General features: G+C 40.5%; 4 protein-coding genes and 2 long non-coding RNA genes across 22 annotated transcripts in view; 4 read left to right on the forward strand and 2 right to left on the reverse strand.

Moving 5' to 3' along the window:
• Window positions 1-668: 668 nt before the first annotated feature.
• Window positions 669-24,634, forward strand: RAB12 (RAB12, member RAS oncogene family). Its single transcript, XM_086892666.1, has 6 exons — window positions 669-1,057; window positions 12,564-12,624; window positions 20,331-20,469; window positions 20,993-21,082; window positions 22,018-22,122; window positions 22,403-24,634. Exons 1-6 carry the CDS (start codon window positions 814-816, stop codon window positions 22,514-22,516), a joined length of 753 nt encoding a protein of 250 aa, XP_086748792.1. The 5' UTR covers window positions 669-813; the 3' UTR covers window positions 22,517-24,634.
• Window positions 24,635-53,151: 28,517 nt separating this feature from the next.
• On the forward strand, window positions 53,152-156,864 carry MTCL1 (microtubule crosslinking factor 1). 13 transcript variants are annotated; one of them, XM_086892606.1, is made up of 17 exons: window positions 53,152-54,135; window positions 65,453-65,677; window positions 67,241-67,399; window positions 108,018-108,077; window positions 110,121-110,198; window positions 114,016-115,341; window positions 116,301-116,456; window positions 124,007-124,099; window positions 126,952-127,182; window positions 128,751-128,939; window positions 134,999-135,166; window positions 138,959-139,213; window positions 143,330-143,635; window positions 145,893-145,924; window positions 147,516-149,070; window positions 152,612-152,669; window positions 155,605-156,026. In XM_086892606.1, the coding sequence occupies exons 1-16, from the start codon at window positions 53,167-53,169 to the stop codon at window positions 152,648-152,650; spliced, it is 5,841 nt and encodes a 1,946-aa protein (XP_086748732.1). In that variant the 5' UTR covers window positions 53,152-53,166; the 3' UTR covers window positions 152,651-152,669; window positions 155,605-156,026. The 13 variants fall into 13 exon arrangements, with proteins under 13 accessions (XP_086748732.1, XP_086748700.1, XP_086748709.1 ...); XM_086892574.1 differs by lacking the exon at window positions 152,612-152,669 and having other exon boundaries at window positions 155,605-156,864; XM_086892583.1 differs by lacking the exon at window positions 152,612-152,669 and having other exon boundaries at window positions 110,124-110,198; window positions 155,605-156,864.
• On the reverse strand, window positions 152,581-205,188 carry LOC147655501 (uncharacterized). The gene is made up of 5 exons (XR_015287904.1): window positions 204,910-205,188; window positions 158,373-158,480; window positions 157,748-157,881; window positions 153,477-155,946; window positions 152,581-152,866 (listed from the first exon to the last, which is right to left on the reverse strand). It is a non-coding gene; the product is annotated as an uncharacterized LOC147655501 (long non-coding RNA).
• A 30,465-nt stretch (window positions 205,189-235,653) lies between these two features.
• Window positions 235,654-264,473, reverse strand: LOC111924969 (uncharacterized). Of its 4 annotated transcripts, XR_015287705.1 has the most exons (10): window positions 247,437-247,639; window positions 244,237-244,282; window positions 243,227-243,326; window positions 242,859-242,951; window positions 240,688-240,812; window positions 240,433-240,490; window positions 238,660-238,832; window positions 238,221-238,307; window positions 237,587-237,709; window positions 235,654-237,159 (listed from the first exon to the last, which is right to left on the reverse strand). It is a non-coding gene; the product is annotated as an uncharacterized LOC111924969 (long non-coding RNA). The 4 variants fall into 4 exon arrangements; XR_015287703.1 differs by lacking the exon at window positions 240,433-240,490; XR_015287704.1 differs by lacking the exon at window positions 240,433-240,490 and having other exon boundaries at window positions 238,660-238,848; window positions 247,437-247,601.
• On the forward strand, window positions 247,621-259,395 carry NDUFV2 (NADH:ubiquinone oxidoreductase core subunit V2). The gene is made up of 8 exons (XM_023921321.2): window positions 247,621-247,819; window positions 248,872-248,934; window positions 254,124-254,186; window positions 254,273-254,389; window positions 255,975-256,143; window positions 257,355-257,464; window positions 258,189-258,265; window positions 259,190-259,395. The coding sequence occupies exons 1-8, from the start codon at window positions 247,778-247,780 to the stop codon at window positions 259,281-259,283; spliced, it is 735 nt and encodes a 244-aa protein (XP_023777089.1). The 5' UTR covers window positions 247,621-247,777; the 3' UTR covers window positions 259,284-259,395.
• A 532-nt stretch (window positions 264,474-265,005) lies between the features above and the next one.
• ANKRD12 (ankyrin repeat domain 12) overlaps window positions 265,006-288,358 on the forward strand; it is a 59,376-nt gene continuing 36,023 nt past the window's right edge. The window contains exons 1-2 of one of the 2 annotated variants that reach the window (XM_086892033.1): window positions 265,006-265,385; window positions 284,700-284,837. In XM_086892033.1, coding sequence (XP_086748159.1) covers window positions 284,751-284,837 — 87 coding nt within the window. In that variant the 5' untranslated portion in view covers window positions 265,006-265,385; window positions 284,700-284,750. The remainder of the gene's footprint in view (window positions 265,386-284,699; window positions 284,838-288,358) is intronic. The other variant, XM_086892042.1, reaches the window with a different exon arrangement.

Here is a 288,358-nt window from a genome sequence, read left to right on the forward strand (position 1 = left end):
CTAAAGCACAGTGCACAGAATTTTGTCCAGAGGACTCTTGATTATCTCTGGTGAGGGAGGCTCCACATCCCTCTGGGACACCTGTTCCAGTGCACTGGACTGCACAGTGAAAAAGTTCTTCCTCATGTTCCGATGGAACTTTCTGTGCACTCTCTTCCCCCGCTGCCTCTTGTCCTATTTTTCGGCACCACGGAGAAACGCCGGATCTTCTTGGGACCCCTTCCTAGATATTTATATACACACTCTTAGTTGTCTCTTCTCGGGGCTAAACAAGCGCAACTCCCTCAACCTTTCCTCGTAGGAGTAACGCTCCAATCCCTCAAACGAGGATGGAGACCCGGCTAGAGGTAGAGGCGGCTCTCACTGGGAGCTCGAAGCAAGATGAGACTCTGCAGCGCCGGACCGCACCACAGGTCACTCCGGCAGGCTGCCGGGGCAAGGCTGATCCCCCGGGCCACACTGTCGGGGCGTCCAGCGGCAAGGCCAGGCCAGGCCGGGCCGGGCCGGGGCGGGGCGGGGCAGGGCAGGCCGGGCGGGCCAGGCGGGCGCTCCCGCCCCCAGCACTGCGGCGCGGCCCGGCCGCGGCTCCGGCGCAGCAGAGGGCGCTGCGCGGGCGGGCGCGGGCCTGGGCGCGCCGCTCCCGGCGGCGGCGGCGCAGTTCCCGTTCCTGTGGCTGTTCCCGTTCCCCTCGGGCAGGGCCGGGCGGCGGCCGCGTCTTGTCCTCGCTGCCCCCTCCTCCCCGTGCCTCGCAGTGGTCGGCGCCGGTGGCGGGGAGGGCGGGGAGGGAGCGCGGCGCCGCCGCATGCATCGCTGATGGAGCCGGGCTCGGGGCTGCCGCAGCGCAGGGCGGGGGGCGGCGGGCTGGACCTCGGGGCGGGCTCGGCGGCGGGGTCGCCGGCGCTCTCGGGGGGACAGTCCCGCCGCAGGAAGCAGCCGCCGCGCCCGGCCGACTTCAAGCTGCAGGTGATCATCATCGGGTCGCGGGGGGTGGGCAAGACCAGCCTCATGGAGCGATTCACCGACGACACCTTCTGCGAGGCCTGCAAGTCCACCGTGGGTAAGGGACCGCGTCCCGTCCCGTCCCGGGGGAGGGGGCGCTTCTCGTAGGGCCCGGCCGTGGGAACGCGGGGCTCGGTGCGGCGGCCGCCCTTCCCCGGCCCCTGTGCCGCTTCTCCCCGAGTGCGGGCCTGCTCTCCCCCTGCTAGGCATTCCCTCCCAGACCTTTCCCGCTCCGGGGCGCGCCGTGGTCCCCGTCCCCTTCCCGCCCAGGACTGCGGGGTTGGGTCTCCCCGGGTGGGTTCCTCGGCCGTGGGAAGCTCAGGGGGATTGATTGGTGCCGGACTTCAGCAGCGCTTCTTGGAAAGATTGTGGATGTCCTAGTTACCTTTGCGAGTACTGTGAAGCTGCTGGCTGTCCTGTTCCAGCCTTGCTAACGTTTAGCAAACAGTTAAAAGAAAAAATTAGGCATGGTGTAAAGCAGGTTTTTTGTACATAAGTCTTAGATGTTGCGTGTAAGGAGACAGAAATATTTCAGTAGTTGAAAAGTTGCAGTGTGCATTTTGTGTACTCTTCCAATGTATTATTCAACTACTCTTCCAGACCGCAGTCAGATTAACTCCAGATGGCTGCTATGGCTTCGTGAAGAACACCCCGGTGATGTTAGATCCGAGGTTAATGTTTTGTTTCTTGAGAACGCTGCGTGTTTGGCTCTTTATACCACTAACTAGCGAGCAAGCTCCTAGTTCTGTAGTGTGCTGCCTTATTCATGGTTTAGTCATCTGTGCGAGTCTCAGAGGTAATTTAACGCCTGCTGTCTTTTAATACACAAGTGTGTAAAGGGAGGAAAACAAGCTAGTTAGTCTGTGTTGTTATTAGAGTCCTATCCTTGAGTTGAACTCTTGAGTATTGCAGCAAGGTGGTTGTTAAAGTCTGTGTCACTGGAAAATATGTATGCTTAGCTTAATTGTAGCTTGGAATGCAGGGGAATTTATAGCATCTGATGAAAAGTGGTTGTATTGCCTTTTAGAAGCTGAGTTATTACTATCCAAAATTATCTTCCTATAACAAAATGATGCACAGTTACTCATACTTTTGTTTTAATGTGTGTTTTGCCAATTGCTTAATTCTTTCCTAGGCTGAGAATCCAGATCTGGTAGTACAGATTAGCACTGTTATGTTGATAAATTTTTTGAAGTTGGCAACTTAACCTTGTAGAAGTTAGACAGTTTCAGAGGCATTAATCCTCAAGGGATGTGTTGTAATGAAGAAATGTAGATGGCTTGCCTAGATAAACAGATTAATTGAATTTCTGTACAACTGAAGTATAGTTAATAGAGGAACGTATTTTTCATAAATTTTCCAAGTCTGGACATTGATTATAATTCTCCTGCATCTTCCTTAGGCTGACCCACATTAAGGGTGCTGTCAAGCCTGGGCTGCTCTCTGTAACTGGGGGTAGTTTCCTGCTGTGAATCTTGGGAAGTGAGGGGAGTTGGTCTAGACACCGGTCCAGACTTCCAGGCTGGTGCCTTTTGAACAAAACTGATTTCCTAAATAACTGAGACAGTGATTTAAGCAGAGAAGCTTCGTTATTTTAGGGAAGAAACAGGAAATAAGTAGTGATATGCTGCTAGACAGAAGGTTACGTAATGTTTGTTGTACAAAATGTGCCAACATAAAGCAGCATAGGGAAATCAACTTGTGCCAGAATGTAGAAGGACTTGATAGTAATGCCATTCTTTCAAGGTCCTCAGACTAAACTTGAGAGCTGTTGAGATTCCCCCAGATCTTTTGACTGCTGTATGAAAGAGCTTTTCACAGTCAGCTTGTTCTCTAGATTTTTTTTTGCACTATAAAGAAAAAGTAACCTCTGCTATTTATATTTCATATAGATTGAAAATAACCAACACTCCAAAACAACCTGAGTTCAGCGTCTCATACACAGTTGAAATCACAAAGCTCTTCTTTTGCCATCACTTAGCTGCAGTGGTTTTCAAGAATTTGCAAGTGGAGAATGTTTTGAAATATCAGTGAAAATGCTGTAACTGATCCAGTTACGTAAACTAAATATACCTTGAGATTAAATTTGAAAAGGCCATGTAACCAACCAAAAAACTGCATGTTGTTGTATGTACCTTATATTAGCAAAGCTGTATTTAAAATGGAATGCTAGAATATGTATTTACTTCCTTACCTTGACATTAATAGTCTCAACCTTACTTTCATGTTTTTATACTAAAACCTGTGGCTGTATAAGACAAAAAGAATATTTACTACCTTAAGCTTTTGTATGAAAGCAGAGGCTACTCAGAGGACTTCCTTCAGCAGTGTCAGAATTGCAAGTGTCCAAAGACATTTTCTGTCTCTGGTCCCCATGTGCTGATAGTAGTGCTGTGTTATTGAAAAGTGGAGCATTTCTGCAGAAAGGGGAAGGTGTGGATTCAATTAAGAAAGATACAGTATTTAAACGCTAATTTAAGAAGACATTGCCAGATAGGTAAAAAAAAGTTCTGTAATGAAAACACATCAACATGTCTTCAGTCTCAGCTCAGATACAGAACTTCTTTGAAAGTGTTCAAAAATAGCTTGGCAGAATTCAGCACATTATTCATAACAGCACACAGTGTGCTGTTGATCTAAAATTCTTTTGATGTATTTATTTTGGGTATAAAATTAGTTGCACGGAATATTGTGTCTCTTTAAATCTGCTATTTACATAGCACTGAGACTACTCAATATGCTCAAATATTTACTGATTTTTGAAAAATGTAAAATTTCTCCATGCCAGTGTTAAATCCACTGTCTTTCCATAATGGAATAATAGCTTGCTCAGGGCTAATACTGGGATCATATTAGCTTTGTCAACAAGCGTAAATGTATACTTTTTCTTTAAAGTAAAATTTGGTCTCCATTTATTATTTGTCGCCTGCATTATTCACTCAGAAGCAGATTCCAAAGCTATCACATGTAGGTTTTCCAGACTTGACAATTAAAAAAAATGTGCACCAAATATGGTGTGAAGAAGAGTGATCTTTCCAAGGATAGTGGATAAATACTCATTGCCACGTTTGTAAAAAGATTCAAGCATGGGAATGAAGAAACAGTGTTTCCCTCTGATTCATCCACCCCCTTATCACACCTCAACTAGTTCTTATCCTGAAAGAGATACATCCTAATTCAGATCTCCATAGTTGGGGTGTTAAATTTATTTTTTTTAAATGGTATTATCTCAACATCTTTTTCACCAGAGTCCCTTTATTAAATATTCAGTGGCCTCTGTTCTCCTCCCAGTGTCCGTCCAGCTACTGCTCAGTCTCGAGGTTATATGTCCTAGCTAATCCACCAATTTTTAGTTCACTCCGTCTCCCTGCTGTTTTTCTTCCATGACAGATCTACAGAATTCCTGTACTCAGCAGTACTTCCTGTTGATCTATTTTTTCTGCAGACATTACACTTCTCTCTGGGTTTTATTCTCTGAACCTGAGGTTCCTGCTCTCCCAAACATGACGCCCTGCACTGACTCACCTCTTAGGATGCTGAGTGTCCTGGTTCCTCAAATCAAGTTGAGCTCCTCAGTTTTTCTTTTACATGCTGCCTCAGTATGTAAAGTCTCTTGATACCTCATCTTATCTTTCAGCTCTTTTCTACCAGGTCCAGGAAAATCATCCCAGGAAAGAGGCCTTGGCCTTGATAATGCCAGTGCAGTTTATGTGCCTTATGAATTGCTGGCTGTTTTAGCAGCTGTTCATAGGAAAACAAAGTGTCACTCGTAGTAAACAGTAAAGCTTCCTTCCATCCTCGTTTACAAGCAGAATGATAGTGGAGTTTGTAATGGGGAAGGTTTGTTGTGGATCAAGATGGGAATTTAGTGACCTATGATCTCTTCTGGGCTAATTGTAGCCTGAGGGATCCAGATCAGTGGCATGTAAATGCAAGATTCCTTTGACTACAAAGAAATGCTCTTTGACCTTGTTTCACCTTCATGTGAAATGGTGTGGAAGCCAGAAACTCCTGAGATTTATGGAGGTCCATAGATTTTCGCTACAAGTGTTACTTTTCTTATTATTTATTTTTGAAATGCATATGTCCGTGCAAAATTCCTAGAGTCCATCAAATAAACAATAACTTTAGCTTTATCTTGCATCAGAATGCTCTTAGATAAGGCAACTTCTGTCTTTAATATATAGACATTTGTGTATGGTATACAAGTATATACATATATACCTTTTTATACGTTACCTATACATATGTTTGGGGTTTCTGTCACAATTCAAACCTGTCTTCATTCTCTTTATCCTTAAAAAATGTGGCCTAGCAACATATGTTTGGTTTCATTCCTATAAGCCTGTCATATAACATAATGATTTTCACTTAAAAGTATCAGACTACTCACTTTTAAAGTATAATTTTTCAGAACTGCCCTTCAAGTTACTACTCTTCAATCTTTTTAGTTATCTAATCAGTATTCTCACAGGCACTGTAAATATAGTACATGGCTTACTAATAATTTTATTTTTGTTTCCAGTAAATCAAAACTATGGCTTAAAAATAAATTCAGTAATTTGATGCAATCTGAGATGAAGAACAATCTGTATAAAATTTTCAGAAATTTGTGAGTCAACTAAACATTCCTTTCTTTGATACACTTGTATCTATTGTGTTTATGTATTTCTTTGATACACTATGGGCTCTCTGACAAGTATAATTCATTTTAATTTTTCTTTAAAGCTCTTCCACCCCTCTTCAGTAAGATTGCACTGAAAGCTTACTTGGTGTGAGGAAAGGGAGAAAGAGTAGAAATAGATCTTTCTTACTTTACCATATCGTGACATAGTAACAGTAAGATGTTCTTGCTTTAATCAAGAAATAGCTTTTAATGTGAGAAATTTCTTCTGCTGTTAAAAGGAAAGAAGTTTTGATGAGGGATAAGTAATTCTGAGAGAATTAACTATTCTTACTTTTGCATATCCCGGGTGTTAATACATCTGGTTTTATGTGTTGGCTTTTTGACTAGTGCAGAATAGTGTAAATAAGCCATACCGGTACATTATTAATGGTGTGCTGCAGTTTCTTGCCAAACTATAAACAGAGAGGAGCAGGAGGCTGGAAACTTGCAGAGAAAAACAGTTTTGTCTTACACAAAACCTTAAGATAATTAGGGAGCATGTATGAACCTTGTTGTTTGTCTTTGGAGGTGCAAATTATGACAGAAGCCTGTGCCCTGGGAGCTGCCTCTTACCTTTTGAAGCAGTGTAGTCACTTGTAATGGACAACATAGAGACTCCAGCAAGTGAAAACACCTGGCCAGTCATTGTTTGCCCCAGATATGTCAACTAAGTGTATTTTACAGTGTTTGGTATAGCCAGCAATGGTTTGCTATGCATAATCATTTGAATCCTCTTAAGTGAGAAAAATTGTAATTTCAAACAGGAAAAAGTAGATAATATAAATTATTAGGGTTTAGGAATAGGGTTTTGTGGAGGTATTGGGATTTTAATTAACAAGAACTTACAAGGAAGAGTAAATTTCAACTTGGTTTTTTTTCATTTGTTAACTTCAGCTGATTGAAATATTCAGGCACTGGGTTATATCAACACTAGAGGACTGTCAGAGAGCCTTGTAGTCCCTAGTCAGGACATATATGAGAATGCGCAAATAAAACAACAGGCAGAGTGAAGAGGCCACTTGAATGGTGTCAAATGGGAAGTTAGGTTTGCAGGAGAGTGGAATGCAGCTGTCAGACTCAGTCTCTGCTGTGAACAGCTGAGCGTGTCATAGCAAAGAAAAAAAAAAATGAAAATAGGGCCATATGATTCTCAAGGGCTTCTGCAAGTTGGTTAGCAACACTTTTACTACTTATTTCTGCTGATATCCTAAGGAGTGGGAAACTTGATACCCCAAACAAAATGCTTGTGGGTACTGCCTTCTAAAAATCAATGTTGTTGCTCATGAAATAACCTTTCTTTCTCCATTCAGTTTTCCCTTCAGGTCAAGTAGTTGTTGGCCAGTAGCTTAGTGTGTTTTTCTGGTTTATAATCAGAAATTTGAAAAGAAGTCTTGTTCATGAAGCCACAGAGAGACTTACTCCTTCCAATTTCCTCTTCTACCTCATTCTGTTTGACAGCATTTTGGTACAAGCTTTGAACTTAGTGTCTTAAATAGTGTCAAAAACCTAGGTTTTCTGGAGGGTCTTAGGATTTTACTGTCCACAAGAATGTAAAGAAATGTTAATTTCCTCATTTCTCACTGAATTGGGAAGCACCAAGTGTCTGAAATGTTTAGAAGCTGTATATTGGATGCTCAAAAAAACCCATAAAATAATTTGGCTACACCTTCAACATTTACTCACTTGTGAATATCACACAAAAAAAAAGAAAATTGGTATCTGTTTCGTTCTAGTCTGTAGCCCAGTTGCCAGTTGAGGTATGGGTACACTTCTATTTTAGGCAAGCAGTCTCAAATGTCTGCATGCTAATCGTTCTAGAATTACAAACTTGGAGCTCTATGGACAACGTATTTTACCTGCCTCTAAAATAATCCCCAGACATACTTATATCTGATTTAGGACTAAATGATTCCAAATCTCTTCAATTTTTTCTTAATTTGTAATGTGCAGTTTGAAAGAGGCATTTTCACTTCAGTGTGTTTTAAAAACAACCAAAATTAGATTAAAGGAAGACAAAATGGTTTAGGGTATTGTTTCCTGGTAACAGTTTCTGTAACCTTTTCCTGTCCTCCCTATGTACCTTTTGTTGTTGATTGCTTTCTCCCCTCAAGCAAGACATAGATATCAGAAGGCATGCTCTTTTCATTGACTTTGGCAGTTTGGGGATAGGTGTAAGTATTGTTTGAATTACAAACCAGGACTAATAAAGATGGTTGTTAGTTCAAAAGTCATGTGACCTCAGTTATCAAATGCAGGATAAGTAAGAAAATTTTTTTGCATAATGCTGTCAGATGTCCAAATTCAATAACCTGTCATAGCCTTCAAATTATATATCTGTTTTAAGGGTTAATTGGTATATAACTTCTGAATTTTTAAACTGATTGTGTTTCTTTAAGCACGGTCTGATTATCTTTCACTGATTGAATTACTTTGATGCAAATCACTAACAGGCCTCTGAAAATTGAATCCATTGGAATTGATTTTAGTTAGAGGGGTTTTTTTGTGCTCTATTTGCATCTGTTTTCCCAGCTCTTCCATTAACTTTGTTACCATGAAATCTTGTCCACTGAAAGGTCACTGTGTTTGCATTAAGCAAAACTGTTTCCACTTTCTTTTTCTGTCCCTTATGAGAGGAAATTAAAGAGTGCAAATTTAAACATAAAATGCATTGTAAGAAGTTTCTTTACTATTTTATTTCTAAACAAATATTTTAAGCTTTAAAAAGAAAGGCTGCACCCAGTTGTGTGTATCCCAGTTTGTGCTTTAGCAGATAACCTCTAGTTCCTGTTTGGGGTGAGAAATTAATGTACTGTAGTCAGTTCTGGGCTAGGCTTCATTTTTGTAGGATTTCAGTCTCAACTTTGAAACAGTCTCAAGTTTGGTTCATTGACAAGAGATGTCATCCTCAGTGACTTACCCTTATCTAGAACTTCATTAATGCACTTCTGTTTTGAGTCTCTGTTCTCTTTCTTTTAAGGCTGTTTAGTTTTAAACAGAGTGCAGACAGGTTGTTTGGCTGTGTGTTTAATATACTTTAAACCCTTGTATCTTGGTAGCCCTTAGTTTTTCCTGGAGGAGGTATAGGTTCAGTTGAGCCCATGTTGTGATAGATGTTCTTTGCATGAAGTATGTTTTTCATCCAAAGTTCATGTGCTACTAACAACAACTGTGCACATTAAATAAAATGTTCCAATTCCTTACGTTAAACACACCAGGTTAGTGTTGCTGTCCTTAATGCCTTATTTGACATATATCTAGCCTGTGGGGAGAGGTGATGCTTCTTTGCAGATTTAAGTCGTAGTGCAAACTCAATCAGTATACTTTCAAATGCTTCAATAAATGCAAAAATCAGAGACCCAAACAAGAGGCTGAGATCTGTGATTTTGTGCCTTTTTCATTAGTTTTTGGAGGATGTTTGTTTGGACTCCTGAAAAAGGCCTTTCCAGCAAAAAACGAAGGTCAAAATGTGACATCCAAGACACATAACATTTTAATCCATAAAATTAAAAAGAAAAAAAAAAGAGAGATGGTGATTTGGATTTACTTGTTGTCTGAGTGTAATAATTTTGGAAAATTATTGATTGCCTGTTGTCCATGCAAGCCTGATACGTAGAGACAAGGCTGACTTTTTAATGGGAGATTGTAACAAGCCTTTTGGTTCCCCTTACATCAGTGTGACCTGTCAAATGGCATACTTCAGTATGGTCATAAGCACATGTACTTGTCAGATTTCCTGGCATGTGTATATTCTGTTATTCACTGACAATAAATTGGCCAGCAGACCTTTAAATCCAATCTAGGTAGCATGCAAACCACTGATAGTTTGCTGGTATTGTAGCAGCTAAAGTGAGCTTTTTTAAATCCTTTCTTTGTATAGGACATGTTATTCAGATTTAATGTAGTTGTCAACAGTAATTGTTGATTCTTCTGTTTTATTGAACTATATATAAAACCATGCCATAGTAATTGTATGGTTAGCAAAACTTTCCACTTAGGTATTTCCATTAACATATGTCAAGCTAAATAATTTCTTTCATTAACCTTTTTCTTAACTCAATGCAATATTTGAAATTGAAGTGGAAAACAAATTATTGTATAGTTGTTTTAATTTAATTACTAATTTGTATGTAAACTCAAAGCACTGTCTTTGGCAGTCTATGGTGAAACACGCTAATGAAACCTGACAGGCTTAGGAATTTGTTTCTTTGTGTGCAAAAGGAAAGCTGCCAGATTTTTTCCTTCGGTATTGGCAGACATGCAGCTTCTGGTATTGTGTTGATGCTTGCAGAGCATTACTAATTATAAAAAGTAGTTGAGCAACCTTTGCAGAGTTCTGGCACTCTGTCTGACTTAAGTGTTAAATGATTCAAACAATTCTGTAGAAGATTGTGTCTGCTTCTCCAAAACTGTTACTTGCTTGTATTATTCCTTCCAAAATTTCACACTAGGGAAATATTTCATGGTATGACTTTCAGATGATCAGTAGAAAGATCTGCCTTTAAAGTAAGACTGCTGTTGATATATTATTTATTTTGAACCCATCTCTTTAATGTGTAGCCTTTTTTCTGCTTCATTTTATTCATATATTGTGCCTTCTAGTCCCAGGAGGTCCCACGTTGAAAACGTGGTTTATTACAACATTTGGATTTTCTCTCCATAGTTAATTATTTTAATTTTTTTAAATATAGCAAAAGCTTTTTATGTGTGGGGTTTTTTTTTGTTTTTTTGTTTTTATAAGAGAGCAGCAGTTTGTATAAACCACTTCCATAAAAATAAAAATATTTTCTTTTTGTAGTTATTGAAACCTACGTGAAATCCCTGTTGTGGTTTTAATACTCAGCTTGGGATCAGAGATAATTTAGACTTTTTTAACATCAGATGAATGGCAGATCATAGAGTATGTTGTATACGACAGAATGGCAGGATTGGGAATTGGGATTGAGATGTCTGGGCAGTTATATTCTAACTTCTTTGATGACAGGAGAGCTTTGAGGCAAGCAATTATGGTTAATTAAGTAAAGTTCTGTCTCGTAGACAAAGTTGTGACCATTAAGACAATTGCATTTTATAGTTTAAATGCATTTATATAGAGAAAAGTCTTAGAACAGTCAAAATGGATATGTATTTCTTTAAAAAATATTATTAGAATACAATTACAAAAATTCTCATTTCACACACTTTGGATACTAGAACATAGCTGGATCATTTCTCTTCTGCTTTTGCACTAAGACAGTTGCTTTTCAGAAGTGTGCAAAAAGATTTCTTGAAGTTAGGATTAATAAATTCTTTGAAATTTTAATCATTTGAATATCTTTGTCAATATGCGTATGAATACTTGAAAATTGCCAATAAAGTTTTAGACTTTTTAGTACAAATCAGTTTAACACATTACCTCCTGAGGCTTGAAAGAGATACATGTTTGTAAGTACAGGCATCATATGTCCTGAATATCTCTCCAAGAATTGGTGATTAAGTGTGCTAGACACTATTAAGGACATGGAGAACGAGGAAAAATGTCATGGCGTGATGACCATTACTTTTATCATATGCAATATGCAAGCTGTTAGCGGGGATATTTGTTCAGGAGAATGAAGGTCAGTGATACTTCCATTTATTTATTCTGGCTGAACAATGCCCACCTGCTTTGCAAACTAAAAATATGGACACAGTGGTCAAGTTCAGTCCCTTCTGTCAAAGTTTAAATTCAGTCTCAATTCTTAATATCAGCAGGGACACTCAGCTTTTACCATGGGTAGTCTTTGGGAAAATGTGTCGTTTTTGTTAGAGAAAATAAAAACCATTTTTCCTCTTCAGTTTCATCCTTGTTCTTAGTTTACAATTGCATGTGAAATAGCAGAAGTGTTTCCAACACATTATGCTTCTACACTTCTGTGTGAGTTTTAAGTGTATAGGTCTGAAGCATGTTCTCATGTCTTTCTATTTCTCCCTTTTTAATTTAGCTCTGTTAGGAGAGATGATGTGTAGAAGGAAGAACTGAAGCAAAAATCTTCAAACAAATGTATCCTAAAATGAACAGGTTCACAATCTGCAAATCTATGATATTCCAAGACATTTATTCCTGACACATTTTTGTAGTTAAGGTGGTAATCTGTTGTGTCTAGGTATTGTCAACCTTATTATTGACCACAATATGTCTTATGTGTTGCTGGCCAGCATTATTTTTTTAATAGAAGTTAAATCTTTCTGTATAACAAAGTCTTCATGTTTCTATCTTTGATATTTAGCATGCATTCAAAATTTGACTGGGGTTTTGAGACAATGAATAAAAGTACCATACAGGTATAAAACAAAATTTTAAAAATCCAATAACCTCTTTGAATATAAGAAGTTTACTAATAAATATTTGCAGGACTTAACAATGACAGTCTTGACAAACTTCTTCATAAACCAACCTCAATTCCAGCACTTTACTACAGCACTTTACAGATGCTAAGCATCCATCCTGGGAGCCAGACCTGTATAGTTCCTGCTTCACAAACAGCAAAATTGATGCGGAGGGATTGTTCTGCTCCATGCCTCTGGGGCATCTGTGCCAGTTGGAAGTAGAGCAGGCTTGTCCTTGACAGTTGAGGTGAATAGGAGAGAATCATACTGTGCCTGTTGTTTTACTGTTGTGTTGGGTTTACCTGCTGCTGGAAATTTTGCACAAAGTGGAAGGTTTATGTTGTGATGCTGCCAAATTGGATGGCTCACAGGCTGTATAGTGGTTGTCAAGTCCCCATGATGTTCCTGAGTTGACCATAGTGGTGCAAACCCTTCTGCTTTTTCAGACTGTTACAAGTTGATCTAAAAAAAAAAGTATCAAAAATTAATAATTACACCCTCATTACTTTTGCTTCTTATTCCTCCTTTTCTGTTTACTGTATTTTATTTATAGGTGTTGATTTTAAAATCAAAACAGTAGAGCTAAGAGGAAAGAAAATTAGATTACAAATCTGGTAAGTAAAACAAACATGCAACCAGCAGTATGTTTTAATTTTTATGTTCTAGCATGAATTAATATGCTTGTCTAATACTACTATTAACTGTTATAAGCTGGTTTAGCTCTTACCCTATTACTTCTCTCCTCCATTCCCACAAGACTTAAACAAAACCAAATAGCTCTTTGATTTTTGTGAGGGTAAAGGAGGAGAAGGAGAGATAAAGTTAGAAGTAGGGCATGAATGTAATTACTGAAATATTAATGCATCACAGAGGCCTTGAGCCCCTTTTCCTGGAAGAATGACATCACCTACACAAGAAATAGGAGTTCTACAAACAACAAAAGTTGACTGTGTTAAATAGACACTAGGGAAAGTATATTTTGTTTTCTTTATTTTTCTGGACTGATTAAAACTGACCTTCATTGTAGCAGCAATTATAAAGCAACTGTAAAGTATTTTCTAAACTGTTTTTTCTAAAATTTGGTATAGGCAGTGCTGTTTCTTTAACATTGTTTTTAAATAACTTCAAAGTGGAGGGCATTCAAGACTTAAGTAAATCATATCCACTCTAAACAGCATGGAAAAATAAAGCAATCCCATGCAAATAAGATTATACCTTAACTGGTACTGATGTCCTACTACAGAAAGCTCAGTGTCTGAGAGCTAAACTCTTCCTTTCTGAAGTAGGCTACTTGATTTCTGGTAATGGTTCTCCATGTTGATGATTGATACAGTTTTTATTGTTTAGAAATTATTGAGCTAAACACTCCTTTCTTTTGCAGAGTAGTACAATACATAAACATAATTATGAGAGAATAAACCAGCTATGTTCTATACATTAATCTTACATACTACTATGTAGAAGCTTAGCTTTGGTTTATTAACAGTGTGTGATGCATAATTGGCATTGTAGTTAAACTGTTAAAGCTTCTTAACAATCCATAGCGGGGGGAAAGCTCTAAATATACTTTTTATTACACTTTTGGGATATTCTGGTAGTTTTTCATTCTTAACTACATGGATGCAGTGAATTCAGTTTACTAACTCCTCTTGGCAGGTCACCATCAATTCTGTCTGTCACACCATGTGTCTGTCTTGCTTCCCTCTGAGTTAACTGCTGCTTCATCTTTGGTCTCATCCATCACCTAATACTTGAATGTTAGTGGCATGTCTTCATTCATCTGTCCATGTTTGGAAACCTATGACCACAAGACTGGCAGTTGAGCCAGCAATTGTTAGCCAGGGTCTGCTGGAGCTGACAGAGGTAACAAAAAATTCTGATGTGGAGATGCTAATGTATGCCTAATATGCATTCTTACTGTGAAATGTGCTAAGCCTATAACAAAAAATTCTCATGTTGAATAAATATTTTACAGGAGTGAAGTTTTTTGGAAAAGAGATGTTTAAACCATTATTTTCCACATATTGAGAATATGCTAATAGGATATAGGAAATGTTAAAAATTGAATTCAAAGCTGATAGGCTGCTAAGATGTGATAATTACCCCTATGGGAAGGGGTATATTTAGTAACATACCATTACTAAAATGGCAAGGAAAACACAATATTAAGAGCTAATACTTCAAAATATGATAAAATCCATAAGCATGACATCCTGCTCCTAAGTATCACTTTCTCTCCAACAGTGGCTGTTAAAATGTTGTTCTTATACTTAATCTTTAAAACTGCCTTGGCATGCTTCCATTTTTTTTAGAAAAGCAGTTAGATAAGCACAACTTTTGCTAATTAATTCTGAGTTCTGTTGTGCTTGTTATTTGGCCTACATATATAAACTCTTACTACCACAGAATAATTTAGGTTTAAAAAGACCCTTAAAATCAGTGAGTCCAACCATTAACCCAGTGCTGCTAAGTCCACCACTAAACCCTGGCCCCAAGGGTCATGTCTGCGTATCTGTTCAGGTTGCCCTGGGCAGCCTGTTCCAGTGCTTGGCAATCCTTTTGGTAAAGAGATTTTTTTTTCCTAGTAGCCAATCTAAATCTCCCCTAGTGGAACTTGAGGCTGTTTTCTCTTGTTCTGTCCCCTGTTACTTGGGAGAAGAGGCCGACCCCCACCTGGCTACAGCCACCTTCCAGGGAGTTGCAGAGAGTGACAAGGTCTCCCCTTGGGCCTCCTCCAGGCTAAACATCCCCAGCTGCCTCAGCTCCTTATTGTACCTCCAGCTGTTGGATTCAAGAGGAAAGAAATTTACCAAGTCAAACACTTGGAAGTTTAGAAATGCAGACTTCAATTGCATGGCTGATCATAAGTCAGCCTCCTTTCATACCTACACAGTGACAGAATTTAGGCTGCCTCATACTTCCTTGGTAGTGTTATATACATTGATTGTGGTAACTTTACTACAAAAAAGACCTGTTTTGTTCAGTGAACAGACAATTTCTGAAGTTTACACTTACCTGTTTTCTTAAAATTACTAAAGTTACATTTCAAAGCATGAAATTTTGCTTATTTTTTTTTAGTAATCTGAAGATTCTACTTCTAGAGTCAAACAATAATGGTTTTTAAAAAGTTTACTTTGGTATTTTTATGGGCACTTGACCTGTCTCTCCCCTGACCACTATCAGTAGAGTGTTTTCCACAAAACTCTACCACTTGAGTTTATCAAAAGATACATTAGAACATTTCAGTGTTGAATATTTCAAGCAATCAGGTGTGCAAGACATCCTTTTGAAAGCAGCTTTCACACCTGCTGCTGTTAGGAGAGTAGAATACAAAAGGACTTATCTCCTGTGTTCCTTCAATAATGGGGATCTGTGCCCTGAGGATCACAGAGGTGTCTGCTCTTGCCTCTAGCTTCCTATCTTGTCCCTGCTTTCCCTATTTCCCTGACTTCCAGTCAGGAAACAACCTTCTGCTCCTTAGATTATGCAATGATAGAGCTTCACTGAAGACACAGAGTAGTATCCACCTTTTCTGTGACACCTGGAACACGTAATAGTGCCCCTTGGGTTGCCAAAAGTTGTAGGATGCGGTAAATCAGCTTCTGCCATGCGGTCCTGGGCTGACAAAAGCTCCTGTGTCCTGTAAGAAGTAATCCCTGCATGCAGCTCAAGTCATGAGGTAGAGTAACCAGAACTGCTGGATATTGCAAGTGTCCAGGTAAATCAAAGTATCTGTGAATCAGTGCTTCTTCAAAGCTGGAAAACTGGATGAAATAATAGGAAGCCCTCTCTGATGCTTTGAAGCAGGACAGGAGCTGTGCCCTCTCACCTGAGTAATCTGGGCAGTCACTGACACAGCAGTCAGCAACTTCCCCTCTGAAGGGCAGGACCTGGCTGTGGGACACAGTGCTGCCCTGCTGCCCTGCCACTGTGCCCAGTTTGTCACTGTGTCTCCAAGGGAGCTCTCCAGTACCTCAGGGGGTGTAATGCTCAAGGTAGCCAGCAACCTGGGAACAAAACAAGCTTGGTTTTTTTCTGAAGGTGTTTTAAACCGGTGCATTCTCATAAAAAATTCACATTCTGCCTGCTCTGTTTTCTGAGAGACAGTTGTCTTGGAAAGTCCCAGTTCTAGAATATATAAGAATGTAGTTTCTTTGGTTCAGTACCTCTGAAATAAATTATTTATATAATAAAGAATCTTAAATATATTTGTGGTTTATGGGAGGAAAAAAATCTGTCTGACAGGTAGAACTAGCCTCTAAAAATACTTTAAAGCATTTTTGAAAATATTGCCTGTAGGTTCCATAGAATTATATAGAGCATGTGAAAGTGTTAAATTAGTGTTAAGTTTTTATGTAATTTCAAAATATTTTCACTCCTATTACCACTTTACACCACCACTCATAAAAAGTTAATTTAACTAGAGAGCCAGAGACAGTTTTGAGTCTGTCCATGTGTTTGTTTCAGCTGGTTTAGATAGACACAGAGAACATTTATTTAAAAGAGAAATTATCCGAAGATATTTTAATTAACTGTATTTGTATTGTGTTTTATGCAGTCTGCCATAGAACATGACAAGTCAACACTTGAAAATGGCCTTTGTGTGATTTTTTAATTTGCTTTTGTTTGTTGTAATGTGTGTTTGTATTTTTGGAGCAATGTCTACTTTCTGTTTGGGAAGTAAAAACAAGCAGTTGGATTCTCTAATTGCAGATTATAGCTGGTTGAGGAGTCATACACTGTATGTTTCTGATTACAAATTAGAAAGACCAATGTTTTTCATTTAGAAAACTGCTTTTAGCATTAAAAAAAGTAATCTGATGGGGTTTTTCAGTTATGCCATGACATTATTTAAGTTGTAGTAACTTCTTATTTGAACTTCTCGAGTTTAATTTAATTGGAATTAAATTGAACTGACTTTTGCTATTGTGTTGATTCTGACCAGAGCAAATAAAGAACTAGTAGCACTTAGTATCACTTCTGAAAGTCATGAAGCTATGTACTGTTAGCCCAGTTAAACAGTGGTCATCTCTTCTTCCAGCTTTCCACTAGTGCTTCAATAGCTATCCTTACTAAAATACTCCAGCTGCAGGAGTGCAGCAAGAAAATAGTATAGCAAGAATAATTGCTCCAGCCCTGCACATTAGAAGAAAGCATTTGAAGTAGGATGTGCTTTTAATGTTAGCTCTGCATTATGGGTTGTAATTTTTTTCCTCAACATTGGATAAATTTGCTGCACATTTTCATGAAAAATATGACAGCACCTGGTAGAAGACAAGATTTTCCATGCTGAAGATCAACTTGATACTCAAACTGCAGTTTACTTAGGTAGCCTGGGGTTGCATTTTAAACTTACTTATTGCAGAAATAGTTTTCCAGCTTTCACCTTACAGTTTGAAGACTAGTACAACATAAGGGTAAGGTTAGAGACAACAAATTGAGCTATTTTTCTTCCACTTCTCAAATGAAAAAAGGGTTAGAATATCATGCTCACAATCAGAAACCTGCTGACTGCTTTCATTTCCACCTGCTGCAGGAAAGGTGAAGTGTGGGAGAGTCAAGGCAAAGAAAGTCAGCCATGATCCACTGTAATTGGCATGACTCAGGTGTCAGTCAGTGGTCATCTGGCCATTTATTATAAGTAGTCAGCAGCCAGACTGTCCATGGGTGTTCTAAACTGGCCACAGCATGTGGTGTTTCCCAAACAGTCAGCAAGCCAGACTACAGGTTGTGTGACATTTGGGTGAAGGACCTACACAAACAGGAGCGCAGGGTGCAGCTGCCTAGGAATGCTATAAACTTTTAAAGAGCCTGAGAGTGTTGTGGAGAGAGGAGAAGTTGATAGTACCAGGTGGACTTGGAGACAGTACTCAGCAGAGCTGGGGAAATGGGGGGCTGGAGATAGCTGGAGTGGGAGAGTTGTGTGCTGTTGCATAGTTCTCTTCATGGCCTACTTATCCACTGATGACTGCCTTCAGGGAGGGTGGTTGAACATTAGTGAACATTTGTTTCTCCTCTGTTTTTATAATTTATGTACTCAGTGATCTGGTACCCTGTGATGGAGTTACTAAAGGTCCTTAGCACTCATCTGAAGACACAGACAGGTGACTCTGAAATACCCTCTTTATTTCTGTGTAACACTAAGGGCACAGAAAAGAGGGAAAAGACTGGCCAGCAAAACAAACTGACAGACAAACAAAACCAAAAAGCAACTTTTCCTATTACTCTGAACAAAGATAGAATTGGTATATTCTCCCACATGAGATATGCCCTTCCACCTGCCATGTAGTTATTTGTGCTCAGAATGATGGAACTCCCATCCCTAGTAGACCTCATCAGTAGGCTGGATTAGCAGCACATGACAGGGGCTGGTCTGCAAGGTCATAATTCTGAGAGTTCTGTTCATAAGCACTAGAGCAGTGTTATCCATATGTGGAAAATCAACGGTTCATACTAAAATTATTAAATTTTTTAACAGACTGAACATCGAAAGGACCTTCCAAAGAATGAATCTGACCATAAGAAGTAATGTAGAGTTACTTGCTCTGAATAATATTATATATATATATAATATCAGCTGCCAGAACTTGTATTGCCTTACAAAAAATGCCTCATTAGTGTTAAGAAAACAACCAATTAACTATCTAAAACTGGTCTGCAATACTACTGGTGCTTGACTTTATTGAAACAGGCTACCTATTTTCATTTTCTGTAGGGTGCCAGAGGTTTATATGAATATAATTCTGAAGTTCTGAGAGTGGGGTTTGAATAAAAATAAAACAAAAATGGATGTAGTAGGAATTGGCTCTTTTCTGACCCTTGTTGCTGCGTCATTGGCTTGTAGTGAAGTATAAGTCATTATCTTCCCACAAGCTATGAAGCAGAAGTTCCACATCTTTTTCTAGTGGACACTGCTTTACTTTTTAAAATCACTAGCAAATATTTGTTGCTATCAAGTACACTTGTGGCAATTTCAGGGGCAAGTTAAATACTTCACTTTGAAACTTGCTTGAAATTCCTAAAGATTTTATGCAGAGTAAGATAGGCTTGTGGTAGTCTATTCTACTGCTTGTTGTGGATAGAACCTTAAAAGGATTAAAACTTTAGGACAATCAATGTGGCATTTTGTGGACATGACCTTTTTTTTTTTTTTTGGTAACAAGTGTTTCAGGTCTCCATTGTTAATCTCATTCCCAAGTTCATTCTCCTCCTTTTGTCTAAAATGTGACTGTTGAAGAGGATTAATTTTGAAGTTTTGAGTCCCAATGTACGTGCACACAATTTTCCTCGCTCCACTCTTAATTTTGATCCATCTTTTGATCTGTTCTAACAGTGAAATTTCAAAATTATCAATTGACTTTGGGGGCTGAACTCAAGCAGCAAATGCTTGATCACTTTGGAACACCATATAACTTACTTTCCAGTTGAGATGCCAGTCACATTTTAAGACTTAGGATATGCACCAGCTATTTTTTTAGTATAACTGCCAAAAAATCTTCCCTAGGCAGGCTTGATGATGTGATTAAAAGCAGTTCAAAAGTTTTCATGGTTCAGTAAAAAATAGCTCCTCTGTCTCATCTACTTTGGAACAGAAGCCATAGCTATTATGGATGACTTAGTGTCATTGCTGGAAATCTGTCTCCAGTGTGAATGCAACCTGTCTGAAATGCCTACAGTGCTGACAGTGAGCACAAAAATGTTACTTGCACACCTCAGATAAGTAGATGCAAGCTGGAAAGCCACATACCTAGTGCAAAAGTTGTATCACTTAGTGCCTTCTCACTCTTTTCGTTCATTTCTGTTCTAGTAGGTTTTGTAGTAGTTCTAGAACTGTGGCTGAAGTGCTATGGTTAATCAAAAAAGAATCTGAAAGCTCAAATTATAATGATTAGTACTTTGCTTATTTTATAGTTGGATGTGTTTAATAAGCATGTATCCATTTATTTTTTCAATTTTTCAGAGCTTTTTATTTTTAAAGAACCCAACCAAAAGTCCACAAAACAGACAACAAACCCCAATAACACAAAACTGGCTTTATCTCCTGGTACATTTTCATTGGATAGCTTCACTCAGACACATGTAGAAATGTTTGGTGGCCTTTCTTGGTGAAGTTAGTATGGGATAAATAGTTTTAATATGAAAACTTTTTATGATTGAATGTACTGTTCCTCCTATTTTTTTTCCTTAAATTCACACATATGGAAGGAAATGTAGTGTCTCTAATGAATGTGGGAGTGTTATTATTAAAATGTAAACAAAGTTATTCTGTACTTTGCAAATTGGTGAAATATTTGTGCCACTGTTTGCTGCTGCTTCTTAGGGACACAGCAGGTCAGGAGAGATTCAACAGCATTACCTCAGCTTATTACAGAAGTGCCAAGGGAATTATTTTGGTGTATGATATCACCAAGAAGGAAACATTTGATGATTTACCAAAATGGATGAAAATGATTGATAAGGTATGCCTTAAGTATTTTCTTTTCATGTGCTTTTTTTTTTTTAACAAGGTTTTTTTTTTCCCCTCAAAGAAATTTATAGCATCAGTTCAGGATTAATAAACTACTGTCAGCTAATTTTCACTGATTACTTTTAGCCAGAATTTAATATTGATGTGTTTTTGTTGCAAAATGGTTGTCCATTCCTGCTTTCTTGAACTAGAATTGTCCCAGTTAGAAGTGTCAGTGAAAATCTCTAATGTTGCTCACTTACCTTTGTGGGTGGTAGGGGGGGTGGGGGTGGTGTTTGTTTCCTGTCTGTGAAATAAGGTCATTGTGTTCATTCTTAGATAAACTAGAGCAGCTAGTTCTCAAGTCATGTTTTAAAAATGGAATTTAAAAATTGGGATTTTTGAAATAATGTTTGGGAAGAACATTGACCTATAAACTGTGTCAGTATGGTTCATTATTTAGTAGTGGAACTGCCCTTTTTTGTGTTGTGTTTGCATTACAAAATCTTAGTTAATTAGAAATGTTCTAATTGCAGTATGCTTCAGAAGATGCAGAGCTTCTATTAGTTGGAAATAAACTGGACTGTGAAGTTGATCGAGAGATTACTCGGCAGCAGGGAGAGAAGGTAAGGACAGGTTTAGAGGCAAAGCTGTTGTGACATTGCTGCTGGTGGTCCATGGCTACTCTTGTTTGGACTGTTGGACATAAGGGAGCATATTGAGAGTGGTGGTGGTCTCTCAAAATCCATGTGGTGTTTATTTGTATATATTATGCAGTTTTAAGTGTTCCTGTTGGAGTAGTGCATCTTAGGTCTGAAGAAAGAGTAAGCTACAAGTTGGCTTACACTGTACCAGTAGTGTAGGGGATACTCCTTTTTGGGGGACATAGTGAAGACTTGAAGAACAAGTGGAGATCTCTCCTCATGAAATCTTTGTGGGCCTTCTTTCAGATGTTTGCTTCTCAGTTTGCTTCTTCTATTTTTGGACAGGCAACAGCCCTGGTTGATGACTTGGCTCACCTCTGTTTTCATGTTCTCTTTTCTCTTGCAACCCCAAAAGTGTTAAGGAAACTGCCAAGAGAGTATGTTTGTTTAGTGTGATATTCAGCACCATCTTGACCAGAATGATGTCAGTATGGGCCTACACAAACATTTGGAAGTGAAGGCTTATTACAAACTTTTCGAGTAATTTTGGAGCTGATTCTTGCATCTGTACTTCCCTTTTCTACATTTTGAATAATAAAGTTGAGATTAGCTGTTCTGAGAAGTTCTTCCTTTTTGGCAGTCTGCAGCAATACGTGTCAACTGAATACATGAATTAAGTCTGGAAAAATGTAGAGCACTTTTCCAATAAATGTATTTTAAGCAGAAATTAGGTATATGTTGCAATATTTCCTGTACCATGCAGATTCTGGATTATTTATTGAATTAGACCTCTGTCACAGATTTGGGGAAAGTTGTGTGTTTGGGGTTTTTTTAAGGTTTTATGAGGCAAATATACTTGCTGTCTGTGGCTGTTTGCACATACCTTCATGGAGTTATTTTATTTTCTCTCCCATCAGTTTGCACAGCAAATAACTGGGATGCGGTTCTGTGAAGCAAGTGCCAAGGATAATTTTAATGTGGATGAAATATTTCTAAAACTTGTTGATGACATTCTGAAAAAGGTAAAATACTCAGGTGGTAGTATTCCTCTGGTCACACAATTGGTCAATGTTTAAATAATGACTGCACATGCTTGGGAGGACAGAGAGCAAGTACAGATTGTCAGGTGAAATTTTTAAATAATGCGTAGTGGCCATGATGCAGTTCACAGGCTGCTGACTACTGCATTTCATTAATAAGACCCAAAAGACCCCAAAATTGAGGCTTTAGCTGTCAGTGAACTCTTGAAATGAGTTCTTTCTATGCAGATGACTGTTACAAGTGATTTTTCTTTTCTTTAAGATGCCACTGGATGTTATAAGAAATGAGTTGTCCAACAGTATCCTGTCCCTGCAACCAGAGCCAGAAATCCCACCAGAACTGCCTCCTCCAAGGCCACATGTCCGTTGCTGTTGACTTGTTCCTTCCTCCAGAATGAAAAATATGAGCAGGAGGGTAAAGAAAGTATCTGTACTACTCTGCACTACAATCATTTGGCAGTTTCTCGTTGCACTTTGTTATTCGAGTCAGAGCTACACACTAACTTGTAAATATGCAAATATGCGATCCTATGTAGGATTCAACTATAACATTTAATTATTACCCCTCTCCCTCACAATGATGTTTCATTCATTGCCCCAGTGTTATAAATACTGTACAGTTGGTGGGGGTTTGCCACACATCCAGTTGAGGAGGAGGAGAAGTTAAATCTATACCTATTCTTGACATAAATGTTGTAATAGTTCTTTGTTATTATAAACAGGCAGGCAGAAGCTCTTCTGGTATGAAGATAAGTATATGGTGCTTTGCTAACTATTTTAAAGACAAATTTTTTAAAAACAGAGGACTTTATGTACAAAGCTTCCATAATCAGCACTATGTTTCCTTTTAATGTAGTGAAAACATTTTTGGCTGTAGCATCCTCTGCTGACTGGATTTATTGAAAAGCTAAGTTTAATTTTTGGCAGTCTTTTATTTATTTTGTTTAATGCTGCACCCTTTCTTTGTGTACTAAGACATCACACCTGGTGCAGATCTAAGATTGCACTTTGAAAAAGCATATATAATTTTTTGCATAAACATAAATTTGGTTACAAGAATCATTAAGTTTCAATAAAGGAATGGAGATATATCAAGTTCTAAAAGAAGGTATAAAAAAGCAATGCTGCTGTCCTAGACAAATTCTTGATTAAAAAAAAAAAAATAAGATGATACATTTTCCTGTGTTAAGGAATATATATGTGTATTTTTGTCTGGACATCTGTAGGGATGGGGGAAGGGAACCTAAGGTAAAATTATTTTCTTTCCTAATGGTGGAAATTATTCCCATCAAGCAAATACTGTGTTAGGATTTTGTCTGATAATGAACTTGTGAATTATATCTTTGGTATATCTTTTATTAAATGCACTGTTTAGTTTAGCTGTGGTAAATCAGTAGATGCATATTTGAATAACTTGGTGTGTCCTGAATGTTGTGGTATTGAAAAACATTGTGGTCTTTCTAAACTAATGAAGTGCAAATAAAATTTTGTATTTATGAATGACAGTGGAACTGCACCTGTTATTAGAATGGCAAGTATCAAGTGATGGGTAAGAGGTAGAATCTGGAATATGGAACAACACTTGTGTTAATTTTGTTATGATTTAACTTTTGTTTGACAGTTCCTTTAGGTGTAGTTGGAAGAGCAGCAGACGTTAGTTGTTCACCTTGGTCACTGCTCTGTTGGGAGAGCAGCTGATGACCTGGCCCAGCTGATATCTTCAAATAGCATGTGACTGCTTGTCATGCTGTCTTAGCAGGTGGTCGCCAGACTATTAATTACACTGACAACACAAGTATGAACCAGTCTTTTTCACACTACAGCTTCTCTACTTTGCATTCTCTGGTGCTGGAACCTATTTTGTCACTTTTGCCACTCTTCTTTCTGGCCAGAGCACTGGCACTGAACAGTAAAGTATACCACTGACTTAAACAGATTCTCTCTGTTTTATGGGAGAAAAAAAAGACACAACAAACTGTTAACACACACAGGGGAAAAATAAAAAAAAGCCCTTATTTCACTGAATAAGCTCTGACATTCTGAATTCAATGCCATGCAGGCCTGTAGCACACCTGGCTTTCTACTGAAAAATTAAGGAAAGCATGGTTGATATTTGTGCTTATGTCTTCTGCCACCTTGTGCCTAAGCAGTTTGCTTTTTTAAATAGTAAACTTACAGTTTACTATCCTATTGGTAAGATAAAGTGAATTTCTAAAGCACTTCTAGGAGTTCAGATACTGTGGGCAATAGCAAGGAAGGGAAAATTATGGAAAGTGGGTTTTAACTTGACAACCATTTTATTTTAGCTGATTTGTTTTTATTTGTATTTAGAAACTTGTGATTTTTTCCTGCAGTTTATGAATTTAATAAAAATTAAGAAATTTGACTTAGATAAACTTTCTTTTTGTAATTCTGTGCTGTTTGTATATAGGCAGATTGGGATCTCAGTCTCTTGTACCAAAAATTAAAAACTATTGCATTTAAGAAAGACATATTTATTTGAGTGCTTGAATGTTTTATTATTCATTATAAATCATAAAATTTTCAGGAAACCTGTTTGCTTTACATCCATTATACTGTGATGAGGGTTTTGTCTCCTGATTTTATCTCTACAACTGTTACATGAATCAAAACCAGTTTATTTATGCCCTTGCTCCACCCAGAGCAGGCATTAGTGGTGTGATGAGGGGAGGGGGAAAAAAGTTAATCATGCTGCTCCTTTGTCTCATGGAAGCTTAGCAGTCAGCCCAGCCTATGTTAGCATCTAATGATGGACTATTTGAATGGTCTGCACAATCATTGGGGATCATAGGATGGGAGAAAAAAGGAAGATGGGCACAGAGACATCTGTGTTAGCAGCTCCCTGTTCTTTAGAAGCCCTGGTTAGAAGAGGCAGCATTCCCACTCTTCAGGGAGTGTGTGGGGATTGTTTCCTTCTAACACTGAGCCCAAAATGCTTTTTACCACTGAACTCACCAGGTGCTGCTGAGGTCCTTTAGTCCCTGGCAGGTTCTTCATGACAGACAAAATAAACGTGAGAGCACTTTGATGAGCAAGCATGGCAAGCAGAAATCTCAGGAGTGTCAGAAATTGGTTAGTATCATCTGCTCTGAAATATTGGGGTTTTTTTTACTTTCTTGAATCAGAGAAATAATGAAATACTGAAATTATTAGATAGATTGTGGTCATTGAAGGGTGGTTTGCCACTGATTTCAATGTAGTGAGGATTTAATATAGTAAATTCCTGATATTGTATTGCATCCAGTTAGCACTGTGTCTTTTACCAAAGCTAAAATTCATATCTGTCAGGAGACTAAAACAATATTTGATTGTGTCCCTAAACTTTTTAACCTGACTGTAATGGATATTCAACCAGTGGGTTAACATCATTTCTTCACAAGTGAATAGAAAATAGGAACACTGGAAATTCACCTTGTTTCTATTAGTCACGGCACAGAAAAAACTGAAACCACTGGCTTACCAGGACATCTTGAATTATGCACTGTTGTGGTGTGTGCTAGAGAAATAGTGACTGATCTTCCTTTCACTAGATTTTGAGATACACAACCAATGTCAAGATTCTTTGAAGAAAGATGAGAAGGTGAGTGGTCCCTCAGCCACTCCTCATAAGCCTTGTGCTCCAGACCCTTCACCAGCTACATTGCCCTTTCCTGGACACGCCAGCACCTCAATGTCTATTTTGTTGTGAAATCAAACACAGGATTCAAAATGACAGAAAGTGGCCTACTGAACACTATCAGCAGCTACCTCAGGACCCTTGGATCCCATCCAGCCCCATAGACTTGCATGTGTCTTTACTGGTGTAGCAGTACACTATTTCCCTTTGGACTATGAGGGCTTTATTCTGCTCCCCATCCCTGTCTTCCATCTTAGAGGCTGGGTACCCAAAGGACAGCTGGCTTTACTATTAATGACCAAGGCAATGAGGGCATTAAGTCCCTCAGCCTTTTTGTCACTATGTTTACCCCTGCCTCTTATAAAGCATGGTAATTCTCCTTAGCCCTCCTTTTGTTGCTGATGTACTTACGGAAACATTTTTTATTGTCTTGTATGGCAATAGCCAGATTAAGTTCTAGCTGGGCCCTGTTGCTTCTAATTTTATCTCTATATAACCTCAACACATCCATGTAGTCCTCCTTAGTTGCCTGCCCATTCTTCCAAAGATCATAAACCTTTTTTTTCTGAGTTTCAGCCAAAACTGTTCAGCCAAAACTGTTCAGCCAGGCCAATTTTCCTGCCAGCTCATCTTTCAGTATAAGGGGATGGCCTGCTACTGCAGCTTCAGGATTTCCTTCTGGAAGCATGTCCAGCCTTCTTGGAGTCCTTTACCCTTCAAGACTGTCTCCCAAGGCACTCTGTTAACCAGAAATTAATGTAATTTAATTTAATCTGTTATTTATGTCACCACACTGAAGGGGCAGGAGTTTCTGGCAGCAAAGAGTTTGCCTGAACTGGTTTGCCTTTTATCATTGTTTGTGAAAGTGATACCATAAAATGATCATTAATTTGAGTGCTAGATTTAAGCAGGATTTGAAATCTGGTGGATCTTTTTGACTTGGGCAAGGATTTTTAGTTAATCCAATAAACTTTGTAAGCCAGCAGTTTTCTTACAGACTAGTGCTGTTTGTCTAAATGGGGCTGTTCTCCTGGCTGTCAGCGTGGGCATTAGCTCTGGGATCCTTTTCCTTCCATGCCATTACTTCCTCACGTCAAAATCTCTCTAGTTTGGAAGATTTATAGCAGCTACATTTCTGGAGTAGGAAAGGTGCATAGGAAAAGTGGAGTAGAGCACCCAAACTAGTAAAAAAATAACAAAACCCTTTTCTAGACAGGGAATGGGAAATGCAACCTGTTTCCAGCTTGGTCACTTTTCTGTATTGGGAGTTCATTCCCATGAGTTCATCTCTGCAGTCTGTGAAAAACAAAAAGAACCTGCCCCAACCAGCATGGGTGCATTCTCCCTTCCAGAGCCATGGTGGTGGTGGGTTCTCACTCAGTGGAAGCAGCAGGGGTTTTGCTCAAGCAGAGTCCTTTTCCTCTAATGGAAACATCTCATTTATCTCCTGATGGCAGGTATAGGCATTCCTTGGGGAGAAAAGGCACAAATACTTGGGCTTTGCCTTTAACATTGCTACCATCATTTATACAGATTCTTGACTGTGCTGATGGCACATCTTCCTTTTTAAAGTAGTTTAAATGGGTCAGCTAGAGATGCTAGTCCTTAACGTTTTATATTTCTTGTTGAAAGATGTAAAACCGGTTTGCTTTAGTTTTTAAAGATCTGAATTTGCTCTGTCCTAGCTAGGTGTCAAAATGGCTGCGTTAAACACTCTTCACCCTCCTCTTCTTTCTGGCTTCTTAGAACCCCTCAGACAGTCAGATACGAAGGTGGAATAACTATGTTCACAGTAAATAATGAAAAGCTGAGGTGTCAGAGTTGGTAATGGGCTGAAAGGAGGAGTGCTGATGCATGTGGGGTTTCCTGGGCGGGTTGGGAATGCCTGCCAGGGCAGCGCACTGCTGGGGATTGTCCATTAGGGGTCAGTGGAGCTCCGCCAGTGGAGGAGTCTGTTCCCTGCCCTGCTGGGTGAGCAATTCCTCCTCGCTGCTTCCCCCTGAGTGAACGCCTCTTCCCTCAAAACTCCTGCTTTTTCCAAAGCAGCAGCTTGAATGGGGCTTAGCTGTGGGCACTGAAAATGCAGCCGAAGAAATGCACGAGTGTGTTGTTTTGGTACAAGGAAGGAAGTACTGAAGTATTAGAAAGACGCTTTATTTTCTGTTTGCAAAACTGTTTTCCTAAGTATCTTTTCTGACAGAAAAGCTATTCTTAGCTAGCTTCCAGTTAGCTGAGTGCATGACAGATACAAGCTGTTTATTTGTACTTCTTGGTGACCTCCTTCAATGACTTATTCAAAAATCGGTAAATATCCAGATGGGCTTTCTTAATTTCCTAATAAAAATGAATCAAAATATTAAAAAAAAAAAAAACCAAAAAAAAAAAAAACCAAAAAACCCAAACCCATCCTCAGTGTGATTTATTACCTTGCTTTTTCTCGTAATTTTTATTATTCTTAGAATTTCCTGTGGAATCTGTTCTCTGTACTTGATTAGATGGTCTGGAGTGAAACTATTTTTCCTTCCAACTCTGGCCAAAATAGAGGTAAACCGTCTCTTGTCAAGGGTGTTTTCCATTCAAATTGTAAAGGTAAACTTTTTATTTTAATGCTAGGTATTTCAGAGTTCTGCTTCAATTAGTTATTCCTGGAGTATACTGTTGTGTCACAGAGGATTACAGGGTCAATATTATTAAAACAAAATTTTATGTCAGTCTGGCCATGTGCCAGCCCTTACAAAAGAATCCAGCTTCCTGTAGATCCTAACAGATATTTCTGAAATATTTAGTTTTATTTTAGTTGAAAGTTTTCATTTTTATTTCCTGAAGATGATTTTAGCTCTTAGAAAAGAGGAGTCCTGGTCGGCATTGGCTACGATTTTTGTTGTGATGAAGGAATTAAGATGCTTGTTTAGATTAAAGTTGTTATGCTTTCTTCTAACCCAGAGTTGCTTATCATGTTCTCTAAAGCTGCCTTATGTTGTATTTAGGGATTATAAAATCTACCATGTGTATCTCAGTGTGTTAATACAAACAATCCCACAGACACCTTCCCTAGGTGGCGTAACAGTTTGGGTCCCTAAAAGCTGGCCAGCCCTGAAGAAAGAAGTCAGGTTTTTTCCTCAGGGATTGTGATGCAGATTCACTGTAGCCATGTAAACACAGTCTTTATGGAATTGTCCAAGCTTGCCTGGAAAGAGGGAAGGCGGTAGAGGGAAGGAAGCCAAAACGTGTTGACTGCCAAATTATAAAATTGCTTTATGCTCTAGGCTTCTTACTGTAGTCCTTCTTGCAGGATACTGCAGCTGCTCCTAATGGGGTTTTAGTGGCATGTTGGAGGGGAAGGACAAAATCCAAGGAGCTCCAATAACCACTGGAAGGACGAGGAGACCAGAACATCCATTTGCAGCCAGAGATAACCTCTGGATAAGGGCATTGCTTTCTTTGCTCCAGTGCAGTTTTGATTTTTAAGAACAGATAAATGGAAGGGGTTCAAGCCTCATTAACTTAATCCCCTGTGTTATAGACAGACATAAAATGAAGGCTTTTTCCCCTCTGCAATCCTAAAATAGACAAGGATTTACAGAAAATTAAGTTTTTCCCCTGCTGGGCAGGAAGTCTTGATGGTAAACTTCTGCTGTCCCTGAGCTGATGAATCATAATAGCAAAATGGATTTTTTTTTCTCAAGGATTTGTCCAATGGTTTGCATTTTTTTAGACCCATGTGAGTTATCGGCATCTTCAATATACTGTGGTGGTAAGTGCTACATCATAAAAATAGACTATGGGAAAAAAAGAGCTTTTTTGATTTTGAATTTATTATCTGCTAATTTGTTTCATCCCCCAGCATTATTTTACAGGAAGAAACAGTTGAACAATTGTTTCCTTTCTACCATTTCTATGGTAAAATAACTTCCCATAATTTTAAGGTCCTATATCAAGTGTTTCCATCAGTCATATCCTTTGCAGTCTTGCCAAGTCCTGTTATCTTCAGTTGTTCCTGTTATTGAAGGCATTTCATACCTTTAAACATCCTTACACCCCTCCTCTGTACATCTTTTCTTTTATCATCTCTTTCCAAGAGGGCCAGAACTGCGTTCAAAAATGTGGTTTCAGCATCAGTTTACACAATAACTTTTTATCATTTAATCTGCAATTTATCCAGAAGAGGACTTTTGTTCCATGGCAACTTAGGATCTCTAAGAGCCTTCAGTGAGAGATGTGTCAAATGGCTTTTATAAATCCAGGTAAATTAAATCCCTTTTCATGCAGTCTATGAATGCTGGATATAACAGATATTCTTAGATGCCCAATATTATTTTTCTACATGACTTATATTCTTTGATTACAGTATCTATCAACTATCCTAAATCAATGTCACTCCAACGTCCCTTAGAGAATTCTCCTTAGTGGAACGTCTGTGGGAGGGAAGAAAAAATGGCTGGTTTTTGTACAAGACATGTATAGTCACCACTCCAAAGAAAGCACAGACAAGTTACACTATTTCTGTCACCTTATGTGCAGATGAAAAGCCGTCCAAGAGCTTTGAAAATCTCCACATTGACACACTTAAAAGTTTAAGCTTGGTTACATTTAACATCTATATCAAAATAACTACCTTTTGCAGGTTTGTTGGTTTGGTTTTTTTTAATTCTGTGCATCCAGGCAAGAATTACTTAAACTGGCAACAAAATACATCTTAATTGAAATCAGTTTGTTATTCTCAAAGTCTTATTATAAGCAAAAATGGGGACATGCCTTATTTGAGAAGTCAAGAGTTTAATGTTCATGGAACTGATGTTTTAGTAGACTTAATAAAATGCAATAAACAGTTTCTAAGATTTTACTGCAGTTAGTTACTAAATTTCACACTCCCTATTATCCAACTAAATTTACACTTCTGGCTGTATGAAAAATAATCAATTTAAACTGTTGCAGAGAAATGCACGTGAGCACGTGCCCTCACACTGAGAGGGGTGTGGTGATAAATGGGTATCCTCTTCTTCCTTGCCAAGAGGAATGCGATGTTGGCAACTTCTTCCTCACTTCAGGTTCCACTTGGGGCTATTTTCATGTTTGCTGATACTTCTGTGGACCTTTCTTCTTTTCACTGGTCTGCAAGTGCATCTCATCTTCATTTACAATATACAGTGCATTTTACATGTGTTGGATAATGCTTTCTTCTCTCTTTTGCTCCTAACACTAGTTCTGCCCATCTCCAAGTTGTGAGTATCTTTAATTTACCATTTATGAGTATTTTGCATCCTTAGTGTGATTCCAAGCTCCCTCTTATCAACCCAGGCCTATATTTGTCTAGACCACATCCACTATTCCCACTTTGAAGGCCTTGCTGTTATTCCTGTATAACTGCACTAGCTGCTGTATGTGTGAGTCCTAAATACATCTTTCTATGTAGAATAACCAGCTGCCACCATTGTCTCTATAAAAACTACATGCAAAAGTACATAGAATGGGGAGTAGGTATCTGATCACTAGGAAAAAAAAAAAAAAATGTTACAACTAAGCAAGCTAAACCAAGGTTACCAGTCAGGCTGAGACAAGTTTAGCCAAAGGGGAGAACCAGGTAACTACTGTAATAAACATCAGATTAAAGAGGCATCACTTACAACAAAAAGATTAGCAAAATAACTTACTCTTTTCTATACATAGCTATAGATCCTCTATAGGTGCCTTCTTGCAAAGCACCACCAACATAAAACAGGAGAAGGTTGTGTTTGCTTATGGTATGGATGGTATGTCAATCTTAACAAGTGATGTGATAACAAAATGAGCAGTTCTGCTGAAATGAATTGGTGTTGGACCCTGCTAGGGAGGGGATTGCTCTGGGCTTGTTGTAATCTGGCCTTGGGCAGTGGCTGCCAATAGCAGTTGGGATTTGCTACCTGTGCTCCTAAAGAACGGCTTCTGCTTTGGACTCCTTGAGTAGATACCCTCTTCATGTTCTCCAGCATGGTTTTGTGACATGAGCCAAAGTGCAGCAAAAGGGAATGGTCCTGATCTGAATGAAAATACTAATGTAAGTATGCCTTGTATGGGTTCAGAACCATTAACCATTCAAGCTTTTTAAGTGACATTTTTGACTTACTGAAACATTTCCCAGTAGCGAAGGAAGAAATTAAGAAATTAGGACTGGAGCCAGGAAGCCAAGGAAAACATGTGAAATATGAGAGGGATATGAGGTTTCATGATAAATGCACTCAGGCAACCGGCGAGATACTTCTGCAAGTGCCATGACAAGATATGAAATGTAGCTGCAAGAGACCAGGGTCATCTACACATAGATCAAGCTGAAAAATGGAAAAACACTGTCTGCAAGCCTGGGTAAGCATACACTCATGCTTCAGTGGGAGGAAAAAAAATTGAAAGTAGCAATGTTGAAAGACAAGCACATTTCAAGTTGAATCTCATTCTCTTAGGCCAGTCCTTATTTGTAATGTCTTGATCTCTTTCATGATGGCTGGGGCAGGAGATACTAGGCTATATGAAATCCTAGCCAACATCTTGAATTACAAAAGGCAGGGAGAAAAGATCTGATTCTGTGGAGAAACCATCCACTCAGAAAATGCTTTTCAATGCAGAAGTAATGACTGCATGCTATTAGCTGTAATCGTAAACCTAAGCTAATATAATGATGTGTTTATTCCCACTGAGTGGTTTCCTGTGAGTCTGGTCTTTTGCATCTCCTTAATCCCTGCACATGCTACTTCGTGCATTTTCCTTTCCAATGCTCTGCTTTTCTACCTGCTGTCTGTGTGCCACATGCAATTTTAGTGAGCATGCAGGATTATCTGTTTAGCAGTAGCTAGTGCTGGCTGACATTTGCATGCTACCCCTTTTCAATTCAATTACTGACTGTGCACAGGGCAGTAATTGCAGTTTCAGAAAGCTAAGGTTAATGAATAAATTGAGTCTTATGTCTTCCTGGGTCATAAGATAAAAATTATGGATAAAATGTATAGAAGGGATTTAAAGAGTAGCAGTTGTGCCAGGCTGTGCTGGAAGCTCATAAGGAAAGTTTAGGTGTCTGCTGAAATAAAAAATGTCATTGATAATGAAACTCAAAGGAGGTTGGAAGAGAGGTATTCTGAACAGTTCAGCTTCTCTTTTCCCCCTTATGGACACAGCATGCAATTTGCCCAGTGATAAAAAATGAACTTCAGTTTTTCTGCAATAAGACCAACTTTTGCTATGCACTGCACAGCTCTAAGTAGGCATCATAAGTATCAGTATTTGAAAGACAAAAACAACAAAAAAGAGGGTTTTTCTGATTAAGGGGTCTAAACTAAAATTAGACATTTGCCTTCAGGTGCCTGGCCGTCTCTGGATACATCAAAAAGCAGTTTTTGCAGTACATCAATTATCAGTTTGATCAATTGATGCATCAGGGTTCTTCAATTGAATCAGTCATCCAGTTCTAATCAGCTGCCATCTAGAAACAGAATTCCTATTGAATTAATGTGGAGCTGTTTTGTATGCTTCAGATTTTAAAAAAAACTTTAATCAGTGGTTTCAGAGAAAGTCTAACTTGTCCAAGCTCTGCCATGAGATGAGGAGGAGATTATGCTGCTTTCTGAAAGCTGTGTGCCTTTTAAGGTCCACATCTCCCTCTTACAGCAAAACAAAAGAGTAATTAACATTAATAAGAGGTAGAATGCAAATGTGGGTAGGTGTGTGGGACAGCCAAACCTCGTGTCTCAAATGCTGCACACCAGGTAGTAACTGGGCTGGGAGTCAGATCTGTCCTGCCTTGCTTGGGCCCATTCAGTGCTTTATGCTTTCCTTCTTTCCTTCGATACCCTCACTCTCCTGTGAGGAGCTTCAGCAAAAATCGGCCCATGTCCTTCCTCTTCTGGCACACTGCAACCATATCACATCTGGACAGCCTCATCTTTGATCTCCCGTAAAAGCTCCTCACTAGAAAGTGTCTCAGCCATGGCTGGCACCTTGACCTCTCTCCTCAGTGCATGACCCATCGTGTCCCCTTCTGTCTCATTTTACCCCAGACAAAGCTGTGTTGCTGGGGGCTCAGGGGCTCAGTAACCACTTAGGGCTTCAACCACTCTGTGTGCCTGGCCACTGCTACTTTAGAGAAGAGAATTGCAGGACTGTTTGTGGAGAAAACAGAGAAAATGGAAAATGGATGGGAGTATGTCACAAGTAGATTGGATTTACATGGGAGAGTGAAAGTGGAAGAGAAAAGGAAGACACGAGACTAGTCAAGCAGATATTAATGAGGAAATTGTCCTCCTTAGTATTAAGAAAACTATTGTCAGGCTGTCAGATTTAGTGGGGAAGTGCCTGCCTTGTCAGCGCTAGCTGAGCTCCTGGTGTGCCCAGATGAGCCATCAAAGCAGCCTCTTGCCAGTCAGAAGGGAGCTGGCTGAGCACTGTGCAAGCAGCACAGCAGCACCCCTCTGGCAGCCTCAGCAAGCAGGGCTCAGAGCCTTGGATCAGGATGCAAGGAGCTGTCACATGAAAATCTCATGCACACATGGACCTACGGGACAGGACTGCCAGGAGCCTCCAGAGCGCTGCTGCAGCGGGAGCAGAAGAATTGGAATGGAAAGAAGGAAGGAAGAAAGAAGCAGGCAGGCTGAAATGGAAGAGAGAAACTGAAACAAATGTTGATAATATTAAAAAGCATAGTCTAGATCTTGCCAACAAAATCATTATCATATGAGTGGAAGCATCTTTCAACTAGAAATGGTCTGGATGTACTTTGTTCCTGAAATACACAACACATCAGGCTACCTTAGTGGTCAAAAGAAAACTTCAGCCTTCAGCTTTTGTTGAAACTATATCATCAAAACCTCTTTTTCTAGCATTGCATTATTTGACATGACATTCCAAGTGATGTACAAGACAGTAGAACCAAAAGGGAGATGCATATAGGTAAATATTTTCTGTCCTGGTTTCAGCTGGGACAAAGTTAATTTTCTTGCCACTAACTGGTACAGTGTTCTGTTTTGGATTTAGTATGAGTGTAACATTGAAAACACACTGATGTTTCCAACTGTTGCTGAGCAATTTACAGCACTTTTCAGCTTCTTGTGGCCTGACTGTGAGAAGGCTGGAGAGGTACAAGCTGGGAGGGGACAAGGCTCGGACAGCTGACCCCAGCTGACCCAAGAGATATCCTATACCATATGGCATCATGCTCTGTATATGAACTGGGGGGAGGAGCTGGCTGGGGGCCACTGCTCAGGAACTGACTGGTACCAGTTGGTGGTGAGCTATCCCACTATGCAACACTTGATTTGCATATTCAAATTCTTTTAGCATTATTATTATTTTCTTCCTTTTCTGTCCCATTAAACTGTCTTTATCACAACGCATGAGTCTGAGTCTTCCTACTCTCTCCCCCACCGCACTGGCAGGGGGGCTGGGGCAGTGACTGAGGAGCTGTGTGGTGCTTAGTTATCAGCTGGGGGTAAACCACAACAATTGGATGAACCTACTTAATGCCCATTGCATTATACCCTTTTCTTCCTCCCCTGTGGATACACAAGCACCTAAGCATATGTCAGGTAGTCTGAAAACGTCGCTAGCATTGAGAAGGGCAGTATCCTTGACCCCTCACCTCTGGCAGACCTGTAATTTAGAAATCCCTCAAATTCTGAATTGGAATCATGAGAGCATTTTCTCCCATTTTTGTTTATATTTTATGGTAATGCAGTGTAACAAAGGTATATCCAGGTATTTCTTTGCCTTCATACCCTTTTTTTTTTTTTCTAATTTCCATATAATATTGCCTAGATTCCACAGTTCTTCTAGTCAGATGAGAGTGATCTCTCATAATGACTAGTCGTTATTTTCTAGGGATTTCCAGAAGCATATTTCCTAATATTTCCATAACCAAGATGGATATTTCTGGGGGGATAACTACATGAGTGCTCACAGCTGTGTACAAAACATAGTACAGCCAAAGTCTGTTGTGAGTGCATATTACACACCCAAAATTCTGTTCCAGACAGTGTTGGGGCTGCATTTTAAGAGATCCTTTTAGTTCCTAGGTCTCTTAATGCTAATAAAAATTCTTGCTGTTGCAGGATTAGTCAATGGCAAAACCCATCTGGAAGATGATTTCTTTCTCCCACTGAAACTATGGGTGGAGGTCTGGGTTTGCATCCTTACTCTCTTAACTATTCTTTACTCTTGGCCAGAGCAGAATTTGTTGGGATTGTGATCCTGAGCCTGTTTAAATAACCATTTAATAAGTGGTTCTGGTTTTCTCATTATAGGAACAAATTTCAGATCTGAGATTTGGGTGCCTCCATAGCTCTTTCCTAGGCTCTATTTTATTATATTAGCTCGTGGCTCTAGTCCTGAAAAGAGTGTAATTTCATCCTCACATTTCAAAAGGTTAGTATCTTCTCATTAACAATAAGGGGTCACATCACACAGCTGAAAAAAGAAAAAAAATAGTAGCATACATCTGAATTTCCTACCCATGTGAGCAGTGGAAAAATGAACAGGAGTGGGAAGGAGTCATCACATCATATACTAACTCATCTAAATCTGGATGCTTAAATTAGGTTCCTCCAGCAAGTGGAATCAGGACGAGTCATCTCTGTCACTGTTAGGAAAGCCAAGAGAGATTAGGCTCCTAATTTATTTATCAAAACATTTGATTGTATTTTATTATGTGTAAAACACCTTGTAAAGGTGCTGTGGTTATCATGCCTTCTTCCCAGCCTCTCAGCCTCTTAAAATGCTAAATTACTGATCCTACTGAACTTTCAGAAATACACCAGAGCCACTTCTTTTGAACTCTAGAGCAACAGAAAACAACAAAGAAACTTGAAGAAAGCCAAGACAAAAAAAAAAGTTAATAAAAAATCCAGAGATGAAGAGGAGGAGCTGCAAATATGTGTCACAGCCACAATATTAGCTGCTGCTCTCACCCCACATGGGCTGTGAGAATTTAACGAGAAAAATTGACCATGCACTTAATAAATACTTGGGCTGAAGGACTGAGGAAGGTCATGTTTTAAAAACCTAGCTGCAGACAATTGATCGTAATGAGGCTAACAAGGTTTTTCTAGGCAGTAAAAGTGTGACTCCAGCAGAGCCTTAGAGGCAGGAGCTGTCATGGGAAGGGTCACCAAGCTCTTGGTCCTCTCAAGTGGATGCCTAGCATCCCCTGTGGGGCTGTAAGGGCTCCACTGCTGCAAGAGCGCTCCTGCCATTGGCTTCAGCAGCCTAAATGTTGCAGGAACCTTTAATCGGAGTCTAGCTAGATGAAAGCAGCTACACACGTAACTAGCAGTGCCGTAATGGCCACTTTGATTACAGTGTAGGTATCTTCAAAAATAGATGATCTTGGGAATCAAGGTCAGGATGTGATTATAAGAATTACAGGCTTTCCTAAAAGTGCTGACGAAAACAAAAACGCAAACTGAAAAACTTATTGATTCTTCCATTTTAACCCTGATGACCAGCTACATCAAACTGATCTGCTGGGAGCCATCACAGACAAATCCACAATAAAAGAAACACCGCGTGGATCAGCAGCAGACATCAGAAACCTTCCCAGAGGAGAGGTAAGGAATGTAGAGCTGCCCTTGTCTCTTCTCCTTTGGTAAATGACTACTCAAAAACCCTAATTAAATTTCCGTCTTTAAAATGTGATTTCCATTTGGTCCCTGAGGTTTAAAAATAGTGAAAAGGTTTCAGCAATTGATGACACTCTCAACTGTACTAAATTAGAGCGTAGAGGAATTAGGAGTTGCTACTGATGGTGTCACGTAGTAATGGTATCTCCTTTTCTTCTTGCCCTTGCACCAGGTTGCTGTTCCCCACCACCACGCTCCCGGCCAGCAGCCGCATACCAGAGAGGAAAATCACACACCAGTGGTGCTTGGTGGTCAGAGTAAGTTTTTTATCACTTTTGAATTCATTTAGCCCTTGAATCCCTTCATTCAGGCTTGCCCACGGGCCTGCACCTCCAGTCTTTTCTCACATACACTGGCTTGTGGAAAGAGGTAACAATTTTGCCTTTATGCGTGTTTTCGGCAACAGCTTAACTTTACTGACCACTGTGGAAATTCTCTAGTTTTGCACTGCTGTGAACTAAACTGGGCTCGGGGGATCCGTGTGTGTGGGTTATAGACTCCTTAATTGCATGTGGGCAGCATTGTCCTCTGACTCAGAAATATGTTTGCCTTGGGAAAAAAAATAATATACTCCCAAAAAATTATTGTTGTTCTCCATTCATGGACGTGATCTCTTTAACATTGCCCTGCATTTGTCTTCACAAAATTTATTGGATAAATGGCAAAAAAGGCTATTAGTTGTTTCCACTGAAATCTATGAGTGATAAACACATCTGTTATACTCCTGTACAGTAACTGGACATGTTTTTGATTGAACAGTCCCTGATTCAAGAGCATCTCACCTGCTCTTAATATGAAGGCAATAAAAATGTAGCTATGTGCACTGTTTCTGGCACAGTTTCAGCTCTTCCACATTACTTAAATCGTGACCATATATTCCAGTTAGCTTAGGCTTCAGGCTTTAAAAGCTCAATGTGAGTAATGAAGGGAAAGCAATCTGATTAGCTGGTGGAGCTGACTAAAAGGCACCTTCATTACAAAGGAGCTTAAAAAAGGAATAAAACTACATGAAATGGATTAAAGGTATAATAATAATGGTAGTATCAAACTGCATAACAAAGAAAAATATCTGCATTCAACTGATATTAATATTTAATAGATGGCACAGACATGTCCATGGCTTTATATTTTTCTGTTTTAATGATCTTTACCACAGCTTGAGGTCCTTTGTCTTGTCCCCTTCTACTGACATCAGCTGGAGGAGACAAAGATTAAAACAAGGCTAATTTCCCCACGGTCATTGCTTGGCACTATTTCTGCTTTGCTCAGCCTTGAACTGAAGTTTAAAGGATGAAGTACTGTCACTCAGGCTGATTCTCCCCTCCACCACATTTTACCAGGGTTAACCACTCAGCCAGTCACCACGGAAACGCGTGGCTCCTTTGCCACCCCACAGCCTCATATTGGGAACGGCACCATAATCTCATTAGGAGGTTGAATTTGCCATTGAAGCTTGAATTCCCATAACAGGAGGAGAGTGGACTAATGCAATTAAGCAAATTAGCTTTTTGAACCACTGCATGATATCTGTCCAATACCATGAGCAAAGACCAGGTAGTATTCTTCCTCTCCTAAAAAAACAAAAGAAAAAAGTCACCAAAACCAATACTCCAGTCCTCTCCCCACACAATGTTTAGGTAAATACTGTAGTCCCCTCTCAGCTGTAAAGGTCTTTACAAATGGGAAGAAAATTGTTCACTTGACCAAAAACCTGAATTGTTTGCCTTCCTTTTTCCCAGTGCTCGGATCCCAGTGGTTCTGATTTTTTTTTTTTTTTTTTTTATCAGTGCAATGTTTATGCTTCTAAAGGTAAAGTAAATAAAACCAGAACATTTTTTTTGCTCTTTTTTTATGGTATATGACAGTGGTTACCAGATCAGAACCAAAACTCCTGTTGATTTCAAATATGTTTTGATGTGAAGTGTTAAGTGCTGTGAATAACTCCCTTAAAATACAGTAGATTTTCAAGAGATAATTCCGGCATATTCAGTAATTCTCTAGAAATGCAGATTATTAAATGCCTAAAGCAGCGCTTTTCCGCCTTTTGTTGTGGGGTTTTGAGGCTAATCCAGTTCCCTCCTCCCTCCCTCACCCTGCCAAGTAAACAAAGCTGCACAAGTGGACTGTAGCGAGAATCAGGAACCATAAATCTTTGAATAATATCCTGGCACATGAGTTTCAAAGGCAACATATTTCTCTGAGAGCCCAGGGGAGAGTGTGAGGGAGACAAGGAAGCAGGGGAGCAGTGGTACCCTCCTGAGGATAACGCTGCCATCTCCATCACCGTGTTTCTTCCTGGGGAGGAAGAAGTTGGAATGGCACGGGGAGGATCTAGGAGCCTCTACACATATCAATTACCAAGGAGGTTATGCCGCTGGCTGCTTGCCGTCTTCATCTTTGAGTGAGAAAGGCAAGAATAACAAGTGCATTTTAGTAGATGTTACTGTGCTACCACTCATCTCCTCACAAACAAATCCCAGTCTGCCACCAGGCACTGCAGTCAGGAGGAGTGGAAGCATGGGTTATTACTAAATAAGGGCATCAGCTATACACTCAACTTTATATAATACACGGTTCCTACCCTAAGCTGCTTACAAAATAGACGTATATTATGTAGGCAGTATGCATAGTCCCAAAGGGTAGTGTAATCTTAGCGGTTTTTCCTGAAAATGCGAGGGACTTCGAGATTGAGTCAGTGCTGAGAATATCTGTCACAAGCTTGAAAATAGAACGTAGTGTAGATAATGCTGCGGTTATTTGAAAAGCGTCACAAAGCCGAGTGTGTCAGTGGCCCCAAACTCCCAAAATGTCAGAGCTGAGCTGGTACTGAAGAGAAACTGATATGTGCTGAAACAGAAAATACAGAGGCTCACAAACAAAATGAGCTCTGCACTGTGATGGCAGTAGCCATACAGTTTGGATTAAAGTATTTTGATATTTATGGTATCAGATCAGATAAGGGCAAATTAAAAAAAAAAAAGTTTTTAAATAATGGGTTTTTTTCTGGTACCATTACAAAACAGAATCAGGGGTTGAATTACTTTCCTGTGTGAGTTCTTATGTAACACTGTAAAGTAGTCCTGTTTTGCCTATTTGGTTTTTCCCTTTTATCATGTTTGGATTTTAATGTAGCTCTAATCCTGCATATCCTGCTTTGAAAAGCTTAGATCTGTAATGTATTGTATGGTATTCTTTAAAAGGCTTTTCTCTTTACTGTGTGGTAGCCATGAGTTAACAACAGAGATTTCAATTCTTAACCTTATATTTGATAGTTTTGCTTGGGTTGTATTCTTCATTTAATACAATGTAAAATTTCAAATATGCATATTAATTGGAACATATACTTGAGAGTTCTGCAGGGGTAAACACCATAAATGTGTCATTTGAGGAAAAAAAAAAAAAAGAGAGAGAGAGAGAGATTGAAGCCATATTTTGTATCTATCATGAAAGGCTGTGACTGCTGTTCCCGCAGTGGATGGGTGTTACTTGCTCTTGAGGAGGTGAGGCAGGGAAACACTGCCAAGTACCCATGACTAGGTCTTCCTGGTCACCTTCTTTAATCTCACAGTGAAGTAATGAGTTCACTGAGCAGCTGTTACATTTTTCCCTCTCCTTCCCTGTTCTCTTTTGGGTGGTATATTTATTGCCACTGTGATTTTCCATCACACAAAAGTGTGATGTGTTGAGACAAAAGTCTCAACAGGTAGTTTACACAGCTCACCTCTACTACAGATCAAGCAAAAAAAACCAAAATGCAACTCTGCAGCTGCATCTCTGCCTTGACCTACTACCAGACTTAAACATAATGGTTTCAAACTCTGCAAGCCTCTGGCATCTTTCTTACCCTGATTATATTTTATGCTTGGAAAAAAGCATGAAGCACTGGTAGCCCCATGAAGATGGGAGGATAAGACCTTAAAAATTATGCTGCAGGCAACAAGAAGAACAAGAGAGGAGTAATGTGGCCCAAAGGACAAAGGGAATTTTAATAGTCTGAATGAGCAGGAGTTAGAAGAGGAGACAAAGCAGGAGATGGAGATAAATAAAGGCAGGGACATGCTTCAGGGAAAGTGTAGTAAAGGAAGAGAATCTAAATGCCAAAAGTGAACCTCCCTTTTTATCCTCTTTTTGTGTTTCATACAGTTGCATCAGCACAATGGGTATTCATCTCGACCACAGGATCCATTCATAACTTTTTCATCTCTTCAGGAGTCTGTTAAAATAGTACATGGCTTTGAGATAGTGAACTCTTGTCTTGAATGGAAAAAGGATGGCATACAGAGCCCAAAATTAAAGCAACTAAAGGGGGCTTTGAAGTTGCAAAATGTGATAAACTTAAAAATAATCAGCAACAATGCCAGTTTAATAGATATTACAAATTTTTCTTAGCCTTCAGTGAAGGACAGGGGCTTTATAAAAACAGATAAACATCTCTGGAATGTGGAAAAAACAGAGTTTTAGTCCAAAAGAAGTAAGAAGACAACCTGTTGTGTGGCATATAGAGGCACTGCCTCATCCAAATGTATTGCTGTTGACAGACAGCAAAAATGGATGAGTCAGGTGTGTATTCTTCATTCAGGTGATGGCTGTCATATCATAATGTTTTACATTATTGTTCACTGTTTATTGCTTAAGGGAATTGTCCCAGTTTTAATATCAGCACTTTGCCTGAATAAATCCTACATGCTTGTTATTTGGGAAAAGTAATATTGATTCATGTAGAGAAGACGACTAAGAGCAAAGCAGAATAGCAGGGAAAAAAGATAAAAATAATGAATCCTTAGTGTTCCTTTGCAGGAAGGGCTCTACTTATGATGCAAATGATACAAAATTAATGCATTCATGAATTAAAAATGAGAGGTGTCACAAACATGAACTTGTTGTTGAAATGGAATTGCACTGCCATGTTCCTCATGAATTGCCACGTTATGCTGAGACCCCTCAGAGCAAAGCTGCTCACCCTCGGAGGGGTGAGAGGCTTCTGCAGCACTGAACACAGAAAACAGAGGGACATCCTTGTGCAAGAAAGGTCTGTGGGGTGGATTTGTTAGAGGGAGGCACAGCCAGCAAATATTGTACACAGCCACAGTGTCTCATGAAGCCTCCACCAGTCCCTTCCCCTTCCCTTCCCTCCATATTCTTCACCCACTTGGAAAGGGTGTGTGACAAGTGGAAGAGTGAGAGGTACAAGTCATTGTCAGGCTGCACTGGGATAGTTTTCCAAATATACTGTAGTGGGAAGTATGTCCGAGACCTAGAAGTATTTTATTAATTGTTGGAAGGTAATTTTATCTGTAACTTTTTCTCCTCATCAACCTTCTGCCTCCTCCCCTCCCCCAAGTTTTCCACTTTGCTGTGTGATGATAGATATACAGAATTCTGGGTGTACAATGTAACTTACAGTCCGATGCTAGTTATCTGTAAGGTGTGCCAAGAGAAGCTCAGCACAGATCTTCATAAATGATGGAAGGTTAATCCAGTCTCATCTCTTGAGTTGTTCTCAGCACACACAGCTACAATGCTGGGGCTTCCGATAATGTTGACTAACACATTTCTTACTTTTAACCCATGGAGTAAATCCTTTTCAAAGCAAACTAAAGTTATGTTTTTAACTACAGAAGTATTTCTTGACTGTTCTAACAAATAGAAAACATTAAAGATGTTCCTGTGATAACAAACGGATCATTTTGGTTCTACAAACTCTCTGAACTTCTCTATTGACCTTCTATAAACTTTCCTTCAAAATACAATTTTTCTCCCCCATTCTATATTTACACCTGTTGTTATTCTAAACTTCATTTTATATTTGACAGCTTAGCTTTCCTTATTGCTATGATGCCGAGTATATGTTTTTGCTTATATTTAAAAATCCTGTAGAGTTCCCTCTCTTACAAAACTGGTGAAGAAAGGCTCATCCATGTTCTGTCCTACTGTTACATTTTCCACTCTATTGTAAATTTCTTTTCCACGTCACTCAATTCAGCTAATTCTAAACTTTCAGAAACCTCTCTTCATCATATTCACATAAATGTCTTCAGCATTTCTCAAACACATGCAAAAGCTCTATATGCTGAATGCATTTTAGAAAGAATTATTTGCTCATCTCTAGTTCCCAGTCTTTCATAGATCTAAATTTAGTTTACCACAAAATTGTCTATTATGTAATTTCATTAAGGTTTTCCTAGAATCTGTCAGTCTTGAGCCACTAGAATAGCCTTTTGCTATGAGCAAATGTGGTGAATGAAGATATTCCCTTTATTTTCTAAACTGCTAATGAACAAGTTGAAAATGCCAATTGTATTGTGATATTCCTTGATAAATTCAAGGATTAACAGCTTTCCATTTTTTCCAGTTATCCCTACATACTTTCCACATTGCAGCAAATTGTTAGCTTGTTACAAGATGAATTGTCAAGAACCTCCAAAATCAGATTTTATCAAAACTCTTCAGAAAATTTGGAAATAAATGGTTTATTATGCATTTCATAAGGTCTTGATGTTTAGAAAATGGTTAGATTTCTATGGAAGCCTCAATGGCTTAATCTTATTATTTTTAATTAATGTCTATGTTGCATCCAGTGCTGAATCATCTTCTGCACTCACACAGAGCGGCAGCTGGTTTGTGATTCCACTTCTGTGCTGACATCCCCTTTTGGAAGGCATATCTTCCTACTCTTTTTTTCCTCTAGGTTTAATCTAGTCTTACCCAAGCAGTCACAAGCTGTGCTGCCACAGTCAGTGGATTTAGCTTTCTCCAGGGAAACGAGCAGCAGAGGTAGCCCGAGCAGGGCTCCAGCCCACACTCTAGCCTGCACTCCTGGACCATTCCTATGGCCCAGCTACCTGGAGATGAGCAAACCAGGCAGCTCAGCAGCCCCTCCCTGGAGATGGAGAACACGAGCCCTCGGGACAGAGAGCCAAGCCCACAGCAGCACAGATGGGAGAAAGGGTGGAAAACCAAACCCAGGGCCTGTCTCATCTCAGCACTGGGCTGAAGGGCTGGGGTCAGATGTGAGCAACACTCCTGGGACACCCACTGCTGTGGCATCCCTCCAACAGGTGCCTGTTCTTAACAAGGGTCAGGATAAAAATAATTTAGGAAATTGCAACATCAATGTAAGCAGCAGGAGTGTGAACTTGTAATCACTCCCAGACCACGACACATATCCAATAAACTGAGGTTTTGGGTTATCTTCTCTTTAATGTGAAAAGATCTTCATATGACTATTGGACTAATTATTGCACAGGTGAGGCATTTAGATACATTTGACATCACAAGGCCGGTCAGTGCTAGCACCATGCTGTCACTTCACAATTTTACATAAAGATTAGCAGAGCTGTAATTCCATTGCCAGGCAAGAAGTTGACAAAAAGGTATTTCTTCCCTCAGAAACTGGAGTACAGACTCTAAGTTTCTTACAAGGTATGATAAATAGAAAACTTTTCTTCTTCCTTGTTTTTCCTGCCCTGTCAAGGCACTTCAACACCACTAAAGGGCTTGACTCTACAACCTGAATTGAAGTAAATCAATTAGTTGTCAAATTGTATCTTATCTTTATAAAACACCAGTATTTCTGATACTAAATGATATAAAGAATTGCTTTCATCTAACCTCAAAAAAGAAAACCCCTAAAGTGTTTTAAAGATACATCATGTCAAAGTTTTGTGCCTTTTTTGAAATTCTAATACTTCAGTGCTAAGGACACCTCTTGGATGTGCTACAAGTGTCTGCTGTTCTGAAAATATTTTTCAGTGAATATTAACTCCCTGATTTAGTGAACATCTTTATTGTCGAACCTCCTGTTACAGGTGAAGAGAAACACCATTCTCCATTCTGCTACTGATAAGAAACAAACTGTAATACCCTACAAAACAAGAAAGTAAGCAAAGCTGCTTCTTTGACTTCTGAATGGGACTTGCTAGCCAAATTCAAAAATTATAGTCAATGACATATATATTGAAAAAACATAGAACCCTGAACATACCCCTAATACCATTCTTGATGAGTTATATTGTGCTGAGATCGTAGGTGTTGTATTCTTCCACGTTTCCCACAATCAATGGTCTGTCTTCCAAACATTCCTCCAGTGAATGGAAATCATTCTTACCTGTTTATACTTCTCTTTATGTCAGGATAATGCATTCCTGCTCATTGGCTCTGCTTCTTGTGAGCCTTTAATTTTGTTCCTTAAACACTGTTTGCATGTTCCTTAAAAATCACTGATTCCTCAACTCATTGCAGAGCCTTCTCAGCTGAGTCTGAACTGCAGGAGCTAACTGTGCTTGCTTCAAAGGTGCTTCATAACTGAGAGTTTGTGTGTCTCATGGGAAAGCAATGACATGCCCCAGATTTGGATGGGAGCGTTGGAGAGGAAGCTCCATGTGGAAACGCAGGAATTGTGAAGCAGACTTTGGCAATCAGCTTTTCTGAGCCCTAACAGAACAGCAGATGCACTGAGGACAAAGGAACTCCTAAACCATCGCAGTCAGAGTATTTGTAAGAAGCAATTGTTTGGGATTTTCAGAGGCGGGAAAAAAACTAAGGAGCAGCTGTCTCAAAAAACAGTCTTAAATCAAAAATGGCTACAGCTTTGAAGGGAACTGGCACTACAGCCAGAGGTCATAAAGGTTTGGGATAAAATGGAGGCAGATTTATAGAAATTGCTGAAAAGGGGTAAAACAAAAAATACAGTATGTCTCCCCATACATCTTAGGAGGAATTGAAATGTGAATGAATGAAAATTTGGGGGTTAGTTTCTTCTGGGAACAGCCTCCTTAGTCATGGTAGGAAAAAAATTGTTGAAGAGGTGCTAAGGGTAGGAGGAAATAATACAGTGGGAATGAAGCACTGTGGAAAAATACCGACTCTAATTGCTAAATTTGGCACAGATATATCTAGGATGTTAATCCTACTGAAAGTTTGCTATATTGGGATATTGGTTACTTATCAGAGGTATGTGTGTGTGCAGAATTATATTTTCTGTAGCTTTCTTCAGCCAACTGTACCATCAGAAATGGATAATTTGTAATATTCTAAGACTGATATTTTGCTCAGTGTAAGGTGACACTTTCCTTGCAGGATATCCAAACTAATCACACTGCCAACCAACAGGCATCTTATTAGTCTGGCTCCTCAGCTTTTAAAATGTCTCATAATTCTGTGAAATATTTCTGGTGTTGAGATTCTATCAAACTGTACCTTACAAACAGTGTATCCAGTAATGCATATCAATTTCAACAATCAGGAACTGTGAATGTCATCCGTCTTCAGTAAGTAACAAGTATATGACCCATCTTTCTTTTTCTTATTGAACACCTGATAAATTAATGCTACCTTTCTGTGCCAGCTCCACACTGTCTATGGAGGAAGACCCAAAATGGGCTGTTCCTCTTCTGGTGCCTATAATTAGAGACAGCCTTTGATTCTCAATGATTCTTGACTTATTTGGTCTCTCCCTGTTGCATCTCATCAAACATAAGTGATCCTTTGGAAGTTAGGCAGCTGGAAAATGAGTGGCACACAGCAGATCCCAACAACTTGTGCCTACAATGGAAAGCAGATGATACATTTTTAAGTGTGCATGTGGGTGTTTATTGACATCACAGGTAGTTTGTGAGGAGAAAAAGTACAAATTTATTAGTATTGGAAACCACACTTTCTTTGTTCAGTTCTAAAAGAGGCAATAACTCTAAAAGCAGGGTATGTGCTCCTTGGTACAATAGCATGATATATCATTTTGGAGGTTATTTTCCCAGTAGAAATGACAGCTGGCTGTACTCCGCAGAGATGGGACTGTGGTAAAAGACCAAGTTAGTCCTCAGCATGAGCTTTTGTGACTCTCAAGCAGGCATCAGACTGGAAAAACTCTGCCTTTGTGGTGCTGAACATAAAGGACTTTACATTCTGGTTCTTTGACATTTCCTTGGCTATTGAAAGAGGAGCAGTGCACACTTGGGAGCACCCACCTCTAACAGGGTTGTAGATTTCAGCCCGGGTGACAGTGACTAACCCAAAGCTGGAGAACTGGGAGAGGAGGTGGCTGCAGGTTTGGGAAGAGTAAGGATGGCTTCACCTATGGGAACCACCTGCTGCTTGCAGAGGGAGGCACAAGCTCCTCCCCAGCAAGGATGCAACAGCCAAGTTTGCTTCCCAACCTGAGCCTGATCCCACAAGGTTTCTCTCTCTCTCTCTCTCTCTCTCTCTCACACACACACACACACACACACAGAAGGCTCAGCATCAGCAGGAATTCTGACAGCAGTCAGTGAGCCCCGTCAGCCCCTTGGTATTTAAGGGTTTGGTCTTTAATCTCTGCAGTCTGAGGAAGCTTCAAAGTCAGACTTCTGACTTGCTGCCCTGACACATGGCCACCTCTGCAAAAGGTGTGGGGCCACTGTTCTCTTATCAAAACTGATTGCCTCTGTGTTTTGTGTGGACGCCAAAAATCCCTTTAGAAAGCATTGGTGATAAGTGCACAATGCCCAGGGGCTCTGTTGCTGGCCCCGAATGAGCGGGCATGGACAAGGAAAAAGCTCTGGTCATCCATGGAGTTTTATGGCCAAAATTAAGTTTACGAATGGAGTTTGGAGACTGTGCAGCTGGCTGAATGGGCTTTGGGGGGTCACAGTTTTGGATGAATGTGCCTGACATCTCCTTGTGCTCTTCTCTTCTACTGCAGAAGTCCCTTACAGGAGCTAGTCATGCAATTATTTCCATTCCTGATTGAGTTATGGCAGTTAGTAATATCATTACTGTAGGACAGAAGCTCTGGTGAAGAACTGAGACCTTTAATAATCAGGTTTTGTACAAATAAAGAGCAAGAAGTGACAATCTAGATATAACTCCTGGGACCAGGAGTAAAGCTTTAAAAAAGGTCTTTAGGGCTTTGAATCCCTCAGGGAGAGAGAGCAGTAGAGGGAGAGCTTGGGAAAAAAAAAAAAAAAAAAAAAAGATTTGTGGATTTGTGAACTTGAAAATGTCACACATTTTTCTGTTGAAGCTACGCCTCATTTCTGTTGTTAACATGTCACTGTAACACCTGCTGGCCCTGATTAGGATTCCTCTGGGATGGTATAATCACAGAGCACAATGTGGCCACAAAGAAATTACAGCTCATGATCTGCAACATAAAAAAGGGCGAATAATGATAGACTCAACCAGACTTATGCCGGGTTATCCATATATATGGCCTATATGGATGCATTTGTGTCTTCATTTACTATTTTGATTTAGCTCTGTAAACATCAGTGCTCCCTCATAACTCTGAGCCTGGCCATTATAAGTTGGCTGCTCTTATGGTGTCATTGAAGAAGATCCCAAACAGGGATTTGAAATAGGAGAAAATAACAGCTTAGACTAAGGCTACTGTAAGATGGGCTGGCTAAGGGGGAAAATTTACATTTAGATTGAGCCTCTTCACATCTTCGCTAAGTAATTGTAAACTCTCTTGTACCTCAACCCAAGAAAAGAATTTAGGCACTCCTGCACTGCCAAAAACTGTCTTATGCTTTGTAAGATGTGTGATAGCTAATCTAAATAGTCAGGCTTAGCATCTACTTTTCATACTTATTTGTGCAAATACAGCTCAGTTATCAAATGTCAGCATTAATCAGACAAAGGATATCAGCATTGCCAAAATAAACATGTTGTAAAAGTGTTATGTCTGATTATTTGTGTTATTCAACCAACACCCAGATGTCCTATTATGTTAAGAGCTACACAAGCATATAAGAAACCATTCCACCAGGAGGGAGTGCATGACTAATTTACGATAAGAGAAAACAATTGGACATTACAAGCAAATGAAAAGAAAGAGAGAGGAGAATTAGGGGGCTTGTGGTAGTCTGTGACTGTGTATTCCTATAAGAACCAATAATTAGTTTTAAGTAAAGGAAAAAAAAAAAGTTTTGATATAAATAAGTAAGTAATACGATACCAGTAATTCTTACCAGGCATTTGCCTAGCCCAGTGGAGATTTCTGTGGTATGTACTTAGCTTTCATATTAGGGTCTTATCCTCATTCACGCCATGCCTGTTTACACCATTCTCCTAGGGGTCTCCAATAGGCATTGCACCACAGCAGAGGACAGAGGAACACAGCCAAAACCCTACAGCTGGCCTCATACCACACAAATCTGCCATCTGCACCCAGCCAGGCACATGCCCAGGGAGGGCTACAGGGGCTGCGTTTCTTTGTCATTAAATGCCTTATACTGCCAGCATGGCATAAAGGGATCCTGATGTGATTGATCATTCGTCTCCCTCTAACCTGTTCTGCTGCAGCATGTTTTCAGTGCCTCAGCCCAACTTTGTTTGAGCATTAATGCGAATAAATCACTTTATTAAGGTGCCTGGTTGAACTGGTGCTGCCCAGGACAGCGAAAATTACTGTATGTTTCAATGAGAAGAAGATGCACAGAACACAAAGATACAGAGTTTACAGAGGCATCTACTCTCCAGTCTCCTTCCCGATCTGAGGTCACCCTGCCTTGTCATGGGCTTTTTCATTATTCTGAGACTCAATTTGTCAAGGGTACCTCCTCAGAAGTCAGGATGAGTTTTAGTCCTCTTTGCCTGCAGGAGTTTGTGGTTGGTGATGCACAGCAAGACAAAAGACGTCTTAAATATAAAGTGTTTAGCAGTTGAAACAAAGTATTTAGTGGGGGAGAAAAAGATAAGGAAGATAAAAAAATATATATTTATTCACGTATTTGCAGTATAAAATTTACAAGGTAACCACAGGAAACTGGGCTCTGTCAGGCACTTAAGTGTCTCAGATTAATTCTTCCAGACAATTCCCAGCCTTTTGTGAATGTGCTCCTTTCTTCACATCCCTAATTCTTTTCCCCTCCAGTGCAAAGAAGCCTGGCAGTGTCCCTCAGCTATTGTTTGTAGAAAAGTGGCTTATCTTGAGCCATACTTTTCCTTTCATTTTCCTTTTGAATTGAACCATTCTGTTCATGGGGCAAAGTCAAAACATGGCACTCATAAATTATCACAGAGCAGTTCTCTTTTCATCACAGGCATAAACACTTCACAAATCCAGTAGGTGAAACTGGAATTCCCTTTATTCTTGGAATTTACAGCCAAAACCAAGTGAGAGTGGTGACACAGTAGTACAAAACAACCTTTCTGATATCTCCCACGTAGGGCAAGATCTATAATATTGTTTCCATAATAATTACTCTTTCTCATTATAAAATACAGCATTTGCCATCTCTTTCACTCTCTTTCACATTCCCATTAAGAAGAATTCCTTGAACTGCCAAGCAGTGTACTGACAAAAAAAAAAAATTAAAATAATAATTTAAAAAAAATAACTAGCAGCACAGCAGCTCTGTATGGAACACTGATAATATGTGATGGCCTGATAGAAATGCTATGTTGTTGAAATGTAACAGTATTTTATAAGCCGTTTTTCTAGATCAACTGAGTCACTTCATATTGCTTCTATACTCTGTCTCACCCAAACAAGTAAATTACTAATGTTTTACACGGAGGGAGAATAAGTGGACTTACACCTGCGAGTGAGTTTGTTGTGTTTGACTCTACTCAGAGTGTTTTCTATAATTTTTAAAGGGCTTGGCCCAACGAAGTCCTGCCGGTAGCTCTATCAGATGTACATACCGGCCGCAGCCAGTGCGATCTGTGCCTGCCACAAGGGGTACTTTGCCGTGTGACCAGGAAGGCACATTTGGATGAGGGAATACAGCCGTGTTGGCAGCGAGGCCAACGGGTGGGAAATAAAGAGCACTAACAGAACTGGAATTTTCTAGAGATTAAAAGAAAACCACCCAAGACAGCATAGCATCACCGCTGGGCGCCCTGGAGCAGAGCTTTCTTTCATGGCCTGCCCGCTCACGGAAGGACCAGGCTGCCCTGTCGAGGAGGTCTAGGGGAGGGACCTGGCCACGTCCTCCCCCTCCCTGCCGCTCCAAGCCCTGGCTTTCCCCCGGGGCTGGACCGCCCATCATCCCACCCATCACCGCTCTCCCGGCTGGCGCTGCCCACCCCGGCTGCCCGGGGAGCTGCTCGCGATTCCTGGAGACCTGTAAATAAGCTCTGATTTGAATGTAATGTTTTTTTCACCTTTGCAGCCTTTACGAAGTAAGGACTACGACCTGTTGCATACTCATGCGGCAGCGCTATTCAGCGGGATAAATCAGTGTTCCCCTCTTTTACCAGGAGAAAAGGACCCGGGGATGCCCGAGCCGTCCTGGCTCTTTCCCGGGCAACGTGGCCTGGCCCCGGCCCCGGTTTGGCACTGCCAGAACCAGCTGCCCGGTCTCGCCTTGGCCACACGCCCCGTGGTGCCCGGTGCCCTCAGGCTCCAGCAGACCCTGGGGCTTTTGCCTTTCGGGGTAATGCCTTGAGCCCAGATGAGTGGAGCGGGGGACTTGGAGAGCCGCAGAATGCTGCCCACCCTCCCATCCTCCCCAAAACGTCCGGGGCTGTCTTCCCCCGAGCACGCTGCAGTCCCTGACGTCCGGACGTGGATGATCCGAGCCTCCCAAGGACTTCAGAAGCTAAGCACGCATTTTCCACTTTCGTCTGGCAGATAAGGCAGCCACCGCGGCTGCTCCAAGGTCCGCTGTGCCCCAGCGGAGGAATCGGAAACATCCCGGCTGGAGCGGCTCTGATCTCCCCACTGAGGCTGTGCCTCTTTCCCACGCCTGAGCCTCTCCTTCCTTTCGTTTACTCTCCGGTGCTTTGCAAATGTAAGGGGTGCAATTTCATATCCCCGTGCTCCAAAAGGACGGGTCCGTGTCTTTTGTAGCTCAGCCAGAGCCAGGAACTTGCGGATATTCTCGGATACTCGGCTCTGCCTCTAGGTGAACCTGCATCTGCCTTGAGCAGGGAGATAATGCGGTGGCTGTTGTTTTGCTGCTGCCAGTCCCTGGAGAGAGCGTTTCCATGAAGTCTTAGCTCCGGGGGGAAAAAAAACAAACCAAAACAACCAAAACTGTCAACGCTATATAGCTCATGACTAGGAAATCAAAATTTCTCCCTAAATGAGGCTTTCTGATAGGAAGAGGCTGGCAGAGGCGTCCCTATAATAAAGCGTGCGAGGAAAGTAGTTTGCCGGGCGGGAGGAGAGCAGCCTGGCTGGTTGACAGAGGGGGCGGATCCTGCGCACGGGCGGGCAGCGCCGAGCCGGAGCGGCCCTGGCAGCCGCGGGGCTATTTCAGGAGCCGGGCGGAGGCGGCGGCTGGGGCCGGAGCTGGAGCCGGAGCCGGGGCAGTGATGGGGTTAGCGGCGCCGGTGGGCTGAGCGGGGGGCTTGTAAGCGGAGGCGAAGGCAGCCGGGAAAACAAGCCTTTGCCTCGGATCGAGGGGAAAAGGATAGGATTTTTGGGCTGCATCACAACTTGAGCAGCATCAAGCTGAGCCAGGCGTAGAGGGGAGCGGGAGGGGAAGAAGAAGGAGGGGGAGGAGGAGGAGGAGAAGGAGGAGGAGACGGCTGCCACCGGAGGATTTGGGCTCGATTTATTCAAACAAATCAGTGCTCAGGAGAGAGCGGCGAGGAGGAGGAGGAGGAGGAGGAGGAGAAGGTGGGGGTGGGGGGGCAGGAAGAGGGGGATCTAGAAAGAAAAGTGTGAGGGCTGTGGCTGGGAGAAACAGAAGTGATGAGAGAGCGAGCAGGGAGGCTGGAGGAGGCTGCCCGTCCTGTCGCCGCGCCCCGCGGGGACCGCCGCTCCTGCCGCCGCCGGGCGCCCCCGCGGCCGCCGCTGCCGCCCCGCCGCCCCCGGCCCGGCCCATGGAGGCGCTGAACGGCCCCGGCCCGGGGCCCGGCGACGCGCTGCGGCCGCCGCCGCCTTCACCCGGCCACCACCACCCTCACGCCGAGAAGAAGCGGCTGCACCGCGCCCCGTCGCCCGCCAGACCCTTCCTCAAGGACCTGCACTCCCGCGCCGCCGCCAAGCCTCCGCCCGCGCCCCCCAAGTCCCCCGGCCTCCCCGCCCGGGCGCCCTCGTCGCCGCACCCGGGCGTCCACCAGCCCTCCGCGGGGCTCCTGGCGGCGCCGGGCCGCCTCTCCCGCCGCCCCGCCGCCCCGGGGGCCAAGGCGGCCGCCGCCGCCGTCACCGCCGTCGGCAGGGCGGGCGCCAAGGCCGCCCCCTGCGCCAAGCGGGCAGCCCGCGGTCCGGAGCCGGGGCCCGGCGGCCGGGGCGCGGGGCGGCAGCCCGGCGGGGAGGCGGCCCCGCCGCCCGGCAAGGGCAGGAAGGCGAAGCGGGGAGCCGCGACGGGCAGCGGCCATGCGGCGGCGGCGCTGGCTCGCGTCGGCCACACGGACAGCAGCTCCGACCTCTCCGACTGCCCCTCCGAGCCGCTCTCCGACGAGCAGCGCCTGGCCCCGGCCGCCAGCAGCGACGCCGAGTCCGGCACCGGCTCCAGCGACCGCGAGCGGGAGCCTCCCGCCGCTCATCCCGCAGCTCATCCCGCCGCTCATCCCGCAGCTCATCCCGCCGCTCATCCCGCCGCTCATCCCGCCGCTCATCCCGCCGCTCATCCCGCCGCTCATCCCGCCGCCGAGCCGCCCCGCTCCGGCCATGGGCCCGGCCCCGGCCCCGGGCGCGGAGCTCCGCCGGCCCTCGGCTCCCGCGGGGATGCGCTGCCTGCGGCCACGGGCGGGGGGCGAGCCCCGAGCCGCGGGGAGCCGCCGCCGGCGGCCCCGGAGGAGCTGCAGCGGGAGGTGGAGGAGCTGCGCTCGGAGAACGAGTACCTCAAGGTGAGCATCGCCCGCGGAGCCCGGCCTCGGCGGGGAAGGGAAGGGCAGGGGGCGGCAGCGGGAGAAGCGCGGCCCCCTCCTGCCCTGGAATGTGGGGACAGCGCTTGGAAGGGGGGGGAAGTAGATTCGCGCTGCCGGGAGTTATCTCCCGTGGGACCCCCCCGCCCCCGCTGGACCAAATGCCAAATTTTACCCGCGGGAGAGAAATAGGGGCAGGGAGAACCAGCCGTGCGCCTCGGCCCCCTCCTCCCCAGCCCCCACGAAGCGAGACCGCGGCACGGCTTAAGGATAGTTAAGGGACTTTAAGCGTATGATCGCGGCTCCCTGCAAAGCCCGGTCTGTGGGCGCTGGATGAACGTCAGTCCGATGCAACATGTACCGTGGCAATGTTGCGTTTGGTTGACGTGGTGGTAGCTCAGCAAACCCCGACTCTTTCTAAAGCACCGCAAACGCTCCACTGGTTAGCAGGACTTTGCTTTCCAGGAACTGTTTTCCTCAGTATCACCCTTTTAGGAAAAGCCAAGGAACAGGTTCCCTCATTTGATGTGGAAAGGATGGCAGCATTAAGTGCTCTGCTTATTGTGCTACTTTATCACTGGAAAGTGGAGCCATTCACTGTAAAGTACTAATAGGACAACAAGCGCAGCAAGAATAAAAGTGTCATTGCATCCTTCAATGAACTGAAAAGTTCATCAGTATGAATCCATCCTCGGAGAAACAGGAAAGTTAAATTCAGGCGAGCTCTGAGCTGGGTTGACCTGTGGGAACCTTTAGTTGGACTTGTACTTACAATCTGATCTTTTGGCAGAGCAAAGGAGCTACATCCATAAAGATCTATAAATAAGATAAACAGATAATCCTGTAACCACAGCCACTGTTTGACTCTGCCTCTGGTGAACACAATCTTTGTTCCCTGTTATTGGGAACACTCTGTTGTCAAGCAGAAAATCCATGAAAATCCATGTAAATCTAGGATCCTTACTCGAATAGGAACTGGAGTTTTGTGTATAACCTTGGGAAATAAGGGTGATAAAGATACAGGCTAGGCTCGTTAAAGGGTTTTGGCTAAGGTACAAAAAGCAATATTCAGCATAGCAAAAGGGTAACAGCAGGGGTGCTGCAAGGTTCTTTGCTGGGTCTGGTGCTGCTTAGTGAACTGGAAAAAGGAACGAGCAATGATACAGCAAAATTCTCAGATGACATTAAGTTTTTCTAGCTTAAGTCAAGCCTAGCAAAGATCAGACAGAACTTAATCACAAAGTTAACCCCTGAGGAATGTGTGAAAAAGGAAGGCAGAGGACGGTAAATAAATCTTTACATTCAAAATCTTAAGTATGTGGAGGGAAAAAGTATGCACTCTTCTGTTTAAGTGTGGTGTGTTAACTCGGGAGCATCACGAGAGGAGAAATTAAAATCTGCAAAAATTGTTAGATTACAGTGGGAACTGAACAGAGACAAAGAAAATCTGGCAATATTTTCAATATTTTATAGAACAGTAGCTATTACACAGGTCAGTGAGTGTATCTAAAATACTGTGGGCACTGCTGGTCATCTAGAAAAGGATAATACAAAACCAGACCAATAAAAATTATTGGCTCATAGAAAAGCTTTTATAGCATTCATTGGATGGGAAACTCGAGTGTGGTAGGGAAATGTAATAGTCTATAAAAAGACAGGCAGCACAGAGAACCTTTATCACAAGCTTATGTTTTATTTGACAGCCTAGATGAGCAAGATCTAGCAAGAGGAGATGTGATGAAATCAGAATTGATAATGGGAATTGCTTAAGGAGTAGCTAACTGGCACTGCCACGAGAAGTCGTGAAGTCCAGGAGCATCTCCTTGCATTACAGGATTTGAACAAGTATATGAGTACTTTATACTTAAACACATTACAAAGTGTGTCAAGCTCTCTTTATACTGAAAATTATTTTTACTTTGGGAAACTGAAAAACAAAGAGTGTGTCTGAATTGTCTAGGACAGACCCCCATTACTGTGTCCCACCTGAGGAACCCTGTGATCATGGGACCTAGTTGACAATGGAAGTCTTAGGCAAATAACTTAATTCTGCTTCATTCCAACTTTTTCACCCTGTGCAATGTCTTCAGGTCTTTTACCTTGATGTCTTCATCATCTACAGCAATTGTGTCCTAATACTGTTTTTGATTCAGATTGTGACTTTGTCATGCTAAAAGTATTTCTGTGTTTATCTGGTAGGATAATACAGACTGGTTTCCTCGGTGGGCATGTCCTGGTGCCTGGAAAGCCATGAACTAACACTGTTGCCTCTTCTGAGGAAAAATGAGTGTGTTGTCTGCTTTGCTTGGCCACCTGGGTGTGTGAGGTCTTAGTTCTGCTCCTCTCTCAAAATGGTTGGAAACAGCCCAGTGGTGTAAAAATCACCAGGAGAATTCCCAAACTTCATTTGCCTTTCCTAGGAAAACCTATCAAAAAGTCTGCAAATTAAAACCACATCACTGTCTGAGTTGTTTACTTGTGGGTTTGTTCCGTGTGTTTTTTACAATGCAGTTCTCTTGGTTGGCATTGGAGTGAGCTGTGTTTCTCCAGAGGGGGCTAAGGTATAACAGGGATGCTGTCAACTGTAAATAGACAAATGATGAGATAAATCCCAGAAGAAACTGCTAATTTCCTGAGCATGGCCACAAGCCAAATTTTGTGGTTTTCACTCCTCCTTATCCCTCCCTGCAGCTGGAGTGCAGCCCTAAGTGTACATAATAAAGTCTTTTTCAGGGAATTTTGAATTTTAACTTTCAGGTGGGAAGGTCTTTCATGTATCTTTCTTGTGTCTGTAACACAGGTTATAGAAGATACACACACACACACACACACACACACACACAGACATGCACACACACAGACTTAGTACTAAAGATTACTGGAGATTAAAAGTGTTGTCAGAAAGGAAAAAACAAAACAAAACAAACACAATAATTTGTTTTAGTTTCTACATACTAAGTACTAGAAAGTCTCCCAGAATGCAGAGCAAGCTGCTGCTTCTGCAAACACCTCAGACTTCTTATACCATGAGCCGGATTTTAACTTGGTATCAAGTTTCCACCCTACGTATTTCCAAGACTTTACTCTAGATAAGAGTTTGGCTCTAGCCATAGCTAACTAGCTGCAAGGCTAAGCCTGTAGGTGAAGTGTGTGAGGAGAAATGTTTACACTGAGAAGCCTCTCTTCTACTACCTTTGTGAAATTTCATCATTGATTTCAGTTTCATGTGTTCCTTGCATGACCTGATTTCAGCTACCTGTGGGGGTAGACTGTAACACTACAGCAGCATTTAAAAGATATCACTTAGTTGTTGATGTCTAAAAAGAGAAATTTTGTCATGGTGCCTGACTCTTCAGGACCAGGAGATCCTTGGTAACTGCTGGTAGTAGATAAAGTTTTAGTTATTGCTAGTTAGTCCTGTCAGTAGTAGCAAAATACTGCCCACACAAGTGGTTGGTTTTCAAGTTTACTTTAGTGTGTCCAGCACATGGAGAAGTGTCATTCACTATGTGAGTCCTTGGGAAACTTGGAAAGAAGCCATTTGTGGTGTAGAGCCTTCTGAAGGGTGAGGAATCTTAAGGAAGAGGGCCCAAATTTTAGCAATTAGAGGTGTTTCTTCTTTGTCTCAGGCAAACTTTAATTTAGACTGTGTTAATTAAATAAATGTGCTAGCAGAAACAGCAGCAGTGTTTTAGTCACAACACACGCCCCTTTTCTCTTTGCACCCTTCATGGCCATAATGTGAAAGCAGCCTCCTACATGAGGCATGACACTTCCTACAGCCCCTAAAATAAAACTGGTGCTTGCTGTGCTTTTCTTTACCTGGCCTCCTCTTTGTGCCTGTATTGGTACAAGTTCAGTATGCTGGAAATGCTGCTACGGTGTGGATGAGCACAGAAATATACTATCTTGGATTTACTAGAAAACTGTCTTTTTTGTCTTGCTTTGTCTTTTTTTCTTTCTGTAAGGACCACTCCAGGCCCCTTATTCTGCTGCGATGCATCTAAGCTATGTTCATTTTTGTTTAAAATCACAATGTGTGTCATATGAGACTACATTGTATTTCTTTACTTACTTGAAACTGTAGCTCTTTGAGTTGTAGGCTGAGCTCAGGGGAAGTAATTCCGCCGCTTCTTATATTAACCTGCGGGGATCTGTGGATGTCGAAGGGTTTTGCAGAGCAAAAATGATGAAAAGCGATGGCACCAATTTTTTTTTTTTTTTTCCTTTTAGTGAGGGTTACCAGAGTAAAAATAGAGCTCATCGCACGTCTCTGCTTGACAACCTCTCCTTTTCCCACCTGGAGAGCGGTGGCCCCGGAGAGAAGGGAAGGTCACAAACCCCGCATGGCTGGGCTCAGCCGGAGGGACTGCCAGCTGCCCAGGGAGATGTCACTTTGGGGGAAGAATAGCGAGCCCATGTGCCCTGTTAGCTCCAGCTGAGTCCCTGTCAGCCCCTACCCTGCCTGGAGGGGACGAGCTGTGTGACACACCAGGCAATAGTTTGCAGGGGTGGCCCTCAAGAAACGCTATGGATGTTGCCATTGATGAGTGCTCGAACAGCTTCACGAGCCCCAGCCGAGGATCATGTGCCGAAACAATACTGTAGCTAATGCTAGAGTGAGGCAGGAAAGCTTCCAGATGCTGCTCTTGCTCTCAGATCCTGCAAAGTTAAACCAGCCCTCAAGTCAACAGGTGCTCACGGTCCTGTGACTTTTCAGTTCCCATCTTGGTTTGTGCACAAGCTTCAGATCACGCTGGATTGGTGCATGACTTGTAAAATATCTGATTTGAGAGCTAAGTAATAACATCGGGGCCCAGGGGCTTCGGGTTCATTAACATATTTCGCAAGAGGCAAAAATAATGGTTGTTGCTTTCTTCCCAATCAAAGCCTTTCAGAGCATATTTATCCCTGCTGCAGTTCTGCTGTGAAGTGCTATGGGGGATGTGTTTATTCCTTAGCAGCAGCAGCAGCAGCATCTCCTACATATAGACATTTTGAGATATTTAAAACATGAAAACAGAGCTTATGTAAAATCACAGTTCATGAATCTTAGATTTATCAAGGACTTTCTAGAAGCTCTGGATTTGCCAGTGCAATAGTAGCTACCCACTCTAACTTCCACTCTTCTTCCCGTCCCCACTCTCCCCTCATTTGATTAAATGTATATTAAATAACTTGCTTTAGAAAATAGTACTGACAAAATCTATAAATACAACTTCTGGGTAGATTAATAAACATATCCTTTACATAGACGTTTGAATTTCCTCCTTCATTTGCATTTTCTTAAATACTATACAAAATATTGATTTTGTATGTTTTTGTCTTCCTAGTTTGTAAGTATTTTCAACTTAATATATGACTTCTGGACACTGATGGGTTATAATTTGCTGGAGCCTAAAGACTTTGCCAGTGTGTTTAACTGTATTCACAGAGTAATGAGTTCAGTATCCATGTATCTTTTATGCTGTTTTTTTGCATGTCATTTCTCCCTAATAATAATTTTCAAGTTTTCTGTGACTCATGGTCGTGTTCCACTATTTAGTCTCTATTCAGGCTCTGAGATAGGAGCTTTTTTATTTCAGGCAGTAATTCATCTCAGTGAAGGTAGATCAGTAGGCTGACCTAAATGCAAGTGGTGCAGATGACCCTTTCTCTGTATTTACACGTGGTTTAGTCATCTTGCTTTGGACTGCATTTACTCTGACCCCTTGAACAAAACATCCTCATCATGCATAGGTTTTAAAGCTGTCCAGAGGACTCGAGTAAGGGAGCACATTTGATGCACACTTGGAGTGCAGGTCTCTCTCTTGTTTTATTTTGTAAGGAATCCGTTTCTTGCATGCTCTGTGGACAGAATGAGTGTGCAGTTGGTGGAGATGATTGGAAAATTTATTTTCAAATGTTGTTACAGATCATAACCGGACTGGCTGGGTAGACAGAGCCCATAAGTTATGCAGGTATTCCTGGTCATTTCAGTGGGAGTGACTCAGATGAGTATGGGTTACTCAGTGTAATAGCTGCATGGCCTGAACTTTTCTTTCTCGCTCTCTTTCTCTTTTTTTTTTTTTTTTAAAGAATCATAAACAAGGCATATTCCTGTAATTTGTTCTTAATTATACTTCATTATAATTAAATCAATAATAAACAAGCATGACATCAGTAAAGGTATTAATAAGATAATGGCTTCTCTTCTGACAGGCAAGTGTTCAATTTGCACAGTACAGACAGAAAATGACCTATCAGTATGTATTTGGGCTACTCAGTGATGGAAATTGCACACAAGGCTTTCCCCTTCTCAGCCAGTTCACTTTGGCTTGGCACACTGACAGGCAAACAGGGAATCCTAGTTCTCTTGCTGTTGTGCTGCAGTCTCGGGGACTCCTGCAAACAGAGCGGCTGTTTGCGTGTGGCCCTGTGTCCTGAGCCACCCTGTGACTCTCAGATGGGTAGCTCCTGTTAGACCCCACATAGCTGGCCTTAAGAAAGTCATTTGGGCCAAGAGAAACCATAAGCTGGAGGACTCAGGAGCTGGTGCAACTTGGATTTCTACTGCAAATTTGGAAAGAGCTGCCAGTTAGAAGAAAATACAATTCCATTCTTTTTTTTTTTTCTTGATGACCAGAGTGACACATAGGGAAAGAAAAGAGTTTAGCTTTTCCTAAACAATATTCCTTCTCGCAGGACTCTCTGCCTCGTGCTGTTCTCACTGAAAGTAATAGCATAATTACCATTAAATTAAAAGGGATCAAGAGGAGGCTTTCATCCCCTTCAGGAATGCACAGCAAAGTGAAGCTTCTGATGCCAGCACTTAACCTCCCAATTTCAATTGCCACTTTGGGGTGCTGGAGCAGGTCCTCCCTGTTTAAGGAAGGGAGCAGCTCTCCATTTTTAGATGAACAAAGAGGGGTGGCTGCTTTCTTGCCTGTTTGTTTTAATTACTTTTAAGTGCCTATTCTGTTCTCTTTCTTCAGTTTTACAATATTAAAGTCTACAGTATGAAGCTCTATACCTCCTGAGAGAAAGAGCTTTAATTCTAACTCACAATAATAAGAGTAGTAAGAACAATATATTTTAATTAAGTCAAGGGTTTGGCTTATCTGTTATTTCCATCTGCCTTGCAGTCAGAGCATCCCTTTTTTGCAAACCACCACGCTGGGAATTTTGGCTTTGCTGCATTTCACAAACAATTGACGTGTTCTCCTTCAAAGCAGTAGTTTGCCAGTTTAGTAAGTAGGACCATCATGGTTTCAGCTGTGATGTCCACTTCTGTGGGTCTTCAACTTAGTTTCCTTAAATTTCTGTGCACAGATCACTTTAGAAGAGAATTTTAAGCCGTTTTGATTTTCCAGGTGCAGTTGCAACAGTTCTGACTTAGGATCTGTTCCCATACAGTTTCAGTGTCCACAGCAGAATGACAAATACTGGCAGAGGAGAATAAACTGCTAAGAATACCCTTGTCACTGGCCTTCTGGGCTGTATTGAAAGCAAGATTGTGTCTTTATTGTAACTAAACTGTTATGGTTTAGTTAAAGGTTATCCCAGTATCTCTAATTCTGTGCTGACTGACATACAAAATCTGGGCCAGATTTTCCAGAGGTGATATGTTCCTCTCTATATATTTATTATATAAAAATAGGACTTCATATTGCTGTTCAAAAGGATTTAATCTGTCTGATTTCATCTGTTTCTTTTCCTCTCTGGGCTGGACAGACTTCATAGGCTCAAGCCCCAAGCACTGCAGCAATACAGCAGAAAATGGGCTGAGGCTACATGCAGGCTTTACAGTGAGGTTTCTGCTCCTTATACAGTCAAAACTGTTTGTGGACTCATGTTGCCTTGTTTTAATGCTCATCCAAAGGGTGCTGTATCTCTAAATACAGGACACAGTTTGATTTCTGTGTGAAAATTTTGGGAGTAGAAAAGAAATTAATTGTGGAAAAGAAAGTTCAGCCAAAAAAATATCTGAGAGGAGAACTGTGTGAGATTTTAAAGTACAGCTTCCTTCATGGTATTCTAAATTTTAATTTATCTGTGAAATTACACTAGAGAAAAACAGATTTTGTATTTATAACCAAAAACCACCAAAAAAACCCAACAAAAAACCCAAACAAAAAACCACCCCCACCAAAAAACACCAAAAACAAACAAACAAAAACCAACCAAACGAAAACAATCAACCAATCAAACAAAATAAAACCCCACAAAGTTGTATTTGTGCTGATAAGGGAGATTGAGAAAACTTTGGTTTACCTGGAGGTTGAAGACAGTCCTGTATCCTGAAACATGGCTCATGGCAGTGCTTGCAGCCCTCTGGGGAACATTTTTGGTGTGAAGAAAGACATTGGATTCAAGTCTCCAACAGAGACAGAGTGACTCTTCCATCTGGGAGAACTCCCTTGCCCACAGATGAGATGTGGAAATATTCAGTTTTCAATGGGATGAGTGTTTCAGGGATTGGGTTGTTTAAAGTTTTGTGAGTTTCACTTTCCAAATTTGGTTGCAATAAATGCTTTGAAATCAAATATTGTTTATTATTTGTCTTTAGAAACCAACCAAATTTACTACCAACAAAACTTGACAAAGATAAGAAGGAAGTTTAAGAGATGAGCAATGACCTTATAATTGCAGGCTACTTTATACATGAAAACTGTTGCTTAGTTCTTAAATCTAAATATCAGATTATAAACCAGATCCCATTAATTTGTTGATCGTAGTTGTTTTTCTTTGTTATGAATTTGTGTTTCAAAATTTTAATTTACAACCAAATTACTAATCTAACATTAGCATTCTGAAGATGACATTAAAAAGTTAATTGAACTTAAATCTAGTTGTGGTAAATTCAATACCTAAGTCTGCAGACAAACTTTGAGAAATAACTCTGGTCCTTTTCATTCCATGGGGCTGTGTTAGCTCTGACTGGTAAAGACTCTACTTTTGGTATGAGTACCTTGACCAAAATACCTCATTAATAAACTGATAATGCACAAGTGTACTCCTTTTCTTAGGTTCAAAAGCCACTACTACTCTGTAATCAGTTTCTAAAACCTTGACATTTTCTTCTGCATCTCTTATCTTTGCTGTGTAAACTTTTACTTTACCGCTTGAAAGTGTCTATAAATGTGAAGCAGTGGTAAGTGTGTACACAGGAAAGAAAAGCAGTCTCATTCCCAGCCCAATCAAGCATGCATTGCTGTGTTTTTCTTTTTTAAGAATACACATCATCTATCAAAACTTCACCAGTGTGTGCGTCGGCTGTAAACTGGCCAGAGTACTTGGCTGTGTCCTGAGGAGGAGTAGATAGAGCCTGGACCCTCAATTGTTTTGAAATAATCCTGATGGGTTTGGTCTGCAGAGCTCATTTGCTTCCTTGAAGTCAGATGTTTGTGCTTAATTAATGTATTTGGAACTTCTGAGGATGTTATTGCTGCAAGGGTAACCTCGATGACTGTGCTTACACTATTCCTTTTCAGCGTATGGTGTGAGCACAATCCAGCTCACTGGGGAGTAACCCTTGAGTTTATGCATCCACACAAATATCCTGCTCCTGCACCTGTCCCAGAGAGACTGTGGGACAGGATGCTCCTGCAGCAGAAATCTGAATATACTGAGAATGTACAGTGACACAGTGGGCTCGTGAGAAAACTCCTCTGTCTTTTCAGAGCATCTGGGGAGAACGGTGTAGGGCCCTGGGTGGGCTGTGCTGCTGGAGCAAAGCCTCACTGGTGAGCCCAGAGCTGTAATTTTGGAAATAACAGGCCTTGTGTGTACCCAAAATTTATGCTGACTCAACTAATTGAAATTAAACCATAGCTGTATAAATCCTGGAGTTTTTATACATGGATGGGATTTTGGTAAGAACAATGCTGTAATTCTAACATAACTGACGAGGCTAAAGAACCCATCTGCCCATCTTCCTTTGGTCAGGACTGTGCTCAGGGACAAGATCTGCCCTGCATTTGTTTCCAGAGCTCCAATGAAGCAGATGAATATGTCAGTCTGGTTATGCCATGGGAAGGGGAATGGTTGAGAGGACCGCCAGGAGACTGTGGGCAGGTGTGTTCATGCAGGGACTGGACAGGGATGGTTCAGCCAGGGGCAGGGGCAGCTTTGTCAAGGGTACTGACTTCATAGCAGTGCCTTCTCCACCTGAGACAAGTGTGAAATATTCTCTGGTATTTCGGGTATTTTGAAATGCCCTTGATATTTCAAGTGTGAAATAATTTCCAGCCATCCTTGGTATTCCAAGGGTTATTTACAGACCTGAAGTGAGGTCACAGTGCAGCTACCCCAGTACAAATTCTCCTGGATTCTTATTTAAGGGAAGTTTTCCACAGAAAATCTGATCTTTATAATATCAAGTTCAGTTTTAAAGAAACCAATTAAAAAATTAATAGTTAATTTCAAATATTCTCCTCTTGCCTCTTTTTCTTGATTCTTTCCCCCTCAACTTTGTTCAGTTTGTAGAATTATATGTTCTTCCCTCATGCAGTTGTTTAATACCTTGTACCCCTCTGCCTGGAAGACCTTTCTAGCTTGGAGCTTTAGTCATCCACGTATTAAACAAATGGCAGTGATAGAGCTTATCCTGTTCAGCTGTAAATCTGTAATCTGACTTTAGAGAGCAAGTGCTACTCATGATACAACGTGGAACTGGGACAGTTCATGATGCCCAGAAAAGAACAAGCAGGTTGTTCCCATGGGCACAGGTTTTGTTTTGTTCCTGTGGCCCTGTTATTGAGATGTGTGTACACACAACAAAACCCCACTTTATCCTGCACACAATCCACGTGTCATTAAACCTGTGCACAGTGTTAGGATCGGATGGTACAGCATTCCCATATGGAGCAGTTCAGTATTTTGTGTAAAGCACTTTTTTCTTTCCTGAAAGGAAGTGTAGGTTGTTAAAAAGGCACACCACACAGAGATGTTGAGGCACTTGCTTAAGTAGGTTTGCTGTACTCTAAGTAAAGGAAGGAATCCGTTCAAATAGTGGTATTGTGCAGTTTTAATTTTAATCTGAGATGGTAAAACGAAGGTTACCAGTTTCAGGAGACATGAGCATCTGGTTTGTTTTTAATTATCAAAGCAGTTGAAAGAAATATGACAAGTACTCATTAATTTAGTTCAGCATAATTACTCAATGTTGGGTTAAAACTTCTGTTCCTGTGACTTCTGGAGCTGCGTGCTGCAATCTGTATCATTTCATTGATGTGGTATCCTAGCGAGCATGTTTCCTATTTTGCTCCCATGGGTGAGATTTAGAGGTATGATGGAGCGCTGTTTTGCCTTCTCACAGGATGAGCTGGATGAACTTCGGGCTGAAATGGAAGAAATGCGTGACAGCTATTTAGAGGAAGATGTTTACCAGCTGCAGGAGCTCCGGCGAGAGCTGGACCGGGCAAACAAGAATTGCCGCATTCTGCAATATCGTCTCAGGAAAGCAGAACAGAAAAGCTTGAAAGTTGCACAAACAGGCCATGTGGATGGAGAGCTCATTAGGAGCCTGGAACAAGATTTAAAGGTGGGTTGAGAGATTCGTATTCACAGCAAAAGAGAGCAGACTGTGATGTGGCTCTCTGCAATGGAAGTGAGGGTGACACATGAAACAAGCATTAGTTCTCCAAACGTCACGACCAATTTCCTTCTGCTGTGGTGGAGAACAAATATTCAGCTCATCACCATAAAAAGATGTGTCAGTGAGTAAAAAAACATGTGTTCAGATTCAAAATGAAAGAAATACAGTCAAGTTACATTTCTGCATTTGAAAGATTTAAAGTGTCTTGTTTTACTGGTTTTACTGAAAACATTAACTTTGCAATACTGCATAAACAAAACCTGATATGATTTTTCCAGTTCATGCTGTTTCTTTCCTTTCTTGCTTATGCCAAGTTAACTGGAAAAAAAATAGTCTAAGTTGCATTTCTTAGTGTCTAGTGAGTTACTTGTAACAGGAACAGACTGTTAAAATATTTTTGCAGGGCAGATAGAGAATAAAAATGCTCTTTCCCTACAAACACAAATACCTGTAAAAATTATATTCATATTGAAACAGTTTTTGTATCTTTCAGAAATGCTTCCATCAAGACATATAGATTTATATAGACATATAGATAGATATAGACATATAGATTTATATATAGACATTATATAGACATGATGTTTATCTAGCTTTACTCATTGTTCTTGATATTGCTACCTTTTAGCTGTTTTTAAAATATCTTCTGTAGAGAGGGACTGCTTGAAACTAGAATTATTAAATATATTGTACTTAAAAATGCAAAACATAAAACCTTCTGAAACCAGAATGATTTGTTGTCAGCAGTGGAAATGAGAGTAACATATCAAGTCATCAAACCTTTTAAAACGTCAGATCTAATTTTCCTTTTATGATGGAAACCAAATAATAACCTTATAACAATAGCAATAGTACATTGCTCAGTAAAAATCTTGTACCTAGATTTCAGTGAAAGAGATATTGAGTGGTTGTAGCTAGTTTGCTTTGGTTTTACTGACTTCTTGTAATTCCATAATTCCTCATGGTGTATGATGTATCACCTTTACAAATGTTTTTGTAGTAAATATCTATTCTTGTTAGGCTGTACTCAGAAAACCTAAGCTAGCATATATTTCTGTGCTTTCATATCAGTCTTGCCTAGCTGTGATTGCTGCTAGAGCAGCAAGTTTGTGTGGCTGTGACTGCTGCACACGTTGCTTTGATCGATGGCCCATCAGCTTTACAGCACAATTCCTTGTCTTTGGCTTTATCTTTGCGATGTGCTGGGACTTTGATGGGCAGCTTTGGTGTCTGCTTTTTTCCTCCTGCTGCTCATGACATTGCCTTAGCATAATGTGGAGAGGGAGCTGGAGATGGGTAATCAAATATATTTTCGTTCTGGATTTCTTTATTAGAAATGAATATTCATTTTGGTACTTGGAAGGCTTGGAGTGTTCCATCAACAGTGTCATAATTGAATTAAAAATCTCTTGGCTGTCTAGGGCTGTAATATGCTTTTTACTGTAGGAGACATACTGTAATTTTTACTCCTTATGGATGATCTTCATGCATTTGTGCTCTTTTAACCAGGTAGCCAAAGATGTTTCTGTCAGACTGCACCATGAGCTGGAGAGTGTGGAGGAGAAGCGAGTTAAAGCAGAAGATGAAAATGAAGTCCTTCGGCAGCAAATCATTGAGGTGGAAGTATCCAAGCAGACACTGCAAAATGAGCTGGACAAGTTAAAAGAGGTAAGCAATTGTCAGAAAAGCCACGCAGAGCACCACTGCTGGGTTAGAAGGGAAATTTGGCACACAGGTGTTTTAGACTAATTCTTGTATTAAATGCTTGCTGATCTTGCTTGCACAATTGCCCCAAAGGTCTCCTTTGTTATGTGTCCCAGATACATCATCGGTAATTTGGAATCAATAGAGATGTAGATGAGTGATGCTCCACTTTTTGTCTGGGGCTTCTGTCCCATTTTAAGCTGCTTAAAAACTCTCTTCCTGCTGGAGCAAAACTCTTTCTGATTTGACTCCAGCTAGCTCTGGCTGTTCTTTACACAGACTGGGACTTCCACCTACTTGAAAGTCAAATGAGGTGTGCATGACTTGTCTCTGAGAGCAGGGTTCAGATAGGCAAGCCGCTGTTTTGGCTGGTGCTGCTCAGTGGTGGCAGTGGAGCCATCAGCATGAGCTGGGCAGCCAGAATGTGGTCTGTAATGTATAAATAACATTACACTTCAGGCACAGAATTGCTGTCTCTTGAGAAAAAGGATCATTTCAACTGGTGCTGACACACAGTCATACTGGTTGAAGTGATGATCCTTGGAAGCAAGTGAGCTGAGGAGTAGGGGAGCATAAAGGAAAGCCAAATACTAAGCACAGCTCTTTGCTGGAGCCTACATCCCAATCTGTAGCGGTATTTCTGTTCTTTTAACAGTACAGCAGATTGGCAGCTCACAGCCCCTGCTCTGTTTTAAACCAGATTGAGATAGAGCATTTAAACGTAATGAGGTAAGGCATTTATCCTCTGAGCCCTGGTCAGATTTAGAGAGCTGGTGCAATTATGTGTTATTTTAATCTTTCCAACATTACTTGTGAGTCAACTGGCACAAAGCCTGGCTCAGTTTTATAAGGACAGTCCCTATTTAATTTCTCTGTGCGTTAGAATGATGAGTAGTCCAGTACAGGAGTTTTGCAGTGTTTGTGCCTCACAGAGCAGATCATCAGCTGGTGTACGTATCAGTGGTGCTTAGATTTACCTGTGAACCTGACACAAAAGATAAAGTGTGCATGATGTTTTAGCTACTCTTCTCCTTTCTCAATGTTGTGAATGCTGTGTTAAGTGGACATGATACCATGTTACAGGGTCTGCAGTCTCTGCTCTGTACAAAAGTGCCATCTCATCCACACTACCAAATTAATGCTTGCTGTTGTTTAACATGCAGGTCCACCAGGTACTGCTTGATGGTCTTGGGGTTCAAGCAGAAACTAAACTGTGGGGGAGAGGTAAGGGAAAAAGTGGTCTAGCAGTGCTGAAGACACAAGCTAGCTCTAAGCAGGCTGCATTTATTACCTTGCTGCTTAGGTTGCTGCAGCCTAGCTGTGCTGGGAAGCGCTGCTAAGTCAGCTGTCTCTCTGCTGGACTGCAAGATGAAGTGAATGCACCCTTACTTTGTAAGCATTCCTTGCCCCGTAAGAGGCAAAAGCTGGAGGGGAGCTAGGGAAAGGGAGAGACAGCAGGTAGGATGATGGGATGTATTCATGCTGATCTGGAGATAAAGCAGGGTGTGAGAGGGATCATGAGATGCAGTAGTAGTAGTAGTAGTAGTAGTAGTAGGGATAGTCTGGTTTCACATGCCATGAATTGTGGTTTCTCTGGCAGTCACAATTTCACAAGGTCACAGGAGGTGAGAAGATGAGGTTGGAGTCTTTGGCAGGTCACACAAGGAGAGATGAACCAAAGGCTAGAGAAACACAGCTACGCATGTGTCAGATAAGTGTGTGTTTGCAATGTTGTTGACATTGCTAAAAAAATTATTCTTCACTCAAGATGTGTTCAAGTAACTACCAGAAGCAGTGCCTCCTTAGGTACATTTAATGAGTGCAAGGAATGTAATATAGACGTGCCAGTGGGAAAGCTGGTACTGTATATATCAGGACAAAAGTGACCCCAAAGCCATGTAGCTTCTTCCCAGTCCACCCTGACTGCATCTTGTCTATCTAGGGGCTGACAGTTAGAAGGAGCCTTTTCCTATCCAGTCCTGGAGCATTGCCTGAGATCCAGTTAGACAGTATTCACTCTCTGATATAGCTTACTGCAACCGTATGCTCATTCTCTGTAATATCCTTGACTATTCTCTGTCATTGGATCAACAGAAAGGTTTCCTCATATCTGTGTTCATATTTATTGCTTAATTCAGTGCTAGCTTCTGCTTTGGTGTGCCATACAATTCCCTTGGGTCCCGTTTCCCACTGCAGTAGATGGCATGTATGTTGATTATCTTTAATGTATTTTGCATTCTGAAATACCTTTAGGAATTGTACATATCTCTGAAAAGACTCTTTCTTTAAAGCCACCTTTGGCGTTTATCATGATCTTTTAAAGAATTTCTAACATTTATCATGTTTAGTGCTGTTATATATTTTTTTACACCAATACCTGTTTTGATCTCCTGTGATATTTTCAACAGGACTTCTTGGGTATATAGGCTTGTTCTATCTAAATAAAATTTTTATTTCCTTAAGAAACAAGCCTTACAGTTGTAACTGGGAAATTATATTTTTTCTCCTACAGACCATGTAATTTCAGCTTGTTGTGTTAAGCGCATATGAGAGAGATTTTCCTTTCTTGTCACAAAATAATATTTCTGTGTGTCTTACTGTGAAAATAATCTCCTCTCCGAACCTCTCCGAACCTCTCCGAACCTCTCCGAACCTTTCCCTCCCCAGTCCCAGGTGCTTCTGGATTCCCATTCCATTACACACTTTCAGAAGTCTTTGCATAATCTATCAAAACAGCATCTAGGCCCCTGTTCTTTTCTGGTATCAGCCAAATGCTCCCCATCAACAAAATATTCTGATTTTCACTGATTGTTTCATTAAGGAGCTCTCAGATAACTGGTGAGTCACTTGCAGGTTTTTAGGATAATGTTACTTCCTTTTTCCCCTTTGTCTTTTTCTTTTTTTTTTCATAAATGTGCTCCATCCCTCCAGCCTCTTGCTGCATTTCCTGTGTTTTGAGCTAAGATACGAGTTGATAAGGATATTTAACAAATTCTTGTGAATTTTGTCCAATTCTGATGTCTTCCAGTTAGGCATCATTCTTCTCTGAATGTCTTCATCAGTATCCTGGCATTCGCTTTGCTTACTCATGCCACTGCACTTCCTTTTTTTCTTTCAGTTCTCTTAACCAAAAGATAATATAGTTATTTTCTTTCCCATAATACTTCCTAGTTTTTTTCAGACTTTACTCGTTCATCACTGCTCATCATCTGCTACTCTTGCCTGAAATATTTTCACTGATTCTTTTGAAGATACTTCTTTCACTGGCTAATAATGTTTTCTCACTGAATGTTTTATAACTTTACTGACTGTAGCAAGTATTTTTTTTGTGTCAGTCTTCTCTATCTGCTGAAGCACTGTGGTTCATTGATTTTTTTCCATTATTACATTCACCTACTTTTTCAGTTTTCATTTTTCAAATCTTCCCTTTTTACTGTGAACGTTTCAACTGGTTTTGGGCCACCCTCTGATACCATTTTCTGTGGCATCCTCCATGAGACCTGCAGAGTTTTCCTACTGCTGTGAACACTTCTTTGTAGCATTTCCTGGGATGTTTCTGAGAACCACCCCTTCTAGGAATTTGCTAGGATTTTCTGAGACTTAACAAAGCTTCCTCCATACAGCTTTGTAAAGAAAGGCAGCGTGCCCTCACAGATTTGATAAGAACACACATCCCTGCCAAGGCTTGCTTGCTTTTTCCCTGTGTTGTCTGGGTTATTAACATTGCCATTTGAGTCAGTAGGCTGCCAGGAGAGAAAAAAAATTACTCCATCACTAACAAATTACCTCAGCAACATCCCTGCAACTGTCATTTCCCCCTTCCTAATATCCTAATGCACCTCATGAGAAAGATTGATGTGCATTAACAATTTTTCTCAATCAATCAACCAGAAAGCATTCAGAACACATTTTTCAAAAATTTCCTTTCCTTTGTACCAATGCAAAGCCCTTACTAATTCTCTTCTGAGCATCTACAAATCAGAACTTTTCTCAAAGGCTTGACAATAGCAAGTGGATTTTCTCTGAGAACTCAACATCTCCACTCAACATCTAACTCACCCCAAACATCATTTCCCTGGAGCCACCAGGGCATCTTTAAGGAACTTCTTCTTTATATTTTCTCAGGAAAAATACTTCACAAAAGGATGATCTATTTTTAGTCTAAGTGTAAACAACTAGGAAATCATGCTTGGCAAGTGCTGGGTGCCTTTATGTACAGCAACCATTAATTCCCCTGCAAGCAATGCCTTTCAGAGAAATCTTTTCTCTGAAAGCTCCATACCTGGGGAAGAAAAAATACATTTTTGCTACTTATTGAAGAAAGGCACTGAGATGGCACAGGACCAGCTCCTGTTCCCCATGAGGAGAATGAATTGGTTGCTTGTTTGCAGCTGCTAAACGTGTATTTTTCCATGTCCTTTGTTTGGGTTTGGCGTGGTGAGCCAGGGTAGAGGATGAGGCAGAGCTGTGTCAGCACTGACACTGCTGGGGAAGTGCAGCCCCTCCAGACCAGACAAAGAGAGGGGAGGAATAAGGTCAGGGGTAGCAGCTGCTGAAAGATTTGATGTGAGTACTATGAAATGGGTTAGCAAGAAATGAATGAGAACCGTGTAACTGGGAAGAAAGGGGCATTTATTGGTTGTGTGTTGGCCGTACCGAGCAGGTGACAGTCTTTCTTAGGGCCACTGAAAGCAGAAGGACCAGAGGGGGAGCAACCAGAGGTGTTGCTTTCTGTCTTGCCCTTCAGGTTGCTGGGACCCTTCGAGACCCAAGTGCTGTTCTCTGGGCATCTTCACACAGGAAACCACTTCCAGCTGATGGAGGGCTGTGACTGCAGCTCATTTTCACTGGTGTTTTCACAAATAAGGGTAGAGGCAGCAGGCAAGAAATCCTGTTTCCATTCATTTCTGCTTAAGAGGAGAGAAGTACAATTTCTCTGGCCCTTAGTAATGTCTCCAACATGTCTCTTCAGACATGAAGACCAGTACCTACTGTAAATGGGCTTTCACAAGCTACCTGTGAGCTTTTTAGGGCAATGACTTCTATAAATGCTCTTTCATCCAAGAGCTTTACTTATTTTGGATGGTGTAATGCCCAAGCTTATTCTCTGCTCCTCCCCTGCAGCACCTGATTTTTGAGGCACTGTTCAAGAACTGCTGCTTTTAAGGGTCAAAGAAAATTTTCTGTTAAAAACATTTGTTTAACAGAGTGAAAAGCTACATTCAGAAGCTTATTAAAATTATAGAAATATACAAAATAAGTTAAAAAGTTTTTCAGACATACTATTTTGAGGCAAGTTTTGCTCCAAAGTGCAAGTGCAGTACTCGGTTTAACATCAAAAGAGGAGCGAGCATTTTTCTCATAGAATAATTCAGCTCTATAAGCACAATATAGCAAAAGGAAATCTGGAGGCTGTTGTGTGTGGAATCTGGAGCTGAGTGTGACAGTGATTTTCATTGCCATGAACCTTCTAAGTAGGGCAAAACACAATGCTGCATGTGTGTAAAGTGTGATTTTTCCAATCTGAAATCACACTTCCCTCTTTTTGCTCTGATATAAATACACAGATCTGGTGTGAAGTGGTAGACAAGTGGTAAAGAAATTATTTTTGGTGAAAACATGCTTGTATAAAACATTACCCTATGTTTTCATTAGCTAGGAATTTATACATATTTATTAAAGTGGCACATAATGTTTTTCAGACATTTTTCAAATGAAATTTACTCACAGAAGTAGGGATATGCAGTGAAAATTCTTTGATTTTTGTAATACATTACCTTTTTTTCAGCTATCAGTGAGTTTACCTGAAGGGAAATTTATGAGAAACAGGACAGGATTCAAGAAACGCTGAAAGGACTAAGCAAGAACAATGTATTGACTCAATAACCCTGTTTAGAATTTAGTGCTTATGACAGTTTTAAGTAATGAAGTCCTATGCAATAATCATAACTAAACCCATTAACTGAATGAAAGTTTTACTGCAGCACCACTTTGTCTCCAATATCTTTTTTTCACTGTGATAAATAATAAATTGGTACCTACCCACAGTGAATGATTCATACTTGTTATGGCATTTCAGGAACTGTACAGAGAGTGAAATAGTCTGCTCCTTCTTGGTAGGAGGCAATCCATGGGAATGGATCTCTCTGGACTCACAAGCATAGTAGTTAGGAAGCAAACTTAGTAACATGGTTTTTTTTAAAGTAATTATAGTATACATCTTCTAATGCACTGTCCACATTTCTTTTTAGAAATTTAAAAATATCTTTAAACCAAAGGACCCTTCAAATTTTCAACGTATTTTGTGCCAGTCTCTTATGTTATAAATGCCCCTCCCTGAGCAGTGTCTGCATCTGATATTAAGATTTATGATTTACCAAATAAGTTGCTGCCAAGCTCCAATTAGTATTTATTTTCTATTATTTGCTATTTGTCCAGACTGGCCAGAAATCATCTGACACTACTTCCAAATCCTATTATAATTTTTGAAGTGAGTGATTTTGAGATAAAATAACAGTGACTCTGCTGATCAGATCCAGAGCTCTGTCTCAGGCAAAATCCCTGCTCTTCTGTTACTCAGCCTGAGTTTCTCATCCCAGGCATGGGCTTCTGCTGACTCACCCCCTTCATTACTCCCAAATACTTGGAAGGACCACAACTGGCTTTTGCACATGGAGAAATTTTGTTTAAGTTATGGCATTTTCAGCAGGAAAAATGACCTACCATAGCTGCATGACTGTCTAGGTACTGTTTAGTTATAAGGAAACCTTCTTTGTATGATAAATGAAATTTCTCTGTGCTCCATTGATCATGCATTTTCTTACAACATAGCAGAAGTCTTTCGGTAACTTTTTCAATAGCAGAGACCAGCATGGAGAAGTTCAAATAGTGTATCGGTCTCCCCATCCTCCACCCAGTTACCAAAAATAATCCTGCTGTCTGTCACATGGGCTTCAGCAGTGACGGTGCAAACAAACTGTAGTCTCTGTGACATTTTCATTTGAAAAATACCTTCTTTTATTTTCATTCCTCCCCTTAATGTATCTGAATATAATTAAAGGTTTTCTTCCGCAAACCCTTGCAAAGTATTGCTAGCAAATCCTTCAAGTGCTGTTCTTGGGGTGTGGAGGGGGGAGGGAAATAAGTGTATGCTCTCCATATTCTAAATCGTGTTTCAATCGGGGCATAAGTCCTAGGTGAAGACAGTAATAGCACACTTTGTTCTCCTTGCCAAGGTGTGGACAAGACTTTGTTTCAGGAGAAGTAAACTACCACAGCATGCTGCTGTTTCTGTGAACAGAAGCTGTGATTTAAAGCTGGAATGTCCACAGCTAAATGCATGCTGAAGTTGATTAGGTACATCCCTTGTCGTTCCACTCTCCGGAGAAACTAATTCAGATCAGCAACCATCTGGCCACTGTTCCTGTGGGAAGTGTCATGCGGTGTTTGGGGTGGAGGTGGATACCAGGGCATTGTAGTTTCAGATATATCTCCTGCCCTGCCCTCCCTGCTTTCCTCCCAGGGCTCAGAGGAGCCAGCACAGATCCCAAGCGAACACAGCCTTGTGCATATCAGGGAGTTCCAGCTGAAGGAGACTCGGCGTGCAAACCTGTAAAAGAAGCTCCCTTCATCTGGTGCTCAGTGCAGAGCTGACATCAGTGTCCAGCTCAGTGGCACCACTCCTGGGAGGCACATCTTCCCTGCCGCCCTTTGGCTGGCTCCCGGTGAGCGGGTGCCAACTGTTTTCATCTCACATCACCAGTAATTTCATCCCGGCATCTGCAGCTCTGGGTAGCGGGATGGAAAAGAGGGAGAGACAGTCTGTCAGGGTGAGAAGAGGAGCTTTGCAAGATGCATAGATTCTTAACAAATTTTCCAGATTTCCTGTGGTTTTTGTTGTGATGATGCTACACTTAGGAATATGTGTCACACCGGAGCTTTGTCATCCCTGGGGACGGTATTGTCCGGAAATGTTTAGCAAGGTGAAAAAAAAGTCAGAGCTATTGATTTTTGTCCTTCTTTGAAAGGCTTATTTGATTATTTTTCTTCTGAAATAAATTATTTAGACTTGCTACTCTAGCTCTATTTTTAAAAGGATAACGTAACTTATTGCACAGATAACTTATGAATAATTAACATTGCACTACTCAAGCTGTCAGAGGATGAATGAGGGGCAAAGATCTGACCATCTTGGCAAGTTTTCCATTGCCACATCCTACAACACTGGACTTTTCCCCTTCTCTATGCCTGGCACTGTGCAGGTAAGCCTGGCTCCACTAGCCAAAGCCTTGCTGGCTGAAAGGCAGCTCAGCTTGGCAGAGTGCCACGCATTGCCTGGATCTGTCAAGAAGTTCCCCGTTCCTCTGAAAGGGAAAAATGGAGTCAGCTGGTACAAGTAGGTCAGGAAAGGGGTTTAAGTGGTAAAGAGGTGGAATTATGCAGTTGTGACTCCTCAAAGAACTTCCAACCAGCACATTTTGCTGCTCAGTAAATAATCTGTTTCTTCAGGCCACAGATGAGGATATTTTCACCTGTCTTGCACTTTTTGCAAACCCAATCCATGCCAAGGCAATGGTGTGTGCAGTATTTCAGCCTCTTTCTCATCCCCACAAGAGTGATCCCCACACCCCCATTGGTTTTGCCAGCAGTTATATCAGCTGGGAGCTCTCTACAAGGTTAAGACATTTTTTCACCCTGTTTCTACACTCAGCCTGCTAAAAAATGCCTGGTGAGAAGACAGTATCTGTTCTGTGGGAGGAGGCATGGCAAAGCCTTCACTTGATTTGGGTTTGGGTTTGATGTGCCTTGGTGTGAGAAAGCCTGAAGTTCCTTTAATTACCCATAATGGTGGTTCTTTCATTCTAGAAAAATGACACAGTCTGCCCCTAATGGGTACACTACTTGTGATTTCTCTGTTTCCTTTTCTCTTTACTGTATATTTTGTCACAAGATGGAAGCTCTAGGTGAAATGAAGGTATTCTAACCCAAATTTTAGGTCTTGCTCCAACAGTAGTAGCCAGAGCTGGGGAGGGTAAGCTGTGCTGATATTTAGGGACATCAGCATAATGCCTGTGTGGGCAGAAGGAGCACAACGATCCATCTGAGACTGACAGATGTACGTATTGGTCTATTTAAGGCCTCTTTCTCAGGGATCACTCCAAAATAGTTACAGTCCAATCTCTTCAGAGTGCTCTTGCTTCAGTCAGCTGTGCCAAGAGAAAGTGGGTCTTGTGCAGAGATTGGAGAAGGCAGCTCACCTCATTTCCGCTGCGTGCAGAGTTCAGGATAAACTCCCATCCCTGAGTTCAGTGGTGTCAAAACGAAAGACTTTGAAGGGATGGAGGAGGGAATAAAGTTATTAAATGATATGATAAAATAGTTCTAAGGCAAATGCAAATCTGAAAACCTCTAAACTGTTTTTCTCATTGATATTTTTCATCATATATGCTTTTCTATAAAAAATAATTGAGGATTTGTTTTGTTCATCTCTTCTTTCAGTTTTCGAAGGTCTGATCCTTCATAGAATAGAGGGATCTTTAATGTCATCTAGTTGAATGAACAGGGACATCTTCAACTAGATCAGGTTGTTCAGAACCCCAGTCTGACCTTGAATGTTTCTAGAAATGGGGCATCTACCACCTCTCTGGGTGTCCTGGTTTAGGGCAAATTTGAGAGGAAACCTCCAGTCCCTCTAGAAAGCAAATTCAAGTGGCTCCTTCCCTCACAAGCTTGGGAAAGATATCCTTGGAGAAAAGTGGAAAAAACTGTTTATTTAACAAGCAAAGTACTCACAAACACGAAAAAACGAATAATATTAATATTGTTACAATGTTATTATAATAACTATGGAACCTCTCGTTGTTCTGAAAAGATGGAAAATTCAGAAGAGTCCTGAGTTCTTCTGTGGATGGGAGAGAGAGAGAGGGAGGGAGGGAGTCCCTTTTGTGGTGTGTCCCTGGCTTTCTCTCTCTCTCCAGGGCTCGGGTCCGAAGCCCCGGCCACAGTGCAGCTTGGGGGGACCCCGGACGATAATCCTGCTGTTCCTGGACCAAACAATAGCTGAACAGTTCCAAAAAGACTTCTGGCTTCAGCTAACTAAAAAACTAACTGAAAGCAAAGGAGAGCTCTCTCCTGCTGTCCTTGCTGCAGACAACACAGAAGGAATGCGAGGGGGCAAGTGCAGTTTCTGAAAACAAACTGCGTGCTTCCTTTCCTCTCCTTCACTCTCAGAACTAGTCTAAAAGGTGCAGAACTTAATATTCAGCATAAACAGAACAGATTATTGTGGATACAAGCATCATAAAATCACCCTGGGACACTGGGCAATCTGTTTCAGTGTTTCACCACCCTCATCATAAAAAATTTCTTCCTTATGTACAATCTGAATCTGTCTTCTACTAGTTTAAAACCTTTACACCTTGTCCTATTGTAACAGGCCTTACTAAAAAGCCTATCCTCATTGTTCTAATGAGACCCTTTTAGTTTTAAAAGGCTGCCATAAGGTCTGTCCAGTGCACTTCCATCTGAATTGAGCTATTCACCACTACCATCTGATTGTGACCATCCAGCCAGTGTCTCATCCACGAAACAGTCCACCTATCAAATCTCTGTCTCTCCATTTCAGAGACAAGGATGTTGTGGGGGTCCATGTCAAAGGCCTTGCAGAGGTACAGATGGCATCTGTTAGCTCTTCCCTTGCCCACTGATGGAGTCACTCCATCACAGAAGACCATCAGGTTGCTCAGGCAGGACTTGCCCTTGGTGAAGCCGTGCTGGATGTCTCAAATCACTTCCCTGTCCTCCATGTGCCTTAGCACAGCTTCTAGGAGAATCTGTTCCATGATCTTCCCAGGCACAGAGCTGAGGCTGAAAGGTTGGTCATTCCCAAAGTCCTCCTTTCTAAGGGAATCCTTCTGCTTTTCCATTACCATGCTCGTGTGTCTTTTAAGATGAATTTACTAATTTGTTTATTATTCCCAAACCAGAAGATGTAGTGCACACTGCCACAGGTATCATAAACTATGGGCAGTTATAGGGGAAGGTTCCCATAATAGTTTGGGGAGGAACAGAAACATAGGTCCTACAATATTTACAAGGATGTGAAATGGTGGGAATCACTTGTGGGAAGGAGCTTTACTTGACCATCGTATTAAAACCACTGATTGTTGTACACTGACCATTAAGTAGAGTTTGTAATTGTAGAGTGATAGCTATTCTGTTCTCCACTGTTGTGGTGAGCTCTCAGGGAATGTGACTACAGTTTCTGGATTATCTTCACAAGAGAAAGGAAAAAGAAATTAGGGTTTGTTTACTTAAATTTTTTTTCTTAGAAAAAAGGCTGAAAAATTAATGAGACTATATCTTTAAAATGGCTGGCACACCGCTCCTCCCTTTTGGTGTCCTTGATCTCCTCCAAAACAGATCAGCTTTCCTCTCTCCCCTTCTACAGGTCCCTCCTTGGTGGGATTCTCTCATCTTCCGTTCCTTCTTTTTCTTCTTCACCTTAGGTTTTTCCTCATCATTTTTCAGATACGGATGCTAAGTTGAACGTGAACCAGCCCTCGAGGTTAGGGGCAGCTGAGATGTGCAGGACTTCAGACACACCTTGGGACAGCACTTCCTGGTGCTGGGGGCTGAGCTACACTACTTGGAAAGTCATTTTACAGCTGCTGACAGAAGTTGCTCCCCTAGGTCAGGGCTTCAGGCAACAAAAAAAAACTTTAAACAGGAAGCTTTTTCTGCTCTTTATGGTACCACCTGCTCTCAATCTCCCTGAAAATACTGTGAGAACATTCCCGTGGCGGGATAATCTGTCACTTCCATTCTGGGCCTGATTGTAGTAAGTGCAAAAAACCAAATAAAATGGAAAATAATATGTCAGTGTATATTGAAGTCAGGATGGTTTTTATCCTATGGTGTTGATTTCACTCTTGGGTAAAGTTTTGCATCTGTTCAGTTTTGTTTGAGTAAATAGTCCACCAGTTCACACAGCCATAGAGGAGACTGTAATTTAAATAATATGAATTCAGAGATGTGTCTTGCTTCTCTTGGACACATCTCTTGCAAAAATAACCATATGTAAGAAATTGTGTATTCTTTGGGGAGAAAATGTAAAAATTAGAAAGAGTTCCTATGGTTCTGCACAGGAAGATGAGCCATTGACACTCTTGCAGCTGCCTTTCATTGAGCACGGTTTTGTGCTATCAGGTTGTTGGAAAAAAACCAGAAACATTGCATGAATTGCTGTTCTTCTGAGTTGGCATGAATAAACACTGTGGAGAACTTCAGGATTGTTGTTTCTGTGCTACAAGATGATCAGGAGAAAATTTGACAGTAGTTTTCTTAGTCAAAGGGAAGGAAGAGGGAGCCTTTGGGGGTTGAGCAATTTGGATATGGATGTTTCACACATGCTTTGTGTTTGCACGGATACTTTCCTTTAAAGTAAGAGCCAGAGGAAGGCTTTAGATACAATATACCACAGGTATCCACAACAAGTACCATACTTCTTCAAAGAGTCTGGTATGAAAGATCTTTGTCATGCTGCTACATGATTTTTCACTGTGAATACAAACCAAGAGAGGGGGAAGAAAGAAAACCTTTCTGAAGGCTTCAGTTTCCACAACCAACCAGCATCTAATTCTGTGTATAAAGACTGACAGTGCTCTCCAGGATTCGCTAAAACCAGTTACTAATAAAGGCATTTTCACAACTAAACCTGACAGTCTGTTAACTGGTTTTAAATGTGGGTGTTGATTGGATCCTGGCACCTTTACTCCAGGTCATCAGCCAACATAATTGAAGGGGACAGGAGCACTAATTAGAATGCACAGAATGTCATATTATAATCTGTGTTTTAAAATCTAAGCCATCTTTTCTTCCCTTTCCTGGTGTGCAACTGATTTGTTTTCTCACTTGTACCCTCTAGCTCTATTCTGAGGTTCTGGAGTTGGGTTTTACTTGGCAGCTCAGAGATGAGAAGGGGAAGAATATGAGATTTCCTCTTGGGCAATCAGGAGAGGAAATAGCTCAGATAAATCGCCCACCACTGAGGGCTCATTTTACTCCTGTTTCATATGAGGACCTGCTGGGTGAGGAGGATGTGGCAGTAACCACTTGGAACCTTGTGATGGGGAATGAGGAATAGAAAGCCTTGGGAAAATGTTGATTTAGCTTTAATTTTATATTCAGGGGCTTCTTGTGTTGCAAGGATCTACTGCTCATACCTGATTATCCATAATCAAGACATATCAAACAAAGCCATTAACAGAAATATTTATAGTCTACCTCTGAAATTCATCATAAAGGTTTCAACCCTTAAACCAGATTGGCAGGTTGACATTTCCAAGAATTGTTTTTGCCATGTAAAACTGCTAGCATAAAAGAGACTCAGCATCATTAAGGATTTATTGAGCTTCTATTTTCTCCATTAAAGTACTAACTATTATTTTCAAATGAAAGATGTACCACAATGAAATCATTAGTGACTGTGCATTTGGGATTTTTTTGACAGCACTCCTAACTATTACAGCCAGGTAGTCAGTCTCTGCCAGTATGACATGCATGGCAGTGACAACTTATCTTTTCCTCTTTGATAGGAGATGGAGAATTTGACCAGAAGTGAGCAGATATTAGAACGTCATAATGATCATAGCTACCTGTGCTTCTTTTTTTTAATTTATTTTATTTATACCTCATGGGGTAATAACTTTGTCTCTTTGCTTTCATTCTTTAATTATAGACTTTTTTTTTTTTATTATGACTGAGTGGGTGTTACAAACACAGTCTTGGGGAGTGAGATGATGAAACGAAAAGTAAAATATCCCATTACTGCCCAGGTAGGGAAAAATATGTCCATGTTAAGCCTTCTAGGAGTTTAGCATTCATTTCATAGGAATTTTGAAACATGGGAGAAACTGATAACAATACTTACATATTTACAAGGGATTGGAGGTAGGGAAATTGGACCTTGAAAGGAGTCAAAGGTTTGATTTCTGTGTGTGGTTTTTGAAGAGAAGCTGGCTGTGTGGTGAGGTCAAGCCAAGCCTTCACAGGTAACAGTGGCTATCTCCAGAGGCAGACTTCCAGGCAATGAGACTTTTTCCTGTCTCAAATTGTTGATTATTGCAGACCTAATTAATCCTTTAGACTAATATGTATGATCAAAGCACCCAATATTTTGGTTTGATGTCCGACAGCAAACAAGTGCCTGAGGTTTAATGAAATATTTTGGCTGCAGCCAAACAAAATATGAAGTATTTTGCAACTGTAGATACTCTCTCAAAAGTTAGCTAAAAAATCCTTTGATTAGAGTCTCGTGGTGGAGTGCCTACTCCTGCCCATACAGTGTGGGATGCAGCAACCACACAGTCCCTGTTTCCCTTATGTAATACCATTTTGTCAACTCCAGAGTGTCAGTTCAGCACTGTGGCAACAGGTAATGAACTCAAGTCTGGACTAGGTGAACAGTTAAAAGTTTAAAAGTTATTTCTGTTCTTGAAAATGGTGTTTAAAGCAGCATCTGGGGATTGCTGTTTGATCAAGCAGACCTTCAAAGTAAATCTGTTTAGTGTATTTTTTGATTGCCAGCGCTGAAATCTCAGCATAGAATGAGGTCTGCTTGTAAACAGCAGTAACAAAAAGGTTCTGCTTGCTGACACTATTACTTGGCATGGGTTGGCTGTTCTCTGCTATGACAAGCAGAGGTAGCCTTTTGCAACTGCACATCTGAGGGTTCCAGCCAACCCACCAGCTTCTGCCTTTTGGAGGGGATAATTTGTTCATCTGCCAGGAGGAATGGAAAAGAACATGTCACCTTTCCTTTCTTTTCCAAGCTACATGTACAAATATTCCTCTTACAGAGCAGTCACCTGATCTGCTGTGCAGCTGGGGCAGCTGCTTGGCTGCTTACAGATATACCAGCTGCAGGTGGCTGTCTCTCTTCTGCTCTTCTTTGGAGCATTTGCTGGATGAGGGACATTGGAGCCAAAGACTCAAAGTGAAAATCCACCTGTGACAGTGAAAGTATGTCTTAATTCTCAGAAGATTTAATAGTTATCTGAGATTGTTAGCATGCTCTGTATTTTGTCTCACAATTGTCAGCAGAGCTTTCATGAAAGGGAAAAAGAAGGAGGGAGAAAATTATAATGCCCAGATTTTTAGAGAGAGATGGTACAAGGGGTAGGATTGTGGAAACAGAACAGCTCTTTCAGATATAAAGCATGATAAATTGCTTCAGCATAATGATGCTCATCAGAAGCAAGTGAGTATCAGAAAAAGAATGTAATTTCAATTATGCCATAAATTCACTTTTGCCTGGCACAAACAGCTATGAGAGGGCAGACAGAATTTCCTTTCTAACCTTAATGAAATACAAGCTGATTTTAATTTGCAAGTGGGGTTATCTCCTTTGGTGGGGCAGAGGTAGGAAAACATTGTCCCTCTTTTTTTTGTTTTGCATGAAGTCTTTTTGCTTGGAAGCATTCCTCTGTTTGTATCATTAATTCCCTGCTTTTTTACTATGTGAATTTCCTGTGATGATCTCATTATGTTTACAGCATTTATTGCAGCGCTGTAAACAGTGACTGATGCCTTGTTTTCATATTTGGGTGTGGCAGGGAGTAGCCACATGCAAACTGCTGGTGAGCCACATCCAGGGAGCCCTGTCTAATGTCAGCTTGAGACTTGTTTCAGGCAAGGCAGATTCACTGCTAATGCCACCAAACCTGGTGGCATTAAATCCCCACTGAGTTCTAGGGGGATTTAAACAGTAGTGAGAAAAGATAAATAAAGACTATGCTAAAAATTAATTTAAAGTATCACTGGTTACTATTACAGATACAAGAAAGAAAATACTCCTTGAGAAAAAAATTCATGAATGTGCTGTTGTATATGCAAGGATTTTGAGTAATCTTAAACAAATTTTTAGCCAGTATAACTGCTTCAAGTACTATAACCTTTTCATAATCAAAAAAATGAAAAGAAGGCATTTCAGAGTGTTTACTGACATTTAGTAATGTGTTTGGGGCTATCTAAATGCTTTTAGCCAGAGGTCTTCACTGTAGTTTCAGGAAATTACATCATGGAATTATTTTATCTGTGTGATTTACCTCAGGTCTACTGATGGGAGAAAGCGAGGCACAGGAATATTTGAAACATATACTACTTTTTGTCTGTTTGTTTATTCCTGATCTCTTGAGTAGGGATAGCCATTGGGCTTCAAGGCTTAACTACTATGCGGTGAATTATTATTCTTTAACTGCTACTACAGTAGTATGTTCAGGGATATATTTGAAAACAGCTTTGTATTTTATTTTGTTTTTCTGATTAGAATTGTAATACGTGTGTGTGTGTGTGTGTGTTTACAGAGTTACTGTCTGTGCTGGGTATCCCTTCACTGGCTGCCCTCCAAATCACAGCTCTTAACAGCAATCTTTAAACTCCCATCACTTCTACTTGGTGTTTACTGTAGGAAAAGTGTTTCTGCTGCTGACTTTGCTCCCCCAGTCTAAGACAAAGTGACTTTTATACTGGCACAGGGAGTTGCCGGAGGCAGAAGCTATTACAGAATAACTTGCTGGGTAGACAGCATAAACAAGTCACCAGCCTGTGAATCTCACTGCTACATGATTATCACTGAAGGGCAAGGATTTAGGAAGACGCAAAGCAGACTAGGCATGCATCTGTGTAAAGTGAGCAACCAGACCTGTCACACAAGTGCAAATATTACAACCAGTTTTAGGAATGAAGGCAACACTTGATTTAGAATTTAAGTACACATGGAATTTGAGATTTACCTGGGGTCCCATTAGCTTGGAGGGATTTCCTGCAGAACCTTCTTCTTTCAGGCACTGTCAGTGATCATCCCCAGCTTGCTTCCCAAAGGGAGCATGCAGGTATCTTTTGGTCTGAAACACATAACTTTGCTAAGAGCATACTTGTTGAAGTTGAGAAGCTTCTCAGCACCAAATCTCTGTTTGAAATGATTATATCTGAATCAACCCTAAGTTGAAACTCCAGATTTATATTCTTCCTTCATCCAAGCTATTAGAAATCATCATTCAAATGTCAAATGTCCATTTCTGTATGTGTTTTGGCTTTTCATTTTTTTATTCTCAATACAGCTTCCAGACATGGCTGGCTTTTCTTAGTTGATGTCTATCTTCTTCACAGGAACTTTAATTAAAAATAATCCATCCTAATAATGCAGTTGCTTGTGCAATTTTTCTCTGACAAAATAAATTACAGTAGGCTATATCATCTTGCTGCTTACTTATGGATTTTTTTTTTAATGGAAATTGCCAGATCAACATCTTGTCAGTAATTCAACCGAAAAGCCTTTACTTTTAATATTTTTCTCCCAAAGGCAAGCAAAGGAAAGAAAATATTACAGATTTTCTAAGAAATCTGAGAGTCCAGTTTTTAGATGGTGCATTGTTTTAAGAAGTCTTTTTAGCAAGGTTTACACTGCCATCATGGATGAGTAAGCTTAATCCTGACTGTAATAAAATAGGATTTAGTGGTGCTCTGTGCCTTCCCAGCAAAGTTGGAGCAACAGGATTTGTGTGGGCAGGTATGTGAGAGGAACAGCTGCATAACAGATCTGCAGCCACTTGTGGGCTGCAGCATTGTTGGGCTTTGGGTTTGTGCAGGGGAAGAGCTGCCACTCCATGCCAGACTCCGGCAGCTTCCTTCCCCAGGGAATGAAGGGAGAGACACAGTGGGGCAGAGCTCAGCACACTCCTTGTGCTGGGATTGGACCAGGTGAATCTAGCAAGGGGTCAAGCTCCATGCAGGAATTTGTGTAGTCCTTTTCTTTGTTCACTGAAACACGTTAAAAAATGTCCTCCAAGATTTCACATCCTTTGGACAGGAGTTACATAAAATCTATTGGTCCCCCTTTTACATTTTTCAATACATTGTAGAAAAAACAGGAGCAGGAAGTATGACCAGGGCACAGGAGTTGTTCTCATGCAGGTGGGGATTGGAAGGAAGGAATTTGACAGACTAAGTGCTGTGTGTGCAGGTTGGTGCCACTGCAGAGGAACTGAGATGAGGACAAGAACTAATCCCATGCCACCTCAGCACTGCTGGGAAACTTCAACCCAGGAGATTTTTTAAGATTTATTTTGTAGCATTCAGGAGATGCAACTGACCTACTTTCTCACCTCTCAGTGCTTGCACACATGTTCCTGCTCCTGCTGGGAGCCAGAGTCACCCACCTGCGTTCACTGAGATGGTTCCTGTGTGGGACTGCACACCTGGTGGGTTGGGAACAGGGAGTCACCCCGTGGCTCACCCAAAGCCACCACTGAGCCCGAACTGTGGCACCCCTGGCAAGCAGCTATCCACCCATCCCTGCAAAGGTGGCATCCATTGTGTCCATCTTCTAAAGCTGCCCTTACTGAAGGATTGCCCTGTTGGCCTAGCAGCACCAGACTTGGGGCAGCATTGCTGTTTGCACCCAAAACATCCCCAAGCCCAGGCAGGAATCACTTTTCACAGCAGTAGATGGGGACTTGGGAACAATGGCAGTCTTGAAATTAGCCTTGTGGCCATCTTTGGGGGTAGGATTTATTTAGAACTCCTTGCACATGTCATAGGATAGGTGATGCCATGAATAATTTGGAAGTTGAAATCAACCTGAGAAGAAAGTATGTCCCTCCTGTCACGCAAATCCATTTGAATCTAGTCAGGCAAAGGAGGTTTAATCACTAATTTGCAAAGTTTCATCTGGTTAGTGGTGAGATGCAATTTTGTTATTCCTCAGGAATTTGGTATGCTTTGTGTGTGTACTTCTGACTCATGTCCATTGTGTTCTGTGGGGATTGAGCTGGTAGATGCAAAACGTGATATGGGGAGTTCTTTACCAAAATGTTGAGAAAGGCAGTGTATCTGAAGGTTTGAACTTCCTTGGAGGTTATTCCTTTGAGCCAATATTCAAGGGTATTGAATAGCAGGAAATTACTGATATCAACCACTGATCCACTGCGCAGATTCTGTCTCTGTGCAGAGAAATTACATATGGTCTTCTCTGGGTGAATACTGAGGTGTGTATTAGAGGAACACAGAACCTCCAGTGAGAACTGTCTGGAGCTGTTAACAAGCTTGGCTTTCTGGCATGCCCATCTCATAGACCTTTGCAAACACACAGAGCATTCATCTGAGGATGCGGAGATGTGTATTCCAGCAAATCTGTTATAATCTGCAGTGGATACTAGACAAGAAATTCTTGAACAACTGGAGGTGGGAGGTCTTCAACATTTTCCATTGTAAATGTTAATGTATGTAGCAGACAGAAGGAGTATTATATAAAAACTGAAGACTTTCACATTTTTCTGGTTCTGACCTATGGTAAGGAGGCTGACATTTGCATTATTTCCATGGTATTTTTGTCATAAGGGAGAGTTGAAAGCAAAGACTTAGAAGATTTAAACTCCAAGCAACTTTTTCCTCTGAAAGTCTGATTTAAAGTGAAAACCTGTTTAAAAGTAGAAAGGGGTGAAATCAAGACGTGTCAAACTAGACATGTTTTTTGATTATAGTTAAAACCTCCTATTAGAGGCAGGTATGTCCACATTTTTCTGAAACATTTTTTTCTATGAGAGACACCATTATAAAATGCTAAGTTTCATTACCTTGATTGTGAGGGCTTTATTATAATTTTATGAGGCCCAAAAATATCCAAAATACTTCACAGAAAAGGCAGAAGTTCTCTGTCATGAGGAATGTACATTTAAAAGTGAGGCTTACATTAACTCTTTCAAAAGATAATGAGTAATTTTCTGAATCATTGGCTGTAGTATATCTGAAATTTTAGCGCTCATAAACCCTCTAGTGTTTTCCTGAGACATGCAGTGGAGCATAAATATAATGTAGAAGATTTATGCTGGGAAGACAAACTTGTTTATGGGCATGCACTGAAAGAGATTGTAATAAAGTCTTACTGAAAAGCTCCTGCATAGACTTAGACTGTGGGCAGGTCTCCTACATATGCATGAGTCAGAAGAACATATTGCCACCTGAGGAAAGACAAGCAGTGTTTGCAGTCTCTTCACTTCCAGTTTTCTCCTGTAACATGGCTGCAGCATTGGTCTTTGTAAGACTCTCTTGATTTAGTTATGATGATGTACCTGTGCAAACCAAGAAGTTTCATGCTGACCTCCTGCAGAATGGTGATGAGATCTAAAAAGAAAAAATCCTGGGTTTTTTGTCTTTTATTCAGTTTCTTTTTACATTCTGGTAGAGGTTGTTCCAGACATTTTCCATTTGCACTTGGTGCTCTGCATGGAAAGAGTAATTTTAATCTGGAATGGGTAAAGTTCCTGTGATTCTTCATGTTCTGACTATACTGGTGAATTATATAAAGAGGGATTCAACTAGTCCTTTGAAGCTGTGTACTTTCTTAACCCATTGGAGCAATTCTTGATTCACAGTCCCTCTGTAAGCTGACATTCGTGGCTTGAAGTAATCTTAGATGGTGTTGGGTTCCTGTCCAGAACATCAGAAACTTCAGAATGGGATTTCCAGTTCTGGAAACAGGCATGTGATTCCCATTCCTCCTTTTTCTCTGAATTAATTCTTATTCCTGGAAACTTACGTGGTGAGGTCTCTTGCTCAATATGAGCATGCAATAGGTGAGCCTGACTACAGCCCATTAATGTCAAAAAGAGATGCTGAAGTGAAATTGAGCACAGCCAGTAAAGACTGTAATCAATAAGTAAAAGCATCTGTGCTGCTTTATTCAGCCTTATAAATAAAATATGCACATTTATGGTATATAGGACATACAGCCATTATGTACTTTATGACTTTGTGGGCACATGCATGGAGATATATAAGCAATGCCAACTAGAAAAAGAAAATAAATGTAAGGACTGTCCAGTTGCATTTCCCTCACTAATTTTATTTCTGTTTACTTTAAGCAAAATACAGCATTTTCTAGAGTGACAAACTACCAATTGGATGAGCTTTACACCATTCCCAAATTTGCTTCCTCCTACATTCCATAGGTAGCCCTATGCCCCTTTAGGCAGCAACCCTCATATTTTGCATGGAAGTCCAAGAAGAAAGTTTCTTCCCCTCAGCTCTTCATGGGTTTCACTCCAGGGACAACAGTTTAATAATATCCTTTGTCATGCTCTAATTTCACTGATTCGGTCACTTGGGTTCCTCCACCCCCTGTCATTCCTCTGATCCTCTCCAAGTCTCTGCTAATTGTGATAATTAGTCAGACAACCTTGTACCCTTATTTTTTTGTTCCTTAATTGTTTACATTTTTTGAGGGGTAACTTTTTTTATTACAATAGCATTTATATTCCCAGGTCTGTCACTCTCAGGCCAAATAAAATGAGCAATCTGGCAGTGGATACCATTAGGCTGTCTTAAATCTTCCTCCCCATGTCACAATGCCATCAATTATACTTGGGTTCTTCATTTAATGCAAATAAAAATAAACCAAATGATCATGTTTTTAATGTTCCCGGAAGGAAAAAACTCAGAATAGAGGCATTGAGACATACTCTGAGTTACTGTGGAGGTTTGAGGCCTTTAGCATCTTCTACTAGATTGTAAAACCAGAAAGATGTGTCCTGTTGTTTGATGAACACATGGCCCTGGGGCAGTCACTTTTCTTAGAAGAGCAGGAAGATCTGCTTTACCAGTTCACTTTTGAAACTCTTCCTCTTGAAAAAAAGTGTAGCACCATGCTCTGGTTATTCCAGCATTGCTACTGCATAAGCAGCATTTCTGTAGCTCCCAGTATTGCAGCTGTTCACGCCTTCAGCTGCATTTTCAGGACTTGGAGAGTCAATAAGAAGGAAAAAATGTCTGTGTAGGAGGTACTATTTTCCAGATCTGTTCATATTTAATATTGTCTTGGAATAATGAGGAACAGATGAATGCTAACAATATGATTTCTGAAGTCCCCTTTTAGTGAAGCAGCTTTGCTTGGAGCCCTTTGTCCACAGTGCCTTTAGAGACCAGTGGCTGTACTCAAGGTGCTTTAGACAAACCACCAGATAAGCAGGAATCATTCAATTACCATCAGAAGAGAAGTTTGTTCCACTTTGTTTGCCCTTAAGAGTTCCTTTTATGTATGTCTTCTGTTGATTGATTAAAGACAAGATTTGTTTGCTGTTAACCTTATGCAGTTCTTCAGCACATTGTACAAGCCAGCCGTGACCAGCCTCTTCCTCTTAGGACTGCACTCATTAAGCGGAAATTGTTAAAAGATATGTAGCTGTTGTACCACCTTGATTTGGACATTCTGTTGTGCTGTTGCTCATCTCTGGCAGCTGGTGTGCACCCCAAAGATGTTTTGTTAGTACTAGCTCAGGGCTCATTATCCCTCTTTTTGTTGTATGCCAGAGGCATATCAAAGGCTGATGGGAATGGCATCAGGCTGAAGAAAGAGGGGTCACAGGTAATTATGAGTTGTGTGTTCTTGCAAGACCTTCATGGAGGCAGGATGTACCAGTCCTTGCTCAATAAATCTCTCTCTCCCTAAGTCTGGCAAACTTCAGTTTAAATATCAGAAAATGCTGCTGCTGCTGACAAAGCTCCTTGGCAAAGTGTCCATTTGGGGTAAATGCTTGCCTCACCAAAAGTGCAAATATGAGTCCAAATGCAGTGTTCTTCATTTACTGCCTGGCATAAAACCATGCACAAAGAAATTCAGGGTCAGCTGCGATTAAAATTAATATCAAAAAGTGATTGGAGAGATACTACCAAGTTCTACCTGCCCATCCAAAGAAACTACCTTCCCTGTGACTTCATTTTTGAGGTCTCAATTGGCTCATGTGTGCTGATTTGAGACAAGAGATCAAAGGGAGTGTGGATCCGAAAATAACCACTCACACATGCTCAGATGGTGTTTTTAAATTTGGTATACTCAGGGTTTTTTACATTTTAGAATACTCTTGTTTACTAGAAGTGCCTAGGCAATGCCTAGCTGCTCAGATTTAGGATTGTAATGGCACTGCTTGAAAACAGCTCAAAAAGCCCCAAAAAACAACCGTGAAGGAAAGTCCTGAAAGGGCCACAAAATTTCATAACTGAGGTCTGAAGCTAATCGATAGCTGGTAAGAATAAGGAGGAGACTTCCTGTCCTGGAAGACTATCCCTATTAACTTACCATCAGGCTTTTTGCCCATTTCTGTGAAACAGCTGGTGGTGTCTGCAGCAGAGATGTGATACCGGAAGATGGATGGACAACTTGATTAGTCTCTGCATCCTCTTCTTACATTTCTGCTAAAATAGTGTTCACATTTTGAGGCATTCAAGGACAGTCTGTGGTCCTGAAATGGACACATTCCTTTGAGAGACATAAATTGGGTAAGGCAGATCAGGGAGAGTCCATCTCACTTTATGTATTTATGGTAAGCTTTTGCCAACAGTGAGGTTTTTTTGTTCCGGTTTTTTGGTTGGTTGGTTGGTTGGTTGTTTTTTTGTGTGGTTTTTGTTTTGTTTTATTCAACATATTTTTTTCATTTGTGATGGAAGAATGATCCCATATGAAGAATTCAGTGTTGGTCACTCATTTCACACCTGGCCATGGTTTTCTTTTTGAATAATGAGTATAATTATCACCAGCCAGGCTTGTTTGTGGTGAGACTTGCACCTTTTCTCTCACAGGCATCGTACATCTTTATTTTTCTGTTCGCTAAGGTAGTTAGAGTTATCATTACTGCTTTTTAAAATAATTCTGACAAGTACTAGCATTAAAATTAGATTACATTACTTTAAAATAATAAGGTCATCAGCAGAAAAACTTTGGGGAAAAGAAAACGTCAGAATAAATATCAAATTTTCACAAAGAAGAGAGACAGATGGTTCACTCATTAGCAATAGGCTCCTGAAATGCCCTCTCCTGCTTCTCCTTTATTCTGTAGCTGAGCACCCCACTGTTTCGAAGATCAGTGTCTGAGGAGCCTATTGCTTGTCCTTAGAAACTTTAAATTGAATCCTGTGATTGCACAGTGTTCAGGAGAGCATGGAGTGAGCTGGTGACCTTCTGTTAGATGGATGGGGATTAATCAATCATCTCTCTGGCGGAAAACCCCTGGGAATCCAGCAAGAGCTTTGAGGGCCCAGGCCAGCATGGGACTAATGGCAGACCTGCAGATAAGATGGAAGAGTGTTTTGCTATTCTTGTGATGTGGAGATTACAGACAGACAGCACTGTGCATTTCCCTACCAAATGATGTGATTGACTAACACACTCTCTCACTTTTCCAGAAGTGGCTTGGAAGAACTGGTAGGACATGGAAGAGTGAATTTAGTTATGGACTAGATCAGCAGCAGCTGGGACAGACTTTAGCCTCAATAATTGTTAGAATCATAGAATATCTTGAGTTGTAAGGGATCCATAAGGATCACCAGGTCCTACTCCCAGCTCCTCACGGGACCACCTAAATCTAAATTTTATTACTAAAAGTATCATCCAGATGCTCCTTGATCTCTGACAGGCTTGGTGCCACGGCCACTTGCCTGGGGAGTTTGTTCCAGGGGTCAACCACTATCTCTGTGAAGAACATTTTCCTTTTGGACCTTACAAGCTGTTGGGAAGCATTTGGTAATAACCAAAAGAAGTGGCTTGAAGAAAAATCCTCCACCCAAAGCAGCCTGTATGGTCTCACACTGAAAAGTGGAGGTCACCAAGGATGCACAGAGTTCCTGGTGAGAACAGGCTCCTTTTCCACTGTGGCATCCCTGTTTTCTCTGCTTAAGTCTCATACCAGTGCCTGCCTCTTTAGTGGCCTCAACACACTGCTCTTTTTGAAGGTCCTTGTCTTTTTCCAGAGCTTAAAACAGGGAGAGCTGAGCTGTTCCGACCTCAGAGCCACAGCTGAGAATTAGCCCCTCAGAGCTATAAAAAAGTTGTATTTTGTGACAAATGTCTTATCTATACTGCTACTTTTTTACTTTTCTCTTTGATTTACTGCTTTACTTTCAAGAAGACAGCAGTAATGAATTAGCTAGAGGAGCAGAACTGCACTCACTGACCAGAAAGGTGTAAGCCTGGCACATTCCCTCTTTAACAGAATGAACTCCACCCCTGTGGCAGCAGCTGCAGAGATCAGGCCTGGCTTGTGCCAGGTTGTGCCTTAACACCGATGCTGAATTTGGCTCATTTCCAGGATCCCCTGTGTCACACTGGCACAACATGAAATGACATACATGTTTGCAGTGTGGTAGGACATCAAATGGAATCGAAGAGTAAGTTCTGACTGTTGTTTGCGCAACTGTGGAACTGACTGAGGTATATTTATTTTCAATACTTGCGTGCTTTATAATTCATGACGAATTATACTCAGGTTTTATCCCAGGATAATAAGAGACAATTTTTCTAAATGCAGCATAAGATAATTACACAACAGTTTATCTTTTAATTCCTATTGCCTGGCGAGTTATCAAGTGACCTTAACTCTAGCTGTTATTCTACGTATGATATGCAGATCTTTTCAAAACACAGATTTAAAGATTAATCCCTGCAAAGATTTAATTCTTGCAAAAATTCTGTGAGGTACATACATGAGCAAACTGCACGCTAGAAGTTAGGCTGTACAGAAACTGGTGTTAAACAAAATTTCAGCATTCTTGTTTACGACATCCGTGTTTGCATCTGCTGCTTAGGGGGGATGCAAAGAAATCAAAATTGTGACCTCTTGCAGAATAAACTGCTTGTTGTCCTCCAAAGTGGGTGTAATGTCAGGACAATTTTCTTCCTTTTTCTGTGTGCCTGCCTGACCTTTGCAGCTGAACTTCGGGATTCTGCTGACTGTGCAGCCTCTTCAAGTCTCTTCAAGAAAGTCTATATATTTTAGGGGTTGTTTGCATCATAAATATCCAGTTGTGGCAAAAGAGAGGAAAATCAATATCACTTCTCTTCATTTAGCAGCTTTTTACAACTGTGCACAAAGACCCAGGCACATTTGCACAAACATGCAAGCATAATGAGGTTTAAAGCTCATGACTTGAAGAAATTTGCATCAGCAGTGTGGGCTCTAGGGCCACTTTGTTGCTAGTTACCCTTTTTTGCTTGGGGTACGTCAGTGTTCAGCTAGTGTGTCATGTGGGAGAGGACAAAGAGGCTTCAATGGAGTCTGAAATTTCAGTTATTCAAAATTAATCTCTCTGAGGTGAAACACCAACAGACAGTAAATCTACAGAAAGAGCATAAGGAAACAAAGCAGTATAAAAATTTCCAGAAAAGCTGAAAATACCACTCCGTCCTTAATGTGAGAGCAGCCATCTGACTGTATGCTACCAAGTCAGTAGTACTACCAAGAAACACCTAAAAACTGCATTTTTAGATGTGAGGTTTTTTTGTATTCATTTTTAAAGGACTGAAATAACCAAGTAACAATATAAGAGCTAGCAATGCTCTTAAAAACTGTAACCCCTTGGGTGACATTATTGCACTGTTGTACCCAGAGTACTGATTCAGAAAAAAAGACTGGTTGGATTTTAGGTTCTGCTTTCATGACCAGTGTTTGTGAAAAAAAGGCTTTTGAATCAAAAGATTTGAACAGAAACATTCAGACTATAAAAGCCTATATGCATTTGCATTCTTTGTTAAAATCCAGCCAAAAGGAAAATACTGCTTTTGGAGATCATTCCCGCATTAGGCCCCATGTAGTTTCTTGCTGTGAAATATATCCAGAAGTGCTGTTCTGTGCTGTGAATGTGTTAATGCAACAGCAGCGCTGGGGACATTGCTCCCTCCATGCAGCATGCAGGGACACCTGGCACTCCTTCTAATCTCCAATCCTCTGGTATTAAAGCCTTGTTATTCTTAAGGAAATCAGAGCCCCCTGGCATCCATGGAGAATACTGTTTCCAGAAAAAATAATTAGGAAGAAGAGCAGTTAGTTCAGAAGAAAATCTTGTCAAAGCTGCTCTTTAAAATATTTAGTGGAACTACAATCAGTTGGTGGCCTGGAGTATTTTCTGCAGACTATTTGCAGACAGTAATTGCAAAGTTTTAAAAGTCTTCCACTCCCTCAGCCCTTACCCTGGGCTCAGCTCCTTAGCATTGGCTGGCGAGCATCCCTCCCTCACAGGTTTATTGTGTGACTGAATATTTCAGCCTGGGGTCGTAATGAACATGTCCAGAGTTGCTTGTGAGAACTGAACAGTCCTACGTGTGAGCTTGCTAAATTCACACTTACTATGAAAAGCCACATAGAAGTTAGAGGGCAGAGGAGAGAAAGAAGCGCCTAAAGAGGAGAAAGGCAGGACCAGAGGAGAGCATGCCATTCAGAGGAGCTGTGTGAAATCTGACAAGTATTGTCAGATATGCATAAATATTGGGCCTGCCCATAACAGGGCTGTGATTCTGCAATTCCTGCTGAAGTGAGGTCTTGCATGAGGAATAATGAACTGCTCACATCAGTACATGCAGCAGAAGAAGCATGAAGAGCTATAGGGAATTCCATAGGTTCACTTCATTCTGCAGAAACTAAAATGAGTACTGAATTTTGGTTGTGGGTGGACCAGTTTAGTTTTATTTTGATACTATTTTTCTCTCATTTGTGGATAGAACCCTTTTTATGTCTCGGTGTTGTCAAATGTTGTTCAAAAAGTTTCATTTTTGAGGAGAATCCCTGCTAAGCCATTTGGAAGGAATGTAAAGATTACTTTTTTCTTCTTGCAGTGTCTGCAAGGCACTGCTGCAATCATAGCAACAAGTGATAGAGTGCACATAATGCTGTAGAGAGCCCAGTGGCAAAAAGTGAGGTTAAAAACCAGAAGTATTTTCTTTAAGCACCAGTCAGAATCAATCATTTGCTATTCCTAAAGTGTAAGTAGTTTTACTATTATCTGAAAAGTGGGGAGGAGATTTCAGATAAGTATATACCTTCTAATAAAAGTGATATTTCATTCCTCCTAGAACTTAAGGCTGCAACAAACTTTCATTCTATTTCCTTCATTTACAGTCTATTTTCTTATAAGGCTAGACTATTTGGCTAAAACCTGCCATTTTGATGTTGACAGTTAGGGAAATTAATAGGCAAAATCTGAGGAGGATTCATCCAAATGAGTTGCAGTTCCAAGTCATTAACAATAATTATCTCAATTAGAGTTTTATTTTGCGTAATTCTAGATCTACGTTTACTTCAAGTTTCTTTGTCTCCTTCTGGTGCACAAACTGCCTTCTCCAGTTTTTCTATGTAAATGGAAATGTTATAAATTCATACTCTAGTTATATGCAAAATAAGGAGAAAATAACAAAGCCAGATTAGGAAATTGGGTGTCATTCAGGGCATTTGGCGTGGCCAGGAAGAGCTTTTCCTGCATTGACAGGTGACCCAGGTAGCAGGAACATGTTTGTGTATGGGAGAGGGAAAGTGCTGTGTGCCTGTCTGAGATCCTTTTGTTTTTTTTATTTAACTCCATATTCCCTTTAGTGAATTTGAAGATATGCAAGTATTGAACAGTCAAGATTTTTTTTCATGGTGTTTTTGTGTATGCTGCAAACTTTTTCCTCATTTATCTCCTACCTTTTTCTGGGGTTTTTTAATATTTTTTTCTCTCTTTAATTTATTTTTTTTTATTTTATTTTTTCTGGTTTTGGGCTCTTTTTTGAAGAGCTGCTGTGGGTCTCTGAGGTCTTTCACTCCTCACTTGCTGATCCCAATAAGTGAGGTCCAATGTCCTCCTCAGGACAAGAATACTCTACCCCCTGCTTTGCATTTAGAGGCAAAACACTGTCAAAGATGGAGGAGAATCAGTGTATGGAGAGGGAGACCTGGACTTCGCCACACTTTGAGGATTTACAGGCAGAAAAAAGAGGTGCTTCTCCATTTCTGTTTATCTCAGAGCTGCCTTCAGGAGCCTAGAAAGGTTGGGCAGCCAGGGAAGGAAAAGTAAGTGTTGGTTGAGACCAGCTGCTAATTGCCTGTGGTTTTATTTTCTCTGTCTCTCCCAATATTTTAGGTGTCAAGACTGGCAGAATCTTAGAAAAGAGCTTACAATACAATCCAGGGACTTCAGGTTTATCAAACAAGCAAAAAAATCACCACACTGAGACTTATAAGAACAGACTAAAAATGAACATTTTATCAAAATCCTCCATAAAACCTCTAATCATGTAAAATTTGTGCTGTTAATGAGCAGGCACATGAGAAGTCCCACAAGCAGTTTTATTCCTCTTACTTCTTGGTCATTAGCAGAGCATGTACCCAGGTGGTGACCTTAACATGCCTGCTTTAGGACCACCAAGAATTCAAATTATGTAGTTCTTTTGCTGTGGCAATCCTTAAAATAGCTATTTTTGGCCTTGCATTAAGCACTGACATGGCAGTAACCTTTGAGATAGGTTGGGCCCTCAGCTAAAAGAAAAAAAGCTAAAAGAAAGCTTACCTGTGAGGTGATGCTTTTTCCAGGTGGCCAAGGAGACAGAAAGAAAGAGCCAACAATGAATTAAGTGGTAGAGAGAAACAGTTTACATGTTTTAATTAGAAAAATGAAAAGTGCATGAATTTCCTCATTGTAATAGTTTCTGTCATTTGAGAAATAATGATCTAAAAAAAAATTGTCAGTCTCTGCCAGTCCTTCTTCAGGGCTGTCATTATTCACTCTAATGCATACATATTATTCATAGTCATTAATCTTCTGCACCCAGGCTGTATAAAGCCTATTCTGCTATTAGTTGCCATGTTTCAGTTCAAAAGCTCTTCCACTGATCTAGCCCAGGCATTTCCATTTCGTTATTCCTGGGAGAGTAAAAGCTTTTTGTGAATTCTTGCATTGACCAGTGGCAGAGAAAGAATATTTAGCTCATAGTTTGAAGTTTTCCTTTTTCTTTTCCCTTTTTGCTTTGCTTTGCCAGTCAGAGAAAAGAGGTGAAGATTTATCAAGTCCCTTACCAAATCTGCGCTTGCTTTTTCTTCAAGCTTTGTATAATAATCCTAGATTTGTATCCTTGCCTGTCAGACCTTGGTAGGTCTTCAGGATGTGACCTGATCGCCTCTTTTCATCAGGCATCCCTGCTGCCTTTCTTTTAATCACAGCAGAACAACAGTAATCGTGGATTAGTTGTTCTTAATTAGATACCTCTCTGCAGCAACCCCTGAATGATGCCCAGTCTTTTATAAACCCCTGTTTCAGTGGAGACAATGAGAGCCTTACACTGCCTGAGGCCTTAGTCCAAGCTTCACTGAAGTTAATGAAAATGTGAGACTTTTTTTTTTTTTAAAGGCTTTAAAAAGGTGGAGATGGGTATGATTTCAGCACAGAATCAAATTCCACTCTGGTACCCTGTATTTAGCCATTTGTATGTGGTAAAATCCCTGTACCTCATATGCTGATTTATAGTAAGAAAATCAGAGTGCTACTTTAAGTTTTGGTCAAGAAGGATGAAAAAGGGTATTTCCCCTGATTATTTTCCCAGCCTGCAGTCCCCAGCAAGAGCTGCTTTGCTATACCTGAGTGCTTTGCAAAGCTTTCCACATATGAAGCGGTTCTTAGGAGTAGGCAAATCAAATACAAAGCACATCAGGATGTTCCTGCTCTGATGTAGAGAAGTGCATGAGAAGTGCACAGAGATTAGAAGGTCTTTGGAGTTACTAATTTGGAGTCTAAAAATGCATTTTCAGAAACTGATTTGCAAATCATCTTCAGAAACCTCCTTTCCTAGGCAGCAACAAGAGCAAGCTCTGCAAAAGGATACATAAGATCTTCCCCCATGTTTTGGTGTATAGTTACAGCCAAGGACACATTGGCTGGCATATTTTTTCAGGGACTGGTGAAGTCAACAGTGCTGCTCACCTTTTTTGTGTTTTATTCTATACTTGGGGTTGGGCCCATTAGCTATCAGTCTTCATTTGTTATCATAATAATTTCATAATAAAAGTACCGCAGATTCATTTCCCCAGAAGAAGAGGAATGGTACAAGTTTCCCAAGCTGCCTAACAGTGCAGACATTGTCCCTTCCTGCTCACTGCCTTGTCTTGGGACTGGTCATGGCTGTGGTGACCTTGCACTGCTCTGGTGAATCCTACAGTTTCTGGAGGGTAGAAGGCTTCTTATCCAGAAGCAGCTCCTGAAACCAGCCCTGTTTGTTGGCTGTGTGACTGGAGCTCACCCCACACAAGAGCATGCAAATGTGGAAGGATTATTGTTTTGGTTGGTTGGTTGGGTTTTTTTTAAAGTGCATCCATGTTACTATTCTTGTTCTTGTTTTGATATTAGCAAGAAAGGCAGAGAAGAAAACAGTGGGGTAAGTTCTCAGGTTAGTCTGGAAACTAGTCCTTTTCCTGATTTAAGGGAATAAAAATTGGCCATCCTCTTTTTCCTTCTATTCTTCACTGAAAAAGAGAACACAGAAAACATTGTCATTTGTAACAAATCTGTATCAAAACAAAGTACAGGACTTAGGCCTCAAATAGGATGCATTTAGAGAGGGATGAATACAGCAAAGTAGAAGCTATGAATTTCTCCTTTGGGCAGGTGCTGAGCACCATTGCCTCATCAGAAACCAGCTCTTTGAAGCACTGAGGCAGTGCAGTGGGGAGGCTCAGGGCAGTCAGCTCCCCTGTCAAAACATGGAAAAGCTGTCTGTCCTTCCCAGGAGTGACAGAGCAGACCAAGAAACATTATCCCAAACCCTGCTTTCACCCATCTCTCAAGGAGCCACTCCCAGAGGGCTGAGACCTTTGAGACCTGCTCCTGTGTCTCGCTTCCCCACATAACACCCAGAAATGCACAATTTGTCTTTAATTTTGTCCTTTTGTCCACAGAGTCAGAGGAGCCTTCTGTATCCAGAGGCAGAGACCCAGAATCCCAGCAAGGAGCTTGAGGCAGCTCGTTTTAGGCTTCAAAGCAGCAGTAGCGTGAGAGAGTGCAGCCCCTGCACACTTACAGAGCCACCCCAGCTCCCCATAGGCAATCAGAAGAGATTCCCAGGCAATCACAGTCCAGCCCCAGGAGCAGGCAAAATAGTTAAGGGTAACCCAAATACCTGCACAGGTCAAGGTCTCCTCAGAACCATGCTTCACAGCAGATTATTTTGCTGTTAGCATTTGTGGAATATTTATAATTGTTCTGTGCATTTTTAATTTAATGTTTGAAGCACTGTGTTCCCACTTGGGCTTGTCATACTCCTTTCTAAGCACATTTTTGTGAAGCTATATCAATCATGTAGAGTTTTTTATTTGATATTTAGAGGGTTGCTGCTGACACATCTTTGTAGACTGGTTTTACTAAGGAAATGCGGATTTTGCAGTTATATGGCCCCCTACAATTTCTTTTCCTCCTGTCTATTTCCAGCTGCAGTTTGGCACATAGGTAGCCTAGCACCTATCTCCCATGAGGGCAACTCTTTCTTCATAGAATATGCTGGGAGAGTGGGTGGGCGCTGCACTGACATGCTTGGAGGAGCTCTGTCCCCTTCTTGTCACTTGTGACTGCCCTGGTTTCACTGTTTCTTAATTACAAATGCTACACTCTGGCTTGAATTTCATTCCTGTAATTGATGGCCTTGTTCATTGTAGCAGAACTAACTTTATTTGGCCTTGAACTGTGACTCTTATGGCTTGCTGAATACAAATGTCTTGGGGGTGACCCATTACCTGGCAGTAAATTGTTGTTTGCATTGAATGATGTATAGGAAAGTGCATCACAGGTAGCAGCTATCCAAAGTTCAAAAATGTCACCAGCTATCCAAGTGTGAATTTGCCATCTTTTTGCTCTATTTTTATAATCCCCCTTTTTCAGAGTGCAATGTCCTTAAAATTGTGAAATAATAGATGGTCAACTGAGGACTACAAAGACTGTCTGGGACATGTTTGTTTGGGATCATTGAAGTCGGCCTTTAATCTCTCTGCTTCTTTAGAATTTCATTTAATACTTCATAGAAACAGCAAGTTGCTCTAATCCAGGGGAGAATGAAGATGCTTGCATCTATAGCTGTCTACTCAAGGAAAATTTTCTTTTCCACCCCCAGTGTAAAGACAATTCTATGGCTGTTGATCTATTAGTGTGGACAGCACAGATGTTGTGCAGTTGTGAATATCCTTCTCTGAAAAAAAACTTCAAAAATTCTTCTTTTTTCTAGATTCTATGAAATTTGTTCTTCAGTCCCAAAACCTTGAGCAGTACAGAGATTGCAGAGCTGTGTGTTTTCTCCTTATGGTTGCAGTAACTTCCTAACCTAGTATGGGCTTGCAGCTTTACTTGGCTTTTCTCCTCTCTTTTATCAGCACTGTCTAAATCATGTCTAACTCTGTTTTGTCCCATCACTGTCAAACTGTTTGTTCCTCCAGTCCTCTGAAGCCTGTCCTGATAATGGGACTGACAACTACATAGTACTACTTTCTAAAAAGTCTTGGTGCAGAGAATTAGCAGACTCGACCTCTGTGACTGGACAGCAGTTGTCTATTCCCTGTGTATATACTGCTTACTTACTCTTCTTCTGGAAAAAAATACAAAAACAAAAAAACCCAAACAATATTTATGCTTGTAAATAGGTTGGCTGTGCTACAGAAAATGCCATGCTGGGTGTGCAGTGACCAGCAATAAAGGCTCTTACTCTGTTTTCCTTTGGGAATGTAAACTCCCAATCCCATCTCTGAGCACTACCTGGCCTGCAGTCCCATTCAGTAAAGCAATTCTGGGGAAGCATTTTTGCATGGAGAACAGGAGGGAGGGACAATCAACCTCTGTTTTCAGGCAGTTTACATTTAGCACTGGGTGATGCAGTGCCAGGTGGATGCTGGATGGCAGGGCAGGTATGTCAGGGGTGTTTTTTCCAACAGTTGTCCATTTTGCTCAGGCTACTGCAGTAAGAGCCATCACAAGAGAGAAGAAGGCCTTAAAAAGGTTTTACAAGTTGTTTCATCTTCTCAGCGAGTTTTGCAACTCTTGTTTGGTCCAGAGAGGTGGAGAAGGGAGCCCAAACCACCGCTGCTGGCCAAGGGGCTGGCTGGTTGCCTGCCCTCACAGTGAGAGACGCTGTTTCCCTCTGGGCATGCTGGAGTGTTCCTGAGCTATGGGCACCAGGCATGTGTCTTTCCATGGGTTTTGTGGCTGATGATGAGCACCATTCCTGCTGCCAAGTTGTTTCAGGACAGGTCTGTTTCTGTGTGTACATAGTGCCCAGCACATTTTTCACGGGCTGTCTGCTAGGGGATTACACTAACGAGGTAATTAGAGGGCTCAGGCAGTGTCAGCGCAGCACATACCACTCGGATTAAGCCTGACTCTTCCACAAGTTCTTTCCCAAATGGAGGGTGCAGGTTGACGTGGCTCCCTTGTGCGGGCTGGTCACTGCAGCTCAGCTGATGTGGAGGAATTTGGGGTGCTGCTCCTCCTGTGCCAGTGGGGAGGGTGGTCCTAGCGATGGTTACCATGGGCATTGCAGGCATAATGTGGTGGGAGATGGAGCAGCAGAGGCCTGGCAGCAGCCCAGTGCTGTGGCTGGCGTGCATGCTGCTCCTGCCTGGCAGGATTGTGAGGGATGTGGCAGCAGTGGTTTCCTCCTCAGGCTCAGGTGGAGGCTGGGCAGAGGGTTAGCACAAGTGCCTGTGGTGCGGGGTTAAGGAACGGGCACAGTGTGCACAACCCACATTTAATGGCTGCGCAAGCAGAAGGGTGACAAGGCTTGGAGGGATGTGTTTGCTCCTGACACATCAGTGTCACTCTCCTAGTGTAGCAGGAGGGGGAAAAAGCAGCACTGTCTGCAATCATCTGCCTGGCTTCTTTCTGATTTCCTTCACCTGAAATAGGACCCCCAGAAGAGAGAAAAGTCTGGTCTCGGTGTGTTACAATTTTCTTTATGTATTGTGACAAATGTAATGTAATTGGGATCTTTTATATCTTAACAAAATGGGACAAACAGGGACTTTAAAATATATTTTAATGAATTTAACAAGGTATTACGAAATGTTTGGGCAGAAGAACTGTGTAAGACAGTGATACACATTAGTGGTTAGAATCTTAGCTGTCTGTTGCAGGATTTATTATATGATAACAATTATTATATCTCTGGGCTATATCCTTTATGAATTATTTCCATAATTATTTAGTAATTATTTTATTAATAAGAATTATTATGTTGGTTTCTGGTCCCCTTATCAGCCTCCACTGACCAAATATTGTATAAGTGAAATGGTGTGTTGTGAGCTGAACACAGAGCCAACCCAGCTGTCTCCCATCCTCCCAAGAGCTGCTGTCTAACCTTCCAGGGCTGCAGACAGCAGGTGCAACCCTGCTGCTTCCCTCCCCAGCACACTCCCAGACCTGTCACACCACATTATTTGTAAACACCAGGGCAGCTAATATCACAGCCTGCATGTGAAGGGCACCAGGAAGCCACATGAGACAGACAGTGCGATGTGTTCATAGCGGGAGGCAGAAGAAAGAGGCTCCTGTTCATAAGCTTAGCACAATAGAGTAATGCAGCGTTAGGGAAATTTAAGCTGGTGCTGAAAGCTAGTGTGCTTTGCTGCTCTTTTACTCAAGGGATGCCTTTTATCCTGAACTGTAATGCTTATGATATTTCAGACATAGCTTGCTTTGCTAGGTCATGTGAATGATGAATATCACAGTATTTAGAGGTTTCTAGTAAATGAAACGCACAGGGGAATGAATGGAGATACAGATCACTTGCGTCAAGCCCAGTTTTATCAGGGCTTGGTGAGATATCTTTTTCAAGGGCCTACAGCAATTGAAAAGCAATTAGAGTTTCATTGTACTTTCCAGTTCTATTAACCATCCTGTAGATATGTACAAGAGTTCACAATGAAAAAGCTGTACTTTCACTGCCTCAGCCATTGAAATACAGAAGAATGGGGTGGCAGCAAAGCAAAACTTCAGTCAAATACTTGGGACTTAGGGACACTTCGGGCCTCAAGAAAGAATGTAAAGCCACCCTGTTCTACCTTAAATAAGGGATATTGCTACAGAAATGGGAAATGATTCCTTTTCCCAAGTGGGCAGGTAACAGTAAAGGACAATGCAGTGTGACAGCTGAAATCTGCCCCTTCTAAAAAACAGGTCCTGGTCATTATCCAGGTCGTATTCTTTTCTTCTTAGAAGAGTTTATTAATCACTGATTTAAGAGCGGCAGACCTCTGCACAAAGGGTTTTTGCCTTTATCTGGAAGACTGGATAAACAGGGATAACTCTAAAACAGTGAGATGAAGGAGAGACATGCACATCCTCTGTGTCAGGGTCTGGCAAGTCCAAAGCTGCAAAAAGTTAAGAAGGAAACAGCCTGCAGTGGCCAACAGAGCTTAATTTGTGTGGATGAGGTTTGCTGGAGAAAGAACATGAAGATCCCTACCCTTTTTCATCTCCTGATAGAATCTTCTTATGCAGTCCTGCACAATGCCTAGAAAACACTCATAGTGAAGCGTTCCTGATTAGTGGTGCAGTTAATGAACACTGGTTTACATCTCTTGGGGATAAATCCACCCTCTGACCATCTGTTAACAAGAGGATCTGGTTTTCTTCTGATTCACATAGATGCCAAGCAGAATTACTTTCATTTAAACCACTGGTGTTTCTTGGAGAGTAAGTGCTATGAAAAAGTTGCTCCATTGGCAAGATCTCTTGATGAGTCACATTCTGTGGGGCAGAGATTATGTGTCTCTGGATGGTTTGTTCATTCTTGAACATGAGAGGCCCCAACAGCTAGCAAGAATTTAGCTGTTGGTATGAAATGCCAGTGTTAGCCTTGCAGTTACTGGTAATCTGCAAGTGGTCTGCTTCACCTGCTGCTGGATTTGGAGAAAGTGGATTCAGTCACTTGTGCATAATTTTCTAAAATACTGTCAGGTCCCTCGCAGGCAGTATCTCCTAATGAATGCAAATGAAAATTGTGATTATCCATTTCAAAGTAATCGGTAGCAACCCGTCATTGGCACAGAACATTATTTATACAGCTCGTAAGTGTCAGTGATGCTGGTGCATAATTCCTCACACATCACAGTAATAGGAACTGCCTTCAGGGCTGGACTTTCCAATCCAGCCTCTCCATTTCTGAGTTGCAGACATTGTCGCTTCAGTGAGTGACTACTGGATTTTGCAGGTTCAGTTTGATGCACATATGATAGCAAGCCCACGCTTGCCTGCAGATGCCAGACTGCCACCCAAATTACTTGCTCCTCTCAGCAGCAGTGAATAAAGTGACAGGATGGCAGCTCTCAGGGACTCTTGGTTCTCTCATTTTTCAAATCCTTCTCTACCAATGCCTGTTCACAGCTCTGTTCTCATCCTACTCTGCACTTGCTTCAGTAGGAAAACTTGCAGTCTATCATGTGTTTACATCTACAATTGTTCTTAACTCAAACTTTATTTCCATATTTTGCTCAACTTCCAATTCCTGTGCATTGACTTCTGCTTGCAGTCCCCCACGTGGGTTTCACTTTCAAGCTCAGTTTGCAGGACTCTTCTTTGACCTGTTAAAAATTGAATTTATCAGAAGATGCAAATTGCCTCTTCCCAGCCCTGCTAGGCTCCTAGGGAAAGTAAAAATAATTGTTTCTCTTCCCACTGTTAATACTGTAATCCCTACATCTAATAATCTTTTGGGAGGTTTAACTTTTAAAACACGGGGCCTCCATACATTAGCTCTCCTTGGTAGCCAAATGGTCCATCAACAAATTGCAGTGCAGCTGTGGAGGTAGGAATGTCTGCACAAGTAATCACTTTCTTAAGAGACTCTGTTAACCAAAGGACTAATAAAATCTTGTTTAACCATCACTGAAAGACTTTTTGGTAGACAGCCAACCCTGGCTGGTCTCTTGCGTATAGAAAGTAGTATAGAAGTATTCCTTCTAGCATTAATTCATATCAGCTTCTGATGCCAATCACCATCTATACATCAAAGAGAAATGCTCATTTATTGGACCATTTTTCATTTTAAATAATTTAGGCCTGTAGCACATCTCCTTACTTTTAGCAGCAGCAGCAGCCTCTGCCCTTAGTGCAGCTAAAACAGCAGCTGTATTGGCTGGTGTTTCATACACACGTGCAGCCTGGTCCCATAGTGCTGAAATGGAGATCCTGCCTTGTTTTCATACCAGGCTTAGGGGTTTATGGCCAGGCAGTCCCTTGTTGCCATGCCTGTGTTCAAGTCCTCCACTGATACATGTGAGGGAAATTTCTCCCTGTAATCCACTGGCAGTCCCCAAAGGTAAATATTCCCATCTTTTTCTTACACTGAGGGCAGACTCAGCCTAAGGTTGAGTCTCTGCCTTATGGAAATACAAAGCAGTCTCCCACCTGAGCACTGATTACAGAGTTGTTTTTATGCAAATCCAAATGGAACAGTGTGAAAATGCTTAAAATGAGGCTTCATCTAGGGCAGTATGTTGCAAACCTGTTAGTCTGGATCTCTGAAATTCATTGTTTCAGCGAGGAGTGGAGCTTACAGTTTCCAAAGCTGGATTGCTACCTACCTATATCTCAGCCTGTGATCCATGTCAACTACCTACATTTTAATTCCCTTCCCCTTGTTTTCCAAGTATTATCCCGTACTACACAGCAGAGTCTTTATTGCTTTATCTTGCACACCACAGTCCGTGTGTTTATATCCCCTGGCTCCTCAAGCTGGATGTGTCTAAGTGTAATCTTTTGCCTACAGGTAAGAGCAAGAGGATTTTAGCATTTGGCACAAGGCTTTTCATTTCTAGCATGATGAGTAGCTATTTGCTACAACTGGGCATTGAGGCCTCTACAGAAATTGATAGCCTCATCCCTGACTCTAAGGGCTTACAAATTAAATGCAGTATCCAGGCAACCTCATTTTATTCAAGTTGTTCTTGCTTGAAGTCACATGAAAAAGAAGTGAGTGTGAGGACCAGGGCTATGCTCCATCTCTCTTCAACCAGAATGACCCCTCTTGCGTGCCAGGGGGTGATGCTGCTGACTGGTGATTACTTTCAGTTGCATATCTGCTTCCAGAATAACACCACATTTAAAAAAAGAAAAAAAAAAAAAAAAAGAGAGAGAGAACAGTAACTGTTTATCCTGCCTAAGCTTGTGTAACAGGTTTTCATATGATGATTTTAGTGTTTAAGGTCTTTTTTTATTGAACTGTTTCAGTATCCAGAAAAAGACATTTCTCTTACTCAGCTTCATTAGTTGTAGGAAATCACTGGATTAAAGTTGAGAGCAGATTAGCAAAAATAAACTGTAGCATGTCTTGGGCATATGGTGCTGCGTATGAATGGGTTTTAACTACTTATCTGTGTATAACAAAGAGTAGAAGGAGAGATTTGTCTTAGTGTGCAATAATTACAATGTGCAGTAGCGGCATAGCTGAACAGGCAGAAGCCACAAAGCCAGGGAAAGCTTTTGGTTCAGATTGGTATGTGGTGTGTGTGCTGGTCCCCGAGCTCACATCATGTTTTCTGCCAGCTCATGGCTGGCCACAAGACTGAACTTGGCTAATTAACAGGATGCCTCTCCCTCCTTTCCCTTCCTCTTCGCTGGGCTCATGTTTTGCAGTGCTGGGTTTGAGTGGGTTACAGAGACTGGGATTTAGCCCACCTGACACGGGAGCTGGTCCAGGGACACTGCTCCATCACATGGACCAGAGGAGGAGGGCAACCACTGTTGCCAACTGCGGGCAACCCATGACAGCTGGAAATTGTCCCCCACAGAGCAAGTATGAACAGGAGCAATAAATAAAAGAGGCCAGAAGATCAGGGTGATGTGGGGAGTATCAGCCTTCAGGCTCTGGTCACAGACAGAGCAACTCAGACTGCTTTGAATTAAAATTCTACAATCTCCAGCTTTCTGCTTTTTTTCCTTTGATACCTTTTGATCCCCTCTGATACCTCAATCTGAAAAGTGTCAAGTTTATGCCTTTTCTAAATAGGCCCAGCTCACACTGTTTTGGAAACCAGTCCTGACACACATGTAAACTTTGGTAACATCCTGATGGTGCTCTACCTCTCACTTCTCAGGAAAACTATGTTTTTCCATTTGGGAAATGAGAGGTTACTCAGTGAAGCAGTGATGATGACATCATATCCACGTCTTAAAAATATTTGCTTAAAAAGGGATGTAAAGATTTGCAAAACCAATCAAGTCTGGTTTATAAAGTAAATTCAAAAATACCTGGAGAATTATCTGGTCTTTATCTGGGCTCCTCAGTATGTTTGTTAGCATGGATTAACAAATAATGCTATGCCACATACATGCATGTGCTTGCCTACTTTTGTGGGGTTGCTTTCCTCTGAGGTTTCCACAATGTGTTTCACATCAACTGTGAGTAAGATTCTTGGACTTCAGCCCTGGATTAATCAAACATGAATCACTGACCCATGCAAAAAGAAAGTTTAGCCAAAAATTGTGGTGGCTCATAGAAGAAAAGGGGGGAATGTTCCCCCCCTCTGTGAAGTTTTAACTAATTTTATTCCTTGTTTTGGTGGGAAATTTTGGGCATTAAAAGATTCCCTGACAAGGACCTGATCATCTTGTTTTTTAAGGATTATTATGAAAAATTCCCAGAATATTCAGGAGAATATTCTTTCTTTCTATCTCAAATTAATTGTATAATGATGAAACCTGCCAAACTTGCAGGCTTTGTATTTATCTTATCAATAACACAGCGTTGCTTCTGTTGCAGAGTTCCCTGAAGAGGAGAGGCAGCAGAGAAATCCACAAAGAAAAAAAGACGTTTACCCAGGTATGGTTTCCATGAACATAGAACTTTGAGCAAAATCACATGATGCAACTCAAAATTTATTTTTATGGGTTTTGACAGGGCCATCAGGTATATTAACTTGAGTGCAATTAGGCCTTAATCTACTGAGACCTCCCAGAGATAATGTAGAAGCAATTTAGGACAAAAGTGCAGTCTCCAAACTGTGCAGCTTCTCGGGCTCATTGTGCTTGTATCCATTGATTCAGGCTGCAGGTTCTCTATAAGAAGAGCAAATCACCTTGCCTCACAAAATAATTGGACCGTAGCTTAGGGACTAACTAAATTTATACACCGTGCCAGAGATTTTGTGCTAATGAGTGTCTTGGCAGCAATGCAGCTCACACACTGCAACGACACCTCGCGAGCTCTCGTGTCGCAGGGCTTCATCTCCCTGATGTTGCAGGAACTTGTGCTCCCCAAAGCTGAGGTACCACAAAGCTGAGGTACCACACAGAGCCTAAGCTGCCCGCTCAGTCTCTCTTTGGACACAGGTTTTACTGGAATCTCGTTGGTCAGTCCTTCTCAGGAAAGCAGTCTGCCTGTTTTCCTCTGCTTTTTGTGCTGACTGTAGGAGTTAAAGCTTTTCCCAGCACCCGCACAGTTACTGTTTATAGCCAGAGAGATGGGGATAGTATTTCACCTCACCGGGAAAGGAGCCAGGAGAGACATTGTGCCTTCATTAGAGAAGGGTTGTGCTTCCCCTGCTGCCCCCTTGGCAGGCTCAGTGTACACTGCCGAGACTTATGGGTTGTCTAGTCTTAAAATCCATTGATTTGTAAGAGAAACCATAATAAATCACTACAATATGTTGAACCTGAGGGGGTAAGGCAGGCAGCTGAGTGGGTATACTGGAGGACTGGCCCATGGCCAGGGCACTTCAGCCTTCTTTCCCAGGACACAGCAGACTGAGAGTCCTCGCCAAGATGACACAAGCATGGCTTAATCATACCTTAAAACGGGGCACTTGCTATGGAGAATTATTTAAGTTGTCAGTCAGGCCAGAGTTTGTTTTTCTGTGAGTATGTAAAATGTATGGATGAAATATATACACATGCCCACACACTGGGCAATTTACAGATGAAGTTACATGAAGGCACAGCTGTGTCCATTGGGGTTTGTGGGCAGCACTGTCCTTCCCTTCCTCATTCCTACAGCTCATACAGAGCTGTGCAAAGAGAATGGATTCTCGTGCTTGCTTCCTCCACCCAAATCCAGGCATTAAGAGCAGCTACAGTTTCCTTTGGAAAGCCTTAAAAAGGGCTTCACAAAATTAACTGAGTAACCACGTGGGAGCTCAGCACCACTTCAAACAAAGGGAAGTGATCCCAGAAGCCATACGGAGAGAAAAACTTTTACCCTCTACACACACATCACAAGTCTTGCAAGCAAAGGAGTTGGGGTTGGAAATTAAAACCATTGCATCAGCACTCTGCAAGGTGGCCATTCAGTTTTCTTCACCAATTCTTTAGGGTAGAAAAGACTGAGAAATAACCTTATATACTAACATAACCCAGCCTATATGTACATGTCCCGGCTTTCTCCCAACTCTAGGATATTACCCATAGTGTCTCCAAACCCAGGCATCCATTCAGATGTATTTGCTGGTTGAGATCAGGGCACATCACAGCAAATGCTTGACCTGGTCAAACAGCTGCCAGGTCTTGGGCATGGCTCAAAAGAGGTGGTACAGACACGGCCCAGGAGGTTCAAAATGTTGCTCTTCAGGGACAGATACCCTAAATACCTAGACTGAACACCCATTATATGTTCTGTGACTGAGAAGGCCTCAAACTTAGACTCTGTGCATCCACATGCTTAAAGATACGTACAGCATGTGGCAAGACTGATGTTTTCACTTTTCACTGAGAGCTTATCATGAAAGTTATCTGGAACTTCACACCCACCACAGGGCACACCGAATAGGTAATACCCATGAAGTTGATTGTCTTCAAGTTGTGTAAAAGCAGAACTCGTAGTAGCACTCTCCCACCTCTCGCAGTATTGAAGAAAAAAGTTTTTATTCAGCAGAATTGCAAAACGGAGCTTCTTGGAAAATACCAGGCACCAGGCAAAACACAAAGAAAAGTGGTTCTCCAGCGCAAGGTAGGAGTGCTGGCACTCAGCCAGATGCTTGGGTGCTGGTTGTACTGCCTTGTCGTCAGACTTGCAACCCCAAAATTGCTTACCAGTCTTCTGCCTGGCAATTCCCTTGAACTGGTGGTGGTGGTAGAGGAGATGGTGTTGGCCTATATCTTGCTTTGTGTCTTCTTGCCAGAAAAGAAATATTGTATTGGGGAATTTTTGATCAGCTCTTCATTCTCATCACATCTCTCATACATTATGCATTTACATTGCGTAATTAGGTTAATTTCTTTCCTATACACTTAATTTCTTTATCTGTGCATTCTACATTTGTCTAAATTAGACAGCAGACTCTGTAGGGAAGGATCTGGGTTTTTTCCTTCTGCTTTTTTTACCCATTAACATCCCTCTGAAGTGCCATGCAGAGCCACAGCGCAATTGCATGCAAATTATCACCATCGCTAATCATTAACTCCCATTTATCCTTAATGATCTCTCAAAGTCCATGACCGAGCACCGTGACTGTCACATCTTTGCACTGCTGTTCCTTCTTTTCTTTCTATATGATTTTCCCTATGTACACATTTTAGGAAAGCATCCACATGCTGGATGTTTAATACAGTCAGGAGGCCATTGCCCATATTCAGCCCCTGGGATTTGAGCCTCTTGTTCCTCCAAAACCATGGAAAGGTTGTTCTCCCTCTTTATTTTTTTTCTTTTTTTTTTTTTTTTTTTCCCTTTCCTGTCCTTTCATTCATGATTTAACTAATAATAGCTATTCTTAATTTCAGTGATTTGGCCTCTCTTCAGTTTGCCTTATATGTCAAAACTCTGCTCGCCTGTGTGTCTCACCATCTCACTGTTTCTGCTTGGTTTCAACTGATCAAGAAATCAGTGATATTTCTGTACACAAAGTTTTAGAGGGACAGATGCATGAAGGTTGGAGTCCTACCCTTCTGGCATGCTTAGATCTGGCTGATAAATCTCTCCTGACCATTCTTTTCCTTTGGAAAAAGTGCTGTCAGGGGATTGGGATGTTCCCTGTCAGGGAAGCGAGGAAGATCTGGAGCTTTCTCACCTTTCCAGATGGGATCTGTATTTAGTAGGCAATATTAACATCCATCAGCTCTGTTGTTTTGTATGAGGCTTGTGTTTGTTTAATGAAAAAGAAAATCTTGCTTGTTTCAGCTCTTGCAAAAAAACCAAAACTTGAAAATTTGATCCTTTTTAAAAAAATAATAATTGCTAAGACAAAACCTGGCAATAGAGTAATGCCATTAAAGGGGTTAAAAGTGGTTTTGTCCTGCAATAATAACACATTAACTCCACAGATGCATTGAGACGTGCAGTGATGCTGAGCAAAAATATCGGGGCCCCAACCCTAAACCCATCGAAGCCTTTCCCTTTTCTTCAAAAACTTCAAAACTCTGAGTGCGCTGTCCTGAGTGCTGTTATTTGTACTGTCTGAAAGGCAGTGGGTGCCTGGCTGGAGGTCCCTCTGACCCCAGGATGGGAGTGGGCCCCTGGTGCTGCCAGGCAGAGAAGAGGGATGGGGCAGGCTGCCCCTTCCCTCGGGCATCGCTCCAGCTGTCTGCAGCCAGGGAGGTGCAAGGCACCAGCTACTGCCACAGGCAGCTGGGCTCTTGAAGCCAAAGGCAGGCAAGAAGTCGGGTAAAGAATGCAGGATTACAAGGACGGAATAAAGAAAATGTCAGACCAGCTATTAACAGATAAATAAATAAACAACCAGGAGTAATCATCCCACCTGTGGTTCTGATGTGCAGCACTGGTCTGGCTGTAACTTTCCTTCTGAACTTGGTATTTCCCTAAAAGCAAAGCCTAGAGCTCTGTGGATAAACTGATTCACCATGAGAGGAAAACCAGAGGTAATGTGTTGCACAGCCCTGGACAAAGATGATGCTTTAATCACACAGCCTCATCCAGCCAAAGCTACCAACATTCAGAGTGACTCCAGCAGAGACTGCATGGGATTTTGCCAAGTTTTTATTTGATTCTTAATTTGCACTTTTGAGTTATAAAGAGAAAAGAAATTTATAAATATATGTGTGAAAAAGAGAAATGTGTACGAAAGAAATGCAAGGAGACAATAGAGAGGATAGAAAGTCCATCTTCTAGAGGCTCTGCTTCTAATCAATCCTAAGTACCTTGCTTGAATTAATGTAAAACTTGTATTTCTGATGCTAGAAACATGATGACCAAATGAGCTGATTGCAGTTGTTTTTGGCTCATGGTTATCCATAAAAACCACATATTAACATAAAGTTTGACTATTTTTTACCTCTATCATGTTATTAACATGTAAGTTAACTTTTTTTTTCTATTTAGCATTTTAAAGTCACAACCTGTAGCAGGCAGCATCAATCAGAAACCTGACTGGGTTCAGATACAATTCATCTCTTTTGTGTTTGTTCAGTTATTAACAGCTGAAATTAAGTCATAATTAGTATTTATGTAAATAGAATGTGGCAAAATTAATCTAGGTAGCATAGAAGACCAATGTGCTAGGATGTGTGCTATAGAAATTAAATCATTTCCTCAGATTGCTGAGCCATAATTAGTTTCGAATTTTTTATTTTTTTTTTCATAGTCTGATCTGGGTGAACAATTAAAGCCAGTCATGTTTTCCTCTGAATTTGGTTTCCATTATTAGGAATTTTAACAAAATGGTGCTTGTGAAAGATAACAGCGCTCCAGAGACCGAAATGAAGTTTCCATATATAATTGCACATATGTCCACATGGCCTACCAACAACGATAAAATCTGCTGTCTCAGGAGATCATCTTTCAAAGCCTGCCTTCCATTATACCGCTAATGCTGATAAATGTGTCTCTTTTGAGGCCAAGTGCCTGTATCTCCATGACAATTCATGAAAGTGATTCATGCAAAGAAATTGTTCATCGGCTTAGAATTTACTTAACCTTGTCTCTTATTTCAGCACAATACACACTGGAGTTTTCATTTGAGATGAGATGCAGTACTTTTTAATGCCCAACACACACAAAAAACCCCAAACAGTCATTCAATACCCTGGTACTTCCTGGAAAATGCAGGTTTTCACATGGGATGGATTTGGATGTAAACACGGTTTAATGAATTTTTCTTCCCTTTTTCACATGTTTTCACCGATCTCCCTTGTGAACAGTTGTTCATCCCAGAAACAGAGATCACAATCTGCTCTATCCTAATTATAACAGCAGTAGAGACAACAGTGTGTTTCCTATTTGGAAAGCAAATCTGGAACTTGATCTATTTCACAGCATTGTGAGATCACAGTAATTAAAGTCTTCACTTTTCAAGGCAACCGTGCAGTTTAGCACACCTTGTTGTGCTTTCTAGCTGAAGGAGCCCAGAATTTGAGATTATGATGAGCAAATTCATCTGAATAGTCTTTGTTTTGTGATGCTTAGGGGGAACAAGCATGTCATTAAAGGTAAATGGAACAAAAAAATAAATGGAACAAAAAGTGCCAGCAAATCATGGAACCTTTTCATTTGAGTCATTGTTTTCCACAAAGTTTGCTCAGCATTTGAGAAAAAAACATTGTGCTGTCACTCTTGCATCGCTGAACACTTGCACAGGCACACATTTTTTTTCTCCCTCTTTAACTCTGGTCAAACTGCTTTGCCAATTTAACCAAAGACCAAGCCATGAAATGTGTCAACTGTGTGGTTTGTGCAGCTCTGTCTGTGAATTGTTTGCATACTTAACAGATACTGCTCAGAGGATGGGGAGGTGGATATTTTGGAAAATAAGCTGCTGGTTGTGCTTCTATTGTAATATGATCTTGGTTTGGGGGGGGGTAATTTTTCTTGGCAGGAGGACAGTGCCGATTTGAAGTGCCAGCTCCAGTTTGCCAAAGAGGAGGCAGCGCTGATGCGTAAGAAGATGGCCAAACTGGGGAGGGAGAAGGACGAACTGGAGCAGGAGCTCCAGAAGTACAAGTCCATCTATGGAGACGTGGACAGTCCCCTGCCTACTGGGGAGGCAGGGGGCCCACCCAGCACCAGGGAGGCTGAGCTGAAGCTTCGCTTGAAGTTGGTGGAGGAGGAAGCCAACATACTGGGCAGAAAAATAGTGGAACTGGAGGTGGAGAACAGGGGGATTAAAGCTGAGATGGAGGACATGAGGTGCCAGTATGAAAAAGAGTGTCTCAGCAGGGACCACATTTCAAGCATTCCTACCTCACCCTACGGAGACTCTGTGGAGTCGGCCACGGAGCTACGCAGGCACCTGCAGTTTGTGGAAGAGGAAGCAGAGCTGCTGAGGAGGTCAATCTCTGAAATTGAGGATCACAACAAGCAGCTAACGAATGAGCTGAACAAATTCAAGTTTGAGCCGGGCCAGGAGCCAGGCTGGTTGGATGACGCGGCATCCAAGGGTGGTGGGACCTTGCAAGAGGAGCTGAAGTCGGCCAGGTCACAAATCAATGAGCTGAGTGGGAAGGTGATGAAGCTCCAGTATGAGAACAGGGTCCTGATGTCCAACGTCCAGCGTTATGATCTTGCCTCTCACCTGGGCCTGCGCACTTCCAGCCCCAGGGACAGTGACGCCGACAGCGATGCTGGGAAAAAAGAGAGTGATAGCGAAGATGGTCGTCCACCACAGCCAAAGAGAGAGGGGCCCATTGGGGGCGAGAGTGACTCAGAAGAAGTATATGAGAAGACGTCGGGTTTTGGGAGTGGGAAGCCATCAGAAGTCAGTGACCTGTGCTCCACTGAGCTCATGAGAGTGAAAGAGGACACCGAGTCATTAATTAACATCAAACGTGAGGCTGAGCGACTTGAAAGGACTGTGGAGCGCCTTATCACTGATACTGACAGCTTGATTTATGATGCAAAAGTGCACGTAACCAGCAGCCCATCCACCGAGCAGGATTTCAGAAGTGGTGAGGAAAGGGGAGAAGATAAGCATGAACCAGAGCTTCTGGACACTGTCAACTCCAGGATGAAAGCTTTCCGGAAGGAGCTTCAGACCTTCCTGGAAAAGGTTGATCACCTTGGAGAGGGCCTTAAGGAGCAGATGGAGGACCTCTCCCCTCTTCCCCATCTCACAGAATCTTCCAGTTTCCTATCCACAATGACATCCATGTCCCGAGACTCTCCCATTGGTAACCTGGGGAAGGAATTAATCACTGACTTCCAGGTAGGTCAGCCTTTTATTTGCGTTCTTTCTCTTTATCGTTTCTCTTTCTTTCTGGCAATTGCTACCCTAGAGCTAATTTTCCTCACAGCTGCTTTGTTATGATTTCAGACCCGCAGTGTATTAAGTGTGTAATGTTAAAAAAACACTTTATAGCTTTTTTTTTTTCCTTTTATTTATTTATTTGCACAACTCCTTTGATTCAGAGGCGGTTCCTCGTGGCAAAAAGGCTAATCCATTGGTGTTAAAGAGATCTGTCTTCTTTTTGTCGGTAACAGCAGCGTTTCCCCATGAAAGAAGAGATTAATTTAAAAAAAAAAAAAATCTGATGAATGTAAATTAGAAGCCTTGCTAAGAAATGTGAGGAGGTCTTTTATTATACTCTCTTGTAAAAGGGTCAGGCATGTTCTCAAAAGCCTTGCCAAAAGAACCCAACCAAATGCAGTTTTCTAAGTGATGTGTTTTGAAAAGCCTGCTTACAGCTCACTCCCCTAACCGAGCAGCGAGTGAGAAGCTCTGTAGCCAGCGAAGGACTGCCTTGCCTAAAGCGTTGCCCATGGGCGCATGTCTAAACTGCCACAACTGCCACACTGGATATGGCTTTTCTGCACCGCACAAGTAAGGAAGGAAGAGCCTTGTGTCCCATATCCTTCATGACTTGTATGCTTGCTGTTGGTTTGACTCATGCATCCTCATTGCATGCGCCTCATAACCAGTGTTTGCATTCTTTTTTCCTCTCTTTCTCTTTTTTGCTTTTCAGATGTTTCAGCCCATCATTTTGCTCATCCTCATTTTGGTTTTGTTCTCTTCACTTTCTTATGCCACTGTATTTAAGTTGTTTTTTCTGTTCACGCTTTTCTTTGTCTTGTAGTTTTTCAGTCGTCTACCTTACCCATTTTTGTTTTCTTTATTCCCTCCTGTCCTTTTGTTTTTTTGTTACAAACCGCCCATGCATCTAACAGTCCAAACTGAGGGATCAGATGGAGTGGCAGCTCAAACAAGATCGTGGAGAGGAGCAAGAGATTCGCCACCAGCGAGCCACCACCGACCCACACCGCAGAGCTGATGGAGACATTAAACTCTACAGGCCAGGAGACAAGGGCTGTTTCAGTCTAGAGGTCAGCAAAGCAGCCCGTCTTACTCACTGCCTCCTGCTGCCTTAGCCAGGAGATGAGTAACAGAAGCCAGGGGTTGGGGGGGAGTAAATTAGACCAGACACAGCATCCCTGCCATGAAATTTGTGGTTGATCTCTTTTGCCCCGTGCAGTTTCAGAAAAGCAGATTTGTCCTAACTTTGGAGCCATCACCCTGCTCCCAGTAGCTTTGCCAAGGGGGAGAGTACAGCTCAGGGACCCATTACAACTGAGTAGAGAAATGAAAGGTCTCCAGAAGAGCCTGTAATCCATTATATTTGATCATGCTTCCAGATTTTACTTTGTTGGATATTTTGAATCTGGAAAGTCTACAGATAGAGATTGCTTTGCATTTTGCCTGTCGGTAGATGCTGGTGTGCATGGTGATTCTCAACACCATGCAGGACTACAGCACCCTGCAGCTTCCAAAAAAACTTATTTAAAACATAGCTCTCCATTGTTTGGGTTGTTGAGTGCTTTTCCATTCGTCAAAAACACCCATCAGTTTTTATTTGAATCTTCATTCATGCAGAGGCCGTATCTGCCTCAGTAAACATCTCCTTAGCTGCTTTCTCATGAACACAGATTGTCCAGACAATGCAACTGGTCATGAAGAAAACAATTTCGAATCTGTCTCCATAAAGGTGGGCTTGGAGTAGTGAGCAACTTTTCTGCTGGCCACTTGGAAGCCAATTCTTGAAAATGTGATGGTTAGAGTAGCTTCTAGTGAGGGATGAGTTTTAACATGCTTTTAATTCTACAGACACGTGAAGAAGACTTAATAGATCTGAAACCCCTAACTCAGTCTGGGAAAAGGGGACTGCTGGCTAGGACAGCTGGGTTAACGAGGAAGCAATTGCAAAACTTAGAAACCAGGGGTGGGAAAAGAAAAGTTTCAGGGCAGCTGGTAGCCAAACAACATGATGATGTGAATATGAAAGGGAAGGTGGCCCTTCATCTTAACACAGGTAATTCTTTGTTGGTTTTGTTTGGTTTGGTTTAAAATATCCTGACAGCACAGATCTTTGGTAGGATTAGAACAATAAATTTGTTTAGCAGTGTCTCTTCCAAGTTTTCACTTGTAACAGTGATAATAGACCTGGGGAAGGATATCTGATAAATCCAGGACACCATCAGCCTCTCACTGAAGGGTAAAGTAATTCTTCCTCAGCTGTGAAAGGGGCCAGTGAGGTAGAGAACTCCTGTTGTTCAGCATGGATCCCTTTGCAATCAGAAATTGATATTGCTTGACAGTTATGGTAGATAGGGTCCGAAAATTACTCCAGCAATATTTCAATATTACAATATTTATGTTTAAATTCTGTTGTATTTATTGGCTCCCCATTATCTTAGATCAGTGTTGTTATTATATTAAGGCCTGTATGTGTATGCCCTCTGTTAGGATTAGGGATTTGACTAGGTATTTTGGCACAATACCTTTTCTTTTCCTCTCCCAGGATGGGATGAGGTATAAAATATGTGCAGAAAACTGTGCTTGAACAGAGGATGGACAGTTTTCCTGGCAAGGAACAAATCAGTAATTGTAATTAAAAGTAGAGAATAACCGGTTTAGGACCAGATGTGCTCAAGGTATGAACAAGGCTGGGGCTTAAGTAGTCTAACTTGAGAAAATGTGGAAGACTAAGGTATTTTTACAGTCATGATCACTTAAGCAACAAAGAATATTACAGTGCTTTATGCTAAAACTTTTCAGTGAGTAGGCAGCCTGTGGAAATCTTAAAATCTGTAATAGTCAAACCCAAATGAAGGAGAAGATTTCTCAAAATAATTTTGGAATGTATAATTTTTAATTTGATTGTTCCATTTAAATTTATTATTCAATTTAATTATTTTAATCTATTTTAAGTACATTTTTTAAAATTACATGCACTGCATTAGCAAAAACTGCTAATTTTTTTTTGCTCCAGATGAGTGAGGAGGAAAGAATACTATTCAGATACTGAAGGTGTATTTTTATTACCACAGAAATTTCAAATGGAGACTCAAACATTTTAATGCCCACAGTGGGTATGGCTACACATGAGTCTTTATCTGCTTTGACTTAAGACATGAAAATATTTGCACTGGTCCTTCATTTCGCTGAGGAAAATGTTTTCTTTTTATTCAAGCAAGCCCACTTATCTATATTAATTTTTTTCCAAGCTGAATTTTAAAGTAAAATTTTCACAAGCAATGCCGAACAGCTTCCATTTAGCAATTTCTTCTATTTTTAAAAATGAGCACCGTGGGAGCGTAATTGTTTGATTAAATACAATAAATGCAGACAGACATGTGCTCAAAACTACCCTGTGGCCTAACTGTAAACATCTGTTGTTTGGGCTTTGCACTGCAGTTGTTTGTGCAACAGGATTATTAGAATGTATTTGCGTGTTAAAGAGGTAGGTTAGAGTCCCAGACAAGGGAAATTATATCTTGAAATTGCCTTAAGAACAGGGCTTTGTTTTCTTGCTGAAACAAGCCTTTCAGCTGCTGTTGTGGGAGACTGGAGCCCATTGGGGTTGGATGTTCGATCCATTATTCATGATTTTAGCAGAGCTCTGTTATTGTGGGACAGGGAAATCATTCTTTACTATCCAAGGAAAAAGCAGGTGAACTAGTAAGAATTGCCCTGACTAAAACAAACAGGAGTCCTAAAAAAGGTAACATAGAGCAAACATCTTATGGCAACAATTGGAAACCAGTGGGAAAAACAGTAAATAATTTTTCACCTGGTGATTTGTGTCAACGGAATATCCATAAACAAAAGGCAGTTTCCTCAAGCAATCTCCTCCTGTTTATTCAGAAGCAAGGAGACATTCTGAAGAAGAAAAAATTCACTCATTCAAATGACCAGATATGGTTTGTTATGTTTGATACCTGATGCTGTACATTGGAGCTGTATCTCCTAGTTCTCTTCCTTCAGAGGATCTCAGTTTTCCTGAGCAGGTGTATATCAAAGGCAAATGCACTTTGCATTTCAGATTTTGATTATTTTCATACATGGCTTTTAAAAACTTACACATTTAGTTCTGTATAGAAAAATATCATAAAATCTCTGACACTCATAGGCTATAGAAAAAAAAAAACAAAACACTGAAGGGAATTCATGTAAAAGGAGTGAATTGCCACCAGAGATTTAAAATAAAAGCAGATAGGCTGGATAAAGTGAGAGCATGTCTTAAACAGCAAGTTTTCCACGAGGTCTAGTAACTAAATAGGAACACCATGCACTGTAGAATAATTTCTTTTAAGACATTTTTAATATGTTTATCCATTTTCCTTACTTAACATGCCAATAAGGAATGTATAACTATAAGTTAGTTACTGGGTTAAGCGTGGACCAACCAGATACAGTGATGTGCAAGTTAGGTAAGTAAATTTACCACCTGCTTTGAATCAAAACCTCTGTATGAATCCATTTTGGACATATAATGAGAATTTTGATCTGTATTTTGACCGTTCTGTGTTTAAACTGGTGCTGTTTCTGTGCCATTTTCCTAATTCCATGTGAAAGTTTTTCAGCTGGATGGTTTTTTCATCAGCTCCCAGCCATGTGCTGAAAATTGACACAAGCATTTCTCTGGCTGAAGGTTTTGTTTTTCCAAAAAGGAAACAGTGAATGGTTTACACTTTGTGACTTTTTTCTCCTGGTCAAAAAGCAAACAAAACAACAAGAACCAAGGACCACATAGAAAATTGTGTGTCTTATGTCCACTATTCCTCCAATGCAAAGCTGTGGGAAGAAGAAAGATAAACTGATGCTGTGATTATTCCTTCCCACCAAGATTAGGGGAAGCAAGAATAATTTACTTTGATGTATTGTATTCTTTCTTGCTATGTGAGATTCTGTAGAGGTTGACAATGGCTTAAAAAGACCCTTTATGATGTAAATCTGGATATTTGAGTCCTAACTGAACTTGGTGAGACTTTATGTACTATCCATACAATGAGATGGATTTTTAAAGACTTGGAGTGTTCTGTGTTTTCCCAAACTCAGAGACTTTTCATATAAGCACAGACAAATAACCACACAGCTGCCTATTTGCCACTAGCAAATGGAATATATGTCATCTATTTTTAAGGGATGAGAAGAAGTGGACATCTTCAGAAGCTCTGCAAATTCAGTTAGATGTGAATTGCATGTAAGAAGTATAACAAAAGGCACTGGAACTTTCTTTCAGACTGTTGCATGCAATGGCCAGCTGTCAGTCTGTGAAAAAGTAGCAGTTTTTAAACTATGTGTTCAAATGTAAGGTCCAAATATCAAAGCATTATAATGTAGCTTTAGAAGAGCAGCATAAAATATTCATCTTTTGACTTCCTTGGAATTGCATGCAAATGCTGGAGAGCATCATTCTATCCTGCCTCCTCAGGCCTTATTTTGTTTGATCATTTCTGAGGGGGAAAAAAACCCCCAAAAAAATCTAAAGAGAAAGATTCCATGAAATTTCATGTTCACAGTTGTTGCATATAAATTGATTAAGTTTGCAGGAGAATTGAGATTGCAATTAGCTATGGTAAAACGGAGAAAACAGAAAAGTAAAACCCAGCCATACCTTGTCTTGGATGGCAATCTTGTAAAAAGTCATGGCAGAAATGTGGGATTGTGTGAGCTGCAAAGAAACCTGTAAAGCTGTCAACACCCTGAGAGGGGGAAAGGGGTCAGTGCAGTGAGGGAGCGGTGGTGAAGTCCCCAGGTGTGGATGACTTTTCTCTGTGCATCCTCTTGAGGTAAAGACATCAGCATGGATTAGCTTGTTCAGGAGTGATAACAGGTGAGATAAAAGGACTGAGCAGAAGGATTTGGCAGTGCCTGTCTGAGGGGACAGGAGTGGAAGCATATCTGGTAATGCAATAGCTGGGATCCATGGGAGACTGTTAGTCGGTGTTGAGCTGTGGATGAAGTGCAGCTGTTTGTGTGGTGCTGTGGTAGAGTAGCACTAGCTCGTAGTTCCCATGGTATTGTGTTTGTATGTCTGGCTGTAGTGAGTTTGTGTCTGTTCTGTGATGTCAGTACATTGTGCAGTGGCCGTCGTATTCGGAGTGTCTTCCGTTCCTTGTGTAACAACATTCCTTAACAAGAACAAAGGAAACAAAGAATGGAATATAACAGATTATCAACTGTTGTGTCCATTTTGTAGTAGTGTTGCTTTACCAAACAAAACAAAACCACAGTTGTGCCACAGACTACATCCTGCTGGTCGTATGATAGGGGACCGATTTCCACCTATAAACATCCAGACATCCATCAGTGCAGTATCAGGTACCTGAACAGCAAACATTACATGATACATTTATAAGTATTATTCATCCACAATCCTAATAGATTGTTCAGCAGCAATCTATTAGGCACTTAAGCAGCCTTGCCTTCCGTGATTTGAGCAGTGGAGATATCCCAAAGTTTCTGGTAGAAATGACATTATATCTTATTATAGGCGATGAAGAGTCCTCAGGTTGCATTGGAAGAGAGAAGGTGTGCAGCTCTGCATTCATGCACTAGCTGCTTTTCAACTTAAATCTACTTTAGGACTTAAAAAAATGTGTTGTCCTTAAAGAGGCTAAGCAGTTGTGATGTGATTTTGACTCAGTGTACGTCTGCAACTGCCTTTATGATACATTTAATTTCTTTTCAGTAATTCCAACAGTTACCACATAATCAATACTAGCACCCAAGTTTCCTGAAATTTGGCTTTGCATGGGCTACATATTTATTAAAAAATTGGATGTGCTAATAATTTTGAATTCATAAAGGGAAAGAACAGATTTTTTTTTTTTAATTATACATTAATGAACTGATACATTGGTTTTTGTTTGCCATATTCCTAAAGAAGCCTGATCAGAATAAAAGAATGCAGAAATTCCTGATGAAAGTAATTTTTTCTTTATTGCACAAAAGAATTAAATTAACAACTTGCAAATGTTTGTGCAAAACTGACAAATCCCATTGCATGCAGTTCTTTTCAAATTACTTGTGACACCAAAGTTTGACCTTGTGCACTGCAAAATGTCTGCAGACACATTAGAGACAGATGAAATTGATAAGGCAGATAATGTTCTCCTAGCCACTTTATGTGTACCTCTCAGAGGGACGGAAGTGTCATTTCCTCAGGTACAAAACAGACATGCACAAGTCAATAAATGACTCAAGTAAAGAAGGAACTGATAGGGCCCAGAAAGTCCATGTAGATCCACTTGTGGTTTTCATGGAGTGTGGTCCTGCAGGTAGTTTTTGGGATACTTACATTTGCCTTATTTCATTTTTCCCTAGAGGAGGGGGGTGAGTGTCTGTTCCAGGGAGACATACATTTTGAATAGCCAAAGTGTTCCAACAAGGGTTGTGTGGCCTGAGCAGCAGCAGCTTCTGGCTTTGCTCTGGGAGCTGGGAGGAGTGCCTGGGATGGAGGTGTGTGCCGGGGCTGATGCTGGCAGGGAAACACAAGCCCATGAGAGCGGTCCCACGACCTTCATTGTGTCCTTGCAGCTGCTGAGGTTGGAGCACGCAGAACATGGGTCAGCTGAGAATTTGGGATTACGCTTTGAAGCCTGAAGCAATCCTGTCTTTAAGTACATTTTTGCTCTGGGAAGTAGGAGTTTGGTGCTGTAGTGTTTTCTGTGGTCGCACACATGAAGAGGATGGCTTCCAGCCAAGCATCACTTTTGTGCAGATAAATCAGTTTTAGCACCAACGTGAGAGATGCAAAGTGAAGGGCACAGAAAGTTCTGATCAGAAATATAAGTGCCACAAGATTAATTATCATAGTATAAATAATGAGGTCTGACTGCCTTCTTGGGTCTTTAATTTTGAGTTAAGTAACTTTCAGGAGTAAAGTTGATGGGATGCCAAACATAATGAGAACATAAAATTGAAGGTATTAGGATTAAAACATTGTTGGACCTGAAAGGGGGGATACTAAATTATTTTGGTCAGATCTCAGGCTCACACAGTTTATCACTGTGACATTTTTGTAGTCATTATTCTGAGTAGAAATCACAGAATGAAGTTAACTTGTGCAAAGAGCTGTTTTGTATCTGAAGAAAGGGACCCTGTGTACACTTACTTGGTTTAATAAATGCTATCCTATTAACTGCCCTATCAAAACTGTTGCAAATGAATAATTAATTAAGTTCAATATGCATTAGATTTATCTTATGCAGAGGTGTGACAAGTTTACAGCTTTGATTATGATGAAGAAATGCACCACCAAATATGTAGTCCTGCAAACAGGAGTCTCAGCTATTCCAGTGCAAACCCGGAGCAGAGGCCTGAAGGGAATATGCAGTATGTAACATCAGCATCCCAGCTTTAGTTTCCAGAAGAAGCCACACAGGAAATTCCCACACAGATTTAGGACATTGTTATTTATTTGCACACTGTGCTTTGGTTTTAACTATTGATAACCATGAGTTGTGCAGATGTTTGTCCTGCGGCTCTTTTCTTTTTTCCTTTTTTTTATACCTCGGAGACACATTTTCTGCTAAACCTATCCCTTTGTCCTGCTGATCAGCTCAGGGGTTCCCATGTTTTACCTGTACAGAATGTATCGATACAGGAGCTTCAGGCTCAGCTTGAGCAGGAGACAAGACTTCACCGAGAGGAGCAAGACAAGTTTACAGAAAGGATCATCCAGGTAAATACAAAACTCACCTGCTGGGAGAGACGCATGACCCTGATGTGTGACATGAGCCTTGTTTGTCAGGACTGTGGGAACTTGTGTCCTGATGGCTGTGCCTGTGTGACCTCATCTGAGTAAACGAAGAATCTGGAATCTGGGGAAATCTAAACTCTATCTAAAAACTCTATCTAAAAGCCTATTTTGCCACTGCGAATCTGGCTTCTCTGCTTGGTGGAGAGAAATTTTGTCCTCTCTGCAGGGGAAGTTGTGGTGGGGACATGAAATACTGCATGGAGAATTCTGTCACCCTTCAGCTCTCCATGAGCTGGGGAAGGGTGTGTTTGATCCCTGGAAGCTCAGTTCAACTCCATACCCTTTTCTGATTCCTCCTAGCCAAAAGAAAATCCAGCACCTCTCTGAAGTCAGAGGAGTTGTTACGCACACATGGCTGAGAAACAAATCAGGACATTCATTCTTGTATTTCTCAGTACTCAGTGCTTCCAATCTTCATATTAATAGCTAGCGAATAAATCATATATTTTTACATGAGCTCCCCTTGCTCTTTTGAAGGCTGGAACAGATTAGTCAATCATTTTGTGATCTCTAGCTCCTAAAGTGAAAAAAATCTGTTACTAATTTCTGCAGGCTGTTTGGCTTTTAACTGAAGTTTTGTTTTTAAATTTACTCCATAGACTAAATTCACCATAATTGTTGCATACTGTAAAGAATTTTTCCTTGTGCCAACTAATCTCTTTATGCCAAAGTGATATCTCTGTGTTTTTTCATAACTAGCTTTAATTTTCAGTTGATCTCCACAGGAGCTTTCCACTGGAGCTTTTGAAGGCAACCAGTAAATTGATTTCCTTCCTAGTTGCCTCGGCTGTGAAAGCTTTTTGGAAGCTATGCCTGCCTCTTAAAGTTCTTTTATTTCGCAGTTGCTATCCACTGAAAAACATAATACTCCATGAATCTACCTCCACTAGGGTCTTCTGCAAGAATTCATGACCACTGGGATTTGAAATATAACAGCTTGTCAAAACTATGAAAAATTCACCAAAATCAAAGCTAGCTGTTCATGTTGATAGCCAGCAGAAATAGAAGAATAAAAGCATCTTCTGGGCTCTTCATTTTTTTTTCCCAGATGATGCCCATCCTGTTGGTAATGTTCTGTTTTAATCACCTTCCAGGATTTCTGGTGGAAATTATTCAGATATTTGCTGTATTTAGCCACAACTTCATTTGGTAGAAAAATCATCATAAATATCAAACATACTTCTTTCTTCCTGTAAAAATTAAATGTAAAATCATCCCTTCTTTTACTATTTAATTTTTAGGAATGTTTAATGACATCAAATTGATGTATGCTAGTAGTGTACAATCTTGATGAGTGTTATCAGGAGTTGTGTGTATGTTTTTTGGGCCAATATGGCTGATTTTGTTCCAGACTACTTTTAGGCTTCATTTTAAACACATTTAAGCTAGCCACTACTGAAAATAATTTCACTTTAATCAGGAACTTTTTATGACATAGTAGCATAGATGTTAAAAATTTGCATTATGCTGGAGCACATCATTCAAGTGGCAGGCAAGTCCTTAGGTATCTACCCTGTATGGACTGGTAGCCTGTTTCAGAAGCATGTGAATGTTGCCATGAAAATTAAGAATATATTTCTTAGCATTATTTATTGCTAGGGAGTCCTAGTCCCTGAAATATTCTTTATTCTTATGTGAACATTGTTTGTTGCAGGGCATGTTCCAATGGTTTGGATTGTTGTGGTCATAAGTGTACTGTGGCTTTCATAGATTTCATCTCTGGAGCTGGTCAGGAAAAGGAGAGGCTGTTGTTCTGCAGAATGGAAAATAGAAACTGCTACCTGTAAACAGTGACTCTGTACTCATTTTCCATCTGCATTTTCTTCATCTGTGAAGAAGCCACAGCTTGGTTGAAGTGGAAACACTTTCTCATCAATGCAATATGAGATATTGTACAAATAACTTGTACAAGTTCTGCTGGGTGCAGGTCATGCCATGGTTTGATTTGTATATACTGGGGGAGAAGTCACATTTAAAGAATGTTGTTTCAGGTAGCCTTGCATTGAAACAGGTGTAATTTCACATGTCCTCTAAAGAATGATCTTTTCTTAGTGATTTTAGTACTAGGCTGAGACATGTGGAATGCTGAGTTGCAATCTGTTCTTGTCTCCTTGGTTCCTGCTTGTGTCCCAGATATAGTCATGCCAGAATGAGAGACTGTTTACTGTGGTATCATCCAGTTGCCTTCAAGTATGAACTGTAAGAAGTGAGGGACCAGTAGTTGTATCTGAGGTACTGGAGGTTTTCTTCAGAAGTGTTGCCCTTCTAGAGGCAGAGGGAGACATAACAACTGTGGACAGATTGAATCTGTGGCTGTGGAGGGAAGTTGCAAGGCAAATATTCCAGGTTGTCTGAAGGGCAGCTGTGGTCCCCCCTTGTACAAATGGCTGCAGATGCCTTTAGTAGGTGTGATATGTACAGCAGTGTGGGCTGGTGGTTGTGCTGAGAACCTACTGCAGAGACACAGTCAAGATAGGGAGGAAAATATGAGTGGTGTAAAATGTTTAACCAGCTCCAGAGCTCTTGTGCATCTTTAAGGTAAATATCCACTTCCACAGCAGATTACTTTCATATGGTTATCTAAGCAAAGCTTATCATCTGCTATCCTGTAATTTCCTCAGCAGTCATAACTGCTGAGGAACTTACTGAGCCAAACTCAACAGCTACTCACTACTGATGAAAATTAGAGATTTCAGTTTGTCTCACCCAATGAAGTCCTGGAGACTGCCCCAGCAAACCGCCCTGTTGACATGTTGCCTGTTATTCCATTAAAGCTGGAGGAGGAGCATATGCAGACCCTGCGGAGAAAAGACTTGGAAGTGCAGAGCTTGACTCTGCAGAACAAACTGGAGGAGAAGACCTGGAGTCAGGAGAAAAATCTGCTGCAGCAGGAGCTCAGGCATTTCAAGCAGGACACCTTTCTCCTGTATGTCAAACTGAAGTGGCTGCTGAAGCACTGGCGGCAAGGCAAGCGAATGGAGGAGGAAGGGGAGGACACATTAGAGGTAACTCTCCCACCTTAATAACCCAGATGAGTACTGGGATGTCCCTTCTTTTGGTGTGGACTTGAAACATGATGTGGCACCGGCAGCTTTCAAATTGCACATGTGTTGAAAGGGGATTCAAATTAAACATGAAAGCTGAAGTTGGCTTTTGCTGAAGTATATCCTGCACGATATGTTACAGATTACCCATCCTTAAACTGAAACCCTTAACTAGTACAAACAGCTGGTCCCAAAAAACTCTCTTATAGTAAATGAAAAATTAATTAGGTCGCAAAGATATGACTCCTGAGTAATTTTTTGAAAGAAAAGAAGCACATAAGCAAGGTGAGGGAGTCAAATCTGTTTAGATGGATTGAGTGGTGTTTTTCTCATCCTGTGCACAGTGTGTTCCTTACAAAGCCTTCAGCAATACAGATGGAGGGAAGCTCTGTTTCTGTGTTGGCAGGAGAATTATACAGCTTCATGTGGGAACTTACAGTGACTCATCTTTATTTGTTCCCCTTCTCCATACTCACGTCTGTCACCGTCAGCAGCAGTACACCAGTCGTCATCATGGTGCTTTTCTAAGTGGAGGCTAAATCAAGATCAGGAGTTTCAGAAGTACATAACAACCTGGAATCCCCAAGCTGACACATCTCAGCAGGGGTATGGTTGCCAGCCAACATGCACTGTGAAGGAAGTGTTGAGTTGCACACCCAGAATTACCATTTGCTTCTTAGCTAAAGAAAAAAAATAAATAAAGTGTTTTCCCATTCTGGCATTCTGTACTAAATTCTTGAAAACAATAGATTTGTTTTTTGCAGGTTCATGCAATTCTGAAGCCATTTAGTAAGCAATAAAGTATTTTTTCTCAGTATTTCTGATCCTTTTGTACTTAGTGTTTTTCAAGGTTTGCTGCATTTGGCAGTACAAGTAACCTTTCAGGTCTGTTTGGAGTATGCTTAAGTTGAATACTCCAATGTTTTGTATTCTTAGATAGAGGGTGGATGAACATCTTTAGATTCATCTGCTGTGGTAATGTGAGTCAGAAACAAGAGATGAGTAGCTATTTAGGAATAATTTGCTTCTACTTTACTTCAGCAGAGTTAATTTGCTTTTGTGTAATCTAACCCATCTTTTAATACCAAAAGGCTTTAATTTCTTGACTGTTTGGATTTTTTTGACTGGTTCATTTATTACCAGCCCAGCTCTAGTCGTTATTGGAGTCATGTTTTGCTCACACTTTACAGAAAATAGAGTGATACATTTGGATAATTCCTAATCTCCATTATTTCATCACAAAATACCCCCCCTGTCTTGTATAGTTCTTGATTAATGTGTGATGGATTATATCCATCATGTGACATTACACCCATCTCAGCTGCATAAATCCTGTGTTGCAGGCCTGCGCAGTGTTGTGTTCACATATGCATATGTGATATATGACCCAAAGATCATTTCTGTAGACTGAGTTGAAGTCAATACATGCCACCATAGACATGCTGTCCCTTCCCTTAGTCCTTCAGTAGATTTCTGGCCCCAGAGGTAAATGGCAAAAGTGTGTTCCTGCGTTTCCTCTTGCATTCTAGATTGAGCACCCTGAGGCCCTCCCAGACTTCGGCATTCAGTCTGAGCAGAAGGGAAATGATGCAGAGCGAGAGGAGGAGGAAGAGGATGTTGTGTTTGCACTGACAGATTTCTCCCAGCGTCCCACCACAGAGAGCACTGACCATGGACCACAGCTGCAGACTGCAGAATTACTGCAGCAGCAGAAGCAGGTACTACACCATTTATATGTCTTGCCCTGGGAATGGAAACTTTAGATCTTCCGAGAGAGTTCTGTGCTGCTGTGTTAAATCACCTAGAATCTTATTGTGTAAACACTTCTAGCTACACAGCAATTACAGTGGATTTCATCCAATATATTTATATTTAAATTTAATCACGAGCCACGTGGTTACTGTTCTTCTGTTGACAGATGCTATCGGTGAAAAATCCTATTTCCTCTTGTGGCGGTTTGCCCAGAGACATCTATCAGTATGTGATGGTTTGCAGAATTTACATGCTCCTCTTGTCTGAGCACATCTATTGTGCTCTACTGTCAAGCTTTTAGCAAGAACATGTGATTTTATTTCCTTTAAATAATTTAAAAGACTAGCACAAGTATTTAATGTTTCCCTTAGAGGTGATGGGAAAACAATGTAAAAGTTTCTTCCTGTCACTGGGCTTGTTTTTAAAAGCCCAAATCAAATCATGCTAACTTTTCCCTGGCATCTCCTGTGCCCTGACTGTGTGTCAGAGCACTGCCATATATCCTTTTTCATTTGTACATTTAGAATACTAACTATCCTTACGATACAAATAGAAAACATTCAAAGAAGACAGATTTCCTATATTTTTAAAATGAAAGCCGTTCATATGAGACCACCCTGTTACATGGGTTTATTTACAATCATCAACAGAATGGAGCAAGAATTCTATGTGAAAAGCAAATTCAGGGGGGAAAAAAAATGTTCAGCCTTTATGCCTGATGTTCCTTCTCTATCCAGGCTTTTGACTTGGGAGCCTGCCCCACAGTGACAGCTCTCAGATAAAGATATACTCCCTATGATCACAATACTCTGCTGAAGTCACTTCAAGGCCTGGGGATTGTGTCTCTTTGCATCTGAGTTCTTCACCTTGAAATCCCCAGACTTCCATGATTATGGACCATCTGTTTGCAAACTGCCTATGCGTTGCAGCAGGAAGTCTCTGTCCTATTAAAAGGATGTTCTCTAGCTGTTCTTTTCTGTGAGGTGTGCTACCAGTTTAGTATTCATTTGATCAGTTTGGCATTTGGAAATGTTTTACTTTTCTGGTCACCCAGACCCATCACTGTCTTCCTCTCAGCAAGCTCTTCTCTGGTAAAAGGCTGTAGAAAGCCATGCAAGAGATGCTCTTGAGCACATCATTTGACTGCCTTTCATCTGTAGACTGATTTATTCTGGAACTAGTGAAATAAATGTATACCAAGATGCTATTTCTGTACAAACTCTGTCATGTACTAACTTTCCATATAGAACCCTTAAAATAACCAAGAACATTCAAATGAATTATATGCTCTTTGAAATAATCATTGCTTAGATGTTAATCTCAATTAAGGTGGCAGAAATGGGCAATAAATTGATTATAATTCATTTTTATATACATCACAGCAGTTCTAGCTAATCTTGCTTAAAGAATTGATCTGTGGGAACTGACCGCATCTCCATGATGATAAGTAGTGAGTGATATCCAAATTAATTTGTCAAGATAAAACAGATTCCTTGCTTCCCAACCAGGAAAAAGTGTTATTTCAACACTGCAAGAATGAATGAGTTTACCAGATATTTCTCATTTTAAGCACTATTATTTGTTTTGCTTGCCCATGCTAGGGCATCTTCTTGCAAGCACTGCTGTGCTGAAGAACACACTGAGTTTTGAGGGGTTTTCTTCAGGTTCCTTAAGCCCACAACTGGAAAAAACACTGTTTACACAGGGAATTTGGAATGAGTGGTGCAGCTGAAAATCTCCAAGGTTTGCACCTGCCCTGGAAATCCCAAAGTTGCTGGATCTGCCCGACAAGTTCCAAGATGAAGTGCATCAGCACTTACTTCACATCAGGAATGAAACTTCTAGTTAGTCAAGGAGTAGCTGAGATAACTAGGTCAGACAAAAGAAAGGGCTTATGGTCACCTGAGGTTACCCATATTTATTTTTAACATTTAATGTTAATATTTAATGGCTTGTATTTTCAGACTGCACTCTTGCTGCTGACTTTCTTACCCTGCCTGGAAAGTGGAATTGTTTTGAGAGCAGAGGACTTAATTTCAACGTGCAACTTTTAATTTTATATTACTATAATTTGAGATTACAGCTGGCTGGAAAGTACACCAGTCTGGCTTGTCTGTGATTTTTACTGGGACAGTGTGAGGAGGGATATAGGCAAGGCAGAGTGGAAAGGGGAGAAAAAAGGCAAGGTGATAAGAGGCAGGGTAGATAAGAAGTCTGAGAGGGGTCAGTTCCTCTTTCCCTGCATTGTCTCTTGGCTGGCAGCTTGGGGACACAGCATAAAGTGTCGGGCAAGAGCTGGAAGTTTGATCATGTTTAGGAGAAAATCAAGCAAGTTAGACTGGTGGCACAGCAGAGGAGGGCTTGCTGTGAATCAGCATTTCTATGTGTATGGTAAGAGGTCAGGGAGAACAGCCTGTGGATAAAGGAAGAGCTTTGTTTCAGTTGACTATAAGGGGTGAGATGCCTGTTAGATGTGTAAGATAAGGGAATAAGGAGAAAAGAGTTTAAGCATCTGTGGTCCAGTGGAAAAAGCATTGCAAAACAATACAGTAGTGTTGTTGCTGGGAGGGGTGTCAAGAAAATCCCCAATTAGATCTCTTTTCACTCATACAGTGTTTGTTTTCAAAGCTTAACTAAGAGAAAAGCCCAATGGAATAGTCATTAAGCCCTGAATATACTGAGTTGCACCAAAATCCAGCTTATGTTTTGCCTACATCTGTGATTAGACAGAAAAAATAAAAGATTCTAGTTTGCTGTTTAGACTCCTGACCTTGTGATTTTTAATTGACTGCTCTACTAAACTGCTTGGAATACCAGGTTGTGGCTAAAGTCTTCAGTGAAATTCTCAGAGAAAAAATGAATTGTGATTGAAAGCAAAACCAAACTGCAAACAAATACTCTTGTCCAAAACTTTTCTAGAGCTGGATGCTTCTGTTTCTGTGGTTAACTTAGTAAATGCTCCAATGTCCTGGAATTTAATTGGAGTTTGCTACATAAAGGTTTAGTTTGTTGTCAGCTGTTTTTTCTATAAATCCAGAGCTGTGGATACAAGTCTTTAAACTTTTATAAAGCCTTTGTAATTATCTTGTCTTAGATCAGTTGTGAATCTGTGAGATTCCTCTAAGCTTTAAATTTTAGGAACAGCTAAGGTGCTAAAGAGCCATCTCCTTGCATGGAAGACATGTCCAGAGAATCACAGCCATGCCAGATTTCTGCTGTGCAACATGCCTGAAAGGAAGGGGAAGACTACAACAGTACTTGTGTATTTACAGGTCTTAGTCTTATGAATAAGCTGTTTGGCAGTTTTGCCAAGAAAATCTAAAATGCACTTGCAAAATTGTAAACGTATTTCAGAGCACGTTCTCTCATAAATACTTTCTCTGTTCTCCAAAACCACTCCAGTTTGGCAAAACAGAAAAAAATAATTTCACAGGCTTCTCCAACTTCAGACTGTAAGTACAAAGAAGAAGAAGAAGAGACTTCTCCACAGGAGTACAAAGTGTGTAACCAAAATTGGATTTATATTGGCAAGGTAATTAAAATCCCAGCAAGCCAGGGGGCACCTGGGGTACTTGTCTCATAACAGTGACATTGATGTAATGCCTCTAGAAATAAGAAATGCCCTCATCCCAGTAGGCTATAAACCTGAAATGAGGCTCTTTTGTCTCCTTTATGTACTAGTCCATATCTTCTTTCTTTGCAAACCAAATTTTATAGGACTCCAAAATTGTCAAATGTGTGCACAGGAAGGAGAGATGTAACTTGCTTTAGTGTCCTTTGGTTTTAGTTTTCTTCTGCCTCATTTCTCTTGTGTAGCTTTTTGACTGCTTTGCCAGAGAAAGGTTTGTACAGCACACCAGAAAACACAGAACATGGTTCTTGAAGGAAAGCACTTCACAGACATTTGGAGTCAGGGTTTTCAAAGAGGATGGGACCAGATTTTGATGCCTTCAATACCCAGCAGCTTCTGTTGTGACATTAAGGGCAAAACTTCAAAGGAGTTCCTATTCTGATTATTACACAAGGGGCTTGAAATGTTTGGAGAATTTAGCCTTAATTAGGTAGTAGAACGAAAATGCATGGTGGAAACATAAAATCTCATTGCATATTGAACAGTAGGTGATCTTATATGCATGATGGAGACTGCTGCTGGATAGCAGGAAACTGCTAATTGGCATTAAATGTTAATGGAATTAATTCTGCTTCTGTGGGTGTGTTTCTTGCAAAACCCCATCTTGTACACCATCACTTTTCATTAGCCCAAACAGATAGGTCAGTCAATGAGCACCTGCAGTCATTTCCCTGCATCTAGCATGTTTTTTGCTGGTGCATCAAATGGCTTGGAAAAAGTAGACCACATTTGTTTGTTTTTTAAAGAAAAAAGGCACCTTGGTATGTATGATTAGTGATTACAAAAATGGGTGAGGTGGGTTCAGTGATGCCAAAAATCTGAAAAGCATATGAAGTCAGCTTAGTTGTCTGTGTAAAATTTTATAAGTGTTGCCATTGAAAAAAGCACAGGACAATTACTTAGATTTTTGTGTACATCTGTTTACTTGACTTGTCTTCAAAGAAGCCCCCATGTAATTTCTTCATGAAATACCAGATAAGAGGGAATGCAGGAAGCCTTCACTTGGGAAAACAAATAAAAAATAAATTCAATTAGACTATCATGCAAGGGATGGAGACAACTAATGTGAGTTAGGCCTTCCCAAAGGAGTTAACGCATTCCTAAGAACCACGTAATTAAATGCTGAATTTTTTTGAGTAAGCTTTCCCATTTTTCTGCACCTTGCTGTGTCTGCTAGTCAAGTATGATTTTCATAAAAGTATTTTCTAGTCAGGATAACTTGTCAGATACAATCTCTGGTTACTCCCTGGTGTTTGAGAAGATCATTGGGAATATTTGATTTAAAATCTGGACAAATAAATCATATATTTCTGTTTTCTGATTCAATGGCTGCCAAAAAAAAAAAAAAAGATGGGAAACCTTTTCCTTTACTCATCCAGAATGAATATTTAGAAAACGTTTTTTGATATTTAACATAAAAATGGCAGGTTTTGCAAGTGCCCAGAGAGTGTGCAGAAGGTAAATGCCAAAACTAAGGAAAAAAGAAATAAGATTCGAGTAAGAATATGTGATGTCAGCTCTGGGCTAGACTTTCAGCTTAGCTCCATTCTTGGCTTCTGGCTAGCACAAGATCTCTGACAGCATTTTCAGTAAGGCCATGACACTCTCAAGAAGACATGAATGGGGGTTTGCTCTTTGGTCCCCTCTGCAGGAGGGAAGGTGGTCTCCCTGGCCTTCATGCCTTTGGCACCAGGAAGGGTGCTGCTGCAAAACTAACCTGGCATGGAGCAGGAATACTACTGAACCACCTGAGCAGAGACACTCAGCTCAAAGCCTCACAGTATTTCCCAAAACAATTTTATCTGATAATACAAAAGCATTGAAAAGTTGTCCTCTTTCTTTTTATGTAGTTTACAAATATTTGGGATTTGATACTGAGCAATGACTGTATGTGTGAGACAGGCATGCAACTACCCAACAAATCTGACGAATTATACTCTGGCTTCGGTTTGCAGTATTAAAAAAATAAAAGTTATGAATGATGTCCTCAGTCCAGGAAGATGCTTAGTGCCTTTTTTCAGTATCTTTGGCTTTCAGGAAGCATCAGCACTAGAGCTAAACAAGAAGCAGAATCAGAGAATCGCTTAGGTTGGAAAAGACCTTTAAGATCATTGAGTCCAACCATGCAAAAACCTAACACTGCCAATTCTACCACTAAATCACATCCCAAAGTGTCACATCCAGACATCTTTTAAATACCTCCAGGGATGGTGACTCAACCACTTCCTGAGCAGCCTGTAGACAGAGAAGACATTGCTATTCTTAGTTTTCTCATGCAAAAGTTAGCCCAGGCACTTTCACTTCCATGCAGTGGACATTTTTCCTCCTAAAAAGTGAAACTGGGGATTAAAGGCATCATCCAATGACAGCATTTTGTCTGCTTTGTTGTGTCAGGCAAGTGAGAACCGGAAGCTCCTGAACGCTCTGAAGGGTTTGCTGGATGACTTCCGCTCGGAGCTGCGGGATGAGGAGCGGGAGCGCCAGGGGCTCCAGCAGCAGTATGCCCTGCACAAGGCAGCCTGGGAGGTGGAAATGACTGAACTCAAGTGCCGCCTCGAACAGGTAACGTGCCCCAAGTCCAACAACTCTAAAAACAGCTGAGGTGCTTAGTGAAACAGGGAATTTATGACAAACTGAAAAGGGACTTTATTCATGCATTTTATCCTGGTGTGTGAAAGCCCTCACCTGAAGCCTGATCAAAGCTTTGCCACTTGAGTTGCATTTTGGATTTCCAGTTGTCCCAGTATAAGGGCCCATGCAGTGGGCACTGCATTACATAGGTGAGAACAAAGGAACTGAACCTCTTGCTGTATTTTCTCAGTGGAGCTGGGCAGTAATGTATCAGCTGTGGTAACGAGATGTGGGTGTCTGTATTTATTGGAGAGAAAAATGACTTGAGGTTGGCGTGCTCACAATTAGTTCATCACTGTGCCTTGTTATGTAACAACTGCAGTATTTGATTTATAGGAGAGAAAAGAGTGATTCAACAACACTGAAGTGATAGATCAATATATTAGTATTTAACCAGCCATTTGAAGCTACTGGCTAGTGATGGATGGCACCCTAATGAAGAGAGAGATCTCACTACCTGCCATGGGATGCTGTTAGAAGTATTTGTATAAAACCTGGTGCCATGTGCTTCAGTGTCGTGTATGGCAGTTCACAGAAGAGGTACTGTTTCTGAAGCAGCATGAAAACAAATCAGCAAAAAAACCCACAAGAATTTATTTCCAAAGCTGATGGCATAAATGCTCTTATTTTACACATTGAAGAGGGAGAATTAGTACATTCCGATCTTGAGAAAAATCATAGAGCTTCTCTTCACAAGGAACATATAATAAAAATATTCACTGTTGGGAGGGTGGTACATTTAGAAGGATTTACTAAATTTTAGAGGCTCACTGTGACACACAGAGCGGAGATGTGAGCACTGCTTTTCCTGCCCAGGTGCTGTGGGCTGCTTTCCCAGAAAGAAGGAGGCAGCTTTCATTTTTAGCAATCCTCTCCCAAAATATACAAATTCTTAGTTCTACTGCTTCTTAGTGTGCAAGCATTTCTGAACAATGTATCACTTGAAAAAGGAAACAAAATCAGTTCCTGTTTTGGCTCCTTCTGAAATATCTTGGTGACAGATTTACATTAAGCTCGAGACAGCAACAAAGAACAAAACTTAGAGAAAGTCTGACCACAGAACTGCCAAGCTTTCCTGCTTTGCCTCTGCATGGGCAATAAACTTCCAGGCTGCCACTTTGGCTGGTGTTTGGTACCAGGACGGTGCTGCCATTCCTGCTCAGGGGTTTCCACCCTTCCTTCTGAGGCTTTTACCAGGCTCTTTGCTACCTCCACTGCTCCACTGGAAATAATATACATATAATATATACAATAATATAATATTTGGTAGTTATTGGGCAATGAGTGTTGCTTTTTATGTTTTTTCAAGCAAATGAAGAGAATGAACCTGGCCAATATTTAAGACATGAAACTCTCTATCTTAGCCAATTCCCCACAACATTTCTATTACAGTAAAAACAGGTCCTGAACACAGTAAGAAAAAAAAATAGCACCGTTTTAACCAAGTAATAGCCAAGTCTGTCAGGTTCATGTGTGTAGAAGGATCTCTCATGATGCCTTTTTGTTTGTGTTGATGGGTGGTGATGAACTTACCTCCCACCACAGATTTCCTGTAGAGCTGCCTACATCTTGACAGGCCCACAAAGAATCAAGGTCTTCCTAGTCTCCACTACTATCTTCACTGCTGCTGTTTTCCTCCTTTTTTATGAAGCAGTAGGTCAATTGACTAAAGTATTTTCTGAAAGAGAGTCAACTCCTAATGAATAGTCACTGGCAACAGTTTTGCTTTTTGATGTTTCAACTATCTCTGTATAGGACAGAAATGAAAAAGGAAAGAAAAGTCTTCTGATATAAAACCACTGCATATCAGAGGTGACAACATACTGTCATCTTCTGCTTTAGAGTTTTAGCACTGCAGAGATCATTAAAAATAAAATATTGTCTGTCAGAAATGCGTATGCATCTTATTTGGCAGAAGAATCCATGGGGATTGTTTTTAAAATAGGAAATAATGAGATTACTCCCAAATATGGAATTGTGATAATGCTGATGCAATAAAGAGTCACCGTAATTTTCAGCCTCCAGCTCAGCAAGTAAAAAATCCCAGTATTGTGGAACCTGTAAAGTGAGAAAAGTTTGGAAGAAACAGGGTGTTAGTGTTAGGGGCCAAACCTTGAGTATGCTTTGAGAACTTGCATTAAGGACATGGGACTCATTAAGGATATGGGAGTCCCTCACTAGGACTCTGACCAATAGTCCAGCTTCAGGATGCCTGGGGAGAATACAACATAATAAATATAACATAACATGACATCATAACATTACATAATATGCAGTGCACAGGTGTGAGAAAGATGATGTCCTGTTGACTTTGTTAAAATAGGATGCTGCTCTTTGAGAATTGATTTTTTTGGTTGGTTGTTTGGTCATTTGAAAGAAAACATCTGGGCTCTGAAAATAAGTAGTAGAAGATACTGGTGTTTTTAAGATTTCCCTGTCACTGCAAGTGACTGTAACAGGATATTCTCTGCAGCTCAGTACAATTTAAGTAACTCAAGCAGTAATCTCTCAGTCAATTGTTTGGGGAGACTGTTCCAGAGACTACTAAGCATCACTCCTGAATCCAGTTTGAAATTTTTTTCAGAAAACTCAGAAAGTTTGGGCTTAATTTCCATAAAGAACAAGGTGAAGGTGTTGTCCTTCTCTATTGCTACAGGAATATCCCAGCAGACCCGCTGCCTCTTATTTTTGAGGACAATGTTAACTCCAGAGGTGGAAATGAGTTTTTGCTGCTTTTCACTCCATTTCACCTGCAGAGCTAGGGGATGGAGTTGTATCCCATTCTGAGTCATACACACATATCTACTGAGCTGTCAACAGAAGGTCAGATTCCAAGGATAAATTTTTCACTCGCTTGAACTTACACAAAACATTTGAGCACTTTTTCCCTCTGACAACAGTCCAGCACTGGCCCAGCTTGACCAGAGAGGTTGTGCAATCTCTGCACTTGGAGGTTTTCCAGGATCCATCTGAACAGAGTCCTGTACAACCCATTCTGACCTCAGAGCATACCATGCTGGAAGCAGAAGGTTCACCTAGAGACTTCCTGACACCCCATTGAGCCTCTGTTTTCCTTTGAATCTATTACCTTGGGCCAGCTCTTCTGATCTGTTTAAGCTGACCCCTGATCATGAAATTGAAGAAGGGAAGGAAGGGAGCATCAGATAACTGCCCTTGAAATCAGTTCTGACTCCAGAACCTCAGAGATGGGGGGAATGATCTTGGTGCATCTGCTGCTGCTGCTAGCACCTTCTCTTGTTGGAAGGCAGGAGGGTCATACAATAACACCACTGCTAAGGATTGTTGTGGGATAAGTCTTTTCAGAAGATGAATTCATTCTCCTTAGGTTTCAGGTGGACTTAGCAAGAGCACAAAAGCAGAGCAGTAGCTGAGGATAGTGTCCTGGAAATTGTCTCAGAGGTAATGATGAGGTTAAGTTTATCTCCGTGGTTCTTTCATTACTGGTACCTATATTGCCATCAGAAGGATCATAACTGGTGCCTTCAGGGCATGAATTGGTAGAGCTTGAGAAGTTATTCCCTGTAGTTTTTACTGTCTTGATTTTAAAACTTTTTTCCACGCTGAAAGTATTTGATCATTTATTGAGATCCTAAGATGTAAGAATTGTTGTGAAGTTAGGTCTTCAACTCTAATCCATTGTCAGACACAAGTTTTTTATTGCAGAAAGTTTAACCTTCTAGTAACTTTTGACTTTATTGCCAGCTGGAAGGGAAGGGTGAGAGCACCTCTGGAGAAACAGGTCTCGGTTCAGACGCAAAGGGTGCTTTTAAAAGGGAAAGAGAGGAGCACAAGAAGCTTCTGGCTGACAGTCACAGTGTGGTGATGGACCTGCGCTGGCAAATCCAGCACAGTGAAAAGAACTGGAACCGGGAAAAGGTGGAACTCTTGGACAGGCTTGATAGAGACCGGCGAGAATGGGACCGTCAAAAGAAGGAGCTGCTCAGGCGGATAGAGCAGGTAAGGAGCCGTCAGGTAAGGAGTCATCTTGGGTGAGCAGTGCCTGTCTGAAAGAATGAGGCCATTGAACCATTACTACACTCAGGCCAACCTCAAGGGACAGCATTAAGAAGCAGCACAGGAATGATTTTGCTTCCTTGGCTACAACAATGTTTCTCATGTTATGCAACAATTTATAGACACAAGGGAGTAAAAGGAAAATGCTCATAATCCCTATAAAAGACCACTTATGAGAAATCAGCTCTAGGTTAGAGGTCATTTCCTCATTTCAGTTATCCTGGATAAGCATGGTCACATTCTGTTTGGAAGCTTTAATGCATCTCTGTGCTAAAACACTCAACTCACAAAGTTATTCAAGGTTTGGTATGCAGCTTCCTGCTGAAAGAGACTGTTCATCTGTGAATTAGACACCAAAGATGCAGCTGCTGCAACTATTCAGTCTCAACTGAATTCTTTTTCTCTGGCAAAGGAACACAGGGTTTAACATGAAGAGCCCTGACTGATAACAAACACAGTTATCAGTACTAAATATTCAGAGGAATATTGGTCACATGAATTTTGTGGAAACCTCTATTATCATTTGCAAATCTGGGAAATGCATACCTACCTTCTTGTTTTCATGCCTATCTGTATTTTCATCTGCTTAGTATTAGAGACAAATAATACCTGATTATCAGGCTGGAAGCTGCACAAAAAATGAAGTTTTATGAGGGAGCCTTAAAATACTGTTTTTGACTGAATATTGTTCAGCTCTGAGTCACCTGAGTCATGCATTCCAGGAAAAGCGAGAGAAACTACTGAAATTGTGTGTCCTCAGCTACGTGAACGCTTTCTGTCCTTAGGACATCAGAAATGGAACCACATCAGACTTGTGCATGCTCTCTAAAGAGCATTATACTTCAACAAAGCACAGAGTGGCCTCACGGGCTTAAATCAATGAAAACCCAGTGTAACTTCATGACCAAATTTTGAAAAGGATTCATTGCCTGTGTCTCATGTTCCCATGTCAGGGCTGCAACAAGAAGTTAAAGAAAAGACACCAGGCTGTAAATATTATGAGTACAAGACTAAACCTTGGTTTGAGCTGTGGCTGTTAAACCCACAGAGAAGGACTCAGGAAAATCCAATGCTTATGTGGGTATTTCTAAAATCAATGCTAAAAGTGTAGGTCTGAGTAGGCAGTGCCAAACATGAAGGTTTTATAGACCAAGAAAGGTGATTTTTGAGCTGCTAAATTTCAAATTTTTAGCAAACTAGATTCTGGATTTTTTTTTAATCTCATATATATCTGAGGGGTTTTGTGTGTACTTCATGCAGCTTTTTGAGCTAGCCCTTATAATGCAACGCAATAGTGCATCTCCTAAGATAAGACCATCAGAGCCTGTGAGCCTTACAGCAAAGCTCATCATGCAAAGTTCCTTTGGCTTGCAAGGTTCAGTGGCAGAAGGTGCTTAGTTAGTTCTCCATGGCTTCACTGATCTGGTTTCTAACCGTTGGGTTGTAGCGGCCAAACTACCTCCTATGGATTCTTCATGCACAATGGGAATTAAATAACCCTCAGAAAATTTTCCAATGTACTATGCACATAGACAGAAACTTTTCTTTGAGAAGTCACTGGTGCCTCTTCGGATGTTTGTTTTCCTGTCCTTATAAATTGTGGGGTTTTAGGTATATACTCAATAGCTTGAGGGACTTAACCTACTTAAAGTCTGCTTTTTCTATTCCCTGGGAATGGGGCACATTGAAGGAAGCCACAGAGAAGTCCCTATTAATGTTACCTAGCTTTTAATAGCCTTAAAACCTGACATAACCTCTCAGATCCATCTTGGGAGAGCCTACAAAACAGCACTTAGCTGGTGCTGGAACTGATTCCTTTTGTTATATTTCTGAAACCTCTGGGCTTTAACTATATATTTACTGTGCCAACAAAATTGTAAGCAGAATTGACAATGAATAGGGAAAATAAAAATTATTGCATCAAGCTAATTTCAGAGGACTAGATGACCAGAAATAGCATTTGAAATCTTGGCTACCTGCCTACAAAACTTCATAACTCCATCTTTTCTTATAATCAAACATTTCCCTGTGTGACAGGAAGCTTCCAAATATTTGCAAGCTTTTAGTTGAATATCCTCTCAGATTGCAGTCATGCCCTGCTTTATATGGAAACAATTAGTGTATCTCTGAAGTCCTACTCCCCAGAGTTTTGGTGTGTGTATTCCATGTATGGCAATACACAGAGGATGAAGAGACTACACAGTGTGTATGTTTGAAACAAAGTCTAAGAGATAGAAGAAGTGTGTGTGCCACATTTCATTCTAATGCTTTATGTCAGTCTGCTTTCACACAGCTCCTGAATAATACATACATGATAAGAGGGAAGTTACACCAATGTATAAAATATATAAAATACTTTACTCTGGATGGTGATGGGAATACTGCTAGCATAGAAAAAAAACATGATGACCTACTTTCTTCAGAGCTCACAGTTGTTGTTTTTTTCTTTTAAAGTACTCTGTCACTTAGTTTTCCCTTAGAGAATCTCCCTCCCCTGTGCTCCTAAAGCTAATTATGCACAGAGCACACTGACAAATATTTAAATCCACAAGATCACCTGAATGAAAAGTTGTGTATTTAAAGGTATAAAAACATGGGGACTCAAAATTATTAGTCATTCTTGAAAAGTTAGGGCAGTATTTGTCACTTTAGTTCTCCTGTCAGCTCTCTGAGGTTCAGAGAGTAAGGCAGTATCAGTACTGCTCTCTCATAAAGGCTTCCAGAACATTCTCCTTATAGGATCCCTAAAACTGTGAAGGGCTTGCAGTTGGAACTAGCTATAAAGAAAGCATGTAATTACCATTTTTTCTTCCTTTGACTCTTGCCCATATGCTCAGGAATGGCCTTCATGATCTCAAAGGGCCTCCAGGATAGATATCTTCCAGCCCCTGCCTTTAAAGGATACCTCCTTTTAACATAACTGTTTCAGATTTTGTATAACATGAGGAAAACACTGAAGATGCATTTCCCTTTTTGTAGTCCTGCATCAAAAAAAAAATCTCACTGTTTTCAGATCAAGTGTAAATTTTATCATTTGGGACCGAAAACAGTTTGATCTAAATTAAGCAATACAATGTCTGCTTATTTTTCCAAACACAAGCAGCAAGATGAATATGTTTTGTAGGTTTTTAGTTTCCGGGGCCCTAGTGAATGACTTGCATTTTCAGTTTATTGTCACTAATCTTAATATGCTGCTCTAGCAAAACATCAGAGTTCTTATCAGATCGCTGCAGTCGTTTATCATGTTTGAACTTATCACTTACTTCATCCATCCTGTTGTATTTACAGTTGAAACAGAAGTTGATCACATAATCTAATTTTAATAGTGCCAATTTCTCTAATGGTTCACCCTGTCTTCACCAGTTTTTGAAAAGTGTAGAGTTAATGTCTTTGATTCCCCTTCTATAAATACACATTTTCTTTAAATATGTTCTGCATGCCTAATTCATCCCTTTGACAATGCTCTTTTGTACAAATACTCCAAAAACTTTCTAGCCACGCATTCAGGCTAGGCCATTTATAAAACAAAGCTTTTGTTTTTTGTTGAGCATAATTTTCCACCACTGGAAACAAGTGATATACATAAAAGTTCAATCTCTGTGTTGCTGACCAGGAGAAAAATGTGCTTGTTTCGATGAGAAGGTAATTCACTCACCCTTTCATCAGCTTCTACTTGAACTGCTATCAAGATTGCTTTTAAATAACAATCTGTGTTGATTTGTTTCTTTAAAAAACAGATTACACACAGATGCATTATTTTGTATATACATATATATTCAGTGTGTGTATATGTATACATATACATGTAAATAAGCAAAACTGTGCATACACACATTTAATCACTCAAAATCCCATGAGTAATAGCATCAAAGTGCTAGAGAAGTCTCCCTTTGTGGAACAACCAGTAGAGCAAGGCCAATGTCCCTTGGAGGTGCCCCCCTGGGGCAGGGCTGTAATCCCCAGGGCATGAGTGCCTTGCTCCTGGGGAAGGATGAGTTCTGCCAAATGCCACACATGGCAGAAGTAATTGCTGCTCCTTTTAATCTGCCTTGTCTCCAGCTTCAGAAAGAAGCGAGCCCACGGAGAGGAGGTGGTTTGGTGTGTGACCAGAACGAGAGCAGCCGTCGGCCGTTTACGCCCCAGGGGAACCTCCGTGTGCCCCGCCCCATGGGCTCCAGGTCCTACTCTGATTCCGACACCGTTCAGTTTGACGAGCGGTCGCTGTCCAAGCTGAAGGAGAGCGACCGGTGCAGCGCCACGGAAAACCTCTTTCTGGAATCACTGTCTCTCGACTCCCCCGACGAGCCTGATGAGCACCGCTCTCGGCAGCTGGAGCGGGAGAAATTCTTGACTGGACTAACAGAAGTATGAGCTCTCCTACATTTTATCATGCTGTCATGTTACCTCTTCTGTCAGAATCTGTACGGCTTCCCTGCTGTAACGAGTGAGATATTGTGTCACAGACACTGCTTCACAGTTACCCAGTAGTAGGTTTGGTATGGACAAGTTTTCATTCCTTGTTAAGAGCTGATTAGACCAGTGTCAGTCACCTGAGAAACTGGGAGCCAGCCTGAAGGTCCCCAAAGATTACTTCATCTTGTGGCCATTCATATTATGTATGAGAACTATATTTGACACAACATATTGGCTTAGAAGCTCTTAAATCTTTTCCAGTTGTAAGTAGATACATATTTATGAAGAAACATGGGCTTTACTTTGTTAGTAAAGCAGTAAGTTGCTGTAGAGAGACACTTCTGATTGTTCTGCTGTGGTTGCCTTCTAAGCAGATCAGCATGTGTGAGATGAGCTGTTAAAAAAATAAAGTTATTCATCAGCAAAGTACCTACCCTGAAGTCACACCATAAAATTTTTAAGATATAAAACAAAGTGTTAAAAGATGACAGGGAGAAGTGGGGAATGAAGTCTGTGTCCTCCACCATGGCAGGCTTATTTTCATCAGTTCCAGGTCTTCACAGTTTGTTTACATTGTTTCTGAATGAAACCAAGCGCCCCTGTTCTGAGATGCTGGTACAAAGCTAAAGGGTTGAGAAATCAAGCTGAGAGGATGAGAAAAAAAGATTAAGAGAGGCAAGAAATGTGACAGTCCTTTTTACATATCTGGAGGTGGCTATGTGTTCCAGTTAGATTTTCTTCCCTCAGTGCCATAAGCGTATTGCTGGCAGTGTGGGATCCCATATTTATTATTTCTTATTTCTTAGCTTTTTTTCATTCATGTCCAAGTGCTCATCGAAGAATGTTTGTAACACTGTCAGGGAACTAAGTTTTCTGCTTAATTTTGATTGCTGTTCCCATTCTTTCAAATTCAGTCTGATTTTCAGAGAAAATTTCTCTTCCCTTTTCTGTTCTTCAGATATTACCACCATTAACAAAAGGGTGGGCAGCAAAATTTGTCCTTGGTGGTATTTGCATAGCTTCTTTCCTTCAAAGCAAGTTTTAGGGAAACCTGGACAAAGTAATTTTCCCTCAGAGGGTTTGCTGAAGCGAGACTGATTGGAGTTTAATGAGTAGCTTAACTGAGGATGCACAGAGGCAACTGCAGCTTGCTGACTCTACCTTCCACTAAGTTTTCTCTTCGGTACTAACTGCAGTAGAAGTCAATCCAGCCTTCGCCCTGATTATGCATTCAGCTAGGTCAGATTTACTCTGCAGTAACTCCACTGAAGCCACCGACATTATTCCAGAATTATACCACAGCGAATGCAAGGAGGATCAGTTTACTACTATTTTTTTCCCCTGACCCAGGACAAATACCAGAAAGGTATTTGCTGAGTTAAGCAGTGCTGTTTTCAAACAGTCCCAATTTGAAATGCACTTTTGGTAATGTTCTTGATTCCGTGAGGTTAAATAAAATATGTATGGTACCAATGCTCTTTTTTTCCCCCCGATCCTATTTTGCACTCCCTGTAGTTTACTAGAAATATAAATAAACAGCTAGAATAGCAGTAGAGCAAAAGCTTCAGAAGAAGCTATTTAAAACCCAAACTCATTATGGGAATTGTCACAGGGAAATAACTGCCATAAAAACATCTTAATGCTGTTAGCAAGCTGTAGGTATTCCATCTATGAAACAAGCACTTCTTCCCACACATATAATATATCAGGCCTAAGGAATTTCAACTGGTGCCACTTGTTGGTTCCTAGAAAACGTATAATGAAATATTATGTCAAAGAAACTCGGTCTGTCTTTTGTTTCAGCACAGTTAGGCCTCTGGCATAAAGTAGATTACCTCCACAGAAAAAAAGTCACTCAAAAATATATAATCCAGAACAATATATGTTGGAAAACAAGCCTTTTTTGGCCTGCATCTATTTGTGATTGCATGGGAATATAAAAGTTCAAGGCTGTTGCAGAATTGGCATACAGGCTTTACCTGTGCAGTGTGTTATCCTGATGGGGCTGCCCACTCTCCTGCCTATGTACAAAGTGAAGAATATTCCCACTGGCACTTTAAGAATCTGTATCAGAGAGAAAATCAGATACTTTTTAAAGACAAACCTACCTGGTGCAACTAATGGGAAGTGAATGACAAAATACCCATAAGCTAATGCCACCAACACCTTACAGAAATAACTTATCCTGCTTCTTTCTCTTTTCATTCAGGAGGAAGAAACACACAAAGGAAATCTTCAAAGGTGAGTAAAACTTACCAGGGAAAGCCCAGCAAATACTCATCTGCTGGAGCTGTAACTCCTGCACCCAAACCACAGGCCCAGGACATAGCCATGCACCTCCCAGACAGCCTGCAAGCCAGATTAATTGATTTACCCAGGGATTAATTTGTCTCAATATGCTTCTGCTCTACTCTGATTAACTTGGGCCACATTCAGCTGTCATGCATAAAGATCAAACTCTATGGAAGTGCACGAAGCTGCAGCTTACAGTGAAATCTATGCCTGCCTTAGCGAGCACTGCAGTACACACTTGGTGCTGAGGACCTGATATGCTGCTGCATGTCAGGGATATTTTGCTTTGGACTGGTTCTGGTCTTATCCCATTGGTTGAATACCCACCTAACCTTAGAATCCATTAGTTATGCTTCCAGAGAGCATCTTCCAGCTAATTTTCATTCCAAAGGAATAAAGCCTATGCTCTCTGAGATTGCCCTTCTGATGCAAACCAGAGAATCTGACTAGGAGATCCAGTTAGAAACCATACTCACCTGAATCCCTAACAGAGGCACCCCAAACTGCAGTGGGAGCTCTTGATCAAAAACTCAGTGTGTCTTGGCTGTATTCTCTGGATCACTGATCCATGAAAACCACTGCTTGCTGACTTCTCCTCCAGCTTGAGTTACCTCATTGAACCAATTCTGATAACTACACTCATCTGCATTTTTGTTTAGTCCCATTCAAAATTTTTGATTTTCTTTTTTTCTTAAAACAAAGCAGTAGGATAACTCATCTGAATGCCTGTAATTTGTACAAATTAGTGAAATGCCAGAGAGCCAAGAATTCAGCATTATCACTTAGAGATTCCCTTTGGTCAAATTTGAGCATGAGCTCAGCTGACCAAGCCAGTTCAATGTCGCAGCATTTCTGCTGGATGTCCCACATCACTGCACACCAGCTGTGCAGCCTGGGCAGTCTCAGGAGTGGGGGTGGACTTGATGATTTCCCAGCAGGTCAGAAATACTCTACACTTGCTTTGAAAAATGTGCCTTGTATTGTCACAAACACTCATTTCCTGTGAATGGTATAATTCTGAGATGCATCCTACTGCTCCATATTACAGATATTTGCCAAGCAGTAATCCATGAGAAAGCAGTAAATTAAGAACCTCTCGTAAACTATTTGGTACTTTTAATGGCACATCACAGATGTTTGTGTTCACAGCTATTTCAAAGATAATAAGAGGGGACTTAAATGAAAGAAAGGGCTTAGGGAAGGAATAGTAGGAAAAGGTTTTTCATGCAGAGGGTACTTGGGCACTGGAACAGTCTCCCAAGGAAGTGGTCATGGCATCAAGCCTGCCAGAATTCAGGAGGTGTTTGAAGAATTCTCTTAGGCGCATGGTGTCATTTTTGGGGTATCCTGTGCATGGCCAAATGTCAGACTTGGATGATCCTTGTGGGTCCCTTCCAACTCTGCACAGTCTATGATTCAGTGATTGAAGTGGTTCTATATGTAAGTGGGTAGTGAAAGTTGGGTTTCCAGCTTGCTGCTGAAAATAAGCTTCTCTGACAATTTCCGGGCACACGAGTGACTCTTGTGTTCCTCTCTCCAGGGCAATGTCCGTTTCTTCCATGTCTGAATTTCAGCGCCTGATGGATATTTCTCCATTTCTACCAGAAAAGAATTTGCCTTCATCTGGCAGCAAAGATGATATAACCCCTCCCTTGTCTCCTGATGATCTGAAATACATTGAGGAGTTCAACAAAAACTGGGATTACAGTAACACAAGGAACCATGGTGGGGCAACTGAGAAGCCTGCAGAGGGCTGGGCAGAAAGGACAGAAATTGGAAAAACCGGGAATGATCCTGCTACAGATTCATTCCAGGCATCCTCATGGTACCTCACCACCAGTGTCACTATGACCACCAACACCATGACCAGCCCAGAGCACTGCCAGAAGCAGCCAACGAGGAGTCACAGTGTAAATGACAAAATGGGAGTTCGGGTATTTCACAGCCCACCAGTTGTCCGTAGGTTTGATAACTCAGTGATAGCTGGCAGTGAAGGGAAAAGCCAGGCTGAGCCAGACTTCCTCTTTTCTGTGACCAAAGCTATGGGGAACGTCACTGAGACAAAAGGTGCTTCCTCAGATATGTTTGGAAGGTGGTCTTGTGACCTGGCCAAACATCATAAAGATTTTCTGGAGAACGGTCTTCATCCCATTGAACGTCCTATTTGCACTACTGTGGGCTTTGCCTCACCCTTGCACAGCTTGGAGATGTCCAAGAACATGAGTGATGACATGAAGGAGGTTGCTTTCTCTGTCCGGAACGCAATACGCTCCAACTCCACAGAGCCCCAGTTCAAGGACACGGCGTGCCAAACCAACGGCATGAGAACAACAGGGACGCAGACCACCCAGACCATCAGCGTCGGCTTGCAGACCGAAACCCTGCGCAGTATCACCAGCAGTCCACACAAGTGTCTGACACCAAAGGGGGGGTCCACGCCTGTCTCTTCACCATCCAGAAGCCTAAGAAGCAGGCAGGTGACCCCTGTCATTGAAAAGGTCCAGGCTAAGTTTGAACGCACATGCTGCTCCCCCAAATACGGCTCTCCAAAGCTGCAAAGAAAAGCCCTTCCCAAATCAGACCAGCCAAATAACCGGACTTTGCCTGGCACACCTCAGAAAGGATTCAGTGAGTCCGCCTGGGCTCGATCAACTACCACGCGGGAGAGTCCTGTCCACACCACTATCAACGACGGCCTGTCCAGTTTGTTCAACATCATAGACCATAGCCCCATCTTTCATGAGACCTTCCAAAAATGCCCCAGATCTGGCAGCCGGTCCAGGTCAGCAGAACCCAGACCAGAACTGGGCACATTGCAGGAACCGTGTACAAATGCCCGTGGCAGATCACCCAGTCCTCTCCGTCTGGGGACAGAGACGCAAAAGGAAGAAGGAACTGAGGGGACAAGTATTAGGCAGGACTTATCTGCTCCTCCAGGGTACACACTTGCAGAACATGCTGCCAGGATCTTGAATAAGAAACTTTTGGAGCATGCCTTAAAGGAAGAGAGAAGGCTATCTTCACACAGCCCACCAAACCTTAGCAATGACAACAGCACAGGAGAAATTGTCAAAGTAGATCCAGGGTCCATAGAGGTAATGAGTTTGCTTGTTTTTCCTCCTATAGCTAAGTGCACTCTTCTTTGAGCAAATGCATTATGAGATCTCTTGCAGTCCTAGTGAGTATTTACAGTGAATATCCTAGTCCTGTCCTGTTACCACCAGCAATTTCCTGTCATGAAACTTTGGATTAGTCACTGAAGAATGCATGAAAGAATTGAATTTCTATCCTGGCAGCTTATTTGGCATGAAAGCATCAGAAGAGTTTTATCCCATAAAGGATAAAATGGTTCTTCCCAGAATGGCTGGGATACAGGCTTTCTGTCACAAAATACACCACATGTTACAGATGCTCTAGGGACACTAGGTTTGAGTACATTTTATGCTGGATGGAAAGGTAGATTTTTTCTCCTACACAAGAATGGATCCTAACAAGTTTGTGTGAAAAATAGTCTCCACAATACCCTAGAGAAAAACTTCAGGGCTGTCAGCATATCTTTTCTGAATGTATCTGATTAAGTTTGGCTCAGGTCTGTGAATGTGATTGAATGGCATGATGTTTGGTACTGACTGCTGCTGCCTCACAAAAATAACAAAAAGCAAAAAATACATATATAATCAACATCTAGGCACATAACTATTTAGTGTTTAAGAACTCCTTCCTGGTATTTTGTCACCAACAGTGTAACAGCCACCATCTGTCTCAGCAAGTGTGCCCAGATGTTGGGGGTCAGTCTCAGGCACAACAGCAACCAACAAAAAAAGAAAGTGTAATGATGGATGAAAGTTTTCGGTTACCAGTATTTAAACTTCCTCTTTCTGGTGAACCTTTGAAAGCACTTGAGAGTCTTAAGAAGCCTAGAAAAGCTGAATTGTGCCCAGCTCTTACATGCATATGTTGCCTTTCTGGTACAGCCATGAAAAGGGTTGTGTACTTCTGGTTGGTGACAGTCCCCAGGGCAGAGGCAAGCGCTCATCCTCTCTGCCCTGAGCTGTCCCTTTAGTATCCTGGTCTTGTGGTGAGCCCTAGCTCCAGGGAAGCAGCTCCTTGACCCCTGCACACCCCACACATCCACCTTAGAATCTTCCTTCACTGGGAAGATTCCCACTACCCCTGCCTCAGATACCTCAAAAGGGAAGGTTCAAACCCCATTTTCTAACTCAATATTTGCCGTGAAGGATTTCTGGGGACCTGAGCACTGAAACCTTTGGTCTGCAGTTCACCTTGCTGTAGCAGGTACATTCTCAATGTACAGTCAGTTCTCTTTTTGTAGGTACTGCTCAGAGGATGCGATCTTTTTTGCCTATGAGACAATCCAAAGCTAAGAATATATTCCCTATGTGCAGTTTAAACAGATAGAAGCAGGGAAGTTTTACATTAAATAAATAAAAAAAAAAGAAACCACATGCACGTTATAAATACTAGTGAGTGAAAGTGGTCTTTGTGCACAAACCACAGAGTGAATAAAGGTGGGAAGCAGCCTCATTTATTTGACTTTTTCCACTCATCTCTGTATTTTGTCCTTAGTTTGAAATACTGGGAATATACTACTGGTCCTTATTAGGAAGTGCATGTAAGGTACTTTTACAGGGTCAATTCAGCTTTGCCTTCAAGGTATCCCTGGAAACTCTTGATTTCCTCCTGTATCTTTTAATTGTCTCAGAAGATTTTGAATATGGATGTCATCCCACATCATCACAAATTGCTGTTAGCAAAACACAAACTAATGGCAGTACCTGAGTTTGATGCACAGAGAGATTTGGGTCAATGCTATTTAGCAAAAATTCATTGACCATCAAACTGGGAGAAAATTGCTCTTTTTTGTGAATTCTCTGTATCTTTTGCCTAATTTTTTGAGTTATGAGCCCTAGAACTAAGATTTGTTTCTCCTTGCAACTCCTGCATGGTTATTATGACTGTAGTCTAGATGCACAGGTTTTGTTCTTTGGCTGGTCCTGGCATTTCTCGGGAATGTGGATTGAAAAGGAAACTGGTGGGCATTCACACAATGAGCTTAGCTTTTCCTCAGTGAGGTGGTGCTCTGGAAGGGGTACTCAAGGGAAGTGTGGGTTCACTGCTGAAAAAACCATCCACAAATAAGTTTAGACTCTGCAGGTGCCTTGGGTTATTTGTGGATTACCCTGACCACACAAATTACACTTTGTACCAATTGCACTTAGCACATTTTGTACAAAGCCAGACACAGCTGTTCAGGGAATTATGATCTTGAAGGAGGCAGGTTTGTGCTTGGGGCAGCGCTGACACAACACTTCCACCCTCCTGTGGATCCCTGCTCTGCTTCCCTCTCACCTGTTGGTTTCTGGCCAAGTCAAGTGCCCTTCCTACTACCAAACACCTTCTGGTTTCTGCAGCCATGGCATATTAATGACTTTTAAACTTCACCTGTTGGTGACTTTTCCTTAATTTGAGCTTCTAAGTTGTTTGGTTACATAATTTCCTTCTATATTCCTGCTTCAAATATGAAATCTAGTTCATATATTTATCTATTTATGTACACGTTCGTCTGCATGTGAGAGTATATACGTATAGAGTTGCAAAAACTTTTTGTGTTTTCTTACTTGCCCAGAGCTGCTTACAAGCAAATTCAGATCCACATAGTGTGGCCTACTAGTGTCTTATCCTGCTAATTCACTAAACCCCTATCTTAGTTGCATATCGTAGGATTTATACATTTTACTATTCAAAATGCAGATTAGCATTACCTAACTAAAATGTAAGAGCTTTATGAACATTTTGCTTTTATGACTAGCAAGGGTGTAGATCATGGAGGTTACACAACAATCCTGGACTGGGAGTCAGACTCATTTCTGGAGACAACACTGTGAAAGGACCATCCACAAAGGCCCACAGATGAGAGAGCAGGTGCTGCATCCTCTGCTCACCAGGGCACAGCAATTGCCACAGGCTTGCCACTGAACCATTCAGCATGGGAGGTGGAATGTTGACAATCAGGGAAGGTGTTGTCAGAATTAAGGGGCTTTTGGTTAAGCTTGAGTTTTCCATCCAGCATTACTGTAGAAGAGAAAAGAGGAAGAAAGGTGAGGCAAAGGGTTGTTGTGCAACCTGAGCAATGTAAGTGTGAGCAACGCAAAATAACAGTAATTTTCTTGCTTGTTAAAGATTTCCTAAGCAGAAACTCTTCCTTGAAATCAAACAAAGAGAAAAAAAAATTACAGCTTTATTCCTCTCATAGAAATGTGGTTTTCCCCTAGCCCAAATCAAGGTTGGAAAAGGATAACAGATATCTTACTCTGCTGAGTAGCAATGTTTGATTTGTTTATTGGTACGTCCATTTCTGAAACTGTGCTAGGATTGTAAAAGGTTGGTTTGTTTGCTTCCTTCCTTTCTAAGTCTTTTTCTGCTGGTGGCTTATCTTTTATTTTTGGTTATTAGTTTCCCTGTGATAACACTGGTAACATGATCTGAATGAGTAGTAACATTGGGAGACTTCTTCCTTTGCTGACATGAAAACTTCACTTTAAAAAAAAATAATCAATTAAAACAGTTCTTTCCAACCTACTTGCTTTCTTTTTCTTTTCTGTCTGTTCTGTCCAGAACCAAACTGTCTTATTAACTGCCCCCTGGGGACTCTAACCCTGCCTGCCTCACTGCTGTAAGTCCTTTCTACCTTGTTTCCAGAGCTTTCTAAAAGCAGTCATTCTTGGACATGTGGGTTAACAAAGGGAAATAAATGACCACAACTCCAGAGGTATCGGCACATACCTGACATCCCTGAGGAGTCCTCTGTATCTGACAGTCAGGAAGAGCTCAGGATAGGAGCTCATCTGCTGTGTCCTGCAGCAGCACAGGCTGTGAAGAGGTCACAATTAAGTCAAAAGTTGTGCTGCTGGGGTTTTTTGCTAAGCTTTTAAAAAATTGGCAAGATTTAAGACCAGCACAAAGGTATGCAAAAATGTTGGGGAAGGATTCAGTCTTATGGTGATTATTTTTATTTTTTTTTTTTATAAATGCACAGCACTGTGCAGGGCTTCTGGCTGACAGAGAATGCCTTCCCTCCAGCTCTGGCTACAGCAGCAGGTGGAGGGGGCTGGGAAGGGGCTTCAGCACCAGCCTGTGGCTAAAGGCTAAAGTCACCTTTGCTTATTAAGCAGTCCTGGGCCCAGTTCTGTCCAGTGGCTGCGTTTGCCACAGTAGAGGGAAGACACTGTGCAGACATAAGCTCTGACCATCCATTCTGCCTCAAGAAAAGAGAAAACTGTTTTCTTTATTTATTAATATAGGCATAGCCATGGTGGCTGACAGTCTGTTTTAGGAAATAGCTAGAAACTGAAGATGAAATAATCTTTTCCATTTTCAGTGTTCAGGCTAAGAAGTGCTGCCCACAGGTTATTTATTTTTTTAAAAAATATTTCTAGCTACAACAGCTACATGTAGTAAGGGAGGAGGGGTTTTCACAAACCATTCTGCAGAGCTTCCTTGTCATGGCTGGATTTCCATGCTGCAGGTGGGGATGACTGACTCAGCAGCCAGCATTTTATAAGATTATGCTGCCAGTCACTTTTGGCCCTGGAGCAACATCCTTCACCAGCTCAGCCTTGTGTGGTGCTGGGCATCTGTACATCACAGATAAGATGAGCTTAACCTTGCTGTTTGGTAAAAGCTGACCAACATCTGCAGGCATGCTGGAGAGAGGCTTTTGAACTGGGAGGCAGCAGTGGAAATGAATTTTGTTATCGCTGTGCTAACTCTGATTTACTGCTCTGACACTAGCATAAAGGAGCCAGGAGCAAGCAGCACTATAAAGATATCATTTTAAGCCTCCTTTTTGAAAGAGGCTAAGACAAAACCCGCAAATCTCATAGCCTTAATGCAGCGTGTTGTGCTGCCCGTGACTGTTGCTGTGCAGATGGATTTCTCTTAACAAATCTGAGTCTAGTGGCAGCTTTCACAGACCATATGCTGCCCCAGGCACAATGGGATAAGGTGAAATAAGGACACACAATCTTTTTGTTAGCACCCATTGATATTTCAGCCTTACTGCTGTTTTAGCAAGGGTTGTGAAGTTTATGGCACACAAGAGATTGGATGGGAGGTGAGGATGCAGAGAGGAGGGGTGCAGGCTGAGGTGCTCTGTGAGTGCCGAGGGCAGCTGGTCATAGCTCTTTCTCAAGCACTGGTGTGCAGCTGTAGATCACCCCATTGGTTGCATGCTGCCCAAAAGCACCTGGGTTGACCCTTCACTGAGGCTTCCCCATGTCAGACAACGCACTCTCTCCAAAACAGGTGTCACCAGCTCCATTTCTCATACCTCAGCTCTATGTCTTCGAAATTGGTCTTTCTGTCCTATGACATTCATGTTTGGTCTTCCACTGCAACTGAGAAGTTCAATGTCGTATCACCTTGTTTGTTCACTGTCAATCACATCATGTTACCTGCCCCAATATCCTTCACCCTTAGTCACTAATTTCCTTCTCCATGTGAAACAGTGTGGAATCCTGGCCTCCCTGCTGCCTTGGTGTCCCAGCGCCTTACCGTGCCAGAGCTTTTCCTTTGCATTGTATCATTTTTGGTCTCCCTCTTCATTTATCACCAGTTTGCATTCTGACTTTGGTTTTTATTGAAGTCTCCTGTACATTCCAGTGACTGCTGCTTGGTGTACACATTGCTAGAGGTTGGCAAACTGCTCTGATTTGCTTTTATAAGTTGCAAAGTATGCAGTAAAATTCAGAATTTTGGCCCTATGAGACAGCCTTGCTTCCACAGTTACTCATCTGGATGTAGGGAGCATTCAGAGCAAGGCAGGAAGCACAGCTGTACTTTCACCAAAGTCCATGAATATTAGAGGTGTTAACAACTTAGTGCCAGGGTGAAAAATCACAACTGCAGATTGTTTCTAGTTGCAAAGACAAGCTAACCAAGCCAGAACAGTGGAAATTTGCTGAAGGAATAAAATTTCCAATTTCATCTGTTTCTGTGAATGTTGCCTTTAACATACAGTACCTCTGAATCCTGTAATTCAGGCTTCAGCAGTTGGTATTTAGAAGTGGTGTTCCAGAAAATGAAATCTGTAGGTAAGCCTCATCTTTAACCCAGCTGGAGATCATAACTACCCCTGTAGTCATTATTCTGTGCTAAGGAGTCTCCTGCATGTCAGTCTGAATTCTAAAGGAGAAAAAAAAGGGAGACAGTGGTTGATTTTTCATCCCTCTTGCAAATTCCAAACCTGGCCTTTTTATGCCAGGTCAGCACTTAAAGCGTTGAATAGTGGATTTTCCTGAATTATTATGCAAATGTGCTTTTCAGCTCTTCTCTTTCTAGCAGGGGGAGAAATAGCAGTTGGGAGTTTGTCAGCTACTTCAACTCACCCTCTTTCTTTCATTGTCTCCTTACCTGTTCCATAAATCATGGACACACTCCAGATGCCTGGAGCCCACATGCAGCCAGGTGCTTGCTCACTGCTTGCTTTTGTCCCGCGCCATGACACGTGCTTAGCTTCAGTTTGAAGGTTTTGCTTCTTAATTCTTCGCGCATCCCGACAGTCTCTAATGCCAGTCACTAACCACTGTTTTGCTCTCTTGGCTGCCAAGGAACTGCCTTGTTCTGCACTAGCCCCGTCCCTCCAACCCTGCTTCTCCCGGCCAGAGAGACCAGCGAACCGGCGCCCACCGTCACGATGGGCCTCACATTCCCCTACTGCCTCACAGTCACAGTCCACCGGAGACCTGACTTCCTCAGAGGAGTGCGGAAGCAAGGAGCTGCTGGCAGAGACCCCCAGCCAGGGCGGCGAGCCGGCCTGACTCCGCACGGGAACAGGGTGGGCCACCACTCGCCTCCGCCAGGTCGCCCGCCAGCCGTCTCTGCCACGAAGGAGGGAGGTCCGCTTGGAGAGGTCAAAGAATGTTCTCAGACACAGCTGCTGAATGTCCGACCTGGAAAACAGAGGTGTTTCTAGAATGAAACAGTTAATGTGCCTGTAATAACTTAATTTTTTTCATAGCTGAGAAAACTATTTTTGTCTCCATCTTTTCTACATACAGTATATTAACAAAAACAAACAAAAAAAAAAAGGGTTAAAATGATATAAAGTAAGATTTAAAATAAAATGTAAATTAAGTTCTAAGGGAATTTGAATACGTGCTCGCGCTCTCTCCAAATACTGACTGCCTTTTGGTTATATTTGCACTGTTACGTTTTCAGTTTTGGTTTTGGGTATTTTTGGGTTGGTTTTATTTTTTAAATTTCATGTAAAACTAGGGTCTTAAGTTAATTTTATTCTATTTTAATGTCAGTGTTATCGGTTTTTAAAGGTAAGGTTCTTAAAGATGCTTCAACTGTCTGAAGCGATACCTTTTAAGTAATGAAGAAAGCCATTAAGCTCGTTCACTAGACTTGTAATTAATTGAGATGGAGGGGAATACAGGTAAACACAAGTAAATGTGTAAAAAAAAAAAAAAAAGAAAAGAATGCCTCAGAAAGTCTTACAGAGTTAGCTGTAAAATACACCTACAATACTTGACTTGCATGCCTCTGGGTCCTCGCACTTTAGTGCATGTACATACTGCTACTGTACCATCACATAAATGTGAGTCAATCTGTTTCACTGTAATATTGTTGTGAATTTACCTGTACTGTACTTTTATTGTTGGTATTCTTGCATTGACTATACAAAAAAAAGAGTTTTTAAATTATTGTTAGCAGTTCAACTGGCTATGTACAGCGTTTACTGAGAACTTCCTCCGTTTTGGAAAAACCATGGAAATCTCTGGGCATACTAAATTGTAACTGGTCTTGTTTAAGAGTCTGTTGGAGACCATGTGAAGTGGAAATAAAACCCTCAGTATTTACAAGCTGCTTGAGTGCTTCATAAAGTTGTTTTTTTTTAATGATGGTTCATTTAACTGGGGGTAATAAAAGCCTCCAAATTCCTCCTTTATTCATAAGGGAAGGAAAAAAGCTTCCTTACATGAAATAAATCACAGCAAAACCAAATACTATGCTGTGCTCCACAGACTCCTGTGAACACTGGATCAGACCATGGGAAAGTTTCTAAATTCTGTCCCTGAACTCCACAAAACATCTACTCACACAGATTGTGGGGCCCATCTTCTCAGTTCCTCTGAGACCCTATGGCTTGTTGTTTTCTCACCCATGGGAGTGAAAACCAGCCAGCTAAATGGAACACCAGAAGTATGACATGTCCAGTGTTAATCTAAGCTTATGTACCATCTGCATTACACACAGAGACCAATAAACAGGGCTTTTGTAAAACCGAAGGCTAACAATGAGATGTAAATGCAGCCAAGAATTCACCATTCTGAGAAGTAGAAAACTCTCAAGCTATTTCACCTAGGACCATCTGTTTGGCCACATGCTTTCTCTGGAGCCCCAGAACTGCTCTGACTAGTTCTCCCATTGCTGAACAGGCTCCTGCTCATTCTGTTTCCTTAGCTGAGGTTTTCTGAGGCTCATTTGTTGAAGAGCACCACCTGGGCTCCCTAGAAGCCTTCCTGGTTTGCTCTGTCAAGAAATAAGCCCTTCACATCCTGTCCTGCTGTGTCACAGCTGACTTTCTAGGAAGTTTAATTCAGTGGTTGGGTAAGAACAAACCCCCTGTCTCCCAAATCTCAGCTAATTTAGGTCTGATTTCTCCTGTATCAGGTAATGCTATGGCTATTGACCCAGATTCAAAATGTCCACCTGTGGGTCATCATTACAAAAATGGCCACTTACCAAATGGGCAGTGACTGAACAGCACTGTTCTCTAATGGATCTCTGGTGCCACAGTCAGAACAAGGGGTGTCCAGTGCCAGTGTGGAGCAGCACTAGTCATGTTAGTGATAGCTGCCTTCCCAGCTGTCTCACTGCTAGCCATTTTCATGAGTTAAGTATAATCCCCAAGACTGAATGCATAAAATTGTCCGTGGTGGCCACGCTGTTGGCTTGAAAATCTTCCTCCTGCAACACATTGCTGAATTGTTGCTCTAATTTTGGTTTGGGAGTGGAAGGAGGAGCATGTGCAGGAAGTGTTTTGAAGGTGAACCAGAAGAGCCACAATGATTATTGGAGAAGACTAAGCCACAACTGAAAAATCCTTGTTTGTTTTCAAAAATTGCCAGTAGTAGTTTTGCAGGGATAAGGAAGGAGGAGGTTGCTGCTTCCTAAAAAGCAGTTTCTCCTTGATGAAGTAATTGGAAGTTCCAAATGAGCAAGCAATGCTGACAACTGGCAAGTAAAAATTATGTTCTGTTTCTTGTGACAGCTGTAATTTTTTTTTAATGATGTACCAGAAGATTTAGGCCACTAATCTGTTACTTTGTTGCTGGGAGATAGTATTTGCCTTTCAAGTCAAGGATACACCAGTTTCCAGAAACAGCTGCTGGCCATTCTGAAGATCTGAGGATCCTGAGGATAAGCAGCTGCCTGTGGCTTGACAGGTAAAGTGCTTCTGAAACAGCAGGAATCACTGAAACAAAAGTGAGAGAGCAAGCAATAGCAAGAAGGAGAAGATTAAGCACAAAGAGAGATTTTGTGGGCCATCTTAAAAAGAATGACATTAATTAAACATAATCTTCTTTCTAGTTCAATTAGTGTATATAGTGACATAGAGAAATATCCCGTGTTTCTACTGGCCCTTTGGAAACCACAGGGCTTTTCTCTTCCAGTATAGCTGCTGGTGGGTTTGGGACATTCCTACACACTTTCACATTATTCCATCATACTCCATAATTACTTACATAAATCATAAAACAAATGACAAGTCTCTAGTCCATCTGAAGTCCTTTCAAAATCTTCTGAGAGAAAATGAAAGGCCTTTTTAGAAAGTCTGCAGCTCAGTGTCTGTGGGGTATCAGAATTATTGCCTCATGAATAATCAGGTCAGGAGAAGCCTCACAGATTAGCACACAAGTTGGTGTAGGGGGATGTGAATACATCTGTCACAGCTTTGTTTGCTAAGGCTGAAATAGTTGGATTTCACCCAGGGGTTTGTGGTGCCAGAGACAATGGCTTTGGGGTATCGCCTGCTCGTGCAATACAAGAGGGGATCAGGACCAGGACTGAGACCACCCAGTCCAGACAGCTTTTGAGGTAGTTGTAGCACCCCAGGGTGATGGGTTATCCCTCATGTCACACTGCTGATGTGTCCATGTGGGCACCATGAGGAGAAGTCACCCCTTTCTCCCACTTCCTGCCTTTTCACAGCCATCTGCCCACAGTATGCTGCCCTCCGCTATCTACGCCAGGAAGACATGGATAGATACCTGTGGCAATGGTCTACGGCCTCTTACCTCACCGACCCAAGCTCACAAGGAAATACCCAAAATAGGACAGCCTGTGTTTTGCCTCAGTGCCTGGAAAATGACCAGGCTTGCACTATCTTTCCCCATTACCCTTTTCCCTTCACATCCTCCTCTGCACAGAGGAAGTCTCCATGACCATACAGTACCCCAAGGCATGCATTTTCCCCTGATCCCTTCCTCTCCTGAGCATCTGAACCACCAAGCTCCTCCATGGTCTCTTGGAGGTTTCCCATTTCTTGCTCACTCTCTGTTCCCCAGTTTTGACTTCGTTATATGTAAATCGTTGCAGCCTGCTGGAGTATTATTAAGCTGCTGAGTACATATAATTTTCATACAAAATGACAGCTAATGTCTTCAGTCTTCACACAGCCCAGCCTGCTTTGCAGAGAGGCTTAATAACTTTGAGCAGTCTGCTTCTCTTCCCTGTTATCATCCTCTTATCCATCATGTGGGAGTATGAGACATTGTGCCTTCAGGTTTGGGTGAGAGATGTTACTGCCTTGCTATAGATGTCTCTAGAACAAAAGTCTAGCAAATGTTGCTGAAAACCACTTTTTATTCCCTATCGGAGCAGGTCAAGGATTCCTCTCATTATTCAATCTTCTTTTTTTGGTGTACAAACACTTTCTGGAGGCCAGTCTTGTCATCCTCTGAAAAAAATATGTGAGAAATCCTGAGAGCACTTGGTGATTTGGGCAGGATTTCACCAATGAGGGAGGGATCAACGGGCGCTCAGTGCAGACTCTCTCCTGAACTGGCCTGAAGAAAAGTGATGCTCCATATTGAGCATCTGTTTGAAGACAAAGCTGGGGCTGGGGACACAGCACAGGCCTGAAGTAGCTCCTCAGAAGTCCCTGGTTTGGAAGCCAAGTTCCCTGATTTGACAGCCATCACTTGCAGGTTAGAGCTGCAGGAGGTCAAGAGGTGGGAGGCAGAATATTCTCTTTCTGGGAACAGGGAAGGGGAGCCCAGAGTGGTAGACTGAGATCAGAGGAGAGAAGGTCATAGAGAAAGAAGAAATCAGTGTACTTGGCAGCTGTAAGTAGATGGATATCTGAATGAGGAGAAGAAAGAAGGTGGTTTGGATATTGGGTTTTATATGTCTCTAGATGGCAACAAGCCTGGCTGAGCAATGTAAGCAGATACTGCACTAAAAGGGAAGAGTGCTGTTAGGCTATGAAATATGAATCTTATTAAATCTCGACAATAGCAAATAGCAAATTTAGTTTTGTCCTTCTAAATCCCTAGGTTGGTTGTTTGGGGTTTGGTTTTCTTTTATATACCTTAGTTGTATTTTTTAATTTCTACAGTGAGACTTTCGAATACTTTTACACACAAAAATGCCATGGAATCAGGTACTCTCCTAATCCTCCTCCTGCTTCTCTCTCCCACTGTGATCCCTCTGGATTAGTCTGCAGAGGAGAGAGCTGAGTGCAAATGGATGGGCTCATCCCACAGGCTTTGCTCAGCAGGCATCTCTTTCTCACTGAGATGGCTGGAACCAACCTGGCTCAAAAGTATCAAGCCCTGCCATAATGGAATAGGGCATCATTCTGGGGTTGAAAAAATTCCTGCTTTTACATAGAAGATGAGCAGTCCATACATTTTAGCTATTAAGAATTGCAATGTTCAGTGCTTAGCAATTTAGAGCATAAATCTCATTGATTTTCTGCTTAGGGAGGAGACTTACACAACTAAAGACATTTGGGGAACTTTTATCACAAATCTCTGACTAAAGCTTCAGCGTGTTTCTCTTTAAAATACAGTCTCAATCGGTGATGGTGTCTGGGAGAAGACATGTATTGTGTTGTTGCTCATTGCATTTTCTGCACTCTGCACTGGCAGGACTGAAAAAAAAAATCCACTTTGCATATATGAATGAGAGGAAGAACAATAAAGGCCATGATTTTGTCACAGCTATTTCCATGACAAAACCAAAGACTTTTGAGAGGGAGTTTTCTTACTACAATGTCAATGTGGTTTGTCATGGAAATCACATTTCAAACAAAAAACAAAGCCCTGGCTTCACAAATTGTCTGTGTTCCTCTTAGTCTGCTATGCTTCTGACAACACCTCTGCTTCACTATGTACACATAAAAATCTAAGTTAAATATGTTGCACAGGCATCTTAGATGTATTACAAGTAGGTTCTGATGTGTACTCATATTAAACAAAAGAATTTTTTGGGTTTTTTTTTAAGTAATAGGACCATTAAATAGCTGGAAGGAAAACAGCAAGAACTTGGGAAGGACAGAGCCCCTGGAAACCAATATCCTGAACTTTGTTTGGTAAACAATGAGTCTCATTTTCCTGGGGAGCAGCCCCAGACCTGTGCCTTGCCTTTAGCAAACCTTGAGTGGTGTCACTTTCATGGGAGGACACACAAAAGGACAAACCTTGCCTGTCTGTAACACTGACAGCATCTCTCAGCAGCAGTCCACATCTGAGTGACTTCAGCTGATGAGCTGCATTGTGCTGTGCTTTTCCCAAAAAGCCCCACAGTCTTCAGCAGGACAGACTGACTTGCCAAGCCGTGGGTCCTGAGGAGCACAGTGACACACAGTGGAAGAGACATGGTGGGACACTATTCCCTGAATTATGCAACATTTTTCATATCAAGAACAGAAGCAAAATTATTCAGAAACAGCAGCACTATGGGACAACACCTCCTCAGGTATATGGGTTACTTTTACTCAGCAAATAATTAGTGCATCTTCCTAGCACAGAGCTACATAATTTAGCACTTAGAATATTCCCACTTAGAAGAGTCTGCCTGAGCTCTGGGTTTGTCATGGAAACCAACAGGTTTGGTTCAGGTGACCAGCAGCCCCCCTGACCAGCATCAATCCTCCATGAAGAACTGGGAGAACCTCCACTCACCCTAGACCCTGTCTCAAAAGCACCGCTTAGCCCCTGCCAGCTCCCAGAACCAGAACTGATTTATTTAGCTAGTCCCACTGCCAGGGTTTCTGGTTTCTCTGACAGGAGTTAGCTACCCTGAAATCATCCCAAGGCAAGCACAGAATATTCTTCTGGTGCTGGTTCTTCAGGTTAGGCAGAGGCAACTCTAAAACTCAGATGGAGCCAGGATGGGGAAAGGAGTGAGGAACTAGACCACTGTTACCTGAGGCCACTTGTGACCTGAATGGAAAAAAGAAAACACACCACCCTACACCAAAATTAAATTATCATTTGAACTACTTAGCAAGTTAACTAAATTGACTGTGACCTACATACCTGACAGCTTTGGATATGTGGAAATGCTTCTTTTCCGTGGGAGTCAGGTCACACAGTAAAACCTAGTTTAAAAATCCACACACATTTTTCTGAAGCCTCCATCAATCCTGAAGCAGAAACAGCCAATCTGAAGAGGCAGTAGGACATTTTTAAACCTTGACATGTATTAGGTGAGGCCTCAATGGTTTTAGTCTCTTGTCAGGGTAGCAGACAACACTGACAGATTAACTGATTAGGCTTGGTGCATATTGCAGTGCAGACACAGTAATTACAGCCTAGAAGCAGTCATTTAAACAGAAAATAATGTATTTCATGCAGAAGGTTCATTGCCAGCTGCCTAGAGGCAGCACCTCCACAGCTACTATGCAGAAGTAAAACATATCAGGCAGCACACTGGGCATTAAATCTTTCTAAATGCACATCAGCTGAAGACCAACAGCTGATGTAGTCACGGAAGATAAGACAAATATATATATATATATTGAAAACAGTCTCCTAAAGGAAGATGGTAAAGAAGCATTGATTTGTCTATCGTTAAAACAGAAAACCTCTTCTATCTTTTTATATCTAGCAATGCACGTATGTGTACAGGGGTAACACCAGACCCCTAACAACAGACCATTTGCAAAGTGGCCTTTTCCACAACAGGGTGGAGGAAATGTTCTTTAGACCAAATAGACTTTCCCAGCCCTCTTAGTATTGTCTTTTATCCCATATCAGTATCACAAAACTTTTAACCACAGACTGCTGCAAACCTGGTCTTTGGAAATAGAGTCACCACATAGTATTTGTTCTGCTGTTTTAGAACGGTATTTGTGTGCAAAAGCTCAGCATAGATTAAGAAGAGAAATACAATACAGAGCTTTAAAGATAAGTTAAATGGACAGTGAAAATTGGCCTTTAATCTACTTAGGAAGTCTTTGTGATTAAAGTTAAGCATTTTTTTCTGTGTTAATAAGGGACTAGGCAAGATGGTCACTGAAGAACTGTCTGGGGAATAACATGTAAGCCATAGCGGGTGTTGTTTTTTCCTCTTTTTTTCCCAAATAATTTACTTTGATAAATGTTGGGGGTTTTTTCTGTATCAGTTTGATCAGATGGAGCATACAAACACAATCAAAAGATGCATACTTAAGCTTTCAGCCTCCATCACGGTGAGTTCCCTTTTTCCAGCAGGCATCTGAGTGCATTACCACGCAAGCAAACCTCCTCAGGATGCATGTTTTATGCAAACAAGCCTTTGCTTTAGGGAGCAGCAGGCCACGAGCTGGCACATACATCAAACAGCATGCAAATCCTTCCCCACCAAAGACATGGTTTATAGCGTGCCATCAGATTGTAGAAATGTAAAACATCTGACAAATTCTGTAGGGCTATAACAAGATGGCTCTTTAGAACAGGCAGGCGTTGCTTTCACAGAGCAGATGTTTTGCAAATCCTGCCCTGGAACACCTATGCCCTCACCTGTATATTCAAGAGACATAAGAAACAGCAATTAATCGTCCCAGTGCTTTATGGATTAGAAAGCAGAGGGAACGGGCATAAATCTCAGATTAAACCAAGTTAACTGGAGTTTAGATTATTGACTGATTTTCTGGCAACTAGTTTTAACAGCAAGATAAAAATAATATTAAGAAGGCACTAGTGTTCACTGGGAGGTTTTGAAAAGCTCAAGGGACACCTGATTGGAAGAACTGCATTGCATAGGAAGGTATCGCTTGAGGCAGAGCCACCCTCAGTTGTCCCAGTGTTTTCCAAAGGAGAAACAGGAATGGAACATTATGTCCCAAATGAAATCGAAGAGGTTTTGTATGCTCACCTCCTCTGAAAATGTTGCTATTAGAAATAGACACCTGAAAATAATTTTCCCTCTTCTGCTCAGTCCTGCCACTCTTACCACTCCAATGTTTGAACACTCCTATGCAGTGGTTTAATAAGCAGAGTGACTAATATCTGTCTCATAAGGTATTTGCTCATGCTCTCCCTCAGGACAGACCTGTGTGGAGGCTGCTTTCCTTATGCATACACACCAAAAAATACGTAATTACACAAGCACACACATGTCCATGTGAGTTTGTCAGAGAGGGCAAGATGAAAGCAAGCATGGCTCATACCTCGGGCAGGGAGTGCTGAGGATCGCTCTGCAGGAACGGGGAGGTCGCGGCTTAGGAGAGCCCCCAGAAGGGACTGCCCAGACACATATCACCCTTCTCCTGAATACACCAGAGCTGTGTTGGGAAGGTGTTCATTGTCTTTAGCAGCATAAACAACCTGGTGACACTCCTGGTGACCAGCATGACTGAGTGCCTACAGAAAATTTGGAATCTTACACGAGTTTTAGCTGTAGCTGCTGCATACAGTACCTGGTAACGTGGACCCAAAAAGCTTGACCAATTATCATATACCAGGATTTCTTACTAGTTTTGAGGTGTTCTCTCTATATTACAGAATGTTACTGGGAAATTGTTTTTATAGTAGTGTCTGTTGTGCTGGAGTGACCTGGAGAAGAAGAAACCATTTCCTTAGTACAGGAAGAAATTGTAGTACTAATTAAATTTAAGCAAGTAGAGGCAGGAGAAAGGAATTTCTTCGTCTCTCTGTTTTTGGCAGTGAGAGAAACATATTTACAGGGAGCTTTTTGGAACTTGGCCTCTTTGAATAAGGAATATCCATAGCCATTCAGGAAATACATTAGTGCAGTAGCCACACTATGCAAGAAATTATCAGCTTCTAGTTATTATCATAATGCACGCTGGGTGCCCTTTAGCTGGCTGTCCCATGCCTGAAGACAGGAATGCTCTTGCCCATTTTTCTAGATGTGTGTGATCTCTGTGAAGATGAATTTGTATTTTTTTAACTTGGATGGAAAATCCAGCAGTGGAAATGGTACTAATCCAGAGAGCTCAGCAAGTCTGAGCAGAAGGGGTCAGGCAGTAACACAGAGAAAATAGGTGACGGCAGACAAAAGAAACTACAACTGCTCATCCAAATTCCAGGGGCCAAGGTGAAGAACTCAGCAGGTCTGTGTCTGACTGTCAGTTTTGTATGTACCTATCTGAATTTTGATACTGGCTCCCCTGCTCAGATTCTATATGAGGTCAGGTAGTGCTTACACAGCCATTTGCCTCTTGGGAACACATGGAAGTTTGTTTGCTCTCCTGTGGTGGTTGCTGTTCTTCCAGCTGTGAAACTGAGGCATTTAGATGCTAAATAATTTATTTAAGGAGGTGCAGTAGGGGTTGGAAAACACCCAGTTCCTCTTCCTTACTAGGCTGCATTGTGTACACCAGGCTGCCTTTCTGTGGATTAATGACTAAGTTTAATAGAAGTTTCCAGATCCTGTGAGTTTTTCCATGAAGCAAGAATAGTCTATCAGGCTAGAGAAGGTGAGCCTGCAGGAGGAGAGCATACTCTGGTGTTATGCACCTGGTGCCTTAGCATTTCCAAAAAATTTAGTAACTTTCCTTAAGGAAGTTACTGAGCCTCATTTCATACTGCCTAAAGCTTCACCAGTGAGAGCAGACAGAATATTACAGCCACAGACATGACCTCTAGCTGCTGTGGACCTGGACTGGATTCCTCTGGGCTGAACCATCCTGTTCAAGGCAAAACTGTCCAGAGACCAGCTCTGGGTGCTGCTGGGCTCTCTCCATGAGGAGAGCAGCGCTGGCTGCAAGGATCCTGGCCATGGGCTTTCCACTGGTGCCTCACTCGAGCTCCCCAGAGGCAGAGGAGAGAGCCTGCCTCCCACCAGGCTGCTGTGCTGCGTGGTTGGTACACAAGGCAGAGTGAAGCAGGATAAGCAGGGCAGCTGAAGTGGCTGTATCCACAGATCTGCCCCCATTTATGTTTCCTGCTTTTGCCAAAAAGGACAGCATGAAACAGCAGCATCATAAATATCATATTTTATCTGTTTCCTAGCACTCAGAGTGTAAAATATGCACGTTAACTAACAATCATGAAAAATACTTTTCAGTTCAGCTGACATTTTTGAGGATTTCCTGGGAGCTGTGGGTGGCACTCTGGCATATAGAGGGAATTAAACACAAATAAGAATTGGTCTCAGTGGTGAGTGAGGAGCATGGATCCTTACAAAATATGTTGCTTGCAGGCATGTCACAGACTGGCAGTGACACCAGTCTCAAAGGTGGTGCTGGCCTCCTGCCACCACTCAGCACCACTAAAGCCCAGTTTGTCAAGGAGCAGGACATAGTGTGGAGCTGTTTGTACAGTAAGCATGGTGCTGCAGATCGGGAAAATGAAATCTAGTATCACCTTGGACCATTTCTTCATGCTTCCTGCATTAAGAGTGGGACTAGACCTAAGTTTAAAGCAAAAAGAAGGAACAAAACAAAAAGGTCAGCTTTGTTTAATGTCACTTTTAGCTCAGTGGATAGCACTAGGTATTCATCTGTGCCTGTTTGTTTGTGCCCAGAAGCTTTGCTTATACTCTTTTGTGGTGGGAACTAGCATAGCAAAGAAGCTGGACAGCTTTTATTGAGCTGCTAAAAGAGCCCTCAGTACCTGCAGAGCCCTCTTTCCCAGCTCTGTGCTTACATGTCCTTACAAGGGCCTGGCATGTAAAAGGAGGATTCATGTAGTTCCTGTTGTCTGCTGAGCACTGTGAAACCACTCCAGCATCGACTCTCTGGGCTCTGGATTCCTCTAGAGGCAAATGTGGCAAAAGTGTTCTGGGAAATCCAGTGCTGTTCTCGGAAACAAACAAGGTTTGTTCTTAGCAGTATCAAAGCATTAAATGATTCCTTCACACATTCTCAATAAGATCAGGACACAATTTTAAAATACAAAGAATTTTAAGTGATCTTGGTATGTTTATGGCCAAGCAGCTTGGCCAACATTTTCTTCTTTAGCATGAAGAAGAAGAGCCTATTTTCTGCCTTAAATTTGAGAAGGGTAGAAAGATCATGGGTTTAGAACTTTTTCATCATTAATTTTGCTCTGTTTATTAATAGTTGAATTTTCTCCACTCCTCTCAAATATCACCCTCATATTTCTTTATAATTCTTCAACCAAATCTTAAGCATTCAAACTGTAGATACAAACCAGAGCAGGCATGGAATATTATAGACTGCATCTTCTTCTCCTTGTGTGATTCAGTGCAGTGATTGTGGCCAGTTACTCTGCTCAGGCTCTGGAACTATCGGTAATTCTGTAATTTGTTCACAGAAGTCGGCTGCCCTTTCTTCCATGGTCTTGGGCCCCAATTCTCCATTCCCCATGTACATAAAGCACACAAGGGATTTAGCAAGGAAGAGGATATGGGATCAAGCCCTGGCAGCATGCAGAGTATAAAGAAATTGGCTCCCACTGGGCCCCCAGCTGGCAGCATTTACGGCTCTGTGGCTTTCACAGCAAACCAATCCCTGTGACAGAGCCCAGAAACAGAACCCACTCCCCTCTCCTGCTGAGCAGCAGTGTAAGGGCAGGACACCAAGCTGCTTGAGCCTGAAGGATGGCATTTCATGGTGCCTTTGAGATTGGCATCCAAACTACTCATCAAAGGTGTCATACTCCATTTTCCATTACATTTGAAAAGAAGAAAGACTTCTTAAGCTGTGCTAAGTGTCCAGGTAAAAATACAAACTGAACCATCCTATGTGTGGATAGCTTAACTGGCATTACTTGATAAAGATGAATAGCATAAGGATTATGGTGATGGAGGAGTACTTCTGCCTTCACAGGCTGTGCAGACAGCTGAGGAAGCTAAGAACTTAGCAGATACCTTAATCAGCACCTGCTCTTCTGATGCCTTAAGTTTTAGCTTTCGTATTTTCCACATTCTGTACTGCCTTAGTGTGTGACTCTAAACCTCATGAAAAGTGCTAGCAAGTTCTCTTCACAATGTAGTTAGACAAAACAATCATTTTCCATCCCAAGAACCAAGGACACCGTTGCAGCTTCAGGCCCCAAAAGGTATAAACAGCAGGGAATTGAGGAGAGCAAACTGGGAGGGTGGGACTTCACAACCTGAAGCTGCAATTAACCCCAATATGTGAATGGACCAAAACTTATAAAAGCGTGAAAACTCATGACCCATCATCCATCTGGAGTCCATCTTGGGTGTAGCCATGGCAGGGCTCTTGTGCTGCCCAAGGTGTATCCTTTGAAGGCCTTTCTAATAAATACCTACTTTATTCCTTCAGCTCTGTCTAGTCTCTGTTCTAGGTAGCCTCTCAAGGCATCAGTTTGTTCCAGAGACCTCCCTCTGTCCATCCACATGTGCATCCATCTCTCACATTCTGACAGAAGATCAATTCTATCTAAGAAGATCAATTCATTCTAAGCAGTTACTTATTTCCAGCCAAAGCTTCAGTTGTTGCTCTATCCCATTCTTTATCAAAACACAAATGTTTTAGATACAGACCAAGACCCTCACTCACACCAGACATTTTTACTGATTTTAAGACTTTGGCCAAAAACTATATTGAAAGGCTTGATCCTCCTGGCAACTTCTGAAGACATTTACATCTACATTACATGGATGAGAGAGACTCTTTGCAGAAATTACTCTGCTAGTTGCACTGAGAGTCACCAAAATGACTCAGGCAGAAAGTCCAACCCAGATACTTTGACTTGGTACCATTTCTGCGCTCCCTGTGAAAAGGAAAGTGAAGGCACAGAGACCAGAGCCCTGCCAGCCATGTCTGCAGGAGCCCCCGTATAGACAGAGAGCAGAGATTGTCCAAGGGTCTCTTTTCTTTCACTCCATTTCAAAATGTACCCCTAGGTACAATTCTTCCCCTGATTTTCATCATACTTAAAATCTTGGATTTTGCTGAGAGGTGTTTCAGAGTTAGAACAACTTTTCTGACTTTTAAGGCTTCTTGTTCCTGTTCAATGTGTAACAGCCTTGCAGTGTGCCAGTCATGTTATACTACAGATAGCAATAAAAATGAAGATAATGGTAAGGATACATGATAATACACTGCACTGCAACAGCAACAGTTCTTCTATGGTTGGGCCATTAGAACAATAAATACTTGCTGCCTTGGGAATGGAAGGTTTTCTGTCTGGGACACAATTTCCCCCCTTTTATACTAAGTAGGGTAATGAATTTTAACTTCCACTGGAAAACAAAATAGTTCAAGCTATTCTTACCATCAAGGAAAATTGAGAAAATGCTTTGAAGAGCAGTATCAGTTCTAAACCTCTTAAACAGTGGTAAATAGCAATCCTGGTTTTGCAACCAGCTTTTCCAAGTAAGAGTTTTCATGGGCACTCACTCATCCTGATCCTATTACAGCACCGGGGTTTCAAATTTAGAGAACTAGACAGAATTTCAGGGGAAAATACTGTTAAAAACAAAAATTCTTCAATTTTTGTTAATACTAGATAAGAGTTAATATATTATCAGTTTCCTGCTGTAAAATAAGAGATTTTTTAAATATTAAGATGTCACAGAGGCTCCATAACCTGAGAATATCAAACCTAAACATTATCATGATATAAAAAATATTACATCTAGCTATCATAGGAGCTTTCCCCTGTGTACCAGAGAGAGGAGAGTTTTTAGACCCATGGGGGTTTATGTCTGGGAAAGCATTCAAAGTACAGAATCCACAAATAACTGGCAGCCCCCTTTAAATTCGTTGTCTTGAATCAATTGGGAGTGGTGTAGGGGATCCCACAAGGGGTATTATCCTGTTTGGCCTTAAGCCACTCACAGAAAATATGCATATTGGAGGTGAAATTGAATTGCATAGATTTGTTCTCTAAATATTCACCATATGTTCTCACTAAAGTAAGTGCCAGACCCATCTATAAAACGAATTGTGTATTGTGTAGCTATTTTCTGTAGGCTTTGCTTCAAATCCTTAGTATACAGCATGAGAACTGTAAATATTTGAGTCATATACAAGATGCAAACTGAGTTTATTCCAAATTTTTAGAAAGGGAGGCTTGACAGCCTGAATGTTTGTTTACATGTGGATTGCTCTGCTTTATGTAATTACAGTCAGTCCCTCAGCAGCTTCAACTTATCTCTTTCAATCCTAAAACAATTTGTGCTGTGTCAACTATTGTGGAAAAGGTATCTTCCCAGAAGGGACCTCATCTCAGTCATCATTAATAAACTTGTAACACAGAAAAGTAACACAACCAATTCTCTAGTTAATAACATCTTGTGTGGTCTGTAAAGAGCTGGCAAAACCAACTGAGAATTAAAGTTGTACAGAATATATGTTCAACAGTTATCTAGTAAAATAACAGGAATGTTTTAGTAGCTCCAGATGGTCTGTGTAGCAACAGAAGAAAACAACTTTAATGACCTTGACACTTTGACTATACAAAGCTAAAAGATGCCTTAGGGCCCCTGGGTGAGACACATCAAAGAAGCCAGGAAGAATTTCTGCTGTGAGTAGGCTTGGATTATGTCTAACACCAATTTCACTTGTAACCTGTTTTCCAGGTGCTGTTAAGTGAAGTTTGGATTTTCACAGGAAGCCTGGTATGAAGGGAAAGATGAATGAGAAAGAAACTCAGTGCCATCCTGAAGCAGCCACCTGAGTGCCGCAGTATGTCCAGGCAGAAATGAGGAATCAGCATCCCAGGACATAAACAAGGATGACAAATGCTGTAGAGAAGAGGGGCATGGGGATTTGGACTACCAGGTAAGAGGCAGTCATGTCAACAAGCAAGCACCCCAACCACACTTGCAACAGCTGGTGGAGACACCTTATAGGTCTGCACAAACCCCCAGAATGCCCAAACTTCCCCTTCTGAAGCACTGCTCAAAGGTATCTGAAGACTGAATTCAAAGACACTAAATCCAAAATATTGGCTCTGGTGGAAATGTAAGACAAATTTGTCTGTTAGATATCAAACTACTGTGTATGACCTGTGCTATGTCTGAGCAAAGAGGGCTGGTACTCTGAAGAGCCCTCACCAGACCCTGAGGATGGCTTCTCAAAAGGTTTAAGACATGCCATATAGGTAAAGCATGGAGAAGAGCCATGGCTGGGAGCAAGAAACATTGTTCCTTCTCTACCCCTCCTGCTTCGAGCACGAGAAACAAAGACTAAGATCTCATAAATCTCTCCACATGAGTTCAGTGCAGGGATGCTTCCATACTTTTGTTTACAGTACTTGTAACCAATCTCTCAGCCAAGTTTCCTTCTCAGACCAAACACCTGGTATTGATATGTTGTACCTTGACCTTGGCAATTTTTGCTGTTGTGATGCTGGACTTTGTATATTCCACGACTTCAGGCACTGTTCATGGGATGTGTTTCTCCTCCAAGACCAAACAGAGGCTCAGAAGCAAACGAAAAGGGCTTTTTTAAACAAAGGAGGTATTTTTTATTTCCTGGAGAGACATTCTGCAATCTGATTGCTGATTTTTTTTCCCCTTGTTTACAATATCATTGAGGAAGTTCCCAGAAAAATAATATGAGGCTTACTAAAAATTATGGCTTCTTGGAAATTTTATCTAAAGAAGCAAATGCTTGCTTATATTTCTGCTGCTTTCTGTAGCAGAACTTGTGAGTTCCACGGCATCACCTGTTTGTTCTTTCCTGTATTTTTAGATTATCATGATGAACTCACACAACTCCACAAGGACACACACTCTTCCTCCTTCTCATAATATATTTCTTGTAAAAACTCTGACTGGCCTGAGGCCACATGGATTACAAGCAATGAAGGTGAAGTTCCTTCTCCCAACTCTTACAAAGAATCACAATCTTTTCATGTGTTTGATTGAAGCATGAATGTGGTTATCATACCCACCTTAAATATAATTTTGTTCTTTCTCTGATGCAACAATATGTTTATCATTGATCTCACTTTATATGGATCAGATACAGGTAATAGCTTTTGGCATATTGTTTCAATAACATGTTTTATTTGGTAAGCTCCTAAGAAAGTAACCCCTGGAGCTTACATTTCATAGCCGTTTAAAAACAAAAACAAAACCAACAACAACAAAAAAGCACAACTCAGATTGAAGGGTAACACTTTCAGTAAAGATGGGATGGTTTACTTTGAGACAACTAATATTTAGCACTGTTCCTACACTTTCTATGGAAAGTGTGTCTTAGTGGTGCTGACAAGAGTTCTCTTCATTGGTGTCCACATCATATAGGGAATTCATCATTTACCAAAGATCCGAAAGCAAAGACCTGGAGTGAAAATAGCTATATTCGTATGGCCTACACTAATTTCAAATTACACAATTTAAGGCCTTTTATGAATAAGAGGAAAAGAGGGATCTGCTCACCAGAGAGATATCAACACCTTACCTCATTAATTAATGATGTCTGGACCCTTGCCTTGCAGTTCAAGATTTCAGAATTACTCAGGAGCATTTTTTTAATTACCTGTTACTTTACACCATAAGTTTCCTGCAAGGTCTTCTCCAGAAGGTTTTTTTTTTAATAGCTCCCCCTTTACAGCTAGAACAGAAGATGGTGCTTTTAATGGACTTTAGTAGGACCTTCTAAGGTCCTCGTTCCACCAGACAGGCAAATAGAGCTGAATAAAATTCTGCTGTACTCCCAGAAGAGAGGAGCATATGGTACATGTGTAGAAGATAATAGACAGTATGTTTTTAAGTCCTATTTCTAAAGAAGGTCATCATGCTCCCTCTGCCATATTCTCTTCAGATCCAGGACTCTGCACAAGGAAACCTGCCACTGCATGATTTTCACTTCAAGTCTCCCTCTTCTGATTCTATTTTCAGATTCACCACAAAGAGAAAGATGTTGCATTCGCTGTGGTGCAATTATCAAAGGCTCTGATACAGCAAGTCACCTCAGATCCTTTCTGTTGTGTTGCTGAGAACTCCATGCACTTCCAGGATGCTTTTTTCAAGCCTGGGCCTGTGTGTTGAGCATAAGTTTGTCCCCAAAAGGTGGACAAGTGGGTCACTTGTTTCCCAAATGTTTTGGGGCACTGTCCAGCCCTAAAATAATGTTAAATCAGTCAGATTAAAAGGTACTTGCAGAGGAGCTGAGATCTGTTGACAGACACAAAGGACAAATTTGTCTTATGAAAATCATCTCAGCTTAACATCTTCATCATTAGTTGTTGATTGAAACAGAGCTGGGTATCTGATATTACTGGAAAAAAACCGTATCTTTCAAGCTGTCTCAAAGACTGTGTGGTAAGAATAGCTCTGAAATAATTGAAATTATAAAGTGCAGATGGATAAGTCATCCATTTGCTAGCCATGGAAATAGAGGTGAAACTGCTTTTATTTTGGATACAGGTTAGGAAGCTTTGTTATCTTGGATCTGCAAGAGGGATAAGAAATTATTAATTGTTCAAAATGGGGTTAGGAGACCATGTGTAGTCCTCACATCAGATGAACCAAATAGAGCTCATGTCCCAAGGAAAGTGTCAGTAACTGAATGATGCAGAAGCCATGAGAATTTCAAGTCCCTGACTAGAGAAACTGAAGGAAGGAAATGGAGGAAGAATGACTACAACCCTAGAAGGAGGTGCCCTGATGAGAAGTGAAGAGCTACAAGCATGTTTCCTTGATGTATTTATTTCCTGCAGAATGAAGACAGGTGGTCTTTATGATTTGATCAGGAATGCCAGAATGATTTAACACGTCAAGGTTCTCTCATGCAACATTGAAAGCAAAATCTCTGGAACAAGGATAAGGGAGGGGGCAGGAATTGCAGACTGGCACACAGAGCAAAGAGATCACTTCAAAAGACTAGCAAAATTGTGCACAGCTATATTTATTTTCAGTTGAACATAATTTTGGATTCCATCCATTCTACTGAGTTGAAAGAGGAAGAAAAAGATCACCCAACTCTCTAACAGACCAAGGACCTGCTCATTCCTGGAAATGTCCCAGGGGGGATGAACATTATGTGGTGAAATGTTTGCAGCAGCAGTGCTGCCTATATAACAGAAGGTGAATAGGGACTGCTCTAGCAAATTATTCATGGACAATAAATAATGTATAATGTGTCTCAAAGATTAGGGAAGTGCACTGTATAATGTACACAACATTTCTATTCCAGAAATCATTTTTATTTTTGTTTGGATAGTTTTCTCCTATTAGCTCTGTGGGTAAGCATGACCCCGCACGAGCCTGGTGGTTTTTTCACACATTTTTCATGTGACAATTCTCACATTTAATACACAGACTAAAACAAAAAGAAATTTTCTCCTGATCCTGTCTTTATTAGAATTTATTTTTTTATAAAGTTCATGTATAATCAGGCTAATTTGTTAGCTTCATACAGACATTTTCTTGGGGGTAAATTTGTCGCTGAACCATATTATCCTGCTGGGTTTAGTGGTAGTATGAGTGTTACCAATTCCAGTTATAGAGCAGGTTCTGTAGCAGTGTGTACTTCATCAGCCTCCTGTGAAATAAGCTCTCTATCCTCAGGAGCTCATAAACTAGGATGTGAGAAGTTGCAGCTGGATGATGAGGTAACAAGCAAGCAAGATATCATGTCCTAATTAAAGGACCTGGCTTGCTTTCCACTTGGCTTCTGCACTAAAGGGAGTTACTTGGAAAGTTAGCTGCCTTCCTACCTCATGTCTGAATAATGTTTATTAATCATCACTGATTTCTCAGTGCACTTCTCCCCTGTGAGAAACAAGGGAGGATTTTTCTCTTTCCATTTCACTCTGTGTGGTTTTCAGCCTGGATGACTCAGGCTAAACTGGGCTGTTTCTTCTCCTTTCATTTCAGGTGATGTGTTTACCACACTGGTCTGGGCTGCAGAACAACCTGACCTTCCCCATTAACTGTTTAGAAAGAACTAAGAGAAAGAACTTTAGACTAACTAATGTGTATTTTTCCCTAAGATTCCCTTCCTCTACTCTTGTGATCTCTTGGACAAAGGCAGTTGAAAAATGCAGTGAAGTAGTTAATACACTCTTTCAGAGGGACCAGCAAACTTTCTTTGAAGGACATAACTGTCCTATGAAGATTTATTTCCAGGAGAAAATCTCAGGGGTTGTTCCAATCCTATTTCATGCTTTCAGTGGAGATTTAGACCAGATATTAGGAAAAATTTGGAACAGCTTGTCCAGGAAAGTGGTTAAATCACCATCCTGGAAGCTTTTAAAATACATGCAGTTGTGGCTCTTAGGGACATGGTTTAGTGGTGGACTTGGCAGTGATGGCTTAACAGTCCAACACAATGATCTTAAAGTTCTTTTCCCAGTTAAGTTATTCTATGGTTCATATTTTTCAAAGTTCCTTTTCTTTTTATTTAAAACATCTTGGTAAAGAAGTAGGAGAGGAAAACTTATACTTTATTTTTTTTTTTTACTTAACTTTTTTGAGTGTCTTCTCTTTTACGAAACAGATATTTTGTAAGTCTTGACACAAATATTTGAACACTGTCTGATTACTCCCTGGAATTAAAATGGTAGCCATTAGTAGAACAGATTTATAGTTATGGGTTCTAAATTATATTTAATCTAAAATTCACAGAAGTTGGTGATTCACCTAGTGAAGAGATAACCACAATAATATAGGTGCCAATTGAACTGAATACATATAGTACATACATCCAGTTTAAAAGTTAATAATTTGAAAAATCCCATTTATGCTTCAGGTAGATAGAACTTATAGATACTCCAAGAAATCTTCAGCATAAATACACCAAAAAGAAAAAAATTATTTAGCAAAAAGGTTATTTGACTTGAGTCTATGATTAATTATTTGTTAATAATGAATCATCAGACTGCAGCTGTACACATCTCCAGTGCTTCCAAGGTTTCATATTTGTCTACTTTGAGTGCTTTAAAAATCTCATTTCTTGCTGAAGGGCATACATGCAACTTAAGAGCCTATCATATTCTCACACTATTGTTATAAACTGCTTTGCAAACTACTCTCAAATTTACCTACTCTACTCTTCAAACCAATTTCTCTGGAAATGACAGAAGTAATTGGCATGACTGGCAAGTGTCAAATTCAGTGGAAGATGAGAGCATAGGAAACATTGAAAAGAAGTATGCGCCTCGCATTAGAATGATTAAGTCCTCCAAGTACTTTGGTGAAACTACACTAGGAAAGAATATTCTCTGGGACAGCTAGAAGTAAAAAAAAAAAAAAAAATAATAGATCATTATACCTAAAAACTATCAGCTGGAAATCAGATGGTGACCAGCAAAGATCTCTTATTCTATTGTTCTCCAGGGTTAAGAATATCTACTCGTCTCCAAATCCATGTAAATGTATATAGCTCCTCCTTGGTTAGTTTTCTCTGGTAACAGGTGACATTCACAGCCTTCAGGAGTAGTTCCATCTAGGGCTGTGTTTCAGCAATCTACCCTGAAGATGGCTAAAACAACAATTGTAAGGGTCCAATTTAGTCAAGCATAGAAATCACTATCAACAATTTAGTTCCCACCTTATGTCTAAGTGTTCGCCAAGAACAGACAGTTCAGCAAGACTTTTAAACTGCAAAACAGTGAGCAAATTTATTTAGTGAAAATGGGCTTAGAAAATTCCCTTAGTTTGCTGCACCTTACCCTTAGCCAAGTCTACTTGGCTGACAGTTTAATGTTAGCCTTCATCTCAATTCACCCCACGTTCATTCCTACTCTGCTGACTGGATGAAAAGAAATCCAAGAAGAAAATGCTGCCTCAGTAACTCATAAAACTGTGGTTTTACTGAACAGTAATAGTGCAAAGACCAGAGGTGAGGGCACTTCACACAGAGGTTCTAAGACTAGACAGTCTTTGGCCTCATTCTAGCTTCCCACTCTCTGCATAGAAGAAAGCCCTTGGCATGACAGAAATGAAATCTCCTTCCTCATTCTCCCAATTAGATTTTTCTCTCGTCTTGGACTCACTGTTGTGGTTTTAACTTCTTACAGTACCTTCAGGCTCTAGCATCACACCTATTCATTAAGAAGAGCAGTCATCTTAAAATCATCTTCTATAGATGTAAAGACTGTGACTAAGCTACTTCTCATTTAATATACCATTCCCATCTTTTAGGTGACTTGGCAGTGCTGTAAGGAACTGCTGCTGCAAGCCCTCAATCAAACAATCTAAAAATACTCATATGCTTCAGGATTGTCCATTTTGTTCTTTCTGCTTTTTCCACAGAGAGCTGTCAGAACACCACTATACAAACTCACCTGGAAGACTTAACAAGCAGCAACCAGCAAAAGATGTGAAACTGGAAGTTTTTCTGACAACAGTGAGCAGCTATTCAACAGCTGAAATCACTGGGATGGTTTGTAAGAGTCTGTCACCTCCCAGCAGTGCCATAAAGATCTCACCATTTCATCAGATTCCACAGGGGCCTTACAGAAGACTCCCAACCCCTGATGCATGAGGTCTGGGATACTATTCAAGAGCTGACATATGTGCTGCAGAGAGACTGGCTGGTTGCAAACAGATAAACTCTCTTATCTGGTGTGACAAAATTTGTGTTCCCCAGCAATTGCCAGATGTTGTCAGTTCTCTCTTCAGAAGATGAAAAGGCTAGGAAGACATGCAAATTGTGGATGATAAGAGGATGTGACTCTGACCCCTGGGCCTGACAGTTGATATTAGGCTGTTCCCGTGGCTCTGCTATCCCCAGTACATGGCTCTCCACATCCTCTTGGCTTTCACACTCACATAGCAAATTCAACTTGGCATGCAATTTATGGAAAAGTAACATACCAGTAGAAGAATGAGCTTGTACCTGAGGAATGTCAGGATCTTAAATATCAGGATTTTAAACCAAATATCTTTTTTTCCCAAATGCCGTTGAGTTTTGCATCAATTAGGCGAATGGAACAATCTGTTTAACATCAAGAGGAGTAGAATCATCACAGGACACGGCCTCCCATCTTAGGTTTCATCACATGCTCAGCCAGGTTAAAGACACTGCAACAAACCATTCCCTTTATGGGAGAAACAGAACATCCAAAACCTTGGATTAAATCTTGACTGATGGACTTTTCTTTGACCTCACACTAACTGTGTGGACAACTAACTGTGTAGATTTATTTATGTCCTGGTATGGGATCAAGCATGATATGAGAGTAAGACATGAGTTTCCTGGAGCATTTCCTGTTACAATGAAAACTGTTGATTTGAAAGTTGAATCATTAGCTATTTGAATGCTAGTACTCATCAGGGTAGACAATATTCCTCTAGGAATTTTGTTTTGCAAGAGTTTGTTTCCTCCTAAAATGGGATAGATAAAAAATTGCTTCATTTCTCATGCTTATAATTATGTTGGCCCTCTACATCCTACTACCTAGGGCAAAATATAGAAAATAAGACTCACCTCAGTTGCACTGAAAGTGTTTCTTGTTCTGTTTGGCATAAAGAAGTAGGACCACCACACCATGGTAAGGATGCTACACTGTCCTTGAGGATCCTCAGCTGAGTAAAGGGAAACCCCTCATCTGCCTTCTCCTGATGAAGCTTTACCTGTTTTTATGAAGTAACTAACACTTCTGTTATGGGTCTGACCTAAAAGTTTGGTATGTGCTACTAACATCAGTTAATATCTCTTTAATTGAACCTATAGTAAATTTTGGTTTATTGGAGACTAAGATTCTAAATTCATACTGTAATGGATTGTGTGCACTTTACATATTGGCCATAGCCAGGAATATTTGTATGAAATATATATTTATATACAAATATGATAATTCATTCTAAAATATGAGGTCTCTTTCTCCTGGAAGATCTGACAGAATATTGGAAATCCTGGATATCATTTTAAACCCTGCAGCAAACTGTGATCAAAGGAGAGCTCTTCCTGAACATTTCCTTGCTCCTTTTCATCCCATTTACTAAGTCCTTGTGATTCCTTAAGAAAAAAATGACAAATAAAAGTCCATCGTTTCACTTCTGAAATGGAATGCATCAACATGATGCACCCACTGTCCAGTGCTTTGGATTGCCTGAGTGCTAGGTGACCTTACTTGCTCTTTGCTTACTTTGCTCTCACACTTAGGCAGCTGTGTTATACGCAATTCCCTTTAGTATACAGCGTTCTTTTTTCTGTTTTAATCTCTGTTTTACAAAGGAAATCAGTGTGTGCAATGTATGAAAAACATCTCTGTATGCCACTCCCTTAAAAGAAAAGGACAAACTGGAATTTCAAGAGAGCTTGACTACATTTGCATTTTAAAACAAACTTTGGATTTAACTTACTGAGCTTCCTTTCTTACTTTTGCATGCCAGATTTCTGAAGCATACTGGCCTCCCATCATTCAGTTACAATCTCAAACAATCCCAAACAATTCAGCTATGGACTATGAGTTTTAAACATACCTTTTCTGGTTACCCAGAGGTAAGTTTGCTCTCATACGTCTGCAAACCAAAACTCTCAGCTTAGCAACTCTTAACTTGGTCCTCAAATGTTTGCCCAAACAAAGTTTCTCTTCAAAACTGAAGAGGAGTGGGAGATTCCCTTCAGTTCCTCCCCTTGGCAAGGGTGGTGTCAGAAGCATAGTGAGAACACCAGCCTTGATCTAAAGCAGAGCCTCTCAAGGAGGCAGAACTTGCTGTGCTCCTTTTTCAAAGCACAGAGAGAGGGTGAGGAGGACAGTACCTAACCCAGCTCCCAAGGGGGTATGGTGGGAAGCTGGACTCTGCCCTTCATTTGTAGATTCTGTTCTAACATGGGAGGTAACCCACACCTTATAGCATGAGTGACTGAGGTACATCAGTTTGTTGAATATGCTCATACCTCAGGATGTGAGTAGGACTTGCTGGAATTACACAACACTGATATGAGACCAAAAGTAACCCCCCTGATGCTCAAGGTGTCCAGGATATTAAGCTGCTGTCTCTGAACCAATAGATTAAAACCTAAATCAAGTCTATCCAATTCCTGCCTCCATCAGTTATTTTTGTTCTATAAAATGGAGATACATTTTGCAAGTGAGATGAATGCAAGCGTGCCTCCTGCAGCAAAATCTTTTATCTCCACTTCAAAATCAACAGGGAATCTATTTTGTGACAGGAAAGCAGAAACCAGTATGGCTCAAATATGGACAAATTCACCTTAGTTCCTGGAAATCTGAAACAAAGACAGGAAAGAAACCAGTCACGGAGATAAAAGCTGCAGTTCAATTATCTTTAGTCTGCACTTTTTGTGTCACGCTAGAGGTCAGAGAAGCAGCATATACTTATCCCTGAGATGACAAATGAAGATTAAATGAGACTATTCATGTGGAATTTCACTTGTATCCTGAGCACATGATGTTTTAAAATGTGTGCAGGATTAGCATTCCTAGCCTAGGAATTTCCTATTCCTAGGAAAACAAAACCCCCATCTAAAACTTCTGGGGTCTGGAGAACATGCAGATGCTGCTGCAACCTGGCTCTGGGCAAACATTCCATGGCAGTGTCAAAGAGCAAAAAAGCCAAGACCAAGATTTTTGTTTTCAAAAATGTGCTTCTATCCTGGCTGTGGTCTTGTCCCTTTGCTGACTGCTGTGCCAGCCCTGGAGAATGGCACACACAAACTGGTTTTAGCATGAGAAGTGAGTGAGCTACAGTCTCCCATCAGCTTCTGAAACTCCTGAACTTCCTGGAGCTTTCAGAGCATATTGAATTATGCCAATGTTCACAGGCAAGAAATTACTTGAAAATGAAAAAATATTGCTGATATATTTTATTTGTATTGTCAGCTACTGATTCTAGACTGCATTTTTTCATTTATGCAGAGGGGCTGGGCATACATGTATGAGGAATAACAAAAACACTTGCTTCCTTTGCAGTCTGGGATTATCATTACCCATTCTGTGAGCTAGTTGTAAAAAGACTGACTTTTACCAGCTGGTCCCCAGTCCCATCTTTTCTCCAGTAGTTTAGGAAGTCCTACAAGCCTTCAGTCATAAAGTGTGATTCTAAAGTGCAGATTTCTCTGCAGCTTGGCAACCTTGCTGGAAGATCTCCATGAGGTAAAGTTTGTTAGTTGTTGGGCCTTAGTATCCAACAGGAAACAGAAATTTGACCTCAGTAATTAGACAAATGTAGTTCTAATTTCTGAAAGTAAACATTATCCTGCTTTTGTCTCCAATTTTCCCGTGTCACACACATAAGCCTGTCATACTCATTATCTTTAAAAATCTCATTTGGCTAAAAGATTAGTTTGGGCCTAGCAGAAAGGTCCAACTAGGTCACATTTTTATAGATGATGGCTCTTATTTCCCTGTTCTGTCAGCACCTAGGCTGTCCCTCTGCTGCTGTCCTTATTTTGATACTGGTTTTCTAGGGTAATTCTCATTGCACCTTCCTGGACAAGAGATTTTGATCCCTGGCATAAATCTAGACCAACTCTGCATTTAATGCACTTACATAAATATATTATGAAATCACCATTTTTTCTGCACACACACTTATTAGACATAAGATACCATAGATATAAACGGCACTCTGATTTGAGCTGTTTATAGGAAAAGAGCAGACATTAAATTATTTGTGCAGATTTATGGAGTTGTGTTTTTAATTTTGTTAAGGAGAAGCAGACAAGAAAATGTGTCACATTTTCCAGCAATTCACATGAAACCTCATTGTACTCTCTGAAACATGGTATCCCTGATTCTTCTTACCCAGGAGCTTCAGCAGTTTGGAGAGTCCACAGCGTGTGCCAGCAGCCAAAAAAGAAAACAAGGATGAGGGAACGATGCTTTTTTGCATGTGAGACTTGGCCGTGCCTTACCAAACACAAACCCAATTCATCATCTTCCAGACACTATTTCATACCAACAATTTTTCTGTCTCTTTAATGCATCTGTCTGTTTATCTCTTCTCAAGTACCATCTGCTTGTCCTGCTCTCGCACTGCACATGTTCACAGCGAATACACCTCCGAGGTGACAAATGAGCAGTCAAGCTAATTTCATTGGGATAAACAAGAAAGCAAGAGCCAGATGGAAAGCCATGGAGAGAGCCAATGTCATTTGGGGGGGAGGAGAGAGTGTTTGGAGGAAGAATCACCATAACAACGGCAAGTGCAAAGAAGAGGTTTCTATTCTGTCTATCCCACTAATTACTATGAATATTTTATTCTTGCCCTGTGGTTTATCCATGTCCAGATCAATGATTTACTGGCAGATGGCTTATTTTGTTCTGGACCGATTTTTTTCCATTAAGGTTGACTGTTTTGATTTTCATGAGGTTTGGGGTTTAGATTTTTTTAGTTCTCCTTTAGGAGTTTGGACTGTTTTTATCGGATGCTCACAGGGAAGCAGCACTTGAAGGAGTTTGACTACTTTGTGAATTCCAAAATGAGAGCACCTTTTTATTACAGATTTTAATTACGGTAAAGACAACACTTGTTGATAATGTTCATTCAGACCTTGCTTTCAGTTTACAGATAATCTTTTGAGACTGTAACTTTTCTCTATATCGTAGTTCCAAGCCCTGGCACAGCATAAAGATCTTAAATAATCCTGACTACATTGGCAAAGGTCCAGCTAACTTCAAAGCACCAAGATCTCTCTGCCTGTCAAAACACAAAGATTGTAGCCATTTAAGTAAACTGGTTTAAAAACACACTTTAAGTAAAAAAAAATGCAAATCTTAAAGTGTGTGTGTGTGTGTGTGTGTGTGTGTGTATGCGTGCTCGTGTCTAGCTTTAAAACTGTTTTACATTGCTTTAGACTGTTTCAGCAAGAGACATACCCAAAAGCAGCAGAAGAAAACTTAAAATTGAGCTAAATATGTTTATATAGGCCTTAAGATGATATGGATTTTTAAAACATTATTTTAGTTTGTTTAGATTCGTTTAGTTTGTTTAGATTTTTAAAAAATTATTTTAGTTTGGTTTTCAGTTCAAATTATGCTTGATGCATATTTATGCAGCACAAAGCAGCACAGTGCAGGTACATGTTAGTTGCTGCATGGAGAGATGGCTTAGAGCTGGAAGCAAAACTCTTTGGCCAGGCTAATAAACTTGTTCAAAAAAAGGCACAGCACAGTGTCTTGCAGAGATATTTGTGCTAGCTGGGCATTCCCACATAGTAAAAGTCAGTGACCTTACTGCAAACGACAATCTGGTTTATAATTTCCAGTGACACACAAATGCAGAGCTAAACCAGCATGTTGAGAAACCTCTCAAGTTCACTGTCATTGCATTCAATAATAGCTTAACAAATTTAACAATACTGGCTCAGCAAGCACTGTATTTTGCTAAAATGAACAGACAAGGCACTTAAAAAATGTCTCTGGTTTTTGTACAATATCAGTATCATTCAGTGTGAATTGGGTCCTACAGCTCAACATGTAATATTTAAAAAAAAAAAAAAGTGAAACCATGATCTAATTAAAATACTCGTCTACCTGAGCTTCCCAGAGCTCAATTCCAATCCTGTGTACACTGAGCAATTTCTTCAAACACTAATCTATCTGCATCAGAAATCCCTATTTCACGCTTTTCAGTGAAATGCCTCTCTGAAAAAAAATTGCTCCCTCCCCCACTGAAATATAAGCTTTCACTTTGAAGCTACATTTTCAATCAATCTGCTTTAGACCTTTGCTATAAGAGTCATTCTGTATGTAATACAAGAATGTACCATAAGCATTGTCTTTTAAAATCAGTTTTAGGCTCTGTAAAGTAGGAGGTCTTCATGAGCAGGAGCTATTCTGCTGAATGGTGCAGAATCACACCGTGTGCTGGAAGACTTTGTTCTTTGTCTCCCTTCTCACTAAACACATGGTTCTCCATCAGCTTACTCAACCAGTTTGCTTTTGTTATGTTAAACACTCATGGAAAGACTGAGGCTCAGATCCGTCCTATATTCCTGTGTGTTCCAACTGCACTCAATGCTATTTGCATGAGAAGCACTATTTGATTAAATTTTGGGCATGGTATTATGTGGCAAGTTTGCACAATGAAGTGGGGGCCTAAGCTTAATAACAGAAGGGTCCTTCCTCTTCTATAAGATCCTAAGGGAAGGACCACTCATGTGGAAAAAGATCCTTAGTAAAAAGCCTTTTAAAGATTAAATTTGATTCTTAAAATCTTATCTAAAGATTTTCTCTTAGTAATGTTGTACTCCTTGGGAGACAATACCATGGTAAATCACACTATGTGTTCTTCTACTTGTAAATAAACAAGTCTTATTATATGCCTGGAGAACACACCCAAAACCTCAAAAAGATGAGATTTTAGGATGGAGAATGTTACATATCTCTATAAGCAAGTAAAAGAAATGTATGCAGTTTGCAAATGGAACAAAAAAAGGATAAAACATGCCATAAATATAGCTCTCACATGAGTGTCTGCTGGTGAACTGGTATTGTAAGAAGGTAGTTCAGGTTCCACTTTTGTAAGATGTGTAATAATCTCCATAGCAAGGCAGTTTCAAGAGAACAGGCACACCTGCCTATACACAAATGATTGCAAAACTTTTCACCTCCTCAGCAGCCACAAAGTCAACAGAACAGAAGACCTTGAAGTATCTCAGAACTTTTCCTGAACAAACATCAAGAACTCTGGAAGGTAACTTCATCCAGGGCCTTCCTGACAGGCCTCCTGTAGTCTGCAAGGACAGCAGTGCCAGAAGAAAATATTTGGTCATCTCAAATGTAGGAGACTCACTCTATTTTCAGTAGCACCCCCTCCTTTCCCCTGCCCACAGCACAAATATCCAGGTGCTTCTGAGGATCAGGCCTGGCCTGGGCAGCCCTCAGTATCTTTATAACCCTTTGACCTTTTCTTCTGTCTTTTTTAAGCTTCCTTATTTCTGTTTCAAACACTCGTCCATCTGAGGATGGATAGATGGATGGATCTGCAACTGGTGACCTTCTGTTCATTGCCAAGGTGGAAAAAGCCAATGGATTCACTTAGCAATGGACATTTGCCCACCAGCATTGCTTGCAATTATTTTCACATACCCTGGATAAAATGATCATAATCCATATTCTGAATACACAAGGCCTTTGGATGAGTAAGCAGCACCCTGAAATCAGTGAAGCAACTGCATAATGTGCAGGTGCTCTGGAGAGAATTACCATTTCCCAGGGCTATCAGGATTGTATAATATTAAAAAAGATAAATCCACAGAACAAGCCTTATATAACTTCTTTTATTAAATGCCTCTTCATCTATCCATCCCTTTGTTAGTCTTTCCTTACACTGACTGCACTTTGTTGAGGATCTCACTCCCACTGTACCTGAAAATAAGCATGATGTTTTTGTCAAGATCAAAGCTGGAAATTAATACCAGGACAAGAACCTGTGAAAACCCTTTAAGAAAATCAATTTCCAATACAAAAATTCAAATGAAATAGCTTCTGTTTAATCTTTTCAGAATGCTTATTTGACTAAGATTTGCATGAACACATAATACTTCCAAATGTACCGCTCCCAAACCAAAGTACAGTCTTAATAATCAATAATCAGCTCTGTTGTTGATTGTAGTGATGTAGAAAATCTGCTGCTGCATTTATCAGGTCCTGAAAATAGATTATACCCATGATAAAGGGAGGAAAAAAAATAAAAACAAAAAAAATCTGCAGTAAAGCTCTGACCCAAAAAACCACATCTGCTCCTGTACTAACTCAAACCACCTTTATTAGAGCTCTTTGCACAAACTTTACCATCCTCCAGCCTGCAAAACTGCATATCAGAGGCAGAAATTCTGGATTAGGATTCCCAAGCAAAAGAAGGACACTTTTCTGGTGGGTTCAGTGTCAGGACTAAAGGCTTTAACTTCACTAATAATTTTAAATTGTTTGGGACTTCTCAGCTTTGATGCCTGCATCTAGAAATACTCCTCAGAAATAGTCCTTCCCCTCAGCAGCTTGGCAGGGCTTAGCAACCTGACACATGCAGAGCATTTTAAAGATGCACATTATACAGAGCTTTATTATTAATAGCGCTGAACGCTCGCTTTTCCTACGCAAAGGTACCAGGTCTCCTAAATAAAATAATTTTAGGCACTTTATGGAAATAAAATATTAAGAATAGGACATTCAAGAGCTATTTTGGACTGTCTTTTATCTCCTTATGTACACAATGGTCAAGCATTTAATTCTGCACTAGCCTAATTGCTGAGTACCTTCCACATCCATCTGTGTGCATTGTGGTGAGTACGTGCACTGAGGCCTTAATGAGTCTGACACCTGCTCAGATGAACAAATGGACTAGAATTATCACTGCTAATATCATCCATACATTTAAGATGATCTTAATTTTAAAGGAGTGCCAGTGCACCGAAATAAATGAACTGGTAAGATTACTCCAGCCAGGATACATCTGCAGGAGCAGTGACATGTCCCTGGGACCATCCTCTGGCAATGCAACTGGAGTGACTGCACCCACACACTTGAAGAGTGAGAGCCCTTGAAGCAGGGTAGTCCTGTTGGGAATGTTCCTGCCAAAGATACTTAAGAATGGGGTGGGTGGGAAATGCTATTTCACCTGGATCACCATCATGATATGGAGTATTTTAAATCTATAATAGCATAAAAGACAAAATCTCACTGACAAGAAATGTTCTCTGGCATTGTTCTGTTTACTGTGACTTAATTACTAGTGAGCCCAGAATAGAAGTGCTACAGTGCACAAAGAGATGCAAGACACTTCAGTTCAGTGCTCATTACACAAAAATACCACTTTGTGTTTTCCATACCATTAATAGAATCCTTATGCAATCCTTATGCTCCCAGAAAGATTTGAGTATTAAGTAGCTTATACTCTGAGTAACTATAGATATTACCGAGTTGAGCATCCCAAACAGCCTCCCACAGCCAGACGAGTTGTTATGGTTGTGTTTGTGGTGACATTTCAGAAAAAATAATGCAAGGGAAAAATTCACAAAAGCACAGATACAACAGGATCATGAAAACCTACCTCATACTCAGCATGTAAATGGGCTTCCTCAATCTTGTTTTCATGTATGTTTCTCTAGTATTTAGGTGACATTTCTCTCAGGGCTTTTTTCCGAGGCCTGAAAGAACACAGCTTCCAGTATAAGCTTTTTTCAAAGCAGATTTTGTGGCATTCAGTTAATACTCTATTCTTACCAGCATGGTACTCCTGATTTCCCTTATTACCCTAAGCAACCAAGACTGTGAACTTCTACTTCCAGAGGAGCCCCATCTTCTGTCTATGTTTGCACAGGTAGAAAGGCCCCAGCTGGGAGTTTTAACTCAATTCTTGATTGTTTCATGTTCCTCTTTCCATTCATTCCCCCCTTGAAAGCCATGTGTCTGGGTTCTGCCATTTCATCTCTCCCTCGTCCTCCTCCATCAAATACAAGTCTCTCTTCCTCATAACTCCTACTCACTCCTCTTCTGCTCTGCTTTCTGAGAGACAGTCCTTTATATCTACTGAATCATCCTCTGGGCTTCCTTCACCTCATCACTTACATCAACCTTACCACTGATTTCTAATGGGAAAAATGAACATGAATTTCCCACTAATATTTGGTCATTTTCTTCCACAGTTACTGTGCAGACCCACTCCAGGTACTTCCACCAGAAAAGATGTCAGCTAATACCAGGATAAAGACTGAGAGAGGCTGCTCCATGGCTGGGAAGGCTTTCTATATGAAAATGTGAGGATGTTATCAAATTCTTGCTGGTCCATGCTCAAGTACAGGATGCATATAGAACCATAGAATCAGAGAATCATTTAGAAAAGACCTCCAACATCATCAAGTCCAACCATAAACATGGTACTGCTCTGGTCACCACTAAACCATGTTCCTAAGTGCCAGATCTTCATGTCTTATTTTTTAGGAATTTTTTTAATTCATATATATAGATATAAAATAAAACCAATAGCAAATATATTATTTATTTTTAAAAATTAGCATTAATTTTTGCATAGAGACATTTGCATTTGCAAAATTTGCAAATATTTGCGTAGACACAGGGTGATCTAACACCAAGGTCTCTGTATTTACAAATAAGCACATATGTATAAATTTAGAATTTAGTGTGCAACAATATTTCTTCTGAATCACCCCTGAAAGCTTAGGACCATTTAGAATGATAATGCTCTGGGAGATAAAAGGAGTCAGAGCATGCCAAAGTATAGGATAAAAAATTACGTGAGATGGTGTGAACCCTGCAATATAATGTCTGCCCTTCATATAGGACCAAGGAGAAATTTAACCTCTGTGTGTTTAAGCTTCTCTCTTTCTCTTGGTTATAGCTTCCAGCCCAGGTGGAGACATCTCTGTTCCAGCAGCATGAGCTAAACTGAAGACGTGGCAGCCGATTGTTTTCGCTCACTCTGTGTATTCTAATGGCTCATCTGGATCAATTCCTTCATCTCACAGAATCCTGAAAGGTACTTGTTAGTGCCTTGTTCCATTAGGACAGCACTATTAAAATGCTCAAGTGATTCCTCCAGGTCTGTGTATATATTAGATGGCTGGCCAGGACACCAAGCTGGGATTTATTAGTATGCTGTGTACAATGAGTAGCAATCAATACTTCAGTCTTGGCACAGTTTAACTCTGCAGAACAGTCTGAAGATACAGTTCATGCCAAATAGCAGCATAGGATTTAGTGCAGTACAGATGTATCTGAAATATTTTAATAAAAAGAAGGGTTATGGAAAACATTTGGCAGTTTCTGGAGCATGCAGCAAATACTACATTATATACCATCTATAAGAATATGGCTGAGCATGTACAATGTATTAAAAAGATGTTGTATCCATTTCCTATAAGAAGGTTCATCCTTCTATAAAAAATATAAATGTTTTAAAGTTTGGGGTTTTTTTAATGTTTCCAGTTAGGCTGGATTTGTTTGGTTTGCAAATATAATCCCATTTGTGCTCAGCTGAACTTATTTATTACTCTTGAGATAAGACAAAATTTCTTATGCTCTCTGCTAGAAGTTCCATTCAGTAGTCTTCAATTTAAAATGTTCTTGCTAGAACATCCATGAGAAAATTGTATTCTGAACTCTGAATCCCAAATGTTTCTGCTGCTTTCTACTGTGGCAGCAGAAAAAGGCTTTTTATTCCAATTAACTGGTTTCCAGATGAGGCAGCATTTCAAGGACTGCCACTACCATGATGAAATCACCTCATGATCTCAGTCATTAAGCTAATGCAACACACAAAACATACACGTTGGAGCTAAAACCAAACTCATGCCTCAGTGAGCACTCAGGAGAGCTCATGTATTCAAGAGTAACCCTTTAAGCTTCATGGGTCTCTTAGTGGTACAAGCAGCTGTAAAGAGATCCACATCTGAGTGAAAAAAGTGCTTCCCCCTCAGCCATTAGGAGTGGTAGAAGACTCTGCTGACCATCATTGCATTCATTCAGACTTGAAATCCCGTTGATTTCCTCACTCTTTCCAGAAATGTGAGCAATAGTGGAGTAAGCAACATTGTAAAATCCCAAGTAGATATGCAGATGGAAACTTGAGCAGAGGAAATATCTTATTTACTAGATTCTGTTACACCCAGTCAGGCTTCTCTAAATAAAGCAAATATTTTTCACACCAGACCATTGCTAAATGCTAACCACAGGGGTCCCTGGAAAAAATATAATTCCATGTGTCCCCTCCTCCTTTGACTTACTGCATCCCCAAATTTGTTGCTCTCACTGTTGCATCACTTCATATATGAACAGGAAGGCTACAGGATCTATAATCCTTTCCATGTCTGCTGTGGGAGTCATTGGGGTGTTTGCAACACACTGACATCTGAAGGAACAGAGACTGCTGACACATTTGCCCAGGAAAGGCACTGAAAAGCAGCAGATCACTGCCTAAACAATGCATTCTGTAGCATTTTCTGAATGCACTACAAGGCACAGAAGCAGGCTTGTGTTTCTGTGGTATGATATGAAGGTGATTATGACATGGGGATAGTTTATCAGATCTTTCACTATCTTCTCACTCATTGCAAAATTGTGTCAAAAATACTATTGGGCAACATCTGCTCTGTAGGAAGTAGAGAGGTGCTGCTGCTGTAGCTGTTGTGGGCAGATACAACAATATTTTAGGTAAAATTGAATCTTGGTCTGGCATGAGTGTTTCTCTTGATCTCTCTCGGTGTTCTTTGCTGGTTTTAATGTCAAACCATTCACAGTGTCCACGCAGGATTGAATCCCCATGCATGCGAAGACCCCCAGAAACTGAAAGCCAGTTCAAATAATACTTCATGGTTAAGAGCCTAAATTTGACTTCTTTTCTGGCTTCCATATGTAATGTAATGGCTGGAACATCAATGCCCCACTAGTAACTCCATTCAGTTTTGGTTTAAAGATTACTTTTTTTTCCTACCACCACAGAAGAGTTGTATGGTACAGACATTCCAGTTCAGTGCTTCTAAACTAGTGTCATATTTGAAGCACAGTCTCCTAGGTGAGTGAATTCTTTATGGAAACCTAGAAAATTGCTTATCTTCGACCAGCTGTCAGTATTTTTATTTGTTAAATTTCAGTGGGCAGTATTCACTCTGCTTTTTGGAATGTTCTGTGACAAAATATTTTCTCTTGAGAGCCCTGTAACAAATAAAGTGGGGGAATTTAAAGATGCTTGTTTGGGGTTGGTTTTTTGTGGGGTTTTTTTACCTTTAGATGAGTTATTATCAATACTAATATTCTCTAAATGCTTTGTCATGGTAGTGATGTCTTAATAGAGAAAAAACTTTCAAGTCTCTTACTGAAATAAGGGAAAAGCCTCATTGCTTGGACATGTTCCATTTCTCCATGTTATCTTATGGAAAATCACTATTACAGACAGTTTTTTTTAATTGTCTTTGATGACATACAACTTAAGAGGCCTTCTGGAATTCCAGTTGCTGTTTCTGATTATAAAAGAGAGAAGCAGCACAATACCAACAAATGGAGTGCAATAGGTGGAAAATACTTACACAAATAAGTATTAATGCATTTATTTATATATATATGTGCATGCATATGTGTATACATAGATCTCTTGGGGTCCATCCAGAAAAAGGACATGAAAAGACTCAGAGGGCTGGAGCACTTCTCCTATGGACACTTTCTAAGAGAGCTGGATTGCTCATCCTGGAGGAAAGAAGGCTCAGGGAAGATCTTACAGCAGCCTTGCAGTACCTGAAGGGGTCCTACAACAGACCAGGAGAGGGGCTTTTTACAAGGGCAGGAAGTGATAGGACATGGGGCAATGACTTTAAACTGAAAGAGGGCAGGTTTAGATTGGATATTAGGAAGAAATTCTTTACTGTGAAGGTGGTGAGACACTGGCACAGGTTGCCCTGAGAAGTCATGGCTACTTCATCCCTGGAAGTGCTCAAGAGAAAGTCCAGTTGGATAGAGCTTTGAGCAAATTGGCACAATGGTAGGAGGGCTGGAATTAAATGATCTTTAAGGTCTCTTCCAAACGAAAACATTTTGTGATTCTATGATTCTGTTAAATTTAAGACTAAAAGTTGTTATCTTGATTTTATTTCACCCTGAATACTTATGTTCCCCATCTAGCTGTCTGGAGACATGTCCCTTTTGGAGACACTATTTAACACACCCATATTTTGTCATGAGTCTCAGGGAGAAAAGATATTATGTTGGAGTGTGGAAAAAATGTAGAATGGTAGAGGGATCCTTTTCAAGTACCTCACTGCAAATCAACTACCCTTTTGAAGCAGCTCACAGCGACTTGCAGAGCCAGCTACTATTCTTCACTAACTAATTACAAAGCAAAGATACACTTCAGTAGCACAAATGTTCACTTTCAGTGCCTACTCAGTACCATTTTTAGCTCCATTTACTGAGGAAATGAAGCCTATTCTGTATCACTGGGAGGTCTATCTCTTTGTCCAACCCAGCAATACTTGTGTGACTTAAATCAAATCTGACACTTAGAGGCTTTAATAGATAACGGGAGACAATTCAATTGCTCAGACAAACATCTAGAGCTATTTTAAATGTCCACATGAATCCTCCATCTGCTGCTTCAGAGAGGTACAGGTCTTGAATAGATTTTGTATGTTAGCTCCAGTTCCATATGCAAGTCTCTAGAGCAGGAAGCCAGCATCAGACAGTGACATAAATGTCTAGGCACCAAAATCTTGTCCTAAATCCCAGCAAGTTTTTTTGAAAATCCATTGTCTGCTGAGTTAATGGCCACAGAGTAAAACCGAACATTTATCTGTCATATTTTAAGTGCCAGTTCAGAGCTGGCCACAGCTGGGTACCGCCTCCTTCACACTGCTAGGTGTGGGTGGGGAAGGGCCTGGAGATACTGTGAAGAGGCTTAAGATTAAGTGGAGAAGGAGCTGCAGATGGATGAGGATGCTCATAAAAAGCTGTGATTATTGCAGTGAGGTCAAGGCTGGAAATTAAACATGGACTTAAAGAAAACCAGACTTCCTTACGTCCACCATTTCCCATGTTTACTGTATAATAAATTACTTATATGGCTGCTCATTAATCTCTCCAGACACAAACAACCCAAAAGGCCCTAATTTTCAGACTTTGTTAACCATCTTTCTTTATAGTTCACCAGTAATGTTTCTCTTAAGGCAGACCCAAGGCACGGCTGCTGAAGAAGCCCCTGTAAGATTGTTCCTGCCCCTGGACTTCAGTCAAGGCTATTACCTGTTGTACAAAGACCCAGCTCTGAATATCCCTCTCTGAGATGATTACTGTAATGAAGTAGAATATTTACCAAATTTAAACTGAACTAATAGTCAAGGACTAATTTAACCCATTCTTCTGTCTGCCTGGTTCTAATAATGCACGGATTAACTCCCAGCAACTGAAGTGCATTTTTAAATACCCCGTAATCATTTGGCCATACTCCAAAATAAACAGACCCTAGAAAAAATTAAAACATTAAATAAAACTAATAATAATAAAACTAATAATAATAATAATAGTAATAGTAATAGTAATAGTAATAGTAATAGTAATAGTAATAGTAATAATATACTGTTAATTATACTGTTAATATTACTATTGCTATTACTGTTACTGTTACTATTACTGTTACTATTACTATTATTATTATTATTCTGGCCTGAATGTTAAATACTGATGAGGGAGGAAAGGTCCAGATTTAGTCTATATTAAATATCTCATTTCTACCTTACTGGGTCAGCCATATGCGTTGTGATAATATTGGAGAACCAAAGAGATTAAACAGGTAGGTAACCAAGAAAAGGATGGAAATGAGGACTGGAAACATCAGAACAACCACTCTGAGAGAAAGGAGACAGAAGTGTAACTTGGAGTAGACATATAGTCCTGTTTCACCCTAGAATATTATACTGGCTCCCCTGGAAATGACAACAGCCCTGTATCCAAATTCAGAGCCTAACATAAGGCTCCAAGTGACTGACATTTATCATGGGAACAGTCAAGAACTGAGACTATTTGAGATCTTTTCATCTTATCACCCTCTTGCTTCTTCACAACACCTTAGACTAAAAGAACCACTGGACCATTTACACACCTCCATTGCAAAGTGAGATTTTGGGGATCCCATTTGGGCTCAGCAGGAAGGTATCAGCAGTATTTTGTTCACATTCATCTATCTGCCATGGAAGGGCAGGGCAGACCTGTGAGCCCTAATCTCCCAAGACACTGCAGAAAGGTGACATTATCTGTCACAGCAGAGAGAGTTAAGTGCCTTCTGTAGCTTCTGGTGATCTACTGGAAATGGAAGTAAGGGTGCTGTGACTTCCTCATTATTTGGTTCTTCCACACTGGCAAGTTAAATGAAATTATAGCAATATACTCTTTTTCTTCTTCTTTTTGCATTTGGAAAACTTTGAATGTTTTTTGACATGTGGCTGCCTAAAATTGAAAATTTACAAAATATTTTTTCTAATGTGGTATGTTTGATTAATAATGTTTTAAAAAATAAGCCTGGAAATTTGTGTAACAGAAATGCTTTCAATGCTTCTTGCTATCTGCAGTTTGCAGCTCTTCCTGGCATTACTGATGGCTAGTCCATCTCTTTCAAAGCCCCAGTGCATTAAATCATTTTGTAAATTAAAAGAAGTGTGCTATCTCCAGCAGACAAAGAGTGGATAGGAGATCTTCCAGGTTAATGCCAAGCCCTCAAAAAGCTTTTGAAATCTCATTACTCAAGTATGTAATGGACAGAGTAACAGTGAAAGCATTATGTTTGCTGTGCACTGCGTATAACTGACCAACATCACCACACACTGTGTTGGTAAATGGGGTGAATAATCTGCCAGATATTCATTCCCCTTAATACTCTTTTCTATGATACAGAAAATTAATGTTCACATGTTATACATCTATATATGTGTGTGTGTGTGCGTGCCTGGGTTTATATATATAATTTACATTATATATATATATAATTTACATATTATAGTTACCTCTATAAATGTAGTTTAAGAGGACTGCCATTCTGTAAATTACTATAGTGTCACAATATGCTTAAAGTGTGACCATAAAGCCTCAATACAATCACTTCACTTTACCCATTACCTAAAGTAACATAAAACATACTCATAGCAACTTTTCCCTTGTGTCTTCTCAAAAATCCAAAGCCACTTATTATGAACAGGGTTTAAATTCATAAGTGTCTAATGAAGCATAAGTTGTAGTTTACACAAACCACAGTGCTGAAAATCACCTTCCTCCTCACCCTTCCTTTTCTCTCTTCCCAAATAAAGTCTGAATTCACACTGATATCTTCTTGACTACAGACACCAATATAATCTTCCACCCCAGCAAACCTCCCCACTCTAAAAAATAATATAATAACCTAGAACATAAGGCTAACTTACACAAGTTCTGATGTAAGTTATACATGCATTCAAGTATTACAGCACACACACAATTATTACCTCCTAAGTTACATTTTTTTTTTCCAAGTGAGGAGGAAAATCACTTCAGCAAAAATTCAGGCCATTTCTGAAATAACACAACAGCATTTGGCAGAATTTACAAACCAAGAGAAATCTGAACATTCCATAAATGTCTAGACATGGATATTCTAGAAAAAGCAATGCAGGCATTTTCAAAGGTACATTACACTCATCTCACTCTGTACTACCAAGCCAGTTTTACAAATGATCCCAACAAGGCAAAGAGTGTTTTTGAGCTCTCTTAACTTTCTTCTGACTTACAGTCTTCTGACTGCAGAATATGGTTTGAAAAATTGCCAAAAGACCAAAACAACATCAACAACAACAAAAAAAAGACCATCATCAAAACTTGTGCAGAGAATTGGCCCTGAAACAACCTTACATCAGTCCCTTTCCTTTTATTTGTGTTTTATTTGCCTTGGGAAGCGTGTGAGAGCTGCTCTTTGCTGCGCATCCAAACTCAAAGGCCCCACATCCCAGTGCTCCAGGCTGCCTATCGACAGCCAGACTCAGCAAAAGGAAGCCGTGGGCCTACGTGGAGAGGTGTGTTTCAGATCTGGAGGCCTCTTACACAGAGCAGATGGGATCAGCATGGGATGAGGAAACTAACTTAATGTCATGGCTGTAGGGAGCTGCTAAGTGATGCAAATTTTGGCTTTGCTCTGAAGGGAGAATGAACACATCCATTTGCTGCCTCTGTTCAAAGTGAAAGGGGTCTCTGCAAGCAGAGAGAGCAATTACCACAGCTACTGGCTAATAATTATTAGACCAAATTTAGTAAGATGATCTTGATTCATAAAGCTCTTGACATGACGTGGTGTTTTTTTCTCATTAGGACTTTAGCTAAATCAAATTCAAATTTCTATCAGGAAGCTGCCGCGTGAGCAGTGTGGTAAAGCAGCTCTCAGCAGCACTGTGCCACAGTGGAGCAGGACTGCTCCATCACCACTTCCACATTTTCCATCCTGGAAGCAATAACCTGAGAGGCCCAAAACCCTTCAGAGCCCCATCAAGATGAGATGGTATTTTGGATCCACGGAAGGTATCATTCCAGACGATGTCAAGTATGGATCACCACCATCGGCACATTTGTTTAACAAATCGCTTTGCATGCCTACCTCTTGAGAGGGCATATTGCACTGCAAAAATACCATGTCATTGGTATTGTTGTGTGATTTATTTCTTCATAGAGAATTTCTTCCAGAAATTTTGGCAAAATTTATTTCAAACTGGAAAAAACCCAAATGTCAAAATAATTACATGTCTCTCTGAAGAACACTTTCCTGGGTTTGGCTGGCTCTGATTAAGGTAAACTAAGAATGAATGTCCTCAAACTGTACATCCACCATTTATCTTCCAGCAAGGAATCAGCCTGTTCTGAAAAGCCCAAACAGACGTGCTGAGCAATTCAAGTTGCCTGAACAAAGAGATGAATCAAAAGCTGAACAAAATGTGTACATGGGAGCAGGCACAGCGCTGTGACTTGTGAGCTACATTATCCTGCAATCACAGTGTGACAAGCGGGTCCTGTGGCCAGACTGCACTTTAGTTTGGGAAGTGTTTTGCATAGTCTGGTTTGCATCTTTCTTTGGGACTAACCAAAAGAAGATGGAGAACAGCCTTTGAAAGGCAGACACATTGATTAGTCATACTATTCAGGTGTCAGATTTCTAGTTAAATGGGTTTAAAACTGAATTTACTTTAAAAATCCAAAGATTAATTCCCTTTGTTTACTCACTCCTTCAGATCCAGTTCTTGCAACACTTCATTCTTCTTACGTGTTTTTGAAAGCTATATGCATTCTTACTGGGAACAAGAATCATCTTAAATTCCTGAGTGACTGGGTGGCTCACCAAGATTTCTTTATGACTAATGAATTTTTTTCACTCCTTCAAACCTTCATCATTAAGGCTATTGTTTCCCCAAGGAGATGTCCTTTTGTATTCAAAAACTGAACTACATTCTTCCCATGTACTTTGTGGCAGATGCAGCTGAGTTCTGAACACCTCTGGAGACTCAGCTTCCCTGTGAGCTGGTATCAGCCATTAGTTGGCAAGCTCTAAGGTCTGCTCTTGTAACTGCGTTCTTATTCCTTTCTTCCTGTTCTCATTCTACAAAGTTTATGGCAGGGTTGTATAATTTTTTTAAAAAAAAACTAAATATTTCTCTCCACTAGCAGCATGGTGAGATATGCTTGTGAAACTGCAGATTGTGACAAAATGAGATTTCTGGATCTTTGTCTCACACTTGTGCTGTTCATCTGTCTCTGAACTGTGTAGCCTCACTATTCCCTCATATTTGAAAGGAACAATCTTTTGGGAAAGGACTGACAGTGTTAATCACAAAGGTAAAACCAATCTTTTCTTCTCTGTTCTCTCCAGAAACTCTGCTTCCTTTCAAAACAAAAAGTTCTCTGTTTATATTTGTTGGGGTGAGGAAGTTAGTGGATATTCAGGCTCATGCAAGTCTTGAGTGATGACAAGTGAGAGCAAATGTTTTCTTTTCTTCTGGTTTTACTTGAACTTTTGTAAAGAGAGAACGAAGCCCTTTACTCTGAAAGAAACCCTGGCTGTTTGACAAGATGGCTGCAGTAAATGACAGAATGAGGTCTGTTTGACCTCTGTGTGTGACAAATTTACCTGATATTTATAGAATAATTTTTAAAGTGCCAGAAGATGAACTGCTTAACTGTTTCCCATGTATGTAGGTGTTATACCAGCTGCTCAAACAGTCTAGCACCTGGTGGCTGTTATTGGTTGTTTTTAACAATAGTGCTTTAAAACCTTCTTAGCACAGGTTTTCCTCTTTCTCCACTGAACAAACCTATGGGCTTGTACAGCTTCACAATCTGCCTCACATGGCCAGGGCATGGCCTGAAGAAACCCCTGTCTTCTGTATGCAGCAGCCCCTAGGATTCCCATTAGAGCAGTCAGGAGGAACTTCTTAGCTTCTCTTCATTTCCCCAGCTTCCTGCCCATCCAAATAGTTCTCCCATTCTGTAGAGATAGCTCTGCCTAGTTGGTTTCTCTGACACTGCCCTTCAGATTAAGCTCTTGGCATAAATACACCTGGGAGCTGAGACAATACTTCCTTTGGGCCTTTTTGCTCTCAGCATATGCTTCTGCAAGCCCAATCTCTGCCAGGAAAAGAGGAGATGTGGCTGACCCCAGGACAAGACTGGTTGCTGGCAGGACCCAGAGAGACTCCTTCTGATCTCAGCTAACAGATTTGAAGGGAGGTATGACTGTATTTTAGCATATTCAATCTGTTAATCATTAGTGCTAGGGAATCAATTGTGTCCTTTCACAGGGAACAGAATGATGAAATCTGTCTTCTTTGAGGATTTTGCAGGGTAAGATGCTGGCTGACAGCTAAGTACAAAAGGGAGTATGTAAAATGAAGTTTGTGTGGGTTTGGGAGAGGACAGGGCAGAAAGAATTTTCATCAGCATTTATTTCTCTTTCTTCCTTGCTATTGACCCAGCTCTCTAACTACACACAAACATTCACAGCTTATTACACACTGCTGCTGCAGGTGTTTTCAGTCTGATGGCTGGCAGCAGCCTTGATCTTAGCTTCTCAACACTGTATTTGTAACTCAGGTCTACAGAACGTGAGTGATGCCAGGCAGGATTTTTACAGAAGTAAAGGGCAAAAGCAGCTGAGTCCCCTTCAAGACACTGAACGTACAATGAATGTCGGAATCATACCCTGGCTGTTCGGAAATTGGTGCCATTAGCAGGAAAAAGCACATACTAATCAATAAGTGTTGGCACTTAATGGCTCTGAAGTATTGGTGGGTTGACAATTTATATCTACTCACAGCACTGAAGCGAGTCACAACAATTTGCTGTCTGCTTGCCTGTTGAAACCCGCCAATATAAATTGTCTGACTGGCACTTGCTAATTCTTCCTTCCAGTGTCATAAATTACTCTGTTTAGAAATCAATAATTCTTATATGGGGAACGGGTAAGGAGGCACGGTGCTGTTTAATTAATAGCTAATTTTCACAAGGTAACATCATGATTTCCCCACCAGATTTTTTGGATGCAACTCTATAGATTTATTCAGAAGACCTCTGTAAGGTACATGCACATCCTTCTGAACTTCCAGAGATCAGTTTTCACTTATTTCAATCTCTTCTGAAGTGCCTGTGTTCCCCATCTCTTGAGATCAAGCTTCCTTTCTGTGCTGGATGTGGTAAACTCAAAAGGCTTCATCACCTACCTGAATCCCAACCAGGGAGCCGCCCCTGGGGCAGCCCAGGCCCTGCCCTGTGCTTGCACAGGAAAAGCAAAACCTGCCACAGTAGGGGACTAGCTCGGCACTGCAGATTGTTCTGGTGGCCTCACTCAGAGACAAAATCCACCAGGGCAAATTCCTACTTCTCCCACTGAATACTTCACTCGTGAGTTCCAGCTAGCCCACCTCTGAAGAGATGAGACTACCCTCTTTTAATTGAAACTTTCCAGGAAAAGGGCATTTTAAAGAGAATTCCCATAAATTATAACAATTTCTCCCCAAATTGTGAAGGAAATCAGCAATGGACCCTTGGCAATGTAGAGAGCAACCAAAAAATTGAAAAAAAAAAAGGATCTATATACACCTGAAAAAGCATGAATGCTCTTCTCTGAGAAAATTTTCATATTGACATGGGCTACTTATAGAAAAAGATTCAAGGAAGGTTCACCAAGTCTATTACTAATATGACACATAGTACAGGATATGTTCACTCACACTCCACTGCAAAGTGGAAATGGGAGAATCACAGCATCATTCTGAAATGAACCATCTTGCTTATCATTGTAAAAAAAAAATTAAAAATTTAAAATAATATTTTACAGTATTTTTGCTCTCTCAAAACAATACCTTAAATTTTGTTCCTCAGATAAGTTTATTAATTTTTGATAGCCTGTTCCTCAGTGAGTTTAGCTTGATCTGGCTTTTGGACAAAATGTAATTATAGAGATGATAACCAATTTCATGAATAGTTACAATGTGTAGAACCAAATCTCTGCTTCTCTCAGGATTCTCCTTTATCAGCATATTAGATCACTGTCTCAGACACCTGATGTGGGAGAAAGAAATTAAGGTGAAATGACAACTAGCCTGAGAGATGGAGAAGGCCCATGGCACACCATCAGTGGGGAATGAGACAGAAGAAATTTATTTGATCTCCTTCTTCATAACTAAGCTTCAAGAAATCTGAAATTGTATCCCATGGGCCCTTTATTAAAACAATTAATATCTGGTGTAGAAAATGATCCCCAAGTCCGCACGCTGGACTGGAACTTGCAAGACTTGGTTGTCATGAAGTACATCCATCACCTGATCTGCTTGTTCCTGAACATCCTGTAGAATGTGGACAATCACAGTGCCCTCAGAGGCATTTTGTGAGGACAAGCATACAAGGAATCAGAGTGAGCTCAGAAGATGTATTGTTAAGGAGAAAGCAAGGGTTAAGCAGAATTTATAAGAGTGGTACCTATGTTCTTCAGATTCACATTTTCACCCATTTAATTTAGTGCTTCTGTTTCATCACAGATATAATAAGCATCTGAATGAATGTACAAAAATGCATCATAGTTACATTGTGGCCAAGATTCTCAGCTCTCCACTGATTTCAAGGTGTTACAAGAAATCTAAGGCACCTTCTAGGCCCCTTCATGTTTCAGATACTTGTAAATATCACAGATCACACATATACAGGGAGATAAAACAGCTGCAGATAAAACAGCTTCCCATGTTTGAGAAAATATAACAAAAATGTAAATTATTTTATCATGTCCCAAAATTTTTTGCAATCTGAAAGTAAATGCCTGCTTAGCTCCAGCTGAACTAACACTTAATGTTATGTCCATCCAAACAGTTGCAGCTGCCCAGAAGACAGAAAAGCCTTAAATGTTTGGACAAGAGGTATGAAAGCTGTGAAAATGTTTTGGAAGTGCCTGAACATGAGCAGTGAGCATAGACAGGCACTTGGGGTGGTGTGAGGAAGTCAGGAATCCAGAAAGCACATCCAGCTATTGAACCATTCTCATGCTTTGGCTGGATCTCTGACAATCTATTTATGAAAGCCTGAGGCTTCTGGTAGAATTAAAACCTAAAAAGTGGGCTATTCACACACACACACACACAAAAAAAGGCCAGTTACAGGTGGGACTCCAGAGGGACAGTATCTCTAGATAGCTGGAGACTTGCCTACAGCCCCCGCTTTCCTAGGCCTCTTGTGCTGTGGAAGCCAGGGCAGAAAACTTTGACCCACCAGGTAGGAGACACAGAGGGAGAGGGCAAAATGTCATGGAAGCTCTTCTGCATTCAGACAGCTCAGAATCAGCACCCTACACAAAAGCATCACTCAGGTCTGGAGGAGTTTTTCAAATGGAAACCAACCTGTACTCAGCCAGCTCTATGTTTCTGCATAAGAAAAAATACAGATTGCACTCTGACGGCTTCTGCAAGCAGGTGTGGCTGTAAGAACATCAGTCACCCTCAGTGACAAAGGGTTTTGTTTGGTGTCATGTCTCAGAAAGTCATCTTTGTCAGAAGCAATACAAGAAGAGAGACACCTCACTGGGCAATATGACATCTGGATACACCTACTGCAGACTTTGACTATTCACATATTTTTCTTAAACAAAGATATGAATTCCTGTCACAGAGTTTAACATCTTGCATTTGGGGGTTTTCTCAGGCTTTTTTGCTTTCTATACATGCACTATGTTCTTTTTAATTAGGGTTCTCCTCTAGCCTAAATAAAACATTTATTTTAACATAAATTAATCGGTATCAATAGAAGCACTAACTGAATAAATAAAGCTTGCCTACAATATAACATTTATTTGGTGATGTTCAAATTGTTTGACATTGTCTGGTCCTAGAGGTACTGTACTGTAAACTGAGGTAGTCATTGGGTGGCACAGTGCAGCAGGCACCAAAAATCTGGCACAGCTGTAGCAACTGCTCCCTAGGGCAGGCACATTGGTGCTGAGGCTGGAGGAGTGGATAGGTTTGCTGCCTCTTTGCATGAAACATTTGGTGACCTAAACAACCTGCCTGAGAGGGATGCACATACCATGTCTCTGTGTCCTAAAGAAACTATTAAGATAAAATGTTCAGTGCTGTCAATCATTTTCTTTATTTTCCTCTCAGTCTTCAAATCCAGTGTATTAGCTCATTAATAAACACCACTTGTCAGCTGCATCTCCTGTGTATTCCCAGTGAAACAAATAAGGTGTGCCAGAGAAGCATTTACTGTTCAGATTCACTGGTTCAATTTTATCCAGTTGCCACTACTGCTTCATACTTCATCCTACTACCAGATTTATGTCTGGGTTTTGTGATCATCCATAATTTCTTTCACTATTCAGTGCTTTGCCTTTTTGCCCTTATTCTAAGCAGACGGGTGATGCACACACATCTCTCTCTGGGGCCAAAAACACTTTCAATTCTTCCTCCTGCATTAATAACACATACAGACAACTTGTCTTCTAAGGGCTTTTCACTGAATTTTGTTGCCTCTTATTCTACAAAAGATATACTGCTATGAAAAGACTCATTGCTTTCTCCTACCCTTATCCTCAGGGTACTGTCATTGTTATCTATTAGCTACAGAATAGCCAAAGTTTTTCATATTTCTCAATAGTCTTGTTTATTATTTACTGTCCTTTTCACCAGACTATCAGCTCATATCTGCTGTCTGCTATGTATCGCACTTTAATCATTATGATTTTGCATCGCTATTTCAGCATCTCCTATAAAAGCACTCAGAGGGGAGAGCCCTTTCGATCCTGTGGCTATGAAACATGTAACTGTGGCTTGTACCAAGAGGGACTTCTCAGCATCAAATGAAGCACCTTTCTCAGAATTTTCCATAAACACTCAGGTTCACAGGGGTTTGCTTTTTTAAGCCTTTTGCTTTGCTTGAGACTGCCCCCCTTTGGCAATGTAGTGAAAGTCTTTGATGATGTCTTGAAAGAAAAGACCAAGGTTTTCTTCCCTGTTTTTGCCTGTGACTGGAACAGACGCTCATGGGGAAGAGAGAGTTGAAAAGAGGGCTGCTTGGAATTACCCCAGACGCAAGGCTCCGTATGAAATCTAGCTTCATTCACTGTTTAGATTCTAATTGGTCTTGTCATTTAGCATAATTCTGCCCCACATAACTATATCCAGCTACCTCTCACAATCCCTTTAAAAATGTAGGGCTTTACATACTCCTTTTTCTGCAACATATAACAAGTAATAACTTACTGTTAAGCAAGTTTCAACATGAGCAAGCAGCCTGTTAATGTAAATAATTTGCAGGGCTGAAAAAAACCTCTTAAGAGCCCCCTCAAAGGACCGTTGAGTTTCTCTTAGGATTTTCTCTTCACCAGAAGCCCAGCAGTCACAAATAAACAATGCTTTACATAACATGGGTCAGAGGGTTTTGTTGTGGTGATGCTCTGTTCTGCTTTGTCAGCCTGACTGACAATAATCCAGCTCTAGATGTTGCTCCACCCTTGCCAAATGAGAACATATCAGCAACTCCCACAGCTCCTCCAGGCTTGACTTCAGTTTGGAGATTGGCACAGCTGAATGGGATATTTTTGTACTTAGGGAAGGGTGGGGAAGAAAAGTACCATATCATCAAACAGGGCTCTTTCAGAAAATGGCAACTGCTTATGGCAAATTTCAGCTAATGGTGGCCTTTCCCCACCAAAATACTGCATTTCTTATCTCCAGACTATGCCCAAATCCCCATTCTCTGGTACTGCTCGCTTAATGCCTTTAGGACAACAGCTTCAGCCATGCTATTATCAGAGTAGTGCACTTCCATGGAGTCACTGGAGTTTTTTATACACTTCCTGCCCTAGTGCCTGGCTCCCAGTGCCAGACATGGCTGGGCAGAGACTCAGCAGCAGGAAACCTGCTGTGGATCCTCCTCAGCTCACATCCAGGGCATCACTGCCTCCTGCTTCCTAACAGTCTGAGGAGCACTACAAAATCCTTCAGATAAAGACACAGCTGCCTTCATCCTGCACCCCAGACTGCCCCTGCTGAATTTCTTGCCATATGAAGCATTACACAGCCCCTTCTCCCCTTCACTCCTTCCCTCTTTCCACAGTGGTATTAGATTTTGGAGAAACAGAGACACAACAGCAAATTCTGCTGAGATTTTGCCTAACCCAGCTAAGAAAAGTGAACACAGCAGGGAAGTGCAGAGGTTCATTCAGAGTGCTCCTCGGTTTTTTGCTTGCAGCAAAAGATTTTGCTAGGCCTTACTTTGCATGTGTTTGAAGGCACAGAAGCTTATGAAGTTGAAGGCTTGTAAAAAAAAAAAAAAAAAAAAAAAAAAAAAGAGTGGAGTCTTTTTTTTTCCCCTGCATTTAAATCCCAATTATGTCCCTAGACTACATTACATATATATATGTGTGCTTGTTTCAGCCCAGCAAGCACGCTTCAGCTAACACAGCTTTGTGCCATCTCTCCACCCGGGTCTCTCTTGTCCTACAGGTGAGCCCCTAGGGGACAGGACAGGCAGGTAACCCACAGATATCTCCACCACAAAACTCCTCCAACACCTTCTCCAGGCCCAGACCCTCATGGAAATTTGCCTCTGGAAGGGGAAAAAACCTCATTGTCCCCTCTTCTTTTTGCAAACCTGCCTCCCCAGCCGGCACAGCCCTCTGAGCTGGTGGGCTCCGCTGCCGTGTGAGGGCTCCGACTGCCCCGGCAGCAGCTGAGGGGTACGAAGCACTGGGGAGGACATCCAGGAGCTCGTGCCCGCCTTTGCCAGCAGCCCCTCGGTCACTCAGAGCTGGGGATGTTTGTGTCGCCTGGCTTTGGCACCTCTCCCAGCGTGAAAGCCTCCGCGGGCCACAGCCGCCACAGCGCCACACGGTCCGGAGGCAGCGCGGGGGCTGCGGCGCCATCGCGTGTCGGCATGGGGACCGGGACACGGGGACACGGGGACCGGGACACGGGGACACGGGGATATAGGGACACGGGGACACGGGGACATCGGACACAGGAACACTGGTGATAGTAAAAAGCTTTAAAATCATAGAAAATTCGGGGAGTTATAAAGAAAGTTAGGCTTCGCAAGCCCTGGGAAAAGTAGGCCCTAGGAAATGTTAGGCCTTGTGCTTGCTAAAGATCATGTGAAACTGCACCCGTGTAGTTAGTATATGATAAATTATATAATTGTTAGATGTGATTAGATATAATTATTGTTTAAAGAATCATGAGAAACTATGTTAGGGGTTTGGGGGATCACGAGAAATCCGTGCTTGGGTAAAATCAATGCATACAATAGAACAATATAAGTTTAACAATTAATATGTAAGTTATATAATGATAGAGTATAAAAACATGTTCAACTCAAAACCAAGTCAGGTCAGATTTGGGTATGCATACACCCAGAGCTCTTCAATAAAGCACTTTCATATAATCATTCTGTGATTATATGTTCCTGAACGCTAACACTGGGGACATAGGGACATAGGGGCATGGGGACACAAGGACACAGGGACACAGGGACACAGGGACACGGGGACACAGGGACACAGGGACATAGGGGCACGGGGACACAGGGACACAGGGACACAGGGACACAGGGACATAGGGGCACGGGGACACAGGGACACAGGGACATAGGGGCACGGGGACACAAGGACACAAGGACACAAGGACACAGGGACACAAGGACACAGGGACACAGGGACACAGGGACGGGGCAGTGCAAGGCGGTGGGGCGAGCGTCGGGCCGGGTCTGAGCGCTGAGAGGGAATGAGGTGCTCCACAGGAGGGAAGGGCAGAGCCGCATCCCGCAGCAGCAGGGACAGATCCCGCAGAGGGGTCTCTGGCTGTAGGCAGGCTGCCCCGTCTGAGTGGCAAGCTCTGCTTTTTTGGATACCCTCTGATGATACACTTTTCCCATTTCCCAAAGACCTGGTGAAAGAGATGGGTGTGACTAAAGTGCTTGAGAGAAGATGGAACCAGGAGAAGTACAGGGATGGATTATGCTGTGAGGAGGGCTACTTTCCTGAAAACAGTTCTGTCTTTCCACTCAACCCAAAAATATGGCCCAAGAGATGAACACAAATGCAGGCACCCCATGGAGGTGACAGGCTACTGTGCTCCATACTCCCTGTAATCTCTAGCAAGAGTATGGAAGCTCCATCAGGAGAGCTCTGTGGTACCTCTGCAGGATCTGCATTGTCCAGTATCCAACAAGTTCTTAAGTGCAACCAGCAGCAACATTAAAATAATAATAAGGAGCAACATTTTCACAGGAAAGTGTTTCTTTCCACCTCTTGCACCTGTTTGGCTCTGTTTTGTTATGTTTTTTTAAAAACTTTTTGCTCAGCAATTTTTGTTTGTTGTAAGCAAAATGGTTTTTTCCAGACCATAAGCATCTGCACAAGATTCTAGATAGAAACGTACTGGGGTCTTCAGTGGTGGTACAAAAAAAAAGGAAATGTTGAAGAAGTGGGATAGCAGAGTTAAAAGCTACACAGGAGACTAATTATCCTCCAGTGGGCATTTCTCCTCAGAACTCTGAAAAGTGCTTGGGGGGGCAAAAAAGCAGCACAGAGAAGCAAAAGGTACATTGTTAACCAGTCCAAGAAGACTTTTGGTCCTAAAGAACAGAGAAGAATACCCCTTGGAGTACAGAATTAAATGCCTATTAAATGGAAAAACGTTGTAAGGACTAAAATGAAATGGAGCAAATAAGAAACTTAGGAGTACAGAAGTATCTATAAGAGGAAAGCGTTAAAGATGAAAGGCTAAATGATTAACCTGCGGAAAAGGTGGAGGTTAATTTTAATGTGACTGAAAATGCGCTTCAGTTATAGCATCATTATCTCATTTTTACAAGTTATCTCAAAAAAGCATTTCTTTAATGCCACTAACCTTTGGGTATATTTGTCTCCTACATCCCTCCAAGGGAAGGCCAAAGCAGGTTTGGGAAAGGATGAACAAAAATACACAGAAGGTGGAAGAGTATATTTATAATAAACTGATCCTGAGCATCTAATTCCTATGCATTTAAATGCTTCTCAGGAGAGTTCATGACATTCAGCTTTCTTCTTCTGCTCTTTATTTTCAAATATCTATGACACTAAACACTTTGTCAAATATCAGTTAATCAGAACTCAATGAGCAGATTTGGGGAATTTATTACCTCAATAAATAATACAGTGTACTTATTTGTACAAGGTATACAATAAAAATGTACATCATTTTATAATGTCCCAGAATTATTTGCAGTCTAAAAGTAAATGTCTGGTTGCCTCCAGCTGAACTAACTATTAAATATAAAGTTCACTTGAACATCTGTATTTTTTGACTCTTTGGAGAGGGTTTCTCTTTTCCTAATGTTAATGGCTGATAAAATGGAACAATAAATCCACATTCCTCAATCAGTGAACGTGCATTTAGCCTTGTTCCAATACATAATTTCCATTATTACATGATACTCTGGTTGTGATTATCATGAGTTTCTGCTTTGAAATGTATCAAATTTATTTCATGACTCTGTGCTTGGAAAGGAAAAAAAAAAAAAGGCTGCTGGAACAAGTTAAGAAGCCCAGATGGGTCTTCTTGATGCTCCCCTCACAAACCAGTATTCCTACCCTATTCCTGAATGGCACCAACCAAACAAATGCCTGAGGCCTCAGACATATACTCAGATGTGCTGACCACATACCTGAACAAATATGAGCAAAGGCAGTTTTTCAATGTGTCATTTCAGTGGTGGCAAAGAGACCATAAGCGCTCAGCAAATATGTGAGCAGACTACTTGTATTTAAAGCATGTAGCAGAAATTCAGTTATCAAATCTTAGGGATGATGCTTTGGAAATTGTAGCCCTAGCCAGATTCCTTGCATGATGGTGCATGAAGGGGTTCAGTGCTTTTCCATCAATCCTCCAGGTGAATGGATTCTGCCTTAGTTCATTGTACTCAGCTATAATGCCCCATACCAGTGTTTCATAAAATGGGTGCTGAGCTCATCCCTGAGTGGAAAAACTTTATTTGCAGTCATAAATCTCTTACTACTTATTGATGGAATCAGCACAGTTGTTGTGAACTCCTTACAACTTTATATGGTATAAACTTATATTTTATTATACCCTTTCAAGAGAATGTATTTTCTTCTTGGGCTCAGTGATGATAAAACTCCTGCTAAAAGTAGAGAGGGGTAGCAACTCTGGCTTAGCTCCACCATAAGCTCTGCAAAATTAATTAACATTTTTATTTGCTCTTTTCACTCCATACTGTGGCAATTTTGAGCAAGCAGATCTAAACATGTGGTTTTAATGCAAGCACTAGGGAAAGAGTAAGGAGGCAACTCAGTCATAACTCAAGGGAATGTTTGTCACCTATAAAATTGATGTCAGAGAATAAAAATAGAGAGAGTGATAAAACCAATGAAATATGTGATAATGGGTGTCAGCATTGCAGACAAAGCAATGAAGACAATGCTTTGCCATAAGTCTAGTGTGAAGCAAAGGTCCTGGAGGTTGTCTGTGGGTCTTGAACAGCACCCTAAGTAAGAGGCATAGAGCAAATGACTGAATAGGTTAGCACTGAAGTCAAAAATAACTTGGTTTTGCTAGATTTTTCAAACAGATGAAGAATTAAATGATCATTTGTGATATTTGCACACCCCTGAAGCCTCTTGTAGTTTTGCCATCTGCTTTTTATTTGAAAATCTCAAGTTTATGGATCATATCACCTAGCAAAAGTGTAACAAAATATGTTACAATGTCTGATTTTTCCCCTTTCCATATTCCCTGCATAGCAAATGGAACAATAAGTACAAAGAAGCTCAGGGAAATATTGATTTGTCATCAAAATATGTCACTAGCTATCTGGGGGCTCAGGAAAGGTTTTTCACTTTACATCCTGATGTCTGTGAAGCTCTCTGATTTCAGAGGGCATTTTAGAGACTGCTTAGGGGGAGCACTGTTTTTATAAAAGAAATGCTGCAGGAACCAGCTTGCAACACGCTCAAGCATGAGCTGGCTTGTTGAAATCCCCTGCCAGCCCAGTGTGTGACAGCACTGGTAGACCCCTGCACATGCCTTCCTCTGTGCAGATACGTGTAGGCATAAGATGTGCTCATAAATATGTTCTAACTGTTAGAGGAAACAAAATGATAGTAGCTGGTAGGAGATGGCACTTTTATAACCACTTGCTAATGTTTCCATAGCTTATCACCAAGCATTTTAGAACAGTGGTCTTGCCAGTAAGTGCCAGATCTTCTTGTTCAGTTCAGTTTAATAGCTTAATAATGCATAATTTGAGTTCTTCGGTACTGGTAGTGAAAGGACACTACACTCCATTAAGTCCAGGATATTTGTTTTGACAAAAATGAATAAGTGCACAATTTTCTGGGAGCACTAATAGACTTAAATGGATTTCAAAAAGCCATTTACAATTACAGAAAAAGACTCAGCTATAGGTCACATGCTCAGGCCCCAGGATGCATCCAGAATGCAGTCTGTCACTGACTTGTTCTGCACTAAAGAAATTCTGTGGATCTTGCTGGGAGTGTCCTTGATTCATTCAGCTATGAATGAGATCAGAGTCAGGCCTCTTATTTTTAGAACAGGCAGTACTCTTTATGTAAAGATATATGATTTTTAAACAAGTTAATTCTGCATTGTATTGGGGATTTGGAAGGCCACCCACTAGATGTTCCCCTCCCCCTCACAAAATTGTCTGATTTATCCACACAGAGGGAAGTTGGTCTCAGGATGGTTTAAAGTTCTTTCATTGACTGGTGGGTTTTGTGTTCAGTCTTTCTACACCCTCTCCTCCAGAGCTCACTTGTGATGGACTGTAACATAACATAACACCCTCCTGCTGCTTCCTCTGGCCTCAGCACCATTCATGAGGAGGCTACTGGGCTACAAAAGTACTTGCATGGAGAGATGGACATCTGGAGCTTGTTCAGTGTTTTTCATGTCTGTGAACATCACATCCCACACTTCAGACATCTGAGTTCCTGAGTCTTCAACACAAATATCCACTCTGCAACGTACAGTAGAGGAGATGTTATTTTCCAATATCTGATTAATGTTTCTTTTGTGGCTGTAACATCTCAAGCCTTTCAAATTAGGATTCTGCTTTGGTGTTAGAACAAAATTGCCAAGAATAAAAAGAGAAAAACTGGTCAAAGAGATTTGACACACAATATATTCAGTGTGGTAGTGCACAAGGCTTGTCTGTGTTTCTTTCATGTCACTGGAGGGAAAGGCAAGTTGGGATATTTTCTGTTGCTCAGGCACGGGACCTTTATTCCCTTCTGATCAGATTGGTTCATCACTTCTCTCTCCAACAACCCTCAGTCTGATACTTTAATCATCTCTGTGTCACCTTCCCACTTGCTAAATATAATGTATTCTCTTGAGAGGATGGGATTCTTTTTTCCCAGAATGCCTGGTATAAATGCCTAAATTAATTCCTGACTGTGGCTTGCTTCAATTTGAACTTGTTTTTCCATTGCTACTAGTGCTAGTAAAAGTTATTTGGAAAATCTGCCAATTTTGTACCCATGTCACTCATCTCATCTCATGTTTTAATAAAAAACAGATAAAATTCGTGAGCCCATATGCTGAGCCAATGCTTGGCATATAAACAATAAAGAATTAGAACATATAAACAATAGTAAAAAAACCTAAAACATTTCATATTTCACTTTTTATCACATCTCATTTTCACTTGTCACATGCATTTGGAAAACTGTACTGCAGCAATATTTTCCTTTTCAATTTAATTTTTATTGACTTCTTTTCTTTTCTCAATCCCACTCACATAAATATGACAATATGAGTTATCTATGGATGAGTCATTTATTTTGCTGACAGCTACCCAGTCCAATGAATTAGAAACAATCACAGCTCCATGACATCTATTTATACTTCCTCTCTGGTTTTGCTATGTTTAAGAGAAAAGTAAAGTCTTAATCAGCAAGGATGCATTAAATATATATATATATACACACACATATCTAAATAAAAGGGCTTTCAGTTGAGTTAAAACATTTTCTCTTTTAATTTTGTAATCAGGCTGAAGATACATGATTTTCTGCAGGGAGTTGTGATATTCTATTGAATGTAACTGTTATGATAAAGTATAATTATTACATTTCTTATTTCTGGTTATTTCTCTCTCTAGCTGCAGTTTCTTCATATGTGATGGGGCTTGTATTTGAGCACCATCAACTACTTCACCCAGAAAAAGTTTTTTTCCGTACAACCACTTTCCCTTCAGAGTGCGATTTACATTGTTCTTCACAGAGGAACTTTGAGCCCCCTCAGCTCTTAGGACTCTTGACCTGAAGTCAATCTCTGTCATACCCATCTCTAATGATTTTAAAGGCAGTGATGCTAAAGAGTTTCTTAAGCACAGCTCCCAAGGTCAGATGGAAAGCAGAATTTTAATCCACATTCCACAACACTTCCAACTGCAGGGGAAGTCCTAAATAGCTTCTTTCATCACCAGCCATACTGAGGACAAGGATGTGACTTCTTGTTCGCAAGAATGCTTCTGTTGTGACAGCCCTTCCATGTTCAAGGACTTTCTTTGAGAAATAGGATTTACAAGTTTGTATCTGCAGTTTCTATATGGAGATGATCACTAGAAACAAGATACATCACTGAACTTGAGCGCGAACGGGAGGGTCTGGTCCTCAATACTTCACCAGGAGGTGACCCACACAGAGCAATACTTCTCTTTACTTTGAGAAGTACTTGCTAAAACAGGGGGTTCTGACATGCCCAGGAACTTCGCTACTCTTATCTCCTACTGCCACTTTTTGCACTGATCACACTGATCACATATTGTCTCTCCTCTAGCTGAGACCCAGGAGGGGAATTGTTTTGCTGTGTTTAATTCCACATTCATACACATGGAGTTAGTCCTACAAAAACTTACATTTGCAGCTGGCAAAAAGCCATAGAACTTACCATTTTACCTTGCCTCCAATCTTTGGTGAATGCTGTCATTGACACCAAGGTCACTGTGCCCTTGTAGGTACCATTGTCATTTTTGCCAGGAAGATTCAATGTCAACTTCATAGAGAGTTCTCTGAGGTTTGTTTTCATCCAGGTCACCAGCACAAAAAAAAAATTTACCCATTGCTGGGTCAAATAATGTAAACTGTACAACAATACAGTTGAAGGAAATCAGGAGGAAAATCAAAAGATTGTCCCAAATCTGCATATACTTTAAACTTAATAAAGCACCAAGTGTCAACCAAATGCCTTGTGGTTATGAACAGATCAGAAGTTGAAGGCTAGGAGTCATGAAATTATCAAGATTCACAGATATGTTTTGCATGGCTGCTAAACCTCAAAATAATTAGTATTGAATATCTTTGCTGATAATCTAAAGCAGATGTTGGAAATTAGAGGCTAAATCAAGTAATCCTTGGTGCCAAAAGTTTATCCAAAAGTCCTATTTATGGCCCACCATTGTTTTGTTGGGTTTTATTTCAGTAGTAATTGAAACATGTGGTTTAGAACCCTAACTGACAAAACCACAATTTAATAACTGCTCTGTGTTTATCTCAATGTACATATGAGCACTCCTATTTGGAAGATTCCTGGCTTTCATATACCCATTACCAATTTTGGCAAACATCCATTTAAAAGCAAATATAAAATTTAAAGGCAAGTTGCTCATAATTAGTCACGTTGTAACTTATATTGCAACATGCTCTGGAGTTTGTTTGGGGGGTTGTGGGATGCAGTCATAGAATGAGCCCTAAAAGGGATTTTATTAGGGAAGAACAGGTCTAGGTCTGGGAAAACATTTGTTCACTTGCTTCAGTCTGTCTTTAGTCATGATGAGACAAATCGAGTTGTGTCTTGTCTATTTGATGTGTGATTCTTTTTAACAATCCAGTTACTTATGGTGAGTTTCTTAGTCTTATAAAAAATGGCAAAGAGAAAATGTAGTCCTGTCTTCTCACACATCAGGCTTCATGCATAACAAAACCCTCCTGCAGACAGGAGTCATGTCCTCATTTTGCCTCAATTTTTTGGTCTCCTCAGCCTGGGAGACTCAGCCTAACCCCTGTGCCTTCAAGCTGTACCCCAGCTCCCTGCCATTAGGCAAAAATGGCAGCATTTGTGCACAGGGAGTACAAAACTCTTCCCAGGGGATACAGCAGTGATCAGACCTTATCCCTGCTCTCTTTATTCCTGTCCATTTCTCTTTGTGGTGAGCTGCTGCCGTGCTCCATCCAGCTGTTCAAAGGTCCTGGGAATTTATACTGTCAGGAAATGTATACAGCTTTTCTCTTTGGCATTGAATCTGACCCACATATTAACCTCATTATTTCTACATTTGCATGACAATGAGCAGTTTACTAAAAAAAAAAATTAAAAATTTTTAGAACAGCAAGGCAACAATAAATCTGTGTAAAAAGCTGAAAATGGGGAAGAATAACTGTTAGTCTGGTGGCTACAGTATGAAGACTATGGTTCTTCTCCTGCAAGGCTCTGCCGCAGAAACAGCTGAGAAACACAGGAGGTAGGCAGAAATTGCAAGCATTATGAAAATTTTGAGAGATGGTTAAATGATCCCAGCATAGATAAAATAGAATTTACAGATCTTTTTTTTTTCTCTGTTCAAAAGCAAGAAACTGCTCCATTTATTCAGCATATGTACCATGTTTTATACTAAACTGCAATACCAAAAATTTTTAAACTGTATGAGCTGGATAATTCAGCTCCTGGGTAGCTCTGTTTAAATATTTTTATAAATAATATTATATAATTTATAAATAAAATTTATAAATATAAATATTTTTACAAAAGTAATAATTCTATGAGAAAAATTTTAAAGTTATGAATATGTTAATTGAACATGAAACTTTCTGAATCACACTTTTGCATAAATCATTTAACTTTGTGTGCAATTCAGCACAGTGGCTAAAGGAGATGTTATGTAATTATTAACAGGACAGCTGCAGGTTGTCCTTTCATCATATTATTCAGATAATATTATTCATATCATGTTATATCATATGATATATCATATTATTCAGCTCATTTATCATCCAGAAATCACTCAGAGCCCAAGCACTAATAAAAATCTTCCAAAATCCAAAGTCCAGCAGTATTCTGTGACAGAATTATCTCCACAACAGAGCAAGTAGTTCCAAATATCTCTTGTGAGATCCCTCTAAAAATAGTTTCCCACAAAGATATTGCTGACTGGGTTTATGGAGACTGACTGGGCTTTTAGTTTAACTGCAAATCATTCCAGCCCCATCTACTGAGTCGTTCTAAATTTGCAACAGATCATATATTTAGAGAAAATACAGAAAAAAATATACAACACTTGTCTTCTTCACTTATTTGAACAGTAAGTTTTTCAGAGAAGAGACATTTTCTCTATGATTTTATAATAAAAAGGGTCCTACTGGCAGTTAGAGTCTTAAAACAATAAATAGAAATAATTAATGAAAAAATGTCAGAAAGTTCTGAGACTCACTGAGCCAAAAGCCTTTCATGTTTAAGCACAGAATTTCAATAAATTTACTTTACTTTAGACTATTGTAACAGACACCTGCAGCAATAGGGACAAAATCATTCTGCTCTTTCCAGAATTCACCACAGATATTTCAGTGTAAGACAAATTCTGGATTTCTATGAAGAAGTTCACAAATCTTGGCGGTGTACATTTGTGATCTCCTACCTTCAAGGAATACTTCAGAACACTAAAAGGGACAGGTTAAGGAGAAAATAAATATGCTATCCATTCACTAAGAAAGCATCACATATTATACCTGGACAAGTCAACAGAAAGGGCCAGATTCTGTCACCCAACAAAGCTTTCCTCTGCTCTCTTCATCAACACAAGGCTGCCATAAAGACTTCACAGGTGCCTTTATCTCAGCACTGCAGAAATCACAGCTTTGGATAGTAGACAGCTCCTGCTCCTCTCCACACTGTCTGGAGGTGAGGGGAATGGTACCAGATACCCATCACTACCCATTGTAGTCACACCAGCTTTTGGGAGTGTCAGACCTGCTGCCAGGAACTGCACCTGTGTCAGTCATCCAGCTCTGGAGGGTGGCACCAAGGTAGGAAAGTCATTCCAAGCAGGTATTTTATTGGACCAAGTCCTCCTGGCCTCTTATAAAGCTAATTAGATTGACTAACTTCATTCTTCTGCTTTGAAAGGGAGCTGGGGTACTAAGAAATCTCTTGCTGTATTAGGAGGGCTAAGATTCCTCCCACAGCACAGGGCCTGAGTTGGAGTGTTCTGGTATATTTGAGCAGTCCCATGTGCAGCTACACCTGACCATGTAGTGATGATGATAAATATTTAATCATTTCTCTGCCAATTTATATTCCTGACAGCTGGAGTAAGTTGCTATGTAAACTAACGCTTCCTGAAGTGCAGAAGTGGTGTGGCAACTTTCTCCTCAATCCATGGCAGGCAAGTTCTTGGTGTCTTAACAAGAGCCCTTCCCACCCATGGGAGAAATGAGTCCCTCCAGCAGCAGAAACAGGGCTTCCCAAAAGCACCACCTATAGCTTTAAACTGAAATATGCCATCACAGTGACAGGCTGCCCACTAATGAGAGCAGCTGGGAGATTCAAAATGTGACTGTCCAACAGATCCTTAGGCATCCTTAGGAAGGTAGCATAGCATGCCAGGTTAGATAAATCCTTCTGTCACACCTGAATCATAATAAGCACCTTCAAAACACTTTCTAAAAATTCAAAGAATCTTATGTAACAACTCACATCTCAACATGTTATTGCACCGCAAGTTAGTCATACAGAGCTCTTCCCATTCATTTGTTTCATGAACTGTGTGGGACAATACAAGGAAAAGGCTGCCTTTTTTTAGCAAGGAGAAATATTTCCTCAATTTCTTTGATTGCAGATAGCTTTCCAATCATACACTCACAGACTGGCTCTAAGACTCTCTTCCAAACTCCGTTTTGTACTCCCTGTGTGCCTTCATACAGGTCCCATGAGGACTGCTGGACTAATGAGATAAAGTGGAGCTCGGCATGGTTTATGTAACACTGGTGCTACGCAGCTACCGAAGCTGAGATGGAACAGTGAGGTGTTCTAACTAAAGAAGGTAACATTCATTAGTGATGGGATTAGAATCCATTTATAAAATGTGATTCAGGCACCTAAATTTAGGTGTGAACAGTGTAGTTGTCTATGATGAGGCAGCTGTCTGTGGCATCTTTATACATAGAGAAGGTTGAAGGGTCAGCTCAGCTTCCTAAATCATAGGTGTCCTGTGCTATTTGAGACTCTCAAGGGCAGCTATTGCAGAAAGCTCACAGGGAATTTTTGTCCTGCTGCAGGGCAAAGATCCTGCTAGAGACCAGGCAGGATGACCTCGGGCTAGGGGCTCTGTTTACTCACTCACATGTGGCATCCAGCCATTTGAGACGCTCTAGGAAATCCAAGGTGTGCACAAGGCTAGGAGATAGGGCAGAGGACATCTGGGGGACATGTGCCCATCTGAAATGACAGATGAATATGCTTGTGTAGGCAAGGCATGCTGGCCACCTCAACTGGCACAAGATACATATTTGAGGGTGATAAAATGATGATGTGTATGTCCTTGTCCAGGCAAATGGATCACAGCTCTAGTCAATTCAGCTGGGAATGCACACGCTGACATCCATTCAGTAATCCTCTAGATCCATCCACTGCAGGGGCAGGCTCCCCAGGAGACATAGAGAGGATTCATAGACACTGGTCATGCATTTACACTAGAAGTATCTTATCTTGCCTGGTGTCCTGCTGCTGTTCCAGGAGATTAAATGCCTTGGGGTCCCATGTCATATAAACACTGCATGGATGTTCCAGAGATGGGACTTCTCACATAGCCCCAGGAGCCCATTTTTAGGCAACTGAATCCTGCAGTAGCCCACATTGGTTATAATAGCACCCTCACCACCAAACTCACCTACTGATAATCACTCTGTAGACAGCTCATCATTCAAGCCTGACCTTGGATCTTCACCTCCAGCTCTGCCCAGAGCCTGCCATGCTGTAACATTTCAGATTACAGGCTGTTCCCTTACTTTATGTCTACCACTGTGTCCTTCCCCCAGCTATGCTGAAATAGAAGCATTGAACCATAGAATCAAGTCACAGAATCTACTGAGTAAGAAGAGATACACAGAGATCCTTGACTCTGACTACTGACTCCACACAGGGCAGCCTAGAAGTTAACCATATAGCTAAAAGTGTTGTCCAAACATTTTGCAAACACCAAGTTTGGGGCCATGACCTCTTCCCTGGGGCACTTGTTCCTTCCTGTGACTGACCACCCTCTCACGGAGGAACTATTCCTAATAGTCAATCTGAACTTCCCCTGATGATTCAAGTCATTTCCATGCATCCTATCAGCAGAGACCAGAGATCAGCAGCTCCCTCTCATTGTAAAAGTTGTAAACAGCAACCTGTGCTGGCTGGGCCTGATGCCCTGGCTGTCCTGCATGTGTTGCATGATGGTACTCAGGAGGATCTGCTCCAGGACCTTCTCTGGCACCGAGGTCAGACTGACAGAACTGCAGTTCCCTGGATCCTCCTTCCACCCTTCTGGTAGATGGGCATCACATTTGCTTACCTCCAGTTAGCTGGGACCTCCCTGGTAAGCCAGGACTGCTTACAAACGAGGCAAAGTGGATCAGTGAGCACTTCCACCAACTCCCTCAGTACCCTTGGGTGAATCCCATCCAGACCCACAAGTTACAATGACTTTCATTACAGGCACTAACTAAAACACATCTCACTATTGAGAGAATAACAAGTTTGTTTGTTTGTTTGTTTGTTTGTTTGTGGCTGAGCAAATCTACCATTAGAGAAACTGCATCTGATTTGATTCCTATTTGCTATGTCAGGTTCCCTGCAACACCCAGGATCACAGTGACACAAAGAACAGAGACCTCAATTTTTCCCCCCCCACTCCCATCTCTTTAATGACTTCCAAATCTCTTCAAGAACCCATGTAAGCCTCTCCAGCTACTGAATTCCCAAGTTTTCCCTGCCTTACTGATTCAATCAAATCTACCTGAAAATGGATAAAAGATGGTGAATACCTGGTTCACTGGGTACAGGGTTCAGAGTGTTCTCTGGTCTGGAGTGAGTATCCTGAGATGGAGCCCTCGAAGTGCCATTAATTCTGCACCTGCTCAGTGTGTCCATGGTATCATCTGATTTTTTTATTTTTGTACAATTTCTAACATTTCTCATTACTACCTTGCCACCCAGGGACTGTGATTTGCAGGAAGGGTTCTTTTCCAGGCCAGGCAGAATTATATTACAGTTCCAAGGCATGTTTGGCAACTGCTAATAGCGGCTGGCTATTTTTAGATACTTTTTCTGTTCTTCTCACAGTTCAGATCTGTCCTATTTACCCCCACCTCCTTTTTATTTTTTTTCAAAAAAAACAGAGATTTTAGAACTGTAGTAGTTTTCACTGAATTTTTGGAATATATATTTACTGCTTTAAAAAAGATTTTCCATTAGTTTGATTGCACTTTGATTTTTCTAAAACTACGGTATAATTATTTTGGACCTAAATCTGTATCTCTTCCATTGTGTAAGAGCATCTCTAAGAATAAAAACTGAATTCCCATCTAAACCATTTATTCACAGGGGATATTTTTTAATATATATCCAGTAATACCTTGTTTTGACATCTGAATATGAGGTTTAAATCTTTTTGAGGGTCCTGCCCCTCAGTCTTTGCTATTGATTTGCATGCTTTCCGATTTGCACTGTTCTAATTCACAAAGTCAAATTTAGTGACCCCCTGCAATGTCTGAAAATGCCTGGGGCCATTTGCTGAGCTAAGAGTAGCAGAGGAAGTAGAATTTGGCACCTTTAGTACCAGTAGAAATAACTAGAAAAACCCTGTTTTCTCAGTATTATTTCACCTGAACCCACACAAGCAATTGCTCTATGAGAGCTAATTTTGTCTGAAACCCTTGGTACAAAAAATTAGGGGAAAGGGGTGTGGGGAGGAAGATAATTTGGAGGAAAAATGTACAGTGGATTTTCCAAGGCAGCTGCCAAAGTTTTCACACATGCATACACAGAGAGGAAAAAATAGTGCAGTAGTAATGCTAGATCCTCTCTCAAGACATTTTTAGCATCTTGCTAAGTGATGACATCCCCAAAGGAAGGGGATGTACTCTTGAATATAGATTAAGTGTCCCAGCAAAGTACAAATTATATTAACATGCCATGAACATTTGCCTTGGCAAAGCCAAAAACATAGATCTAGTTTGCCTTCCATTTCACAGGTATTTCTGCTTTTTGAATACTACTGCATGCTGATTATAACACTGGGGACATGTAGGCAGGCACCTCACTGGCTGATAAATAAAAAAGGATCCATCTGTGGCCTGCCAGGTATCACACATTCCAGAGTAATGTCTTCACAGAATATTTTCCCTGGATTATTTTTAAATCTACCTGGCTTTTAACTGTCAGAGATACCCATTCTTGGCTGCTAGAATTCTCTGTCGAGTTGCTGTGCATTGGAGCACAGCAGATGATGAAAAAATCTGACCTGCTTAATGGAGGGGTTACAAGTAGTATATTAAAAAATGGAATATGCTTTTCTTTTTCTTGGTAGCTCACTATTGGAAGCTTCCCCAGTGCTGTGAAAACATTTATAAGGACTAATATTGCAACTGCTGTGAGTAAATTTACAGACAGGGAATGAGAAAGATAGAATGACAACTTTATTATACAGGTCTCCAGCTGGAAATGTGAGGCTTAGTTCTTGCTTCTGCTGCTCTTGTATAAATCAGGATGAACTTAAATTTTAAAAGAAAGAACCTACCCTGTTTTAAAAACGTGAGATCAGATTCCAGATTTGGGTGAATGAGAAAGATCTAGTCAAGAAAGGAACAACTATTATTAGTCTGTATTTACTTAAAATATTAATGAAGTGCATAAATACATTAGTTTGAGTACATTTACCTTGCAATAAAATCAGAAATTCCATAAACCAGAAAGGATTGTTGTTGCAATTGTGCTCCATATCCCTGGTAACTCAAGCAGCCTCCTTGTCTGTTCTGCATGGGAGTGCCCATACAGGGCATAAAAGTCTGTGTAGGTAACTCTTAGCATTTGGAGAGCCCAAGTACTGTCAATGTGTTTGGGGGATAATATGAGAGGAAAACCCCATTCCAGATTTGCCTTTATCAGCTAATCTTGCTTTCCAGCCAAGTGTGATACTGCTTCTTGTAAATACATCTCGGGCAAGAGAGGCATTGTGTTTCTGCTGAGTTTTCTAACAAGTGGGAACAAGCCAGCCAGTAGCTTGCAGACAGGCAAACGACTAGCCTTGCTGCTTCTTATTTTAAGTATTAGACGGTACTGGTGCAGAAACTTTGCAGATGCTGCAACTCCAATATTTGCTGGTTTTGCGAGCACATTTCCTACTTGCTTCAGGAGAGTTTCTGAGAAATATTTGCTATCTAGAAGGGCTTGGAAATTTTCCCATTAAATAGGATGAGTTTGTATCCTGGTGGTGTTTTGCTAGTAAAAGAAAAGAAAAATGGAAAACTTATTTATGTAGCTGACATGCCACAGACAGTTTCAATCATTTCCCAGCTGCATGTTTGATTTACTTTTTCCAAAATTAGTACTAATCATAACTCAGTCTAGGAAGAATTGCCTTAAGAATACTGTAAAAATTACTATCTAAGGCCTGGAGAGAAAGAGCCCAAATGCTGAAAACTCAACACGAAGTGCAACTCACAGCTGTGAAAGCCAGCTTCAAAGGGATTGAAACAGTTAAAATGCATATCCAGGTCATTGACAAAAAGCATGTAAGTTGTTTGCTACCATACCAAGGCTAATGCAAGAAAAAGATCATCCTTTTTCTATTTTTCTTTATTTTTTTTTAGTTACAGTCTCTCTTCTTAGAGAGACTATTAATGGATTTTATGTTGGAGCATAATGATGCTTCCTGTTTCACTAGTTCTTCCTTCCATAATAAATCCTGTCATTAGATTTGCCTTTTGCTTTCCACTAATGTTTTAAAAGCGGTAAATGCAGAGACTGCAGGATGTGTTTTCCTGTTGTGGTAATAGGTAATTAAAAACCTATCATTGTACAAGCATAGGTAGGATTCTTTTTCTCCAAAGCATTACTTTGCTTTTCTTAATTTAATATAATTTGAACTCATTATGGGCCTTCTTTCTTAGCTCATGACTCCTGCTTCTTATGTAGATATCTGTCTTTCTCTCCTTTTCCAGGCACAACTGGGTATAATAACACTGGCTTTGACACAGCTTCCTAGCATGGATATTTAAAATACAGGCTTCTTTCCAGCAAAACAAAGGCTTCAGCTGCCACAAATTTCATTGCCAGACTTCTGCCCTGTGCTCCTGGCAATAGTTTAAAGGACTGGAGTGAGATCCTTGTGCAGACTGCCATCACGAGCAGGGCCTTTTTTTGTTCCTGCTTGTAGCAGATGACCAGGCACTGACGTACAGCGTAGCTCAGGCAACGACCAGGGGTGAGTGCCTGAGCTTTAATGCAACTCTTGAGCCATGGAAAGGAAGGCTCTTGACAAGGCTTCTCATGGCTTTCCCACAGAAGTATTTTCACAGCATCCTGGTCCTGGGATACACAGTTACGCCACATCAGGGCTGGCCTTCAACACATAGATCACTAAATCCCTGTGATGGTGAGGGAAGAGTCTGCAGGGGACCTAAACTCAGTCAGGCCCATGAGATTTATATCTTGTTCCTTTACTTCCAAAAGAGGCACCTGTGCTCCAAAAGTGGCGCTTGAATACAAAACTGCTAATGGACAATGGAAGCGCTTAGGAGGGTCATCGAGTACTGGAACAAGTGCCAACAAATTTCTGGGAGAGCATAGTCCTTGAATTGTCTATGTGTCCTCAGAGCTACTGTACATCATTTATTGGTTCAGACAATTGTAATGGATTTCTCATTCCCTCCTGAAGACATTATAAAAAGGGATTGTTGGTATCTGGCCAATATTTTGGTCATTATCAGAAGTAATGGAAAATCTGTGTTCCTCTTTCAGTGATCAGAAACTGGTCATTTTTGGAGATAATCTAAGGTAGACGTACACCTTCACGGCCATAGAAGTAAAATTCTGTATTTTTTTCATTTGTCAAGAACTTAAACTCAAAATACAAGAAACAAAGAATTTTCATAGCAAGGATCCAGTCAATTAGTATGATTTTCTAAAGAGAAGGCTTTGAGTTTGCACACAGAAAGAGGTGCAGAGTATTAGTCATAGGAGTAAACCGTTGATTGAACTAAGCAGTTCACTGGGAATGAAGTACTTTATATTCATTGCACCAGATGCTTGGATCACACATTTTGTATAAATTTGCTACATTCTCTCTATTTTAGACACAATTCCTTTTTAACAAGGCAAATAAGACTTTTGAAGCCAGTGTGAAAAAGCAAGCTGCCCCCATCACAGAGAGGGAGTTCCTTGGAAGTCTAGATCATTATTTTTGTGGTAATGGCTTAATTCTTAATAGCTTAACTCTCAGGCAGAGTTCAGAGAGGGGTGAACTCAGAAAGCATAGAAGTAATCTAACTACTTACATGGAAGTGAATCTATTAGAGCTCCCTCAAAACCTTTAAAATGGCTAAATTATGCATGGCATTGGGATGGATTGTTCTGACTGAAAATCAGCAGTGGCATTCTGGAGGAGAGTAATAATTACTCTACTGAGTTTATACATTGGCCTTACTCTCACAGTGGGAAAGAATGTATGTGCTGCTTGTGAAACTGTATGGAAGGAATGCAGATGCAGGCTGTTGCAATTTTTTTGGCCAAGATTGTGTCATTTCATTTGAAATTCCAAAATAAGGTCACAGTAAATTTTCTGCATCCAAGTGTGAGCTTCTTTTTTTTCCTGATGCTTCAGTTTGCCAGAAATGCGAGCAGTTGTAAATTTCCACACAAAGTTGAATTCGAAAAGGACAGTGCAGATTTTCCACTGCACCTGTCAGGCAGGCAGCCACATCCACTGACTTGATTCACGAGACAAAAAGCTGCAACACCGAGTGCTTTGGGCATTGACTCTGGTAAGAGCAGCAATAAGCCAAGATTGAGAGTTTTTGACAGTCTCATCTAAAAAAGATAAAAATACCAGTGAAAGAAGAGCTGTTCAGAAAGTACTTAAAAAGACACTGTGGAACAAAGAATAAAACTACAGGAGGAAAAAATATGCATTCTTATCACATGAGAATTACAAATAAACAGTATGTTCTGTGAAAGTGTTCTGAGTATGCTGAAATCACATTGCATGAGGTGGGTAAGATGACATGTTTGCATCTGGGGTTTTTCAACCTGAAAACTATATCTTGATTTTTAGATTTTGCCTCTGAGAGAAAACTGAGGTTTACCATGGAAAAATTATGCTTGTTAGTTACGGGGGGTTTTTTTAGCTTTTATTGGTTTAGATTACAGCCATAACCTTTCAGTGAATTGAGGCCAGAAAAAAGACAAGATTGCCCCCTATCAAGTGACCTAATCTCTTTATAATTCTCTCTTTATATTTTTCCCTATGGCTAAATTATGAGACTAACAAACCTCTCTGTTGTTTTTAAAGGCATGATACATTTTGATGGCCATATTTTTATAGTAAGCACCTGACTTTATTCCAAATTGGGCAAGCATGTTACAATTTCCTTGGTATTTCTTGATTTGACATACTTGATTTTAACCAGATTTCAGATGGAGTTATTTTTTGAAAAATACAGGAATAAGACAATGAAAAAAGTATGAGAAAAAGTATTTTTACAATGACTTTTTAAGAATTTTTTACCTGTTTTCTCTCATTTAATTTTTTTAGACATATAGTGCAGTTAAAAGATATGAAAATTGAAAGAAGTTATCTTCTCAGATTTCAACAGATCATAGATTTTTTTATAGAATACCTGATCTAAGCATACTCAGAAAATAGGAAATCAAACTCAGAAAACTACTGTTTTCTGAGTAAGAAAGAATTAGAGTTTTGGCCTGATGCTGATTAGGAACTTATGGTTATGTGACAATCAGGTTCAAGAGCACCTGCAGAACCTGAATGTACCTAAATCTATGGGACCTGATGAGATGCATCCCAGGGTACTGAGGGAATTGACTGATGTAGCTGCTGAGCCACTCTCTGTCACATTTCAGAAATCATGGTAGTCAAGAAAAGTCCCCAGGAACAATGGGTGAAAGGAGGACCCTGGAAACTACTGACTATTCAGACTCACCCCCATGTGTGGTAAGATCATGGACCAAATCCTCCTGGAGGATTTGCTGAAACATATGGAAGACAGGGGGTCAATTAAAGACAGCCAACATGGTTTCTCCAAGGGCAAATCATGCCTGACTAACTTCATGGCTTTCTCTGATGGACTGACTGCACCAGTGGGACAAGGGAAGGGCTACAGATGTCACCTACCTGGACATCTGTAAGGCCTTTGATATGGTCCCCCCAAACATTATTATCTCTGAATTGAAGAGGTACAGGTTTGATGCATGGACTGTTGGGATTTGGCTGGATGGCTGTGTCCAGAGTTCCAGGCAATGCCTGAATGTCCAGGTGAAAACCTGTGATATGTGGTGTTCCTCTGGGGTCCATACTGGGACCAATGCTATTTAATCTCTTCACCAACGACATGGACAGTGACACTGAGTGCACCCTGAGCTAATTTGCAGACAGTACCAGGCTGAGTGCTAAAACTGATGCACTTTAGGAAAGGGATGCCATCCAGAGGGAACTTGACAGACTTGAGGAGAGGGGCAACTTTTTACCGAGGCCTACATGATAGAACAAGGGGAAATGGTTTTAAACTGAAAGAGGATAGACTTAGATTGGTCATAAGGAAGAAATTCTTTACTTTATTTACCACTTTATGGGTGGTAAGACACTGGAAGAGGTTGCCCAGAGAAACTGTGGCCACCTCATCCCTGTAAGTGCTCAAGGCCAGGATGGATAGGGTTTGGAGCAACCTGATCTAGAGAATAGAATCTTTGCCCAAGGCAGGTCGTTGGAACTAGATGACCCTTAGAGATCCCCTCCAGTTTAAGTTTTACTATGATTCTATGATTTTGTAAAATATATGTGTAGTCTCTATCCTGAGATTAGCATAATTGACCAAGGGATTAGCTGGGTATCTACCCTATGGATTAATAGCTCAAGGGGAAGGAGCTATTATAGCTGTCCTTACAGCCTGTCTTTAGGATGACATTTCAGCTCTTACCTTGCACATTAGTCTTAATTGTTCCGGTAAAAGGAATAATCAGTTCTTATGTTCCCTGCAGGCAGGCAGCCTGAAATGTAATCTGCAGCCCAAGGGTAAAGATCTCATCTGAGTCACCTTTGTTCAAGACAAAAAGCTAAGGAATTTTGTTTTAAAATCTTCTAGGTAAGATAATACCTGAAGGACAGCATGACTGTTCAAACACCTTTGCTAATTTCTCAGCACTAACAACTACGTCAAATACGTGTTCAGCATTAAAAGCCCCTTGAGAAGAAAAGCAGTGATACAGTTGAGGGGGAGGATTAGGATCCTAATTTTGATCCCCAGATAATGACATCTTCCCTCTTCTTCCTCTGTCAGGTCTCTCATTCCCAATTTGATGTCGTGTTGTGATGATGGTTATTCAGGCCGCAGGACTGTAATCTCTGCACTGCAGCAGTGTTTACAGCTACATTTGCTACGTTCACTCAGGGACCAGGTCTGTCACTGCTTCAAGCTGTGCAGAAGGCAGGCTTCTCCCTTTCTGGGTCACAGGTGATAAACAAGTATGGCCACCTCTTCTCCAGGGAACTCAGGATATTTCTGCTTGTGTCTGCATATGCTCTCACTCTGCAGAAAGAATAAAACATCCGTGGAGTCATGAATACTTGAATGCATTTAAAAAAACACTAGTGATTTTCTGAAAAAGAAAAAGAAAAACAAAGAAAAAATAACCAAATCAAACCAACCAGATTTAATTAACAGTTGTTATAATCAGCAGTGTTATGTTGCAGCTTCAAAATGTCAATGACACCCTAAGCAGTGACTAAAAAGAGTCATTTTTGACTCTTTTTAGTCCAAAACTAAAAAGAGATTGATGCTCTACAGTAGCTACTCTTCAATAGATTCTACATTTACTCTGATTTACAAAGCAAAATAAGATTATTTTCCCTCCCTTTCCCCAAGTGTTAGTTGTTAATCTCAGTATTTCAGAGGTTATTAAAGCAGGTAGGTTTTCAGCCTTTACAAAGTACTCCTTATTCACTGATACCACTCAGTTATATGAACGAACATTAAAAGGGATACTGATCCACCTCTCCATCCCACCAGCTTCCCACTGTGTGTTTTTGACATCTTCTAAGCAATTTTAGGGTGTGCCAGTTGAATGAAATTGTCCCAGTGGTTAAAAATCTTATCTGACCACCCTGTAGTTCCTTAGCACAAACTCACTCTGAGACCTTCCACAAACCCTAGGACCATGGGGTATATATCAGTTGCTATCACTTTAGGAGGTTGTGGCTGCGCCCATAAGCATGATGCCTGGCTCTGGGAGCAGCCTTTGCAGCCTAAGTGTGGATGCTTCTCTATTCCTCTTTCTCCTGTACTTGGGTATACATCCCAACCATTACAAAATTCAGCCTACCTCCCTAGACCAGGCTGAGAAAAATGAAGGAGCACTGGTTCTGAGGTGTGACTTGGAATAATGAAGGCAGTGGGCTGGACAAATGCTCCACAAGCCAGGAGTTGCAAAGGAAAGGAGTTGCAAAGGAAAATAATTAATAAGATCTAGAATGTGAAATTGCTTTTAGTGAGATGAAATAAGATGGGTAAGTGTATGAATTAAAAGTAAGGTCAAAAATAGATGCATATTTGAGAAAGAGTAAACCATGATTCTGCTGCAAGAGAGAAAAGCCAGACTGAAAATAGGCAGGGAGAAGAGTAAGAAAGTCTGAGTTCAGGTGGAAATCTGTTAAAGAGACCTATCTGCTTTTCACAAGCATATTAGAAAAATACCCTATTAAAATATCATTCTGGAGACCTAATGTACACACTTCACAAAATAGATTAATCCTACTCAAAGCATTGTTGTCTTGTTTTCATTTGCCAATTGGTCATCAGGTTAACAAATCTGTGGACTTACCTCAGTTTTACCCCAAAATAAGCAAAGGGCTGACTGTTTTTTTAACTGAATTCTTTCTCTTCAGAGGAAGCCAATACCTGCTGCTAAACTCAAAAGCCAGATGGTGCATTTGGATGCATTTAGACATGACCCACTGCACAGGAGGAAGTGTTGCCAATATAAGATGATACCTTTACCCTGTGGATTTGCAAGAGGGACCAAACTTCAACAGGCTGATAAGACTGAATGCAGAATGATGCTGAGCTCAGCACTGTTTACTGTGGGAGATTGATCGCATTAGCAGCTCAGCTGGATGCATCAGGAATTTAATGCCTTCCAAGGGATGGCTTTTTTCCACCTTAGGAGCTAATAGTTCTTACAAATGAATAAACTGTAAAAGTATATGCTTGGACTGGCTTAGGGAAGAAAGGAAAACAGAACCAGAGCAGATGAAAGAAGCCTGTCTTTCTTTTCACCAACATTCCTAGCTTCAACCTCTCAGAGCGATTCTTGTACTTGGTTTGGCTCTCCAGCCATATAAAGACATCTGCTCTGAGTCTCTCAAAAGGAACTTGCTAATCTGTAATGTTTCATGCACACAACAAAACAAAACCTGGAATCCATCCTACGTATCATATGTAGCTGTGTGGAAAGATGTCTGTGGAATTAAGCTGAGTAAGAGGCATGTATTTACTTATTCGCAGCAATAAAACACAAATAATGACTCAAAATGTCTGTAAGGGCCTTCACATTTGTCATGCAATGCAAATCACTGGAGTCTGCTTACTTACAGGTGTTCACTAAGGTGACAGTGTCTTAGAATCACGGAAAGGTCACAAGGGACCTTTAAAGGTCAGCCCGTCCAATTCCCCTGCAGTGAGCAGTGACATCTTCAACCAGATCAAGTTGCTGATCCCATCCAACCTTATCTTGAACACTTTTAGGGATGAGGCACCTACCACTTCTCTGAGCAACCTGTTCCAGTGTTTTACCACCCCAAAGGTAAAAAAAAAAAAAGATTAAATAATCCTTGTATCTAGTTTGCATCTACCCTCTTTCAGCCTAAAACCATTACTCCTTGTCTTATCAATGCAGGCCCTGCTGAAAAGTCTGTCCCTATCTTTCTTATAAACTAAACCCCCGTTAATTTTGGAAGACCACAATGAGGTCTCACCACAGACTCCTCTCTTTGTTTGCTTTTAAACCTGATACCAAATTATTTCACTGAGTATTCTGTAGCTTTTATACTGTGGGAAATAGTGAACATGTATTCCTCAACACCCTTCTTTGTATTATTTATGGTATTATAAATTTTAACACATCTCTCCCCCTTCCCTCCCACAGTGTGTTTTCCAAGGAGATGGTCTTGAGATAGCTAACTCTTTTTCTGTAGGAGTAGCTCCATTTTGCAGATCAGTGTTGCTATTCTTACTTGCACCATTCCCAGCTCTAGTAAGACCCTTTCTATATCAATGGTAAGAATTTAATTACCTGTGAAATATATTTGTGAAAACAGAATGTTAATGTCCTACATTTGTTTCCTATTTTTCAATATGCTATTCATCCCAAAAAGGTCTTCTGGTTTATCTCATGATAGCTTTACATGCCTTTGGTAAGAAATATTTTTGAAAAATTTTTGAAAATCTGTATGTATGAACAACTGTAATCATCTTCTCATTGACACCTTCAAAAGACTTTAATAAAATTGCAACTAAAAAGAAATATGAGATGATGTTTCCCCTGTATTCATATTTACACTTTGCCCACTGTCTGATTTTATTCTCTCTTATAGTTCCTACAAATTTGCTTAATACCAAAGTCAGATTTACTGCCTTCAGAACAAATTCTGTAGTTTTTTTAAAGACTGCTGAAGCACCTGCTTTTATTTTTAATGGAAAAAAGAAAGTCCTTGCTCGTATTCTTGCAAGTATACTTGCTGCAACTTTCTTACCCTTTTTATTAATTTAAATAAATGTCTAGGATTAAAGATATAAATGATTAATTAATCAGTAATATATACTTCATGCCTGGAAAGCAGTTCAAGTGGACACTTTAAAACCAGTAATTTCAGTAATCTGTCAGTCTGGGGAGACCTTATAGCAACCTTCCAATACCTGAAGGGAGCCTACAAGAAAGATGGAGAAGGACTTTTTACAAGAGTACAGAGGGATAGGACAAGGGGAAGTGGCTTTAAACTGAAACAGTACAGGTTTAGATGAAACATTAGGAAGAAATCCTTTAATATTAGAGTCATGAGGCAAAGAAAATGCTTCCCAGAGAGGCTGTGGATGCCCCATCCCTGGAAGTGTTTGAGGCCAGGCCGAGTGGAGCTTTGAGCAACCTGGTCTGATGGGAGGTGTCCTTGTCTATGGCAAGGAGAGTGTAACTAGATGATCTTGAAAGTCCCTTCCAATCTGAACCATTCTGTGGTTCCATGACTCTTCTACTTTGCCTCCAGTTTCTCTTACATCTCAAATCTTGTATGTGGTAGATAAATACTTTCTCCATAAAGTCTGCATATGGAGATTTCTCTTTAGCAATTCTAAACCCTCCTTGGGTAGAGGGTTGCAAACCTAGAACCTGAAGCCAAATGCCATTTTTCTCTCATGGAATAAAGTGAAGCACAGTCTTAATGTCAACATACTGAGAAGCCCATGTCTTCATTGCTGCATTTACAAAGACTTGCCAAGTCCTGGCAGCAAATGTTGTTATATAAAGTTAAAAACCCAAATATATACTAAAATCTGGTCTAAAAGCAAAGGATCTGGTGAGTTACTGATTGAGAAATTAAGACATGTTTCCAGGATGCTTGTAAGGATGTACAAATTATATACGGCTGCTCTCATGTAGAGAGTAGTCCTCATTCAGAGGAAAACAACACAGGAGTCTCTAAGATTGAAAGCACTAAATGGAAAACTGATAAACCAGGGAGCTTGCAGGCCTCCATAAAAATATCTTACAATCTATATCTGTGAGTTCTCTGACAGAGGAAAACAGGTGAATAGTGTGAAAATCTGAAAAAAGAAAGACAGCTTTTCTTGGCTGAGCCAATACACATACATGTTTGTCACATGTATCAATGCCATGTTTTGCAGAAATATTTCAGAGGTTGGTAGGAAATATCCACAATTTTACAAGAGCTTTTAGTTAACGTTGTCCCAACTCTCAGGAACAGAGAGGGGATGAATACTCTGATGATGAAAGGTGCACCTCCAGTAATAAGACTCATGTAAGTATAAATAACACCCACTTCCATTTTATAGAATATGCTACCATCTGACTGATTGGAATAAAAATATCATTGTAGTCCCTGAGATCATCATCTGGAGACTTATGTAACAGCAGAAACTGTTTTTCAGGAAAAATATTAATTCCAGCCTATTATTAACCATGAAAACATTCCTCAGTTTTATGAGTCATGGTTCTTGTCATCAAGCTAAATGCCATTGAAATGTATTTTCTAAGAGCAATACCCACAGTGGTTGTGTTAGTTGGTTAAATGCTGGCCCTCCAACATCATATTATGAAATAAAATGGGTACATGAGGAAGGACTTGGATGGCATCACATTGATTTGGACTTCTGGAGAGCTTCTGCTGCCATAGCAACAGAGTCTCTGGACTGTTTAAATTTGAAACCACCTCCTTGTTGTGATAGAAAACAGCTGTATTGGTAGTCTGTGGTCACCCTAATTTTTGCAACTACAGTTGTTTGCAGTACAGTCCATATTAATGTTATTACGGGCTGCATTTCTCTAGGATTTTACAGGCAGAGTGGTGCCTCTCTTGTTTCTACTCCCACCTGACCAAGAATTTTGTCAACACCAGATTTCCAGAAGGCAGAGCTCCATGTACATGTATTTATATATGCAGATACCAAAGTCATGACTGAAGCTGGATGTTTCAATAATAACATTGTCTAGATGTTGCTATTATTTGATTGTTAAGTATAATCCTGGACTTATAAACAAGCATATTCATATATTTGCATCTTATTTTATGTATTTATATGCATATATTGCATCCTCAATTAAAAACCAGAGGAAGTAAAATAAGACTTTTTCCAAACACATTCTTCTGATACTTCTTGTCTTTCTGAACTTAGCAAAGGTCTGGTTTAGGAGATGGTCTCTCTGCTTAAAAATTGTGATACTTGCAAGTTTTCTGATGAAATATTTTTAATTTCTGTCATTTCTGGCATTAAACTAATGTTTACAATATAATGCTTCAAATTTTCAGGGTTTTTTCACAATTCCTGAAGCAGTAATTACATTTATCAAACACTGATCTTTTTTCATCCACTCAGTTGTTACATCTATTAGAGTTATCTATCTCATGGGCAAATAGCATTACAACAATATGATAATATATATCCATTTTTACTTCTTTTAATGTTCCGAGTTCAACTCCTGGGTTACATCTTTTCATTTCCCAACTGTTAGTACTTTCCCAAGTAATTCCAAATTTTCTCTGTCTGCAGCCATTGCTACTCTGAACTTTGTCCTCCCTGCTCTCAGGCTGCTTATACCACTCTGGTGGAGTAAAGGCTCTGTCTAAAGGTAAATTATATTTTAATCTACCTATTTTCATGTCCTTTTATGTATAGTAATTGCATTTGGTATCTTAGAGCTGAAAGAGAATCAGTCGCTCTGGTGTATTATCCAGCCCCGCTGTAATTTGCAACTGTTCACAGACAGAAATTGTGTATTATGAAAGAGCTGCTACCTATTAAAATATTTCTGGTGGGAATCCATTAGTGAAGATTTATGTTCCATTAGTGAAATTAATTATATAGCCAACATAGCTTTCTACTATGTGCTAGATGCACACTCTTCTCCCTCCCTACCTTGTAACTGGCTCACAAGTCATAGCAGAGCTTCCGACCACTGCTACCCCAGGGAAACAAAAAGGGAGTATTTTGGGTATAGAGTCACTGCTACAAAGCAGAAACTTGCCTCTGAAATGAAATTATCTATATAGTTATAGGAACACAGTTATAGTTATGCTGATACTTTTGACACTGTGACAGCTTCTGTAGGTAGTGTCTCTCATGATTTGGAATATATATCTTTCCAGTTTAATATATGTCTCTTCAAAAGCACTCCAAGCCAAAATGAAAACAAGCTTAAAAGCACATAAAGGTTCGCAAGAAGACTAATATTAACTCACTATAAGTGAAGTAATTAAACTAACATAGATTAAAAACTTCCCCAGAGGAAATAATCCTTAAACAAATTTATTAATAAAAAAAAAGTGTGTGAAACACAAACTCTCTATCACTTAAGCTGTTATACCCCAGGGAATGAGATGGGTAAACAGTGGGTATGGCATCCACATGACAATTCTGAATACACGCATCTCAGAGGAACCCATTGGCTCACCTTACTGGGGATTTTTATTTCAGTTGTGGCTCTGAAACTCTGTTGGTGTTTGGGGAGCACTGGGCATCCAGGTTGCTGCATTTTCCCTGTGCAACACCAAAGGTTCCTTGACCTGGGTGCAATAGTGTGGAAAATAGATTATGATGCTCAATCCTCACTCATGTTTTTAAAAATAAACCCTTTTTATCTTGTGACCAGAGGCTAGCACAGGCTGTTCCACTGCTCTCAATAAATTTCCATTGCCTCTGAAAATTAACCAGCTTGGGAGCTCCTAATATATCATCATCATCATTACATTTGTCTTTGGTAAATTTACCTAAAATGTCTTTCCAGAGGACTAAATTGCAGCATAGCAGGGGAGATGAGAAATTGCTATTCACAAGTCAATGCCTTGCAAAGGTTAGCTTATAAAAATGTGTGCTGACTTAGGCACTGCTCTTCCTTGCCAGTTGAGGAAGATTCGGTTACATTCAGATTTCTTAAGATTAAGAGGGTGTCCTCACACATATGTAAATAAGAGGAATTGCTGAGCTCTGAAAAAAATTACTTAGCTTTGCTTGCAGATTTTTAGGAAACTCTAAGGGCTGTGAAGATAGAAAAATTGCTTAAAATACTTCCATTTGTTTTACAAAATGTCTGTTTTCAGTACTTCCTCTGAGGCATCTTCCAAGGGTAGTCAGGGCACAGCACGGAAGAAACAAGTCAAGTTCCAGTTCTTGGTTGACAAGGTAATTTGGAAAAATCAGATACCCAACATCTATGCAGAGATCTTGTCCCACCAGTGACTCCTCTTCCAAGGACTACACAGGATTATCAATAATAATAACAATAACAATAATAATCCTTAATAAAGGATTGTGGCTGCAGGTAACATTGAGTTCCTTACTTGGCCAGGTTTTACTGTTTTCTGATAACACTTTGTTTTTCAAAAGATAAAAATCAAGTAGAAAAGAATCTTTGTAAATATATAAATCATTAAGTTGTCTGAAGTTGTATGGGTGTATTCAGATGTTATTGAAGTCATTTACAATGCTGAATGCTACAATGCTGAAGAAAATATTTCGGAATTAATTTGGTGATATAGGACTTACACATGAAGACAGTATGTTCTTATTATTTAGTATGATTCAAAATTTATTACATGAAGCTGCACATCCGTAGAATTTTACATGCAAATTAGTGCCTCTTAATTCTTGTTCCTATATGAACCAGAGCATCAGCTGGAGCACACTGGCAATAAGGGGAGCTCCGTATCTGTACATCTGTGCTTATGTGTGCAAAACCCAAAGCTGTCCTTGCAGCTGAATGTTTTAGTATCTGTTATTTGCATGAAAATTGTTGTTACTAAGGGTAAAAATGTAAGTATGCTTTGTATCAAATTATAGGCCTCAGTTTCCTGGAAAGATTAGTTCACATGAATTAATATAATATAAATAATATATTGTCTGATCTGTTATCTCCTTTAGGCTCATAAAAATGGTAAAAACTTACTTGATATCTGGGGAACTAAGACACCCAAACATCATATGCTGGCTGAAAATATTGCTGCATCATTGCAGTCCCTGAGCCACCAAAGTCACATTGGATTGTTCAGGTATCTAAAGTGGAATTGTCCCATAAAATCACAGATTGTCCTTTTGTTGGCTAAACAGTGTGAAGAAGGCCATGCTCTTTCAAAAGAACTGCTATAAATTATCTTCCTGGTCACAAGGCATCAGAAGGGAAAGAACATGCTTTGCAAATAGCCATGTATTTGAGGCACAACATTTCCTTAAGCAGACCAGTTTGTTTAAGAGCTTACACTTTGCTCTAAGCTCTTCCTGAGCATAAAATCTTGTGCCAGAACTTTGCAGGGTCAGAGCAGCATGCACACATTTTTCTTTAAAGTTATGAATATGGTTGTAGTTGTCAGTGATATTCTTAGCTCTTTTTTTCAGGGCTCTAATTTCCAAGGACTGCTTTTATACTCCATTTACACAATATTTTAGCTGTTGCAAATTGTAGAAAAAGTTATCTCATTCCATTGGATACAGGTTAAGCAAAAGGAGGCTAATTTCCATGGCTACATTTAACCTGTGTGAATAGCACTTAACTTTCCAGTAAGTTTTTTTTTTTAAATAACATTTCCATTAAAAGAACCATCCTAAATAATGAAAATTATTCTGACAAAGGGAGCCACAAGATCAAGCATAGAGTGTCTGGTATCTGTTTCATTTTATCTTGCATGCTGTAATCAGAGCATAAATTTATAGACAGAGATTTTCCAGGATGTATTCCATATTTGTGAAGAACAACATTGTCTCCTCAGTCTCCATCTTTCCTCTGTGTCCTATGTCCTCTAGCTTGGGAGTACTGTACATTATCTACTGCAGGCATGTGTTTTGCATGTCAGGACATGATCTAAAATTTATGTAAGTGGATTTTTGCCTTGTGACAATTATCACCTTTTACCAATCTTTCCTAAGTACAGAGGAATGGACAGCCTGAATGGAGGTCCTTCTCAAAACACTGCTCCAAGTGGCAGAGAATAGAGCCATCTATTGACTGGGGGGTACAGTAATGTCTCCCTTCTGACATTCACAATGCTTTGGGAGTTTATGTGCCACCTTCTGAACACCAGCATTGCTCACAAGTTTTTATTTTGGTAAGTACCATACTTCACAGACACAATCTTGAGAAGGAAAACACCTAACCCCCATAGTTTCCACATGTGACTCTTTCAGCTATTAAGCACTGTGATCTAGAAAGCCTCTACAGGACTTTCTTTCAAATGTAAGGCAATGACTTTGGTTGTCTCTAGTATTTAACTTAGTAGCTACCTAACAAAAATGTAGGGGTAATGTAATAAATTGCAAAATACACGACAGAACTGTCTGCTCCAATATGCTTTATTTATTTAAAATATACAAACAATACCTCTAACACATGTGTGGCCGCTTTATGCTACCATGGTTAAAGTGGAAATACTTTATTACCCATAGCTTAAAAAGGCTGCTTACAAGGCCATAATGAACCCAAAAATAGAAATCACTGCACAAAATCACAGATGAATGCAAACAGAATCTTTGCACAGTAACAGCTAGCAGACACTCTAATTGATATATTTCATATGAAAATAAGTAGTCCTCAGGTTTTTTTTTAACTAGCAACCCCCCTCCAAAAACAACAACAAAAAACCCAAACCAAAACAACAACAACAACAAAAAAAAGCTCTACCAGCCCAGTGTGCTTTGACCCTGTAGGCATCCGTGTATTCCCAGCTCCATTCCCGGATAAGGCAGCCCCCACTGGGTGGCACTCAATAACCAGGCGTGAAGCGAGCTCCGTCTGCGCACCGGGCTCCGCGTCCTCCCTAAGCCCACCAGGTGCTGCCGGCGGAGCTGCAGCACTCCTCGCAGTGTTCTGAACCACAGCTGGATGTTTTCCATCAGCTTGGCCTTTACAACTGGCAAGTGCAGCCCTGTACTCCTCTTGGTGCAACTGGATCACAGGATGGAGCCAGCAGCTGCGGTAGAACAAGGCACTGCTCCAACAGCAGTCAGCGCTTTGCTCACGACTGTCCATCTCTCATAACAAATCCTGACCTTTAATTCACCCATTTGTTTCATGATAACAGTCATGAATAAGCAGAAGTCATGAAGAAGCAGTCATGAAGAAGTCAGAATAAAGCAACCACTCAAACCTTCACGAGGAAGCTCTAATGCAATTGTTGACCAAACCTAGTTGAATTCAGTGCTCACCATGATGAAATGGAGAAAGGCAAATTTAGCATCTCTTAGTATGTAACAGTGCAGCCTCACAAATGCCAGCCTTTCAAGACTAGATGCATTCTTCACGACTCAAACCTATTCTTTTAACAAACGCTAATCTATAAAAAAAAAAACTTCCTTTAAAAAATCTCTCAGTTTTTTTGTGAAGTGTAATTACTTGAAGTGAACTGAATATCTGAAAGAACCCTCACAGGGACTTACTGTTTATGATTTTGCCTTCTAAAACACAGTATCAGCATAGGCCTTTGTTGTCCGCTTGTATGTTAAAAACATAGTGTGTGAAAATGGAATTGGCCGCAGGAGGTCACATTGAAGACCCATCCAGTCCAGCAGTGGCCAGCAGTATGTCACATTTTAATGGAGAAACCAAATACTGATGACAAATCCTCACCATTCCTAGCAGCTTGGAGCTCAGGCACTCACACAGAGGTGATGTTTGTGCTTCATAGTTTTGGTGGCTTTTTTTTTTATTTAGTGGGGGTACAAATAATGGATTTGTTCCATTTCCATCTTCTCAACATGCATAAAATCTGCCTTTGGATTCTCTGCATGGCAATATGTTCCACATTGAAGTACACGTTGTTTGAAAAGGGGTCTATTTCCGTTTACTTTGAACAAAAAGAATATTTCTGGATGTAAGTATGTGTGAGACACAAGGAGAGCAGTTTGACAGTTTTAAATCAGATGAGAGGGCTGCCTAACCAAACCGACTTAGGTATGCTATTTGCATCATACATGATAAAAGGAGTCACAATTATTTTTATATCTTCTCTGAAGTCAGGTCTTTACAGCATCTATAAGGCTTGGCTACAAAGGCTATGATCTTCAGAAACAAACTAGCATAATATTTATCCAGGCATAAAGATGCTGTGAGGATAAAGCTCATTATTTCAGGCCTTTCCAGACTGAGGGAGAAGTGTTATATTCATAATGACATATGGGAAGTACAGTGATATAAAGCACTGAGGTGAGATTCTGTGCCATGCTTGAGTCATCTTACTAGATCTTTAGATGTGAAGATAGTTTTACACCTACCCAGTTCTGAGGGTGTCTGTGCCTGAGGAGCTCTGCCTGTTAACTTAGGCTGTTGAAAACTCTCTGAGGCATTCACAGGGTCACAACACTGCCTTGTATCACCTCCTTTTTCTAAATTTTTTTCTGTGATAGAAAATAAATGTTGTATATTTAAAGTCAGCAAAAGGCTCAGCCTCTTTGAACTGACTCTAGACTAAATCTACCAAGAAGCTCTGTGGTTCCTCCTTTTGACATCTTAGATCTTAGTATATTGCTTCCTCTAGAAGTCAGGCCAGGGTAATTATGAGTGAACCTGCTCCCTTAAATGGATAGGAAAAAGAACTTTTCTTTGGAAAACAGTTTAAAGACCAATGGTTGAAAGTTGTTTGGTTTTTTTTAAAAGAAAATACAATTAAAATCTAATGATAAAGGCCTGAAAGTTTCTTACATTTATTCACAGGTGTAATTTTTAACAAGTGAAAAATGGGCCTTGGCACTTTCCCATCCTAAGGTCAGACAGAAAGCTAGGTGTAAACTTAGAGTTTAAAATTAATATTGAATAAATCTGTAAACAAAACTAACTGGACCACATTACTTCCAGCTAACCTATGTGTAGTCTGTTGAATTATGTCAACAAGGAAAAAATTTGACCTACCTTGTTTGTAAAATGTTCTGCAAATACAACAAATACATTGAGTAAACAGTTCCAGAAAGAGTGCAGCAGCATCATCCAAAATATGTTCTAGGAAACATAAGGGTAGATAGTGAGTGGAAGACTTGCATCACGGAAAAAAGCTAAATAAGGATTCAAATCTGTTCTAACAAATTTAGCCTTGCTGCTCTTATTTCTTTCTCTATTCAATTTAGAACATAAGAAAAATCTAATTATCAATCAGACAGAACCAAATTCACCTCTGGTTTAACTCAGCTGGATCTAAGACCAAGGCTGAATCAGTATGTTGATTGACAGAGGATGACACAGAGTGAGTATGGGTAAAGTGCAGGATACAATTCTATCTACATATATTGAATATCCAAAACTAGTGAGAATTCTTAAGTGTTCAATACATGGACAAAAACACTCCAGTATTTACTTGCACAAGAGACTGGTCACTGGACTCACAGATACCCTGTTCCTGTCCTCAGCTTCTGTGTGGTACTACATCCCCTGGCAGGAGTTTCTTCTCAGATCCTGCAAGGCCTGGTAAACCGGTGTTGGTACCAGAATCTGCTTTTTTCTGACTTCGCATCTGAGCTCCAAGGACCACTGTAATGGAAGAGATCTGAGAGGGTGAGTCAGTCAATACTTCAAGAAGGCATCTGTTTATGCTCAGCTTTTAGGCAAACCCCCTGTCAACAAATAAAAATCAAGCAATGTTTAAACATACAGACCTAAACATGAAGCCTTAGATCTACAATACTGTGACACTGCTGCTGCATTGTGGTTTCTGATGGTTACATCATTTGACAATTCTTAGCCTCCAAGGCAATGGTGGCTGAGTTTGACAGCTCTCCAACTTCTCCATGGGAAGCCAGAACTAAAGGGGGCATACTCTCCCTTCCCCAATCTCCACTGTGTATCACTTCCATTTAGACACAGCTTTCCTGTAGATCAAAACCAGTCTGGTCCAAAGGTTTTCTTCCTCTTTTTCTAGGTCAGAGTCAGTCTGTTCTGTCTGCCAGACAGATTTTACACCCTTCTGTGTGCAGGTCCAGCCCAGCCTCTCCAGGTGGGTGTTTTGCAGACTGCATGCTGACTGTCTGATTCAGGTCTTTGCAGTCTGGGTACGATTACCTCAGCTCTACTATTTTTGTATAACTATGCTGAGCAAACAGGCGTTACACGATATTTCACTTCCTAAGTCAAACAGTCTCGTGATATGTCTGGGTACAAGGCAAGCAGGACGCCTCATGTTTCTGCTTTAACTCAAGCAGACCTGTAGCATATTTGGGTACAACACAAACAAAATATATTTCTCAAAAAGGTCTTCTCACTGCAAAGTTATCCCTACTGAGTCTTGCTTCCTGACATTCTATAGGTAAACTAGGTCATCCTGCAACTGAATACATCATGACTTCCCTTTTTCTTTTTTTTTTTGTCAAATCACCTTTCACTCAGCATGGAGCTAATCACTGACTCATTTGAAAACACCCTCTACTCCTACTCTACCTGGGCCACTTTAAGCTGCCTTCTCCTGTCAGTAAAAAGGTAAATGTGCATGTAAATATTGGGTTTTCTACAAAAAAGAATTGGTCATTCATATGCTTAAATGTTAAGATGATGATTGTGCACTTCTCTGACTTACAACTTGGTAGCAGTAATGATTACTTGTTTAATGAGGGCTGGATACAAATACTAGAGGGAATTTATAATCTTCTGTTCTTCAACTGTGAACCACAGCAGATGGTTTCAGTCTATGCAGATTAAGAGCACAGTAACACATTTTGTATTTCCATAATAAATAAGAATAACTTAACACCAATTACAGTTAGATTGTGCAAAATAGGAAAGACAGCATTCCAAGCAGTGAACATCTACTGATTTGAGCAGATTTTGAGATAATAAATATTACATTTGGCAGTTTAGAATCATCCACACCACAAATGGAGGAGAAACTGCGAGAGAGAAGAATGCATCTGCCAAAACTGGGATTTGGTTCTCCTTTCCTTTACATCACTCTTCCACTCAAGTCATTACAGTAATTTCCAATATAGCTTTTTTACATTAGAACTAGTTTGGTCATTGGAACAGTTCCTCTGAGTAAAGCCTCTCTTAAGTTCTACGTTGCCTCCAGGAGGTTAAATCAAAGCATTAAACAGGAGAGGACAGATGGGCAAGTGCAAGAAAATGACACATCAGTACCCACCAGTGTGTCTGCTATCAGTTCCAGCAGTCTTAAGTGTTGTCATCAGAGCAAAGAGGAACTTTAACAAAGAATTTAAAAGTTGTATTAAATATTCATACACACAGGAAATTTCTTCCTAGTGGGCAGCACAGGGCAAAGATGAAACAGTTGGACAATGCATATTGTAATAGATTTTCCACAGAACCCACTTCAACCAGACCTGCACAAGGGCCTGCCCAGGAAATCCCATGCACTTGGTTTTTGTTCATGACTCACCCTTCTGTAGCCCAAGTGGTTGAACTGATGCCAAACCTGAGCTGGCAGTTTGAAGCCAGGTAATCTCTTGTCACTGCACAAGGACAGCGTCCAAGATGGAAAGAGCATTCTCTGTATGACAGCACCTGCAGTGGAGACAGGCATTTCTGTTGAGTTAGTGCCAAGGTAGGTCCTTGCTTACCTTTGAAGAGTGATTGACAGTTAGCAAGTGTAGTGCAGATTGAACCATGGATTTAGTCAGGAAGGGTCCAGGATGCAAAATGATACCTGGTATCTTTGCTGGTCCCATTTCTTATGATGTCGCTCAGTTTCTGACTCAAAATAGCTGTTGTATAATTGAATCAAAATAATTACAGGGGTTAAATAGAAGAAACTGTTCCAAATGCAACTTGTCTTGAAAGCAAAAACAATCCTTTGGAGACTAAAGGAAAGTCAGAACATATTTTGTGGCCAAATTTAGGGAAAAAGTGTTTGCAGCAATATTCTGAATGGCTGTGAATAGGGAAAGATTGAAATCACTAGACATTTGTTCAGAAGAGAGAAAAGAGTATGAGAGTGGCAGAAATTCATAATAGACTTAGAAGTCAGCAAAGTACAAGGGCAGAAGCTGCATTGATGTGGGAATCTTTTTGATGAAACCCCAAATAGGAACTGTATGCTGAGAGATATAAAGAGAAAGGATGACAAAGCACTAAAAAGGAAAGGCAGGTGAGTTCAAGGGCACTATTTTAAGATGGGACGGGTTAAATCATGCCTGGATCTCTGAAGAAGACAACCCAAGGACGAGTGACTTAGAAGGGCTGATGATGATTAAAGACAGTGTGATGAATGTGCAACAGAAACTAAGAGAATGAAATTAAGTTCTTAGGAACACGGTCAGAAGAGGAAGACAAATGGCAAATTTAAAATCTCAGTGTCTATCGTGGCAGGAATAGCAAGGTGCAGATGAGTAAGGGCATATGTATTTTTGGGTCTGGAACTCTCCTCTGTCTCTTCTCATGCTCTGCAGTGTGAGCGTGTATCACTGTGTCAGCTTTCATGAGGAAGCGGGACCCAGGCTCCGGCAGTCACGCTGTTGGCACCCGCACTGGGTGCTGGATCCCAGAATGGTGTGAGTGTGTAGGGAACACAGCTGTGGGAGGCTCTCGTGTTGCAAGCAGGATCTGTGCACCAGGATGCTCCTGTCAGCTTGGCAGAGATTTGTTTCACCACAGGTATCAGAAGTGTGGAACAGCTGGTTTCTAACAAATCACTAAGGTATCAAATCAGCACATCTGTTCCCAACACACTGAATTACTCTCCAGGCTTTGGATATAAGACAAACTTAATTCCTGCATTTGTAATTATTATCTGTAGAGCTGTGAAGGTAGCTCTGAGTAGGAATGCATGTTTTGGTTTACATTAGATAAAATAGGTTCCTTCCCTGAGGATCCACTTTGAAGCAAGGGAAAGGCAGATCTGACCTGGTGATAGCAAGAGCTATGCCAACAGAAGCATAAAGTCCTGCCAGGACCATCCAAGGTGAACAGATCAAAGATTAAAGAACAAATGAAAAACAGCTTTTGGTCATTTAGGAGGCTGTCTATGTAATCACTCAGGAGAAAAAGTTACTGAAATACAGTATAATTATTATAATAGACAGGATAGTAGACAAGGAGGGCAGAAATTTACTGTGCCTTAGGATACCTGACAGAATGAGCAGCATTTGCTTTTCGACAAGATACTAATGCATTAGAAAGTCAGTGCCCTAAAAGTCTTACTAGGCAAAGTAAAATCAGCCTTTTAAACTGCATAGTAATAACAACTGCATAATAATAATTTGACCAGAAGTCAAATTAATTCCTGGTAGAATTTTGCTGCCTTTAGGGGCAAAATGAAGATGTTGTCTCCTTTCATAAACACATTTATTGTGTTGCATTTTTTTGTTACTATTTTTTGTAACCTCAACCCCAAGAGGGGTAATGCATTTTAATTTCTCTTTATGTAGGTCATTGGTTTTCCTTTTCTGCACTGCCTTCTTTTTAAAACAATATGTAGTCTAAACTTTTATTTATTATTTTTAAAATGGTGGGGATATGGAGGGGTGGGCAGGGAAAAACTCCACAGAAATTTCAAATCTATTTTGGCAATTCTACTGTATTTTACTTTAACTTCACCCACTCAATACCCACCAGGCTGTTCTCAAGTTCTTGGTTTTCCATCTGCTAGTCCTTCACAGAGAAGGATTTGGAGAAGAAGGCATCCCAGAAAGATTAATCTGCATACTGTAGAAAAGAGGAAATCTGTTCTTAAAGACCATGACAAAGCAATGCAACTTGTTACTAGAGCTGTGACCATTCTGGTCATGCAGGGCTTTTGTAAAAAGACAGTGTGTTACTGACCATCAGGAGCTTAAAAGAAAACTGCTAAACCTCCATCCACTTATGGTCTTCCTGCATTTGTCTCCACTGAAAATTACAGTTAACTCTTCTCCCATCTCCCAGAAACTTTCAGAACTTGGTAATACAATAACTCACAAAACATCAAAACAATAATTTACCCAGCAGGAGGTGGAGAGAGATCTCAGTGAGGGATTGACAAGGATTAGAGTACATGCAGGGAGTAGCTGTCTGCTGGAGGGTTCATCTCTGATTGCTTGCCTGAAAGGTGGAGAGAGATTGCCTCAGCAAATTCTGAGCATGGGATGCTACAGGCTGTAACATCATTGGTTGCACTAGGTCAGCACCCTGAAGCCCAGATTACAAATCCAGGGCCATACCACAGGGAGTACTGTGTTACTTGGAGCTTTTGAAAGCAACATTCAGACTCCTATCTCTGACAACACAAGATGTGAGGTTCACAGGCACTGTGGGAGGAAGATATAAATAATGAATGAGCTAAATAATGACAGCTAGCTGTACCTAATTATAGTTCTAGTTGCCCTTTTGAATAAAGAAAGTTCAAAGCTACTGCAAAAAGAGGCTGATCCCTTTTCTGTATAGTGTTTGAACTTCACAGATTATTAACATGAAAAAGTGAGGAGATGCCAATGGAAGCCACACCAGCCTGTCATAGCCTTGCTGAAGAGAGAAGGAGTGTCTGTAACACCAGTTTATTTACACATCAAAACATTCTTCAGCTTAAATTAATATTTAGCCTGAATACAGAAGCAATGTAAGAATTAAAATTAAATTGTGCACATTAATTGGAAGATGCTCTTCCTTACAGCTTTTGCTACCTGACTTGGGAGACTAATTTAGGGAAGTAGCTCTGCAGGCTCTGTACATTGGGAGCACAAGGGTCAGTTAACTCCAGAAAGAGTGCAGGTCCATAGCCTGGGCATTGAAGTGTCTAATGCTAAATGTGTGAATGTATTTACTTCCTCATCCCTCTCTATTCATTGAGAAGAATTTGCTCCTAGTGCCCTTCCTATGCTGCAAATCAGGGATTATGAATGCCTGCTCACCATGAACTGAATTTCTCTCAGATTAGGTGAAAAACATAACCCACAAAATAGGATGCCCACAAAACTGGTGGGCTTTTGTTCTTTTCCAGCTCTTGGTGACTTACAGTGGCTTACTGGGAGTCAGTACACATTTTCCTCACATTCTTCTATCTGTAAAATAAATTCAATAATTCCTAGTCACATTCTAAAAGAAATCTTCACCTTTGGGTAACAAAGTTTTAATTACATACTACGATTATTTTATTCCCAGCATAAGTACTGTCTTTATGGGTACATTAAAGTTATCATTACCTATTTTTAAATAAACTGAGTAGTAGCTTAAATTAGGATTCTTTTTAAACTTTAAGTGCATTTGAACTTTCATATATAATATGAAATGTACTTTCACATAAAAGTTAAAGTTTAAACTGCTACAGCATATTGAAATAACTGCATTTGTAGAAAGTCCAAATAAAATCAAAGGACTTATAAAAGTGTACAGTACATTTGGGCAAATAGTTAACAAAAGTAATTGTGGGGTATTTTAATTCCATGTTCCACGTGCCTTCTCATTTTCTTTTCAGTCTCTGTCCTCTTGTAGTTATTTCTCTAAAGAAAAATGTTCTGTGGGAGTGGTTCCATGTATGAACTCTACACTACCCATACAGTCATCTTTTGTTGGAGGAGTTCTTCTGTGATGCTGATAAATACCCATTCTAATTTTTACAGTACCTGAGTGAGTATGTTAAACAAGCAGTTACTTCATTGCCTGCTTTGACTTTACTTTGCTTACAGAAATCGGTCTCAGGTCGTATTTTACACTAATTTTGCTCTTAGTAAGTATATTTTTTTGATTAATTAAAGCTAACATATCAAATTGATAACAACACTTTTTCATCTAAAAAGTCCTGGGTATACAGATAGAGGTCAGTTTTCTGTACAGGGCTGCAACATGAAGATTGCAACTGAAAATATTTTGTTTTTCAACATTTTATGGTCTTAATAATTTAATATGATCTCTTGTATTTATCCCCTGTGCTTTCACACTTCCTAAAATAGGTCTCTGTATTGGTCAAATATGGACATACTAATGCATAATATTTATTTTTTTTTTTTAAGGACCAGAGAGATCTTAGTAGCCTTTATTTTTTCTCTTTTACATACTTGACAGTAGAGCTGATGAAGGTGTTTTAATGGGATAAAAAGCTTTTGATACCATTTGATAGATTTTAGGTTCTCTCCAGATGACTTGCTTTCAAAAGGATCTCTTCAAATGGCTTGCCAACATTCACAGTGCCCACACTGAAAATTACATACTATTTGTATTACTTAATGTTAGAGCATGTATTTGTGCATAGCCCATCCATGGAGGTGTTCCAGGTTGGATGGGGCTCTGAGCAACCTGGCCTAGTGAAAGGTGTTTCTGCTCATTGAAGAGGGGTTAGAACTGATCTTTAAGGTCCCTTCTAACCGTGCCATGATGCTATAATTCTAAAATAATAAAAATTGAACATTTTCGTGTATGATTGATTAATATTACTTGTGCTGCTGTAGCTGAAAGTACTACTTTTGAATGTCAGAAAATATACAGTGAATGCCTGTACATGTGTACATGAATAATGGATGAAAGATTAATGAAAGTTGATTTGTTTATTTTTGTACTTCAAAATGGAGAGTAATGTAACGCCCATTAAACGTCCCTACTATTATTTCCACTTAAGTCAAAAGCCTGACAACAATTATTTGGCATAATGCATACTAATAAAAAAAAACTAATGACTCAGAAAATAATTATTTGATTGCAAGTAGAAAAATGAGGTTTATGAAAAAGTAAACAGTGAAAACAAATCAATTAAAATATCAAATACTGGTAGCAGTACTTAAATTACAAATGCTGATAGTATCTGTCAGCATTGAGGAAATGATGAGCAACAGGAACACCACCACTGACTACACTGAACCCAAATGTAAAGGGGGGTAATCTAATCACAGCTAGTAGCACATCCTGCCTGATCCTCATTGCAAATGAAAAGTATTCTGTTAAAAGGCCATTAATTACAATAACAGCTCCCAAGTATATCTGTGCACATATATACATATCCCTGTAAGTATATATATAATTATAAAAAACCTGAAAGAGTAATAAGTACCCTAAAATGTCCTAATATGTGCAATGTTTTGTGTTCTGGCTTTTCTCTAGAGCTATCTGTTGAGATGTACTGTGGCACTTGTCTCCTGGTACACATGGGTTTCTTTACAGGAAACCTTTCTTTTCCAGGTGCACCTACATAGGAATGGCCACGGTGGTTCTCCCTAACCTGGCCTTTTGTCCCAACAAGTGTCCTGATGGATCATTTCATCAGTACAAATTCATACCCTAATAATGAAATATTTTTAATAAAATTCAGTTTGGTGTAGTGCAGTTAATCCTGACTTTTTGAAAGTTTATACAAAATAAAAGAGGGTCTCTCAATGTAAGTAAGCAGATGAAAAAGTAAGTTAATGCTTTGGATGAAGGAAAACACCATAAGGAAAGCAGAATTTTTGTTCCGTGTATTTACTAGAAGTAATTGTTAATCGCAGTGTCAACCAGCAAATCATCAGTTTTTGTAAAAATAAAATACGCATGGATAGATTTTCAGTGTGAAATTCATGAAATTACTAAGGCTGCCCCACTGAAAGCCAGGGTAGATTACAGGGTGGGGATTGCAAGGGAGATTCCTCCTAATAGAGAAGGAGGATATGGTAAGAGTTGTGAGAACATCAGATGATGCTTTGCCAATCTGGAATGCTGAGTACTCCTTGGAATATAAGACTTCCTTCTTAGCTGCTATTCGAAAAACGTGAATTGATTTGACAGTGAGAAGGGTACATTTGCACTCCCCGTCACAAAACCTGAATGACCAAGGCTCTGCATAAGGATGTACCTGTGAACCATGTCCCTAAACACCAGCTGCATCTAAGGAAGAGGCTGTGACTTACACCCAGCTCAGATAAACTGTGTGTGCCCCGTTCCCAGCAGCGTTCCAGCCCAGGCTGGATGGAGCAGCCCGGTCTAGCGGGAGGTGTTCCTGCCCATGGCAGGGGTTGGAACCAGATCGCCCTCAACTTCCCTTCCAACCCAAACCATCCTGGGATTCTGTCATCTTCGGTTCCAGCATTTGTACTGTAATAACTGGATTACGGTGTCATACGAGAATGCTTATCAGAGGACAAAAAGACAATCAATGTTTATTGTTTTTCCTGAGGGAGGTCAAAACATAGGCGCAAGCAGCACAAACACTAAAACCCCAAGCAACAAGGCGGGAAACAGGGCCGAAAAAACCTCATTCGTTTCCTGCGATTTTCCGCTGTTACCAGCTCTTGTTTCCGAAGGAATCTGTATTTCTCACGCGTGTGTGTGCCACGAGAGGCTGCAGCTCCCGCGGGCACCCTGAGGCGGAGCTCCTCGGGCTCCCCGGGGCCCGGGCTCCGCCGGGCGGGGACAGCCGGGACAGCCTCTGCTCCCAGAGCGGGCACGCGCGCGGCGGGCGCGCCCCGGCGCATGCGCGCCGCGGGTCTCCTTGGCGCTGCGCGGAGGAGGGCGAGCCCAGGCCTCAAGGAGAGGGATCGGGACGAGGAGGAGCAGCAGGAGCGGGGATCGGCGCTCCCGCCGCCGCCATCGCCATGCTCCTGTGCGCTGCCCTGCGCGCCGCGGCCGCACGCTCGGTAAGGGCTCCCTGCCCCCGCCTGCCGGGAGTCGGAGAGGCCGCGGGAGAGCGGGGAGGCCGCGGCGTGGCGTGGGGAAGGGGGGCCTGGGGGTAGGTCGGTGCCTGGAATGCAAGTGTGTGGAGCACGGACGCACAGTCCCGGCTCTTCTGCAAAGACGGCCTGAGCAGCTCAGTCTAGCAGCGGATCACGCAGTCGTAGCCGCAGTGCAGTGACACAGGATGTTTGCAGCCTTTCCCTGTCATATGACCTATCCCGTCCCTGGGAGCGTTCAGGGCCAGGTCGGGTGGGACTCTGAACAGCCGGGTATGGTGGAAGGTGTCCTCCCACGGCAGGCCATTGGAACGACATGATCTTTAGGTCCCTTCCACCCCAAACCATTCTGTGATTCTACTTTAAGAAATCTCAAAATTGCTCAAGAATTAAGTGTAAAAATAAACGTCATTTAATACAAAATTAAGTTTTAATACAGTAAACGCATGCGGTAAAATGATCAAACCTTACTAATACCGGCCAGAATCTAGAAATCTTGATCCGTTCTGGCATGTCAGAGTACAGAGAATAGTTAAACAGAACTTGCATACGGGTCTGTGTTCTGTTCATTCTTCACATTTGCCCTCTTATGCCAGTTCTCAGTGTTTGGTTCCATAAATGCTGAAGAGGCATGTAACTGCTTACTGGAGAAGAACTTAAGTAGTAGTGGTGGTTTCTGCAAAATTTATAGCATATAGGATATAAAGTCACAAATTAGGAAATTCTTTATGAAATGTTGAATGAGAATTTGTGTTCAAGGCATTGAAATTAGGCAGTAGCAGAGTTAAATCCTTTAATTTCTACATTGTTTGAACTGGTCAAGAGATTTACTCTCCTGTTAGTACAGGAAACCCCTTAATAGTCTCTCCTTGACTTATTTTAAATTATTAAATTATTAATATTATTGCCATTAGTGATGGCAATAGAATTAATGGCTTACAGTTAGAATGGAAATCAGACTGGTTCTGAAAGCAGCCACTAGCAGTATGTGCACTATTAACACTTTATTTTGCTTGTAGGTAAGACAGATCCGATACTTGCATGGAACAGCAGAGCGCAATGCCACTGGAGCCTTATTTGTGGTAAATAATCTGCTTTATTGTAAGGGGGATGGGTCAGAAGAATTTGGCATATGCTTTTTCAAATCTGCCTAAAAGCTTCTGATGGGCAGAACCTTGCTATAGAAACCCATTGGCATTTACAATGATGAGTGGTTTTTTTTTTTTCTGTAGAACCTTTACTAGAATTGCAGTGGAGTATCAAAAGGTTTTATTTTAGTTTTTGGCTCTTGTGTTTCTTGCCTTATATAGTGAAAATGCTCCATAATTTGTATGTGACTGCAGATGAGACTTTGCTTAAACTTAAAATTTCATTATGAACCAGTTCTTGTTTCCTTTATTTATTTGAGTTGAATTTGTAATTGAATCTTGTTAAACATTTTGCAAGTGCAGTTTCTTGGTTTTTGAAATTTGCTGCAGAATTACCCATGGGCTCACATCCTAGCTGTGTTTACAGGAGTCGAAAAGTATAGTTCTTGTTCATGTTCTGTGTGATACAGCAGGTTGTACAAGGAAACCATTAGGCACTGTCATAAAAGGCAGAAACAGTAGTAGTGATTGCAAAAAGTAAAAAGCCCTTGAATTTAAGTGTATAAAGCAGCTGTGTTGTTTGTCTACCTCTGAAGAGAACCTGAAGCATCTTGAGAGTGTATTTTGTCCCATTCTGCTCCATTCAGAGCTTTAGCTGGTCTGCAGTTTAACAGCTGAATAATTTGGCATTTTCCCAACCCTTGGTAAAAATCAGCCCTTTATGAGAGTTGACCACTGTTGCAAACAGGTGCTCAGGATTTTTGGACACGTTGTTGTTGTTCTTTCTTTCTGCAGCTGTCTCTACAGCTTTAACCATAAAATGAAGTTAATAGGATCTCAGTATATACTTTGTGTACTTTTCCAGAAATCTGAGCAGGAATTGGTGATTTACAGGGTGAGAGCTGGGGTTCAAGGAATAGAGGAAATGCTGTAGTCTGGCAATTTAGGAAATTTCAAGTGTAGTTGGAGATTGGTGAAGACAGGCAAAAGATGTCTTTGGCACCCTAATGGTTGTTGATGTCTGACATATGAAGCTACATAGCTTTGTAAATTCAAGATTTATGTAGTTGTTTAATTATTTGCTGCAGGAAGGAGCCTGATAACAGAGAAAGTCAAGTAGAAAAGCTGAGTGCTTTGCAGATGTTTATTTAATGGCATCATTGATGACTTATTCCACAGCAGAATTTTTGCTAGAGGAGCAATAAGAACTTGTTTCTGTGGGAGTTTTTTTTTCTTGTTATTTTGTTTTGGGTTTTTTTTCTCAATTGTTTTTTAATAAGGTAATATTTGTTCTTCTCTGAAGTAATGGGAAGAAGACAGTTGGATGTCACTGTATGTGTGTGTAACTGTTTACCCTAACTGAATTCCAGATGTTACTTGAAATGCCAAATTTCAAGGGAAACTTGTCCTGCTGGTTTGAGATGAAAGCATTTTAATCAACACCAGGTGTTCATATACAGTCAGAAAACTGGACTCCCCCTGGATTTCTGTAGAGGAAAAAACAATTTTTAAAAGTTGGTGGTTTGGTTTTTTTTTTAATTACAAACGGAAGTGTCCAAAGTTTGTTTGAAGACTGCAGGACTAATGGGAGTAACTCAGACTTGTTGTGGTCCTCTTAGTGTGTCAGTTTACACAAAAATGTCTTGGGTTTGTTTTACAAAGCTTATTGCTGCTACTTATTGCACTTTTCATATATAAAATCTGTATGTGAGGAAGGAAAATGCATGAAGAGTATTTGTGTTGTAATTGCAGAGGACAGGCTAGGAAGGGACCTGGTTGTCATAAAATCCAGTATTAAAAGGCATTTCTGATTTGCATGCCTATGCTTCCCTTTACAAACATGTTGCATGTTAGCAGAAACACACAGGAATAAGAGAACTTCTGCTGAGATGCCTTTGTATTCTGAAATACTCAGGAAGAGCCATTCTCTCATTCATTAAATTCAACTAGATGCCATCACAGGCAGCTACATCACACTTCCAGTGAGAGGATATCAAGTACAAAATTAGGTGGATTTTTTTCCTGTAGAAATGTAAGAGTGATGCTCCAAATCTCTATGTTCTGATGGCTGGGGAAGGCCTAATTCCAGAGACATTTATTCGGATTACCTTTCTTCATTAAAACATGCATTCTCTATATTTGACTTTTACCTGATTTTACTTGACTTATACATGATTTTAGCCTTCTTAACAGCTAAAACTTAACTCTTCTACTTTATTGTTTTCAATACATGGACTGAGTTTCCTTAACACATCAACAGCCCTGATGTGGGCTTTGTCATAGGGCTGCACAGGGAGTTCAGCACAAAAGGTTGATTTGCTGTATTCAAGTTTTAGTTACTTGTGAAGTTGGTCAGTGAGATAGTTGAGTTTGAGAGCACTCTCACCATTCTTAAAGTAAGAAGGGTTTATATCTTGAGTTCTGTTAGAGCAGTGAATGTAGGGTTTTTCCTTTTAGAGGAGGAGTAATACATATTTTTTCAGTGCTGATTTGATATGGATTCTGAACATTGTCCCTGCAGACCACCCAGTTCTCTAATTTTGGTTTACAGTGTTTTCAACTGGTGTTTACCATAGGGTATAGGTCAAGTTTCAGGACAACTTTTTCGCAGAGATTATTAGATCACTGGGAAAAAAAGAAAGCATAATAAAATTGCCCAGGTCAGTGTAGCAAAAAGAATATGAGGTGGCCATTCAGCAGCCTTAGTGGCTTCCATGGGAGTGCACTGGCATCTGTGGCTTGGGTAGCCTTTGCAGTGAAGGTGTTCCTACTTAAATAGGCTCTGTTCTGCAATAGAAATGTGATACAGTCAATGTATGAATGGAATGAGAACTTCACGTAAGACTTTGGGAAATTGGGGAGCATGAGAAGATATTTGGAAAAAGACTTGTGGGGATGGAGAATGCAAAGAAAACAGAGCCAGGCTCATTTCAGTGGTGCTCTGTGACAAGACCAAAGGCAATGGCCTCAGAGAACATCAGGAAACACTTTTTCACTATGAGGGTGACAGAGCACTGGAACAGGTTGCCCAGAGAGGTTGTGGAGTCTCCATTATTGGATATATTCAGAAAAAGCCATCTGGACACAGTCCTGGGCAAGCAGCTCTGCTTGAACAGAAGAGTTTGACACAGATGACTTCCAGAGGTTCCTTCCAACTTCAACCACTCTGTAATTTAACATATGTCTTTATTATTCCTCTTCACATGTAGGGCATTTAAGGATACCAGTTTAAAGATGATACACTGAAAAGAACAGCTGCTCCAGACAAAGAGAGAGTTTTAATAAATCAAGTACATTTATTTGCAAAGGAAATCGAGATGAAATACAATTGCTAACTATCAAATAACTACAGAAGACAAAATAATAGCAAAATAGACATGCAGATTTGAGAAGGAAAAGCTAAGTTATGGAAATACTTATCATGAATTGTGGAATTGATCTGTGCAGCTAAGACATGGAAATGTCTGTAAGGGAAAAAAACAATAAAAGTTGTACAGTATTTCCAACCAGCCTTTCTTCCATCAGACTCTTTTTGAGAACTTCCATTAAAATTGGAAGAAAACACTCATCAAGACATTAAGTATGAGTCATCAAATCCTTTGTCTGGAAGGGTCAGTCTAAAATAATGGGAATCATGTTCCTAAAAGCTCTTTTATGTTATTTTGTAAACAACACAATAAGCAAGAAATTATCACTTAATAAAATACTAGCGTGTTCAAAGGGCATCAGTCATCTTTCATTAATTCTTGTTCCTATAGGAAAGTCATCCTTAGTGAAGTATTTATCAATGGTAGTTTTATATTGGACTATATATGGAAACTGTGGTGAGGGCACAGTGGTTTCAAACTGGTGGTAGCAGTCAAATTGTCTACTTTGGGACGTAGACAGGATAAGCAAAGGTAATCCCTGGACAGACCAACAGATGTAATTGAAGTATTTGCCCTTGTAATATTTCCATATTAAAATTTATAAATCCAAACATAGCTGTGGACCACACATGTTCTGAGTTCTTCACTGATGAAACACACTTCAGCATGCAAGTGTCTTGGCAATGTTAAGGCTTTTCATTAAATCCTTTGCTGCCCAGTAAGAAGAGTGTAGTGTGGCAACTGCAAAATCGCCCTTGATTACTGGAGGAAATGATCCAAATGGAAGTGGAGGGGATTTCTTTGTTCTAAATACACTTCTAAAGCTTTTATTATTGGCTGGTTGTGGATTACTTTTAACCTAAAGCCTCAAATATAGCTGGTGTTTTCCCAAAAACTGCATTTAATTTGAAGTTTTCTCTATTTGAAAACCATATGAAGTTTGGAATTAAACCTAATTACAGGTATTTAAAGGAAACCAAAATGAGCTGCTTAAAGACAGCTAAATTTTTTGTGCAGGAACATTTTCTGGTGGAAAAGGATTTTCATCAGAACTAAGCTTTTAGTACAGGAAAATGTTACGTTTTCAAGACCTCCAGATTTTTATTGTCTGAATACAGAAGAACTAATTATAATTTGATGTTTCCACAGAAGATCACCTTAAAAATAACTTGTTAGAATACCTTATTTTTGAAATACTAATTCAAAATTCTGCTTCTTACATTCTGATTCAGAATTGTATATAAAATGAAAATGTTGAAATCCATTAGAAATCAAAACAATATGTTAAAATGGACTAATAATTTGTTTGAATGTGCAAATGTTTTAATTCTACAACAAACTTCTTACTGAATTGTGATTTTTTTTTTTTAAATTAATGTTTCATGGTAAAAGGAAAAATGAACTGTTGTTTTAGTCTCTTGTTTGTTAAGGTATTAACCAGGGTGTTCTTACTCTGCCTATTGTAAATTTCAACATAATTGTCAAACTGTATTAACAGTGTTAAAAATGTGTATTTTTAGAACAACACCTTACATTTCCTCAATATATAATTTCATGTATTTCTCAGTAAATAATTTTTAATAGGAAGTAATGGGAATAGGTAATGATTTTCAAGAATGATTAAATAATTATCAATTTTTGATACCTTTCCCAAATATATTTCATCAATGTAGTATTACAGAATTTTAAGTGAAATATATAGTTTTTATTCAAGCAGCTCAACTGTAACTGTGTAACTGCTGTATTTTACAACAGTAAATATGTACCAAATTATTTCCTGGCAACTCAATTTTACATGTTTTTCTTTTCTTGCAGCATAGAGATAGTCCTGAAAACAATCCAGATACTCCATTTGAGTTCACATCTGAAAACCTAAAGGTATGCAGACAAAAAAAAGTTCAATACAGAGACATCTTTGTCTTTAGAGCAGTACTGATTGGTTTTCCTTCTTTCCCTTTAACAAGCGAATAGAAGCGATCGTAAACAACTACCCAGAGGGACACAAGTCTGCAGCTGTCATGGCAGTACTGGATTTGGCCCAAAGACAGCATGGATGGCTGCCCATATCAGCTATGAACAAGGTATTTAGTAATTAATTATCTTTCAAGCATAATTTTATTGTTTTCTTTTAGTATCTTACTAGAATATTAACATTAATTAATGAAAGCTTACTAACATGGGAATTTACATGTGGCACACAATTGTGAGAATTCCCTATGAGACTAGGTTTTTAAAAATAAAAGGGAAGACTAATGCAGAAAACTCAGGGCTCTGTTTACGTAATGTTAGGTCATTGCTAGACACCACAAACAAATCAAATCAAAATCAAAAATTAGATAAAACCTATTCAGATAGGCTCTTCTCCCAAACCAATCCTGGAATTAGGAACAGAAACTTGATTTTGTTCACTGCTGAATGTGGGGAAAGGAAAAAAGGCAATGTCAGTGGAATTTTCTTCCTCACAGATTAATGGCATTTCACACATTGCCTGGATTATACTTAATCTCTAAGTCTGTAAGGACTCTGCAGAGCAGTGTTGGTGTAGTAGATGTTAAGAGTGTTGGGTATTGCCTCACAGCAAGCAACCAGAAGACTTGTCAGGTTATTTATTAAAATTGTTTCAAAATAACCAGGCAGACAACTACACTGCTCCAAAGTAAGAGGCTGCATGACAGTAACCAAATACCAAGAAATAAAAAAATCTGGTTTATATTCATAATATTCATAATAAATCTGTTGTACTTTGTGTTACCATCTGGAATATCAACAGTTTTAAAGTGTAAAGTTTTAAATTCAGTTTAAGGTGAGGATTGTGAGCATTAGAGAAATGATTGAAGGAGATAAATTAGCATTTAAAGAAAGGGAACTTAGTCTGCTACAGTTTCTACAGCAGAACATAAAGCTTCAAAGCTCCATTAATGCTGGGAGTGTGTCTTCATTTATTTAAGTTCAGGTTGATACTATGTTTGAAACGATCTTAAGGCTTTTAAGTGAACAAATATTTTCCATGATTTGTTATTTGCCTGCTAGAGAAACTGGAACTTTAAAACAGTTACACTATTGAAACCAGAGCCAGTTCTCAGCTTGAGCAGTTTGCCAGGGTTCCAGGTTAATGAGGTCAGGGATACTTGAACTGGCTTCATGGAGATCGTACTTCATTCCCTACTTATTAGCTGTGACAGGAATCTGCAGATGTAGCCCTGGTGTGTCACAGAACCTGAGGGAGACTTGCTCTGTATGAATTAGATAACCACAGTACCAGCTTGCAAGTATTACTTACCAAAAGGCTTCCATGGATTAGTGTGGGCAGGCTCGTACAGGCTTGTTCATTCACAGAGCCCAAGTGCAGTGTGAGCTGGAGCTGACAAGGAAAGCCCACACCCAGCTGACTCCTCGCATCCCCCTTGTATCTGACAAGAGATGCTGGAGGGGAGCTGATTTGGCTCCTCACTGTGCTGATTTGTGGCTTCATGAAGTTTGATGCCAGTCAAAGAACTCCAGTGTCTGGTCTTGGCACGTGGAATACATTTGTGCTTTGATACCCACCCCCACCCTCTTACTTAACTGTTACTGCAAACAGGACAGGTGACTTCAGTGAAATGGTTTGCCAAACGCCTTTACTGCTCCCATCTGAGAATTCAACACAGCATGTTTTTCCTGTCACAGGTTGCTGAAGTTTTAGATATGCCTCCCATGAGAGTCTATGAAGTAGCAACCTTCTACACCATGTACAATCGCAAACCTGTTGGGAAATACCACATTCAGGTCTGCACCACCACACCGTGCATGCTGCGAGACTCTGACAGCATTTTAGAAGCCATTAAGAAGAAACTTGGTATGACACAAGTTTGTAATACACTTTCTGCATTTTTTACTTTTATTTAATGATACTGAAGTAAATTTTTTCATATAGTAGAAGAAAATGGCCTTGTTCAACTTCATAAAGTTCACATGGGCCCACCTCTTCAGCCTGTCAAGGTCCCTCTGGATGATAACATGATGTTAACATAATTTATGAGTTCTCCAAAAAGTCAGTTGAGAATGGTGCATCATGGTGCATACAAGCACTACTCAGGGGTTTTGTGTGTGAATTGATGGTTTTTTCCTCCTTTTTGGGTGGTTATGGGGAGGAAGAGAGGGCAAGATCAGCAACTGACAACTCTTCCCCTTCTATGAAAATCTGTGTTAACTTTTTCTAAGAACCATTGATAAGAGCTGCAGAACAGCTGTCTATTATCTGTCATTTCATATACTCTGTTGTCTGAAAAAGGCATATTTAGATGAAATGTCTTGTTACTGCATAGATAGCTTAATTTTAACTGAAACTGTCAGCTTGAGAAATAAAAGCAGTAAGGATGATTCTGTAGTTTTTACTGAGACAGGCCTTACTTACAACTTCTATTATTTCCAACCTCTTCCTGCTAGTAAGTGGAGGAAAACTGCTTTTCAGCACTCTTCCTTCCATGGAGTATTTTGTAGAGATCAGACTCTGAGATGTTACTTGAACTAACTCATCTCTGAGGAATGTCTGTATCTCTAGCAGTAGAACAGTAACATGCCACGGATGATAAGTATGTGTGCAGTTCAGTAAATCATCCTTTGTGTATAAACTTGCAAGTTGTTTATGAATTTGCAGCTAACAACACTTGGAAGTTGGTTAATTTGGGAATATTCAGCATTGTATATTAATGTATTTCCTATCAGCATATAAAAGTTATGTGTTCCTACTTTTCCATTTTATTGTATTGATTACTAAAAATGTTCTTGAGTAGATCTTTTGTGTTTCTCAGAGTTGTCATTTCATGATTATTTCTCAATGAAACATACCCGTAAGCAAGGTCTCAAAAATGTATCTGAAAATCAATTTAATGCTTTTGTAGAAACTTCTGTTTAAAGGAAACATTTTGACTCATTTAAAGGGGTTTAACTTTGCAAATGCTTTTAAAGCCAAAATACAAGTAATGCAATGTCCAGGGTGTACTTAGATTCATGCTTTATTACTTTTGTTCATAACCATTGCTGAGCCTAATTAATTTATTGGTTTAGGTATTAAAGTTGGGGAAACAACACCTGATAAGCTCTTCACACTAATAGAAGTGGAATGTTTAGGTGCTTGCGTGAACGCACCGATGGTACAAATAAATGACAACTACTATGTAAGTACTACATTTCCTTTTAAGTGATTAAGCTGCTTTGCTGGCTTACCTGTATTTTCCAGTTGTTCCAGATTGTGAAGTTGTGGTCAGTTTTCTAATTCATGTTGGCAGGAACAACTTATTACCTACATCATCTTTTAGTTTCTTGGCCTCTTGCTGGAACACTTCATTTCTATCAGGTGTGTCAGTGTATTCTGCATTTCAGTTCCTGTCTTGGGTATACAAGCAAAGTGATGCACTTTTGTGATTGTGGTCTGCCCATAAATGTGGAATTTTTAAATAGGTATTTGATAAGCTTTTGAAAGCGCTTTAAAGTCCTCTGTTGGAAAGTATGATTTCATTATACCAATTTAAGAAGCACTGTCTTGAAACTCTACCTAAATTTTTTTTGTTGCAGCCAACACCATTCTGCAGTATGTGTGATGGCAATGTGTGTAGTGGATAGGCAGAGATCCAGCTCCCTAACACCAAGAAGCTAAAAACACAAACCCTTGGCCTGCATTAATGCTGTTTAACATAATTTCTGTAACTACATGTAAAATGAAGTCTCAATGTTAAAATGACAGTAGACTTTTCAATTTTCGTCATTCTTCAAGCCACTATGTGTGTTAATAGATAGGATCAAAATTACCTGCACTAGGGTCACACTGATCTGGTAAATTTGGAAGTGTCGCATTTGGCATAACTGATGTCTGTTTTGTCAATGATTTTTTTTTTTTTACAGGAAGATTTGACACCCAAAGACATTGAAGACATAATTGATGAGCTAAAGGCTGGCAAAGTTCCCAAACCAGGCCCAAGGTATGCTGCATTTATAGTAATCTATACTTGCATGTAGTTATAAATTATATATATTATATTGATCACCTACATGAAGGGTGATTCTTCTGAGAAACTAAATTACTTTTGCAATGATTTGAGTTCACAGCCTACAGCTAGAAAGCATTAATTATTTCACTAAACAGAAATGCATGCATTCAAAGCCAAAACAAACTGGAAAGAACTGAGAATTTGCATGTTCTTGGTGACTGACCAGAGGAGCATGAAATGTGAAAATGTGAATTTTGGTTTGTCTTAGTACTTAACAGATGAATGATGTCACCTTTTGGAATTTTTGTCTAGATCATTTAAACCAACAAATTCCTGTTGGCTGACTGGTTGGTTGGTTTCTTGGTTGTGTTGTTTTTTCCTAATTTCTTTTGGTCAAAAAACAAAGATTGATAGTTAGTGATGAGGGTTATTGCTGAACTTTTCTTATCTGTTATTTCCCACTGTTCTTTATTAGGCCACCTATGTCTGTGTCAATGGGGAAATTAATTTGACTAGGGTGTTACCTATTCCTATTGTTTCTATAAAGATGTTTTGAATACAAGAACAGTAATCTTAAAAGAGTTACAGTTTCAAAAAAATACAGGGAAGCATCTATAACAAAATTATGATTGATAAAATTTGATGCTGTCTGGCCAACCTCTAAATGAATATAATAGAAAACAAGCGGTCATAGCTTGCATTTCAGTTACAAAATTATTTGTCACTACTTGAATTTGGAATACTTTCACTTTAACAGCTACATCAGACTTTTGCTGAAGGCTGAATGGGAAGAACAAAAGAAAAATAGTGGCTTCAGGCTTAAGTCAGATTTTTTGACTCTCTTCTATCCAACAATTAAGCATAATCTAAGGTTTTATCAATACCAGCAATGAATAAACTGCTTTGATTTTTCAGGAGTGGACGTTTTTCTTGTGAGCCAGCTGGTGGCCTTACTTCCCTGACTGAACCACCCAAAGGACCAGGTTTTGGAGTTCGAGACGACCTCTAAGGATTTTTGTAATATAAGATGAACTGTCTGAAAAGAATAAAGTATCTTCAATCTCAGTAATTATGTACATTCTAATGTTTTGTTTTAAAAATAAAACAAAACTGCAATTAGACTATCCAACTTACTGTGGTTTTTAACTACAGCACATTTTAATTGTAATTCCAGGTTAATAAGAAAAGTGGTTCTGTAGGCTGTGCAAAGTAATTCCCTGAAAGAGTCCACTTACGGTCAATAAGCAATGAAAAGTTGAGTCTTTTGATCTGTCATTGAAAATTTTTTCAGCTTTTTCTAAAGCTCTTTGAAGAAGCAACAAATCTCACTAAATTACAAATCTGGCAAGTGCACAAGGAACCAGCCTGAAAGGAGATTATCTGACAAAATTTCATCATGTTACTTTTATTGGCAATTTATAAACAAACACACAAATAAGAAAGGTTATCTGAGCTAGGTTGTGTAAAAACTCTTGTAGGTTCAGTTAAAAGTGGTTCTTCGTAAGCTTAATTCTTCTTAGTATCACTCTGTAATCAGGAAAAATGTAAAGCCTCTAAGAGCAGTAGTACTCTACTAAAAGAATTAATAGCAACAAAAACCAACTTCTTGTGCAAGTTTATTTAGTACAGAGAAGGTATGGAGTTGTGGGGGGGGAAGACGGAATCTACCAGAACAGTTCAACATGTGCCTGAGGGCAGTAATACCTGACACTGGATCTTTGAGTCACAGATCCTTCTTTGACCTTACTACTATGCACCAACTTCTCTCAAGAACTAATCTGTGTAAAATTGAAGAATTTCTTTCAATATAAAAAAGTTGAAGATAGTATTTTTAAAAATTGACTGCCTACTGACACTTAATACCTATGCTTATAAAACTGAGCAAAAGCTTTAGCTATACAGACATATATTTCCATATAAATTAGGAAATGTGGATACATCAGTCACTTGAGACTATATTGTGTCTGTCTCTTCTAAAACCTGCTATGGAATTTACATTATAGTTGATGAGATAGATGAAGCTTAACTGTATAATTTATAATTCTATATTATATTTAGCTCTGTTTTCATAGTCTGATCGATAGTACTAAACCAAACTATTCTCGCTCTTCAGAGTTAAATTCTGTTTTTACAGATTAATGTAAAATGGCTATTAAATGGCTATTGTAAAATGGATGGCTATCTCATGTAGTCTATTTGTGCACCACCATTATTTCAATAGGCTCTGTGAAGTTCCTTCACAGGCCGTTAACAAAATAGTATTACTGTTGGTAGTTCTGGGAACATAATATGTCTGTAAATCATTTGTATGAGAAACTTGCTGCCATATTACTGTGTTTATAAAATTAAATAATTGGAATGCATGCAAGTGGAAAATTCAATAAATACATACAACTCATGAGTGAAGCAGTTTGCAAACAAACATGAAAAAAAATCTTGTGTAGAAGTAGTACAGAACATAGTACACAGGAGAAAATAGTACATGGATTGAAATCTTATCTGTCATTTAAAGTTCCTGAATGCTCTTCTGAAAGGTCACTCCATGTTTGTAATAGCCTCAGGCCTTGTAGCAGGCCAGGCATCTGGCACTATGTGGCACTTGTCTAGAGACATGACATGAGGCAGACGGCATCTCACATCTTCATACAAAGACAGACTCATTTTAGTATCCCAGTCTGACTGCGCTGTTTGTTCCATTTTAACAACAAAGCTGTACTCGTAGTTCATACAGCCTTACCTTATTCTAACCCTTAAAGTATCTGTTGAATACAAGTGAGGATGTTGCATGCATTATGGAACTGTACTGTGCTACAGTTATTCATGGTTTTGTATTGTAACAGTGAAATCCCATGGGATTGCATAATTGTGTTGAAGGGAAACATAGTTTTGGACCTGCCAAGCTTGAAACTTCCAACTATACAAAAACAAAGCTCTGGAATGCCAGACTCCGCCCATTTTTAAAGCCAGACAGAATTTGTAGCCTTATCCACTTTTTCTCCCCAATTTATTCCATCTGCACATTACAATTTTGAAGTCTGTCTCATGAGGAGAACACGGACCTCAACAGTTCCCATATTTTGGAGATTGTTAGTGATGTTCCACAGACAAGCTGTCAGTCATTTTGATGCAACGTGTGAGAATCTGCCAATCACTTGACTAGAACAGGATAATTTATTTACATTATCTCTACTGCATGGCACAAATATGATACATCACACTTTAAGTATTGAAGGGCAACTGCAGGTCTGTGAAATGATTGCAGAGAAATAAAAAAATAACTATTACACACCTATCTCATCTTACCCACTTCATTAATCAATTATATGAGGCTTTATGGTCCTGGATTAAAGAGTTTGTATTAAACAGTTAGAAAAAAATCACACCCTGTGTTATTTCAGGTTTTGCTGAAATTTGAACATTTCAACATCTCAAGTAGAAATACCTATTTTGCACTGTTATATGTAGCTGTTTACTATATACAATAAATTACTTTCACAATGGTAACTTATGCAAGATTGTGATGAGAATTTACAAGGTGATCATTATGAAAGAGTTCCAGAATAGAGTAAGAAATGATATATCCAAGTTCCCTTTTCCGTTTTTGAATACCTGTAGATAATACCTTGTGCTTGCTTTTCCTAGTAGAAAACTCAGTATATTTTACAACATAGTATATATATATATATTAAATTAACATTTTATTAATTAATATTTATTGGTAACAAATATTAACAGGACATAATTTTCATTATCCTCTATAGCAGAGGGTCACTAATATTAATTCTAGGCAGTAGCACTAACCTGTCAAATAATTACACACTTGCAATTCTGCAGTTTCAATAGAGCGGTTAATATCCTGGATTGTAAGAGTACTGGGTGGTGAGTTAAACAAAAAATGAGTCAACTACAGCATCAGTCAACACATTGCTGAAACTGGTACTGCAGCACCAACATAACTGATTTTGTGTTTTTGTCTCCTTGAATGAAGGGGTAATTAAAAAACTCACATACTGTATTCTCTAGAAGTGGAAGATAAAAAAGTAAAAGAAACTGGGGAAGAAAAAAAAAAAGCTACCTTGAGAAGATTTTAAAATAGGTAGTCTTGAGAAAGGAAATGTGATTTAGGACACAGAAGCACAAGACACCGAAAGAATCCACTGGACTGCAAGAGTGGGAGGTGACAATTCTTTCCTTTGGTGAAGACAGAAGGAAGTATGGAATAATAGGATATTCTAGATACCAAATTATGTGTGTGATGCTGGATAACAGAAAGGATTTCCATGACCACCACACATTGCGAGAAAAATGTTACCTGGACCAGTGTTCTGTCATTAAATAGGAAGAAGCAGTGAAATCCCATTCCACCTGTGCAGGATGTTTGCTGGCCATATGCTGACCTGCTTGTTACCTCCTAGAGGCTAGTGTACACACTTTCACCTGTGTGGCACCCTGCAAGTTCTTACTTCAGACTTTTGTACTGCAGCCTGAAATTTTCAGTCCTTCAGATACTAGACTAGACTGAATTCAGCAATTACACAGTTCAACCAGATGCTGGACCTGTTTGTCCTAAGACTAGTAGTTCACAGGGCTGGTGACACAGGATGTTCCCCTGGGGAGGGCAAATCCAGGGAAGTCCTATGCACACCAACACCACGCAGCTACAAGAGCATCTTGCAGCTGCGCTAGATGTATAACGGAGGAGCTGCTGGAAACAAGGGCAAGAAACAAATGTAGGGGTAGCAACTAGCAGTCAACTGACTGATGCTTTTCACTAGTCCAAATAGTAGTTCTCACAAAAGGCTGAAGGAACAGTATTTTTCCCAGTTACTGATAGATATTATTATCAGATCTTAACATCTGCTGCTGCAGATACTGCTCATGAAACTCCTTCCCTGTTACCTCAGCTGCTGGTAGTGAACACCTAATACAAACCAAAATCCTGGAGCTATACACTACTCATGCACAAGGATCAAAATGTAGTATCACAGTGCAGGCCACACCTGTAGTCTGTCATGTTTTCCAGTGTGGATCCCTGTATAATCCCACAAAAAGAAAAATTATTCTGCCTTTGGAAACTGCTCTTACTCTACTTATGCTGACTTTCCATAGGCTGTCTGCTATTCAATGAGCTTGCCACTTCTAGAGATAGCCCCTGCCATCAACCAAACAGAAAAGACTGTGAAGGCAACTCCCTTTGTTACATGGTCACGCTGACAGAGCTGTTCCTGGCCACCAGACAGTACTCATTGTACACTAACAGAATCAAATGAAAGTGAAGGCAGTTGCTTTACAACACCAATGATCTGTACCAGCATTTGTATAAGAAGACTGTGAAAGCAAACGAGAGAAGTTCGTCTGATTAGTAAGCCATGGAGCATGGGAATATGAGAGATTGTTGATGCCATCCTCTATCCATTCTGGTACATCATCGCTGGGGATCAAAATATACGGCAAGTCTACGCAATAGGTGGCCTCAATCAAAGTAATCTTTTGATTGTGAAAACAAAAAATCACTTTTCTGATGAATAGGAAGTATTAAGGAATTTCTACCCAGTAACAGATTAAAGCAATCCAGTAGCAGAGTGACCACAGCAATTAAGACTATGTTAAAGGGCTCTGTTTAGCTGCTGGCAGCCCTTCAGCACCTCCCAGAAGCGATCTGAATAGCATTACTCCAGAACCCACGATTACAGCACCAGACGTGTGTTCCTTAAGTCCTGCCACATACTACTACTGTTACAAGCAGATGCAAAACCTTTCACGAGAATGACCCCTTTCTAAGGCTACAACCAGGGCTACATCGCCAGTCAATTCCGTAACCCCTTAGATGTCTTCATATGAATTCTAGCTCATTTATGCAAGCAGGGCACTCCCAAAAAAACCAGTTTGGAAACCTAGAAGTTGTCCTGTCCTGCAGCGGCAGGCGGATGCGAATTGTGTCTGAGTGGAGGGGGGCGGGGGGAATGCAGCACTGACAAGACCCCCAGGCGCGGCGGGATCGGCATCCCACAGCTTTTCGCGAAAGCGAACGGCCACCCAGGGCTTTCCAGCACCGCGCCACACGCACCTGCGTCCGGGGGCTTCTCCCAAAAATTGCGGGGCCTTTAGCCGCAGACCCCCCGCAGCCGCTAGCGCCCGGTGAAGGGATGGAAGAAGGTAAGATGGAACGGGACGGGCTGCGCCCGCCGCGCACGCGCACTACGCCGGATAGTTAAAACTCACTGCGCCATCACCGCCGGAAAAACCCCTCCCCGGGGAGGGGGCGGCAGCGGCAGGACGGGGCGAGGCAAAGCGGGGGGCGCTGGTGGCTGTAGGTCGGCTCCTGTCCCGTGGCAAAGACTGGAAAAGCTCTCGTCTGCCACCTCGCCCCGTGACCAGCTGAGGCCGCCGCCGCCGCCATTTCCAGAAGGTTCCAGCGGCCGCAGCCCAAGAGGATGCGCGGCTGCCCCAGCAAAAAAAACAAAACAAAAAAAAAAAAATCCCTTTTGCGCATGCGCAATGCTTGCGCCCTCTTTCCCCCGTCCCAGCCCCGTCCGTCTGTGGCATCATCCCGCAAGTCCGTTATTTCCCATCGCCCTGCGGGCGTACGCGCCCGTCTCCTTCGGGATGGGGATGGCACTGGGAACGGAGAAAAGAGGTGCTGCGCCCACCCCGCCCCGAGCCTTCTGTCGTTGGCAGCGGCACCGCTCGCCCGCGTCCCGTGCTCTGCGCGAGGCCCACGTGGGCGGCGCGCGGCCAATGGGAGCGCCGCTGGGAGGGGGGCGGGGGGAGCCGAGCGGCGGCGCGGGGTGTGAGGAAAGGAGGGAGGGAGAGGGAAGGAGGGAGGAAGAGAGAGACAGCAAGCGAGCGAGAGAAGGAGGGAAAGAAGGAAGGCAGGCGGGTGACAGAGAGAGAGATAGATATAGACAGGGAGAGGGAGGGAAGGAAGAAAGGAAAAAGGGCGGGCGGGGTGTTTGCAATCCCCGGCGCCCGGAGCCGCGGCTGAGCCTCAGCCCCTGGGCACTGCGGGCAGCACTCGCTGCTCTGCGCGATTCCCCGCGGCCGCGCCGTCCACAGACACAGGAGGAGCAGGAGGAGGAGGACGCGTCCCACTGCCCGCTCCCGGGAGAAGGTAAGGACTGGAGCGCACCTTCCCGGCGCGCGGCGGGGACCCCCGGCCCCACCCGGTGCCCGCGGGGTGCCGCCCCCTTGTCCCTGAGCCCAGGGAGCGCCCGCCCGGTGCCCGCCTCGGCGGTGTCACCGCTGCCGCCGTGTCCCCCCGGGCAGCGGGCACCGCGCCTCCCGCCCGGCTCCGTCCGGCCGCGCTGTCAGCCCGTCAGCGCCGCGGCGGGAGCCATGGCCGCCGCTGTCACCGCCTGGCCCGCCGAGCCTGGCCCCTGCCCCGCCGCCCGGCGTGAGGGGCCCGCCGCCTACGGGAGGTTCCCGCGCGAGTCAGGGCCGGGAATGTGCGGAGAAGGTAGGGAGGCGGCACGGGCGAGCGGGGCGCGGGTGCCGAGCGCGGCATGGCAGTGTACACACACATAGCACACATAACACACAGACACACACGCACATAACACACACGCCCCGCCTCCGTGTCGGGAATTTCGGCTGCTCCCTGCAGCCTCGGGAGTTGCTCCGCCGGTGCCGGCCCCGCCGAGGCTGGCTGGCTGCTCGGCAGGATAACGCGTTCCCTGCCTTCCCTACCAGAGACAGCCAGCCGCCGATGTGGATGGAGCGCGGCAACTCGCGCTGCACAGGTGACAGCAGGCAACAAAGGAAGGGCAAGGAATGAGAGAATGCCAGGCTCAGTTGCTCAGTTCTTCATTCTAGTTCCTATCAGACTCTCGAGGTACCATTGATAATATTCAGTCTTGTTTGGTTGGGTTTTATGTTTTGGTGGAGGATTTTTTGTGGGGTTGTTTGTTGGGGTTTTTTTGGTCTTTTTTTTCCCGTAACGACTGTGTGTATGCAATAAGAAATTAAAGGATTTTTTTAAAAATTTTTTTTCTTTTACTTTAAACTCCCAAATGAAATAAATATTTTGTAGAAGCACAGAATCAGTTAGGTTGTAAAAGACCTCTGAGGTCACTGAGTTCCAACCTGTGACCAAATACTGTCATGTCAAGTAGACCACAGCACCAAGTCCTGTCTTTCCTTAAACGCCCCCAGGGACATTGATTCCACCATCTCCCTGAGCAGTATATTCCAATATCAGTATTATTATTTAATATTGGTACTATTAGCTAGAGCTCCTGCGGAAGTTGCCTGGACAAAGTCACTGTGTTCCATGCCTTTCTTCTGTGGCCCATGTGATATGGAAGAAAGGGAATCTTATGCTGCTGAATTTCAAGGTAACTCATGGGATAAAACAAATCTTCAATGGAGAAAAGTGAGTGAGTGGGGATGTTTATAGGAACAAAAAGCTATTGGACAGAGGTGGAGCTGTCCAAATGTATTTACGTTCCAGGAAAAAATTGTCTAATCTTGGAATGCTAGGGAAGGGTGAGATCATTATGTCTATAAGAAATCATTAACTATTATTAAAATAATTCATGTTTATTGACGAGCCATGATTTGGAGGTTGGGGGCACTTCCTTCTCTCTAATTTTGAAACAGCAAGGCTGTTGGTGTTTCTCAATAAACAAAGTTGATGGTAGCTTGGTTGTCCTCAAGTCTTGGTTCCTGTAGGTAGGGACATGGTGAGCTGCTGTGCAGGTGCTGTGTAGCTGCAAGGAACCTGTGCTTTCTTCTTCTGCTGTAATCCTTTGCTATAGTTCACTGGGTAAAAGTCCCCAGAGCAACAGATCTTCAGCATTATCTGACATGTCAAGGTATTTCAGCTGTTCTTATTATTTGGGGTTTGTGCAGTGTTGGGTGTCTTTTGCTTTTCTTCATTCTTTGAGATGGAAATTCAGACTCCCTGCTGACCTTGTGACTTGATCAGCTGGAGACCTTAATGACACCCTCTATGAATTTAGTAGGTTTCTGTGCAAGCTTGAGAAATGGTCTGTTCAAATAAAAATGTAGGGTTTGACGTACACAGAATATTTCTGTGGGAAGGTAATGGTGAACCCATTGTCTGTCTGTATCTTTTTACACTCCACCTCCCCCTTAATAGTTTTACTTCTCTGTATATGTTGTGCAAGCTAAAATGTCAAGGAGTACCAATATTTTTCTTGGCACCCAGAGGACCATGATGGCTTTCTTGTGGCAATGTCAGTTTTTCAGTGTTTGGTGTGTGAGTCCCTTTTCCTATTTCCTGGCTTTTCTGTAGTAATCACTGAGTGTGGGCAGTTGATCAGAGAGCCTTTGGCTCTTTCACAAAAATTACAGCTCAATCTTTCAAATATAAATATTTCTGTCTTTCTATTGCCATCTCTTTGTGTGTTCTTCTCCCACACAGAGGATTATTCAAAACTGTTTGTGAACTCAGAATACTACAGACATTAAAGCTTAGGACAGATGTTGTGTAAGAAAGCAAGCCCCACGCCACAAACTGAAGTCTGTGTGCAGTTTCTTCCAGCAGACTTGCACAATAGGTGACTTCTTAGAGGAGAGGGCCTTTTAATAAGCAGGCTAAATGAGGGCTTGTGTGAAGTTTCTGTTTGCTTGGCATTAGTTAGAGGAGGTACTGCTATGTTCCCACTTTACTGTAGGATTAAAAGCATACACTGAGAGTTGAATATCTATGTTTATACATCAGTGGTCAGCAGTCATTCTCAAAAAAGTTTCTTTGCACTCTTAGATGTCTGTAAATTGCTAGAAACTCTATAAGCTGTTGCAGCTTTAATTTAACTAGGTAGAAGGTCCTGGATATCCTTTTTAATGGAAGTATAGGCACCTAGATAGGACTGAGCTAGAATTTCTTCCTCAGTATTCAGAATTTCTTCCTCAGTATTGAGCAGGAAAACAAATTGTATTTGTTGAACTGATTTACCATGTTTAGACAATCTAAAGTTGATGAAATTGCCTGAAAGACTAGTGCAGTTGGCCCTCCTTAAAACTGGAAAAAACTATTGATCACAAAATATGTAATGATTAACCTGCTACCGCACTGTTATTATACACACTCAGAACAACCTACTTTTGACATTTTTTAGATCTTATCTTACAAATTAATGGACTGGGCATGACTGTTTGGTGTTTCTTCTTTTCTGTGTTCTGTTGCAGATGGAGTATTATAAATGTTGATTGGTCATTTAGTCTTCAAATCAAACTAATTTTTAACTACATCATTAGACTCTAGTGACAGATGGTATGAAATAAATATTAGCACAAACTCTGTCTTTCATTTTGTGTTATTACACTGAATGATTTTATTAACAGAATAACAGAAGTCAGAGCTCTGGTAACATCTTTAGGTTTTTTTCTTGTCAGTTCATTTTTATTCCAGGACCTAGAAATGTCTTAAAAGTTCTTCTGTAAGCTTATGGAGGCAGTTGAGGACATTTATTGCCACCTTGCTTAAAGACTAAATATTCATGTAGAAACATGAAGCCCTTGAAAGTATGACTTTGCCTTAGTTTATTTTAGATTATTTCCCTGGATCTGAGAAAGCATCCTTATGTCTGCTGCAACTGCATTTATCTTTCATAAGCAACAAATGAATAAATGCTCCTCAGTTTCATGGCTTCTATACAGAGTGTTCCAGGTAGTGATAATGTCACAAGAGGATTGATTTCACACTGGTTTATGTTAAGAAACTCCATTAGCAACATTAGAGACAGAATTAGGGGCTATATTAGAGGCAAAAACTAAAAATGCACTCTGAGGAGGAAAACTTTATATATTTTCTTTTCTGGTTCTGTCATCTGCTTTCTACCCATGAGTAGCTTGCTGGAAATAAAGAGTATTGCAACAACTCTTTTCTTGCCTTATGTCTTAAATGCATGAGGCTGGAAAGCATCAGAGGCAGAAAACACTTCTTCTCTCTGGGCTTCAGAATGTATTCAGTGCAACAGACCCCAAATAACTCTTAACACATTTCCAAGTGTTCTGTGCTAGATCTTAAAAAGTTCCATTGTTTGATGACAGCAGAAATGAGCTTGTGCGTAAAGACATTTCCTATGGTTTCCCTTCTCTTTCCAAGCCTTTTGCATTAGTCCCACTTAAGGGGTGTCTAGCTATCAAACCTTTGAATCTCTCTTGGCCAGGTAACTTTCTTAGCTGACTTGTGGAAATGTCTTCCCTTCTTTATTTCCTTCAATATTGTGTGCAACAAACAACTAACTGAGAGAAACCAATTTTCTGTGGTGCTCTGTACTCTTCAGTAACCTACTCATCTGGGCTCTTACCGCTAGTTTAATAATGGAAGGAAAATGGGCCTTTCATTTAGTGTTAATTCTCTTTTATGTGTGGGTAGTACTAATCCATTCATTTTTTAACTTCAAGGAGAAACAGGTGTCTTGACACCCATTTTACCTTTTTTAAGTAAATTAAAAAATCATGGTATTTGAAAATAACTGGTTCTTTGCTTTCCTTCAGTTCTCCAGATGACACAGTAAAACTTAGATGAAAGTTAACTGCAGTACTCACTGTAGTTTTACAGCCCTAAATAGTTATACTTGTCTGCAAACAGCATTCTGCTTGTTCTCTGTTTCCACTCCATCTGTTCCCTTGCTATATCTTTTCCCCCAAAGAAAGATTATTTCTGTAAAGGAGCTGACAGATGATTTTGTTGTTATTTTTGTGAGATTTGCTGGTGGCCAAGAGGTGGCAATAAAGCCTGTTGAATATGTTGCATGTCTTCATGATTTAACCAGGACAAAAACCTCTGTTATCTAGTTGGGAATTCATGACTAAGCCAAGACTGCTTTCTGTCCTGCATCTACTGCTTTAGATTCTTCTTATGAATGGTATCACTCCAGCTACGTGCTTTACCTGTCCTGAATCCTGCTAATAGCTGAAGGACTGTGAGTAGGTGTTGGCAGTTCATCTCTTTCTAGCCTGTGAAGTGCCTCTGTGTGTGTTTGAAGTGATGTTCTTTCTAGCAGTGCTGCAGATAAGTTGTGGGTTTTCTTGGTTTGGGATTGACAAATTATCATTAGTTTATGAAGATTTAAATAGAAATTACTGAGGTTCTAGTAAGAATGTATGGCATAGTTATGAAATCTCTTGTCTTGGAGATCTGTAGGTTTCCAGAGAGAAAGTAGATTCTGGTGGAAGGAGTTGAAAATTGTTTAGCAGTAGTTTTGTTTATCTTATGTTTATCAAGGTACTGATAAAAAGGCTTGTAAGTTTCATTCTGGGACATTAGGCATATGCAGTAGTCTTCCTTAATTGAAAAATGTTTATTTGGATACATCTTTAAGTAATAACCAGTAGATAAAACCTGACGTTTACATCTCCACTTTTCCATGTTGTTTAAAGAGTGTATCATATTAAGCTAAACTATGCAGGTGTTTCCTTTAAACCCATAGTTCATCCTAAAAAAGACTCAAGAGGAAGCACCTGTGAACATTGAAGTTTATAGACTTGTAGATTAAAATGGAGGACTAATAGATTTTGCAATAAGTGTCTTTGGCTCCTAAGAGCCAGAGTTCTTGGGCTAGCATATTAGTTTACTTCCCTGGAATGGAACTCCTCTTTGTAGAGTCAAAAATCTCCTTTATCATGAGTGTCTGTTGAGAATAAAGGGCGATGCCCTTCAGGCACTCTGAAAACTTATCTGTGTCTTATTATAAAATGAAGTGAGGTTATTTTTATGTATAAATGTTTGACACCTAGGTCTTTCCCTCAGTAGGAATATGATGTTTGCATTTTACACAGTTGTCCTGATATGGTTGGAGTATCATACAAGATACACTGGTTCTTCTGGCCACATATGCAAGGACTTGTTAGAATAAATACTGTCCTGACTACATAGCATAAGTCTGTGGAGAATGTAGAAGACACAAACCTTGTCCTATGCTGAACATGTCAGTGGGAGGAGAAAACAGCCCGTAGCCATCCTGTTGCTGAGGTAAAGAACATCTGCATTTCTGATTCATAGGACAGAATCGCGGACCAGCTGAGGTCAGAAGGCTCCTCTGACTCACACCATCTGACCCCATCATCTAGTCTCTCTCACGTTCCCTGCAGGCTCAGCTAGAGAAGTGTGCTTATGGCCATCACCAGTCAGTTGAACCTGGAATTTGGCCCAATAGTGCAAAATACAAGTAAAATATCATGTTCTAATTTTAGTTAGTGTGTTGAGATTCCTTGCTGAACTTACTGTTGAAGGCTTGATAAATTATAAAACTGTCAAACTTTTTTCTCATTCAAATATATAATAGAACTGTATTTTTCAGCTGTTGCGGTTAATGTATTTTTCCTGACCAATTTAATTTTTAACAGTCAAAGGATGCATTCTTCTTGTACTGCCTGTGTGTGGTAGTCTTGTAAAGCTGTGGTTCATTCTACCAAGTTCTGCTATACAGATTCTTAATAAAGTAATTTTTTAAAAAATATTTAAATTACTAATTAGATGGTTGCATAAGTAAGACTTCTTTGCACTTTATTTCGCCTGTTAAAAATGCAGTTTCGGATATTTCTTTTTAAAGAAAGACAAATCCATCTATGTCTTCTGTTACTTGTGCTGTAACTTAATGGAAAAAGTCTCTTCCGGTGCTTGATTCTGAGTAAGCTTGTGAGTGAGAAACTGAAAGTGAAACAGTCGTATTTTCTGTTGCCGAAGGAGGAATACAAAAAGTAGCTGAAGTATAATTAACAATAAGAGAATTTATTCAGAAATTATTACTTGAATATGGAGACAATCTGCAAAGGAACTTAGTCATTTTTTTAATCCTTTGGAACTCTTTAAAGAAGAAAAACAATTATTTATTCAAGCTGTTCTGTTTGTAGTTCTTTCAGTTTGTTTCTTTCCAGTGATTCCTTGCAGAGCAGCCAGCCTGTGTAAGAACAGTAATGCTAGTATCCTCCATGGAAAGACAAAGTGTTAATCTGAGAATAGAGAAATGCACTTGAGAACAATACAATACTGACAAGTGTCCTTCAGATTCATCTTGAATTCTGGCACCGGTTCAATTCCTTACTGGCCCACATGAAGGATTGCTGTAGAAATAGTATAAGTGCTTCAGAAGGAATGATGCCCCTTGTCACTATGTGGGAGCCACTCCAGCCTCACAGAAATGAGGGTTGCTGTCTGACTTTTGACAGGAAGATTTGTCACCATTCTTGGAGAGGCAGTGCTTTTTTTTTTGTTTTGTTTTGTTTTGTTTCTGTTTGTTGATAATGCTAGGAGATAACTGATAACTGGAGGTAACCCATTCCTAAACGTTCATTTCTTATATCTTATCCTTCACATTTTGAGGTAGGGAATGTGTATCTCTATACATAAAGAGAAGCTTCAACACAAGTCTCTAAGAATCAGGAAAGAGTTTCTGCTTTTAAATAATTCCTAACCATTCTTTAATGAAAATATCATCTGGTTTATGTTACACAAGTTCCACAAACTTCCAGATTTTGTACTTTGAACTGTTCAATTTAAAATCAGTTTTTTCATAAAATGTAAATGCTTTCAATGCAGCACTTTCCTTGGTTATTGAGAGGAAATTATATGATTTAATAGATAGTGGTAATAGAATGGTCTGCCTTTCTTTGCAAGATAATACTGGCTTATTGATAAAGATTATTTTAATTTGTGTGGAATCTGGGATGCCACTGTGATATCAAACGTCCTACTGTTTTATGCTTTTCTAGAAAAAGTTGCCCTTTTCCAAGCCTGTTGTGAAAGTTATTAATTACTTAAGACTATGGTTTTGCAACTTGATTTGTAATGTATGTATCCAGTCTAGACACTTCACTAAGCAAGCCCACAGCCCTTCAAAAACTTCTCTGAAATAATGGAGAATTCCATAATCTTAAATTGGTAGATCTGCTGTTCTGAAAATTTGTCCTTTTTCAAATCTGTACTATTTCTGTATAAATCAGAGACTACTTATTGTGAAGAGTTAATTGGCCCCGTGTGTTCCTTTTGCTAAACAATTAATATTTAGGATTTCAGACTTGTGAAACTATTTCTGTTCAAAAATTTAAAAAAGAAAACATAGTATTTGATCTTACTTTCTTGTTCCTTCAGATACCTTCTCATCCAGTGCTTTCCTATTTCAACTGTCTGTTTATATCAAATATTTTTTAGGGATCCCTGTTGCAAAGCACCATCTTCCCCACTCACCTCTTTTCGGGGTTGTGCCATCCTGTCTGTTCAGGCTGTGTTTGGCAACATTGTTTTTTCACCCTAAATAACATTATGTAAACAGATTAATTCCTAAGTCCTTTTTTTTTTTTTTAAAAAAAAAAAAAAAAAAAAAAGTAAGGAAGAAGTTTCACATCCTAGAATGGAGCTGTACAAGAGTCATCTAGGAAGAGAATTCATCTGCTCACTGCTTCTTTTGCTTTCTACCTTGTCTCATCACCTTACAAGGCTTTGCTGGCAGCTTCATGGTGTCTTTTGAATGGGTCTTGATGCAGATGGGTTCACGCAGGTTTAGAGTCCATGAGTCTAAATAATCTTTCAAGAGTGTTCTGTCCTTTGAAAATTACCTTTTGGATACTTGGTCTTCAATACTCAGTAAACTGCTGTGAGATGTTAAAGCCTACCACACTTGTTTTTGTTTGGGGTTTTTTTAGTTCTTTCTTGTTCAGTTATCCATGTGGAAGAACTTCAAAGGTCATTTATAGATACCTGGAATCCTTCTTCTTTTCCTCTGTCATGCTCTGCTAGTAATTTTTAGGTCTTACATGCCAAACAATATTCAATTGTTTGACATAGCACCTGCAGGGATATTTTGACAAAATGTTCATTTTTATGCATTTTTTGCAGTGCCTTGGAAAGACATAAACAGTAATTAATTCCATATGAGTTTAGAAGTGTGATACCAACAAACTGCTTTGATTTTTTTCTTTTTTTTTTTTTTTTTGTAATCTTGATGTGTGGAGTGACATTTGCAGTGGGAGGATCTCAGAATCTGTTGAACACTGGAAACTTCAGAGAAAGTAGAGGAAGGAAATGGGAGGAGTGTGTTGTAAAAGAAGTGAAACAAGTGTTTCTTGTCTGTATTTGCATGACTTCTTGCTGTTTTCTACAGTGTGGCTAACCTTTGCCTTCTGCTGTGCCAGAAATGCTGTCTGCTCTGTATTAGAGCAGCACTGCTCATTTGCCCTGCTGCATTGCACACAGCAGAATTGCATCATGAGTTGTTGGGTTTTTGGTTGATACTCCACTTGAAATTATAAACTGTATGAATCTCTGGGGTTATTATCTGCATTTGTGCAGTCTAGGTTACTGCTCTGAGAGCCCTGTGGCAGAAGCTGGAATAAGTTCTCTAATTTAGGAGAAGGTTACAGGAAGAGAGAGTCTCATGTTGAAGTAAGTTGAACACTGACCCTGAAAATTACCTGCTTTCAATTTGTTTTGGAATTCGTGTGAGCTATGGGCTTATTATGAGTGCATGCGAAGTGTTTTCCTCATATGGGGATATTTGCTTTGAGACCTTTTTCCTTCTGCAATGGTAGGAAAGAGTGGTTGCTTGCAGAAGTTGAAAATTAAGTCACTAGCTATGGTCAAACCAAGTATTAACTACTATCTAATGCAAAATAATCTGAAAAATAAAGTCTTTGATGTTACAAGTGTGGCAAATTGGTCAAACTCCTCACTTCATTTTTTTCTTCCCTTCATTATTTCTGTTAACCTAATTTGCCATCTGTAAAATGAAGGAAATAATGCATTTTCATCTTCTGCCAATATTGTAAAAATGAATTAATATTTGTGAAAGGAGATGGAGCACTCCTCGTTTTGATTTATGAATAGTAATTTCTTTGGAGTTATTGGGGTAGGTGCTACTTTTTATTTAGGATGTTTGGGTTTTTTAAAAAAAGGTGTGGTAGAAATTTCTTCCCTTTAAGAAGGTAGAAATCAAGGCAAGCTGAAATAGCAGGAATCATGTTAAGAGTGAGAAATAGATTATCTTTCTCTAGGAGCAGGTAAAGCCACTTGCTGCATCTGTTTGTGGTCGTTGGTTCCTCAGAACTTCACCAGGTTGTCAGCATGTTGGTTTCATTCTGACAGGTAGATTTTGGAATTTTAGTTCAGAATTTGTGAGGCAGAAAATGTCCAACTTACTCCAGTAAAAGTTTGTCCTTACTTGGTTGACATTTAATATAATGAGTTGCAAGAAAACCTTTGGGTAGATGCGCAGGGGTATTTCTGAAAACAAGCTGTGCCATGAAAGAGGAGTCGGCTCTTGCTCAGATAACAGCTGTTACTGCAGCATGATCTCTCTAATGAACCATATGTATGAACCCACAATACCTTTAAACTTCCAATCACTCCATGTGACACATCTCAAAGACATACTGGAGTGTGGTGTTTTCAATCAGTGAATAGGATTTTGTAAATTAAATCTTGGGCCAAAGTTTTTTCTTCTTCCACAGTGTGCTGCTTGTGAAGTGCTGCTGCATGATTTATAGGTGCCTACAGTTAGGAAGTTTTGTACTTTCCAGATTTCTTTTGCTGTGTTTTCCTGCTCAAGTTAAAAACTCAACCTGGTCTGTGTGAAGTTCAACTAAAGCTGAAAACGTCTGACGGACAAGATAACTGAGAGACTTAAATGTACCTCTAAATGTCTCCTCACCTCAACTATTCTTTAATTCTATATACAGTGAAGTTTTGTATTCTCTGATAAACTTGTGTTTAGTTAAAATAAAAGAGGAGAAAAATCTTACTGAAGGTTAATTAGAAAGCTATAGATTTAGTCATGTTCTTTAATAGAGAATATTTGTTATAAAGAAGTTGACAAGTCTAGGTGCTACTCCTACCTCAGAAATGAATTGAAGGGTGTTGTGAAATCTGTGGAACTTGGCATTTGAAACCAAGCACAGGTAAACTCAGGCTCTTAAAACATAGATTGTTGGTAGGAGCCCTAGGTCCTATATAGGCAAGTGCAACAAAACTGCAGCAAAGGTTTTGTTTGTTTTCTGCATAGGAAAGAGTTGTATGTCTTCTCATTTTTTTTCTCTTCCTAGTAGAAATTCCTAGACTATGAGATACATTCCCTATTTTGGTAGGAAGTAATGGTGAGTTCCAGCTAAAGTATTGGAAAATCTTTATTGCTGTCTGAATGTTGGCTGATTTTTAGGAACTTCTTCCTATCCCTGTATAGTCTGGCCTGCAATGAGTTGGTACTTCAGAGTATATTAAAAACTCTTCTGGAGATTATGAGTGGTCACTGCCTGTGCCTGTTTCACAGTTATATTCTATTTCATAAAGGATACCTTTATAAAGTGGAGTTCAGATAAGTGGTTTATTTTGCTTATTGCAGAAAGATTCATACAATTCTTAGGTTTGGATCTTGGCATCTGAACATTTCAAATTAAAATGTAGGAATACTCTCTGATAGGACAATGAGTCTGTTCTGTCTATTAGCTAGTATCTGAGGAGTCTCCAAGATATAATATATATATGTATAAATATATGTCCAATTTATTTTGCATATTTCACATATTCATTTTCATTTCACATATTTATATTTATTACACAATTTCACATATTTCTGAAATGTATGCTTATTAATCTGATGATTTGTTTTCTTCAATTTTTTTGATATATCCGCTAAAATCTGGTAGGGAAAACTGCTGTAGGGGAGAGGTAAGGCACTGTTTCTGAGATTGCACAATAGGTATAGCAAAGGAGTAAACTAATCCCAGCATTGTGTGTTCTAGCCACGAAGTTGTCTGAAGTATTGTGCAAATCTTAAAGAAAGATTGTAATAAAAAATAATTTCTCGCTTCTGAACCAAGAATGTTTTGTCATATTTTTATCGTCAAATGCTGTAAAATCTGCCAAACCTGTGACTCATGTCCGTGCTGGGTACTGCATTTGCACTTAATACAGCAACAGACTGTTGCCTTAGGCACATTACTTTGAGACTGTGTTGGGGCTTAGTTCTTTCATCATAACCCTGACACTGGAATGTGCATGCCCTGAACCGTCACAATGGTGTGAAAAGACCTTGTGAATATTTTCCAAATAAAAATGTTCTTGTCACCTTTCATCTGCAAAAGCCACTGCATGTATCATTCAGACAGTGTTCTCTCTAACATACTAAATTGCTGTGCTACCTAAAGCCAGTAGTGGTTAGTAATTTATTTGCTGGTTACTGCCAGAGAGCTGAATTGTGAGTACAATGAGACACCATGGAGTGCAGGGTAAAAAGAGCCTGGTAAATTGTTCTGTTTGTTGTATCTGAAAGTATTATAGTGTGTACCACATACAGGAAGTGGTGATGGTAAAAATACAATCTCAAATAATACAGTGTACACAAATAGCCTTTTATTTAATCTTTTCTTATACAGAATGTGTTTTCCTTTGAGCTTGTAAAGAATAATATGGTTCTAGCCTGCAGCAGGAGGCAGGCTTGCCAGTAGGAATGTACTGTAGTATATATTTAGTCCATTATAACTGCATATATCTAATGTATTATCAACTTCTTAGAAAAAAATATTTTCTATTGTCTGGATTTTGTACCTACTCAAATCTGACTTTAGCACCCAGGCAGTTAAAATATTTGCTAATCCTACTTAGCAGTAATACATGCTGGACTCTACAGCAGCACCCTCAGTTGCTAAATGTTTGAGAGGAAGTCTTTTGGGGGATCCATGTAGCACTGTTTTCATAGGACTTGAACAGGAAACCTAAAACTATTTCTGCTCAAATAAGGCCTTTAATGACCTTCTCAGTGTCTTCATTGTAAAGATCACGTAAACTGCTCTGAATGATTACAGAATAGCTGTGTTGATACAGTTTTCTGCAAGGAAGACCTTGGTCCAAATATTTTTCTGGCTGCAGTCACTGAAATTTGGCCATTCAGAACAGTATTTTGTGTAATGTTCTGATGAGATTTTTAAGTGCTTGCTCTCAGCAGTGTCCCATCCTTTACCATCACTTTGACATTTTCATGAGACATCAGCAATGTTTGAGACTTCATTTCTGCAAGTATGTCTGTCCAAGGAGGTAGTAGGAAATGGACCACAGGGATGGTCATTCTCTATTTAAACAAAAGGAATATGGAAGACTCATGCTTTTTTATAAGATGTAGGAATGGCAAGACTAAAGGCTTCTGATTTGTGTTCTGTAACACAGAAAAAAGGTGTTCTGGGGAAAAAATATTTGTGTGCTGATCATGGAGTTCCCTGTGCTTTCCTCCCGGAGAAAATCCCTTCTTAGCATTGTCCTTTCAAGTCTCTTTCTCTGCTGCCTCATTGTCACAGTCACATTCTGTTGTTTGGCTAATCTGAAGCTTTAGACCTATTTCTGTGTGGGAGATAAAATACATACAGATGTTCTTTTTGTAGACATGGTGTTTAAATTGCAACCCAGAAAAGCCTGCCCCTGTGCTACTGGGCTTCACTGCCTTCCTACTGTATGTTGTAACCTGAATGGCCTCTTTCCTCACAGTACCAAATTGCTGTTCTTGTGCCTCTTAGCACATCTAACTGAAATATCTTGAATCATCTCTTGTTCTGTCTCAAGCCCTTTTTTCTTACTGGACTCTAGAGGTGAAAAGGTAGATGCTGATCTGATAGTATCTTCATTTACCAGGAGCCATTTCATTGTGTAGCAGTTGGCTCTGGTTGAGTAACTGTGTGTAGAAGCACTGAGTTCCATAAGAAGAAAATAATTGGCAGTGCTGTTACATCTCCCGTCACACGTTTCATTTAGCATTAATAATTAGTTAACCTCTCTTTTGCAAAGAAATCACTTCTCTGAGCTGTTTGCTGAAGGGTGCTTTTGTTGTGAAATAAAATACTGAAGTCATTTGCACTTTCCTGATAAGAAGAAAAAAGAACACAGAGTGTTAAACTTAGTTAAATGAACATCTTTTTGCTAAACTCTGTTTCTTACAGGATTTAAAAATATCAGTTTTCTGTAGCTTTTTGGTCCTTTGTACTATACCCATTCCCTTTCTCCCAGTGTGTTAACCTCATCTGTCTTTGACACACTCCCACCAGAATGCAGATAACATTTGGTATGGCTAGGCGTGAGCTACCTACATACTTCTTAATTAGCCAGTGTGTACATACGGGTTGGCCAGCTGGCTTTCTCTGAACAGAATATGTAATGCTGGCTTTTGCCTGCCTTTCCCTCAGTTCAGCTGTTCGTAGACTTCTCTCTTGTACTCATCCACTAACTTTTTTTTTTTTACTTTTTTTTTTTTTTTCCTTTGGTAGACTCTTAATAGCTTTGAGATCTAGATCATACCACTCATTTCAAAATAAACTTGGAAGATACAATTTTCTAGAGCTGGGAAGGGGGAGATTGCTAAGACAAAATCAGGTCAGTCTTAGTTTAAATCAGTGACTACCCCCTCTCCTCACGGTAGTTTAGTTTGCTATATGTAGTGTTTTCAGAGCTTGATTCCTCCTGGTTTAAGCTGAGAGATGTGTTTAGGAATTTGTTGAATGTGCTCCAACCTTTAATGTGCATTTAGTACATGGAGCTGCACTAGAAGTAGTCCAGAGCAAATCTGCTAAATGTGACTACTGTAAATTTGGGATTTTTGTTACCAGCTGTTCCACTCTACAGATCCGCTCTTGATAATTCTTTATTTCCTGCTAATTTAGATGTAGCCATAGTTGTCACTTTTAGTAGTTTAATTTTAACAGTAGTTTAATTAAAACATTTTTAAGCATTCCTGTCAACTATTTGTAGCAGAAATTTGGTATAGTTGATTCACTGTTTCCTAGTCTGGATTAAATCCTTATTGAAAGAGAGGGATTTTTTTTGTTGTTCTTGTTTTTGTTTTTCTTCCCTGCTGATGAAGTAAGCTATGGGAAATACAGGAAAGCAGAGGTAGTTGAGAAGATTGCCTTACTCTATATCCCTACTTTTCAAATGCAAAGGCTTTCTGGAGCAGTAGGGTAGATGCAGTGTCTTGGGAATTAACTCATTAATTAACTGGTATTCTCATAGAAGAATAATCAAAGCCCCCTTGCTTTGATGTAGTACTAGTGGTCAGCTAACCCTGAAGATCTTCAAGGGCTACCAAAGAAAACCTTCCCAAAGCATCTTGTAATATTTTGCTGTAGGTGTTTCAGGGAAGACACTCTCGACCAGAAAGAAAACAAGTAGTTCAGTGAGCACCAGAACTAATAATGCTTAATGTCTTAGTAATTTGTGTCTTGTGGTGGACTGACTTTGGTAATGTGCAGGTCTCAACAGAAACTTCTCCCCCATAACTAAGAGAAAAAAGGAAAGTGGTTTACAAAGGCCATCTCACGTGTAGTTTTCTTACAGGCACTATGTCATGAAGCTCATATTGAAGCCTTTTCATGCAAAAAATGGTGATGGATTATTATTGTTATTCTTATTATCCACTTTTTTATATGGCTACTTTTTTTCATGAAATTTGTGAGTGCTTCATATGTATTTGAAAATTTCTTCTGCTGTCAGATATAAAGAAAATCTTTCTACAGACTTGGAGGTCATTAGTGGATCATGCATATTCATCTAACACAAACACATGGGCCTTAGTTTCTCAGAAGACCAGACTGAAAGATGTAAAGGAATGAGTGACAGTGGTGGTAGCACTGTTGTAGTACTACATGAATCCCATGGAATTTACATAGGTAAAGACTTTTTCATCAGTGCTAGATCTAAGCTTCTACAAATAAATACGCTAACTTGTTGGCATTAGAGATTTATTTTATTGCTAATTTTCTGTAGCTAATTGTATCTGAAAGTCTGGTGGTTGGTGGGATTTTTTTGGGATTGTTTCTTATGTCCAGGGTTTTTTGTATGAAGTAATCCTAGCATTTTATGTCACTTCCAGTAGATCTGTCTAAGTGCTTACCTTTTGTTACTTCAAGGTGAAAATAGAATTTTTAGTTGCTTAGTTGAAAAATGACTGACAGAAGAGTTCAAAAGTATTTCCAGTAGTATGACTCATGATTGGTAATGAATGTACAGGAAAGATGTCCAAATATAAAATAAGAATATCTGATTTTATTACACAGAGAGGAATTTATTTTAGTAGGAAGCAGATATTGAAAAGCTTGAAAACAGTTTGTTTGAGAGAAAGCATAACTGTGCCTGCGTGTCAGATGAAAAGTTAGGACACTGCTTGTTGTGGCAGAAGAGAATAATTTGAATGTAAAGAGTGCAACTTTTAATTTAGGGTTCTGGTGATTTAAAATGTGCCATCAAGATTGCCTATAAACCAGTAATTGCATTAAATAATGGTTCTGAGGAAAACCCAAAGCAGACACATCTAGGTTTCCATGGAAGACCCTGTTAATGTTCTACATTTTCGCTATGAATGCAAATATTTGTGTTTAGAACTTGAGTTGAAATGGCATTGAACTCCAGACAAATGGAAATAAAAGTTAAAATGTCAGTAAAATTACTTCCTCAGCAAAAACTTTTTTTGTTATATACAGTATGTAACCACCAGTTGAATAGTTGGCCTAATTTCTGGGCTATCATAATGATATTTTAGGAATTACAATTTTTTTTTTATGTCTGTTTTAAATTTTGCACAGCGATTGTGCAACAGCAATCTGGTACTTGAAACGCTTTATGGAAATAGTGCCACTTGTTAGTCTTACAGTGTGGTGGTTCTGCTTTGATAATCCAATATGTGACGCTCAGTTTTAGTGACCTTCCCAAGCAGTTTTTTTCCCCAAAACATATTTGGCTTGGGTCAAGAATTTCGTGAATTCACATTTACTTTTCATCACGGAATCACAGACTGGATCAGGTTGGAAGGGACCACAGTGACGCATCTGCTCCAGCCTCCCTGCTTAAGCAGGGCCATCCCAGAGCACACAGCACAGGACTGTGTCCAGAGGGTTTTTGAATTCCTCCAGTGAGGGAGACTCTGCAGCCTCTCTGGGTGATCTATCCCAGTGCTTGGTCACATGCACAGTAAAGTTCTTCTCGTGTTCAGGTGGAGCTTCTTGCACATCTGCTTCTGCCTTTTGATCATTTGGTAAAGAAAATTGAAACATCCTATGCTTTCTGCTTTCATTTACTTCTATTTGTATATTAAGCTAACTGTTAAAAGGTATTATTAAAAATACCTTTAATTGAAATTTATTTTGCGAGTGTTTTCATAATCTTCTTGCCCCTGTACAGTACTTGAGGCTAGGTGTTTTTGTTCTACCATTTTAATTAATAAACTGTTGCTGTCCAGGTAAGACATGCAGGGAGGCTGGGCCTTTTGTGAAGAGCAACTCATGTCCAGTTCATGTGGTTTAGCCCCTGCTGGTGAGGCAAATGAGATCAAGAGAGTCAAGTCTAAGCTAATAAATTTTACTAAGATCATGAAGTTTGGCTTCTTGCTGTCATACACCAGGGAATGGCATATGAAACCAGGAAAGGAAGAGAAGCAAAGCAGGAAGGGAGGTAGTTTCAGGGAGCCAGGTATCAGTAAAAAAGGAAGGAAAGGAAACAGCAGCATATGCAATGAGAAGTATTCTGATTAAAATAATAAAGAAAACTTTGACATGTTGCTTTTTTTTTAAAGTACTTATAATCATGATATATAATAGGAATTGTTAAAATGAAACTTACAGGGGATTTGAGAGGCTAAATAAGCAAAAGCAGATTTATGACTTGTCACTTTTTAAACCCATGGAAACAGATATTTGCTACTATGGTAGTATATTATGTTTGGTCTAATCAGCACAGTAGTATTCTGTGGAGATAGTAACTTGTTGCTTCTTTTAGGATTAAGGAAAGTGTTTTATAAATTACAGGAAACTCAGGATAGTGTTTCTTTCTCTTTTTTGAACCAATAAACATCTTTTATTCCTGCAGCTGTTATAAAAAGCGACTAAAAACAAAAGGCTGATAACAGTATACTTTGATTTTCATTAAAATTGAACAAGTACTCTCTATCACTAGGGCTGAATAAATCCTGTTAACACAACATAAATTAAGGGAATATACTAATGTTTCTTTTGTCTTAGGTAAGAGTAGAACAATATGAGTTTCACAATATTGTATCAAGTATTGTAGTGGAGACGAGATTCTGGTTATAGAATGTGAGATTGTTTCTAATTAATCTCTTCCTGTTTTTTTATAAGCTTGTGGTTAGTGTTAAAAAAACCCCAACAAAACAAAAAAAAAGCCTCCTCAGGTGTAGGGGGAAGGGAGGAAAACAGCAGACCTTAGTGCAACATTTCCTATTTCTCTGTCTCAAGGTTTTAGCTTTTTGAACTTTTCTTCCCCTCCTATTCTGGAAGATTAAGAAAGTAGTGTGTTATATTGTTGTATACAACAGTATTAATCTCAGACAAATATGCAAATTTTCCATAGTTTAAGCCTTGTGGGGGATGGATGCGTGGGTGGGATGTAGAAATTTGTTTGAATATCAACGTCTCATATGTCAGGTGTAGTGTTCAAAATGGTCTCAAAGTCATTGCACCAGATTTATTGTCAGCTAACTGTGTCAAACCAAAATAGTGGCCAAGGTCCTAAAACAGCAACACATTCTGTACATGATAATCTCAAAATCTTAATGATATGCAACAATAGAAGTGTTGCGCCTGAAATGATGGCGTGGTCAAGTCATAAAATTACAACTCATAAGATCATGATCACATAAATACTTGTAACAAAGTACATCGACTCAAAAACACCCATAAAAGGTCACCAGCTCTAAAATGCTCTCAAATGCAGTTTTGCCTTTTGTGTGACCTTTCCTCTCAGCCATTTGTGCAAAAAGGGTGGTGCTGCCTTCTGTGGAAGAGGCAAGTCGGACCTCTTCCATTATGTGAATCTGTAATTGCACTCATTTGGTATACCTTGGAGATGAAACACTACACAGCTCTTGGAGCTTTATAATGATATATATCTGTCTCTAGTGGTGCTTATGTGATTGATTTGATAGACAGTGGAAATTAAGGTTTCTAGTTCCGGGTTTAAGCTTTAGAAGATATTTCTTGTAACAGGCATCTCTTGATCCAAGAGAAAGCATAATAAACCACAAGACTTGACTTTCTTTCCGTACTCCTTTGAATATATAATATTTCACTTTCCCAGGCTAGGAAACTTAATTTCTTTCCCCAGTGTTGCTAGCAATCTTGTTCATTTTTCTAAGCCTTAGGACATTAAACACAAAGTGAGATATTGAACCTGTGAACCTATTAGAATAGCCAGAAATGTTCAGTCTTCCAAAAGGTAAGCTAGAGGGATGAGGCAGTTTAGCAGCTGACTTGGTGTTTTTTTCATGACACTGTCCCCAGCAACAGCTGTGTTAGACCTTGTGGGGTTTTGCCCCAAGGCTTGAGCTGCACGTGAGAAAGATGCTTGAAGCCAGGTGTCGTTATTAGTCATCTTTTTTGGGGTACTGTTCAGCTCTGCTACCATCTGCAGCAACATTTGTCCTGAAATGACACTGCAGTGTGTATATTTATGTAATGTTGTTTGTTTGTTTTTCAGACACAGGATGAACCCACTGATACAAGATACAGCTAGCTAAACAGCTATAAAATGCCCAAATTTGGGTCTACAAAAACAGTTCAAGTTGAAAATTCTGACAGCAATAGCACCATGGTGGAAAAAACTACTGCCAGAAAGGTAAAAATTATATTAATGCCCATTTAATTTCAGTAAAATGAATCATATTTCATTATTTTTGTTGCTGTAAAAATATGAATCTATCTTCTCATATCTTCAATATTGAGAAAAGCTATACATTTTTGCATTGATTTAACTGTAAGTTAAACTGTGGGACAGAATTCTACTTTTATTGTAACTTGCAAGTTAATTTAAAAAGAAGCTGGATGCTTTGGTTTTATTGAATGTAAGGTAGTATGCAGTCTCCTTATCTTAGTTAATATGAAGTCTTCATATACTCACAAGAACAACAATCTGTATTTCATTTTATTTTACAGTGTATTAATCTCTGTAACAAACACACAAAACATTTGTGAAGGCCTGTGACAGAGCACAGGCCAAAGAAAAACATCGGTTTCCGGTATTTCTTTATAACACAGTTAATTGTTCCTTTTGTGAGAGGCTTACAAGCCAAATGCTGCACAAAGCTTAAGAGTAGCTCCTGTACAAGGGCTTTCATCTAAATATTGTACAGTCCATTTTTGAGTGATGGAGAATGAAGGAATATGGGAAATTCAGTCATGCTGAAGGGTGGTTTGTTGTTTATAAATGTGAAGTATCCCGTGATTTTCAGTGTTCTGGAGACAAATTTCAAATCACCCAGTTCTCCAGTTTGTCTGCCTAGTACACTTGTGCAATAGACCACAGGTTTATCTGTGCTGCTAATGAATAACAAGCTGGAATAATACTCTGCATTGAGAATGATGAGTAACATGTGTATTGCCCTAAGGAGAGAGAACCTGTTTGTTTCCCAACAATGTTTAGAACTGTTTTCTCTAGAAAAGGTGTGTGTGTGTGTGTGTGGTCATGCTTACTCTTTTGTTGAAATCTGTATTCTTTGCATGAAAGACCATTTGATGAATGGATAAAAGACAGGAAGAGGTTAAAAAACAGGAAGAGATTAGAAGATTCAGCATATACATCAGATGTAACTTTCTGCCTTCCAAAAACATTCATAGAAACCTTTAGACCTTTTAGTCTCGTTCTAGTTTGTTTCATTGGTCCCAGTAAAGTGAGGCAAAGGTAATTCTTTCTGCTCACCCTGATGAACTACTTAGATAAGAAGAGGAAGATAACACAGTAAAATGGGGAAAGGAAATTGGCTTACTAGTAAGGGGATGAAATAATATTGGTCTGTTTTTTTCCTATTTATTCTGGTCATTGTTTGGGATATGGTCAAGTTAATTGAAGTGTCATTCAGTAATTTAAGGGAAGAGTAGGGAGTGGAAGTTTCACAAAGGCTGTGAATATGGAATCCCAGTGATGGACTGAGATTAGGTTGATACCAAAAAGTAAGCTGATAAAACTGCTTGCACTGTTCTAGCCAGTGTTGCTCACTGTCCACCCTGATACAGTGTGCAGCTTGAGATTAAAATAATGTATGGTTTGGATTTGCATTGTATGATATAAAGCAATGTATAATATAAGTTCCTAAATAAAATGAAGAATTACTATTATTATTAATGGAGAGTATAAGTGTTACAGTTAATGTTTCTGTTGTCAGGTTTTTAGCATAATAAATAGAGCTGTCATATTTTGAGAAGAACTGAATGCATGGTTATGTTAAACAGTCACTTGAACTGTCACATACCTGTTCTGTAACACATGGACAATTTTCAGAAGTGTTCAGCGGGCCTTTGACTAGTCTGCACCCTTCAGAGTGCATTAGAAAAGATAAATTAGAAAAATACTGCCACAATGTCATCATTTAGATTCAGCCAAGAAAATTATTCAATAGGCTAAGAGTAAAGTGTGAGTTTGAACAACACAAAGTCATGAAGGCAAATCTATACTACATACACAAATATAGAACTCTGAAATAAAGACTGACCAGGCCAAATCAACAGTGATAATTTTCATGAAATATCTTTAAAAGGTAGTGGAAATACCTGTAAAGCAAATAAGGATTTTTCTCAGTGCATAAGCATTTGGAGCCATGAATTTAAAAGTAATAATTCTTAAAGCATAAGAAGTATGAAAAATGTTAAGAGATTCGTTAGCTAATGTAATTGATGTTAGGAAGTGCTAAGACATAGTGTGAAATAATGTTCATAAAAACACTGCCTCTTAGAAGTGAACAGCAATGCTAAGGAATACCACTCCACAAAAAAAATCCTCGTTCTTCACAAAATAAAAATTTTAATGACCTAAATGGCATAAGACTATTCCAATGGTTAACATAAGATAAAAGGATTGCAGGATTTTATTTCAGTTTCATAGTTTTTATACTGTTTAGCTAGTTCTGATTGTGCACTCTTAGCTGCTGACAGAGAAATGTAATGAAGTTACTGTTGTTGTTATTACTAGACATAATCTTTCAAATTTTTTCAGAAATTAATGCTTATTATGCAGCTGTAACAACCAATGAGGAGCTGTGTGAATCAGCTGTGTCTTCTCAGAACTCAAAAAAAAACCCATTAGAATTAACATTGCGGTTAATGAGCTGAGTTCATATCATGTATGCATTAGTGTACATGTATTTTTATTTCAGTTGCTCTTCTGGTAAGCATAAAAACATACTGCAAGAGCATACAGCAGCTAGACCATCTAATGTTTGCATGAGATATTTTGTAAACATAGAAACATGATGAAATTTTAGTTTATCTGAATTTATACTTTATATGGCCAAACTCAGGAGGTAAACCGTGGATATGTCATCCAAAGGAGAAACACATTTCGAGTTTGTAAGAATTAATTCTCTACTTGAAAGATTCCAGCAACAGTGCCCAAAACTGTTTAATACCATACAGAACATGCTTGAGTATGTAATTATCTTTGATAGGCAGAAAAAGAATGCTTGTTCTCCCAGGGCTTAGTACATCTGCTAGATTATATGGCTCTCTGTTGTCTCCTTTTGTGTCTTGTCATTGATTGTAGCAGTACCAGACAATAGAGCTGGAATGGGATATCAAGAAATTGTCCAGACTGCTGTTTGTTGGCCTTCTGAGACAGTTCCTGTTGAGCAGATTAAAAATGTGTTCCTCATCACAGCACACTAGTATGGTTTTGTTGACAAGGAAAATTCTTCCTTGTTACTACATTCTCCAGTGAGGCATGCATTAAACATTGAGACATGAAGATCCAGTTCATCCATTTGCCCCAGAGTAGAATAAGCCATACTCAATTCCTGACAGATGTTTGCCAGACCTTTTCTTTAAAGGCTTGCCTGATGGAAATTCTTGTCTCCTTGGGCAGTTTATTCTGATACTTAATTATGCTGACTGGCATAGAGTTTGATACTTAGTAAAAGGATAAATAACCTTTGCTAGTCTCCTGTTTCAGTCTAAAGCCATTAAATGTTCTCTAGCTGTAGTGGACATGGAAAGTATGTAATGCTTTTCACTTTGCAGCCGTGGTTTAGTTTTCTGAACATCAGCATGTCTTCAGTGTTTTATCTGATTAGCAGTTTTCACTTTAAATTAATTAACCTCTTTCAAAAGTCCACAGGACTTTACAGGCTATTTTATAAAAAATGTCAGCTT

Source organism: Cyanistes caeruleus, chromosome 1 (assembly GCF_971803275.1).
Source record: "Cyanistes caeruleus chromosome 1, bCyaCae1.hap1.1, whole genome shotgun sequence".
Classification (NCBI taxonomy): domain Eukaryota; kingdom Metazoa; phylum Chordata; class Aves; order Passeriformes; family Paridae; genus Cyanistes; species Cyanistes caeruleus.

Excerpts from the sequence above, each read along its gene's own strand:
- RAB12 (XM_086892666.1), top strand. The coding sequence starts at position 814 with ATGGAGCCGGGCTCGGGGCTGCCGCAGCGCAGGGCGGGGGGCGGCGGG. Across the intron at positions 12,625-20,330 it reads AAAATTAGATTACAAATCTG|GGACACAGCAGGTCAGGAGA; the intron begins GTAAGTAAAACA and ends GCTGCTTCTTAG. Across the intron at positions 22,123-22,402 it reads TTGATGACATTCTGAAAAAG|ATGCCACTGGATGTTATAAG; the intron begins GTAAAATACTCA and ends CTTTTCTTTAAG.
- MTCL1 (XM_086892574.1), top strand. The coding sequence starts at position 53,167 with ATGGAGGCGCTGAACGGCCCCGGCCCGGGGCCCGGCGACGCGCTGCGG. Across the intron at positions 116,457-124,006 it reads AGGGCTGTTTCAGTCTAGAG|AATGTATCGATACAGGAGCT; the intron begins GTCAGCAAAGCA and ends TTACCTGTACAG. Across the intron at positions 128,940-134,998 it reads TACTGCAGCAGCAGAAGCAG|GCAAGTGAGAACCGGAAGCT; the intron begins GTACTACACCAT and ends TTGTTGTGTCAG.
- NDUFV2 (XM_023921321.2), top strand. The coding sequence starts at position 247,778 with ATGCTCCTGTGCGCTGCCCTGCGCGCCGCGGCCGCACGCTCG. Across the intron at positions 247,820-248,871 it reads GCGCCGCGGCCGCACGCTCG|GTAAGACAGATCCGATACTT; the intron begins GTAAGGGCTCCC and ends TTTTGCTTGTAG. Across the intron at positions 254,187-254,272 it reads TCACATCTGAAAACCTAAAG|CGAATAGAAGCGATCGTAAA; the intron begins GTATGCAGACAA and ends CCCTTTAACAAG.